Source organism: Melopsittacus undulatus, chromosome 6 (genome assembly GCF_012275295.1).
Source record: "Melopsittacus undulatus isolate bMelUnd1 chromosome 6, bMelUnd1.mat.Z, whole genome shotgun sequence".
NCBI lineage: Eukaryota > Metazoa > Chordata > Aves > Psittaciformes > Psittaculidae > Melopsittacus > Melopsittacus undulatus.
The window spans coordinates 4376262-4664619 of NC_047532.1; the positions used below are offsets into that span (position 1 = coordinate 4376262).

Sequence of the window (288358 nt, forward strand, 5' to 3'; positions counted from 1 at the left end):
GCACCAACTTCCCTGTGCCCCCCAGCACCCTGAAGAGCCCTTGCGTTGGCTTTTTAACTGGATTTTGCTGACAGTGAAGACGTCTTCAATTTTGTCTGAAATGCATTAGACCAGTTGTTTGATATTTGCTCTCAGGTTTGCATAACTTTGTCCCAGCAGGTCTGGCTCCTTCCTCCCAGAGCTATTTTCAGAGCTACAATTCAGGTCCATCTCTACTGATTTCTGATCAAAACACAGTAGTGTAGACCTTATGTCTATCTACATGAGCACAAGCACTACTTCTCTCCCCACAATGAGCTAGGGATGCTGCTGCTGCCACTGCTCATCCTGCACTTCCCAGAGCAAGGAACTACTCTGCTCCCTTGTCAGCCTTTCTCCTTGCAAGAGGAATTTACTCTTTGCCCCCATGATTCCCGCTTGCCTCCTCCCCACATGCTCTTGCAATGGGAAGGAAGGCAGTGCAGTCCTTGCACCTTCCCCGAGCTCTTGTGGCATTTATTCAGAGTACGCAATCTAAGGGGGTTCCAAGTTGCAGATGCTTTTCTACCTCAAGACTTTCTTTTTCCTCCTGGTCCTCTGGATTTTCTTTCATCCCTGAGGTGTCACAGAACAGTCCACCCTCGCTCAGTCATGGATGATTTATTTTCCTTGGCAAAATGAAGATGTTTTGCTAAGGGTATATGCTGGGCTTTGAAATAGGTTGGGGTTTTTTCTGTGAGGACTATTGCCCAGTTTCCCTTTATTTGTGCCTTGAATTTTCTGCAGTGATTTTAATGAGAGCAGCAGCACTCAAGATCACTCTGAATATACTAGGTCAGGTAAAGCAAACAGTGTCCCACACGGTTATTGATACTCCCTCTGAAGCAAACAAACCAGCTCAACATATCATGCTAATATTAACACCAGTCCCAAACCATTCCTGACTTAGCCAAGATACATGCATCATCTGTCAAAGGAGCTACAGGAGTGAGGGGTCTGGGTGAAAGAATTCCTGGGGTTCCTCAAAGAATTCCCCTATATTTCAGGCAAGCTACCGAATCTCCTTGTATATCCTTAGCAGGATGGTCCAGGCTGTTCCACAGTGACTATTGCCTGGTGTCTGGCTATACTGGTTCCACAAATGCTACTTGGCTGACATTTCAGGTTGAAAAAGTCAAATGCTATCCATATGTTTGCCAAATTTCATCCTGGACTTCAACTTTCTACAAAAGAAAAGGAGGGGCAGTGACAGTTGTAGGGATACTGCATTCCTGCCGAGGATCCTGCAGTTTGAGCTGCCCCAAAATAGGTGCAAACACTGCATCATATAATGCCAGGGACAGTGAGTGAAAGCCAGCATGAAATGTTCAGCACACCTCAAGTATGCCCTCCTTAAAGCCTGAAAAAGGGGAAGCCACTCAGACAAGCAAACACCATCCCTACCTGGGGAAAAAAAAGCCCTACAAGATTGCCCACTCTTGGTTTGTGTAGTGCTTGACAAGAACTATGCTCCCAAGGCCACTGCACCAGCCACTGAGCCAGCCAGCCTCCAAAACCTGTTATTGACGATGAAGCTGTTTGTTTGTCATCTCAAGGCTGAACAGGAATGACATTTCTGTTGCAGTGCAGTAAAAGGTTAGCACTTGCATAAGCTGATAAATGTGAAGTCAAGGTGACTCTATGTATTACATTAGCATAGGACTGCAAATCCTTAGGGCACACAGTGAAGTCTAAGCAAGCAATATAAGCAACTACGGCATTGCACCTGAACACGTGTTAGAGAAAATCCTCCCTTTACACACATAAAATGTGGGACAAAATCTCACAGCATGTTTGCAGTCTGCAGGGCAAAGACATAGAACAAACCAATCCAAAGGTACAAGGGATGAATATTGCCTATTAACATGGGAAATACCTTTTCTATGATATTATTTCTTCCCATTCAGTTGACCTAAAAGACCGAAGTCCTGCAGCAGTGTCCCATTGTACCACCTGCATGACTGGATGAATGGATCTGGTTTAATTAAAGGCCTTTTTTACAGGAGGCTGTAATATAATATTGTGAGAAAGTGTGAAGCTGGCTTTGAGATTTCAAGTAATCTTCTCCTAATTAAGTCTGTATATATTTATACGTCATCTTAGTGCACAAAAACACTTCGAGCTCTCCTTTCTTTTACCTTCTTTTTTCTATTTCCCTTCCTAGTGTTAGTTATTAATTTCCTACCCTCTTCCTTCACATTACTTCAGCCAAAGCAGAGCCAAATTGTTCCAAATACATCTTATGTCCTCTGAACTTCATTCTGCTTGTGCATATCCACTTGTCTTGCTGGCTTCAGTGACGCAATTCCTAAGTACACAGGTAAAACTGAAAAGAGAAGCCACTACTCTGGACTCCTTCCTCCTGGGCTGATACCGTTCACTAGGCTCACCAAGTTAAAACTCCAGCTCAGCAGGGAAGGTAGCACATTGCAAAGCTTTGGTAGCACATCAAAGCATCTCCGTGCTTTGCTTCTCATTTAATGTACCACTGATGTAGTCTATCACGTGCTGTTCCTGAGCTTCTTCAGCTCTCAGCCCCAAAGCCTCTTATGTTTTGACTTAGTCTATTGTCACTCTCACTTCTGGGCTCTATCTGCCCTACTCAGCACCCCAAGAAAAAGCAAGAGAACAAGCGCTAATTTAGAGCTATGTCTCTATCCATGTCACCAGTGCTTTGCTGGGCTTGAACGTGTGCAGCAGGGGAGCTTCAGGACCTAATACAGAACAAATTAGCAGGACCATCTCCTGGCACCTTACATATCTGGATGCAGACGTAGGGTGTTTTAAAAACATCGGAGAGTGCTCTTCAAAGACTCAGGGTATAGACATTACCCTTTCTGTACTCAAAGACTCTTCTGTATCTCCAGCATCCCCATGGCACAGAGGTGGTGAATCAAGCCTCAAAAACCTCTGAAGTCTGAGGAAGCTGCTCCCCGGGTTCATTTTTCAGGTGCAAGAGGTTCTTTCTAGGACCAACCTGATGCTCTTGATAATGATAATTGATCCATATGGATTCAACAGGGATGTTTAATAAAAAACAGCAGATCAGGCCTCTGGATCCAAACCAAGATAAAAAAAGAATGAATTTAAATGAGAAAAGAGTAGGTCTACTTATGTGTTGGTTAATTTGGAAACAAACCAGTACTTTTGAACAGCATCAGTTATCCATGATATTAATAAATGATCTTTCCTATAAAAGACTACTCCTGCTGAGGAGACAACCTGCCCATATTCTTCACTTTCCATATTTGCAGATTAGAATTCACTCATTCACTCCTGCTTTGGGCTGACCTTAGTGGCAGGAAGATTGACACCTGAAATGGAGAAGGAAAAGACTGTTCCACAGCTTGATCCATTCCTCATCATTCAGCAAGACAGAAGCAAAGAATCCATCTGCACGCTTCTACAAACTTCTATAGGAGCTTCTGCTACAAACTCTTGCTTGAATCCTCCATCTAAGAGTCCTTCATGATTATTTCATAAATATCCTATTTTATGTTCCATTCTTCCCAACTACCAGTCCCATTTTAACACTGGATATGTTCAATATTGAGTTTAAGCTGGCCATAACAACACGATGTGTGTGTGTGTAACTGCAGCACTGCCAATGGTCTCTCTGTGGGAAGTGGGCTGGGCTTTCTGCCCCCTAATCTCAATTCTTTATGACTTGATTCCCCATTTAGTACTCACAGAGGCTTACAGTATATGTTTGGGCTATAAAAGATGATTAAAACAGGAATCCATCCATCACAAAATCTACACAGCATGTTGGTATCCCTCGTGTAACCATGTTATTAGTAGCGCACTGTTCTTTTGCTTCTGAATAACAAAACATGCCTCACAAAGCTGAATTCAGTGACAGCTTTCTGTGGCATGGCATTAAGGAAGAAAAAGACCTGGCTTTTGGTTTCTTGAACTTACATAATCATGGGAATGCTTCTGCGTTTCTCCTTCCTTGTCTGTAAAATGGGTGACGATGCTGCTAATCTATCCTAACTCCACATTAAGAGGCTCAATCCATAAGCTGATTTAAACAACTGCAATATGGGCACAGTATTAATACCATTTAACATCAGATTTTCCAGAAATGAACAAGAACTAAAAGCTTAATTCGGTTTCTTTGGAACTCTGCATTCTCTTTATAATGCTTCAACATTTAAGCATAGGAACATGCTATAGACCACAGGCCTCACTGCCCTGTGACTACATGCTGATGTCTGCCCCAGCATGTACCCACTCATGCATGGTTATCACTTGAAAAGGGAGCAAACCCCATGCTATAAGGTGTACAACAGCACTCAGCTTGCGAGTACTACAAGAGAGCATCTGAACAGAGCAGGCTCTCAGGCCCAACCATCAGTGTCTGGATCAAGAAGAGACATATCCTGTGGCTGCCCAAATCTTCCTACAGGCAACACAGAAAGTGAGACCAGTCTACAAGCCATTGCTGGCAAAAAGCTGTTTGGCCAAACATCCAGGAACACCAGAGCCATCTGTAGAACCTGGATCAGGTTCTGAAACATCCATAAACAACAACAAAATCCGTCTAACTATGTAGTTGCTGTGAATAATCTGACAGCAGCAGAGATTTGACAGATATTTGTGGTCTCACCCTGTTCAAATACAGGACCAACCAGGCACAGGATCCTCTCATGGAACCAGAGCCTCAGTGCTGCAATTTTGGCAGCTAAAGGACTCCAGCCAAGCAGAATAACCAGATTAAAGGACTCTGAAAGAGCACTGCCATGAAAGGGACTATGTAGCAGGACTGCAGGAATCACATCTCTGTGACTCTGGAGCAACTCAGTTCCCTTCACCTCAGCCTGTCACAGTGCAAAACACAGTCAGCTTTTATCCAGCTATTTGTAACCCCATGCTTACCAAGGGCTGAGCCTGAAGACAAGCCCCAGCTCCTGCGCTGAGTCAAACCCCATTCTGGGAGGGACAGAAAGATGCTTCTGAGGAGCTCACCTTCACAAGCCTCCTGCTGCACCCGCAGCACGTCCCTGCTCCACATACACACCTTGGGTCACTGAGGGGAAGTTCTGCATGCAGAAACAGGAGAAAGAAAGGCTCTGATCCTATAAAAGGGAGCACACAAAGCAGCCCAAACAGACCAGCTCTGCACAGGTCAGTACCACAGTGGAGGGAGCTCAGTTTCAGTTGATTTTTGTTAGGGAGATTAATCCAAACATGCATGGGAAGGTCATGGCAGCAACCCTGCTCCTTCACTACACCCCAAATATGTCACCCTGATTCTGGTGCCATCAAGTACTGGACCTTAAAAACGAATGGAATCAAGCCCTTCAGGGGACACTGAGACCATCTGAAATCAAACACTGCTCTTCAACACTCAGTGAAGTCAGTGGGAGTTTTCCCATTTCCCACTGCTGCTTCTGTGCTCACCTCATAGGTCCAGAGAGTCCCTTCAGATTCACCAGCAATTTAACCTATAGCCAGTCCTGGGACTGATGAAAAACAACAGGTTGCTGAGAGCCACATTTCCCTTCAGCCAGGCAAAAACTGGGAATTCTGAGAACTGAGCTTAGCTGACTGGGAATGTGTCTGAGCAGGGACAAACAGCTCCAACAAATCTGATCTTTCTTCCATACAGGGAAGAGCAAACAGGCTTTGGGCCCAAAATGCACTGGTGGCCCAAATCCCAGCCTTTCCTTTTCTTTCCCCAGGCCTCCACTGAGTGATTTATGTACCAGGCTCTTGGCTTCTCTAGATGCTCCATTTTGCACATATAATGACAAACGTTCAGGGCTCATAGGCTGGAATAACGTTTTGGGAATCTGCAAGATTTGTACAGGAAGAAAAAACTCATTTTCTATCTTGTTCCATTCATTATTACATTCAAATCTTTGGAAAACCAGAAGTCAGCCCAGGAAGATCTGTTGGCATTTGTGCTACCTGAATCACTCCACAGATGTATGGCCAGTACAGATGAACTGGTTTTGACTGAAGCCCTCACAGCTAGAAGACTTCTAAAACACCTCTTCCTTTCACCCACTGCAGCATCCTGCACACATTACTTTCAGCCTAGCTTCAACTTCTTCCTTTTCCCAAAGTATTTCAGTCAAGCAGGGGTTCATGTGGCTTCTGTGGACAGCAATGGGTTTATTTTTGGGAGGGGTGTCTACCCTCTCTGGTTACAGTTTGTGCCAATAGCTAATGTGATGGCTTGTTGACTGCTGATATTCATACCCATATCTTTGACAGGCAAGGCGCCCACTCACCAGCTGCTCAGCCTGTTTGATTAGGTTATAGACATGGTGCAGGGAAAACTGCAGGAGATGAGGTGGAAGTGAAGCCATTTTGTGTGTGTGCGCAGGCGTGCACTTGCAGGACCAGAACGCATCCCTCCTCATCGCCAGCTCTTCGTATAACCTTAGCGGTGTGCATGTGTGCACACCAGTATCAACCCTGTGTAGGGTGAAGCAGTAAAGATATCATTTCAAACCTGGCGTGATTTCAAGATCAATAGAAACCCACAGACAAATGTCAGAACATTTGCCCTAACACTCCATAAACACAGAGCTCCAGGCTTAAACAAAGATGTGCATTTTAAGGCATACACTTGTTTTAGACTTTGAGTCTGAGAAGCCTGAAGTCCTCTTCTCAGTTATGGAGCACACCCCTGGTCTGGGCTCAGCTTGTGCCCCTTACACCTATCCCACATGGAGAGGACTCAGTGTCTGTCAGAAACAGTGACATGCCCATGTTGTACCTATCTCCTGATGTGCTTCTCCCTGACAGCAGGAGCTGGTGATGATGGGGTGTCAGAAAGGACCTCATGGGAGCTGCTCTTCCTGCTGAGGAACAAGGAGGCTGGTGGAGAACTGTGCTGCTGGCTGAGCAGCCCTGTCCTCTCCAACAGCCCCTGTGGAGCCAGTGGGCACAGGCAGCTCCAGAGGCACTCATGGACTTGCCCAAGAGGGAGGTTAGTCTTTGTTTTTCCTGCTGAAGAGACAGGAGATTGCAGGAAAAGGAATCTTAGGAAGACTTTTAGGATTCGTCAGAGACTCAGTGTTCTCTTCCCAAACAGGGATACCCTGATGGTGTTATACAGCAAAGACCTGGGTAAAGCATTTTCACTGTAGCCTTAAATATACTGCAGGGACTTCACACTTTTTGATCGAACATTGTCTCTGCTCTGCTGACCTATTCCTCTCCCCCAGATCAGGCTTTACTTCCTTCACTAATGCAACCTCTCCTCTGCTGTTAAAATAATCACTCTGTTGCAGCAGATGCTTCCCATTGAAACAGCCTCCCAGCTGTACCTTGAGGTACATCCCACAGCCCCTTGTCCATTCTCTGCATGTCCTGACCTCCCAAGAGAAATGGGTGAAACATCAGTGACGAGATGTTGACACCTTAGGAATCGTTCTTCTTCTTCCCACTAGGGACAATTTTAGGGCATGAGGGCAATTTTATAAACCTGGAGGTCTTTCCACCCAGAAACTTTCAAATACCCCAATACACATAATACAGATATTTCCATTAACTGCAGCTCCAGGGTAATAAGAGATCAGCACCTCCATTTCATAACACAGCACAAACCAGAATGAACAGGACACTAAGACTGAATGAGAGAGTGGAATTATTTCATCTCTTATCCCAGCCAGAGCCCTGAGCCCCAAATGGCTTCATGCTCTCATACTGCTTTGCCAGTAAGGCTTTACACAATGAAATTCCTGCAGCTTCCTATGTTAATCCATTAATACCTGTGAGAGCAGGCTGAAATCCCTACTCTGGTTATCATTCTGGAACCAGAATGCCCGATAAACACTATCCCATAAGCTCTGTTCTTCACTCTTTATTTCACTGAGGAGAAAGTGAATTGCTTATTTTAGCAAGCTATGTTTGTCAGTGCTGGGAGAACACAAGAACAGATCAGACCCATGGTCCTTCTATCCCAGGATGTTATCTCTGGTGATGGGCAGCAGTTTGCATCCACTGCACTTACAGTGACGGCACACTCTCTGCATCTGACAATTCATAGTGTAGACAGGCAGAGCCATCATGTTTCTTATCTAGAATCTGTTGTGAACTCATCTCATCCTTTTCAACCTGCTTATGCTTTTGCCCTCCACAGCATCGTGTGGTAATGAGCATTACAATTTAATTAGCAGGCATGATAGGAAACATATCTGACTCTATTCAGGTGCTTAAGTCAGTCTTTCCCAAACAGTGAATCAGTTGCCTGTCCAAGGATGCAAAAGGGATGCAGGACACGTGAGAGAACCCAGGAAATTGCTTCAGGTCTTACTGGAACATGTTCACTGCCCATGAAGAGGGAGAAACTGAGAGAAGGGAGAAAGGAATAAGGACAAAGTAGCTTCCTGACTTGAATCCACAGATTAAGCTGAGAATAAATGAGAATAAGTGTCTAATGATGTAACAGAAACACCCATAATTCTAACAGCAAAAACTGTCCTGATGCTTACGTCAAGTCTCCCGTCAGGGGCACTGTGACCATAACACTATAAAAAACCTAATGTCTTCTTAAAAAAACTTTAAAAATGGAAAAATAAGGACTGAGGTCTACCTGCCATTCATACGCATAGATAAATGTACATGGCCTCTCCAGTTCCTCACCTTCACAGCCATCATCTCATAGAAAACACACAAAGAGGCCATACTTCACTCTAAGGATTCCTCATTGTTTTCCAAGACAGGAAACCCCAGGAAGAGCACAGGTTTTACACTGAATGACTCCACAAAACAGCACAGCACCCTCTTCTTACCATGATGATAAACCTGCCCGGATCTGCCCTGGGGATCTGATCCTTGTGCAGCAAAAGGGGATCAACCCCAGCTCTCCTCATTTCAACCCTGGATGCCAGCACTCTTCTTGCTTCCCCAAGAGGGAACTTAACCTAACTTACCCTGAAAACACACTGAAGCATAACAGCTCAGACAGATGAAAGGGATAAAAACCCTGCTCTGCCAGTGACTGCAGTCTCCCCCACCCAGAGACAGCTCCATCTTCCTATGGCTTTTAAGTGCACAGGGTCTGGACAATCAAGAGAGGACCTGACTGGCAAGGTGCTCTGTTGCAGTGATTTGTGCTTACTGGCAGGAAAACCAAATGAGAACAGCCTCTGCCGTGTTCTGATTTTGTCCTAGAGACTCAGCTAGCTAAAAACAAACCTACAGTTGTTTCAAAACCACTGACTTGCTCTGGTACTTCTTGATCTGAACCATAAGCTGGGTCTGGATCCTTCTGCAGATACATGTACCAACACTACATTGCTATCCAGGATTTTGGGTTTAGAAACTTCCAGGAATCACTTGCTAGCTTGTGTTTTTCCCTAAACTGGACATTGTAAAGACTACCAAGAAGATACTGGCAGCGTCCTGCCTCTCTGAGACAGGCAGTACACCTGGCTCCCAGCTCTCACGGTAAGTGGGACATTTAAGAGTGCCCAAATGCAGTTTTGACATGAGCCTGCTCATCTCTGTGCCAGACTATCAGCCCAAGCAATGGGAAAACTCTACTTGCTTGCAATACTTGCATCTAGGCACTCACTTCACCCAGGTTCCTCCCATGACAAAGCTAAAACCCTGGGGTAAATCCAGCCCTGAGTTCTTGATGGTTGAATCCAGCCGAATGTAGTGATCCTTACTGATCATGCCATTATAACTGTCTTATCCTTGAGGCTGGCTTCTCTCTGCTCCCTCCTGTTTTCCTTTCTCTCTCTCTCTCTCTAGCCAGAAATGATTTACATGTTTGTTTACTCTGAGCTACATTCATCTGAGTCATTCAGCAACCCTCTACCCACAATCACATCACAGCAAAGTTTGAACTGGAGTCTTGGTGAGTGAGTATTGTGCTGTTGTCAACATGAGGCTAAATTCTGGGCCATATTCTGCCACTGGCTTTCCAGCAGGACTGACCTTTGCTATGAACATGTCAAAACTCGAGAGCATCGTAGTCCCCTGTGTTCTACATTACTTCCTAGAGCAGGAGAAACTCCAAGCAAAGGAATTACTCTTTATTTACACCAGTGTAACAATTAGTAGGATTTGGCTCGTTTTGTACGAATGATACTACCGCACTTGTAGGAATAATCTTTTCTGTTTCAAACTAATTTTAGCCCCTCTTGAGTGGTGATTATCGAGCTCTCCCATCTGTTGTACCAAAAAAGAAATTATTTGCACATAGCTTTTGTGAATTTGCTCCTCTGAGGTATGCTTCCAAGAACCGTATCCCTCAAAAACCAACGTAATCATGTTATCAGCAAGACTCATAACGCCGCTGACAGTACCTTCTCTATTAAATCCACCCCATGAAAAGACCTCGGAATTGACATTCTAAGAATTGTTTAAGGTGGTCTGAAAGCAGATCCCTGCCAAAAGCAAGTTAACCAAGTAATTTTGCATCTTGCCATTACCTCAGATCCGATTCTGAGCAGAAGCTATTCGGGGATCCTACCGAGGCAGAAGGTGGTTAAGGAAAATAACAATGCCTTGGAAAAATACATATCACAAAAGCACTGAGATTTCGATCTCCTAGAATGAAAGCAATGCACATCAAAATAGAATGGATTCCTTCAGAATCCCAGTGATAAAAATAAGGAATTCTGTTCATGTTGTATGCACTTGGGAGATAAATTAAAGCTCATCAGAGGTTAGTCACAAGCTCAAGTGCTTTTCCATCTAGTTTCTTTCCGCAGCTTAAAAAATAATATAATAAAATAAGCCAGCATCTTGACCTTTTTCTTTACTTCTAACACCAGAAATGTGCCCTGTCAGTGTCTGAGACATTGTTCTTGCCCAGGAGCTCCCAGCCGACAGCACATTGATCACTGCTATGGCTCTAAATAAAAGCACAACCAGATGGAACAGTAAAGCCACACCACAGAGACCAGTGGACTCACAGTGGGCAAGGCTGATGTCATGGTCAGGGTAAGCTCTTTCATGTCTTCACCCACCACTTGCAGCTTAAACCATCTAGGACAGAAGTGTTTCTTCAGCTGGTAATTACTGCCAAGTGCCATGCGGAGAAACTGAGGGTGAATATTCAAGGACAGAACAACGAATGGCACATCTGATGACACCCAAATGTTATACATGTTCCCCCTTTTCCTCAGAAATGACACTAGATCTCTTTACTCAAGAATATAGTTCCTCTAGCCTGCTTTGGACCTGTCTGAAAGACATTTGGCTACAGCTTCAATAAGGCACCTAAAGATACTGCTTTAAGGTCTGAAAAGCATTTTTAAAACAGCAATAGAGTAATTTGCATTTACAAAGTACCTCCCTGGCTGAGAAGTGTTTTCAAGGGCTCCTGAGTAGCTGCATACAGCCCTGAGAAGCAGCAACACAGGATAAGCCATATTTGACGGAGAAGGCAAGCAACACTGAAGGAGAGATTTGCCCAGGATTAGACAGGATGTCGACAGAAGTAAATAACTCTCCTTAGTGGTTCCCCCATGGGGACAGGCACACACACACACAGACACTGCAACCACAGGACCATTCTCGTCCCAAAAACCTTCCCTTCCATCTCCTCTTGCATTCTGCACAGGGCGCTGCATTACATAAGCTTGCTTGCAAGGAGGTGCACCGGGTACAAAACTTACATCTGACCAGCAGGAAGATGAAATATATTTCATTATCCAGTGGAAAAGTTAAGGGGAAGCAATCAAGCGAGCTGGAAGTTCAAAGTGACAGCTCCCGTGCAGCAGCAACGAGACTTCATACATGCCAGTTCACCCATGTTACCTAGGGCATGTGGGATTTAATGGAAGACTCGCACATTACCATATTCATAACCGTGACTAACAAATCTGTTGTCAGTGCCACCAAAAATATCACACAAGGCAGAATGTTTTTGTACCGAAGAGACCACTGAAGTCACGGTTCCATAGTAAACAAATGAACTTATGGAGAGTCTTGACAATCAGCCCTGACTTCTCTTTGTAGGCTGCAGAAATCGATAAACTATAAACTGCCAGATGCTCGCGTCTGTGGACTGAAGGGACGAGAAAGGAGGCTTTTCTTCTGCGAGCATCACAGCAGAGAACACCCTCTGCGACATCACTGATACCCTTCCCACCCTGAGGGCTCCTGGGTCAGCGGAGAACTCGCACCCAGGTCAAAGGATGCCGTAATTAACACCAATTTACATTCGCATCTAATCCGTAAGCGGGAGGATGCAGGTGTCTGACACGGGGCGCGCTGTCATTTAGCGCAAGGACAGGGAAAACACAGCTCCGTCCCTTGGGGTGCGAGTCCCGGTGGGGCCGCAACTCCTCACCGCCAGCCCGGCACCGCGGCACCGACAACTCCAGCAGGAGAAACCCCCGGTACCGGGACAAGCAGGACCCGGTGCCCCTGCTCAAGTCAAGGACCGACCCCTCCACAGGGGTGCGCGGGGCCCGAGGCACCAAGTTCGGTCACTGCCCCGGGGTCCGCTCCGCTCCCCGCCCGGCCCCACCGCCGCTCCCCGCTCACCTCCGCTCCGTCAGGCTCTACCTGCCGGGGTGGCCGCGGGCCCGGGCCGCGGGGCTGTGCCGCTCCTCTGTCATCCGCTCCTTGCCGAGCACCCCCATGCCTCGCTGCCCAGCCCCACCGCCCCAGCCGGGCGCCCTACGCCGCTGCCGGCGGCGCGGAGCCGCGGGGCCGGTGATGAACAGGGTACGGAGGGAGCAGCATCGCGCTCCTCGCCCCGGCAGCGCTCCCGGCAGCCGCCGCCTCCGAGAGCCCCTCGGAGGGAGCCGGGGCCGAGCCCGAGCGGAGCGGGCAGGGACGCGCAGCGCCCCTCGCACTCCCCCACCGGCACACACCGCCCCTCACACACACACACACACGGGTACACCCGCCCCTCACACACACACGGGTACCGCCTCCTCACCCGCACTCGCACGCACATACACCATCCTCACACACAAACACACTCGGTGCGGTCTCCGCTCACACACCCGCGCTCACAGACACACAGCGATACAGGCTCCACTAACACACAGACACATCCCCTCCAAGTTGAAGCAGCACTAAGGGGAGAATGAGAGCGATCACACCCATCTCCCCAGTCACACTCCCTCACCCCACACACCCCTTCACACACACCCTCACACCCACCCGTCTCCACACTCACTCTCCTGGTTTTGGCTGGGATAGAGTTAATTTTGTCTCTGGTACAGTGCTGTGGTTTGGATTTCGTATGAGAATGATGTTGATAACACAGCGATGGTTTAGTTGTTGCTGCTCCAAGAACAAGGACTTCTCAGCCTTTCATGGTCTGACAATGAGAATGGGCACAAGAAGCAGGGAGGGAGCAGAGAAAGGACACCTGACCTGAACTATCCAAAGGGATATTCCATACCATAGGATGTCAGGCTTGGCCAGGAGGGTCCAATCGCTGCCTGGGAACAGGCCAATTGTTGGTCGTGGTGAGAGACTGTTCTGTTGCTCACTTGGCCTCCTGGGCCTGTGGCAGGGAGGCTGAAGGTGGGGGCTGAGGGGTGCCCCTCCATCCTGGCCACTCCATTGGAGCCCTGCACCCCAGCCTGAGCCCCTGACACTGGGCAATCCTAACTGCCTGCCTCAGCTGCATCCAGCCAAACTCCCTGCCGGGCCGTTAATACCTGTCAGCCCACCACTGAGTGATACCAAGTTCAGTGATCAGCTCGTTCCAGCCATCTGAGGGCTCTGAGTTTGTGTGTCCTCATCAGTTCCCAGACCCTATGACACATGGATGCCTAAATCCTTTAGACAACTGAGAAAATCTCTTAACTCATTTACTGACAGACTAAATACAGGGAAATCCAGTTTTTACCTTTTTCCTCACCAGGAAAGATTCCTTCTGGTCAGCAGGAGGCACTTTTCCAGTCTTTCCCTCCTTCCCTTTCCCACTGACCCCCCTTTCCAGGCCAGTGACTGGTTACACTGAGGTTCTTTCCCCCTCTTCCCTCATTCTCAAGCCAAGCACAGCATTTTATTTATGCCAGAAAAGTGGAGCTCCAATAGAGGCATTTGTGCCAATCCTGCCTTCTCCATGATGCTGCCACAACACCTATGGCCAGACCTGTTGTGAGGAGTATTGCACTGTCCTGACAGCACCCATGCGGGAGAAGGTTGATTTCTTACTCTGCTCCCCCATTCTAATCCCCTGTAGTTCTGTCACGGGCATAAAATCCCAGCATTAAAGTGTTTTTCCTTTATAAGCACTCTAATTGTTACAATGAGCTTTTCTTACTGCTTTAGATTTGAAACTGAGACTTGATGCTCAATAGGAGTCTGTATTTGGCCTTCTAAACATGTCAAACCTGTGTCCTGCCCTCTTTAACCACCAAAATTGTCACCTTTCTCCCCTAAATTTTGCTGGGATATTGTTAAAAGATGAATAAAAGATGAATAATGCATACTAACACTCTGAACTTGCTGCACTCCTCTGGCACTTCTCAGAAGAAAGCACTTTACTAGCTACAGCCTGTGTACAGGGACCACTTTATCTGTCACAGAGATGCACCCACCTATAAGGTGAAATGCAACAGTGGCTTTAATGGGGCACAAAACCATTACGCAGACAGTAACAGGCTCTGCAGCTCCAAGTGCCATAGCCTGCCGGCAGCCACGCTAGGAATGCGCAAGCTAAATTGGTCAGAGCATCGGGACAAGCATTTCTTCTCCAGTACTAGAGTCAGCTCAATATTTTATCACTGCAAGTGTTTAGCAGCCCTCCTTGTCCTCTGAGGACAGCAGTGCCGAGTAAATGATTCAGAGCAAATCATTTATTCAGAACTTCTGCCCACATTTTGTGTCAGTCCAAGAACACAGAATTGTTTTCTTCCTGCTCAGATTCAGTCAACCCATGCTTTAGAGTTTGCCTGGGCCTTAAATCCAAGGGCTGCCATACGTGACACGTTGCTGCAGGGGTTTTGCTGTACCGTATATACGTGTATGTGCTGAGTGGGTGCAGTTGGCTTTGTAAATGACATCTAATAGTCCCTGTTCTATAGGGTTGAGCTGAATTTACTGCTGGGGAACAGCCTTGAGCCCAAGGAGAGCCCCTTAGCGGCCGAGATTAGGTTCAGATTAGTGACAGAAAATAGTTTTAGTGAGAAAGAAGTGAATAATTTGCAACCATGAAGCAAAAGCCTCAGGTCATTGTAAAGTGACAGCACAGGTCAAGGCTTCTGGAGCTACCTCTTTTGGTTGGCTCAATTAATACACCTTTGTATATTCTCCATAGGATTTTACTTCTGTATTCTACTGCAGAGCCTGGTCCTTGGTTCTGCCCAGCCAGGGTGCTTTACAAGGTGACCACAGCCTGGAAGAGCAAAGGGTTGATTGTTGTGCATATGGAAGGGTGCAATGCCACCCAAGGGACAACAGGAAAAGCTGGTGGCATGGCAGCCCTGCGAGCAGGGAAAGAGGGTAAGGCTGCAGCAAGGCTGTGCCGGGTGCTGGGCGGAGGGGAGCTTCACTCAAACAGCAATGCAAAACACCCCCCAAAATCCCATACATTCAGGTGGTGTTATATCTGAAGAACAATACTCCTTTTAACAAGTATATGTGTGTATATCCATCCCACTTGGGAAGCCATTCCTCTGGAGCCACCTAAACTAAATTGAAGCATAAAGGTCCAGGCTCCTAACTACACCAAGCTCCAGCAGTATGTGGTGGTACTGCTGTCAATCAGAATCAGGCCATTGTGCATTAACAACCAATTTTGTCTCACAAAAGCTGTGATGTGATGCTTCAGGACAAAAACCAAGTAAAATGGGCAAGACTGTTTATTTCCCATTTCTCCATCATAAAGTGAAGCATCTAAGCCCTGAAAACAGAGAGAGGAGCAATTATTCTTAGAAACAAAGCCTCTGGAAAAGGCCTTTTATCTCACTGGGAAAACTGCATTCCTGCATTGCACAGAAAGGGAGATTTTGCATCAGTTAATTAGATCAGTTGAAAAGTTGGGGAAAAGGGAACCTGCTTTGCTGTCAAGCTCCTTAGTGAAGAAAAGCTCTGGAAGTTCAGGAACTTGGAGAGAGCTTTAAATCTCTATGGCTAAAAATAATGCATCCTCTAAGAAAATGCCACAGATTCTTCTTTTCTCTTTTTTTTCTCGCTTCCTTAGCTGACTTCAGGTCATCAGAACATGGAAATTAAACTGGGGAACTGGAAGTCTTCTGCATTTTAACTTTCTGCACTTCAAAACCTGCTCGCTGTGAACAGGGCAGTGGGTAGTCCCTGCGGGGCTGCCATTTCACTTGTATTTGCAAGAAGTAGTGCAGCTTGATGAAATACAGCTTGACAAGAGGTTCGGGGCTACAGCTGGTGATGCAGGCATGGGCAGGACGTTTCCATGCCTCCTCTTCGGTAGTTTTCATTTTTCCCTGGATTACCTTTATTATCATTATTTCAGATTCCATCTTTTTTGCTCCAGTGAACTCACACTGAAAGAGCACTCCAGGTCAGCTGCTTCACTGGTGCATGGTCATCACAGTTTGGTTTGTGTTAGTGACAGAGCACTGATTTACATCAGAGAACATCAAGTGTTCACAGCCAGGCTGGACAGGGCTTGGAGCAAGCTGCTCTAGTGGAAGGTGTCCCTGCCTGTGGCAGGGAACTGGAACTGGATGAGCTTTAAGGTCCCTTCCAACCCAAATGATTGTATGAGTCTATGATCAGCCCCAGAACCTGCTGCTTCCACTAAGCTGCATGGAAAAATGACTTTAATTTCTGTTGTCACCATATCCCTTCCATCCTGCAATGGATGTGTTAGCCCAAGGGCAGTTTGAATCCATTTACTTGTTAAGCTAACGGTCCTTTTTTCCCTTTTGTAATACATAATTTACGTTGTTGTTTCCTGCTTGCAGACAGACACACTGCCGCTCTGTTTGGCTGCTCACATCAGGATGGGTATTTTCTGGCAGGGCTGACACTGAGCTGTAAGACAGGTGAAAAGATCAAAATTACCCCTTAGAAAGACAGCCTTTAAACAAGTTATTCCTTTCCTCAGTTTTACTCCAGTCCTTCAAAGCAAGCCAGCTCTGAGTCTGTTACATGAGTGCATTGTTTCATGACTGCTGCTACCTGCAGGAGCCGGGAGGAGATGGATGACCACGAAAGCTGTTTAATAGATTGCTGCTCATTAACTTAATGCCATTTGCTCCTTCTGCTCCCTGCAAGCACGGCTTTAATGTATTTGCTGAGCCTTCCTCATGCTCCCCATACATGTGGCTTGTGGGTGCAGCTCTGCAGGGCATGCTGGCCCCATCACAGCTTCCCTGCACCCGCTAGCAGAGCTCATGCACCTGATAGTCTGTCTGTTCTCAGAAATGCCCTGGCAGTTCTCCCCGCAGACATGGGTGTGATGTTCAGTGCATATTTGATCTGCCAGAAAGGAAGCAAAGGTCTTGACCTGGCAATAAATATCATGGGAAGAGTGTGGTGTAACTGCACACAGCCCTGGGGAACTGCACAGGGCTCAGCAGCCAGGGGCACTCAAGCGTGTTCTGCTGTTTGCAGGCAGAGACCAAAGCAGTTTAATTTCTATCTGCCTACAATTCACCTCTAATTTTAGCCCTTAGGATGAATAGCTCTGAAACTGCCTTTACGCTCCTTTGCTCTGGTTTGGATATCTGTCTTCAAACCTGGTCTTTTCCTTCGTATGCAATTCTTTATTCTTTAAATAGGAGAGATTTAAAAATAAAGACTTACTCCTAAGTTAGCTCCACAGTTTACTTTGCATTAAGTGACTGAAACTATTTTACATGCCATCACTGCCTCACATTAGTATTATCCCAACGTCTTGTCCTTGGTTCCTAAGCTTCCTTTCCCCAGCACACTGAGCCATCCTGCATCTCAAGAAAACCACTGAGTCTCTAGATAAAACTGGAAACTTCCCGGCAAAGTCATTTTCCAGCTGGGCCAAAGCAAGTGCTGTCAAATGCTTGCTTGAGAGGGCAGTGGGAAGGGTTTGCTGTCAGTGACACCTGCATCAGCCGCAGGGTAATTCTCCTGGCGTCATATTCCCCATCCGCAGCCTCAGGGTAGGACCCTAGAGGCAAGAAAGGAGTATGAGGATTTGGGATGCAAACTGCTTGCTATGCCAAGGCAGAGGGTGATCACTCCTGCACTGGATGGTTGGTGCCCAGCGCTTTAGGAGCAGAGGGGCTGGTTGTAAAATCCACAGCTGGCTCCAGTTCAGAGCCTCAGCACTGTCAAAGCAAAGATGCTTTGAAGGGGGTCAGCTACTGGGGCTGGCTGCCAACTGGTGCAGATTTGAGAGTTCAGCCAGCTCTGTTCTTCCCAGACAATATCTCAAAATGCCATTGAACCACTTAGCTATATACTGTACCTGTCCCTATATAAATTGGTCTCTAGGGAGCTTACCAGCAAACTGATGCAGCATATCCTTGTCTGTGTGTCTGTGTTTAATTAGGATTTACATACCGGGGACATCAAATCCAGTGCCCTATCCTTGTCAGGGCTATGTTCTAGCTGAGTGAGAGAAAAAAGGCAGGAAACCACATTGTGGATGCAAGTGGAATAAACAGCCTGGAGAAAAGGCATCTTCCAATTTCTGCTGGCAATCGGCTTCTGTGCTGAAGCAGGAGGGATTATATCCCTTTGAAAAACATTAACTTCCTCTGTCTGATAGAGTGGAGGAAACTCTCATTTTACAGATAAATCTCACTATGTGCCACCTTTGGTGCTATTTATCCGCTGTGCATCTCTCAGACTAGTTACGGACAGTGGCATTTTTTGCATGCAGTGGTTTGCTGTGTTAATCACTGCATCTTTGGGTTTACATTCTATGAAAATCATGGGCTCAGGAAAATATACCAATGCACAATATGCAATATATGGTTGATGTCTGTCCTTCTTTCTATGCATCTGCGTAACACCTTCACAAACTGAATCATTCCCATCTTTCCTCTCTCCCCCTCAGTAAGAACATGTGCTTTAATTCAGGACTTATTCTTTACATTTCTTCAACCCTCAAGTCTTTTGAATGGAAGCAGGATAGTGGTTGTCCAGGGTGTACCCTGGCATTAGCCACCTACAGCCAGACTCTGATTTCATCTATATGCAGGCTGAGCCTAAGCAAAATATTGATTTCAGTGGTGTTTCTCATTATTTATGTTTATGTAACAGAATTGTTTCTGCTACACATATCTGATTTCTCTTCTGTTTAATGGAAACAGGGTTTTTCAATTGGGAGTAATTTTGTTTGGCTTTTAAAACTGGCTGCACTGGAGACAATAAAAGAGGTCAGAAAATATATAGTGGGATTGAGTTCGCCAAATAAGACCTCTGACTTTGCCTAGTTCAGACTACAAATTATTCTTTGGGAATAGAAACTGCTCACTTTTCTGCTGCAAACTTTTACAAAAGGAGTTGGTTAAATCATCTTTCTACACCTTATACGGTTATTAATGAGCTCAGAGATGGAGCCACAATGGAAGGGTAATAATTTGATGATCACTTATATCAGTGTTATCACAAAACTGCCAGTGCCATGGGATTTAGTACTGCATTTGGGGACAAAAAGAACGATTTTTTTTATGTATCAGCATCTGTCTGCAATTTCAAACCATGTCATCAACACAGATCCTTTAGCAAGAGCCTTTAAAATAAATTCTCTTGCTGTGCAAAGCCTCTGCTACCTTGCCCTTAGTATTGCTGTGCATTATCTTTTACTGTCTTCTTTCCTTTTTATCACTCCATTTTTATTTACAATACAGCCCTTAATTTAGTAGTGCTGACACAGTTACATTTGCAGTAATAGCATAATTACCATATATTCATGAATAGGGTGGTTAGGGATAGTAGCTACAAACATGACAGATTCATTTGCATTATTATCATTAGCATGCTGCACAAATGAGTTTATGTTTGTGAAGTAAGCATTTAATGGGGCTGTATTGCTTCCATAAGAACCCAAGTCTGGAGGAGAACAGTGAGCTGCTACTAACGCTGTACCGGTCTGAAAGTTCCAAATTGCACTAGGATCACGCTGACAGATGGCATGCAATGCCTTTTCCAACTCAGCAGAAAATGGAGAAATATAATAAAGAGACTACAGAGATTAGAGTCTTTATCAATGGGACTTGAAATCTAGTGCACCATATGCTTGGTATAAAAAGAAACATTTATCTGGAAAAATTAAAACAGAGTATAGACTGAATTTATCTGTCATTCTTTGCAGGTCTCGTGGATAGGTTTTAATCCGTAATTTTCAGCATAAATGTAATTGCAGTGAGTAACAACTTGATGCCCTGACATCTTCCTTGCTCCCCTTAGTAGCAAGGGCTTCTTCACTGCTCTCAGAACCAAACTCTCTGTACACAAAGGTGATTTACCAGCAGCAGACGGGCTGGCACCAGCAGGTGCTCCCAGTCCTTCTGCCTGTGGTGGTGGCAGACCTGATCCAAAGCCCACAGGAGAAGAGGGATCTCAGCCAGCAGCCGCCTGACCTTGCAGGCAGTTGGTGGAGAGGCCTTTGGCAAAGGCCCAGAGCTGTATCTTCAAACATTCACAATCAGTGCTGGTGCTTCTGCAAGGGTTGTTATAGCTGCTTTTATTAAGTGTTCCTTGGTGGCAACAGATGAGGTGTTCAACAGCCTTTGAAGTGCCTTGCATATTCACACAGTGCTTGAAACCTAAGCTTACCAGTTCTGCTGCTAAATAAACTCCTTTCAGGTAGTACACAGAGATAGCCATCCTTATCCTGATGAAATGCTGATCGCCAGCTCAAGTGTATGTGAAATGCTGTACCATAGCTAACTGCACGTGTTTCTCTGCACATATTCACAAAGAGAAGAATTGCAGATCTTGAATCACGAAGATACGTGCGTGCCTGATGCTCAGCACATGAAAAGCCCCACTGTAGTTATTGCACTTGCTGAAAATCAGGTTATTTACTGAAGTACATCCCCTAATCTGGATCAGAATTAAGGTCTGAGGGAGCAGGGAAGCTAAAATGTTGCTTTGATTCCTCTTGAACCTGTGAACTCTATTTACCCATGAGATTAAGAGTGGTTGGGAGACTAATGACACAGCAAGTGATGAGGCTGCTCCCGCTGGGAAAAGACACACATTTCCCAACCTTATTTATGAATTTGCAATACACAAAACTGATGATTTGAAAATGATATCTTGTAACTGTTTCTTGCCTTCTTGCCCTACCTGTTAGCTAGTTCAGCATGGACACTAGCCTGAACAAAAGCTCCTTTCAACCACACTTGCAATAGAAAAGAGACATTTGTTTGGAATGAGTAGAGAGGCCAGACAGGAGGGATTACAAATGGGGCAGTAGGTAGCAACACTTCCATGGGAAATGCTCCCAAACTCCCACGTCTTGGAGCCTCAGAGCTTCCCAATCCAGAGATGCTGTCTTGGTATTTAAGATAACTCAGTGATATTTCCTTTCTTTAATTTTTACTACTCCTAGCACCTACAGCATCCTCTAGCAAGAAGTTCCATTGCCAATTCCCATGTTCCCAAAAAACTCCAATTTTTTATATTTAACTGATTATCTATTTGCTCTCTCCCACTCCCGGAGTCTTGGTTGAGTCCTGCATAGGCAATCCTATGGCCCTGGTTGTTCCTGGATATAGGATGTGTCAGCAGGATGTACTTGGCAGGGTTACAAAAGTGTTTCATTGGAATAAGACTTGGTCTCTATGCTCTCAAGCACAAAACCCACTATGTTACTCAGCAGTATATTCACGCTATAAATACACTTCTTTTCACATTAATTCATCCTTATTTACCACAGCAGATAACAGAACTCCAGGCTCAGATTCATGCAGCAATAAAAGAAAGGAAGGAATTTCTCCCAGATTATAAAGATTTGTCATGTTGTCACTATGTTTATTTTCTCCATCTATTTCTCTCCTTTCTGTACACTGCTTTATGCTCTGCAGGGCCCTCAGGGAAGGAAAAGAGGGTATTATTTTGAAAAATATAAGTTTTTTTGATTAAAGGATACAAAATTAATTTGCTTCCCAGACCCTAGGAGCATATTATTTGACAACTGTACTCTGCCAAGCAAACAGAGCACACATGGCTAAGTTTATCATGTTCATCACCAGACCCTGGTCTTGTGTTCTGCAGACTATGGAGCCTCTCTTGCAATTAGAGAATGTGAATTTGCTAAAGCACATGTAACCCACAAGTCACTGTTCTTTTTGCTACCTCACACAAGGTTACAGTAATGATGCAGCTACAGAGCTCATTGAGCTGGGGAGGGCAGAGGAGCACAGCATTGACCACACTGTAGATACAAAACACTGGAGACTGAACCACCTTTACTGGTAAACTCAAGCTTGTTCTTAGTAGCAAGGACCTCATCCTAAGAGCAAAGAGATCAGAAGCTGAAAGAGCCACACTCTGAAAAGAAGGTTTTTCCTATTTAAAGGACTGGGAATCACCCATGTTCAGAGCTACATCTGGATGGACTCCAGAGTACCACCATGGCTGCCATGCCAGCTGCATCCAGCTGAGGTTATTTTGGATGTTTGATGCTCTCAGAACAGGACACTGCCTGTCCTTTGTGCAGATGTCATTAACAAGATGGGAAACAAAGCTGAAAGCTGTTTGCTTCTTGGGATATTTGTGCATCAGAAAATGGGGGACAGAAATCTGTCTCATGGCACTGCCCCAGGGAGGTATGTCTGTATGGTGCTGTCCCCGATGGATGCAGGTCTGTTGGTCCCAGATGGGACATCCACTTGATGCACAGTAGTAACATTGCCTGTTATAGCTCCTTTTTGCTTTGTGATTTTGAGTGTGACAAGAAAGAGCCCAGAAATACTCATATAGTCAGAAATGTCACTATGGAAACAAGGAGAGAGTTTAGTGTAGTTTGGCCAGTATTGACACAGCTGCTCTAATAACCCCAAAGATGGTGTGACCTTGTGTGTCTGCAGGAGAGCTCCCTGAGGAACAACCTCACATCATAGTGGGATGGGTAAAACCAAACAGCACAGTGCTGCTTTCAAAAGACTTGGGTGTCTGTGCCAGGAAATCCAAACGCTTCAACCCACTAAAATATACATGAAATATATATGTGGGCTTAACAGACATTAATAACTTTTCCCTATTCTCACAGTGAATTCCCATATCCAATGGACTTCGGGATAGCAGAGACAGGATGAGACTTGAGCAAGCCAAACTTTTGCTGAGTGAAGACACTATGTTTTGCCTGTCCCAGCCTTTCTAAGGGATCAGATGTGTGTTTCTCCAGTGGTGTGTCCTTACAAATTATGATTACATTATGTTTATATGCACACAGTAGCTCAGGTCTGTTCGCTGCAGCCCCTGGAGGGCTGTGGTCCTGGGCTGGGGATTGGAGAGTATCACACAGTACTGGTAAGCACAAACCAGCAGTGGCACTGGCCACAGCAAACACATTGTGTGCTCAGCACAACCAGTTCCATCAACTCCAGTGAAACTAATGCTATAAAAACAAGTTGTGCAAGGAGTGGTGAAAATCCCGCTGCTTATGAGCCCTGGGGAGAGCACACCTTCCCTTCTCCCATCTCTCCAGGGCTTATTTCCTTCATTGCCTCAATCCATACAGAGAGCTTTCATGAAGATGCTGCTGTAGCTCTTTTGGCTGCAGATGTATTCTCTGTGGGGTCTTACTCTGCAGTCACTTGACTGAAAGATGAGCATGAAGAGTATGGATTTGAGACTCTTCCTGCAGATTAGCAGGAAGCTTTCCCTGCCAGCACAGACTCTCATACCTCATGTGGTATAAAACCAATTGCAGTTGAAAATACAATTAGAAGCAGTAAGTGTAAAGTAAATGCTTTAAATACCTTTCAGACACATCGGTACCCTGGGAGGTACTCAGTGTGGCATCCAAGTGGATGGTCCCCAAAAGGTGAGCAGGAATAGGCCCTCCAGGACCCCCTTTGGGCAATTTTGGCTAGTTATCTCTGCCCCAGGTGAGAAAGGGCTCTGCATAGAGCTCCCACCACATCCCAGACACCCACTGCTCCAGCCAATTTGCCTGCAGCAAACAAAGTAATTAGTCTGATTAGGATGTTTTTGCTGGTTTTGTTGTTTTCTGGAGCCAATTATTGGTGAAGAAGGAAAAGGCAGTTTTAAAGCATCTGTATTTCGGGCAGAACAATCCTTCTCTCTCCCAGAATACCAAAGGGGCTTCACAGCCCCTAGACCTCCCACAGATAACCAGGACCATCACTGCTGCTTAAGAAGTAATTTCAGTACCATTGAGAGTTGTAAGGTAGAGCTTCCAAAGACGTGCGCTCACCTTAAGCCTCGAGCAACACTGAACTTGTAGCTCAGACTTTACACACAAAGCTTGCTCCAGAGCTGTCGATCCGCCATGCCTTAAACTGCAAGAGAAAGCAAAAACCTTTAATCTCCCTCAAGCTCAATTCAAGGTTAACCTACAGGGCCAATTCTTACTCATCCTCTCTACACAAAAGCAGCTAAGCTGGTGCATGGATGGGAGCGGAATTTGGGGAGGGGAGCAGAGTCATGCACACACACACACACACTCCAGCCCCTGTACTATATCTATTTTTGGCACATAGGCTAATTTGTGTAACATGATTAGATGACACTTTCCAGTACAACCAGGGATCTGTGATCAAAGGTTAGCATCATTTTAGAAAGACATGATTTCCTCAAAAAGAAATGGGTTTAAAGAGGATTAACTGACCCATCTGAGCTATCAGCTTTGCTTTTCTGTATGTAACTATGCTGTTCTTTACACAACCACATTTCTTAAAATAAGCAGCTTTAAAGAAAATTAATCCTATAAAGGCAGATGCATCTTGATCCTTTCTGGGCTAGTGCCTCTGATCCGATACAATTTTTCCATGCCTACGCTGCTCAAAAACAATGGAAACAAATCTTCCTGCAAATCACTGCATTCTTCAGCCTGTGATTCCTATTATCTGATTCATTTAGTTCTGTACGTGGAACAAAATGAGGGGAGATGGTGATTTTCTTCCCATTGAGGCAAGCTGATATTGGGACTTCTTAGACTCTAGTACTTCTTACTCTTTTGAAGGCTCTGCCATAGCTGTGGTACTACTGGAAACACACAGTAAAGCAGAAAAGTGAGCTGGTATGACCAAGAGCTGTGAACAACGGAGAGAAGCTGCCAGGCTCCTCCATGTTAGGAAATGCAAGCGTTTTGTCTCAGGCTGCTCTAGTAAACAGAATTTATAATATGCTCCCCAGGAGGGAAAGATGAAATAAGCTCCCATATATAATATAATTTCTGTGGGAGGAAGTTGTCTGTGCCGTTAGTTATATTGAACATGTTCCCCTTTTCTTGCATTGTGCTCTGCTTTCAAGTCTGAAGTCTCAGAAAGATTCCCCTTGGAGAACATTGAAATTAAAGACTGACTCAAGAATGAATTAATTCTGTTCACTAATTATAATGCTCATGTTACCTGGTCCTTGGGAACAGCGTGAAGAGCAGCTGCTGCTCTGCTGGGGTGAGGTTCTGCTCCCTACAGCCAGGGAAGAGCTGAATGTTTGATTTTAATGCTTCTTTTGGTCCCCAGCATCTCAGTGAACATGTGAAATGTTTGCTGATGCCAAAGTGGTCCCTGTCCTGGGATAAGCCTGGACAAACTGCAGGCTCCTGCTGAGCTTTGCCAGGAGGATTTGCTCTCCCAGTGTCTCCCCTGCCGTAGAGCCAGGAACACGCTGGTGAAGCACGGCCACATAAAGGCTAGTTTTCAGCATCACTATGTCTGATTTCACTTGTGTAAGTCATACTAATTCAGCAGCTCTCTGAGTCCCTTTCCAGGCTGGTGGTAAGCTGGTAGGATGCTGGGGGGAGAAAGGAGCTTCTGTGTTTGGTGTGACCCCTTCCCACCCTGGCATAACACAGCAGTGAAAGTTGGTGGCTTTCATTTAAGACCCAAATAGTGCTCCACACCCCCAGTAAATATCCTTCACAAGTGAGCTTTTTGCCACCTAACTAGAGAAATAACTCCGAATAACAAACTGCTGCACTTCTCAGTCACCTCTTTGCGTTGCTCAGTGCAAATGGGTTATTTGCTTTGTCAGCCCCTCACTGGTCAAAAGTCCTTGTCGAACACCATGATTTGAAGCATCAAGCTGATGAACTGGGTGGTTGCAGCAGACCGTTTTTCCCATTGGAGTGTTGTTTGGCTTCACACACAGCATGGACCTGGTTTGTAGCCAAGAAGCCAGTGGGAAACTGGCACATGGTGTGCTCTCAGTGTCCCTTGACATTGGGTGTGCTTGGGAGCACTTTGTAAAAGTGGATATGACAATAGGAATAGTCCCAAAGCACATCAGTATTATAAACCTGACTACTCTTTACTCTGGATGCATTTCTGATGTGTGTGCTCCCAGTTTATCAACTCCTTCATTCAGCATAGGCTACCCTGGACTGCTCCAAAGGTTTCTGCACTGCTCAGGAGGTGCAGCAGAGCAGAAGGAGAGAAGACATCTGTAACTTGAATGCTCCCTGAAAAGAACAAGGTCTTTTGTAGATTTTGTAGATTTTTGTAGGTTTTTATGGATTCTTTTCATAGATTTTGTAGAGTTGTAGGTCTCTTACCTACAAATCATCTTTGAATTACCAAGGCCTACGTCTTCTTCCAAAGTGGCACATAAAAGCCCCAAACCTTAAAGTTCTGGGTTCAGCAGTAGCAGTCATTTTTTCTCCCTCTCAGTACCTGGTGCAGTGCTGTGGTTTTGACTTTCAGCCTGGGAACAGCACTGGTAACACTGATGTTTTTAGTTGTTACTCAATAATGTTTAGTCTGACCAAGGACTTTGTGAGTCCCATGCTCTGCCAGGGAGGAGGAGAAGCCGGGAAGAAGCAGAGACAGGACACCTGACCCAAGCTGACCAAAGAGGTATTCCATACCACAGCACGTCATGCCCACTATATAAACTGGGGGCAGTTACCTGGAAGGGCTGAGATCACTGCTCGGGTCAGGCTGGGTATCGGTTGGTGGGTGGTGAGTGGTTGTATTCTCTTCCCTTATTATCTCCCTTATCATTATTATTATTGGTGGTACCAGCAGTGGTTTGTGTTATACCTTAGTTACTGGGCTGCTCTTATCTCAACCCATGGGAGTTACATTCTTTTGATTCTCCTTCCCATCCCTCCAGGAGCTGGGGTGGGAAGTGAGAGAGAGACTGCATGGTTCTGATTTATGGCTGGGCTTAAACCATGACACTGTATTAAACCCATTGACTTTACAGCATATTGGAAAATAATCCGTATTAAACATACATTATTGAAAGAAGTCTCCAAGATCAGTCAGAGCAAGCATTTCAGCTCTGGATGTGCTTGTCAGGAGACAAGCAGGCACATAGAGCCCTCATTTTCATGAAAGTACACTTTAAGTGAGTGCCATCTGTATATTTTTTTAGCTTTTAACAAGAAGTTTCACCTCTTTGAAATTAACTTCACTTTTGACATATAATGATGCAATTGCTCATCACATCTTCGATTCTGCATTAGCTGTTGGAATTCAAGACATTCCCTGCTTCTCTTTGAGTGTCTCTTAATAACAAAGTTCAATTAAAAAAGAACTTTGTTTTCATATGCATTTCCCATGCATGTGTGAGGCCCACAGCCAGCTTCAGAAACTGCCTCCTAATGCGGAAGCCCTCACTGATTTGTTATAAACTCCACAATATATTGCTGTCATTTTGTGTTTAATGGCAGGTGCTATTAAAGGACATAAGACAGGTCAATGTAACCCCAGGAGGTAATGGGAGAGAAGCGTCTTGGTGGCAGCACTTTGTGTGCAGTGGGAGAGTGACAAGTGGTGGGTGTTGAGCGCTGGCACGTTCCCCGCTGGCAGGCTCCTTGCCTTGCAGGGTGGAGAGTTACGGTACGACTCATGTGGCATCAGCTCTTTATATATAAACTCCAGATTTAGATCCTCCTTTCTGGGGGGATGAATGTTTTACCAGGGAAAAGGCAGGGCACTACTTCTTGTTTAGCAAATATTTCTGATGTTCTCAAACGGAGAAGACAGAGGAGGGAAAGGAAATCCTTAATGATACGGGAGTCATCAGTCATTGTTCACACCTAATCAGCTGGGGACATAAAGGAATCATTATCATATTAGTGCCGTTTCTTGGCTCCAGTGAAAAGATGGTGATAGACATTCTGGTGGAGTCAGACCAGATTTTTGCTGTGATCCAGAAAACTTTTCCCTATGTAGTGAACTTGTAATAGAAAAAAGTTCCAAATTTAGATGCCATCCCTGAATGGCACTCTGAATTCCACCAGATCTGATATACCCCTGCTCAGCATAGAGAAGAGAAGGCTCGGGGGAATCTGATCCATGTATTTAAGTATCTGAAGGGGTGGTGTCGAGAGGATTGGGCCAGACCCTCCTCAGTGCCAGATGATAGGATGAGGAGCGATGGGTATAAACTAAATCACAGATCCAGCTGAACATGAGGAAGAACTTCTTTATTATGAGGGTGACTGAGCATTGGAATAGGTTGCCCAGAGAAGTTGTGGAGTCTTCTTCCCTGGGGATTCCAGCCAAAATCCGAAACAGCACTGTACAAGCTACTGGGAAGAAAATTAACTCTATCCCAGGCAAACCCAGGACATTCTGGGTTCCTAAGACTTTGGGCTTGGCAGAGCAGAGGGTGTTGATATTACATGGATTTCCTAAGTGTAGGATCTTTTGTCTGCAATTGTGTTTCAGACATACTGCATGGTAGAAAAAATCTCAGTGGTTCTATACATGTGTATCTATACATACATACGTGTACATTTACTCATCCTGTAATTGGTGCTCACCCCTGCTATGAGACTAGAACACAATGTGCCTCTAGCTCAAATTTAGGTACAGGGCAAAAGACCCTGGTTTGTGTCCTGGCAGTCTTTGTCATCCCTGGTGTATCCACCAAAGCAGTGTTTGTGCCTTTAGAAATCTTTTGCTACAGCTGGGCTCTCATTTGTGCAGCACATGTAATGTGAGCTACAACTGACAATACTTGGTGGAATTAAAAGCATCGAGGCTGTGGAAGTGTAAAAGGAAGGAAGGAAAAAGTTGATTTACTGGTAAAAAGAAAGGATTCATTTCTAATTCATTTATATTAAATTGTTGATAATGTCACCGAAGGCAAAATATAAATGGCACCAGGAAGACCAGAAACTCCCCCTAAATCAAAGCTTCTCACCCTTTCAGGTGAGAGCAGCTCCCTAACGGCAGCAGGAAATCATCCTGATTTTGTTGTAAGAACAAGTGCAGGGATGCCAGTGTAACTGGGGTATGTGGTATTCTGAGCCAAAAGGTTGTAAGAAGAGGGAAGCGAGGCTTACAACAGCTAGAAACATGGCTCAGGGTTGGTAGTTGTACTCTTACCTGCTGAGTATGAATCCTGTGTGCAGCTCGAAGTCGTAAGAAAGCAAGCACTAGAGGAGATAAATGAAATTATGGGTTGTTTTTGACGTATTACCTTCCTCTGTCTAGAGACTACTGTCTCCCATGGACAGGAATTGTCCCTCTGAAGAGCCTGGGACTCCAGCCGGTCTCTGGGGCATCTGCAGCAAAACCTACACAACTCCAATGTCATGGAAGCATACATATATATTTATATACACACACACTCGTATGTATATAAGCACATTTACATATACTTAGGCCTGTTAGTATTGTAGAGAGCAAACGCTGCCTCAGAACTGTACCTTTGTAGTGTCTTATGTTCTCAGTATTATACAGAGAGCAACAATAGAAACAGGGAACAGGTCTTTTTGCTCCAAGCAAAATAACTATAGCTCTTGATGTATATTTAACTGGGAAAAGGCAAAATAATATTAAAAGAATAGTAACACAGAAAAGCAAAAGCCCCTTTTTTAAGTTAATTAAACACATGTAACAGCCCAGCTTCTTGGTGGACATCCTTTGAAATGCACAGTTATCACCCTTGCTTAAAAGCTGAGTACAAAGCACACTCTTTATCTTTACTCTCCCAGCCCACCTGCTCTCTGTAGATGTGTCCAGCTGCAGTTCAAGGAATTGAAATACAGCTCTGCAAGTGAAATAGTGCAGAGAAAAGAGGATTACTCCAATATCCTATGTCCAAGGTCATCCCAGCACAATATAAGGAGTCAATCATAGGATACCCTGGGTGCTGAGTGCAGCTGTGTTCTCTGAAAGCATCAAATATATCCAACAAACATGGCCCTCAAATGAAAGTGGTCCCACTTTTGCCCATGCTGGTGTGGGTCCAGAGCCAGCTGGGGTGTTCATGATGGACAAAACAGCATTTTCATTACCAGTTACGAAAGAGTTCCATTTACCACACTCTGTTTTGTGTGAGGCTTTCCAGATGCTCCTGCTGTGCATTAATCATCAACAGAAATCATGAGGATGACTGGAAGAGCTGTCTGCTTTTGAGGCAGGGTGAAGGCAAAGAGGACAACTGGAAGATTCCTGCAACAGGGTTTGCTGCAGCTGTGATGCAGTTTTTAATATGCTGGTGGTTTAAGATGCATCAGTTTGTTCCAAAGAACAGTGGGCAACATTGGGATGAAGGTGTTAGCAGGTGCCTGGTGCTTCTGGGTGCTACAGGTCAGCATCTGAAACAGCAAATGATGACTTGGGCTTTCCTACAACTTTGCACATAGCTCATGTGTTAAAGAGGCAAGGTCACAATAAACACCATGCAGAGCATCACAGGAAGGATTTAGCTTGAGGGCATCTGCACCAAAAGTGGGTGATGCTCTGGTAATGGTCTCTGTCAGTTTGCCCATCCCTGCCAAGCTGATGGTGGATGCTGTGAGAGGGTATCTGTGTGAAGCAGAGGTAACGGGGAGCAACCTCCCCCAGTCCTTCATGTCCAGCCATCCCCACCCTCTTCCTTCATCTAATACAGCTACTTCATCCTCAACTTTGTATTTCAGAGCCCATTTTCAGAGGAGAAGATGATGGGCTCCAGAAGCGACTGGGGTACTGCAGGTCAGGAGCACACCTCCTCACTGAAAAGCTGAGAGATCTTGCTAAATAGAGATTTCTTTCTCTCGCTCATGAGAGTCAGACTTGCTCCCTCTTTGCCCTCAACCCTGTTATTTTTGGAGATTAACAGAACACCCCGTGAGCCCTCACAGGCCCTGTGGATAAGCTGGGAGAGGAAGAAACCAGCTCTGCATGCAAAGCAGGCAGGGACATGAGGATGACTCCTTGCACGTGGGTTCAATACCCTGCCACGATACCAACAGACAGGAAACAGAGAAATCATCTGGGAGCTGGAGGAGGAACAGGGAAAGCCTGGCAAGGTCAGGGGGTGGATGCTTTGGCAGGGATGGAGCTGTGGGCAGAGCCCAGGGCACTGCTCGCGTGCCTGCTAAACATGCCGTTTATCAAGGTGGCTGATACTGCAGTTTGTCAAGCCAAAATCTTCATCATCCAACTCCTCTGAATGCAGTGGAAGGAGGCCAGAGGCTTTCTGGCTCAGCCAGTGCATATCCCTGGCCCATAAAATGTTTGGGGGGGGGGGGGGAATCGGGGTTTGATAATGCTTTCTATACATGCTGGCAGCAGATATTTTTGACAGGAGCACTACCCAGAACACCTGCAATGAGAGGTTATATGTTCTGAAAGTGCCATTTGTTGGAATTGTCACATTTATGGGAAGATCAATACCATTTGGAAAATGCTTTTAATGTTTTACACCCCATTTACAGCTAAGGGAAAATAATGGACTTTATCCTCATTTACCAAGAATGACATCTTCTTATCGAAAACCAAAGGTTTAAGAAAATGATTTATACATCTGATGTGAAACTAGGTGTTTGATATATAGATATGAAGGTATTTGATGAATATCTTAATTCCGCTGCTCATAGAGCAGTGCTATTAATAATGACACGGAAAATGGAGACATTCTTTCATGCAGGTTTTCTAATGGAAAATTTCCTTTGAAAGATTATCTTCAAAACAAGAAGTTGTTCATACAAAAAGAATTAGTTAATTTTCAGCAAGTTATCCTACCACAAATCTCTCACTCAGAAAGGTTTTGCTGAGTTAAGGCTATAGCTTTCATTTCTCCTAGAAGGCAAGGGCATCACAGCAAATTCTGCTGAATAAAGTGTTGACAAGAGATGCAGATTGACATTAAAACCCAGAAGCCTTCTACAGGCAGCTGTCAGGGAATGTCATTATCATCAAATCTCATCTTCCATTGCCATCCAAAACTGGATGAAATCTTTATGGACCTCAGTGATAACATTTCTGTAACAAATAGGGAAGGCTCTTACTCCCAGATCTAATGAACTACAGAATGAGACCTGGAATCTGCCAATGGCTATGGACAGAATATCGCTCAAGATGGATTTCAAGAACATGTAATTTTGTTACAAAATCTTACTTTTAAGTGAGAAGAAGGGCACATTTCTTTGAAAAGTGTCTTTCAACATTGCCAGAGGAGAGGGAGCTGGGAACATTGGGCTAGTGAGCTGCGTGCTGCTCTGGTTGTCAGAGGTGCATCAGACACACACTTCAGCACACGGCTCTCTAATTGCCTACATAAATAACAATATAGGATCTGAGAGTAAAAGCAGCTTAGCTGTGATTTATATCTCCCACAGAGCCCATCACCAGCAATTCACTGCTCCCTGAGATGCCTGTTTTATAGGTGTCAGAGCACAAACCCTTGCTTGCCAAAAAAGTTTGTAAACTGGCACAAACATGTCTCAGATCCTTTTCTCCGCAACAGATTTCCCATATCCTCCCAGCAAGCGCCTCATGTGCTGAGAACATTTTATTGGCACACATTGGAGTAACTTACACACGACTCCTGCTCGTCCCCGTTGGCTCCTGCGCCCTGGAATCTGAGGCAAGGAAAGCCATATAAGCTCTCAATCGAGGCACAGCAGTTTGTGTTCTGTTCGGTTAAGCAGAAACAGGTGAGCTGCTGTGTGAGCAAAATGGGGAAGTAGCAGAAAATGGCAAAGAAATCCTATTTCTTTGCTTAAAATACATTGCCAGGCTAAACCCCACCAGTCTGCTAAAACCTCTCTCTCACATTTTCTCTTGCTGGGTGCCCAAGTGCCTTCTTTGTAGGGCTAATGTGAGTCCAGGCAAGCCTGAGAACCCAATTCCCATCCTTTCTTCCCTGCCTGAGGAAGGTGTTAGCAGCTCAGCAGCAAAACTCAGACTTGTAGTACTGTGTACAGTTCTGGTGTCCTCAGCATAAAAAGGACATCCATTCCTGGCAGTGTTCAAGGCCAGGCTGGACGAAGCCTTGGGTGACATGGTTTAGTGTGAGGTGTCCCTGCCCATGGCAGGGGGTTGGAACTGGATGATCTTAAGGTCCTTTCCAACCCTGACTATTCTATGATTCTATGAAAACCAGGGTTTTCAGCCACAGGGAGGTGACTGCAGCCAGAAGGATCAGAGCAGGGATTTAATCAGGGGAATGTGCTTTTAATTTTGCCTTTTTTCTTTTTGTAACAGGCCTGCTGAAGAGTCTGGGAAGAGGAATAATTAATACATGAGGCCTGAGAGCAGCACGGGTAGCAAAGGCAAAGATTGCACTGAAAGCCAGGTTTAATTGTGCCTGCTAGCCATCTGCCAGGGAATCGCTGCTGCTCTGAGTGCTTCGGAAGGAAAAGGGGAAGTTTGCTGAACCACTTTGATGTTCTGGGATATTTAGGCTGCTCTGGAGAGCATTTGGTGGGGTTTTTTCTCCTGGAGAGCACCTGAGGGCTCCAGTTCCTCTGCCTCGGTGGCTGATCCAGAAACTGGGTGAGACAGGGAAGCATCTGCGTGGGGTGAACCTGGAAAGGCACAAAGCTTTAAAGCATGGAGACAATAATAACCAAAGGTCTTTCCACAGACTTAAAGAACTGATGCTGCTTTCTTCAGTCTTTCTGCAAACAGAACAGGGCCGTTTTTCTATAGAACAATGTGATTTTGTCAATGAACTCCTTAAAACACTAAAAGTCCCCATTTCCCTTCCTCCAAGCCACAGTTATTAGATGCACTCAAATGAGATTCACCAGCATTAGTCCTCTGATCTGTCTGTTATGATGAATAACTTCACCTTCAAAACTCTTCTGGCTCTAAGTGAGACCATAGGAAGACATCAAATGAGTAGAAATTAATGCATCTGATAGTTGCCATCATTGACATGATGTTATATTAGAATAACTGTTTGTGGAAAATAAAGGTTGCCCTTCACCTGACGTGGCAGTGCCTCCTCTGCCACGTTGTTGGGATCATTGGGAAGGGAGCTCCCGTTGCTGTGCCTGCACTGGGTTTGCCCTGCAAATGCTGTAAGTCTCTGGAGCATTTCAGTCTAAAATGGAAGAAGGAGTTTGGGAGTGTGTTGTATTGTATGGAGGATATTGGTGTTTCTCTGCATGTGTTTCTTCAGAGGAAGGCTCTTTGCTCAGCATTCAATCCTTGTGTTTCACAAACTGCAGCTCCACGGGAGCCGAAATCAGCTCCCAAAAGACAATTTAGGAGTAAATAGTCCCAAATACATCCCTGGCAGGCAGCAGTGTAGCAACAACAGAATACCTTTTAAGTCAGTAGTGCTGGGGTTTAGCTTTTACTTGGGCTGGAGCAGTGTTTGGCTGTGAGCTGGATATAAGAGCAGCAGCTCCATGGCTGTGCGAGCTGATAGCAGGGAACACTGTGGGAGCAGTGTTCTCTGCTCCCATGGGATTCTTGGTTGATGTAACACCACAGAACGATGCCAGGCCTGGCATCAGTGGGGAGTTCCCTCCAGGTCTTTAATTAATGCCTGGGTAATGAAAGTTTCATTGTGGAAACCTTCCATTAACACAGGGCACAGTTAACATTCGACTTCCAGTGCTGGGTCCTCCCAGCTGCACAAGTCCCACCACTGGCTGCCTATTTCTGAACCATTAGAACTGGCACAGTGGATTTTCCAGTTGAGCATTCCCATCAGCCGTGTTGGCATTGTGCTGATGCTTGGCTGCAGGCTCCAAGTTGAGCAGGGCCAGGGAAAAACCCAACCCAGTGGGGAAACCAGGACATGGGGGCACAAGATGCATCCAGAAAGGAAATAATGTTCAGGAGTGAAGTGGTTGGTGTGGGGATGCCACTTCAAGTGCCTCAAGGGCCCACGTGCTGCCTGGGCTCAATAAATGACCCTTAAAAATATTCCTAGATAGCATCAGTTATTCCCAACATCCTTGAGCCACTTTATGCATGCCCTACACCAGACATTCATCAAAGCTCAGAGAAAGGCTGACTATTTGAGGCTCATTTTCTGAAGAACTGGGCAATTATTATTGTTAAATGATGGGGGAGAGGAAAAAAAACCCACTTTTTGAGCAAGATGTCAATACCTGCAAGATGCAGGTGAGACCTTCACTCCCCCACCTCTATTGCAATGTACAGTCTCCTGCTGTAATGATAATATGACTGTTTTCAAACAGAGCTTTTAAAGGAGGAAATAGCTGCTATCCACCTTCAGGAGGAAATGGAGGTCAGTTGTCCAGGGCTGCATGGTGAGACTTGGCAGAGACAGCAGCAGATGACTCTTGCTATCTCAGTCAAATTACTGGCAATTCAGTCATTTTCTCCATTTTCTCCTGAATCTCCACTGATTTGGAGCTGTGGGGCTAAGGGCAGTGTGACCCCCGGACCAAGGCTCTCATCGTGTTCCTCAGTTCTCAGGTAGATTAGAAGGCAATTTTTGTTATCATATTTAGGTTCATTAGTAGCCCATCAAATCCATCACCTCCATTCCTGCTGATGACACTTGGTTGGGCTCCAGCTCCAAGCACACCACGACGCTGCTGACAGCATCTGTGTTACCCTCAGCCAGTTGTCAGCAGGAGGAAAAGAACCACTGCTGTTGCTGTCATTTGATCCAGATTGGACAGATTATGAAGGAAACTTGACTATTCCAAGAAAACAGAACCACTGACTACAAGTGGTGTCCTCTGGTGCTTGCTCTCCTTGCTCTGTAGAGCCATCATTGATGTTTCCCAAGCAGCAAGGACTGGAGGTGAAAGGGTTTTCTGATGGCAGATATCATCACAAGAGCTTCATCTCTGTGTTTAAGCCCTTGGCGTGTGGTTGCTCGCCACAGCCATGGCCTCGAGACAGAGGGACAAAATGAAAGCTATGAATTATGAACACAAACCTCTCCTGCCTTTTAATTTATTTGCAACCAACGACTGACTTGTCATTATAACCCACTCACATTTGAAATAGCATTTTGGCGTGTTTCCACCACCTAATACAATACAGATAATTCTCTCACAAAGTACCACAGATAATACAATTAGCATGGAGTTTCCATAGACATGTTTTATATTATCTACTTAAAATAATCCCATTTCCTTGCTGTAATCTAATCTAGCTGTGTCTTGGTTTGCCCTAAATGAGATACATGGTTAAAGACAACTCAGAAATTATATACAAGGGGAGGATAAATGCTGTACCATTGCATTTCAATTGAGACACTATGGATTCTGAGCAGACTTAGCACTATGTCTGGCTTGGGGTAGCATAGTTGTTAATCAACTGACTGCATTGTTTAAAGGCATCACTGATGTCCAGATGCAGGAAGATCAAGGAAGAATATGACTGGGCTCTTTGGCCAATGAACCGGAGTGTAGGGGCTGCTCACTGCCTGGGGAACAGGGCAATGAGATCTGTGGATCTGAAGGGTTATTCCTGCTTTGGAGGTGTGTGTGACCTGCCAATGGCCACAAAGTGTGCAAGAAAATAAGGAGCTGGACCAATGGTCTTGACTGTCTCTTCTGCCTTCCTCTGGTACCCAGCTGATCCTGCTGGTGTTCAGGACATGAGAAGTGGTGAGTCCACAAACAAGAAGTACCCTTCAGCACCTCCTCAGCAAAGCCAGAACATGACTTTCCCTTTAGCTCAGATGGAACAGTGATAAATCTGGCTCAGTCAACCCCAACATGCAGGAAGGGCGCAATGTAAAGTGAAACATTAATAGTTATTAGTATTGGAATAAGATCTGACAGTATGGTTAGCAGGTTAAATAAGGATTAATGGGACTTAGCTGCCATGCTGTATATGCTTGCTATGGGAAACATATTCCTCACATCTTGGAAACCTGTGTGGCCATGTGAAACACCCTGTACTGTACCAGGGAGTTTCCAAGTGATGTGAAAAAATCCTCCATCTGCACCAGAAAAGCAGTTTGAACTCTTTTTCTGTCCCTTTCTCACCCTCTAATGATCTGTCTGCCACAAAATGAATTTATAGGTGGCTGAAAACCTAGACAGGCTTTCAGTGTGTGTCAAAACTTCCCAGTCCAATGTCTGTCCTCTACAACCATATGCACCCATCACTTTTTCTTCCCTACCTTCAAAGCATCACATCATGGACAGTCAGAAAGCAGGAAATTCAGATAATTCATATGGAAAGAAAGAAAATTCCCTGTTTACATAGCAGACCAGGTTCTGCCTTGCATTTTCATGCACCCCATATAGCACCCACTGGATACATCCCTGGTGGGGTCTGAGCTCAAGTTCCCTAAGGGGGGGATCAGCGCCACAACCCCTGTCCATGTACTATGGATAGGGTTGTACTATGGACAGGTACCCTATCCAAGTACCCCCCTGGGAGGGGCTCCCAGTTGAGCCCAGGGCACAGCACTGGACTCCATCATCCAAAATCCTGGGAATGGGTGCTCATTCTTCCTGTCCTGAGCCCACACAACCCACAAATGTGCTTTTCTTGGAGACATGTATTTTAAACAGGCAATCATTCAGCCTACAAACTCCAGACATCCTTTTGGATTTGTTGCCACAGCTGAAAAATCTCATGGAAACAGGATGGCTCTTAGGTGTAATACAAGTAGTGCTTTTGTCACAGATTAAAGTCAGATTAGTCAATACAGATGGAGGGCCTGATCCTGCTTTTAGCATTAGAGATGCACCATCTATTCAAGCTTCTCAGTATCTTGTTCAGGAAAGCACTTAAGCACGTACTTAGCTGCATGAACATGAATCCCATCTCCTTCACTCTGTGGGATTTAAGGCTGTGCTTATAGATAAATACACCTCCAAAGTGGCTTAAGTACTCAATGAACAGGGATGAAGCATCTCATAAGCTTATAGTCTTTGCCAAACTGGGTTTTTAGACAGATTTTGTGGCTTTTAAGATGTTTGTGTTTGTGTTTCCCCCCAACACAGACAAAAGCCCTTCTCTGCAAGGCATAGTGGAGGTTGTGAACCCAACCCCACCATCATCTCACTGTCCCCAAAAGTCACACCCCATCTGACCAGACTGGCTGATACCTGCTTTGTACCATGATTGACATCAAATTCCACTACTGTGGTCATTGGGCAGATGACTAAAACACAGTCGTCTTTCCCAGGCTTCAGTTGTGTCGCTGTCCAAGTACATGGTTTGACCACCCCCAATTAGAAAGCTGTGGGTTTCCATGTGTATCTATTTCATGGAGGTGAAATAATATACACCATAAAGATAACTTCAGCTTTCAGCTTCTGCATTCATAGTATTTCTTTTGTTTTGGGTTTTTTTTTGTCTACAAAATTATCACCACTGAACTGCAGCATCTCTAATCTGTATGGATGAAGATGCAGGAAATCCAGAGCACATTATTAATATACAGTAATTTCCAAAGCATTAGAGCAAACACATATTATGGCAGACACTGTAAACCAGCAGCAAAACCCAATAACAAGTAAAGCAAAAGAAAATGGTATTGCAGAAAGGTTTTTACAAGTTGAAAGGTGATGTAAAATACAACCTGTGCTAAGGGGAGCACCTTGAAGTACTGCAGAGAAATGCTGAGTGCATCCCCTGCACAGCCCAGCTGCATGTTAATTAATGGGGACTAGGCTGTGAGGGGGTCCCAGACCTTCCCTGTGTTCAGGCATGTCCCAAAGGCAGGAGTGAATGGCAGGATTTATCACTGCCATCACATTTCATTACAGCAGTTTAATGTTTAATGGAGCAAGCAGAGCTCTTCGGTCCTGCTTGTCACCCAGCTGCGGCTGACTGGTTGGGAGAAGGGAGAGGCTGCCCAGCCCTGCTGATCAGTGTGGGGAGAAGTGTTTCTAAGGGTGAATGTAATGAGTCCTTCAGCATGAGAGCATCATTCATCTTCATTCATCATGAGGCTGCTTTGCTCTGCCTCCTGGGTGGGATGTGCAGAGCCCAGAGAGATGGCAGCCCCAGGTGAGATGCACAGAGCCCAGAGCAATGGTGACCCACTGCAAGCCCCACGGCATGGAGAAGGCAAAACATGGCACAACAAGGGAACAGGAGCCAGACATCACATCCACGGCCAATGGGAACAAATCTTTCTTCACCAGCACTGCTGTGAATTGTGCCAGTGACAGCTTTGCTGCAGTGCACGTTGCAGTGTGCTCTCTGCAGAGAAACTGCTCACTTTGTGCACATGAAAATGGACCCAAGTGTGCAAGGGTCTGTGCTTGCTGCTGTGGGCCGGGTGGGTCACAGCAGAGAAAGGATGTGTATGTGCTACTGAATGTGTGTACATGTGTGTTGGAGTCAGTCTTCGTAATCTGCATCTAGAGATTTGGGGATGTGCCTGCATCCCCAGGGGGGCAAGAGGAGCAGGGACAAGTACCAGATAGCAGAAAGGGGTCAGAGGCTGGTGAGTCAGTCCCCAGACCAGGCTCCTATAGCCATCCTTTTCCCCTCACTTCTCTTTTACCCATCTTTGACCTCTCTTTACTACCCTGAAGACACCAGTGAGTGCAGAGCTCATGCACTGCGCGTCCCTGTCAGAAGGATCAGGGGGTTTATGGCTCTTCCAAGTTCCATCCCCACTCTGATCAAGGCAGGTTTGTAAGAGTATGTATTAGTACAATCACTCAGTAATAAGCACATCATGAAAAAGAAGGAGACGAATGTACAAATGATTGAACAAATAATGAATGATTTGGAAAAGTAGAGGCAGTAGCCAAAAATCCCACAGTGTGAGTGTTGCAGATGCTGGCTGTCACATGCAGCAACCCAGCCAGGTAATCTGCTGCCTTTAAAATGGAAACAACTTCATTTTTATTGCTTGAAATGTGAGCTTGGTACCAATTGCTTTTGTGCTGTCTCCATTGTGCCCTGTCTCCCCCGGCTGTGCTGCTCTGCCTTGGGGTGATGCTGGCCTCAGCCACCTTGAGAGATCCTAACATCTCTTATCTATCACTCCAGCAGTTAATCCCAATTCTGCTGGCTACTTTGGTCATAGGACCAAAGATGAGAGTCTCTAATTTGGCATCTGAGTCACATAACCCACGCTAAAGGGCTTAGAGTTAATCCAGCCTCTGCTGTACTGCTTTAATGTTTTAAATGCCAGAGATCCCCAGAAAGCACCATTCAGAAGAGTTTACCTACTTAAATCCTAAACACTAATAAAAATGCTATTTAAAACATTGGGGTATATGAAAAAGAGGCTCTTGAAAGCGGATAAACCAGATTCAGCACAGTAGCTGTGCACACACATTGGCCACTCATCCAGCACACACTTCACTGGCTTTATATGATAAGCTTCAAATAATGCCCCATGAATTAATGCTGAATTCAGTACAATGTTCCATAATGAAATAAAGTGCAGCAGCAGAAAAAAAACCCAACTCCAATAAATAAACCCTGCCTTCTGTCTTGAGCTGTCCCCCAACCACACGTTCTCATTTCACCTGTGAATTATAGTGCTGGGTACATAGGACGTTGGGGATTTAATGTCATTATTTCATTGGGGGAAGATCATAAAAGTTGTTTTATAGCTCCTGTACCTAGTCTGAAAAATGCCCTGAGATAAGATGGAGTGCAGCGTTATTCCTACCTGAGACAAGCCAATTGGATCTCATTGGGAGGAGAATATTTATTAACACCTTCTCAGTCTGCAAATAATCAGTTATCTAGGGCCTGTGCCTATGATACAGGGGGTCACAGGAGCAGAGCCACACACGTCCTCACAAGCATCCTGCCCTGCCTGGGAAAGGTTTGGTGATGCCAAAGAACGTCTGTATTCCTGATGTCTGTGTCCTTCTGCAAGGGTGAGATTTTTATCTGCAGCACATTCGGCTTATAACATCATGGTACTGCCTGCCCCATCTTTGCACTTAACCACTTTTAGAGTGGTTATAAAATGAACTTTTATCCCATCTGTGTCTTCAAATGTAGTGGAAAAGGCTTGTTGAGGAACCCAGGTGGGCCCAGCTCTCATCTCAAATGCATCTTCATAAAGTAGAAATGGGAAAAATAACAGTTGAAAGGCTGGTCCAAGCCAGGTCCAAATCCAGCTGCTATTGAACCACCTGGAAAACGTAAGGAAGGAACCTCAGCCTTTTAAAAATAAGATCAGACACTGATTTTTCTTTGGTAGTTATTATTATTTAAATAAATTCTTCTGGTCTTTTTGCTCATTTCTTCAACTAAAAGCCCACACTAATGGTGAGCTTTCAGGAGCTGTATTCTTGCAGCAACCACTTTGCTTGGGATGCCTCACACGTGCCATCCTTCTATACAGCGTGGACAGCGTCTCTGCATAGGGACAGCCTCAGGGACTGCTGGAGGCCATGCCCTTGGAAAGCAGGGATGGGATGCTGCTCACAGCCACCACTTGTACCTTTCTGCATGCATCCAGCTCAGATCGAGAGATGATGGATAGTCTTTCCTCACTTTGAAGGGCAGCTCTTCTGCTCCCACAGGCTCTGTCTGGGGACAACAACACACTAAACTGGGACAGATGCCACCCACCAGGTTTAAGCTGATCATTTTTTTCTTTCCCATTTGAATACATTAAGCCTAATATTAATACTGGGTCTAAGTTTTAGACCTCTTTTTGCCTGCTTTCAAGAGACAAATGGGTCTGGACCGCAGCAATGGGGGCAGCAGAGCAGAGCTCAGCTTTTGTGCTCCATTTGGTCTCCAAAACCTCTCAGTTTTTCTGGACTGGATTTCATTTCTTTCCCTTCAGTGTACAATAAACTGGCTGCTGGAGGGAATTAGTGAGGGACTGTCTTCCTCAGCCACATGAGAGATTTTGCCTTGTCCATAATCTGTCACAGGCTACAGTGCTTTTGTATTATCCTCTGCTCCACGGAAAAGGCAGTTTTACCTGCCTATATATACTATGCTAGATAATAAACTCCTGTTGCTAAACTGAAGGATAAGCTTCTATGCTCAAGCAGCAGGGGGAGAGAGGCAGGAAGACCACCGGACAGTTTGCATTCCACAAGGACCAAGCAAAGCCCTGGGCCTGGTCTCACACTGCAGAAGGAGCCCAGGCACTGCCATTCCCAGTAGGATTCCTGTAAGGGTTTGCTTCGCTCCAAAACAGAAGCTCTGCCAGAAGTCCTACTGTTACCTTGAAAAGTGGAGGCTTGGGGCAGTGTTACCAACCCAGCTCCATTTTAGGACCTCCTGATAAGCCAGTTCCACTTAACTTACTGAGCAGGACCTCCACTTTCCCGAGTTTTCATTCCAGTCTGCCCCTGCTGTTAATGCTTCCAAATATTTCCATGTTTCCATCAATCATTGCAAGACTTCTTGTTTCTCTGAGCATGCCGTGTGCTGGAAGCATCCCATTGAAGGGCTGACAGGGTGAATTCAGAACCCAGTCATGTAATGAAAAGGCTTTGTAATGGCCCTGGCTTTAAACATATTAAAGATAAAGGTAAAATTCCTGTTAGCATTTGTAGGTGCTCAGTGGAGCCCTGAGCCACACTGTGCCCACGATGTGCTCTGTAACTGGGGTTCTTCCTCCTTCTCTTGCACTCCTCTATTGGAGCTCCCAGGCTTCACACCCCAGGGCTTTCCACCTGCCCAGCACTATCTGGGAAGTGAACGCTTCCCTATTGGGAAAGGAAAAGAAGCCCAACTCCAGCTGAGACCTGGGAGATGCAGTGGGGAGGACAATGGCCTCACGTTGGAGCCCCACAGTACTGCCCACAGGCCTGCAATGTTCCAGGGAGAAAGGGGAAAAGAGAAGGATTTTTACCACTGTGCATGCTCTAAGCTCTAAGTCACTCACACTTGGCTGCTACCAAAGGAGCTGCTCTTCCAAACCAGGCTCCAGGAGATGGGGAATCGCAGTATCATGGCACAGGATCCCATGGAGGGCAGAGGGTTTTGCCCTGTGCCATGGTGGCGAGGCAGAGCCAAAGCTCCTCACCAGCAATGGTCCCAGCACTCCTCCCAGGAGCTGCCTTCCCCTGCCTCTGTCTCCTGAGAGCTGGGATTAATGTGCACACTGAATAATGTAAGGTGTATTTTCTCAAGGCATTGAGCAGGCTTCAGCACAGGTTATTTTTCATTGCTTTGTATTAGGCATGGAAGAGACTCTAAATTACAAGTGGCAGTACCGTGATTTCTTTAAAAGAAACTACTGTGGGACATGGTGAAGAGGATTTCATTTCTCTTCGGAGCTAAATATTCTTTACTTCAGCCCAGATCACTAGCAGAGCATCTGACACCCATAAACCAGGAGATAACTGTTCACTCTTCTTCAAATGGGACTCAAATACGTATTGGGTACAGAAATTATTGTCAGCCTACAAAGAAAGAGTTGGAAAGAGATGGCATTTACACCTGGACTTTAGTATGAATGACATTCCCAAGTTTGCTCCCGGGAGGCAGTTCTTGACTTAGTGATGTTTTAGAGAACAGTAAGTCATGAAGTTTTATGTCATTTATTTTGAGGTATCATTTATTCTGGGTTGGGGAAAAACCCCAAATGCTCAAAACTCTCATTTCTTCTGGTTTTCTTTCTTTTGTTTTAGCAGTTTAGTCAGGTAGTGTCTGAGAATCTTGGCCAAATGATTTACTTTCTCACTATGAGACTCCTATAATTTAGAGGTTTTTCTCTTAGTGGAATACCTGTTTCCTTATGCACTGTTTAGGCATTACATAGCTACAGGGATTTTGTACTTTCTGATTTTAAGCATCTAAGTTGAGGCCTGGGGGTCTCTGCAGTCACTGGGAGCCTCCATAGGTCCATTCCTTGCAAAGAACTTCAGGGTTCTCCTCCATGTGGATGTTGGACAGAATAAACCCCCCTGGCATGGCACAGCAGGGCATGGCTTATCTGCTGACCTGGCTGTGGTGTTTGGCAGCCCAGCCTGCCCTCTGCTTCGAAGGGACCAAAGCATCATTAAGCCAGATCAGGCTTTGATTCCTGTTTCCAACCCACTCATCCCCATGTATCCGAGCCACCCAATTCTGCAATAGCCTGTGGATCCATCATCGTGATGGAAAAGACGTGTTTTTCTTGGAACAAACAGTGATTTGGTATTAATAGCTGACACATCACTTCCTTCTAAAGCTGCACTAGCACTACACAAACAAGAGGGATCTCTAAGGAGACACTATTAAAAGTGAGAGGTCAGAAGGGAAGCAGAAGAGCTCAGGTGCCCAAAACCAGCCTGGGGCACAGTTCACATCGTGACAGTTGTGTAAGATTAAATAGTTCAGAGAAGAGCAGCAAAAGCTTTTTCTTGTTTTCTCCTTTTTTTCTCCCCCCAGAACTATTTTAATCAGTTTGGCAGGAGAAATGAGGCCCGTGAGGCATCTATCCCCAATTCCTTTTTCATGGTAAACATTGATGACAGATGTTTCTATGGAGACTCGAATCCCACGGTCACTCGACAAGTCATAGAAAATTAGACCAGGGGCTTGTAACAGGCAATATATCCCATGCCCATACTTCGATAATAGAAAATACCCACCTTGCTTTGTGAGCCAGTTTCTAAGGACAGATGTGTTGGTGTTTGTGAAGCACTTGGAGATCCGGTGAGGAGCAGCACTGCAGGCTGTGTTATTTAGAGCCAGATCCCATTCCTGATGAGGACAGCAGCAAAACTGGGGCCTGAAGATGGATTTCAAGGTTTCTAGGTGCTTTGCCCTCCTACTTCAGCAGTATTTAACATTACGCACACACATACACACATATATATGCATATACATGAAAACTAATAAATAAGATATAATTATTACTTTTCCCATAATCATCCAGCTGCACTATTCTGGGAATCGTTTTATCACAGAATTTAGGAACAAATTTGTCTTGTCAATAACTGCTGAGTGACAAGTATGTTAAGTGTCATCTCCTCCTGCATGTTTCCTTCTCCCCCTCCCCTGTGTTTAAGTACCGACTAACACTTTTCATTTGCTGTTTCACTGCACTGAGATGCAGAGCTGGGACTCTTGTGTAACCCTGTCAAAGGAGATGGATGCCCAATCCTTGCTTTCCTGGCTGGGTTTCTGACAGGTTAATGGATACCGTGGCTTAGTGCTGGGGTTTGGTTGCTCTGGGATGAGCTCCTGTGCCACCCCATCAGCAATGGGGCATTTGCACCTTACAGGGTGCCCCAGCCCCAGGAATTCAACCCCCCTTTTTCCCTGTGTAAATCCAGTGGCACCAGCGACAGCCACTGTGGTCCCTCAGGCTTCAGCTTTGTCTTACCACCAGAATCACTTTAAAGGGAAACCCAATGGAAACAGGCACAGGAGGGCTCAGTCACCTGAGATGCCCCTCTCCCATTTCCAGAGGCCTCTGCCAAGCTCATCCTTCCCCTGCACTGCCTAGTACCCCAGCACCCCTTTTCATAAGAGTGTGTGTGCTAAATGTGCACAAAAGCATGCAGGAAAATGTGCACTAAATCGCACATTTAAAGCTCACGCAAAAGGACTTGCAGCATTTCCCATTGGAATTTCAAGGCATTTCAAACCCAGAGGACTTCAGGGGGTTTTTCTGCCTGCAGCAACAGGCCATTAACAGCAAACAGTTAAACAGAAGCTGATGCCCCGGCCAGCACTAGGATACTGCTTAACAACCTCATGGAGCTTAGGGAATCATGAGCCAAAGCAGAGACGTGGTGTGGGGAGTTCCTACATGATGCTAGCATGGAAAAAGGGGTGATCTCTGGGGGACTATGCCCTGCTCCAGCAGTGCCTGTTGGCAGTGGCTCTGCTCCCCCAGCTGATAGGACATCCCCTCTCCAAGGTGAACAAGCTGAGTGAAGAACCAGGCAGCTCCTGTTGCCCCCAGCCTTTCTGTATGATCACATTCAAGGCATTGATATATATGAAGATACATATATGGTGTCTATAAGAAGACCTGAGCATGATCTTGGGTCCCAGCTGAAACCAAAAGGTTGGGGCTGGAGAAAACCTGGCCAAGGGGAGAGAATTGTTCTGTGGAATGCCAGGACGAGACTCTAATAGGGTAAAACCCAGAAACCCAAGGAAGGTGTTCAGATGGGCTCGGTGCAGCATCACAGCACTCTGGTAAACCATAACTGTGCTGAAGACGATCCCTTTAAATGCTGAACTGACTGGAGCAGCCTGCCAAGAACAAATATCTGTTCTTCTCATACACTTCTGAGCAAATTAAAGAACCAGTGCTGTTCACCGACTGCTTCAGCTCATTAGGGCTGAGAGGGGGGAGGTGACTGAGACAAATCCATCATTTGCTGCTAAGTGCCAAAATGCAAAATCTGCATCACAAAAATGGGGTGTTAAGGACAGGAAACCTTTGCCTGCCACCAGTCTTGCCTGTGCCCCAGGACTGGGTTGGATAGCTGTGTGGAGCAGCAAAAGAGTTTGTTTTCTGCTCCTTGGGATGAATCCCAACACCTCCACCCAGTGCCTGGCGCTTGGGTCCTTGCTCCCTTCTCCTTTTTCCTTCCCTAATGAAATCAGAGCAAGCTTTACTTTCATTTCCCTGTCTCTTCCCCAGCAAGCAGGGCTGCAGAGATTCAGGCTTTACTTCTAGGCATAGGCAAGTGTTTTGTGTCAGAAAACCCAGCATCCCCTGGAGCCTCATCCCTCAAAATCACATCTTGCTTCTTGCCTGGGTCTCATTACACTCATTGCCTCCTCCTTGTTTGATGTCTTGCATCGCAGACAATCACATCAATGCTCTTACCCATACCTGTAGCTAAAACAAAATGCTTCTTTGCAAAGAGAATGCTTTGTATACAGCTGGTAACTGCACCTACAATAGGAGCTATTGACATGGACCTGCCCCCCTATAGCAGCCACAGACAGAAGCTGCTCTCACGATGCTCTCAGCCCTTGGTGGGTGACATTGGACATGTTTGGGGACCAAGCCCTCCACCAGCACTGCTGGAAAACACCTTTTGTGGTGTCAGGGCTTGATCTGCTTAGGAGAGAAGCTCTTTGTCCTGTTTTTCTGGCAGTTGCAACCAAAGTGCAGCACAAACACTTATTCCTGCAGGAATTTTCTCCTGGAGATATCAGACTGTTGAGGATGAGCTGAGACTAAGCTGCCTGGAAATCAACATAACAGAGGAGGCTTAGCTCCCCTCTGTGTTGTCAAGCTATTCCCAGGCACGACTATGGGTCAGGAAAAGGTGTGATGGAGCATGCAAGCACCAGAGCCTGCAGCCTTTCCCTGCGCTCGGTGGGCTGTGGAGTGCACTGCGATGGAGATATTACAAACCACCCCATAGAAAACAACTGTGAGTTCCAGTATGGAGTTCCAGCTCTCATAGGAGGGGCTGGCACTCCTCACCCCTCATCCGTCCTTCCAAGCAGCTCCCATTGCTCTCTGGTCTCTTCCACCCTACCGGGAGAACGGCACCAATTTGCTCCCACTGTTCCTTAGTCTCTTGACGAACATTACCTCCAAATTACAGCCCTGGGAAAGGGTTTGGTGTTGCCAGTGGGGCAGGGGAAAAGGAGGAGGATGTTGTGAGCCCCACGTCACATAAATACACAATGGGGAAAAGGCAAACAACGAGGTTAAACCTGACACTGGTGTTGGACAAGTTACTGTGTGCATTGGGTTTCAGGAACTTGGAAAGCTCTCAGAGAAAGAAGCTCGCATTTTGGGGTTTCATGGACTATGAAAACAGCTTTTATAGTGTCTAATAGCCTAAACATTCCCACTGGATGTATGAAACAATCACGTTTCCTTATTGAGCAGAGGAAGCCTGTCCTTAGAAGAAAGCATTCCCCCTCAGGCTGTGTCTGATGCATATATGGGCTTTGTAAGCAGCCCCTCTGCACATCCTGGGATGGACTGCAGAGGTGCTCAGGTGCTTAATTAGGGGCTTAATTACCTTGAAATCTGGCTTCATTTCTATTGATTAACAGTAGACCAAAATGTAAGCATCACTTATGGAAAACCCAAGACAAAACCATATTAGTATCTGCTAGAAACTGGGGGGAGATTGACTGTAATAATCCACTAAACTGGACCCAAAATTAGGGATAATCACAGAATCACACAGACTCACAGAATGGTTAAGGGTTGAAAGTGACCTCTGGAGATCACGCAGTCCAAACCCCCGCCAAGGCAGGATAACCAATCTATATTGTCACTTCCCAACACATGAAGCACTGCAGACATCCATGCCCTGGTCCTGCTTTAACATCAGGATCAAGCAGGCAGCCATGCACCATGGTAAGACAGGCTCGGAGGACAAGCAACGCTGTTCCATCAGGAGCTGTATGCTTCCCAGTCCCAGCTCATGCTAAACAACTTCTAAATGTGTATTAGTACTTTATGAGCAATGCTAGAAGCATATTTCCATGTCATTTTCCCTGGTAATTGTCATCTATTGGTGTCTGCTTCAGGTTGGCAGGAAGGATGGGTAGGCAATAATGTAGTGGGTTATTAATTGCGCTGCTTCCTAAACTCTCCATCTTATCTACAAGCAGATCTTTACTGAGAAGCCTATGCACGCAGGCACAGCGAGTTACGAGCTATTATTAATTGTATCACATCACTGTTCGCAGAGATCCGACCCCACTTCCATCCAGATATGGATTAAATGAGACCTTTTCCATAGGTTTGTGTGAAAAATGGACCTACACTGAATGCCTCTGCCAGGATGTTATTTTTAAGCTGGAATTACATTGTCACCACTACATTTGTGTCAGCCCTGCGGCAGGGGCTGTAGATTAAACAGCAACACTTAAACCAATGACACTTTAAAAATGGCCTGGAGTCAGGCAGGTCCCAAAGATGAGATGTCTGCAGGGAGGGAGTGGTGTGAGCATCCCCCCTGCATGGGGAGGCTCCTCTGCTCATCCCAGCAAGCCCAGGTCAGGAGAGCCCCATCCAACCCCCTAGCCCTTAACCCCAGGGGCAGGGCAGAGCCTTATCTTGCCCTATTGACTGCTCAGCCAGTCTTCACCACCACTGACCACTTAAACAAGTGGGAAATTTGCTTTTAAGATGGTCGTGGCTCATGTTTATCCCATTGGAAACTGCCCAGCACAAAACCCAGCAGAGCTTCCCCTGGCCTGGACCCCATTCCCATCATTTTCCCAACCCAACAGCATAAAGCCATGGATGGTTTATTTCTGCTCTCTCCCTTCAGTTTGGTTTTGCACAGGCTCAGAAATGCGGCTGAAATTGGGAAGGTCCTCAAGACCCAGGGAGCACAGCACTGATAAACCTCTTTGTTCTTACTAGCACTTAACCAAGAAATCAATCACTTTTCATCCTCACTGAGTTATGCAAAGTTCCCCATTTCCCAAACTTCCCAAGCCAAACAAGCAGGCTTCCCTCTGCCCCATCCTCCCATCCTCATCCCCTGTGAAAACACAGAATAACTCACCATTACTGCTGTCAAATGTTGTTAAAATCAGCTTCTCAGAAAGCTGTTTGCTTTATGGTGATTTTCCTATTGCCAGGCCTCTCTTTATGTGTTTCTATAAGCAAAGCAATCCTTTTGTATTTTCATCTTTGACAAAGTCCGTCAGCAAATTCGCTCCTTGGAATTGCTGTGACAGAAATCACTCCCTGACCTTTCTGCCTATTGGGAAATGGGAAAATCAGAGACAAGAAATGAAAACCTTCCGAGTTACATGGACAGAAATACAAAGGTTCAGGGAAAAAAAATATGCTTTATATTTATCACTGTTTTCCTATTTGTTTTTTCCTTTTTTCAGCCATGTCTCCTGAGGCTGTGATACATCTTGGGGATGGTAGTTAGGGCTTCTGCTTGTACACCTGGGAATGACACCTGTATATGTGCCTATATTCCCCTACATACAGAAGGTAGGATTTATGGCTTGGAGCTGTTGGGGTAGTTATGTGAAGGGTGATATCTGACTGGTGGTGCTGGGGAAGGACAGATGCTCACTAATTCCTTTACCAGTGCTTTTGTATTTGAAGTTGCCTCTGATTTTAACAGAACAAACCCAGTGGACCAGGCTGTCCCCTTGTCTGAGTGTCCCCAGCTTGACACAGAGCCCAGCTCCCTCCCTGAGTGCATGAGCAGGCTCATCCCTAGGGGTGCTATCCATGATGATACATGCATGACCACAGCACCAGAAAACAGATGCAAAAAGGGGAAAAAACCCTAGTAGGTGAGGAAAAAAGGCTAAACTGAGCAAAAGAAGTGCAATCAGATGAGTTATCACATAGCAACTGCCTTCCAGACCAAGATCAAGGAGGCACAGAGGAGGCCATTTAAAGTTCACACCAGGAAAATCAAAGGGAGAAGAGGAGTTAAAGCTGATCTGATCCGAGAGTGAGGGCAGCCTCTTCTCAGGTGACAACTGTGAACCACGTCTGCCTGCTGCTCCTGATACCAGACACTTGCTCTCCTGTACCAGACAGGCACTGTATGGATGATCACCTCAATCTTAAAAGCTTCCTTTTTACCCTGTTCTCTTGCACAGGCATCTCTCCGGCTGTCCCCGCAGCTGCAGAGCATCGTTTGTGGTCTTGGTGCCCACACACAGCTGGTGTGTAGCTGAGCCAAGGCAGCAGTCGCTGCTTTCCCCCCTGTGCTTCAGTGTTGCAGGCAGAGAATAAACTCCCTTCTCACTGGCATCCAGCCCTGTGCTAAAATGGCTCTTCTTTCTCTTTATTTTCTTTTGGGTTTTTTCAGTATTAATCCTTAAAAATGGGAAGTCCCTTAAGATAAGAGGCTGCTGTTAACCCATACATCAGCCAGATTCCCAAAGCCAGCACCCTGCACAACACAGAGGCAAATCCAGATTTGCTGTATATGGAGGGGCTGAGGATGAGCTCTGCATGCCAGTACATGCAACTGGTCTTTCTACAGGGAGGGGTGAGCAGCATGGAGAGCTGGGCAGGGGAAAACCAGTTTATTCCAACAGGATGATTTGGGTGTAATGGTGAGAGATGAGGCTGGTGCTTAACACAAGGAGGGTTCTCACCTGCCCAGCACGGACCTTTCTCATCCTGCATCTCCTGCTCCCACGTTACTGGCAATGACATGGGACACCCGCATCCCTGATACAGTGTGGCATCTCAAATCCTGATTTACATCAGTGCTACTCAGGAATCTTCCCCCTTGCTGCTGCTGTGGGAACAAACAAGTGGTTAAGTGGGATCCCAAGCAGCTCCAGAGGCTGGCGGGTGACTCAGTGCTTGCACTGGGCTGTGAGAACCCAATTGATTCTGCCCTTGTAGGGAATCAGTGTTATCAGCCTGGCTCCTGCACATGGCAAGCAGCTCGTCAAACATGTTATGCACAAGTTCACAGTAGGACAGATATATTTTTGGATCTTGCAATGAGTGAAGATTTGGCTGAGGGAGGCAGAATGTGAATGGAGGGAGTCAGACAGAGCCCCACACCGCATCAATCTGATCCGTGGGACTCTGTGTTTGAGCACTGATGTACACAGTGGGGCCTTTGTAACTGAAGAAAACATGGATAAAAACACCGAGGAGGCCTCTGGGGAGTCACATTTCTTTCCAGAACCCCTCTAGCATCCCTCTGGGTGTCACTGGGGAAGGAGGACCCCAACCCTGGCACTCCCAGCTCATACCAAGTGCAAGGTCATCCCAAATCCCACTACAAAATACCCCTGTGGGGAGATGATTGCAAAACCTCAGTTCAACCAGGAGCTCTGCTGCCACATCTATATCCATCAGCTACACCTTGCTGGTGGGGAGGAGGACTGTGATTAGATTGCACTGTAACCTCCCAGAAAAACTGCTTTTTGGTGACAGAAGTGATGAATTGCCATCCCTTCTGGGTGGATCCTATCCGTCTGTGGCAGCGGCTGGCAGCCAGAGCCATTTGGTCCTCTGCAGCTGAGGGGAATGAATCAGTAGAGAGGAGCCTGGTAGTCGCCAGAGGGAGAAAAGATCTCTGTTACATATATATTGCAGACATAACTAGGTATCTTGAAACATGTTTTCTGCTGCCCCAAAAGTGCCTGTTTGCCATTCAAATACCCTGAGATCTTCCACACTCCTGCCCCTGTCCTTGCCACACTTGATGTGTGCAGGACAGGATGCTCTGGGGATGATGCAGGAAGTTAATGATGCCCCAGGTAATGAGGTTTCATTAACACACCTGCTGCAGCTTGGTGACAGATTGGCCCTGGTTGAAAGCAGGTGTAAAGCACACAGCCCTTACTTTGCCCAGTGTCATGGCTGAAACCTCCCAGAGAAGTGAGTGCAAGTCTATTGAACAATGTGGGCTTTCAAAGACAAACCCTGCTCACACTGTGATTTCCAAGGGGACTCCTGTTCTCAAGCCACAAGCTGAAAACTGGTTTGAGATGGGCAGGCTGAGATGCAGTGGAGCTCATTCCTCCTCACCCCATGTATCTACTCACGTGTGGGAAGGTTCAGCCTGGGAAGAAAAGGTGCTGCACCAACATCTGATAGAGCCTCAGCAGGTTTTAGTGCTGCTTCTTGTTTATGATGGCAATTGGCTACAAGAGGGGCTCTGGCTGCCCAGTCTGTTGCTGCCTGGGCAGGTTGCAGGGTGGGAAGGGGTCGAGGTATGCAGAATCTCCTACAAGAGGTTGTAAAATATCTATAGCAGCAACAAGCCATGTGAGACCAGGATCTGTCCTGACACAGGCAGTTCTCTGTCCCAAACAGAGGGAAAAATCACCATATAGCAACTGCAGAGATCCACGGTCGGGTGAGGTGCTAGCAGGCAATGCTGCCAAGCTTCAGGTTCCTCCACATCTTTATAATGGCTTTAAAAGCTGTCTGGAGGTGGTGGCTTGTTTTTAAGCCGTGTAATTAATCCCTGGGACACAAGTGGCTGGGAGCATTTCCTACAGACACCACAGCCTGCAGCACTGGGCTGAGAGCACACTGCAGCCCACGCTCAAGGAGGTACATCCTGATCTGAACAGTCCCACTGAAACCCCCTGAGTCCTCCAAGAGGGGGTTAAGGCAGTGTATGGCCATGGAGAGTGGTAGAGCTGAGCCTGCGAGGTGAAGATGCTACTTTCAGCACCAAACACACACCCTGATGGTCCACAATGCACCAACCCCACTCATACACAGTATACAAATACTGGCCATGGCATAAAACTATTCATATCAATCCTTTTCTGCTGGCTAATGCAATTCTTATTTATGTGAGATGAACAAACACTGGTTCTCACCCTGATGATTTTGCTCTGAATAATTAATTCACCAACATCCAGAAATACAACAGTTCTCAGGTGTGAGGTTTCCATGGTGGTTCCCTGTGATGATGGCTGGGACCTGTGCCTCATGTTGGTCCTGCCCTGCACATGGAGCTCCCTGGACCCCCATCACTCCTCACTGTGCCTGGCTCTGCGGGGCTGCTTACCCAGAGCATCCCTCACTCTATGAAGCCCTGAAAGGCACTGGTCTGTATGTTGGGGGGTTCTGTTCCCTCTCACCATGGCTGGATCTGCTCTCATAGGGTAGCTCATGGCAGACGTGCTCTTACCCAGGACACACATACATCCATGCACATATATATAGGGGGGTGTGTTCATGCATACAGAATATATTAGAAACTACCACTCTCCTGAGAGTGTTTCAAGAGAATCCTTGCTGACTTCATGTGCCTCTGGCACATCAGGAGGCAATACCTGTTCCCCAGGCACTGTCACAAGACATACCATGCACAGGAGCAGGTACTGACCTGAACCACAAGCTCCTGCCCTGTTTCCACCAGCTTTTCTCCCACTCATGGCCAAAGGCTTGCTTCCCTTGCTCATTAGAACACACTGCAGCTCTAAGAAATAAATTGTAATGATTCAGTCTATACCCAGTGTCTTAAATATGTGAAATGCAATAAATTTGGGTAGGGGCTGTCTTTAGTTACAGACCTAACCAAGAGGGTTGGGGGGATAATTTATAAAGGACAGTAATAAACCAGACTACACAGTTTAGATCTTAATAAAACCACAGTGCCTCGTGTCTGATTTTATAGACAATATTTATTAACTTCGTATCTTTGCAATTGGAAAGTCTCACATATTCCCTATGGCTGAGGGCTCTCCCGAGCAAACCTGCGTGTTTCAAAGCGGATCAGATACATTTAGTGCCTGGTAGCAGGAGAACACAAACCTCTTGAAACCCCTTGGCCTGGGCCTGGATGGAGGGGCTGTGCTAGGGAAAAGCATCTCGACATCCCTGGCTGCCAAAGCAGGACAGCTGGAGCTTGAAAGTGCTGGTAATTAGAAATGGTGTGGTCACAGATTTCATTCCAAGCCGTTATCAGCTGTATCCAAGTACCCAGCACAAGCATCCCCTGCTCCAGGCTGACTGCCTCAAGTCTGTTACCAGGAAATAAGGAAACAGATCCCAGCCTCTGCTTTGTAGCTGTGATAGAGAGGGATTTCCTCGCTGGAGCGTGTGTGGGGAAGACACAGCAACCCTCAGGTACTTCCCTGACAGTGACCATGCCTGCGCTGCCCATCCAGGTCTCACCTTTATCCCAAGAATATAAAGCCCAGGTGAGAGCACTGGTTTGCAGTGCAGTGTCCTTCCTACTCACACTGTGTGCACAGAGGTGTTTATCTGCTCCTCATTACCCAAATGGTTTTCATCTTCTCTAGACTCACCCTTTGTGAGCAAACCACTCCCAGGTTTTGCTTCACTCACTAAATCAGTTGCTTCAGTGGGTGAATTCCTGTGGTGCTGAGTTAGAAGCTGTGGGACACTCGTATAAGACCCTGCACCCTCCACCATGGCTGTGGGATGAGTGGGAGCCTCAGGGAGCAATCCTGCAGGGAATCACCAAGGGGTTTGTGCTGCTTTGTCTTGGTGAGCCTTCCTCCCAAAGCATGGCTCTACCTGGGGAGGATGGGCTGCGATCAGTACAAGGTCCACCAGGTTTAGCTAAGGGAATGCAGCATCTTCTGGAGCTTTGCTAACAAAATGAACAGTGAGGGGTGAAGCAGAGCTACTTCGGGTGTGCAGTGCCACTGCTGCACACAGCTCCCAGCAAAGGGAGTCTTATCATTGTCCCAGGCTCATTTATTCTGTGTTAATGAGAAATGCAAATATAGATTTAAAAATAGCCATTACTGGCATCGGTGGTAACATTTAACCCAGAAGCCTTGTACATTCTCCTCCCTTTATTTCACTTTGTTCATGTGCAGTAAAGGTGAGATAAGTGCAGATTAATGCAGGTCTTGATAAAGTCTTGATAAACCATTTTAGTCACATTATTAAAGTCTGTATCTGGTCTTTTATGCCCTTACCCAGTGATGGGTGCTGGGGTTTAATTTTACAATGGGGTTTCAGAAGGGTTTAGCATCCCACGGGTAAGGCCAAACTCTCAGATGCTGTGTATGGGACACAGCATTAGGACTCTCCTTAAAAACCCACTCCTGTGCTGACTGCTCAAACCCAGGGCCTGGCTAATGGGGCACTGCAGCTCCAGCTGCTTTTCCTAGCAGAAATTAAGAGAATGTGTGTGTCTGAGATCCTGGGAGGCCACGACTTGGATGGAGCCTTTAATGAATGGAGACAGTCTTGACCTTCTCTGCTCTGCACCTCACTGGTTTGTATTTCCTCCATGAGCTGCTGCCTGATTCAAGCCAGAATTGAGGCTTTATTTTTACCTCTAGGTAACACAGAACAGCTCCATATTCAAACTGCTGGAACAAGGTTTTGTGTGACATACCTGCCTTCAGTCCTGGAGGATTAGGTGAAGGACCACACTCCCACTGCTGTTGATGGAATAAGCCACTTAGCTGCCTTCCTGTGGAAGCAGCAGAGGAATGGGGATAAAGATGATCAAAACACATAGGAAGGCTGTGAGGGCAATGCTACGAACAGAGGTTAACAGGCAATCTGGGGGAGCAGGAGGGGGAAAGCTGTCCAAAGGGGCTTCAGTCTCTGAGATTCCTAATGGATTCTTTTAGGGAAGTTATTGTATCTGCAGAAATTCAGATCTTCCCCCAATAGATGGAAGCTGCTCCTCCAGTGGCCCAAGTGCTCCCTGTGCCCTCCTGCAGTGGGACAGTGCGGGATGCTCAGGCAGGGTAAAGGGATTTGCCTGCAGCCAGCAGTGAGCAACTTCTCATTTACCCACTCAGGCATGTGCAGTGCTAAAAAGGTGGCATCCAGCTTCAAAACAGAGTGATGCAACCCATATAAAGAGGTCATTGAGTGTTTTGTTCTGCTTTTCCCTGTGTGTAGGACAACACTGATAGATGTGGGAGGGTGTTGGGGTTTGATTGGGACTCAAACCCCATCCCAAGGCATTGACACCACCACTGTCAGCTGCTGGAAGACACAGCCAGCGTCCTTCTCCCTTATTCTCCAGGGTTAAAAGGAGGGAGTAAAAGGGAAGAGAGAGAATCTGAGTTCCCATTTTGTTGCCATAGCAGCCTTCTGGATTATTTAGACTGATAGCATTTGTAAAAATTCAACAAAGGGTAGAGGATCTCTTGGAAATGGGAGCAGATGTAACACTGCGTGCCATATGCCACTGGGAGAAAATCTATTGGCAAAGGCAACAGCATCAGAACCAAAGCCTAACCCATATTGTGCAGTGGAAAATGTCACTTTCCCTAGATTACAGGGTTAGAGCTATAAAGCAGAGGAAATTACATCCACATATATAATTGCTGAAAGACATTCTTCGCGGAGCACTGAGCTGCTGCTGTGGGGAGGTGGGATCCTGCTCCCCTCCAGAACCTGATGAACAGCCATGGGATACAAAGAAAAGGTTGTTAGCATTAAGAATTAATTAACCCTCACACACAGCTAAATGGAACTCACTCCTGAGAAATCCTGCCAGCACAATAGATGGATTGAACGGGTCTCTGTGAGTGGTGAGTAATAGCACCCTTGGAAAGCCACTGGCTTCATACCCCAACTGCTGCTGCAGCTGGAATAATGACAGCGCCTCTCATGCACCAGATCGAACCAAGGAGTGGTTAAAAGGGGTTGGGATGGCGCTGGCATCCTTATGGTGCTTTGGGAAGTTATCCTTCAAAGGGGTCAGGGCAAATCCTGCCAGCACCAGGGAGGGAGGGCGAGTGGGGTCCAAGGCTGGCCAAGAGCAGGGAGGCTGTGTGCAAGGTGGGGATGCTTCCTGGCTGCATCCTTGCCCCATCATTCCCAACAAGCATGGCTCAATGCTCCCCATATCCCCAGCTAGCACAGGTCGTGCCAAAAAGGCATGTGAGTGCTGATCCACAGCTGGCACATCCGATTCATGGGAAGGTGGAAGCTCTCCGGGGGTAAAGCCATGGTTCCCAGGGGTCTCCTCCTGTTTGGATGTGATGTTGATGAAGAAAGCCCTGGGCAGCTCCGGCAGCTGCCTGCCCCTGGCATTTCCCACCTGTAGCTTCAGGGGGCAAATATTCCCCCTCTCCATTAAGCTTCCCATTGCTGGTGTTTGCTGGCGGTGGCAGGTGGCTGAGCACCCCTGCAGTGTGCCCTGCACAGCTCTCCATTGCCCAGGAAAAAGGAGAAAGCAGAAATCATGTCTTAGAAAGGGGGTAGGGAGATGTCAGTCCTGAGGGGTTCTCTAAGGGGAGGCAATTCCTGGGGGTAAATGAGAAGCAGCAGCAGAGGAATGGAGGTGCTGGATTTCTGCCTTGGCTGTGCTGGTGCTGGGTTTGTCCTCCCGATGCCTCCACCAGCCCAGGCAGCCCCTGCTGTTTTGGGGAAATTGGGTTTTTTGTTCTGTTTGCTTTCAAGGGAAACGTTTCTGCCTGCTTGAAGTCTTAATGATAGCTGGCAATTGGAAACACAGCTTCTGTGCAGCTGAAGGCATTCTCCCTGCACCTCCACAGGCTTCTCTGGGCACCCTGTGCCAGTGCCTCACCACCTTCAGACCAAAGAACTTCCCAGCAGCTCATCTCAGTCTCCCCTCTGGCAGGTTCAAGCCATTCCCCTTGTCCTGTCCCTACAGGCCCTTGTCCCAAGCCCCTCTCCAGGTTTCCTGCAGCCCCTTTAGGCACTGGAGCTGCTCTCAGGTCTCCCCTTCAGGAGCCTTCTCTTGCCCAGGCTGCCCCAGCCCAGCTCTCTCAGCCTGGCTCCAGAGCAGAGCTGCTCCAGCCCTCACAGCATCTCCATGGCCTCCTCTGGAATCACTCCTGCTGCTCCACATCCCTCTTGTGCTGCTGCCCCAGAGCTGGATCAGGGCTGCAGGGGGGGTCTCCCCAGAGCACAGCAGAGGGGCAGGATCCCCTCCATACCCTGCTGCTCACGCTCTGGGGGTGCAGACAGGATACCTGCAACCACAGCAGATCTGCTGCTTCCCAATGTGACCAAGTTTCACCTGGTGCACAATGGAAGGATGAGCCATGGACTGATGGAAACCAGGTGAAGCAGGGGGAAATCCCAGGCTCCAGCTCCACACCAACCCAAAGGTGCTGCCACCCCAGTGCCAGGCATGAAGTGAGACTGGTTGGGAAATCAATAACTGGGTTGGAATTATGAGTCTCCACATGAGCATGGCCCCATAGCCCCATGGGATGAGCTGCTTTGTCCTACACATGTATTTTAGGAATCAATGCTATCATCTAACCAGAGCACACCTTAGCAAAGCCTAATAGATCTTTCCTTTTCTTTGGAAGAGGTAAAGAACAGAGGTTTTCCTGCTACAAGAACCATTCACTTCAAGCTTGGGAGGCTCCAGCACCTCATGGGTCCCCTCCTGACCCTGCACCTTGGGAGCAGCAGGGGAGCAGAACCCCGAGCTGGGGGTGACCAGGACCTCCTGCTACATGCCCTGGGCATGCATGGGCAGCCATGGCATATCCATGGGCAGCAGCCAGAGCAATACACCCTGCTCAGCCTTCCCAGGGCTCACTGCATGCCTGGGGCTTTGCAGGAGCTTCTGCTTAGCTGCAAGTGACCAAAGCCCCAGTTTCAATTCCCTGCTTCCACATGTGTGAAGGCATCTAATGGGACTATGATTTGGGATGAAGAAACCACAGTAAAAACTGCTTTAGTTTTCAGAAGCATCAAATCAAGTGCCATAGTGCAGGTCTCATTCCTCAGACATTTCTTCCACAGTGATTGTTGGAGCCTGGGTTTCACCATGACAGTGTTCCCAGTCAGTGTTCCCAAACAGCATTCCCAAACAGTGTCAGGTCAGGCAACGTGCCTGCTGCATCCTTCCAACAGCCAGACCCTGAACAAAGCCAAAGCTGTGCAGGAACCTAGGACAGCCCTGCAGCCTGGCAAGTGCTTGGTGTATGGGGAAGAACAGAAGATGAAACACCAGTTGGGCAGACAAAGGGATGGAGCTGCCGGTCGGCAGGACAGGACGGGTGTTTGGGGATGAGCAGTGAGATGGGCTTGAGGAAATGATCACAGGAACCTTTTTCCCTGCAGCAAGAGGAAAGAAAGGAGCTGAATGTCCCAAACTGGTGCACACAGAGCCCCGGAGCCATCCTGGGCATGGAGCTCTTCCCCAGAGACAGCCTCAAACAAGGTACCTTCATCGAGTTAAATCATGCCTGCGTTAGTTAACCTCTATCTCAGGCAATCCTGCGAGCTAAATGACAAAGCTTCCCCTCACTCTGAAGGTTTTTACTAGACTTGTAATGAATCCAGGTATGCTAATGACTTCTTCTTTTAATAGGGCGAAAGCAGCACGGCGGCTTTACTGCCTGGAAGCTGTTTGCCATGGTACAGGACATCACTTGCTGTTTATCTGGTTTTCTCCCCAAATAACAGTAAATAGATATAATAAAATCACAGAATGAAAGAGGATTTTATCAGCCATGGGAAGTGATGCCACGTTTTGATGCATGTTCAAAGCAGCAAATTAGACGTGCTGATGCTCTTCCATTTACCATGCAAAGGGGACGGGATGCTGGGTACAGCCTCCAGCAGTGAGCAGCATGGGAGGGAGTGTTGCGGCTGCTACAATAGGCACACACAGAGTGAGGATGAGGCCACCAGGACCAAAATGTGCCAGAAATCCCCACAAAAACCAGGCTGCAGCCCCCTGGTTCGTATCTGCAGCCACAGTTGCACTGAGGGGCTCATGGGGATGTGCAGCCCTATCTCAGATGGGATATTTGCCTCCCAGCCTCGTGTGAGCTCTGACCTGTGCAGCTTATCGCTGCTGAGGAAGCCAGGCACTAGAGATGAAATTCTTTGCAGGCTGCTCAGGAGCTATTTTAACTCAGGGCATAATTATTTGAAATGGCAATTATGTGCTCAGTGAGACTCAGACACAGACATCTCCAACCCCCCTGTGAAGGGGAGGCTGCTGAGAGCTGTGGGTTGTCATCTGTGGCACCCCGACACCACCCCGATGGCCATGGGAGGTTTATCCCCTTTGCGGACAGAGGAGGATGAACATCATTGTTGGGTTGGAGCTCACCTCTGCAGGACATAGGCCCCTCTGGGACTGTGTTTTCCCCTGGGGTAGAATGAGAAGAATCATTAAACGATTTGGGTTGGAAATGACCCTAAGATCATCCAGTTCCAACCCCTGCCATGGGCAGGGACACCTCACACTAAACCATGGGTGGAGAAACCTTCTGGTCCTGAGGTCCTTTTGCAGCATCCTGCCTGTGAAATCACTGTGGTACCATAAAATGAATCTTTATGAACCTGAGTGTGTTTTACTCATGTCTTAAAACCCACAGTGTAAAATATCATTGTTTATCAGCCCACTTGTAGCTCCATTTCTCCACATGCAGGACAGAGAAATTCAGATAACAGGAGGGGGAAAAGTCCCCCAGGTTCCTAGAGGCAGGCTCAGCAGAGCAGGGATGTGCTGTTAGCACGAGAGGTGATCCTATGAGCTGTTAAAATGTTTTCTCTGATTGACTGATAATAGAAGCTAATTTCTCCAGCTGGTTAGAGCTGTGCTGCTAACAAGAGCAGGGGCTGCAGGGAGAAGGGGATGAGTGTCCACCCTGGGAAGCAGCAGTTTCTCAGCGAGCCTGGCAATGCCTCACACACCACGTAAGGAAGTCCAAGTATCTGTGATATGTCAGATAAGTGATGGAAGATGTCCTTAAAAATAAACGCTGTCAAGGAAAGCTGCACGACAAAGCTGTTACCAATAAAGGAGTTATGAGAGGAGGGGAAATCTGCCATTCAGAGAAAGATAACCTCGCAAATGCACTGTATTCCTGCCGTGAAAAGAACAGAAACAACGCGTTCCCTGTTCTCCCACCTATTCATCCCCTTCAAAAGCCCTGTTTTCCTGCAAGCTGTGCAAGGATCATGTATTATCTGCTCATTCCCAGGTTCAGCTGAGGCTTCGGCAGGAGCTTCCTGAACTGACACTGCCTGCAATTAACACTTGCAACTATTTTTATATGGGGATCTGGGCTGGGTGTTTGAAAGTCCCTGGATAGAGGCTCAGACGTGCACTGCGGCGAGCGCGGCTTCGGGACCCGCATTGCCCTCACTCCATAGGCTTCTCCCTGCCTTTCATCCCCTGCTCCTCACTGAGCCCTGCACAGCTGCAGAGCAGCGTGGATGGGTCCAGGGGAAGGGAAGGAGGGCTCGGCTGCTGCAAGCCTAACCCTTAGGCACTGCCCCACTTTGCATTGTAAAACCAGGGCTCGGAGCGGTCCTCACACCCTGCTGTGAGCATGGCCAGCTCTGCCTCTGCCCTCTGCAAGAGCAGTCAGCAACTTCAAGTGTCCTGAGGCTGGAAATATGGCCAAAAAAGCTTCCAGGTGTTGTTTGTGCTGCAAAGGAGCTAGCCTAGAAATAGGGGCTGGAGGCAACGGGCCCTGCAGCAAGCTGAGGGGGATGTGCTGACTATGGGCTGTCCTAATAGAACATAAAAGCTCTGGGAAGCAGAAGGAGGCTGTGTGGAAAATAGATGAGAAAGTCTATGAAAAGCTGTCCTAAGGACAAGATCCTGATTTGTATTATAACTGAGTAAATGCAATGAGACTTCACTGAGCTCTAGAGCATTGCTCTGGGTTCCTGCAGCCCAGGACATGCTGCTCACTGCAGATACAGATTTGTCCTCTCATGACATGTCCATCTCAGTGTGGTTTGAGATACAAGATGCTTTCTATAAGCAGAAACACCAGTATGGACTTGAAAGCTCTTGAGCTTCAGAGTCTGGAGCTGAACATAGCATTGGCATCCTGAGGCCATCTCTGTTGATACCAGAAGTCTGCTGGTGTTACCTGGGCTATGGTGAGCACCTATAGTGATGCCTGATGCTGTTGCCCAGGTGGAGAATGTGAAGCACAGCATTATGTTGGCTAATTCCTGGGGTGAACAAAGTATAGATAGCAGGTCATATTGTGGGACTGTTCATAGCCATGACTAACTTTTGTCTCCTTTACTGCAGGCTCTGCAGAGCCAGTGATCACCCTGCTGCAAACAGTACTTGATGGAAAGCTACAGTCCTACTAGCAGGTGTTAGGTCGAAAAGCTTTCAGTATATATACATATGTATTTATATATGTATTTATAAGGCCAAGAGAAGCTGCTTTGCCAGTGGAAAGAGGCAGGAGTGAAGCCTCAGGAAGGGAGGATGGGAGGAAGGTCTCAGTGCTGCTACGAGCATCGCTGGCCCATGGGAAAGCTGCAGGCACCAGCATCCAACAGATTTAATGTGGGGGGAGAAGGGGCTATTTTTGTATTTGCCACAGTATTTTATCCCCCTTTGGTGGCAAGAAGGGGCTTGATCTCCTGCCTCAGCAGCTTTACTCCCGGGAAGCCACGATTCAATGCTTCTGCTTTTTAAGCTGCTAGGGAGAATGGGGATAATTAGCAATGAAGCACACGTGTTAAGAACATGCAATTATATCCCATTGGGTTATAATTTATGTCTTATCCTTCTGTGCAAAGTAATTAATATAGTAAAAGATTATTTATACCTAAGTGCCTAGGAGGCAAGGTTAGCTCTGCAGTGGTGATGAAGCTCAACTAAACAGCCTGAAGAGGCCAGAAGCTGGAAAGCCAGCATGGACAAGGAGGCTTCAGAGGAATTCCTGATTGAATAGAAACTGATGTTTTGGGAAGCATCCTCTTCTGGACACCTTATAGTAGAGGAATGCCTGTGCCCAGGGGAAGGGTTACTTGACCCTGCTGTGGTTTTGGGCAATAGAACACTGAGATTCATTAAAGAATCACTTAAAAACCTTGTTTCCCATCCAATAGGCACTTCTCCTTGTCTCCTGGCCACAAGCCTGGTGAAAGCTGGCCCATTACAGGCTTCCCACAGCCACCAGCAAGGTGGGTAGAGCAGTGTGGGCAGCTGGGACAGGGGACTGCATCCAGGCTCCACTTGGAAAGGAGAACGTGACCAGATCTCAGCTCTAACCAGGGCTGTGCCTGTGCCTGTGCAAACGTCTGAGCAGATTAGCAGGGACTTGACTCTTCCTGAGGTTGCACAGTGGAGACCTCGTGGTTTAATGAGCTTCATTTCCCATCCCTGTCCTGCAACCACCAGCGCAGCAGAGAGAGCAGCATCGCTCTGATGTGCACATTGAAACCACTGCAAACTCCTACCAGGTCACAGAAGTAGGGAATCATTAACCCTCAGTGACCCAGGGAAGGCTGCAGCACATCCAGGGAGCTCCGGGATGAGGTTTCCTTGCCCTGTCCCTGCTGTTTCTGGAGGTTTAAGCCCCTGGCAGAAGGGATGGGTGCAGCTTGTCCCCTGTGGAGACCCTCTCAGTGGCTGCTCAAAGCCATGTTTTGTTTGCCTTGGCTCTGTTTCCATGGCAATTCACTTGGGAGCATCCACAGGGGATGCATCTGGGAGCAGCACAGGCTGCAGGGATGGACACGGGGTGAGGTGATGCCACTGCCTTCAACCTGGGCTGTCCTCATGGGCAAACCTCGAGGTTTGCCTGTGTAAATTATGGGGAAATCACATGGACTTTGGCTTAATCTGTTATATTAAAATATGATATTTGTAATTCACCTTCCAATCCGCTGCTTTTCTCTTGTGCTGGTGGGATTTACAGCTCCATCCTCACCCCAGCTCCCATTGACAGCCCCTAGAGCTCAGGGCAGACGGCTGGGAATAGCTGGGCTTTGCTTTCCTTTCCTCTGGCACTGCCTGTGTCCAGAGCAACTGCCAGGAACCCTTTGGCAGTCACTCACCCTCCAAGGAAACTGGGGTTTCAGTGGCTGTGAAGGATTATTGCCCTTTGACAGTGCTGTGAGCACTTCAGTGTCCTGCTGGTGTCGGGGCAGCTCAAACTGTCGTGTCCATCTGGTCGTGGGTCTGCCTTGGCATAACTGGCACTGGGATGTTGGATCGAGGAGCAGAAGCATGAGCATCTTCACTGTCTGAACAGCACTTGCTCCTCAGTCTGCTCCATTGTGGCTCTCAGCTTATCAGTACCACGGTGGCTCTCAGTGTTTGCCTTACCCCAGGGCAGCAAGACCTCATGTGTACATGCATCTCATCTGGGGTGCTTGTGCTCCTCCTAAAGGTCACTGTAATGAATGAAGGGGATTACAAACATGAAACCCCAGGGAGGCCTCGTGGAGCACATAAAGCTCATTCTGCAGGGAGAGCTGCCCATTGAGCAGTGCAGGAAGGATGTGCCAAACACTGGCAGTGAAATTCATATTTCAGATTCTCTCTGGCACTGTAAGATGGGGAGCTCAGCAGCAACAGCAGCAGCATCAGGCTCACAGGAGCCCTGGTTGGTGGTGATTGATGCTGTGCTGTGATGGAGCAAGCAGAGACACAGCTGCCCCCTCTCGCCCTTCCCTTCTGCTCAGTGAGGACCTAGTCAGGAAGAATGACACATTGAGAGCCATGCAGGTCCATGTAGTGTCTCTGCTCAGCTGCTGCCCCGGGCTCATGTGCTGCTCAACAGTGCTGGTGGCCATGGGAGGTGTTTGTCCACAGATGCTCTCCACCACTGCTCCCAGAGATTGCATTATAAAATGTAGTGCCAAGTGCTGTAATGAAGAAGAGAGCCTTCCAAATGACAGTCTGTCAACAAGCACCACCCAAAGGCCATGTAAGCCACCCCCCTGGGGTGCAGGGGTGATTTGTGCTGCTGGAGCTCAGTGTTGGTGCCTCCACTGGAGATCAGGGAGCCCTAAGGAGTGATTGCTGTGTGATGCTCAACCCTGATATCGGTATGAGCCAGCCTGGAAACCCTTGGTGTGTTCACCAGTGCTGAAGCTGGATGGTGCTGGTGGCTTTGATGTGCTGATTCAGACCATGGAGCATCCCTGGTGCTGGGCAGTGCTGGGTACCCTGCCCTGGCTGCGCACATGAGGGGAGGACCTGGGCATCAAGAGCATCCCAGCCCCTTTGCAAACCCAAATATCCCTCTCCCTGTGCCCACTGGAGTGAACAGCCTCAGTGTCCCCCTCCCCATAGGTGACAAAGTGCCTTCTCCCTGTGCTGGGAGGTGGATCTGCTCCCACCACATCCTTGCTTCCCACTGTGAGCACGTTTTGGCTGTGCACAGAGGTGGCTGCTTTCCAGAGAATACTGCAGAGTATTCACATTTTTCACTCCATAATCACAACTATTCCCATGTAAACCATTGGAAAAGGGCTTCGTGAAGCTGACTACAGCAAGAGAGCCTCATCGTGGCCATTCATGTGCATCCTCAAACGATAGTGGTGGGGAGAGGAAAAACATCTCCTCCTCCTGCCCTGCGAAAGGGCCCTTTGGATGTGGGATTTCCCTTTCCCAAATGCCAGCCTGGGGACCTTTGCTGCCACACTTGGGCCTTGTGTCCCATTCCTTTCAAGGCATGTGTCCAGCGTGGCCAGGGTCAGAGCATCCCATCTTGAGGCAGATGCCATGGGTTTGGTACCCAGCCATGGTACCAAACTCTGCTCCTGCATCTTCTGCTCTGACCAACACATCCCTGCACATCCAACACCCAAATATCCAGGAAAATGACGGGGAAATGAAATATTTTGGAATATCATTTTGAAAGGGGCTGCCAGGAAGGCTTCGGAGCATCTCTGTGTGAGCACAGCACCAAGAGCTGCTGCTCCAAGAGGCCTCTCCAAAGGCAGTGGCTGCGGATGCAGGGGCAGAAGCCAAGCAGCACTCACAGCTGGCAGCTTTGCATCTGGCTTCTGCTCCGAAGGAAGTAATTAACAGTTATAATCACGCAAGAGCAGCGGCACACTTGGGAGCTGAGCAAGTGTTATCAATGCAGTGTGCTGGATGGGGCACGTCTGCCTGCACCAGGAGCAGCTATAGCAGAAGGAGATAGAGCAGACATAGAGTGGCCTAGAAAAGCCCTGTAAAGGCAGGGACTGAGGCTCCAGGCAGAGCCTGGGGAGTTTCCCTCCCCAGCAGACATGGGGCTGGTTTTTCAGCCTAAATAATGCAGTGCTGGCCTGGCAGGGAAGCATTGCTGTCATCAACTGAACCTTCCCCTTGCAGAGCAGCAATAAACTGCCCCAGTTACTGGTGGGGGGGAAGGACCAAAGCACTAAGAGCAAAAGGAGGTAGATGAGAAGTTGTCCTGCTGTCCCCATCACTGTGACCTCTGAAACAGAGTGGGGCCAGTCCTAGCACCCATTACCTGTTGTCCCATTTGCTCTCCAGTGTCTCCCCCTGCGCTGGCCCTGCTGCATGGTCACAGAACCACTGGGTGACATCTGTTTTGTCTAAAGGGAGCGAAAAATCCCTATAAAACTAAATGAAAGCAGTTAAAGCAGTGCTGAGCTTGCAGGAGGGCTCCAGGCCTCCCTGTTTCTCCCTGAGAGCCACACTGGGGGGTGATCATGCTCCCTACATGGGTGCCAGCAGCAGGACCTGGGCTGCTGCATGGGGACCCGGAGCCTTCCAAGGGCAGCAGCTGCTCTGACTCATCAGCCTTGCTCAGACACTCGCAGATGGAAGTTAAAGGCATTTAAGTTTTAATTCTTTATGGTGTCTGACAGTTTAGTTTTTAATTAAAGCCATGTTTGAGCAGGGGGGGATGGAGCTGTTGTCTATGCTGGAGCTGTTGTCTATGCTGGAGCTGTTGTCCCTGCTGGAGCTGTTGTCCCTGCTGGAGCTGTTGTCCCTGCTGGAGCTGTTGTCTATGCTGGAGCTGTTGTCTATGCTGGAGCTGTTGTCTATGCTGGAGCTGTTGTCTGCTGGAGCTGTTGTCCCTGCTGGAGCTGTTGTTGCTACAGCTGCTCTGCCCTGGCAGATGCTCGTGGTTGCATTTTGCCCATCAGGTTTGGGAAGAGGAGCGGGATGGCCTCTGGGCACCCTGTCTTCTCCTATTTGTTCCAGTAAAGATGCTCTGTATGCCATCCATACCCAACCTATTTTATGAGAGAAAAGAAGTGAAGCAACTCCTCCAGGCTCCATTGCCTCCGGGATAACAGATACAAGTCATGAAACCCCAACTTTTACACTTACAGATGACATTGCACATGGTGCATCCCCAGAACAGCCTTTCTATCACTTCCATAGGGAAATAGGATGAAAACCCAGCCCAGGGCACACTGGCAGCTGCAGTCACAGGTGAACAAGTGCTAGCAAAGCTGAGTTTGGCTGTCCTCAGGGGTACCACAGGTGAGATGGGTACCTGGGTACAGCTGAGCCCGAGCTGGTGGGACCCCCAACCTCCTTGCTCCAGACCAGACCAGCAGCACTGGGACACTCAATTCCTGATGCAGAGGATGCTGCTCAGACACAGGTAACCAACCTGACCCGTTTATGGGAAAGAGAAACCAAAAAGCCCCTGTTTTGGATGGACTGACATCGTGGTGGTGATTGCTGGTCCCATCCTTCCTTGCTCTGCATTTCACAAGAGCCCTGCTCTCAGCAGGCTAGAACCAGGCTTGAAAGCAGAATTAATTACATTAGCAAACGGCTCCCAGGAAATAATTGTCTCTTTTATGGAAGTGACCTCATTAAACACCATTAAATTGGGCAGTAACAGAGACATCTGGTGTCTCTGACATCACCACACCAGCAAGGGATGGGCTGTGGCCACGTCCGTGATGCTGTTCCCAGGGTTCAGTCTTTCTCTCCCTGACACTGCTCCGTGCTGGTGTATGATGGCCTGTGCCAGGGAAATACAGGACTGGTTCCTGGAGCAGGAGACTGCACATCCTGCACAGACCTGCAGCACAGGGGCTTTTAACAAAGGGAAGATGGGAAAACACAGATGAAATCCTGAAGGGACCGGGGCTGCCTAGACTGAAACCACATTGAAATCAATAACCAGGCAGCACAGTGTAAATAAAGATAATGAATTACCTCTTATTGCATTATTTATTATCCTACTGATTCATGTGTTTCTATAATGGTTCATCATTCGCTACTTGCTCCCTTGTATGGCTCCCAGCCCCTGGTGACCAGAGAACTTCCAGCACTGGGCAAAGGTTTCACCATGGAATCCCAGTCCCCCAGGGGTGCTGGGAAAGCTCTTTGGTACCAGTACATCAGCAGGTCATCCTGCTTCTGACCTGCTGTGAATGAGCATCCCCCTTTCTTGGGGGGGTAACTGATTCCTATGCTGAGCTGTGCCAGGTGATGTGCACAGGGGCTGTTGCTGTTCCCACCCTGACTGACAGTGCTACACCTTCACCTACAAAGGGTTCTCATGGAGTGAGAACAGCGGCTGCTCCTTGGGGCAGGGAGAGCTCAGGCACCTCCCTTGAAAAGCCTGAACCCAGATGTGCAGGGAAGTTGTTACCGGGGAAAGTGGAGGCAGAGGGTGGTCAGTGGGATGCGCAGGGCTGCTGGATGAGCTGAGCCTTGTCCTTAGCTGGAGGGAGGATGCAGCAACTACAGCAAATGGAAGGTCTTCATGTGAAAACTCAGTCTTCTACCAGCCCCAGCAGCAGCTCAGCAACCTGCAGAACGCAGAGATGGATATTAGAGAGCACAGGTGCTGCAGGTAGGTGTGAGCATGCAGGAACGAAGCTGGAAGGTGACTCTTGCTTTTCTCCATCTCCCACCACTGAGGCTGAAATAGGCTGTGAGTATATTTTATCAGAGGAAACTGGCAATATTTGCCATATTGTCTGCTTGGCAGCTGCTGTGGTTGGTCCCCTGGGCTGGTAGCACTCTCCTTTCGTCACTGTGTCCACTGCTGGGGACTGCCAGGGATGCACATGGCATTGCTCCGGTCATGTCACTGCTCCTGGTGATGTTGTGCTGTGATGAATGCTCTGCCCAGCCCTGAGGGAAGGTGATAGTTGTTGTCCCCTGGATTGAAGCTGCTCCAGTCTCACCCGTCCACAGCAGGACCCAGCAGCACACCACAGCCCCACATAGAGCACATGGTGAGCAGCTCCTGGCTGGGGGGGGGCAGTGCAAATCTGGGGTGTCCCAAGCTCACCCGTTGCAGTGAGACATCCTGAAGGCTTTCATTGCTTAATCAATCACTCTGCACTTAAACACACGCTTTGAATTCCATCTGTGATGGGAAAAGCCTCTTCTGGCCAGGTAGGGATAAAATGGGTGATGATTTAAGGATTATTCTTCTCCGGGTACGTTGGACACTGATGTTGAGGCTGATGGTGAGCACCAGGAGCCGGGTCCCCATGAGAGATGCTGCAGCACACGGAGGTGCCAACCCCCCCACATCCCAGCATGGTGAACAGGCAGGTACAACACAACAAAGGATGCTGGAAAATAACATCAGGCTCAGAGCACTGCTTGTTCCCAGGCAGGAGGCAGCAGAGACGGGCGCTGGTGATGCAGCCGACGGCTCTACCAGCCCCTGAGCTCCATGTCTGCAGCCGGGGAGAGGCTCCTCAGCAGCGCTGCAAGCGATTGCCATCTAGAGGCTACTGAGAAATCCGTGTCCTCAACCTCACAAACACAGCCCGAGCCCGGCAGCACCGGGCAGGGCACAGGGAAGGATGGAAGTGGCCGTGATGCCCCATGGAAGCCATCTCAGATGTTGTGCCCCGGCCACATGGGGCAAGGAGGATGCTGTGGCACCAAAGGTGCTGAGTTCAGGTTGTGCTGGGTCAGACTGGGAAAGAAAAGAGAGTTTATGGCTGGATTTGGTGGCACTGGGACAAGGGATAAGCTGGCCTGAGCATCAGTGACATGGCTGCAGCCCCTGTGCCTTGTCCAGGGATGCATTTGTGCTTGTTCCTGAGCTACAAGCAGCCCATTCTACCCAGGAATGGCTTCTGGGCTCTGTGTCGAGAGGTGGCAAAGTGTGAAGATGCTCCAAAAGAGATGAGGTTGCAAAGGTGCAACCCCCTCAAAACGCATCATCCCAGCATTGCATCACTTGTAAAGTGTCTTGTGTGACACTGGCACAAACCTGTGTTCATCCTCCGGCACTCCATCTCCTCTCCCACTGCCTTAGACCAGTATTTGACAGCTACGTGTAACCCAACAAGGTACCATTTGTTTTCAGCAGCACAAATGTGTTCAGTGAGGGTCTCAGCAAGGTTTTGGAGCCATGGTTGCATTATCAAACCTCCAGCAATCTCGGCTTCATTGTCCTATTGGTCTGTTTATTGCCTGTACTGAGAGCAGTGTCCGTCACTAGTGCCAGAATCCAGCCTGGATCATGGAGTGTACATTGATAGTGCTATTTAAGTGATAAATGAAACTTGTCCCTTATTCTCTATGTTTATGAAGCATGAAATACCAGGGATTTTAAAGCAATGATGCTAAGGAGAGTCAGCAGCAGGTTCCTTTGTGTTTCTTGCTGTAGGTAGCGGCTGTGCTGAGCTGCAGGTGGAAATGCCCTTGAAAGCCCAAATGCTGCTGCCAAACTTTGGTGCTTGGCTTGAACCACTTTCATGTTGCTGCCCAAAATCCCCAACACTGAGGTGCTTACCCAGAGAAGCACCAATAGCTGCAAGTCAAGATGAGGTTTGAGTCGCTGCTGCTTCTGTCGCAAGGGACATGGGGACCCATCCCAGGGTTGAGATGCAGGGGCAGGAGGGGAGCTCGTGGTTTGCACAGGAAACCCCAAATGGAAACCTGGAAAACTGGACATTTGGGCATTTTTCACAAGAACAGCAAAGCTGGAGGAATGGGGTAAGGGAGGGTCAGAGGAGGAGCTGAAACTATGAGAAGCCAGAAGAATACCAAAGTATGAGACAAATAATAACAGATGAGGCAGGCCCTGGTAATGAAGCTCTGAATTAGCCACAAACCCCTAGTTTGGGAAGCACAGCCACTTTTTGCATCATCTCTCCCCAGGCTGGAGGTTTCCTTCTGAATGATGCTTTTCTGTGGAAATCAGGAACCAAGAAGGGATATTTCCTGCAACATGCACTGGTCAGATCCCCTCTGGTTCAAACACCAACCCCGGAGCTGCAGCCCAACCAAAGGAACCTTGCAAGGGAAATCTCCATGCCTGGAGCATTCCCACCTTTAGAGGCTTTAGGAAATTCTACAGGAAGACCTTGGGCTCTCCAGTGAAGTTTGGGACTGGGTTTAAAACCCGCTGTAATCAATCATATAAAGATGAACTCAGCAGTTCATTGTGCCTCAAAGACAGCCATTGTTTGCTTTCCCCAATGGTCCCTATGCAAAGGGAAATAACTAAGCTGGGAGGATGAATTTAGCTGTGAAAGCAGCTCAAATGATCTGCTGGAGGTTTATTTACCTTCACTGCTGTGGGATAACATAGGCTGGCTTAAAACAAAGACCAACAATACACAGCCACATAGAGACAAAGCACAAGTGAAATGTTTAATGTTAACCCCAAACAAAACTTCATGGCATCCATCCCTGACCTCATTAATATGTGGCTTCATTCCTCCCTTCCTTCATATTGAAAAGAGAGAGAAAGAGGCAGAGCAGGTACAGACAGGTATCTCCAGTGATGCCTGGGGGGGGGTTCTGGGTGACCTGTCCCTGCTCAGTCTTAGCCCCCTAAAGAGAGACCAGTATTCAATGGGCTGGACACTGGGAAATGTGCCTTTTCACTGGGCAGTGCCTGAAAGCAGGGCAATACCCATGGACATACCTGCCCTGAGAAGAAGGGCAACGGCCTGAGCAGCACTTTGTGATGTTGGGAGGATGAACACAGCAGGACATCATCACATTGGCAATGCCTTACTCAGGCAGCCTGCAACCCTGGTTTGAAATGATGCAGAATAAATTAATGTGTTGGCATTGAAGCCCTTTGCTACACATGTGATGTGCTGCTGGTTCAAGCCTGCTTTGCTCAGCCCCTCCATAAAGTGCTTTTTTAATCCATCCAGGTCTTGGCTACTTTCTTGAAGACTCAGCAGCAGCACCTGAGGGTTAAACCAGCGCATGGCACAGCTTGGCTGCTGATCCTCCCTGCACCAGGCATCTCACACAGGAGTTTGGGTTTCATTACCTTCATAGGCTGTGGGATGGGCTAAATGTGGATTTCAGGTCTGTAACCTGAGGGGGTCACACAGCAGCATCCACGTGGGGGAAGGCAAACACTGTTCCACTATGCCTGCACAAGAGACCTGAACCTGTTTTCTCTGTCCAGGTTAAACCTAAGTTTATTCATACTGTGTGGCCATGCTGCCAGTTGCATCTTTAATTTGCATTGTTTAGTCAGCTTTAACCTCCTCATTTTCCACCGGTGGGTAATTTGCAGATAGCACTAATGCAATTAGGTTGCAATTACTATCTCCTTCTAGAGTAGGGATGCAAACATGTTCCTATGTTCTCCAGTTTCTGGGTACACTCTGGCATCAATGTGTAGAACTTTCTACCATGGAATGAAGGCAGATTCTGTTTGTCATGGCCAGCAAGAGCCTACAGCACCCAGGGAGTGAAAGCTGCTGGGGCAGCAAGGGCTGGGAGGTCCATAGGGATGGGATGCTAATCACAGAGGCAGTGAGGGGATGGACCTGCTGGGAGGAGCTGATTCCCAGCAGCTGGCAAAGGGGCGGCTCCAAGGGTTTATAAACTGGCCCTGGAGGAAGGCTGGGGCTTGGCACACAGCAGCAGGGGTGTCTGCAAAGCAGGCAGCAGGAAGGAAAGGGTGTCTTTTCTGTGACTGGGTAAGATAGAGTTGGACAAGCTGCTCTGGAGGGTGTTGGAATGGTGGTGTGTCTTCCTGAGTTCCTGCTGCACCAGCCTTTCATGTGTGTCCAAGTCACCCTGGGTTCTGTGAGTGCTCAGCCTTTATCTTAACCCTGAGCTCACTGTGTTGTCAGAGTTGGCAAGTGGGACTAGTGAATGTACCTGTTTTATTCTTCATCTTTTCTTTCAGTTCTTGGCTCTGAAGCCCCTCATGAGATGTTCCATGCCGGTTCCATGGCAGGCTGGGCTGCTGTGTTGGTGGTGGATGGGGTAATGGTATGGTACATCAGCTAGGCTCTCTTGTAGTGCTAAGAGACTTGGTGAGAGTTATCACATCCAGAAGGAGCTCCCTCTTCAAATGAAGGACTGGGATATCCCTTACTTTAGTATCCTGCAGCCCTCCCCACTTCATTCCTTATCATGGAGAGTTGCCTTTTACCTTCAATACTTCACTATCCCCTTTTACTCTCTGCAGGTAGAGCAATAACAGCCTCGCTGGACAGAAAAGCTTCCTCCCAACCTGTTCAGGACCAAAACATCACCTTGGCCTGACTCCAGCTGGTGGACCTCACACAGAAAGCACCTTTCCTCACCTGCCTTAGGATGCACCCAAAGGCACCTGAAGGCAAGTAAATGGCCTGAGATGTGATGGGCATGACTGGAAACCTGGGTAGAGTCATTGGAAGTCTCAGCCTTGCTAATCTGTGGCTGCTGCTGCACTTACCTCAGCTTTTAACCCTCTGCAGCTGAGTTATCCATGGAGTAGACTTAGAAGAAGTAAGATTTGCCTAAAGAGAAGGGTTGGAAGCCCTAATTAGTTGCCTGCTGGCACTGAGCAGTTGCTGCTGTATGGTGTGCCCCAATTATGGTACTATTAACTTTAGTTCTCTAGAAATCCAGTGATTAATAATACTAGTAATTCTACTAACCTCAAAGTAATTGCAGAGCATTAAAGGAGAAAACTGGTTCTAATTAAGCAATTCCCAATCCTCCTGTTTTCTCTAAGCCTCTGGTGCCCTCTCAGTTGTCCCAGTGTGGGACTTGCCTGGCTGGTGACATGGGACATGTGATGGGGCAGAAACTGCTTTTTCCTACCCCCAAGAAGTGCCATTCCTGGAACTCCTCAGCATATAAATACCCAAGCCCATAATTCTGCACTCTGTAAATTACTTCTGATGGGAAGAGTTTGTTTCATTTGCAGATGAACCCTCAGGAGGGAGACCCGGCAGCCTCCACCGGTCCCAAATGATGCTCAAGCACCAGCTCCCTCACTGGTCAGCACTGATGTCTTTCCATCAGCTTGGGATTTAACCACAGCACTGAGATGAAAGGGTAAGTATTTCCCTCTAGGAAAACAGATGATAAAATGGTCTGGACTGCTCTCAGCTTGGGAAGGCAAAGGGATGGGAAAGAGTTGAATCAATATGACTGACTCCAACATCAAACCAGTTTGTGGTTTCTTCTTCCTTCTGCTGCAGACAGCTCTGGGCTGGAGACGGGGCTGGCCAGGCAGGGAGCAGGAGCTGCCGGGAGTCACACTGGAAGCTTTGGCAAGCAGGGGAATAGGCAGAAGTGTTCCACTCCCCAGACCGGGAATAGCCAGCCCTGGGGTTGGTCATAGAAACCCAAACCCTTTCAAACAAAGGAGACAAACCCCCGCAGTGTTTGGAGGTGAAGCAAGGGATGGGTCCCTTTGGGTTTGCTGCCCTGTAGCATCCTGCTGGCTGGCAGGACTCTGACTCTGTCCTGAGCAGCCCCAGCATGTGGCTTCTCCCTGCCAACCTCTGAATGGTGATTTAATAACTGATGGTAGCTCTCGTGATCTGGTTGCTATAGCTTCCAAAATGGGAAACAAGTGGTCCAGCCCCAGACTGTGCTGGATGCTTGCAGTGATGCTGTGTGATGCATCAAGTGGAGCAAAAAAGCGGCTTAGGTGAGCCCTGTTAACACTGAAACCTAATGAGGACAAAGGCTGTGTGCTAAGTGCCTTGCTCTGGGCACTGCAGCTCAGTGAGGAGGAAGCCCAGGTCCTGCTCAGCCACAATAACCCTGTCTCCACAAACCCTCTGGCAGGGGGCAAATCTCTGTCCTGTCCTCTTGTGCTTTGGCCCATCAGCAAGGGAAGAGCAACCAGAGCACTCTGAAAACGGTGAACTAAAGAACTGAAATGCTGCAGACCAGAGGGCTTCTTTCTTAGTAATTCAAAAGTGCAGCAACAGAAGGATAGAGAAATAATAAGGTTTCAAACCTGAGCATTTATGTTTAAAAAGTTACTAGGGAGAAAAAGACAACCTCATCTTATACAGTGAGGTTCTCAAAATTATCAGCTTTCATAATTTGTATCTGTGTGTGTGTATATATATATATATATATCTATATATATATATATATGAAGGCTTTGTATTTAAAAGGTTAATACTCCCCTTGGCATGGGATCAATACAAAATTTCCTCTGAAGTTCACCTCCAAACACGAAGTGATTCTCATTCAAACATGTCACTGTGTGTGTGACTCAAAGGTACCTTCAAAGGCCAGTCTTCTGCTGCTATTTTGTGTTACTCTTTCTTACAAAATCCAGGTAAATGCTCCAGAACGTACAAAATGCTCACATTCTGATTGTCTTGGGAAGCAGGAAGGGGGCAGAGAGCTACCTCTGAAAGGTCCTGTGCTATTATGGAAAGAACCCAAAACAACCTTGCCATCTTTTCCTCTCCTTTTCAAGGCCCTGATCTTTGCACACCAAGCAGCAGGAGATGGGATGGAAGGAGATGACTTTACAGTGCATCCATCCAGCACACAGAATGGTGTCAGGCAGATGGTTATGTCCAAGTGAGCTGGTCAACACGCTTCCAAGCGTAAGGTAAGGGGACATATAACCCCAAGTCATCCCTGTGTGACTTCTTGCTGCTCCCAGTGGAGCTTTGTCTGCAGATGGGCCACAGCTGTTTTGTTAAATAAGCCAGCTATTAGCAAGCTTCTGTAGCTGTTTTCCTTGTCTGGATGGGGTGGTTTTGGTTGTTTTGTTTGCTCTCTGGCATGCCAGAGATTTATAGAAACATGAAAAGGCCTGAAAGCACAGGGGATGCGTTTGCTAAACTGACCACTGGCCCCTGGTGTTGTCAACCTGGTATTTATTACAGCACCAGCAACCAGGGGAGAGGACAACTATCATAGAATCACAGAATGGTTTGGGTTGAACAGTTCCAACCCCTGCCATGGGCAGGGACAGCTTCCACTAGAGCAGGTTGCTCCAAGCCCCTGTGTCCAACCTGGCCTTGAACACTGCCAGGGATGGGGCAGCCACAGCTTCTCTGGGTACCCTGTGCCAGTGCCTCAGCATCCTCACAGGGAAGAGCTTCTGCTTAAGAGCTCACCTGCATCTATTGTCTGTCAGTTAAGATGAAATTCAAGTCAACAGTGAAATGACTCAAGGCTGACCACTTTCAATCAGCTTCCCAATAATCCCTGCTCCTTCCATCCGACAGTCTGAAGGGAAAGATAAACTGGAGGCAACAAAATGCACTCAAACATATGAACTGATCTGTTGAAGACAGTGATGTAGAAAATACACGACTGCAGGTTACTCATGTGCTGTCACCCTCATAGACAGCTGAACAATGGTCTGGCCATCAAGGGAGAGATGACTGGCACTGTCACTGCAGCTTGAAGTTACGGTAAGCAAGTATTGTTAATCTGGTTATTAAGGCATGAAAGTGTGCAGAGTTGTGTGCAGCTGCAGGACCAGGCAGGGTGAAGGATAAAAAATGATGCTTAAGGGAAGAGACTGGGCTGACAATTACCTTGTCTTGCAATTAGGAGTCCAAAACTTGGAGACCAAGCAGCAGCAAGGACTAGGTAAGGTGTAGATCTGGCTTGTTTTCCAATCAATAAGGTTTTCATACTAAGAAAATTGACTGCAAAACAAATCAGTGGGGGAAAAAATGAAAACAAAAGAACCATTCTTTAAAACCACTCCAAATATTTTCATAGCTGGCTACAAGAATAACAATAGCCATTTACAAGATCTCCTGGTGTCTATTTACACTTATTTCTTTGTTTTCTTTCCTAGAATTAAAGCTGCTGTAACCTTCAAAGGCTTTAGGGCTGTTTCAACAGCCGAGTTGCAAACAGCTCTGTCACAAATTACAAAACCAACTTGATGGTTTAAATAGAGGAAAAAATATAATTCACTTCAGTATAGATTTATATAAGAGAGATCACTCTCTTGACTCATTTCTCACCTTCTAGACCATAACCCTGCTGAAAGTGGGTTGAAGCCATTTGCCCCCCCAAACCTCATTCTCTATACATGGGAAAGACCCAAGTGACAGGACAGGAGGCCTGAGCCTGCCTCCCTTGGGGAGGCACCCTGCTCCAGGCAAAGCCAAAGGGCAGCTGCTTCCATGGCTCTCTCCCGAAGCTGCATTGCTCCGGACTCCAGTTATTTCAGCATCTTTATTGCTGATCCTGAGCAGATCCCAAGCTGAACAGAAGTAAGTGTTCAAATACTTCAATATAAGTTCTGCTTGAAATGGGAGGGCAGAGGGTCACCTTTTCTTCCATCTCAGGAGTTTAGCACAGCCTTAATGGTGTATGTGCAAACCAGAGGGGTTTCAATGCTTCTGGAAGTCTATGGATGATGTTGTTGGAAGTCAGACTCTAAAACCAGCTTAGAATAAGGTCTTTTTGAAAAGAAATGTATTTTCTTCATAAATACAGTACAATTACATTTTACAATGTCTTTTTACTTTCTAGACATAAAAATGCTAGCGTTTAAAAAAGAGTTCCTATACAAATACATGAAAAGAGAACCCCCCCTCCCCACAGCCCCCCACCCCTGGCACAGAGTAAAACCATCAGCCATGGCATGAAGGAGCACAGTGAATCCTGGCTAACCTGTGCCAGCCCTAGCAGGGAGGGAGGGAAAGTCACATCAGGGGTTTGCTTGCCCTGACTGCACTGAGTTTGTATCACCACCATTCCATAAGCAATGGAAAACACACATCATCTGGCCATGGTGGTTGGGATTCACTGTACAGGTGTTGTGGCTCACAGGATGCAGGTGTTGCGTGTCTCATGTGCCACTGGTCATCGGTGTGGGCTCCTGGAGCAGGAGGTGTCCTTGGAAATGGTTCTGGCCTAAAACTCTAGAGGATCCCTCCCTCAGGCAGACTCAACAATGAAGCAAAGGTAATGCCAGTTTTCAGGCTCTCACTCTACATTTGTCAACAGAGGCAGAGACCCACACATGAATCAAATCATTTCAGCCCCTTGATGGGCCTTGCTGACCTCAGCCATCCTTCAGAGACTCCTGAAGAGCAACTTGCAGCTCCTCATGAGCCCTCAAACCACAGGCAAAAATTGCTGCTCTAGACCCAACAAGAGCTGCCAGGTAGGAGCTATCTGAAGTTCATAATGATATCAGGTCAGGTGGGAACAAAAGCCTCTAAAGCTCAGGCAGTGCACTGTCAAATCCCAAAGGAACTGCCCAAGGGAAGGACTTGTGAGCTTGGCCATTCTGTAAGCGGTGAAAGGAAAGAGGAAAAATAACTAAACTTGATTTTCTTGTTTTGTTCTACAAAGAAGAATATGTGGCTTTCTTTATAAAAGCTACAATTCTGCTTCTAATACCCGAGTTTCAGAAAAACTCTTAGTCTAAGATTTTGGTTTGCAAACAAGGCCATTGAAATCACTGTGTTAAAATCACTTTCTACTAGAAATAAGCTCTACAGAAGGAAAAGGAACTAGGTGTGCAGTTTGTCTCCTTAAAGCAGTTTCTGTTTAAAAACAAAATACAAATCTGTACAGAGAGACTGAAGACTATAGTACACATCTTCCTCAAAGCAAGCAGCTCTTAGATTCACATCAGGATGGCTCTGAGGAAGCTCGAGGGAAAGAATACATTCCTGATGGCTCCTGGTTTGTCAGCACAGGAAAATGACCTCAAACTTCCACATCAAAAGTTTTGGGGGTTTTGCTTCTGGAAGAAACCCAATTACAAAATAAGGTAAAGAACCTGACCTAAGCAATGTGAAACTGCACCATCTTCTTCCACAGGCCTAGAGCTGCCAAGGCTCCTGCGATCCTGTCAGAGACCTCCTGGTTTCCATTTCTGGAGGAGACAGTTGCTGTTCATCATCTGTATTTTATTCACCAAAAACTATTTATATCCTTTTTTTCTCTGTGTAACTAGATTACAGTGGCAATCAGTTTGAAAATAATGAGCTGCAAGGAGAGTAAACCAATTATTCCTACCTTCCCCAGCTGAACAGTCAATATTGACTGGGGAAAAATCACTTTTATAAACCAGATTTTATCTGTAGAGGATTCAAATTTAGAATTAATGTGAAGCAAGTGAGCTGGAACTGTTTATTTAGAGCGCTACAGTTGCAAAACCTTTTTCCCCACTGCTGAGAAGTACTTGTGAAGATGGAATGTCATTTTTTCTGATATTAAAAGAAGAGAAAAGCCCTCAAACATCTCTGCCCTCCTCTTAATGGCATTTGATCTCCTGTTTTTCATTCTAAGGCCAAACCACAAAGTACAATATAGAAGGTTATGCTGAAATGGCAGAAAGATGGACACCTTGAGCTACTGAGAGAAGCTCCTCCTGCATTTCCAACAGCTGTGGAAGAGGAAGAGAAAGCACTTCAAATCATTCAGAGTGTCATTACTTCATATACTGGGGTGGAATTAAGACAAGAGAAATAAAGGTAAGACATTCTCAGGGATGATAACAAAGAGGCTGTCAACAGTTTGTCCAGAAAATGGTGGAGAACTAATTCAGATCACTAGGATACACTTAAGTAAGGAAGCTCTAATGCACTGTCCAGAAAGATGTTGTCCCATATGGCAGAAACAGTCAAAGCCTCAAAGTGCAGCTCTGAAGTGTCTGAAGTAGTGGTGATGCAAGAAGAGTTTGTGCTGCCTGTTACTGTTAAAGCCAAGCTATTTAGGCTTAGTTCATATCTTACCATAACCATTTTGCCATATTGAGCTTTTGTGGGTCTAGGAATATTGTCTGAAAAACACTATCAAGCACCAAATCTGCTAAAAATGATGGAAAGTGTCTTCCTTGGGTTTTAAGTGATTATCGCTAGAAGACAAACAATCCAACTTATGGCTGATCTTTAGGCACTGCTAAGTCACCTATGCAGGAGACCAAAGGCACCTCCTTTCACCTCCCAACCATCCACTGTGAAATTCATGGTATATCTGTTCATCTGATAAGGCCATTTCAGCTGGACACCATATGAGCAGTGTCAACTAAGTAGGAATTGAGGATATTCACTGCCTGATGATTAATTGCTGGTTTTCCTTATTTCTGGGGTGAAATGATCTGAAATGAAAAACTGGCTACTCTAATGCTGCACAAGAAAGCTGAGACTTGCCAGGTTCCCAATGCTAATGAAATATTTTAACATTCAAGTAAACAGAAGTAGCTTTTAACAGAGATTAATATTGAAGTGTTTTAATAAAATGCAAAGACAGTAACAAAAAATACTCATTTACTTCTATTGGTCTTAATATCTCCTTATAGCACCTGCAACCAAAGCACTGCTGCACCTGTGCTAGTTCTCAGTAATCTGAAAGCAAACCCAATGACCTGAATGTCTATGTTTCTTCTGTAATGCCACTGGGACTTTCCTTAAGCTGCTCTCTCCAGTTAGATGAAGAAAGTATTTTGGAAGGAGAAAATCTGCCATCTGAAACTTTACACAGAGCTTCTCTCTAAAGCTCTCTCTCTGAGGTTTTGCTATGTGAAAAAGAATTTACTCTCTTCAAGAAGGAGGGACATAAAAAGGACGTTTGAAACACAGAGGAATCTGCTATGGAGAAAGATCTCCACAGATGCAGCAGACTAAGTTGCTAACACTGAGAAGCAACAGGGTTTGCCACTTGCACTACAGTAAATTTGGAGAAGTTCCACTAAAGCCAATGGAATTATAATAGCAGAAATCTGATCTAATAGATCAGGACTGAGCCTGTAAACTCTCCTTTTTTAATTTATGTAAAACATGAATGCAAGATCTTATTTACTATCTACTGTATAAATTACTGAAAAAGTACTTCAGTAGAAAAGAGTGGCAAATCTTTCAGTGTCTCTAAACTTGTGAAATGCGACATTAATCACCGGAGTCTTCTTTTAACAAAGAAATAGCACAGTTTGGGAAGTAAAAAAGAAAATGGAAAACTATGGAGCCTGTGGGTGTGAAATACCTATTCTGAGTTCTTGCACTGAGTGTAAAGAGAAATCTCCCTTGATCACAGCTCACATTTATAAGTTTCTCAGAACACCTGTATTCTAAAACCACTAAGTATTGCTCATGACTGAGTCCCTGGTTCTGCTCATGAGAAGGGCATCATGCTCACCTTGCTGTGATCAATTGAGATACTTAACCAACAGCTGTGAGAGGAGGTACTTCTGTTTAGGAGACTTCAAACACTGAAATGAAATATCTGATGTAGTGCACCTAAGTTTTTTTTTCCTCCAGATGTTACATGATACAGTATTTAAACAATAACAGGGAAACTTCCAAAGAACAAGTGTTATGGGTTTTTTATAATTTAGAACAAATTATAACTTAACCTGTCCATACTTTTGAGACATAATACACAAGAGCAAACAGCTGAGTGTTCTTTTATTACTCAGGTACTACATTTCTTCCCAATAAAAATGTCTTTTAAGAATATCTTGCTACTGTACCCCAGCTCAGATCCTGGTACAGCCTTTCAGATGAGGTATTCTACCATCTCTCCATCTGGGAGGTCCTGCCCCATGGTCTGAACAGGGGCTTTTCTTTCAAGGGTGCTGGAGTGGAAGATTGGCCCATCTATGTGATGAGGAGAAACAAGAGATAGACAATCAAAGCTGTAACTTCAATGAGGTCAGAAATAATGACATTAACATGTTAAAAGTCATCTTCTATCACTGGCCAAAAGACAGCTGACAACTCCTTATTTCATTTTAAAACATTCAATTCTTCATGCATGTAGCCAGATAAAGATCCTTTATCAAATTCCCTTTGGGTATCTCCCACTGATACACAATGGCATGTGAAACTGGAGTGACTGCACTTAAACTAATGTCGTCAGCACAGACTTTCACCACAAAAACTGTTCCCCTGTCTCGCCTGATACCCATTAAATAGCTCAGCATGGGCAAAATGCACAGCAGACCAGCCAAATTCACTCTTCCATAAAGAACAACATAATTGTAACGTGTCTGTAACTAGAAGAGGCAAGGTTGTGTAATCTGCATTGATTTGGCAGAGTGGGCTGGAAAATGAGCAGCTCTTGCCAGCTCAGAGCTCTGTGGGAAGCAAATTCAGCTTCTGTGACAGTCACTGTCAAGTGGATCTACTTGGGCCAATGCTGAGGTCAGTCCTGAGACTGGGACAGTACAATTATGAGGCAGTTTTGTCACAATAATTACCTTTCCTCCCCCTTATCTGAGTCCACTTTGCTTTGAATACCCACTGAAATGCAATGGCCAGTTTCTACAGCCCATTTTTATACACTGCTTAAACCCCTCATGCTACTCACAATTTACTTCAGAGTAGACAATGACTCAGAGGCTACACTGGGGTGTGCATATACCTGCTCCAGTTCTTAAACCTTGCTATACCTTTCCACTCAGTGTGTCCACACTTATGCTACCACTTCAGGCTTTTCTTTTCTCCCTTCAGAGCAGTTGAGACTCCTCAGAACATTGTCACACTTGCCTCTGAAGCCCTTCTGTCCTCATAAAAACTAAACCCAGTGTTCCTGAATGGAAGAAGGTATGGCTGAGCCTGTGCCACTGAGCAGAACTGATGGTAAGCCAGTGGCAGGGGCTCCTCTGGGAGAGCAGCTGAGCTTTGTTACCTGTTTTGTCTGTGCTGTAGGCCAGGTTGGTACTGGGGAGTCGTCCTGGTGTGGGGGCTGCAGTGGAAGGTGCAGCTTTGCTTTGTTCATTGCCCCGGTCAGTCTGGGTGCTGCAGTCTCTGCTGCCTGTTTTTGAGTGGGCTGACAGCAGTGGTGTGGAAGGAAGAACAGGAGAGGGGGTGGAGGGAATGGATTCGGAGCGATATTCTGTTCCCAGCAGAACACCTTTGTGGAAAAAGGGAAGAAAATGTCACAATCCCAGAAAACTAACTGGATCAATTCTGCACCCCTCTTAGTATTTGCTCTAGGGTCTGGAAAGTGCTCTGTGCTTCAGCAGACAGCACTCATTTACCTTTCCAGAACACCTTTCATCACTGGGTGCTGAATTACATGAAGAATAGCAGTATCTTCATCCATCCTGCATGTGAAGATACACAAGCTTGCACTAACTCCTTACTTCCCTGTCTCCAAGCAGTGGCCTATCTATGGCAGGGTAAATCTGCACAATGAAATCAGCTGCAACAGATTCTTGTTTACATTTCAGGGTCTTTCAAGTCTTACAGGGACAGCCTTTGGGCCTAACTTCCCCTCAGAACAAGAAAAATCATCTAAGATTTGCTCTGTAACAAATCAGTTTCTCTGAATAGTGGTGTTGAGACATTCCAGATAGGAGCCAGGTTAGTGCAGGTACAACACTATAGGACAGCAATCCTAATTAGAGTGTTTGCTCCTGTTCGAGAAGACTTTACACACTCAGATAGCTGTAACAACCCAGATGAAAGCAAGTACTTGTGAACTCTGAAAATTATAACTCAAATATCCCTAAAGTCATATATCAATTTAGGACTGAAGGCTTACATAGTTGAATGACAGAGCATGGACATCAGAAATCGCATTTCCCAAAAGTGATTAAAACAGCCAATTGTGATAAGTGTTCCATCTTGCTTGCAGTCAGCTTTATGGCATGCTGATCTGCCCGTCCAATACACCTTCTTCCTTCTGCTGCTCCTGCCTCTCCTCTAAGCAGTGACTTGCATATGTGAATTGCCACTGTTATCTAAAACTTACCTAGGCTGCCTTTCCAGCTCTTGTCCTCTCTCTTCTCCTCCAGGATGGGAGTGCTGCTCAGTGTTGAGGAGTGGGACAGCAAGCCAGAGCCAGCATTCGAAATGGACATCAGTGATTTGGCAGGTCTCATTGAGGACAGCTGGTCTGTCTTTCCTGGCTCCTTCCGGGAGCGCTGCTGCAGGACTTTGATCATGGCATCCTTCTCAATGATCTGAGCATGCAGAGTCTTAATCCTTTGGAGAAGTGCAAAGAAAAACAATGTACCTGTACTCCTGTCTCCTTAGACTGAGGCCTCAGTGCCCCCATGGCTGTGACTGAGACTCCCTTAGGCATTTGGGGAGGTGGAGAGAGGATGCCAGTGAAGTTGTTGCTCTGAATACTGGCTGCTCACTGGCCCACCAGAGGGGATCATGCATGAGACTTCCTGTACACATACATGAGTGAACAGCACTGAGACATCCTCCCACCCCTGGCTACTGGAAGCTGCTCTAAAGAGCCATGCAAAGGTCTTTGAGACAAAGCTGAAAGTTATGGGCAGGACATGAGACCAACAGAAAGCAGATTAACACACTTTGGGGAGTCTGCACTGGACCTAACCCCCAGGGAAAACAGTTCTATGAGGCTGTTAAAATGTGGCTGGAGCCTGATGAAGATGCCCTGAAGAGAGAAGAGCAACAAGCTAAATGCAAAAAATCTAAGACAAGACTTTTTTGCATTAGCCCTCAGTATCAAGACAGGTTTTGGATGGCCACGTAGATACTTCCTTGGCCAAAGGAGCATCTGGCATCCTACATCATTGCTATTGGTGAAGACACAAGAATCTCTGGTTCTGAGACATCTAGCCAGACAATTAATTTAAAATCCCTGTCCTAAAGAAGCCAGATAGGACCAAACTGGATTTTACCTTCCCTCCATGTCGAGACACCTCCTGTTGGCAAGCAGGATCTCTTCCTCCTCCTTCTGAATGCGAGCTTCCAGCGAAGTGTCATAGCTAGGGTTAGGCGAGTGGCTGATCACTGTCGTGTCCCTGAGAACAAGCAGCAGAGAAGATGAAAAAGCAGTTAAGTTTGCTGTTTTCCTCCTAGCAGCACAAAATTATTGCTCAAAAGTAACAAGCAAGGACACAGGGAGGAGGAAGAATGGCATAGAACACTAAGCACATTTCTTCACTTGAAACAGCACAAACTTTGCTTCAGATATAAAGCTTTTTCCCTTCCCATTCCAACAGCATCATACAGGGAATCTGAGTATGAAGGGAACTAGGCATGGAAGTTTCTTAAGCAACCCTAAGCAGCTTGATCCAAAAAGCTTGGAGTGGGTTGAAAACAGACTGAATCCATATAGTGCCTGGTGTTAACACTGTGATAGTTGTCCAGTCCACTAACCAAAACATAAAGGTGCAGAAGTACTGACACTAATGAAATACTCTCCTTCAGAAGAGAAGCAGATAGAAGGAAATCTAAAAACAGAGGCTGGCTCTTTCCTGACTGTTCATTTAACAAAACCTGACAGGCCTAACACATCCCCTCTCATTCCATGATAAACAATTGATCAGACCCCTACTTAGCAACACACACTGAAAATATGACATGGCCTCTAAGGACAAGCAGTAGCAAGAGCCCTTAGAGAATCTCTGGGTAGTGGAAAACAGTGCACAAGAAGCATCAATATCCTAAAATAACAACCTGCTGCTGGAGCAAGATAAGATAACTCTTTAAACACTAATACAGCAGATCTGCAGCTTTACCCGTGTATTCTAGTATGATCTTACAAGTGAGGCAACCAGTTGTGATAATATCCCTATTCCAATCAGGTTCATAAACAATCTAAAACAAAATCTGCAATCAAGAACCAAAAACCAGTGAGGCATGAAATTATATGTAAGCAATACCTAATGCTAAAGAGTCACGCTCCAGTAACAGCTCTTGTTTACCAACTAGCTGAAGCACTTGGGCCTATTTACAGCCATAGCAAGCATTTCTGTTCAGTTGTCTTGGAACGTGAGCTTGTTACCAGATTTCAGACACCTTTCCACCCCCACAAGCAGTGCTCTCCATACACTGCAGAATGTTTGGAGCAGAATTTCCTAGTAGATGTTTCTGGTTATAACCATGTTGAGGACAATACCACAAAGCAATCTGCAAAACCATGCTGGAGAACAAGTCAGGCATTCAGGGTGAGTTCTATGAATCACCAAGCTAACCCCAGCTCACATGACTTCAGCAAAGACTGATTCTTGTTTAAAAACTCCCCAAAACAAAGAAACCCCTTCTCATACACCTATTTTTGAACCAACAGCTTCTAGGAATGGCTCAGAACAATTCTAGTCTGGAAAATGGCTGCTGCATGCAGAGGAATCTTCCCCTGGAAAAAAAAACCCTGTCTCTAATTGTTGGCAATGGCACATCTCCCAGGAAAAACAGCCAAGCTCCACTTGCATGCAGAAGTCTGAGAAACCACTCAGACCACAAGGCAAGGTATCATGGGAGGGTGGTATGACAACATTCCTTGGTGGGAAATATGACATTCAACTGGAAAAACAAAATAATCCCAGTGCTATGAAAAGCCTTATTTACCTCTGTGCAGCCACAGTTGCAGCTGCATCCAAAGCAAACTGTCTCATCACACTCTCCTCCAGGTACTTCTGTTCCCACTTGGTCATGTCAGCTTCCAGAGCAAGAATCCTTTCCTCCTTCTCACGCAGGAGCTCCATAAGCGCCGTGGCATTGTACTCGGAGACATTGGCAGTCTGAGATGTACCCTGACGCTGATTTCCAAAAGCAAGGAAAAGGAAAAAGCAGTGTCAAGATGCATCTGTGAGGCTCAGGGTTGGTTTGTTTGCTTTTTGTCTGAAGGACAGAGGCTGGGCCAGAGCACTACTGGCTTGGGGCAAGAACTGCCCAGAGTGAAATGCAGTGGCCTATGCCATACTGGGCAAACTAGCTGATGGTAATCATCTCCTTTAGAGCTTAATCTGAAACATCTGCAGGGATAGTTCATCCTTCCTCTGTCAAAACCAGGCAAGAAGCTCATATAATGCAAGAAAAGCTCCTTCTATTTCTCAAATACTGAAACTCAAATGTGCTAAAACATCAAGCACTGCTCCCAAGACAGGCAGCTAAACTCACAGCTCTAAGTGAAGCTCCCCATCCATTTCCATCAACTGCATTTACAGAATAGGTTTTGCTGTTTGGGTTTCTTTGGGTTTTTTAAATGCAGAAGCTTTTTGAAGGGCCTCTTTTCAGACCAGTTAATTAATTTTATATATAATCTCAAAGTGTGAACAAAATCTTTTAAATCATTTAAAAGCAAATATAACCACGTTACTTAAAAATAGAACACCATCCCAGCTAAATGGCTGTGATGGATCCCCTTTGCTCTTTTACATAACTTTTCTGGTTGGAATAGAAAAATTAAGTCAAGGTAAAGCAATACACCAACCAGCAAACCCATGGTTCTAGCTACCAATTACAAGATAGAAGAAACCACTGCCCTTTTATTTGTGGTGTAGGGTGTGAGGTACAATCCTACAAGAAACCTAGTGTGGGCAACAGCAGGTACCTGCTGCATCCGGAGAGATTCCAGTTCTCTCTCCAGCCGGGTCCGCAGCCTGTGTTCCAGCTGTTCCCGTTTCTCACATGCTGCCTGCAGCTGAACCAAGGCCTGCTGCATCTTCTCCACCTTCTCAACATAGACCTGCTTCTTTTTGAGCTGAAACAAAGGAAGAAAATCCAACGTCAGTTAAATAAGAACAAGTGAGTGAAGTTCTGGCCCTGTACACCTAGCCAAGCACAGGAGCAGCAGCCAGGAAGAACCATTTCCAGATGACTGCTGTCAGTGTGCCTCAAACTCCTGCTCTGGACTCCACACTCAGGATGTTACAGGTCTCCACCATTTCTCCTTTACTCTTAGGTGTATTTGTTCTTTTTGTCCTCAGTAACCTCATGGTAATGATGGGGAAGCTGAGGTAATTATCTGTTGCACGTGACCGAGAGCACTGATGGGATAAGAAAGAGCATCTGGGTTCATAACAGAGTGTCTCAGTGACTTGACAGATGTTACTGAAGTAGCAAAGGCAGCATTCAGACCTGGCCCACAAGTTGGGAACACTTTTCAGTGCAGTACTGGAAAATGCCAGCAGTGTTTTTAGGAGATTAAGCAGAAACTGAATCCAACCTTGCAGCATCCTGTTCCAGTCCTATGAAATAATGAATAGGGTGAAAGCACACACTAGACATGGCCTATGATCCTTCCACACTGCAGCCAGGTTTATTCTAGCTATGTGGACATTAATCTTAGCCCAGTATGACACAGTCCTGCTTCTTTCCTTGCTCCTGCCCTTTCATCCTGCATCATCATCATTCATCCTGCAAACCAAGCTGTTACTCTGCCTCAAAGTAAGCAATAAAAGCCACCATGCTGAGACTGCCAACAACTGTCTTCACACAGTTAATCCACAGTTCAGGCAGAATTAAACCAAACTAATAATAATAATAATTACATCAATAATTATAATAATATACATCCAGGGCCCAGCTCTAATCTAATATATAGGATACTGCACACTTATGGACATAATTTTCTGTTAGGGAAAAGACTAACAGTGACAATGAGCTGGCCTTCTGTGGTAAACTGGGGTCACTGCTTTTTTAGTTATGATTGTCATAACTCCCAAACCCCAAAATAGCAGGAAGAAGGCAACTTTTCCCAACAGTCAGAGCCAAAGTCTAAAGCAGCACCACAATGCAAAACACAGACTCCCTTATGTGAGTCCAAATTGCTACTCTAACAGCTTCATGGAAGAGAAATCCACTAAGGGATACTAAAGACAAAAGACACCACTTTTGGCTCAGGAAGTCCTTCTTGGAAGCAGGAAGTATTCTGGGAAAGTACTGCTGTTTGTTGGCCTCATTATGACAGTGTTCCCTAGGAATCTGCTCTAAGTTTTGCTGGAGACAGGATACTGGACTGGCTGGGCTTTGATCTGAACTACAGGCGCTGTTCTTATATCACACCTTCATCCCAAAAAGGTCTTATTACATGTTTCTTCCAAATGTTCCTTTTCACACTCCTGTTCCTTAAGACAATCCAGAGACTGCAATGTGAACAGCACAGACAGAAAAATCTCTGAACTATTAATGCCAGACATGGTATCCTTCTCTTCATGAAGTCAGCAGGCATCTAATCTCACAGCATGAATGCTGCTGCCCTACAGGATTTCCCCCAAACTAGTATTTTATAATAAAAGTTACAATAAGCAGTGAGTAATCCAGCCAAAGGCCTTCCCACCAGTGCATGTACAGTAGAAAGTATTTTTATTGATTGCTCAAGATTTCAAGCTTGTTTGGAACGGAAGGGACAAGAACATTTAATGCAACTTAATATTCCATTGCTGTTCTGCAGGAAATCAATAAAAATGTTATACTTACCTTTTTTATTCCAGATCATAGTGCTTAAAACACTGATTTAAGCTTTCTCAGACTCCAATAAAGTGTGAATTAATGCACTATAGTTTTACACTTAGATTAACAGCAGCTCAAAGTAGTTCTGTAACTAGCTAAAAATGATACCCTGGAATGGATTTCCCAGGGAGGTTGTGAATGCTCCATCCCTGGCAGTGTTCAAGGCCAGGTTGGATGAAGCCTTGGGTGATAGGGTTTAGTGTGAGGTGTCCCTGCCCATGGCAGGGGGGTTGGAACTGGATGATCTCAAGGTCCTTTCCAGCCCGAACTATTCTATGATTCTATGATAAACCATGAGTCAGCAGCACAACCTAGAAATGGAGAGCACCCAGTATCTTGGCTATGCATATGAGCTTAGTGAGCTGGACAAGAGTAAGGAACAACCTCATAAACTCGCTAGCAGTGAAATATCCTGCATGGAGATGGATGATAATCTCTGGAAAATCAGCTCTCCTTCCCCACTCCTCAGGAGGGACAGATGGATAAGTTGATCTCTTCTGACCTGCCCCAAAGTATTGACATTTCTGAACAGTTTTTTAACACACAGGTAAAATTCTCCTTGCAAAAGTAGCCGCCGACAACATTTTCCTAGTTTCATAATTAATAAACCTGAGTGTGCCTAAGTGAGGATTAACGCCTTGGCCTGTGTTCAAAGAATACCAAGAGCCCAGCCAAGAAAGAATTAGGACACAGAAATTCCATTGAAACATTCACTTTGAAAGTGCTCCCATCAGCCAAACCTGCAGGTGAAATGTTGCAACACAAGCTGTTGCCCAACTTACCAGCACTGCCTGCACATGCCTAACTCATGCACCAGACCTAAAGTACAGGCATAGCTTGTTCCGTGGCTTTTCATAAAGACAACTTTTTTTCCCCCTTCACAAAATACACTTCATCTTCCAGCTCAGGAAGAATTAGGAATGTTAGAAAATTTGTGGGCTGTGTATATTTTTAACGGCTTAAAATGAGAATTAATATAGGAATACCTCAAATAATATTCAGGATTTTAGAATACAGATGTTTAGTAAACTATAAAGGCATGTATGTGCTCCAGACAACTCAGCTTTCCTAATGTGTCTTTTGACACAATTAGCCTTTATATATGAGATTGTTTCATTTCATGCATGTGCTGCACTCAAGTCAACTCACTGCATATTCTGGCAATTGCACTCATTTCCAGCTCTGCCACCTCTGCACACACTGTGTGTGAGGAGCAATTTAACTCCCTGTGAACCAGGATTCTTCAGGAGTGAAAGCAGTGAAATCTAATTCTATTTGGTTTTTCCCAAATCTGTCTGACTTGATCTGTTCTCTCAATGTAAAGAGGATCAGGAATAATTCTTCCAAGCACAGAGGGATTTCATTACTATAAGTTAAGGGTATGATTGTGTTTTCCTAAGACAGGAATTGGAAACAGTTTCCTGAGTATTTCCAGGGTGCTGCAGACATAAATGAGATGGGAAGAATTAAAAAAAGTATCATGCTGAGGCTTGTTCTTGGTCATTGGCCATGAACTCCCCACCCTCTCCCAGCAAAGAACCAAAACTGACTTCTCAGTGCCAAGGGCCACAAGAACATCCACCATGGGTGAGATGGCATCAAAGGACACTGGAATTCTGTCCTCTGCAACAGGCCTGGCAGTGAACACGTGCTCTAGATAAGAGTTCATTCCTGAAGCTTTACAAGGATGCTGTCATGCCCTTCAGTATGTAATTTGAAATACATTTGACAAGACAGTAATTTTCCTTTTGATGGTACTGCATTTAAGTAAGATGCAAGCTCATGCTCACATAATGTAACTGTTTTGCCTTGAAGGGTGCTCTGAAAATGCAGAGGATTTTACTCATAATAACACCTTTATTATAACACCTCTTTAAGAGGGTAAGATTTCAAATTACGTCAGTGCATGTCTGGAAGCACAGCAGAGAACTTGAGCATGACTGCATCCCTTCCCAGTGTTTCCTATGGCACATGGCACAACTTTAATCATGTGCATATCTTATCCATGTCAATCCCTGACTGCTTTGGAAAATGTCCTAATCAAGTATCAGAAGTCAGGCTTTAATTCTTATCAACACAATTCTCATTAAACCATTGCAAGCAAGAGCAGCAACTCTCCAGTTCACATCCACTGCTATGATACATGAATTCTGCAACAGCAGGACAAGAAAAATAGAGAAGGCAAGGACTGCTTTGAGACTCTGCAGAAATCTAGTACACAAAGGGTGAATTGATGCAGGGAATACCCCTGAAAGATTCCCTAGCCTCCTGGTCAAGTACATTTGCTCAATAGCTCCCCGCAGAGCTGTGAAGTGGTTCTGGTTGAGGACATCAGATTTTGGAAGAAGCCCCTTGCTTTTAATTGTCCTCTTCCTCCTTTTTTTTGCTGCTTTGTTACTAGCTCCCAGTTTCCTGGATTAATGCCCTCCTCCTTTTCTGTATGCGCTAAGGTGGACACTTGTGGTCCTTGCACAGTTTGAGCCTGGAGCAAGCACTCCAGCTCCCTCTCGGCTTCCCTGGTATCTCTTAGCCTATTGCAGCTCAGCCCCTGCTGCAGGAGGACCTAAACCAGGGCCCACCAAGTGCACCCTGCCCATTGTGCACCCTCCCCTCAGAAGACCAGTGCAGGCACTCTCTGCACTTGGAGCTCTGTGCTGCAGCCTCCCTCTCATCAGCTCTGTTTGGTGCTGATGCTGACCATCACCATCACTGGGGCAGCCAGAACAGAGCTCCCACACCAGGCCCTGAGGTGAGTGCTCACCATTGTCCTCACCACCCTGCTTGCCCTGCCTGCATCAACTGCCTGCATCAACTGCTGGTGCCAACTGCCATGCTGAGCTCACTGTGCTCCTGTCGCTTGCCATTAGAATGAGCATTCTAAAAGCCAAACAAATCCTGTTCCTCCTTTGGCTTTGACAAACCCTGCAATCTCTTTCAGTGATCCCGGGTCCTCGCAAGAAGAAAGGCTCTGAAGAGGGAACGGAGGTTTCACACAGCACAGGGAACAGGGGCATGCAGGAATGAGGAGTTTTCACTGTCAAGGCACTAGAAACAAGGGAAAGGCTCAAACATCCTTTGCACTGGAGCTGTCCCTGCAGGACAAAAGCAGTCCTGGACATAGTAAGTGAGGGGGAAGGAAGATCTTTTAGAAGAGATTCATTGCTTCCAGATGCGTTACTCAGCAAAGAGCTTTCTGGGGAGGAAGACTTCCTGCATAGCTAGCAATGATTCACAAACTCTCCCAGGCATTCTGACAAACCCAGCCATTACCCTCTTCATCTTGGACAGCTCCCATTTCAGCAAATTGGTAACACTCGTCAGCATCTGTTTCTCTCCCACCCACTATTTCTGATGTCTTCAAAGTCCTTTGTTTAATATATTCAGAGTGTTTTCATTATGTTCTGGGTTTATCCTAAAGCTGAATCCATTCAGATGCAGCTGAAAATGTGTTTCCCCACAAGAATTTGCCTGCTATGGCAGAAATGTAGTAAAAAAAAGAGGCAGCAAGCACGTTTAAACCACCTCTCCCTCTTGCAGTTGGAGTATATTCCTCTAGGATGCCTTTGAACCCTCAGTGCATTTGAATTCGGGCTCAATAAGGCACCACTGGCCTCAGCAAGAGCTCATGCTGAAGCAATTTGGTAACACTATCCTCTTGCGAGGGAATACTGTTTGTTGCATGGGAATGTTATAATGTCGTCTTTCCAATTGTTTGTGTTAAAATAAGTTATGATTCCCAAAGCCACCTCTGGAAAATTACTAACAAGCAGCATTTAAGAGGCAGTGACATGGCAATAAAAAAACAGTTCTGTGTTGCTACACAGGTCATTAAAGATACACACACACTACTTACAGGGAACCCAGCATCATATCCATCCACGAACAATAAGCCATTCCATAAGTGTTCCCTTCAGAAGCAACTCTGTCCTAAAAGGAGTTACGTAGCACTGAGAGTGTAAGCATTTAAGTGAGACAAAGCCATGGAGAGTGGAAACATCTTTTTACAGATCCAGACAAACAACTGGAAGAAACCAGACAAGCTTCAATCACACAATCTCTCCTTTGGGTCTCTTCCACCCAAGCCAGAGCTCTGTTGTGAAGGTGTCTTAGACACAGCATATAAACTACAATAGATGTCATTTGGAAATGAACATTTCTATATTTCCCCATAGACAGAACCCTCAGTGTTATCAGAAAGTGTGCTATTGCTCTGCACAATAGCTGAGTGGGAAATGAATACAGTACCTTAGCTCTGACACCTGGTTTATGTTGAATTCTGATGGCTGAAAGATCTTAGAGTTTCTAAATACAAGCCACTTGTTTCATCCAAACCTCTTCCCTTCCCTCAGCCCCCAATTTGCACCCATTAGAAAGGATGTCTGGCTTCTTTCATTCCAAGGTGTGTGCACGAGGATGGCAGGGAGGAGATATTTATATCTTCTTCGTGGTAGTCACTATTTTTCAAAGCTGTCTCCTTACGGCACTCATTAAAACAGTGGCTTGTAAAGTGGCGCAGCAAAGGAATGCAAGTTACACTGCTATAAAGAAAAACCACTAACTTTTTTAAGTTGAAGTTTGGTCTTCCACGGTATGAATTAACCAGGATAAGCAGAAATGGCCAAGTTCAAGAAAAGTTCTGGAAATTCCTTTTTTTTCCCCCTTTGTGAAGTGTAAAAGCAGTAGCAATTGCACCCTCTGCATCCAGCAGTTGTGGTTAGATAAAGTATTTGGCATCAAACTCCCTCCTCCAATATTACAAGCCTGGTAAAGGACCCACAATAAGCCAGTGTTCACCCAGTCTCTATTTGGTCAGGATGGGCCTTGCTGCAACCCAGTAATTCTGTCTCTGAACCAGAGCAAGGAGAAATGTAACCATCTGCTCTGCTTGCTGCATGCTCTCAAGGTGTATGTCAGCACATGTTGTTAAATCACGGTGATGTAACAGTTTCAAATGTTCACACATGAGACTGTGGCCCATCTGTGACCATCCACCAGCAACAAACCTGCTGCACACTGCAGCTATTCAAACTTCTGCATCAAAACTGAGACCATCATGGCAAGCCATGCTCCAAAATGAGAACTTTTCATTGCTTTAGCTGCATGTATCATTATCACTAACCATTTCTGACTGTGAGACATGGTTTTAAGCCAACATGCATTTTACCTCAAATCTACTCAATTTATCTCAAATTTGTTGCATGTAACGAAAATTATCTGAAGCTTTGACCTTAAAAAACACAGATTAATACTTCACTAGGAATAATTTCAACAAGCTGCTGATACACATAACTGTGGAACATCTACTAAAGGGAAGAATGAAAATGGAGCAGTGAAAATAGGGGTTGATAACTGGGTATCTACATAGAGTAGAGAAGCAGCAGAGTTTAATTACTACATATAAAACATATACGTACTTAGCAAGTCTGTTCACAGACATATTTAAGTTTGTTTAAAATATGATCACTCATCCTTTTTAGCACTATTAAACACTTTAATGTCAGCCTGTTCTAAATTTGAAGAGTCACTTCACCCCTGCTAAGAAACCAGGCCAAGTATTCTATGAATATCTACTTTTGCTTCCAACTGCTTCACACTATACTTTGGTATCTGCAAGATTATTTCTTTCTCCATCCCATTTAGCACCCCTTTATCTCTCTGTTCCCTCTAACTCGGATGCTAAAATCCAATATATATGAAAGCTCTAATCCAACATACGTAAAAGCTCTCAAAGCGGCATAGGAGTAGACAAGTACCTACATTTTGTAGATGAGTTGTTTTGTCCAAACTGGCAATTCAGGGAAAGGACTTTAAAAAGAATCCAGAAGTCCCAATTCCAATGAAACATTTAATTCAGCTATAGTGATATAGTGATAAATTCAGCTATTCTAATGGCTTATAGCTCCCACTAGAATGGAAATACTCATTTTATAAAGGATCTGGTGCAAATAAGGCAGCATAACTCTGCTTAATAGGAAGTCAGAACGGAAGAGGAAAAAAATCCAGCTGAAAACTTACATTACAGGATGCAGCAACTGAAATATGCACCCCCCCTTGGGTCCTGAGCCAGAGTGGCTGCCAAACCTTAGCATAAGAAACTCCACCCTCCTCTGCAAGGGTTAGTTTGGTAATTCCTGACAATTACAGGGACTGGTAACTCAGATTGAGCTGGCAGAAATCAGATGAAAAAAGGACAAATTGTTCATGTATCTTGGTCACTGAATGTCACTAACCCAGGCTTACATTTACAGTCCCTTCTGAACAGTGCCCTGAGCACTGAACAGCTTGCTGGGCTGTCTTTTGGAGAGCATGTTAACAAACAGCTTGGGGATTTGAGAAGTTCCCACCATTTAATACTAATAAGGAAAAAAATGCTTTATAATCCTAAGCATTCCATTAAAAAGTGATTTGGGAAACCTGCAAAAGTGACTCTTTACCTCTTCAGGTTCCCTTTAAACCGCCTCACCTCTAGGAAAAAGCAGAGTTAATTCCTGCTCCCTCACTGAGACGCTTCCATATTTATCTACAACAGGAAGGGTGGCACTTCCTGCACACCCTGGGATTCGAGCAAAGGTTGAATGCAAATGACCACAAGCCCTCATGCAGGGCATTCCACTCCCTATCAGCATGTGCGTGGGTTTTAAGCTACCATGCAGCTTAGCCCCCCAGTTACTTACCCAATAGTAGTACCTACAGAGAGGTTCAGCCTAGCCAAGTGCTGTGTGTGCTGGCCCTGGCTAAACACAGCACAATATGCACACCGACTCCATGCATGTGAATAGTTCTAAGGAAGCCATATGGATATTCTGTGTAATTAAAGTTAGCTACACATCAGATTTTTAGTGCAATAAGCTGCTGAAATCTGAAGGAAAGCCAAAGAGATCCAATACATCAATGACCAAATGATAGCATGGTTCTAGAGCCAAATAGAATCATGTAATGTTTAAATTACCCTATAACCTAATGCTCCCTATCCCTCTGAGCAACAAAGGTGGCAGTCAGCTTTGCCAGGTGATGCTGTAATTTTAGTGAAATCAATGGACTTGTCAACTGTGTGCAAGGCTGAATGTGCCCACTGACACTGAAGCATACATCTTACTGTTCTTTCTTTACTTTTGTCATTTGTATTGCACAGAACCTGGTTCCTCAGTGATGGACCACAGCCTGGCAATGAAGCCAGCAAGATGCAGGTGGACAGACACACAGCGAGGGTGATGGTGAGTGCTAGTAGGCAGAAGATGGCAGAATTAGAGAACAAATAAGCAATGGAGGAAGTGTGCTTGGTCAGGAGATTTCCTCCAGAGGCTCTCTATGGAGGAAGAGTAGGAGTAAAGGAAGCAGAGGCTCGAAGAGGGAAATGGAGCCTTTGAGAGGAAAGGAGTAGGCGGGAGGAAAGAGGACAGACACTGTGACGCAGAAGGGCAGCGAGGTGAGAGCCATGTGTGAGTGGCTACGAAAGAAACTGCTGCGAAAGCTGCCCCACTAAGCAGCTCAGATGCATTCTCATCTCTTGGGAGGAAAGGGAGAGAAAAGAGCCAAGGTCGTGCCCAGCTTATTACGAATGCTGGGCACAGACAGTGATCTGCACTGTGCTCCACGATAACCTGGTGTAAGTGGAACACCTGGCAAGGGGACAAGCTGCATTCATTTGGTATTATTTAGAAGTCCATCCAGATCTGAAAGTCTGCCAAGTTCAGGAGGTTGCCAGGGCTGGGATTTCAGTTCCAGCCCACTTTTATCAGTTGAAACAAAAAGAAAACAAAACATGCCTGCTTAGACGAAAGCACTTCCAAGGAAATAGAGATTTGTGGCTTATCTGTGCACAGCTCAGTGGCTTAGCTAACCAACACAAAGCTAAGCGATACAAACAGCTTTGAAGCAAGCAAGTTGGAACCCAAGCTAGCCTAATTTCTCTTTCCCAGAACCCTTACCTCTTCCTCCAGTTTCACCACCTTGGCCTGAGCATTGTTCAAGGCTTGGTCTCGGATCTCAATGTGTCTCCGTTGGTCCTCGTTGGTGGAGCGTGCAGCAGCCAGTTCTATTTCCAGTTTCTCTTTTTCCCGCTGTGTTTCCTTGTCTATGAAAACAAAGTGAGAATTATCACTTAGCAATTGTCTTTACATAGTTTTCAGGAGTCTTTCACTCCAGAGGTGAAGGAAAGATTCTTCTGGAACTTCTTATGAGAGAGAATGCAAATCTAGTACTAAGTGGGGCAAAAAACCCAGGTACGTGGCTTTCAAGGAAGATTTGTAACCCTGAAAAACAAGCATGGTACCTTCAAGTACTAGTGAGAAGGACTAGAAGGTGCATCACTGAGTACAGTTAGGTAATTTGCTCTGATTACAGAGATGGTTAGTGACACTTGGCACCTCCTTAGGTCTGAGTTTTCAGCAGCAGAAAACAAACTTGGTGGTTTTAATTCCAGAGAGATTAGACAGCAGACTTCTGTGCCTCAAAAACTTGTGCTCCTTTCTTTCACACTAACCCCACAAACACGAAAGCTGTTCTGCCTGGGGTAGCTGTCCTCCTTCTCAAAGTAACACCCAGTTGTCCCACTTTGCTGTCAGTACCATCAGAGAAGACAGAAAGCAAGTGAGCAAATGAGAACTCTTTGGTCTTCCTCTACAGCACTTAAAAATGACTCCCTGGGCCAGAGTCACGTATATCTGTTCTGTCACTGCTTAAAGCAAACCTGCAGCTCAAGAGAGCCTTTTGCCCACCACTGAGAGCTCATGTCTGATCTTTTAAGGGCACAATGCTTGTGTGTAGTCGGTCCTTTGCTGCTGCTCTGCAGAAAGCTGGACCAAGTGGGAGCAGTTCTGCTGTGTTTCACGAGCAGGGAAAATGCCTTTATAAAAAAATAAATGATAAAATAATTGAGGACTGGAGAAATTATCACACAGGGATGTAAAGCAAAGCTATAACACAGAGCTGATGTCCTCTGTATATGCTGTCATTCCCAGCTCAAGCCAACCAGCTATAATGATAACATTAACACCCGTGCTGGATGTATAACCACAAAATACTCCCTGGAGTGATCTACACCCATCACTGATGACACCAGAGAAACTGCATTCCAGAAACCAGAATCCCATGACAAAGGAATGAGGACAAGGAGTGGAAAGCTTGAAAAACAGGAACTAGATCCTGGGTGTTAGGACAGATTGCATATGGAATACAGAGTTTGTGCAAGCATGTGCATTAACTATATTTACAGGGCCGCAATTATTCCCTTTCTTCTGCCAGCAGAGAGCCAGGAGCAAAGCTTTAGCAACATGGAGTAGCTAAAGATTCCCTTCTGCTAAGGAATCAACACAGCCCACACACAGGTTGCAAAACAAACCTGTCCACCAACAGCACCCAGAACTCTCCAAACCCTGACTGCAACTCGAAGCTAGCCTGTGACATGAGACAAGGACAAAGGCTAATGTCACTGCCTACCTATTCTTTTCCCCATCTCTCCCATCCCAGTATTTCTCCTCCACACAGAAAATGAATTGTTGACAGCATCAGCACAGTAAAATGTGCTGTAGAAAATGGCAGAGATGAGACAAGGTGGCATTAAGCCAGCAGGTATCAGTCAGTGCCTGCAGTCTGTTTGTTCATCTGTAAGTGCTTGCAGTGAGGCTTTTGGAAGTTTTATGGCAGACTTTTCCCCAAATGAGAACAGTGTCACATCACAGGTGCCTACAGCACCATAGAAATGCTGCGACTAAGGAAACATAGCACTATGGCTTCCATGTTCATCCAAAAGGAGCAATTGAGTGTGAGGCCTTGCAGCTTTGACCTCCCCGAACCTAGGTGAACCTGTGAAGCACAAAGTCCACCCAACCAATTTGAATATGAGACTAAACTCAGAGACTTTTCACTACCACCACGAGTTTTGAATTCCCACCCTGATGACAGCCATTTGCTTGCAATGTAATCCACAAGGAATAAGCTAAATAGAACACAAGAGAGGGATAGCAGCATTTGCAGAGTAAAAGCAGTGTGTTACACCACAGAAAATCTCTATTTTGCAATTTTGTTGCATTACCTTTTTATATAACAATTGGAGAAAACTGAGCATTGTCAGAAGGGTGGAGTACACCATGGGATGAGAGAAAAGCTGGCTCGCCGCCGTCAGCCTCAAGACATTTCAGTACAAAGGAAAAGCAGCATTTCACATCCGTCATTTTGGTTTGCCTTGTGATAAATCCACTGCCGTGGACAGAATGCATGACCCTTACCCAGCCCAGCATACTGCAGGCAGTGTCATCCCCTTTATATTTGCAGAACTGGATAGCACAGTGACAAATTAAAGAGGAAATAGATACAAGACCTACCAGGTTCCAGTCTCACCAGCCTTAATTCATGCCAGGACTCTCGTCAGCCTAAAAAGGTTTAATTCCAAAGGGGACAAAATATGTGGCCAAACTATCCTGTATATTGTGGCGGAAACACTAATCTGGCATTTTAATTGCAAGCTATGTTTGCTTCAAAATCTAAAAAAGGGCATCAAATGGACTTTACATGCTGACAGAAAAGGAATTTTTGAATCCTTTCTCCACTGCCAGTTTTGGACTGTCACTGCCCTGGTTTCCATCCTGGTAGAAAACTGACACATCTGTCCTACTGTAACCTGCTGCATTGTTATCCCTCTCAGGATGGCTGGAGCATTGGTACTGACCCCACTCACTAACTCACTCATAACTCACTTTGTGCAAAGAGTTGAGAGATGGTTTTCCGATTGTCTTCAGACCCCTCAAATTCCTTCTCTGCCAGCTGCTTGTTGGCTGTCTCCATGCGCTCTGCAGAAATTTGCAACAGAAGGAACACTAAGTCATTAAAAACTCAAGGACTATGTCACGTCTGCTCAGGACATTTCCAGTGCAATTCCCCATTCGGGGAACAGACCTCCTAATTCTACACAGTTAAAAGCAGAAGCTAGCATCCACTTTTGAAAGGTTTCCAATCATGTCCTTCAGAAAATCTTCTCAATGAGACAAAACAGGTTAAATAAAATCCCAAAGAAATTACTTTAAACAGTTACAACACATAAAACGTCAATTTTTTCACTTTTTACAAACATTAAGACACCTTATTCTTTCCACCCAAATAAATCTCACTGTGCAATTAAAAGATTCCCTTTTAATTCCCCACTAAATCTGAATAGTTAGAAGATTAAATCACTGTTGTCCAGTTACCTGGCTTTAGGTGAAACTGGAAAACCCTAAGGACAGGTTACTGGTTCTGCTGCTGCAGGCTGTTAGGAATTTATGTCAGTCTATGAAAGTGAGAACGAAATGTTTATGCTGTGCTCTATTATGAAGAAGATTATTTAATTCAGGCCTTCAAGTACTGTCCCTTTCAACAGCACTGGCTTTACTTCCTGGATGCAAAACGATTTCTGGGAACACAGTCTCAGTTAAGAGACATGGGGCAGTGAGAGCAGATGACATGTAGGACAAACAGAAGGTGTTTGCAAAAACAATAAGTTTAAGAGTTTAAAAACTTGATTGTTCCCTTTAAACACCCCAAACTGCAGATGGTTTTTACCTTTTAAGCTAATGGTAAAACTCCTACCCATGTTAAGGTCAAATACTATTCAACATCACTCTCCACTGCCAGCCATCATACTGCCTCAGCCTCTTAGCAAGAATCAGACACTAATAACATCTCACTCTGGAAAAGGAAGGGAGATCCAAAAAACCAGATGCCTACACTGATAAGAACTGACAAGACCTTCAGGAAGAACAGGCAGTCTGCAGTTTGTATGTCAGTGCAAAAAGGTCACTGGACAGGAAATAAAGTGAACATGCCTGGTGTGGGATTAGGCAGTCAGCAAAACGTCTTTCCACTTGTATAAACGGAACAAATTGTACAAATTGTGTCTAGGATATAAGACAAGAGAGAATTCCAGGCTTGCATCTGGTTTATACTATTTGGCTTATCACATGTTTCTTCTCAATGAGAAACAGGCTGGAAATGAGAAACTACAGCACCCTCCTAAACCTGTCATTTCCATACTTGCAGCAAGCTTAAAATCTCAGGCTGCTGAACATACCTGAGTATCCTGTCACAGGCTAGTTGTCAACAGACACAGTGAATTCTGCAGCAGAATACTGTCCTGCCAGAGTACAACAAGCACAACAATAGACACCAACCCCCCCTCCTCCCCCCCCCCAACATTGAAGAAGAGAAGTTTTACTTCATTCACCTCTCAGATCCCTGTTGAAATCATGAAGCCTCCGAATTTCTCCTTCCAGTTTGTTTCTCATGGCCTTTTCCAGGGCATCACGTTTAGAGGATGATTTCTCCAGGTTTTTGTATGCCTCTGAAACTTGCTGAATTTCTGTTTCCAGCTGCAGTGGAAGTGAAAACAAGTACTTACTATTTTATCACTCACAATTACTGAGGTTCAGAAAGGAGATCATTTTCTCTCAAGTTTACTTTATTGAAGAAACTTACATCTACACATCAAGTAAAACAACAGCCTCAGGTTTGTGATGGCTCCTTCTGCATAAAGGACACCAATGGTTCAGAGATGTAGACTCTCCTTCCAGATTCCAGTCTTGTTTACCCAATACAAAAGCACAGATAAAGCAAACCGAAGAAGTGCAAAGGTAATCTATTATTTTCTAAGATAGGGGCAGTTTGGCACTACTGTTAGTCTGGGCAAAAAGCATTTATATAAATAGCTAGTGTGGTATCAAGTGAGTAAGAAAAACAAAACAAGAAAGGCAGACAAAACTATGCTACAAAAACACTAGTGTCAGATCCCATGTTACTGAGGAACTCTGCAGCTCTGCAACTGTTAGGGTCCAAAAGCCATAATCGAATCTCCTGATGTTCTCTGTTCACACTTCTACAACTTAGCTGTTCTTTTAAATAGTCAATTTACTAAATGGGGGGAGGGCAACATTTAGAGTAAAATATTTTATCCTTCCTTCTAGCCTTTCATGTGAAGCTTTTCTGATGACTAAGAGCAGAAAGAGATTCAGTTCGAACTCTCCTTACTAGGCATGGTTCACTGCTATGGAAGCATGGATGCATGTAACAGCAAACTCCATCAGCCCTCCACAGCAAGTGATCAACAGGAGGGTGGAGGAAAGTGCATTTTTACCTTCCTTCATTACCAGGAAGTTGTCAAACTTCTCTAAAGCATTTCCTGGCCAAAGACCTTCCAAAAAGAAGGAAAAAAACCCACCAAAATGAACACATGTCCCTGGAAAGAGGTAACATAGGGAATCCTGAGTGTGAAAAGCCAGACTGGTCACCTGAACTCAAGTGTTTTAGGCAGCCACTCGTTTTTATGGCCCTGGAGACTGTTCAGTGCAAAGAACAGAGCAAGACCCACAAAGTCCTCAATTGCAAGTAGCATCAGCCTCTTCACAGCTGCAAGGCACAAGCAAAGCTGACCTGCGGCCCAGTTTTAAACCACTGGTCATCAGGAAATCATTTCTATGAGGCTACAAGGAAAATATCTTTAAGTATGCATGTTAATGATGGATCTCACTGGGATATTTCTTTTAAAACATTTTAGCACCACTTTTTCTACTTCTTTCATAAAGCCAAAGGCAGCAAATAGGTCCATCCAAACCAAGATATTAAGTTTCCACAGAGGTTGTGTGGCATGGAGAGGGCGACAAAAGAAGTGTTAGTTTCAGTCCTACAGTCCAAATGTCTTCAACGTAGCCATAGCAGCCTTGTACTTGCCTTGCACAGAGTCCTGCCAGCCAGTTTTGTGGCAATGTCCCCTGTTGCCTCCTTGAGTGACTACGGTCTCATGTCATTTCAATCAAGCCCTTCCTGCAGTCTCTAAAGTCTTTTAGACTGATGGGAAAATGAAGCCTGCTGCTATCCTGGGCATATGTACACTCCTTTTAATTTAACAAAACAAGCCAAGCAGTCAGCCTCTTCAAGGCAGCTGATGAGGATGCTCTTTTGAGCATGGTCAGTAAACTACGTGAATAAAACTGAGGGCTTTGATTTTATCTTCTGACAAAGTTAAGCTGCTGCCCTAGGGGACAGGATACAGACTAATCAATCTGCATGTAAAAGACTCCCAAGTAGGTAATCAATCCCTTAGGCAAGGAATGTAACAGTTGCAGATTAGATGATTCAATTATGGACAATAGTAGACACAGGAAAGTGCCTGATATCCCAAAACACCCACCTTCTGCAGCCGGGCTACTTTCTCATAACATCCATCCAGCTCCTGTCGCAGAGACCGGTTCTCTTCTGACAGGATTTCCACCATCTGCTGGGCCCTGGAAACTATGGCAAAAGGGTCTACTTGCATCTGCTGATACGGAGAAGGGATCTGCTGAGCCCGGGACATTACTGGATAGGAATCTCCTTGCTGCTGCTGCGGTCCTAGGAAGGGCTGGCATAGTCGGTACAAGTCCCCCTGGTGGACTTGGTTTGATAAGAATGGCTGCTGGGTCCGTGGCAGAATTCCAGGATCTCCCTGGCTTGGAGTCAGAGGTTGCTGATGCTGGGAAGGGGACAGCCTGGATGGCGGTGGAGACTGAAGCAAAGTCAAAGATCCCAGGGATGTCAAGGAAGAAGTTGGGCTGTGGTGGTGAGGTGGTCTCTGTTGTAACTGCAGCTGCACATCTGGGTTCTGCCTGGAAAACAGAGAGCAAGAGCACCATCAAAGCCATGCAGAAGATGGTACACAAACCCAGTGAAAAGGTGTGGGATGACCCATGTAGCTTCTTTCCACCAACCTTCCCACACAAAAGACTCATATATGAGCTTTTCCTCATCTTTCTAAGTTTGTTATTAAAAAAAATTCAAAATCAAATCGTTATCAGAAAACATATTATAAATGCACATCTTGGGTCTGTGTTGTACAGAAACACTAAGAGAAACTCCATCAACAACTACTGACCAAAATTATATCTATAACTTTTCTCCACATTTTGTGGAAAAAACAACTACACTGTTAGGAATGGGCTCTTCTATTCTGTCCTGAAATGTGCCATCTCTCATGAGGAAAACAATGCATTTTCTTCTTCAATCCAGGATATAGAGTTAAAGGGGATGGCTAAGCTCTAAGCTAGCAGCACTGATGTGAGCTTTCTGAAGTATCAACCAACAATCTGCAGCCTGGCCAAATGAGACAGTTAAAGGGTCTGAAAACCAATCTAGGAATCAGAACCAAGCCTTTCATTCAGAACCACCAGCAGCTGATTTGTTTACTGCTCCTAACAAAAGCCTCTGCAGAATATCAAACACAGATCTAGGAATCTGAAACCTGCTTGAGTCTATCACACAACTAAGTCCAAGCTACACCAGCTCACATTTCCCAGGCGCTGGAGATCCCCAGCTCAACTTGTGCTGCATCAGCCAAGTATGAAACCTCTCTTAGAAGATTTGTGTGGATGTATTGTGCTTGGATGACCTCAAAGGCAGGTTTTGCTTCCTCCTCCAAAGACAGTCAACCTTTAACTTCTCTGGATGTTCTTTATTCTAACAGTTGAAGTCACTCCCTCTCCATGCTGCAGCCAGGCTCTTCTTAAGCACAGACCTCAGCCTGATGCAGATACAGCCCTGCAGTTCAACCTGTTCTGAAATACTCCTGTTCTGATGAAATTCCCCACTCTTTGGGATGCAGTTCAACCTTGCACCTGGAAAAGTACATGCTGTTGTTCCACCTGGCCATGGCTGCTATGGAGTACCCCCACGGTTGCCTGTGTTCCCTATGTGCTTGCTCTGCTGAGTGCAGCAGAGGTACTGGACGTACAGTACAGCCCACAGCACAGCTCTCCCACCACACCAAGAGCATTAATGGCACAACAGTTGAAAACAGCAAGCAAGGAGCTGAACTGGGAACTCAAGGGTTACACAACGCTCAGCATCATCCTTCCTGTTCTCTGCAGAAAGAATGTATCAACTCTTCATAGGGGTCCAAAGAGGAAATGTCTGTGTTACTCACATCTGGCTGGCAGTGCACAGAGGAGTTTGGACATTCTCAGCCCAGCACAGGGGTCACTTTTCAGTATCATGCATCTCGTGTCTCATGTTCCCTGCCTTCCAGCAGAGAAGGTGCACAGAAACCTCCAAGCTCACATTCAAATTCCTTAATGGGGAAACAAATCTAGTCTTGTCACTTAGGGAAAACCAAATAATTACTGCTCTAGTTACTGTTTCTCTCTTCCTCACACTCAGGTGACTGTGGCCCCTACCAGCAACATTATTTCAGAAGCTGTATTTCCCCAGAAATGATCCTATGCAGCATAAGGATCTCAGGGGTGATGCAGAAGAGAGATGTGCAATTAATTTCCTCAGGAATGTGCAGTTTAGTAGCAGCACTTTGTTTTTTTCCCTCCTGGGAGGCCAGCTCTACTTATCATTGCATTTACTTCATTACCCTTACTTGCCAGTTCTCATAATGAAGAATGAGGCAAACCCATCACATGCCGTGCTCAAGGCTGTCTGCTTTGTCTCAGGTGGATTCCAGCTCCTTTCCTAGCTTGCACAGTTAAAACTTTGAATCTCCAGCAACCCCTCATCTCCTTGAGATTATTCTTTACCTGACACCTCTGTTTTGATGTTATAATCAATTAGGGAATAACCCTGCTGTGACATTTAGTCTCTGATGACCTACAGAGGTTAGATCAAAAGAGATACGCTGCCAGCCTGCCTCATGGATGCAATAAACCACATTTCCAATACTGAACCAATACTCTGCCAGTCTGAAAGCAACCTGAAGCAGCTACTCAGACTGACTTGATCTTGGAGTGTTAGTGTTATAAGCCTATTTAGATGGACTGTTCAGATGCCAAAGTTAACAATTTGAGCTATTTGACTAAAAGCATCTCATCAGACACATGGGCAGAATCTTGCCATTACTGCAGAACCTGAGAGATAATGAAAGGAGCACAAAGATGTTCAAAGGGAAGTGACAGCAGAAGCTAAATACTGAAGGAACAGTCTTTGTACTGACATGCCTGGTCATGGCTTTTTCCAAAACCCATTGTAAAGAACAACTCTAGGAAACCATGGCTGAGTATTTCTAAACAAGAGACACTTCCAAGATTTCCAGCATCTTGGCTCTCACATCCAAACCCTCTCACAGTCTTGAAATGACACCAATCTTGTGGGTTCAAGCTAAAACAGAATGGCTGGGAGCCTCTGGTTCTGTTGCATTACTGAAAGCACTAGAGCTTCCAAAAATGTCCCAAATGTGTTTATATTCCCAGCAAAATGACATAACACAACATCCTAACACATAAAACCCTAGCAACCTCATTAAGATCTTCCATGCAAATTTGTACATACACGTTCAAAGAACTCTTTAGCATCTCCACTGCTTCACTTTTGTCTTATTCTGTGGGTTCAAACTACCTGGTTCTGAGATTCCTCAGATTAACATGAGAATTGCAGGATTTATTCCTCTGGTAACCCAATTTTGGACTGGGAGATTCCAAAATGTAAAGGAATGAACCCAACTGGACTTCTTAATATTTTTAAGTCAAGACTGCAGAATTTCAAGGTACTACTGGGGTCACCTAACAAAACTGCTGATAATACAGTAGCAGCAACTTCCCTCCATGAAAGATTCAGTCCTTGAGTAACCCTGCAGTAGTCATCGTAATTCCATCTGAACTAACCACATCATGTAAGAAGCAGAAAGACTCTCAAACTACATGGAAAACAAAATTACACAATCTCCTTCCATCTGCCTCAGTGTTGTGAAGATCTCAAAACCCCAAACACAGGAAAAAAAAAACTCAGAGCAACAATTCCACGGGGTCTTTAAGTCTGAAAACATAACTGCAAGGGCCTCTTCATTTTGAAGACTGTATCACACAAGAATCTCTGCTTCCCTTATAGCCCCTGGTGCGTATCAGAGACACACACTAAGTACAAACCTGGATTTATGGTTCTACAACAACAAGGGTCACGTTAGCTTTTAAGTCATGAAGACAGAGCTACGAAGCAAGGGCAGCTCTGCAAGCAATCCCAGCCACTGGGAGTTCTGAGGCTGCCAGGATTGCAAACATAAGTCACACATGTCTGCAGGTAGAGCAGCAAAGTGGGGAGGGCGGAAATGGGAAGAGATCAGGAAAGGTCTCTGACTAGTTGAAGCTTTTTCTGCCTTCTCAGCTTCTCCTGCCTGTTTCATGTTCAAGAAGCTACAGCTCCACTCTCTTCCACAGCCCCCCTGCATGAACAGGGACATGCTGACAGCAGGAGGGAGCAGACTTCACTTCATTAGGCAGCTGAAATCAAACCAATGCATTTTTGTTCTGCTTCCCAGTCATACCTGATTATCCCCCACTTTGATGCTGCTGAGGAGAACGCAGTGCACAGACGTGATTTACTAATTATGGGACAAATTCTACAGACCTCTTTCTCAAAAACGTTCCTGTGAAGTCAACAGGATTAATGACCACAGCAGGAGCTCAGTCATTTGGGCTCCCAACAGAGGATGGCGCTTGAATCAGAGAGACAGCGAGCTTCCCCTGCACCCAAAACTGCATCAGCTCCCACTGTTCTGCCACAGGAGACCCTGAAACCCCACCAGACACCAAGCCCGAGGCACCCATCTTCCCCTCTTAGACCTGCAGGTTTGTTTTCATCACCAGTGCTAATGTGCAGTGGAGCTATTAGGGAGAGAACTGGATTTCAGAGCTTCACTCACAGCCATCCCTCTTCTGAACTGTCTTTACAATTTCCAAACAGCAGCCTGGATGCCTCTGGCATGCCCGGTATTTACATTAAAGCAACATCATTACCAACACATACGTGTTCCCAAACTTACACCGCCCAGGAGCAGGTGAGGCAAAGTGTTTGCAGACTGGTTTAAACTTACCACACAGCCCATTCCTTTCCCAGACTGGGGAGGGTGAAGCATGAGAATGCTGTGAATTCCCCAATGTTTATCTTGCTCAACGAGTTTTATTTAAACCGCATCGTTAGGTCACCCTCAAATTCCCCTGAACAATGAGGGGAAAAACCCGCAGCAAAGGGTGCGGCTTCACCAGCAGAAAGAAGGGGCTTTGTTTCCTTGACACACAGTTCAAAAAATGCACACATTTACCAGCCCAAATTAATCCCCATAAACACAGAGCTGGGAAAACTGGAGCCTCGGAAAACACTTTATTACCCCAGCGAGGCTGCAAAGACACTGGTCAGCGCTGCCCGGAGCCAGGCAAATGTCCTGCTGGAAACTGGGGGCCTTTAAAATCCACACACCATCACCCAGCTGCACCTTTAGTAACACAGAAGGTTTCTTGTCTCAATGACAGTTTCTCTTAAAGTGTGTGGGAGAGGGAGGGGAAGAGAGGACTTGCTCCCTTCCTTTGCTACGCTGCTCTGTAATTTATGGATTAGTCTTGCGATTGTTCTACTGCTTCAGCATTCGCTTGCAAAGGAAACCTTTCCTCCGTGCAGCTATTTAGGTTAAAAAGTAACCTCATTAGATTCCCAGTGCTTTGAAGACAAATTTCAGTTGCTTCCCCTACTGGAAACTTTGCCAGCTGAACCTTTCTCCTCCCCCCCTCCTTTTCCCCCACCATGTTCTTTCAAAGCAGCCAGGATCCATCCAATACAGACAAAAATCACCCTGTCTAGAAGAGCTGACTGTTGGCGTGCTTTCAAATACCTCTCCCTTAAACAGCAAGCAGGCTGCATCTTAGACTCACTATATGTAATATTATGAGTATTTCTGATGCAGTATAACCATTAAGGATCTGTTTCCCTTTCCTGTGTGCACAGAGATTCGAGACCTTTGCATTTGCAAAAACATTTGCAACGAGCTTCTACAATCATTACCCCCCCAAACCCTTTACTTCCCCTTTTCCTGGCCTCTTTATTATTTATTTAGCCAGATCAAAGGGCCTTTTCATCAGGCTTGTATGCTGAAGTCATTTCAGATCACAAACAATGGTGGACAAACTCTGAAAATAGCTCCCCATAGGACTAGGAAGGTTCTGAGCAGATTCAGACTGCCCAAAGCTCAGACTCTGCTCTCAAATACAGACCGGTTACTTTCTCGTGCTCCTCTCCAAAGACAACACAGTATGTACAAATATCAATGCACAGAGACCTCACCATTTACTCGGTGTAGCAACACCCTCCTCTTGCTCTTTTGCATTATCTTTTTAGCTTCAAAATGAGGCCAAAATCATTACACCAGATATCACCTGGACTTGAACAGAGGTGAGATGGTAACGGAACAGGTTAAGCCAAGCCATATTTTTAGCCCACCCGAATAAAACTTCACCTTCACCCACATGGACACCAGTGTTTACTTAAGCCAAATCTAGCTCCTTATCCTAAGAAAACCAGAACAGGCTGAGATTTCAAATGATGCAAGGACAATGTGTGAAAGCTAAGCTAGCAAGCCTGGGATGAGGTACAAAGCAAGCTCCATTTCCCACTCATTTTTCCCACTCTTACACTTTGGTCCACTGAATATAACATCTGAGAAACTCCAAAGGAAGCTTGGGTGACGGCTGTTACCTGCACTACTGTTGCTTTCAGTCACTTTCTCCTTTCCTACATAGCATTTAGACGCAGTTTAAAGCTAAAAAAACCTCTTTTGTCTGAGCAGATGTAATTAAATAACAGCTCAAATCTTGCAATAGGTAACTGCAAGTTTCTACAATGAATCACACACTAGCTTTGGCTTTTGTAGCAAACCTTTTGTAAGGCTCTGGAGCCTCAGCGTTAAAACTTCCCCATGCCATAAACTCAAGCTGACTCATTTTGTTTGTTGGGGTATTTTTAGTCTGTGTTTGTTTTGGGTTTCTTAATAAAGAGTCAGGCCTCTGTAGGTAGCTACCGAAACACGTTACAGTCCTTCCAGACATGGTCTGTAGCTGAACACAGTATGTCATCCCACGTAATACAGATGAGATCTGTGCTGCAAGAAAACCTGCCTCAGGAGTGAGGGTGATGGACTGAGTTTTATCCTGTCATTCCACGTGTGGCTGTCAAGGAGTCTGATTTAAGATCTTACTTACCTGACTGACCCATACTCAGGGGGATGTTGATACCTCATCATTGGCCCATCAGATCTTCCCTGCTGGCTCAAGCGATGATCACTATAGAAATGTCCCGAGTCCTGAGGTTTGCAGTTCATAGGCGGGGTGGACATATTTTTGTATGGATACTCTGGAGGAGGACCCCGCTGCTCCATTCCTTTCATGTTGGGCTGGGAAGGGGCCTGCACCGAGTTCTTGTAGAACTCATTGGAGCCAGAATTCTTGTAGGGGTCGCTGGACTGCTGAGGAGAAAGTGGGGAGAGGGGGGAGAGCGGTGCGCTCGTGACAGGCGCATGGGCCTTGACCCCACTGGTGGCCAAGGACAGTTGCATGAGCCTCTCGCTCAAGGAGCGGACGTGCCCTTGCTTGAGGTCCTTCAGTCCTTCATCCTGGTGGACCTTCCCTGGGCTCACCCGCTGAACTGTGGGTCGCCCTTCAGTCCTCATCTTTTGGTTGGTGACCCCCGTTACATAGAAAGCTGCCCCAACACTAGCATGTGGCTGGCCCCTGAAATACTGTGACTGCACTTTGGCTTCCTCATAGGTCGGGAGATCTTCACTGTTCTGAAGTCGTGGGGAGAGCTGCTTCTCCATGATGCTGTTGTCCACCTGTATCTCCTGGCCCTGGGGCTCCTGACGGGCAGCATGAGTCACAAGCTGGTGGTCCTGGGAGCTCAGCCCTTCGTTCTGAGATGCTGGACTCCCAGTGCTGTTGAAAGGGGGGGCATTTCCTGTGGCTTGCTGGTGTAAGGCAAGAAGGTTACGGTTGTCATTTGGGTTTCCGTATCTGAGCTGCTCCTGCAGCAGGCGTTGTAAAACTGTCGTAGCTGCTTGCTCTTCTGAATTCCTCATCTCAAACTGTGGTGCCTTTTGGGTGGAATGTAAAAGCTGCCCTTGACCTAAGGAAAGGAGACACGGTTATTAGCGCCTGAGTGGATCAAGCAAGAGACATTTAAGAGCAATGGCTTGAAATACAGGAGAAAAAAAGCAGGTTAGATTACCAAAGGTTCCCATAACAATGGGGTCATTAAGGCCCTTGACCTAAGAAGGACTTGCATGCCAGGGGGCAAAGCATCGAAAGGTGATGAAAGGTGACTCAGAAAGTTTATAGGAATATCAATGGACTGCAAGCTGTAGGATGCATGCTGAATACCTCAGACAGCAAGGCTGCTTTCAGGCAGCAAAGGAGACCTGTAACTCCCAGGATGATGGTAAAAATGCCTAAGACCTGTTTGCTTTACATTCAGGGCTACCAACAGTGAAATACACTTCCCCATATTTGCAGGCAGACAAGGATTAAAGGGTGAAATCAGCAATTTGTCAGTTTTAAGGGGGTGGGGAGGAATGAAAAGAGAGGCCCATTGAGACAGTATATGGTTCAAAGGAAGTAAAGATATCTCTTAGCTTAGATTGTTTAAAGCAATTAATGAATACCTTGTCAGACAGCAGGTTTTTAGAGTTATGAAATACCCTAAGTGAGATCAGCACCAAGTCTCCCTACTGCAGCAAACAACATACTGGTGCAAGTGAGGACTTTGCAACTTTCTGCTATACAAAGGCAATCAAATCTTCACACATCTAAATATCATCAGCTGAATGCATGCAAATGCAAGAGGAGAAATAAGAGTTGTCTGACCTAAGGAACAGAAAAAGACCTCTGAGTGGCAGGAAAAAACACTGCATTAACTAGAGAAATACAAAGAACCAATGTCAAGCACATCCTAAGTACAGTTTAAGTCAGTGACCAGCAGTGATTACACTTCACTCAGTCTCCCAGTGGAGTCAGGAATTTGTCATGGAAACTCATGCCCGCTGGCCTTGCATGAGTTGAAATATCCAAAATTAATGATACCTCTGAGACATTTAACTAAAAGCAGAGGTACTTTTGAGCTAGAACAGTTCAGAATAGAGAGCACGCTTTACTTGTTGGCTAAGCTGCGGCACTGCCCTAACAGCAGAGTGTATACTGGCATTCTAACACTTTGCTTTGAATACTTTTTTCTGTTTAACATTGTCCCTTAGCAAAAGGTAACTTGCTCTCGACAGCTGGTTCCATGGCAAAACCAGGGATGGACTGCAGGAGTCAGACCTGAAGGGTCTGCTTTGTTCTGTGTCTCCACAACCACCCAGTTTCCTCCCTTGGGCCAGTCTGCTGCAGGAATCTATCCCTGTGATACAAGGCCTGGACACATCAGGCAGACAGAACCCTTCTGCAATCGTTAATGAAGAGGAAGTTAAAACCCACCTTGCTCCAGGCTGCCTCAACTAGGAATTCAGGCCCTGTTAACTGGCCTGTTAATGTGATTCTTCTCAAATCCTAGTCGAAGTGGCACATACCTAGTTGCTTCACTTTGACTTCCTTGGTAAAGAGCAGCAGTTCTGCCACATGGGGGGACACACAGCCTTCCTCATGCAAGTCCAAAATCTCCACTCAGAGATGGCTTCGGTCTCCTCTTCAGTAGGCCAGATCACTTGACACTCTCCTCGCTTCCAAAATAATTCTGAGGAAAGCATTGAAAACATTGTTTTAATCAGCAGATGAGAGCCCAGGAATAATAAACCTTGGCCCATATTTCAGATTTTGCTTTTGTAGCTTCTCATTTTCTCCCAGAACCCAACAATTTTGGTCCCTTTAGGATGAATGAACCCCCCTGTCCTCACAATCTACTCCAGCTGCTGCTTTAATCATGACAATTTCTGCTCCAAGATTAAATGCTGCCAAGTAATGCTTTGTCCCATCTGTGCCTCCAAGTGAAACAGTGATTAAAACTCGTTAATTCTTTAACTCCATTGTTTTATTTTTTGCTAAGAATGAAAGCTGCAGCACAGATGATGATGCCCTGTGCTTATGGCTCCTTTTCCAGCAGTGCCATAGATTTCAAACTACAGCAGCACAAATCCTTTCATGAACAGGGATATGGTTAAATGCTTTATAAACTTCAACATATCATGCCTCAGAAATGTCTGTGAGAAGGATCAGTATATGAATATTAGCTTTATTTTACAGACTGGGAAAGCGAGGGGAAGAAAAGGACACTGAATGCCAGAAATATACTGTAGAGCACAGCTCTAATTCCCAAAGCATTCTTTGATTATGTTATTTTTCTCTTTCAGGATATGAAGCACTGAGGAAACTTTAACCATTGAGGGGAGAATCAGGAGAAACGTGTATTTAGGCACGTTATTCAAGAAGCAGTTAAACAAATACTGAAGAAGGCAAAAGATGCACAAGAAGTGGAACATACTTGTGCATACAGTGTGCTTGTACTTTAAGGGCAGGCAGTTAAAGCAGAACTAGTGAAATTAAAAATATTCATTGAGATGGATAATTTAACTTAATTTCCTGGAATGTTGCAAAAAACCTAAAGGGAACAGATGCAGAGAAGGAATGCAGACATGGATACTTCTGTCTCTGCCTTCTTATGGCACACATCCACACCCCCAAAAAATTATCTCCCATCTGCAAGTTAAATACTTGAGGTGTCAACAGCAATTTCAAGGCACATGAACAATATCGAAGCAGAGAACAAGGCTGCGTTGTGTGGTGTGGTACTTCAAGATGGTGGTTGAAAAAAACATCTAATGTCAAATTCTTAACTGGTGACTTAGCTCGAGAGGGATATATTGAAAACAGCTGCCAGCAAATATGCAGTAAAGAACCTTTAAACCAGGCATTAAGATACCAGATAACGAGAGCAACTTCTAGCCTCTTTTCCCAGTGTTGCACAATACACATTGAGGATTCCTTGTCCCCCTCATACCAGCATCAGCACTGACTCTTCTTCTTAATGTCTTTTTTTTTTAAGGCAAAGCTGCCCTAAGCAACCCTTTTTATTAGAGCATAAAAAGGCTTTTATTATGCAATATGATGCTGCCTTTCCACCCAAAGATTTCTTTTGTCTCCACTGGAAAAATCTAAGGGGGTGGTGGTGTGTGTGTGTTTATTTTTTTAATACAAAGATACAACCCAGCTTGAGATTCTGCCTCTCAGCCTTAAAGATTTTCTCAACAGATTCAATCTGGGCACGTTTAACTCCTTCAAATGTTCGAGGAAGTAATTCTGTATGCAACCATTCCACACACAGCATTTCACTTCACAGCAGTACAAGCTTATTCTGCTGAACCAATGAAGGGAGGGCAAGTTCACACCAAAAGTATTTGCTGGAACTGAATATTACTAATTTTAGTGTGGATGGAAAGCAGGACTCAACCTGGCAATCCAAACCAAAAGGTAGACAGAGATACAATACAAAGATATTCCAGCCAGCAAATCTACTTTATACACCAACTGTTAGCATCAAGCCTGTTTTGTTTTATCCCATCATTTCTAATTAACAAAGAAAATCTTGTGCAACTAACTTGGGTGGCAGCATCTCTGACATCTGCTTTCTGAGCGAGCTGGAAACTCATGGCACAACCAGGGAGTTAACTTTTCTGTGTAATGAGACACAAAAATGAACAATGCAGTCGGTACTGCAGCCCATGTGTTATTTATTTGGACACCAAATTCTATTTGTGTTAGGCTCTTCCAGCAATTTTAATTCTCAGTGTGCCAAAGATGGAAATTAGTGAGGTGCACTGGAAAAGTTGTTATGATAGAGCTGGAAGGAAACTGGAATAGGTTCTGTAGACATTTTAAGCAGACCTATTTGGGGGTTTAGCCTAAATCTATTATGGTGCATATGGCTGAATTCAGACAACCAACAACTCTGCAAAACTGGACTGGCTTATGGATTGGATGGTGCACTCTCCATAACCACAAAGCCCACAGACACTTTGTTTTTTGAGTGGAAAATACCGTTTTAGACCAATTCTGTTCCAAGAAAACACTGTGATGGAGGTTCCCTGGGCTGAACCTATTTCACAGCTTGCTCCTGTGCACCGTAGCTCTATCATCTCACTACCTTATTCTACCTTCTAGCCTGAAATTATTCATGGTAAGTTTCCATCTGTATGTTCTTGAGCAAAACATTAGTCTAGAACTGGTAGAACTAACACAGGAATTGCAAATACTTGCACGTACCCATGCTGAGATCAAGAATGGGCATAAAAAGGGAGGTAGCATAGGTACTATTTAAGGAAGAAAAGACCCATGTTTGCAGGGCATTGTGTAAAAATCCAGTAGCTGAGGCTTCTGTCTTCAACATCATGTAATTATGCACAGGAAGCTTGCCAGTCCCTCATGAGGAAGAAAGATTAATAAAGAATTTAAAATTATAATAGTGCCAGGCTGGAAGGAACCAAAGCAGCACATTTCTGTACAGCATGCAAATACTTCTGAGCATTATAAAAATAAACAAGCTTAGACAAGTGAGCTACTCACCACTCTTTGATGAGTGGCTATAATGCTATAGCTCAATTAACCTGTATGGAGCAATAATAACCTCACAAGCAAAGAGAAGCATCTTTCTTGAGCTTGTGAAACGAAGAGGAATGCAAGAGTCCTATGAGGACAGCCTGTACCTACTTGCCCAGAAATACTGCTTAGCCAAGAAGCTAATTAGCTTACACATCAGGTGGGATGGGAACAGGTTCACCACCTCAAAAGGGCTGGAGAACAGTTAACCACTTTCAGTTTTACCACTGAATTTTGTGTCATACACAAAACAATGCAGTGACGGTGGCAGACTCCAAACTTAAGCAGTCAATTTTGCTAAGGTATTCTGTGTTTTACTTAATGTACTTAATGTACATGTGATCCTGCTTATCCTGGCTGGCAGAGGTGATGATGGGATGCTATCAGTTAGATGAAGTCTTTGGTTGTTTTTAGGTGCAGAGTTATCTTCAGACATACCTGCACGCTCTAACCCAAGCAGGGAACACAAAACAGAGATAGCATAGAAAAGGCTGGCTGTGAAGTCCCCAGGCAATCACAGAGACCAGCTCCCATGTTGTGCCACCCTCTTTAACAGAAACGTGCCTTTGCCTATGCAAAACCCAGCAGGCTGATGGCCTGATCCTGCAAAATTCACTTGACATGAGTGTCCTTAAGACCACTGGAGATGTGGCTGTTGTGCACACACACTCACTTTGAAGTGGTCAGGAATACAACTCACAAGGGCGAGGTCCAAAATTATTTAATGAATAGTACAGGTTATCACTGAATGCTCTTTGGCTCATTTCAGTCCTACCCAAGGAAGAGGAAGGGAGTCAATACACACTGGGATAGTCCTTAGGAATAAAGGTTCCCAACATCTGGCGCCAACACCCAAACCTGCAAGGCGGCACACAACAAATCCCAAAGTTGTGACAGCATTTTAGCACCTGCTCCTGCCCAAGAGTGGGTTTCAGCCTCCAACCATAAACACTTCCCCAGCTCCCATTCAACCATCCAGTCCCTGCTTGCCCAGATCTGCTGACTGTGTCTCAGGTGATCCTGGAGGGTGGCAGCGAGCAGGTGCATGGAGCAGTGCCAGCATTACTCATCTTCATACCAGGAGGACAGAGTCATGGGGCAAACAAGAAAAACTTCCTTCTTTTAACTAAAAACAAGAACAATGTCACCTGGGGGGTGCAAATAATGTGCATACCCACTCTATTAGATCATCAGGCAACTACAGCAAGAGGCCACCTGAACAGCCAAACATTGGTCATACTTCTAACAACTCTCCAAGCCAAATGAAGTTCACTTTCAGCAAGGACTAGACTGTCTCACCAAGAGCCACCAGCCACCCTCCTCAAACATTCATGGTGTTGGCACAAGAAAGCCTTGCAGGCCTGAAGAAAAAGCAGCAAGTCATTTGGTCTGGCTTGAGATAAATGAGACATCAACATAGGAAGAACCCCTCTAAATAACATCTCTAAGGAAAAAACTGAGAAGACCTTATCTGACCTTTGAATTGCTGCTCCCTCACTATAAAGTATCAATTTCTTCACAGGGAAGTACCTATAATCTTCACCAACATAATTTAGGTTTTATATTACAAAGGGGGAAAAAAAAGGAGAAGAACAAACACAGAGCCTGGTACAAACAGGAATGTTTCATGGCTTTTAAGTATTTTGATAAGAATGCTATGGAATTTCAAGTTCCTCCATAGGATTTTAAAAGTCAGAGGGGCAGGAGGGTTTACTCTGAATATACCGGTCTAACAGCAAAACCAGTGTAGGTATATTCATCCAGCTGTTTGTATTGGGAATTTGAACACATCCCACCATTCAGCTAAACTGTTCTGCAGCACAGCCAAGCACTATCCACATTAGCAGAGACAACCCCTTCATGGCATGCACTGCAATTTCTGCACAGTTAATGAAACACTGACTTCACCAGTAACCTCATAAAGGCCACAAGCTCACCTTTTAGATATCTTCCTGATAAAACCAGATCAAGCTTACCCACATTTAGTCACACCAGGTCTCGTTTCAGAGCACTGCCTCCAAGCACATACCGAGCAAGACTGATCCGCTTCAAACTTCACAGTCTTCCAGTCATTATCCTTGTGGAACTGGGAAATTGCTGTAAGCCCGAGCCACAGTTTTAATTCAACATCAAGTTTTGTTTTGTCTTTTAAGAATGCACCACTTCTTGCTGCTGTGAGCACTCAGGCAGCGCCTTGCTTCTGTCGTCAGCAGCCCCTGTCCCACAACTATCCCAAGTATGCCTCAGCACCGTTTTCATTGCATTGTGTGGTTTCTCCATTCCTTCCCTGATTTAGTCCAGGCCTCTCCTCGGGGCTCTCAGATAATGAAAGCCATGTGAGAGTAAAATGTAATCTTCAAACACGCAAAGCAGTTTCATGTGCATTATCAGAAGGGAGCAAAACGTTGACAGTGCATCATTTGTCCCTACTGATAGGATCAGGCTGTTTTAATTGCTGGTGAGATAAACAGAAAGATTAAAATCACCACCTGCATTAAATATAAAGTTCAGATTTAAACCTAAATCTTAAATTCTGAAAACAACAGAAATACAACCCCCAGATTATCAGTTTCATGCTACCTTAAACGTATTTTTGCCTCCTATCTCCACTGTGACATCCTGAACATACGTATCTTGACACAAATACAAACCGCAGGTGGAGAGGGTGGAGAGAAGAAAACAATCACTAAGGCCTAACTTTAGCATGGAATTTTCTGGCTTTTTCTAGCATTACCACAACTGAAACTATTTTAAGCTCCCATATGGAGGAGTATTCCTTATTTCAGAGAGCAGTTTCACAGAATTTAACAGGACTGGTCACAGAACACACAAAGCAAGCAGGCACAGCCCCTCTGGTTTCTTTTTTAAAGGGATGCTTTTTGTTTGCCTTTATAAACAGTTGAAATGCAGGTAACTTATCACTTGATAGTCAACCTAACAGGGCTCATTCCGTGACGCCGTAGCTCAAGGAAAGGAACAAACCTAATGCAGTGCTGGGACAACTCGGTATCACAAAACAAGCCCATTTTGGGATCTTAGTGGATAGCACAGGTTAAAAAGACAGATCTGCGTTTTATCCTGTTAACAGCAAAGCCCAACAGAAGATCCAGACCACTGAATTTTTAGAAAGCAAAGATGTTACAAAAGTGGGGTTTGGTGTTGGTCTTTTGTCAAAACCACGTGGGCTTTCATGTGCACCTTCCAGAAGCCTTTAATTATCTGCAAGATGATTAACTGAGCCTCACCACCACACTGGAAGGAAGATACTACTACGTTTGCTTTAGTGCAGCGTTGATGGGCTAAATCCTGGCCTCCATTTATGTTTTTGTTGCCACAACTATGTCACTCAGCAAATTGACTTCTTTCAATGTAACTATTCCAGCAACCACTCTAAAGCAGTTGCAGTTACACTAGGAAATAATTGGGTTTAGGTGTATTACTTAGGAAACCTTGTGTAAACCATACCAGCAAAACATCTTGCTAATATAAACCTCATCACTACTAGAAAGATTTTCCATCATAACTGGAGCAGCAAATATTTTAAGCATAGATCCTGCCTAAGTGGTTTTGATGGGGGATGTCAGCAGTCCAGAACTTGGGCCAGCAGAAGGCAGGGGAACTTACTCAGTATTTCCCACAGCTGGAGAAGGTACTTCTGCAAGATGTGCATCCCTAGCAGTTGCAGAAATGAAAAGTTAGAGCTACACAATACTCCCCTCATGAAGGAAACCTGCATGTTCGTGTTTTCATGAAGCAGTGTCAGCAACTAATAACACATCATGATCTTATGCCACTTAAGCACTGAGATGTGCTAAAATGAACTTCTGCACGCACAGAAATCACAGGTAACATATTGTTCCTTAAGCACAACTCCGAGATCATTAATCCTGGCCCAGCTCTCCTGCAGAGCTGCAGTCCATGCCAGCAGGAAATGCATCGAGCTCTCCACAGCCTGAGGAGCATTAATGCCGGGGCTCACCCGCCTGGGAAACATGCTGTCCCCTGCCTCGCAAGGCAACACATACCCAGTGCTCCCTCGGAGCCCTCTGCCACAGGCACCAGCTCCACCTCAGCTTTTGGGATTGCTCCATGGAAACACCCCTTCAAAATGCCACCTGAGCAGCTTGGGACAGGGCCTGGGGCCTCCCAGACACATTTCCTCTTGCCATCCCACCTTCCCCAAATCAAACACACACCAGTGTTTCACCAGGCAGCAAATCCTCTCTTCCCCTTAGGTGATAAGATGCTCTATTACTTTGTTAAGATCCGAGTGCTCCACACTCCATCCCAACTTGGCAACAGCAAAAGCTGGGGGTTTCATATAACTTTGGAGCACTCTTTTCAGCCTGCTCTGTACTGATCCCTGATCGTACCCGAAGGAAGGGTGGAACAGGCTATTTAATTGCTCTCAGTCTCTTCAACCTTTATCATCCTGCAGTAAAAAGTGTTTCAAATTGGGTTTTACCTAACATAAATATCAGCACTCACTTGCGATGATTTCAGTAAATACAGATCATGGATTCCTCGTGCACCTCTGCAGGCTATCATACCCTGGGTTTATGTTCTCTGTCTCCAGAGAGATGAAGGCTTCAGCTTTGTTTCTCTTCCAAAAGACAATGGGAAAACAAGGAAGATATGTTTTCTCAGCCTGTTTTTCCCAAGCCCCACAACAAGAGGGGCTAGCCCCAGTATGAAGCAATCAAATGTGTTTCAGCTGAACACAGAACCACGCAAATTAGAACAGCAGGAAAAGTCCACCAAACCCTGAAGTGAACAAAGTCACTGCAATGTGGAATTACTTTCCTTGAGGGCTACAGTAAATAATCCTCAAAGATGAAGTAATTCTTTCAACAACCAAGTTGTGTAGAGACACAAAAGCATTTTACAGTAAACATTCCTGTGATACAGTTCTTAGACAAGGCCTTAGAAATACTAATTAATTCATTAAACAACAACTTAAATTGGTTTAATTCACAGACACTCATATAAGAGAACTACTCAACAACATCTTGGTCTGCAATTAGACACTGTAAGTGCTTTGCTAATACAAATAGTTGCAAGGCCTTTAAAAAACTGTTTTATTACATCAGTGAACTTCTTTATGATTTAAACAAAGTCTTGGTTCTATATCCTAACCAATACTGATGGACCTTACATAGTCCAATAGCAGATATCAAGGAAAATGACCAAAGACCTCTCCAAACTCCCACAGAATTTCAGATATTTAGTATTTTCTTTTTTAATAAAAGGTTATTTTAAGCTTAGACACAACCAAACTAGACAAGAGTCATTCTGAGGATGGAAAAGCAGAAAAGCAACCAGTATGAATGGCAGTATTTATCTGCGAGCCCTTTCTGCAGGACCAAGAATGCAGATTGCATGCCAGTAAAACAGAGGATGATCCAGCTATGAGGAACGGGAGCGAGCACTCACTTCTCCAGCAGCAACATGCCAGTGTGGGAGCTGCTCATAAGACAGCATGACACATCAACAACCCTCACCAATGACGACCACAACTCATCATTGCCAGGCACAACAGGAGACTCCAACACATGCTCTTCCTTCATATAACCACTCTCTACTAAGACATGATTTTAAGGCTTTGAGAACTCTGTTTCCATAGGCCTTTTTGTTTTGTTCTCAGTTTCTTATTTTGTTCATGATTTTTTCTTTACAGTTCCTTATTCACTCCACATTCACCATTTTCTGCTTCTATTCAATGTCTGGTTTGCCTTGAATGACCATTTAGACACAGATGAGCTTCAAATATATGCTTACATAAAAATTCCATTCAAGGCCAGGTTGGACACAGGGGCTTGGAGCAAGCTGCTCTAGTGGAAGGTGTCCCTGCCTGTGGCAGGGGTTGGAACTGGGTGAGCTTTAAGGTCCCTTCCAACCCAAACCAGTCTGTGGTAAGTACAAACTCCATCAGCCCTGAAGAGCTTTCACTTACAGGCATAGCAGGCAAGTCAGACCAATATTATATTGCATATTTAAAAATGAACTGCTCCTAGGAGCTCCTTTACATTATTATTCCCCAAAGTTGCTGAGATTTTTGTGTTGTCTCAAAACTTACATTTCAAGGCTCCTCTGGAGAGCCAAGAAATGTGCAAGATTTGGGTATTTGCTGACATTAGAGCTCTCCATACAGCACAGTATTTTCACATGGATACAATTTCAGCATCAAATACTTCTGCAAAAGCTGAAAGTATGGCCACAGCATGGAGGCTGCAGCATGCAATTCTTCCTGTGGCCAGCACCGCATTCCAGAACTGTTTGGGAATACACTCTCTCCTGTCTACAAGGGTTTAACAACTAAGAAGCTCCTGCAGCCAAACTGGACTCACAGGGCAGCTATGTGCCTGTTCTTTCATAAAGACAATGATTTAAAGCTTACAATATGATGATGCCATATATGGGACACGCACAGAGAAAATCAGGCACAAGAGGTAGATGCAAGTCTAATCTAGAAAGTAACTACTCATCAGAAAGTAAGACAAGCAAAGAATTCCTGAAAGCAGAAAAGCAGCTTACAGAAATTGGTCGTGGCCCAGATTCAACAAAATGGACTAAATCATTTTGACAAATCCCCTAGTGCTTCCTGAAACTTTATAACCCCAGCAATAGGCAACTTGGAACACTTCTATGAAGAGCCAAGAGATCCAAGTCCTCTCTTGTATTTCACAGGACAGAAGAGGAGAAAGAGAGCCTTGAACCTTATTGCCAATCACCAAGAATGGCTGTTCTCACACTATTATAAACATTTGGTCTCCATGGAAGGGGGATACCTCGCAGCAAACATTGGCAACCAAGGACATTCCACTCCCACTATAATGTCCACAATAGCAAGGATGAAAAAAAAATCCATAGGGCTGTTTCAATTAGGAAACCTTTGAGAAGCCTTCTTCAAAAGTGAGTGTCTGAAATACCATGAAATATGGGAATGTGCGACCACAGTTAGATGGGGGAAAACAGGCATCTTACAGTATTCAGAAAGCATTTCTACTTCACTCCAAAGTGGGAACATCTAATAATCCAAGGATCGCTTGCCAAGAACAAGGTCATAGTTTTCTTTTTAATTCAGAACAGAACCTAACACACACCATGTTCTGCGCTGAACAGAGAATCTCATCATTTACAGGTGTCTGGAGCCAGGTTTTAGTTTAATACACAATCTGAACATGTAAGAACTTTCTTATATTGGCTTTGTCTTCCCATCAGACAGTTCTGCAGCTCTTGAAAAGCTGTCAGTAAGAATAAAGCGAGAACTGCAAAAGAGAGCTCTGCCCCAAGAGAGGGAAGAACAGATAATTTATTCACAGCTAAAAGTGTTCATACTTGGACTGTTGATAATGGCAGAATTAAAGACTTATCTCTATATACACAGTAATACAGCAACAATCAAAACCTGCAGCAGATTTTATGCCACCTTAAGAAAATAAAGCCTTTAACAAGATGAAGTTTTACTTCAGTTGTTCATTCATTGTAGTGACAGGGAGCCCCAGCCATGGACCAAGGCATCATTGTGCCGGGTGCTACACAGAATTAAATGGGGCAAGTTGTTCTACCAAAAAACACCACCAACACCCTCTAAAAAACAATCCCATTACACTCAACGGGAGACAAAAGAAAGGGACAGAAGAGAAAGAAGCATTTCTGCTTCAAGAACTTGGGGGTTGCAAATGCTCAGTTTCACTGTCCTGGTTAGGAAAACATGACAGTAAAACAATCAACCTGATTTCTAAATCAACAAAAAGATTGGCCAGCATGCTGATGAAAGGCAGGATAAAGAGAACAACAGAACTATTAAATTATCTACACTTCTGGGATTCTTGCTATTCTTTTGCAAAGTGAATGGCTTATGCTAATCAGGATGCATCTGAAATACATCATTCAAGCCTTCTTGTACAAATGCAGTTCTTCTGTATCCAGAAAGATCCCCACCAGCTGGCAATGTTTGCATACAATGTTAAACCAAACTTCAAGAGCCCATGCATTACAAGTCATTTTACATTTAAAATCAGGAGTTCTCTTAGCTGGTCTTGATGGTGCACTCCTTAGAAGAATTTTAGTGGAATTCAACACTAACACATTAATGTCCTATTTCCTCCAGCACAAAGGAGGTAAAAAGTTTTCTGTTGTTTGGTGGGGTTTTATCCTGCTAACAGTGCTTTGGTTAATGAACTTCTTGGGAGAAGGGACAAAAGGATTTGCACCAATCCCTTCTATATGAATCAAATATTTATGCTATGCCCTCTTCAAGCACTTTCATCTAGTAACCTATGGAATGTGATCTCCTGACCTTAACACTCAAGCACGTCTAAATCAGCTGCCCTTTGAGCTGTATTACAGACTACAGAGAATTTTTATACATTTCTATTACGTACAAAACCTTTGTGGCCCAGCTGCAGTGTTCGGTGCTACAAAGCATCTGTTAGTCCAAAGTCACTCCAGCAGGCTTCAGGCAAGAGCAATCCTTTGATTCTGCCATGTTTATGGCACAATCCCATGCCATGTGTCACCATAAACAGGTAGAATGATGAACCATGCTACCAGTATATTAACCGACCATCCCAACTGAAGTATTTCATGCCAACCACCACCACGATTATGAGGTGCCAACACCACTGCAATAAATCCCATGTCCCACTGTACGACTTGTGCCTACTCCACCCTGCCCAGCTTCCCCTCTGCCTCCTTGACAACAAGCTTGGGAGAAGACCAGACACCCCTTCCCTCCTTCTGGTAATCCTACTCTTTCCTCAAGAAAGTGCTAGAGCAGAAACAAATCGTTCCATGTCGTGTTTGTGGCTCCCATGAATGTCTTAAGGACAGGGGGTTATGTTGCAAAGAAGTGTTCTGGAGAAAAAGAGAGGGAGACCAAGTGCTCAAGGTGAACTTGCATCTTCAACTATGGTGCAAATCTTTCCAGGGTCAGCTCATGACTCTGCTTCTAAGAAGAGCAGTCACTGAGGGAACTCTGAAGAAAGTCTGACCCAAAGATTTAACAGGGGCACAGTCTTGATGGTAGGGTTCAGCCCTGAAAACTGACATGCTGCTGCCCATCACTCACACAGGAGCAGCACATGGGCATAGGGCAATCTAGAGAAGACAGTGTTTGCGTTCCCACCCTGAAAGACTCAAGTTTCCAAAAGATGTCAAGAGAAGCAGAAAAGCAAGTGAGACTGCAGCCAAAACCTGTGCCACGTCCTCACCCCCAGGATGGATGCTGGTCAGCCACCAGCAAGGTGCCCTACTGGCCATTGAGCCTCAGCAGAGACTTGAAGCACCCTCACTTCTCTGGGGTCCATCAGCCCAGAGCACACTGATGCTGCCCTCACTCCAAGGGAGGCCTAGGACACCTTTCCCACTTTCCTCTCCCACAAATATCCCTTCAGGAAAGAGGAAAGGTTAAAAGAAAAATAAATTAAAAAACCCAAAGAGGAACAGGGATCACAACAGAGCAGTATGCAGCATTCCCTGTATCATCCACAGGAAAAACCCACGCAGTGAGGAAGAGCATGATGTCAAGGCTGGTTTCACCACATAAACAGCCAGATCCTCCTGCTGGGGAATGCTGTGTGTTTCCACAGGGAACAGTATAATGCAAAGAGGAGTCCTACGACGAGCTACACAAAATTCCACAATGCACCACCAAACAGTGCACCAAACCACTGAAACTCTGGCCATAGGGAAGTGGGTATGGGGGCACAGAGCTGGAGGAGAAGGAAAAGTGGGAATTCACAGGGGTATTATTGCTTGTAAACCAGCACACATACAGCGCTCAGCCCCTACAAAAAGGGGTATGTTACAAAATATGTTTCCATGCACAGAGACTGGGCCTCCATCCAGTTATAATGTGCACATGTCCTGCTGAGAATTCTGCCTTACTTTAAGGAAATAAATACCTCAAAACAAAGAAGACATCCTCACACTCCCTCTGCACAGCACCAAGCATGTCCCTGGCCATGTTCAATAATCTGTTAAGGCGTGTTAATTACAGGTTCAACACTTCAACACCTTGTGACACAGTAGTAAAGCACTTAATGTAAAACAAATTCCAGTGCAAAGCAAGGACTCTCAGCTGATGGTGGAAGCCCTGTTTGCACGCGTGCATATGTAAAGGCACATCCATGCTTCTCTGTGAAGCATAACAAGCAAAGACAATCTCAACAGACGGATTACGAGCACAATGACTGTGATTACTCTCTCAAAAGAGCACCGCAAGAAACGCAGCTGCTTTCAAACCCAGCCCGATGCAAACCCACTCCAGCGACTTCCACTGAGTTTTCCTCGATCCCATTACACACAAGCACATCACTAGTAATAGTGGCTACTGCCAGCGGTGAAAAGGGTGGACGAGTGCAGGTTTTAAGCAAGATGAAGAGTAATCTTTACAGGAGAGAGAAGTGATGGGCAAAAGCTGACAGAGCAGACAGCCAGTTTAACTGCCAGGTTTAGGCTGCAAGAATGAATGCAGAGTCCCTTGTGCCATGAGCACGTCTCTTACCTAGTGATCTGCTGAAGACAAAAGGGTTTTCTTCTTTTCAGAAACTGGACACTCGGAGCTCGATGGGTCAGGCACACAAAGCTTCCCTGCTGCCAAAGGTATTTTTTCCCCTTCGGGTTTTTGTTGTTGTTGTTTGTTTTTTTACCCCAGAGAGTAAAGGGCAGACCAGAGGATTCAGCAGGGGCAAAGGGTGGAATTCGAGTCTCAACAGGCGAACTGCAGAGCTCTTTCCAAAAGATGCTGTATTTCAAGGCGCTTTCATTTGCAAATCCTTCTTCATGCTCAGTGTCAATAAAACTGGAGGTGGGAGGGGAATAAACTTTTTTAACTGCTGAAATAAACCGGACACCCCAGAAAAGGGGAGCGTGACGTGCACTGGATTTGTGGCTCGACTTCCCCGTTTATTAAAAATACTTTCAGACAGGCAATGCAGATGAATGGGTAGAAATCCAACCGTCAGGCAGGACCTGCCGCCAGTCCCGGGCAGAAGGATAGCGGTATCCTCAAGAACGGTGGGATAAAGAAGCAGGGGAAGTCTGCGTGCCGGCGGCAGCGGCCCAGGCTCGGCTGTCAGCAGCAGCGCCCGCAGCAGGCACGGGCGCTCAGCAGCATCGCGCCGGGGCAGGCTGGGCTGCTCCGCGGTTACCTGTGCGCAGCGGGCCGAGGCGCGGGGCCGGACACGGCGTTGGAGCGGCAGCAGGCGCACACCGGAGGCAGGACAAGGCGAGCCCGGACCGGGCAGCTCCGCTCTCCGCTCCCTCCTCCGCCTCCTTCCGCCGGGCTCTGCGGCGCGGACGCCCCGCGGGACCGCGCTCCGCCGGGGCAGGCAGGAAGCGTCGGCACCGCCTCCGGACCGCCCTCCGCAGGCAGCACCGCCCCAGTCCGGCACCGCCCTTCGCTCTGCCGGCGGCGAGGGGGCTGCCCCGGCTGCTGTTGTGTGCGGGGCGGCCTCGGGGAGCCTCGGCCTGCACAGCACCGCTGCTCCCCTGCTGGAGCGAGCTCTGGAAGAGCCCAAGTACGGCCCCGGCCGCAGGTACCGCACCCCGGGGAGCTCTGGCCCTGTGCGTGTGCCCGCTCGGGCTCCGTGTGGGTAACTCAGCCACCGGCAGAAGCGCCCACAGGGGTTTGCCAGCCCCAAGGTACCGGAACCTCTCCGCTAAGTCAGTAGGGCGGGTTTACACCAGCGCACACCGGCCGAGGAGCTGACTCACCCGCTTTTTGCTGGCCAAATACTGAAAGTAATTGGAAGCGTGGCAAGAACTGATCATGACTAAGTACATGTAAGCAGGATATTAAAGCAGCTCCCTGTCTGTAATGTTCTGCTTAAGCATAAAATACACATCATGTAGTCTTAAGTCTATTGCAACAGTAAACATCCACAGACCTCTGCCACAGCTGGATCTAATGGTTGGGGTGGAAGAAGGAGATGGAAGAGGTATTTTCTCCGAATGCAACCATGACTTTATAGAACCATAAAATGGTTTTGAGTTGGAAGGGACCGTAAAGCTCATCCAGTTTCAAGCCCCTGCCACAGGCAGGGACACCTTCCATTAGAGCAGGTGCTCCAAGCCTCATCCAACCTGGCCTTGAACACTGCCAGGGATGGGGCAGCCACAGCTTCTGTGGGCAACCTGTACCAGCGCCTCAGCACCTTCACAGGAAGGAACTTCCATGTTTCCTTACTTTACTACATGATAAAAGTTGGTAGGCACATTCAGAGGTGGGTCTTGTTGAAGGCTTTAGTGCCTGGAATCACACTCTTGAATTTCAACTTTAAAAATAGTTTAAACATGGAACATACTTTAAAGAAAATCCTGAACATGCTGCTCCTGAGCCTGTCTGCCCGTTCAAGGAAGGCCAGCAAAGGGATTCCAAAATGCTGAGGAAAAGAAAAGCTAAAGGCAGCCTCCCTGTTGTGGGGGATCTAATCCCATGTGGTAGCAGCAGCAGTGCAGTTGTCTCTGCAGGATATCAACCCCTGTACTGTATCTGGTTCTGAAATGGGGTGAACAACTTCACCTTCTCCCAGCCTCACACCTGTAATTAGGGCAAATCCCCAGCCTAAACAGGGCCTGAGATAACAAACTAGTCGTTCGATAGGCAATGTACCATTGTTTGTACACAAGCATGTTCCTTTCTCACAATCCTCCTCCTCCTCTTCTGGCTTTTGCATACACCACACTCGAATCCTCTCCTTTGAGGTCACTCCTGTCTGTAAACTCCTGAAGATGATCTCCCAGTGATGGCTTCTACTCATCTCCTGGCTCCTGTTCACTAATTTGTCATTTCAAGAACATGCAAAACTAAAAATGAAAGATGCTGTCACAGTTGATTTAACACACTAAGGTCTGACCATGCGAACATGAAGTCCATCAAGCAGTTCCAGACTAAGGTTTGGCTGTAAAAGGACACTAGTTTCCAACAGTACTAAGTGTGCAAAAACTGCCCACATGTCAAATCATTGCCCTGTGCAACCTGGCCTACAGAAGCTCATCAGGGCTCTTTCTGGGAGAAGACATAACATGATTCAAGGCCAAGCTGGACAGGGCTTGGAGCAACCTGCTCTAATGGAAGGTGTCCCTGCCCATGGCAGCAGGTTGGAACTGGATGAGCTTTAAGATTCCTTCCAACCCAAACTATTCTGTGATTCAATGATTCTAGGAATTCAACCATGTACCTTGTAATTACTTTAAGCAAACAAACCCTTTCCAACATTCCCAACTCTTAATATTGAACAGAAAGATCCAGAAAAAAAATCCAGGAAGTCAGATTTCAGTAATCCTGAATGCAGCACATATAAACATCTATTTTTTCCCTCCTAACTGACATTTATTCATTGGAACACTGCAGTGGAACAAATGTAGAAGCACATGTAAACAGTTCATTAACATCCTATAACCTTACAGCTTGCAAATGCAGGAAAAAAACCCAGCAGCAGCTAATGAAGCACATATTTGCTAGATGCTGAGGGGTAGACTTGTAAGGGAAATGTAGCTACAGAGAGTTCAAGAGTTACAAACTATGCTTCAATCACACATCCTGTCTCCCTCCCACACGCTGAAAGAACATAGTAGGGAGTAGAGAGAGAAGGTAGAGTCTTAATATTGCTTAATGCAGACACTGAAAAGCAGCTAGCCTTGCCTGAGGCGTATTAACCTCAACTCCCCTGCTGCCATTTATTCTGCAGAGCACTAGCACTGCTCATGTTTAACCCACACAATGGGAGATAACAGCTTTATCGGAACTGGAAAAGAACAAAGATGCATGGAATCCAAATTCTCTTCCTTAAAATATTCTCCCCCCTGTATCCTCCTTTTACCCAGCTCCCGCCCAGCCCAGTCCTCAGGAGCTCCAGCACACATCTGAACGGCTGCCAGTGGAGGAAGCGAGCAGTTTCCATACACACATCACGCCACAATGTGGGAATTCAGGAAACAGCACAAGAAAGGGGTTCCTAATAACTGTTCCAACGTGCTCGGGCCAATTTATGCAATCATACAAAGGTCACAGGAGATGTGTTAAAAAGCACAAAAGATAAATGTCACAACGGCGACTAGTTCAAAGTAGGAAAATAAATCTAGGGCTTACAAAGTGTTTGGATGACCTGGACTTGCTCCACCTCCAATTTTTTTAAGAGGTTGTCCTTCACATTCTTTAAAATTCCTCCATCTTAAAGTTCCTCCCTCCAGGAATTGCTGTAACTCTGCCGTCCTTTGTCCACAGCAGCTGGAGCTCAGGAAGCTGCTGATATTATCCCTCATGTACAGAGAGAAATCACCACTCAGTCCCGCGTCCATTCAGTGCAGCTGAGAGGAGTGTAAATTAATTTCCCTGGATCTCTGATCTTGGGCCAGTTTCACAGAGCTTTTCTTCTTGCACATAAAAATAAACTATTAACAGTGCTCAGAAGTGCCATTTAGCTCTTGGGACCAGACAGCACATTCCCACCACCACCAAAGCTGGGGGGGGTCTTTGTCTAGTCTGTAAATATGCAGTTGGGTGAAATAATGACTCTACAGTAAAAAAACTGTCATGCAAGAAATAGGAAAAAAGACTAAGCAGAGGAGCTGAGGCCAAGTGTATGAGGTGAGCAGGAACAAGGAATAGGCTTTTCTGAAAAGGGAGATTACTTTGTATTTCTTGCCAAAGAAGCCAAAGTCAGTTTGAACGAATCATTAGGGGATGCAGATCACAACAAGATTAGATCAACTCAGAACTGTGTAAGAATCACAAGAAACATGTGGAGAAGACACCATGGTAGAGCAGGGTTTGTCCAGGGAGTTCAGTCGAGACTAGGAGTCACAGGCCACAGGACCTGCCTTGTTGCTGCAACTACAGTGAATGTGGACATCCAGCACTGCAGCTTCTGCTGTCATTTTACCACTAGGCTGGACAGTCCCCAGGGTGGTCATGGCCATTTTGAGTTGTATTTAGAGGATCTGATGCTGCTTCTCTATCCAGCCCCAAGCTGTAATAAACCCTGAAGGACTCCCTCAGGTCCTGCCTTTGGGTATGGCTGGAGGCCAGCTCTGATTTCTGAAGAGAAACAAAATCATTTTTACATGAGACTAGACATGAATTACAACTAAAGCCAGTTATTCACCAACAGAGGGTAATGACAGATATCCACAGATCAACACCACCAGAAATTACTACTATGAAACTTGACATGTGTGGAATCACTAGAAAAATCCTACTTCTCCAAACACAAGAGGAGGAATAGTCACACACTGTGTACTCCACTGTCTTTCACTGAGGAATTGCTGTGTCTTTCTACACATGTTTATTATTCTACCAATTCTATACAATAAAAGCTTAATGACCATGTAGCTTCTGGGAGGGAAGTAACTGATACAAACTTTTGCATAGCCAACATCCTGTCCTTTAATATGGCTCCTGCTCATCTAAGGGTCTGTATCATACTGTGTGTGAAGACTTTCAGAAGTGTGCCAGTTTGGATGATACCTCTGATGGGTGAAACTCAAGTTCAGCATTGAACTTAAGTTCAGCATTCAATGGCTCCTTGGGTGAAGAAAGGGTCTGCACAGGAAGGGTGAGAAAAGGAATGGTTTACTACAGTGGAATGCAGTATAGAGGTCAGCAGTGAGGTGTCACCCATGAGTTGATTGATCAGGTACCACCTGTAAAGAGAACTTTTCCAACTGCTGAACTTTGGCCCCTTTCTATGGGGAATTTCAGGAGAAAGCTGTGTAACCAGAAGAATGATAAACAACTGCCAACTATGGAAAAACAAATTAATGGTTTCATCTTTGCTCTAAACATGTTCACAGCCTCATACCCTAAGACTTAAACATGGGTCTGGCAAGATAAGGTTAGTTTGGAAAAGGGATTTCCTTGCAAGTCACCTTTCTTCTCCCAGAGAAGGACCAATAAGCCTTTAACTGATGTCTCTTGTGTCAACGACCTTGATGTATGACAGTTGACCATCTCCCTTGTTTCTCTGCTCTCTCCTGCCTCTTCAAAAAGAGTTCTCAAAATCTGCTGAAATGAATCAAAAGATTCCTTCAGCTCCCAGTGGATTTGGATCAGAGTGAGCTGTAAGAATAAGGCACAGAGACCCTGCACTTCAACACAGTCTTTGTTTGCTCTCGATAACTAAAGAATGTATGAACTCACAAGAGAGCAAGATGCACAGCAGCTTCTGCAGCAAAACGCAGACTTGATAATCCTGATATTTCAATGACCATAAAGATGACGAGGGAGAACTCATGGCTTATTTGAAACCAAAAAGCCAAATGTGGAACAATGGCTGATGGAGCTTGGGCATGCAAATTATGAGGGGCTGAATAATCCCTGGCTTTGACTCTTAAGAAGGCTTGCACAACCCAGGCTTGAAACTGAGTGAATGACAGTGAACTGTTATGCACTGGCTGCAAAGCAGTGGGCATCTTGTGCCCAATGCCAATGTTTTAGCATTAGAAGATGGCGCTTATGAGGAGTGCAGGCCACAATCCTAAGTCAGCAAGTGCCTACGTGGAGCTTGACATGAACCGAGGATGAAGAAAGCTGTGGGTAAAGAAGCAAAAGTAGCAGTGCAAGCAAGATGAGAGGAAACTGGGATGTGTTAAGACACAATAGTGAACTGTTAGCAAGTTTTGGACCCAGGCTCTCATCCGCTTAATGTAACCAATTGTATCTTAGTTGCTGTGTGCTACACTGTACATGTATCCACTAATACAGAAAGCTATTGATTATGTATCCAATCTTAATACATCCAGTTGTTGTGTATGTATCCAAGTATAATACACTGAGCCACTGTAAGCAGACACAGAGACTAACATGAAAATTCTAGCTCAGCCAATAGCTCTGTATAGATAGGCAGGTGGACAAACTAATGTAGCCAATGAAAGAGTGCTTAGTAGCACGTGAGCTATCAATATAAATATAGGCAATCGTGATCAATAAAGCGAACAAGATGTGTAACTCATATTGAGTTGTCCTCTTGATTCTGGGTTCCTCCGACAGCCAAACCTCTTTAAAGTCCTAAAATGGTGCGACTACATTGATAAATACCACAGAGACAGGACTCATTTTGGATTTAAAGTTTCTGCAACTTGTTTTTAGTATCACTGTCAGAAGCAGGCTCAGAACTGAAAAATGACCTAAATTAGTCTTCAGCTGGAAGCAACCTTCCATTGCCTGGGAAGGTTAAAAGCATGGTCTTTATGAAACAACAAGCACAACAAAAATCCTAGAGCTCTACTCATTGCAGGAGCAGGACTGTCTCCCCCCACTACACAGAAGCTGTACTGAAGAATAAACAGATTATTTTGAACATGAAATTAAAGGAGAGAGAAATGAAAGGTGAAATAATGTGATGTACAAAGAAGGTCAAATGCATTGGAACAATATAGATGAAATTCTGTTCAATAATTGCTTCAGAAAGTGACCATTTTTTCTGAGCACAGACTTGAACCTCTAAGCAATCTTTCTCCTGTAGTAAGCTACAAGAAGATTGATAATTAGAGCCAGCAAGATATCAAGCCACAGATCATTGCTTAACATTTCATTTTCACTGAAGTGAAAAACTAAAAATAGAATGATGGCACAAAATCTGATTAGATTTTACAATCAATTTCAGAAGCTGCTGCCCTGTTCTGGAAGAGCACCAGCACTCTCTGCTGGTGAGCTTTGTTCAGTAGTTATTGAGAGGAAAAATGAGGAATGAAAATGCGTTATGATTTTGATACAGAATGCCACTTTTGTTTGAAATGGGGGAGTAATTTGATTCCTTTCAGTTTAGCAAGCAGGAACTCTAGGAGCTGGTTTTGCTTTTGGAAACAATACAGTCATTACTAAGAAGTGTATTTATTATGGGCAATCACCATTCACTGGAATAAATTTCAGTCACAAATAAACATCTGATGTTTAATGCTTCTCTCTGCAGAAAGTGCTTCTGCTGTGCTGCCACATAAAGACAAGCTGGTGTGAGAAGTTCCCAGGATGCCAAATCCCTTGGCTCCGCCCTGACTTTCCATCAATTTTAGAGCTACGCCAAGAAAAACAGCTCTTCTTTAAAAAGTCCTAGCATAGCACCAACATCACAGTGGAAATGCTACTGTGTTTTAATGAAAGCAAACTGGCTCCCAACCCTGTCTCTGTTACACCCTTTGCCAGGAAGCTGAAAAAGCTTTGACTCCCTCTCCTCAGCATGCACCCAAGCCTTGTCCACACCCCTCATGGGTTGCTTTACTGCATCCCAGGCAGAGACCGCACAGGGACAAACAGATCAGGAGCAAGAAGAAACAAACCCAAAGCCAAGTACCCGAGTGACAACTGTCCCAGTTTCCAAACTCTGCAGAGACCGGGCATCAGTGAGAAGGGTTAAAGACTGGCAAACTGAATCCATGTGCAGCTCATGCAAGTGTGGGAAACAAAAGAGACAATGTTAAGGACAGAGTATTCATTAGCAAAGGGCTCAAGTTTCTTGGCTTTTCCCAGTCTGCTTCCCAATGGCCATTTTTCAAGGTAGCTTTTTGTTCTTTAGTTTTGAACACAGTCATGGAAAGACATTCTGCTCTGTCTTAGCTAACGAACTAAAGCTCAGTACACGTTGAACTGCTTAAGATAAATTGTCCTTTTAATTCCCTGGGGACAAGAGGGGAGAACAATGTCAGAGATGGGGTTTTTCTGCCTTTCAACGCCTGCAAGGCTCTCAGGAACTGGTTCATGAGGGTGGCTTCAAAGTATTTGGGATACTTAGGAGATTCAGTTTACAGCAGCAACACACGTCGGAGAAAGGGGACCCAGTCATTCATGGTGATACCCATTTTTTCCACCTGAGGGTCAGAGTCAACCCTCTGACAAGGTGGAGTGAGCAGCCACGGCTGAATTACATAATGTGAGAGGGTGAGTGGCTCTGATGAAGCCCTGTGGAAGGCCTGCAGCCCTCCACCACACAGGAGACATCCAGAGCAAGACTGCAAACCCCCTGTGACTAGGGCCAGGGTTTTGAAAGCAGCTCCACATCTGGTGGGTCACAACCACCACCTTAGGACATGCTTCATAAGGTCCCTACATATAAGCTGAGTCTTGAAATTCTGACCTTTGCATCTTCAGAAGAATCTGGATCCTCCTGGGGCTTACAGGGGAACTGGTTTGCTGCTCAGTCAAGAAAAAGCAGCAATTAGGGTAGAGTTCTGGAAAAAGCAGTTAAAACAGCAGGTCAGAAGCTACAATAGCAGGTCAGGGTCTATTTCACCATTGCAGGCAGTAGATAGGTGTATATTAAGTGTAGCAAGCTACACAGCATTTTACTTTGACTTTTTACTTTTTTGATGTAAAAGTTGGGAAGAACAGCTCCTGATTTAGAAAACAGCTAAGAGCCCTGAAAGGAACAAGCACAGTGGTAAAAATAAGTGACTTTTAACATAATCGTAACTCAAAGTCAGAAATAATTGTTCTAACGCATTCTGTTCCTGACAAATCTGAACTTCAGAAGCGCTTAACATCTGCAGAGAGTCCCAAGGAGCTTTCTAAGCATTCAGGGATCATTGACACTTGGCTGAGGGAGACAGAGTGACAGCCAAATGCCAAGCACAGCTCTAAAACACTGCATGAGGAACAGACATTCCTGCCTGAGGGATCAGAGCAAGTTTCCATTGCAGAAAAGGAGAAAAAGTTTTGACCCTGAAGTTTTCTACTTTTCAAGGAAGTTAATATTTTGGAGATCATTGCTCTATGAGGAATGAGAAGATGCATAAAGCTTTGAGAACTCAAGTAACTGAAGGAAATTAACATGATTACTTTTTTTATTAACTATACATGCCAGACTGCTCTTAAATATTCTCTTCCCACATTCCTACCCGCACCTTTACCTTCGTACCATACAAATTTTGTATTCAGCTCTGTCCCTTGATCATTAATGCAGACTCCTAAGCCTCAGACTTCAAAGAAATGCACGACTAAGAGTCACAGGCACAAGACTGGAACAGCGTCAAAGCTTCCCCATGCAGGAACCTCCATCTTCTGTTTGACTTCACTGTACAAATACCTCGTTCTATACCAAGACTAGGAAATTCAATGATTTATGTAGGGCTTCCCACAGATTAAGTTAATAAGGGAACCCAACAGTGCCTCATCTCCTTCCGCCTTCCAAACACTGGTAAATGAAAGGAAATGGGAATGTCTCCTGGGGTAAGGGAAAGACGTGAGCGTTCTACAAATGTGCAAGGGAAGAAACCAAAGGCTTAATTGTGTGGATATGCATTTCTCCAGGACCCCTCTTCCCTTCTTTTCCCTCCCAAAAGTGGTGTATGATAATGTTCTTAGGGAAACTTGGTTCAGTCACAAAGCCTCACCCACACCACACCTACCAGCACCTAGAACAGTGGTGGTTTACTTTTCTTCCTGCTTTTTCTATTTTTCTTTCCTTTGTCCCTTCCCCCTTTCTTCTATTCTCACCCTCCTTCCTGCTGCTCAAAATGACTGCAATCCTGCTTCTTTATTTCTGGAGGTTCCCTTCTGTCACTTGGAGTACATTTCCAGTACCAACACCATTACTCGGAGCTGCAGTTATGCCTTACTAGTCAAAGCTTCCAATCTATGAGACTGAATTACAGTTGAAAACAATACAAATGAAGAAATTATGGCACAGACAGATCAAGATACAGGTGACTCCAAGACCCTAAGGGACAAAGGGACTCATTTTAATGTAACTTGCAATCAGCATCCCTTTAAGTTACATTTGAAAATTACACCAACTTTCCCTGGCCAAGATTAAACCTCTTCACAAGCCAGTTTGGCCTTTTTTCAGCTTTACTTGTGGCTGCTCCTTTATCACCAACTTTGAAGGAAATTACACACCACCAAATTAACACAGGTGCAGTTTCTTTAGTGGTAAGAAAGCTGCTATAGGTCATCAGGTTTTTCATTCATCATTTATCACAAGATGGTCTATGCTTGTTCTGGGTTAAGTTAGACAGTACCGTGGCCAAGAGTGAGAAGCTGCTGTAGATCCATACGCTTCAAAGTGCCTCTATCAGCCCTAGGATCCCCAGTGAAACATTAGGCTAAAGCAGCAGTGCTGATGGCAGATGATGTTACAGAGCAATGATTTACTTACTGAGAAAGGGAACTATAAAGCCAAACTCGGGAATTTCTCTGCCTAATGAGAACGTTGCAATTAGGTCATCGCTGAACACCACATAACCACAAATCAGAGCAAAAACATTCCCACAGAATAAGTAATACGTGACAGCAGGTATTTGGAATGAGAACAAGGATTTCATCCATGTAGCCCTACTGCTGAATTATGTGGATAAACAGTGAACCTGGGATAGTCGGCTTCCAGTGGGGACAGGCAGGTGTCAGAATACACAGACCCAGCTTAGCACAAGCAACCTGGAGCCTCAGCTCCCAAACTTGAAAGTACACGTCCAACTTTGATGAAATTTGACAAGGTGTTCAGAGAAAGTTTCAAGGTCACAACTCATTTTAGGTCATGTATGAAGTGGATTCCAGGCCACAACCTTCTCTGTATGTTCTGGGTTCCAGCTGGAGCAATGTTACTAATTTCCAGTAACTATTTCTGCTAAAAAAACTAGATCCCTTCTGCACCTAACCTTGCTCACTTCAGGCTGTATGCTTTGGTAAGCCTTCAAACACAATACCTTCATTCAACTGACAAGATAAGGAGCTTCAATAGGAGAACACGCTCCAGACTGATTTTGGGGACTGAAACTAACGCTCTCCCTCCCTTGGATCCTGCACAGGCGTGTGGAAGTACCTGCTGCTGGGGCAGACAGGAGAGTGAAGATCTGTGGGTTAATGGAATGCTGTTCTGATCAGGCAGACTGGGTTACAAGGTCTCTGAAGAGTGGCTGCTTCAGTAGGGCATTTAGTTTATGACTGGGGATTTCTTCTAATTGGATTGTACTCTTAATTATTTATGGCCTATATTATCTGCAGAAGCTGCCCAAACCCACAGTCTTACTAAGGATAATTGGAATAATCATATTTTTACCTCTTCTGTAAAGCACCTTGAGCCTCCCTGATGAGAAAGGCTGGGACACCATTAGATGCTTAATGAAAATCATTGTTAAAAAGTAGAATAAAAATGAAAAGCGAACCAAGATGGAATTTGCTATTTAATGCTGCATTAGAGCTGAATTGAGAATCATTTATCAGAGATGACACTGACCGTTTTAACCTGAAAATTGAATGGGGATCTTCTTCATGCCTCTCACGGTGGCCTTCCAGCCCTCACCTTCCTAAGAAAGAATCCTCAAACTGATACAAACAGGCTTTGTGCTTCTGCTTCAACCATCTGGTAAATGTGATGGTGAATACATATGGGCCTACCTGAATCAGTCTGCTAATGAAAGGCAGAATCTCTCAACCTGAAGTACTAGCAGGGATGGTGAAACCCAGAACCTCAATGCAGCTGGTGGGATCCCCACTCTCTAGCAGGCAAGGATGCAAACACAAAGCTTTAAACTCTGGGGATCAGCACCCTCAGACTGGCATTTTGCTCTCTCAGAGATCAAAGCAGGAGCATTTGGAGTCAATTCTGCTTAATTTGGAGTTGTGGGGTTTGGAGGCTGTCAGGAACAGGGTCTCCACAGGGAAGAGGATGGCACAGGCCCTGGACCTCCTCTGCAATACTGTGGGTAGCAAGCCATCCCCTTGTATTACCACGACTTGAAAATGGATCAGGGAAGGGCCAGGACAGCTTTGCTCTCTCCTTCACACCGACTCCTCTGCCACCACTACCACACACATCAAACAGCCCCCCCTCACAGCCTCACCTCGCTGCATAAAGAGACTTCCCGGAGACCTCCACTGGTGCCTGTGGTGACCCCACTACGGGCCGCGGTCCCGGGGGCTGCGGCCGAGCCATAGAACCGTCCCTCTCCCGCCCACCTCAACGGGGAAAGGCGGCGGTGCCCGTGAGGGCAGCGGAGGGACACGGGAGCCCCTTCCCCAGCTCTGAGGATGGACCCCGCCGCGGGGCCGTGCACTTCCTCCGGCTGGAGGCGAGCGGCCGAGCCGAGGGCCGGGGACTCCATAGCCGTTAGGCGGGAGCCGGCGCCGCCGCCTCAGCAGCCCCTACGCCGGGGAACCCCCGCACCACTGCCCGCTGCACCTGCCCCGAGCCCCGCAGCCCGGCCGGGCAGGGCGGCCGCGGCCCCGGCTTGGTCGCGGGGGGCCGGCGGGGCAGCCGCGCTCCCCTCCCCGCAGCCGGTCTTAACCCCCCCTCCATACCCGCTCCTTACCCAGCGGGCGCCTGCCCCAGCGGCCGCCCGCTCATCCATCTTGCTCCTCTTCCCTCCGAGGTGACAAAGCCGGCATGGCAATGAGAGACAGCGAGGAGCTCTGGGAAGTGCCTACCCCAGATTCAGTTATTAACTTTCAGCAGGCGGCTGCAACTACGGCACCCGGCATCCCCCGCTGGGACAGCGCCTGCAAAGCCGGCCGGGAAGTGTAGTCCTGCGGCCGCCTCACCGCCCGCCCTCCGGCCGGAGCTGTAGGCCCGCCTCGCCTCGCCTCACCACGGCCCCGGGTCGGAGCTGAGCCGCCTCCATAGGGCCCTTTAGGTTTCCATGTCTTGGCTGGTGAGGGAGAGGTGGAGCAGGCAGGTGCTCCATGAAGGCCTGGGACACTTAGCCCCGGGTGGCTAAAAGCACAAAAGCCCCCCATGAAATGGTGTGCGGTTCACCAGGCAGGCAGGTGCTATGGGGAACACATAGAACAAGAGGCGATGGAGATGTTTATCCCTCCCTCCCAGAGGGGGATGCTTCCCCAGCCTCATGGCCTCACTCACAAAATGGCCGCTGCTCAGCGCAGCTCCATCCTTGCGAAGGCAGAGCCATGGCCCAAAGTGTTGATGTTTTAGCGTTATGGAGGTACATTTGCCACTGCAGCCTCCTGCACAACCAGATCTGCAAATACAAAGAGAATCCTGGGCCCCCTCTGCCACACCAGGACTGATGTCCCTGCACAAGGCCCCCAAATCACCAGTGCTACAGGTGCCATTTTCACAACTAACTCCTGCAGGTATGGCTGTGTGCATGTTTTACACCACAGAAACGCTTTCTCTACCTCCTGCAGTTAACAGTACCTTGTAAATTATGCAGGGAAGCACCAGTGTGAGAGCTCACATATTTCGGTCTATGAGGAGCTTATTTTGTTGACAACAATTTGTCTTTCATGTTGACCATTTTTACCATCTCAACAGTGAGTATTTAAGCTCTTCACTTTTTATTTCACTTTATTACCAGGCCCACTTACGTGCTTAATCTGTTATCTTCATTACTCACATCATGAGCTTTCTGTGACACCTTTGTCTTCTCAAGTCTCTCCTACAGTGGTTTCCAACCAGCAGCATTCCCTGAACAAGGACATTATAAAGGTGCAAGTGGCAATGAACATCCAAACTCAGGTGGGAATAGGCTTTTAAGCTTTGTTGCTTTTGATGAAGAAGAGTAAAAGGCCAGCAGAGGTAGCAGCCACACCAGCCTCTCACTATGAATACCACAAAAGGAGCTATGAAGGGAAAATCTGTTATTGCTCCTTGGGAATCCAGCAACACAGAGGTGCAAAAGGGACACTAAAATGAGCTGTGCTGTCATGAGGCCTTGTTTACCAGAGCCAGACAAGAATCATCTGTTCTAAGATATGGTGGAATGTTTGGGTTTGTAGTACCAGATTCCCAAAATCCACAGTCTTCTGCTGTGGTTGACAAGCTTGCTCCTTCCTTTGCCTCGTTGCTGCAGCCATCGGAGGTCTGCATCCCTGCCTGGAAAACAGGAGTAGCAGCAAGAAAGGAATCCCAGCAAAAACCTGCATCATTCGTGTGTAATCAGACACTACTGGGGAGATTTCCAAAGGAGGGGAGGTGGAGGAGGAAACCACAGCACTGCAGTCATTTGCATTGGTTCTAGTGTCTGTTCCCTGCAATAGTCACTTTGAGCTTTAAAATGTACCGAGTATGTATTTATACACACACTTCAGCATTATTAGGTTTTAATTCGCATCCCACAACGACTAAAATGTGGCAAATAGGCTGTGTCTGTTTGTAACAGATGCTTTCATTTTGGTTTGGTAATGTACATACATACAAATTAACTTAAAAGCATACTTGCTGCTTACCTCAGAGATTCTCTCCACTATTTGTCCTGGCTGCTTTATACTATTCAGGCCATGCAAAACCTCCTGGGAAGCTCCCTAACATTCCTGCTGGGAATTCACTGGGAATAAAAACAGGCTATCGCTGCTTTACATCGCTCACTTCTCTCTGATCCAGCAGGAAGATACACAAGTGGTTCTTTTGGAGCACTGCATCTCCTTACAGCTCTTAGGAGCAGAACTGCTCACATAATCCAAAACACACTTTTGGATGCTTGGAAGCCAGTCTGAGCTTGGAGTAGTTCTGGGTTTGGTTTAGAGCCACCCTGTGCTCACATTTGAGTCCTGCAGGAAGCACCAGAGCCAGCGCACAATAGAAATGGAAGTACAAACTTTATACAGTTGCACTATGTTGGTGGTCCTCTTCTGCCAGCATGTGCAGTTCTGCAATGTGCTTAAGCCACACAGAAACCAAATGGCCCAGCTGTGTGGTTTTACTATGCCAGTTTCAGTGCTTTTAGGACCACAAACTTGAGCAAAGGCTCAAGTTTGCCTGAAGTTGTTTACCTGTGACTGTTTTTCCCTGTTCTACCTCCATTAGATACTATAAGGTGAGTTCTCTAAATAAGAAACACTTTTAAATTTGCCCTTTTTACCACACTGTTACAGATTCAAAATTGCATCTTACTTTATTACATGTCAGCATAGAAGTTTGAATGTGACAGCACATCTGTAACAGTTTACTTCCTTACTAGCAAAGCTCACTTTGATTATGACTGGGTGCTTATAGGTCCATTGGGCAAAAACAAAAGAATGTAGTGCAGACAGGAAAAATATATCCCATTCCTGATGCTAGGAAGAAGACACTTTAATGTAGACCATTCTAAATATTTGAAAGACCATATACAAACTGGAAGCACTTTAAATATGTTTATTCAGCAGCTATTACAATCAGCCTCCAAAAAACTGGAGTCCCCTCTTGTTTCTGAACCGTGTCAAGTGATGAAAATGCCAAGGAACATTGAAGCTAAACAGTGCACTCCTTTCTGAGAAACAGACATGTCTAACAGGGATTAATCTCTTTGAAAAGGCAAAATATAAATATATACACTCTAAATTCACAACAACAGTTTAAACGCACTACATTAATTCAAGTTGGGGTAACAGTGGACAAATCCACCCTCATGTAAACTGCAGTCGTAAAATCTCTCTGCTGTCTTCTCCTCCAACCCTGTCCAGTTTGGGTTAACTGTGATCTGCCTAGCGCAGAGCTGAAATACAGAAGCACTGAAGTGTTGAATCTCAGGGGTGTGCACAGGACCAGGAAGTGGGGTGACTGATGCTCTGTTCTCTACACGTTGCTCAAGGCATCCACTCCAGGAAGAACCTTACCTGTAAGCAGTTAAAACACAGCAGTGAGGCTAAGAACCCTCTTGCAATTGAAGCATTTCAAATAAAATTAGAGATTATGGGTTAAAAATGAAAGAGACTGGCTCTATATACACTCCTGTTGACAACAGTGGCTCTTAGGGCATGTGGGCACATTTACACTGTTCCACACATATCTTTCAGGGCTGTAATGAGCATCCCGAGCACAGCCTCCCTCGAATGTCAGCAGAAAGATGCTGAGTGTGCCACAGTCATCAATTCTCCATTAACAATAATGGGAAACAGCCCAGATCTTTTTTCACTCAGTTTGATGGCAAACAGGTTTTTGATTGGATCTAAGGAGTTGCTGCATATTTTCTTTGATCCCTAGTGGCACGTAAAAGGAATTTTGGAGTGTATGGTGGAAACTTTAAGAAAGAAGTAAGCAACGAAACCTCCTACAAAGCTCAAGTCTTTAAACACCCAGGTCTGGGTATTTACAAGCCTCATTTCAACTGATGGAAGTAAGGCATATGCTCACCTTTGAGTATGAGGGTCCAGATTATTAAAGTGGAATGTTTTCCACAGCATTTTTAAGCCTTTTGTCCTACTTTAATTACAAAGAGAGACCATTCCGGTTTTGCTTTTCTCCACAAATCCTACTTTTTAATGCTCAAGCTGTGTGGCAGCCCTGAATTTTAACACTGTTCACAACCCACTGGTTTGCTGGGGTTTTTTTCCCTTTGAATCTTCAGAAGCTTTTCCAATTAGCAAGACTTCCGTTACATTTAAAAGATCACACACACAAACCCACATTTTGGGCCAAAACTTAGACAAGTTTGTCCTTTTGAATCAATCGGTTGCACAGTGTTTCCTTCTAACCATCTGCATTCCTTCCCTTTCCCATCACTCCCTAGGCAACAGAAACAAAAGCTCTGCCTCGCATAGAACTGCTGGGAAGTACCAGCTGCAATGCAGTTTATTGCAGTTTCTCTTCCACAGAGAAGCTGACAGCATTAGATAATTTACACACATTGGGAAACAGCTAATTACCAGAGGAAATGAAAACTCATTTAAAGTACAATGTTACTCATTAGAAGAGCCCTGTAAATTCTCACCATTTTGAATTGCAAGCACCCTCCTGCAGATTGGTAAGTGAGCACTAGAGGGCTCCCGAAACCAGGGGATTTCAAACAATGCGCTGGAAAAGAGACTTCTGGCATCAATTCCAGACTATTCTGATCAGACTTCCCTAACAGCCACTGGGCATTTTAAGCAGTCTAGTTAGTGTGCCTCAGGGGATCATCTACAAAACAGAGCCAGCATGCTCTTGAGGCTATTTTAGTTTCCATTCCAGCGGGTTTGCCTTCTGGGAGTGGCAGACAGTGCTGTTTGCAAGAATACTCCCATTTTCTTTCCTCTCTTCCTCTAGGAGGACTACAAAAGGAGAGCAGTGAGGAGAGCTCACTGCTCAAAAGCTATATGCAACTCCATGTGGTGGGACAGAAATGACACTCGCTCTATTGTTGTGTTGTGTTGAGTACAGACACATGGTAGAACACCCAGAACTACCTGATTTGCTAACAGGTTAAGATAAAAGAAGAGTTACCCTCTAGCAGTTCCAGGCTGGCACCACCTCCTGTGCTGACATGGCTAACTTTATCCTCAGTGTTCCACTTTGCACAGCAAGTGGCTGTATCTCCACCACCTGTGGTACAAACAAGATCAAACACAAGAAATTGAGATTCTCTTCAGCTTAAGGGCCACAGCCTTGCTACAAGCTGGTCCTGCTGCCAAACACTCCACATCACTACATACAGCAGTTTTTAAAGCCCCATCTCCAAGTTGAAGCACAGGTGAAAACATGAGGAAAGAAAAACAAATTTGACAAGTATCTTTAGATGATACTGGCAAGCAGAAGCTTCTTGCTACATTTAGAAAGACAAGAGCACACACATAAAACTTACCAATAATGGTGATGCTGCCCTTTCCAGTTACTTCTACCACTTTGTCCATCAGGGCTTTGGTTCCTTTGGCAAACTTGTCCCACTCAAAGACACCGACTGGACCATTCCACACAATCTGCTTGGCCCTTCCCACAACTTCAACAAACTTCTTCACACTTTCAGGGCCGCAGTCCAAGCCCTAAGACAAGCAAGAGAAGCCACAAATACGCTTACTGCTGGCCCTCATCTCAAGTCACCTGTGCCTAGCTGGGATCTCAGAAGCTTCCCTTTCGATATAACGCAAGAGTTCCTCTCTACGCACCAAGGAACAGATTTGCCAGCAGTTGCTGCAGTAGGATGGAGTGTGGTGTGGTATTGGTCTTCCTACTATTAAGAAGTGATTTTTAAATCAATGTCAGATAGCTGAAGCCTTGGTTAGAAACTTTTGCCAACTATACTTAAATTCTGGCCAAATAAAAGGGATTTCTACTGCATCCATATCAGAAAGGTTTAGAGGAATTTTGTTGTTTTAATCCAACTCTTACAAAAGCTACTTTAGAGTTAAAAATTCAGAACAAAACGGCTTCAATTTCATTAAACCAATATATTCTATACAGCTTGACTGCCTTCAGAAGCATTTGCAAAGGATCACAATGACTCTTTCCATTCCTTTAATGTGTCTTTCCTGCCCCACTGCTGCCCATTACTTCTGTTAGTGCCTTGCCTATTAATACCCACCATCCAGCCAGCAGGAATGCCTGAGGCCACTGTGGCTTCCCCAGTCTGTGCATTCTCATCAAATTTGTTTGCAGTGACGAAGTCAACAGGCAGAGTAATCTTCACACCATTCTTCTCTGCTTTGGCCATCAGGTCCTTGACAATTTTTGATCCCTCTTCATCAAACAGAGAGTTGCCAATCTAGAGAAGTTAGTTGGGAAAAGTGAGAGGTGTTTGTTTAGTTACTGATCATTACAGAAGAGAACAGCAGCAGTCAAGCCAAACTGCTCATACAGCAATTCTAGAAAGACTACTTTCTTAAAGCACCCAGCTAGACATAGGCAGCAAAGTGATTGTCAAGTAACTTCTCTGTGCTCCCTGCACTTGTAGAGTTGAGATCTCAATACAATACAAGACATTCTGCCTATATTCTTTACTAGGAGCAGACACAAATATGCTCTTTTCCTACCTCCATGTTGTTGATCACTTTGAGGAAGGTGAATGCCATTCCACCACCAATAATCATCTCATTGACCTTATCCAACATGTTACTGATCAGCTGGATCTTATCCTGAACTTTGGCTCTGGTGAGAGAAAGAGAAGGAAAAATAATGAATAACAGCCAGTGCCCCAACTCCTCTGACATAACTTAGTCTCTAGTAATCTTTAGCTAAGACAACAGGAAGCTTTACAGGGACTTCTTGGATTGAAGCAGAATTCATCAACTGCTATTCAGTAATGGCAATATCATGACTGCGACATATCTAGGCCATTCTGAGAGAATGAGCCAATAAAGTAGTTGTTGGGAGTAGGCAGGAAAGGAATCTGTCAACAGAGCAGGCCAGCATTAAATAGCAACTTACAAGAGCATTATTCATCCCTCCATGTTTTTCCTAGTTAAATATAAACTCTGTTTAGCACTTTACAGCCTGATTTCCCCTGTTTGTCCAGCACAGCAAAGTAGAGACCAGAGCACTGCCATTCACAGCCACTGTCCAACCCCAGATTCTCTGTACCACTTCCCACACACCCAGCTCCTGTAACCCCCCACACTCACAGAAGAGCTTCAAACTACCAGGTTGATCTGTGACACAGAACTGCCCTGCTCAAAAGCAGATGACTGCTTTTGACATTAGATACAAATGGTAATGGAACAACAATATCAACAGTACATTATGTAGGAATGGCAGAAGAGGCAGTAAATAGACACAGAGAGCTCTGGTGCGAACCAGCCACTGACCCCAGTTTAAGCCATGAAGTTGCTGATGTTGCTACACTGTGGGAAGTGAATGGGTGAAGAAGCATTGAAGGGATGGTACAAAGCCACAGCAAAACCCTGTGAGGTCCATCCTACCATGTTCAGCTCCAGGCAGAAAACATGAAGGTGAATTAGTTTTGTTTCTTTCCCTTGCACAACCTGCTTCTGGCACTGAATTACTTTCCTGCACATGGTCTTTCTTTGCCAACACAGTTCATTTCCAGTTTACTTGTCAGTACAGTTCTTCTCAGTCTATTTTCTAGGCCAAATTTTGTTATATATAAGCAGTAGCAAACCTGCAGCTGGACTACATGCAACTTGCAAGTGTGATCTCCCTGTGGTGCAATCAAGCAAGAGTTGCTCATCTGCCTCCCACCTAGGAACCAGATGCCCCATCAGTGGAAGGGTGATGCTTTCAAACACATAAAGGTGTTTTCTGGCTCTGAACCACTCTGAGCTCTTCCTGTGACTAAGATGCAGTCAGCATTCATCAACCTTCGGTCACACAATGAGCTTAGTATCAGGCTCCTGGACTGGAACATGCTGGTCACGCTGATCATGCACCTCAAAATAGCTTATTTTGTTCCCACTGGATTTACAACACTTCCAGACTTTCCAAATAGGCTTCATATTTTAACATTTGGGCCATCCTAGCTGCTGCTCTAACTCAAACATCTGGCAAGATAACTAACAAACTTTCCCTTGGTGATATACCTGCTACTTCCATCAAAGGCAATGAGGCAGGTATAGTGTTTAGTAATGGCTCACCTGCAGCTGTAAACATTGTAAGGGTACTGATGAAAAGAAAACAAAGCATTGTTCAGTATAACCAAGGTCACAGAAGTGCCAAACTTTATGTGAGAATTGAAAACTAGTTCTTAACACACAAGTTTGGGTGCAAAGAGCAGGAATAAGCCACATACTTCTAATAAAGAACATGGGAATGTCACCATGTCCCAGCTTTGTGTTACTTAGCAAAGTATGTTAATTCATCTGATAAACTAAAATACACTGCCATAGAACCATGGTGCTGAACTAGGAACACACATGATATAAATCACCAGCAATGGGAAATTATTTCCACACAGAAGCAGTCACTTGGTTTTTTGGGTTTCTCTGCACACCAACTGCTGTGGAAGAGCAGAGGCCCATCCAGCTACAACAGGTCACCATTGCATAATGACAATCTGTGTCACTTTTCACAGTGCTGAGCCTGCAGGATGCTTGTACTCTGAACTGTGGAGGAAGGGTCACTGACAATGCTTCAGGGACATCATGTGTATCTGGGTCATATGTGCAACAAACTCAATTTGGGGAATGGAAGAGGTCAGGAGATACAATGAGCTCCCTGATAGTATCACAGAAGTGGACACGATCAGTTAGCTCCTCTCTAATGACATCTTACAGAGATCTCAGGACTTACCTACAAATCTGAACTGTAGATGCAGTTAAAGGCAAGCACTTGTTTGAACCAAGCCAAAATAGCTTTTCGTTTCTTACAGAGGAGTTAAACAGAAATACAAAATGCTTATGTTTCTTGAGTCTTACCCTCCAAGAATTGCTAAGAAGGGTCTCTCTGGACTCTCCAGGGCCTTAGCAAAATAATCCAGTTCCTTCTTCATCAGGAAGCCAGCAGCCTTCTGAGGCAGGTTGACACCTACCATGGAGCTGCAGAATAAAGAGTGAGGAAAGAAAAACCACCCATCAGTACAGGTCCAAACAGCCCTGTGTCTCACAGCATTATAAAGGCAATCCTTTAGTCAGCTGCAGCAGTGAGAATAGCTACCACCTGCATGAAAACAAACACAAGGTTTTGTTTTCCTCATTTTATAATGTGGCTATACAGTTTCCGAGATTGTTTTTGCACAGACACATATCACTATGCAAGAGATTTATACTGTTTAGAGTGATCCAAAACACTGAGGGACAAATAAGCATAGTGAGAGCAGAAATGCCTTCCTGTGATAGCACTAGATTATGAAATCAAGCTCAATGGGGATCACTGGAGTTTGCTCTAACTGAAGTTAGTAAACATACCTAAACCCACTCCATGCGAATTACCAGTCTGGAGCTATTAATCTTTGCAAGAGTTCTGCTGTAATTGCAGGACAATTTATACATGTCTCAAGCACTAATTTTTTATCTTGAAAGCCTAAAAGGTCAATTCAAGTTTTATAGTTTCAGCTGTTTTCTGTTCCCTGAGAGCACGAAACAGCATATGCTACTAACACCCACCTCCACTAAATCCATTACTTAGTAGTAAACACTGCAGAAGGATAATGGGATAAGCCCAAAGGGAAGATAAAACTCAATGGGGCAAAGCTTTATGTGTTTCCACAGCAGATATAATTCTGCAGTTCCGGCTGTGGAAGGAAAATGCATACACACCTGTGAGCTCGGTGGGCAGTTCCAAAAGCATCATTGACATAGACATCTCCCAATTTAGAAAGAGAGGATCTGAAAGCCTCCACTTTTGCAGAATCAGCCTTGATCTAAAAAGAGAAAGAATAACAGGTTTTTGCTTTTCAGTTACACAGAGTTGATCCTGAAACTAAAGTCAAAGTCATCAATTTGCCTTGTAAACCCAAAGCAATGAAAGGCCAGCTGGAGAAACATGTCAGTTCATCACTGTATTTCATATGCTCTTTCTCAGTCCAGTAGGAGCAACAAAAAGGTTTAAATAGTTTAAACTGCCCAAGAGTTTATTCTTGCTATTACAGGCCTGAGGATTCTTCTCACTTCAAGTTTCTAGCAGAACAGGAACAAACTGCAGTGCTCCTGGCCATTCAGTCCCTCTCCAACAGATTTCCAGTTTTAGTGGTGAACACAGGTAATGCAGAAAGGATGTGGAGAGACAAGGCAATGCCAAGATGTGACTTAACAAACTCATGCTTGCTCACTGAACAAAGAAAGCATGGCCTCCAATTGCCAAAGGTAAAAGAATGAGCTCCTGATTTAGCAATTGCATTGAGGATTAACTGATAAATAACCTGCACACTACAACAGGACACAGAGAAAGCAGCCAGCATCAGAAAGCTAGAGATAAGCTTAATGTGTAGTGGGCAAGAACAGACACACGTCCAAGCACAGATCCAACACCACAGGGACAATGGCACGAAGGTGCTCTAGTTAATGGCAGATGGGTTCAGTTTTGGGTGTGCTTTTATTCATACAGCCTGAGCAGACATCAAGCCAAAGAGACCACAAGATTATACAACTATACTGTCAACTGCTCCTTCACTGCATAAAACCAGGCAATTTAACAAGAGACTAAATGCTTCTGTTAAAACCAGTAGCATATGTAAGCAGGACACAAGAGGTTCCAAATGAAGGAACCACAATCACTTGATCTGCTTTGGAAAGCCACAGTTTCCAAGCACCACTTGGTAACCTGCAGTCTTGCATTGCTATTTCCATAGCACAGACTTTCACCTCTGTCAGGACCAGAAGCAGGTCTGTCAACGGCACCTCTCCTGTTGTGCTCAACTGCAGTGCAGGCTTCTACACCCTGCTAAATAAGATGAAAACTACAGAAATGCACTTGGGACAGTTCCCAAAGCAAATTCAACTCTTGCCCCACTTCTCCCTTCCACCATACTGCCTTTCAGTGGCACACAGTTTCAGTAATTAATTGCTGCATTTCTCACTGCCATCTGCAAGGGCTTACTACTTCTCTAGGCAGGTTTTTTAACTACAGGAGTCCTGTGTCAGCCCATAAAGGGCACCACACGATGTCAGCATTCCACTCCACACACTGAATCTGAAAAGAGCCACGGCCTCTGTAAAGTCACTGGGGTCACTATCGCCAAGAAAAGCAGCTGTCTGGAGCAAGCCTTCTTCCTGACCTTCAAGAAAATGTCAGAGGTGCAAGGCAGCCTGGTTCTTAAGAGCAGACAGCAAAAAGGTTAAACCCCTCTCTGCTGCAGCATATTTAAGCATTATATTGAAACAACACCCAGATAATCAAGAAATAAGCCTCATTCTTACAGCTCCAGTAGCAACAAACCATCTCCCAACAGACTTTGGGGTTTCGTTTTAGACATCGCAAAAATAAAGTCTAATATGAATCAACCAATTTCCTGCACAACTCTATTTTGCTCCTTCTTTTACAGACTGCACCACCTTCATCAGTCACCTATAGCCTTTCACTTCACTTGGTTCATCTTGGGAATTCAATGTATTTGACTCAAACCTTTGCACAGCATAGTACAAATGCTGGAACATGCTGAACTAAAGATTCTGACACCCTTCTGGAAGCAAATTAATAAACTGGTTTAATACAGGCTGCTGTCTTCTTGTCCTTCTGCAGCAAAACAAGGTAGTAAGACCAGAGCAGGCATACAAAAAACCACACTTGAAGTTTTACCTTGTTCCCTGATGCATCCTTCCCTTTTCCCTCTTCTTCTACATGGAATCGGAGGTTCTCTAGCAGGATGACAGAACCAGCTGCAGGATTAGCACAGGCTGCCTCCACCTCAGGACCAACACAGTCCTTCAGGAATAAGACCTCCCTGAAAAAAACAAGATGAACACTGTCATTCCACCAGTAACTCTTGCTTTCAGAAAGAAAAACATCCAGGTCCACTGACAGAGAGGCCTGGTGCATGCTGGACTACTCTTCTAATTCACCTGCCCAGGAGTGCTTTAAGCTCCACAGCTACTGGTGCCAAGGAGAACTTCTCAGGCATAGGAACACCATCCGGACGACCTAGGTGACTCATCAAAACCACTGACTTAGCTCCATGATCCAAGCAGTGCTTGATGGTAGGAACAGCAGCCTTAATTCTGTAATAGCAGAGAAGAACAAATTAAGAAGGATTCAGATAGAGTTTACCAGGCAAACAGATTTAGTGACCATTTATACAAGAGCCTCAAGAGTTGTCCCTCAAAAATGGCAAAACAAATGGAGAAGAGCATGGAAGAACAATTATTTCAGAAGCCCATCCTACCTCTGGTGCATGCACAGTTCACCCAACCTCTCATCAAAGAGGCATCACTGCCAGTAAGTCTCCAAAAGGGACACTGAGCTTCTTAGGAAAATGTCCTTGCTAGAACAAGCATCTAGGAGACTAACCACATCCCACAGGGCACAGCTGTCCCTATAGAACTAATCCAAACTACTCTTCTCTGAGGGACTGTGACAATTCTGGAGCACAGACCAGAAAGCATCAGCAAAATTCTCCATCCCAGCAATGTTTTCATACATTTCACTATTATCTTCCAGGTGATGCAGGACACAGGAGTGAAACACATTTTGTAATCTAAACTGTGCTGATTGCTCCTAGCTAAGAAATGCCAGGACACACTTGAACAGAACCAGGCTTCCTGGTTTAGTCTGTGATCCTGAACCAATGAAGAAATGATGGGTATGTTGAGCAGTGAGCATATTGTGGTGAACAAAACTGGCAGGTCTCTGCAAGTAAGACACAAGCAAGGCAAGACATTTGATATCACTGTTTCTAAACCTTGTGTCTTTGTGTGCTACACTGAAACAATTGCTCTAACATAAGCCAATGAGTTCACACAACTGCAGGGTAACCAGGAGGAAAAAAGTCTTATGGATACTACAAAAAAGTACAGCAAATTTTTACACACAGCCAAAGGGATGTGGCTGTGAAATGGTCACAACACTTCAACCATGTTTAAAGCATGAAGTTTAGGGTCTGTATAATTACAAGACTTCTTCTATATGCTCTCCATAGTGAGAAGAAGCCTTGCAGTTAGTGTAGTCTGGTAATAGCTACAAAGGTTTTAATTAATAATTGATGACCTTCTCTGAGACACATCTAATATTGTAGTATGAGCAATGACAGGTTAATCATGGTAGTGTTCCAGCTACTGCTAAAAGAACTGGGCTAAAATGGGAACGAAAACAGACTTTGGGGCTTCTATCTGAGATGGGAATTGAGACTCACCTTTGATTGTTGGTTATTTTGTGATCCTTCATTGGAACATTGAAATCAACCCTAAAAAAAAGAAAACAGAAATAAAATTAAATACTCAACAAATTCTTTTACAAAGAGTGAGGGAACCTGCCAGTAAACGCACTGGTTAGAACACCAACATGACAATTACAGCAAGATTTTTAGCTCTGCCTTGTGTACAACTTCTGTTTTGAAATCAGTACATTATCAGCCAAACAGAGAACAAACATCTGCCAGAATGACCTAGTAAAGCTGTGCCACCAAGACATCCTAATACTCATGGCAGCAGCAGCAAAGATGCTCAAGCAGGAAATAAAACTCAGATTGAACAAGCTCCTCACAACCTTTTCATTTTAAACAATGTACCCTTGGATCACAAACTAGGAGCTTCCAGGTGAAGGGAAGCAAATAATGAAAAGTGACATTGTGCTGTCTAATGAGGCCTCCAAGATGTTTGGTTGGATTGCCACAGCAAGCAGGCGGCCTCCAGGAAGTGGTCCAGTTATCACCTACAACTTTGAATTTCTGTCCTCTAATTTGTCTGCAGCCAAGTGCTGGGCTTATCACATTCCCATTGGAAGACCTGAGGATCTGGAGGTAGATCTTGCCCTACTCCTGCCGGCTGAAGGGATGGAAGGGAGGAGTTTCATCAGCCATTTCTCACTAGCATCCCTTGTGCCCACGTGCAGACTAGCAGCAGCAGGAAGCTGAGTTGTGTAACCGCGAAGGCAGAAATTACTCATAGATCTACAGGAGGGAAGAGAACTGGCTGCAACAGCGTTATCAGAGGGAGGAAAGTGAAATACGGCCTTCGAGTTTACCCTCCATCGTTGTGTGTCTGTGTTAAACAAGATCCAGCAAGTTACTTGAATTCTCTTGCAGCCTGCTCAGCACGAGAAACAGACTGGAAGAACAAAAGCTGCCGGCAAAACAGGAGTAGCTGAGCAGAAAGGAATTGAACTGGCAGCCCCACGGTGCAGGGGATGAATTCTAGAAAGGGGAAAGAAAAGTATTTTTCTTGTCATTTTATTGTCCTATTATTCTAAAATGAGAGGATAAAAGAATAGTTTGCTTTACAGAGGCATCAGAGCTACAACAGGAACACACAGCTCACCCTTCTGCCCCACTGCAGGCTGCTGAAATCTGAGCTCCCCTTAAACCCTTTCTCCTCCCCATTCCCTTACATTAGGGCTGGAAGTTAAGTAGGCTATGAGTATGCCAAAATTCTGATGACTATGAGAAGAGAAAAAAAAAGAGGTATGGGTTTTAGTAGTAGTGAGAGCACATGGTGCCTCTGTTCAAGGAAATGAGAAGCAAGCAGGAAACAGAGACTGGCACCACATTTGCTGTTTCATTCAGTTTTAGTAGCTCATCACTGAATCGTAAAGATAAAGTGTAGGATAGTATCAAGACCAAGAGCTGACTTAACCCATCCTCGGCCACTGCAAGGCTGTTTGTTCTCTGCAACACAACTGAGAAAAGGTACAGCCTGTCAGACTGCAAAAAAAACCCTCAATTCTTACAGAGATAAAAGGGATCTGTTCACCAGATTTCAGAAGCACGTGTGAATTCCGAGCTAGCTTCTTCAGTCATTACAGGGCTGGTTTCTGCCAAGCAAATTTCTAGGGAACTACTACATCATACAAAACAGAGACACGATGAAAAGTGGAAGCTGTCTGGCACAGACTACAAGAAAGATAAGTTTGAGTTCCTTCTACCTGCGCACTCACTGAGCAAGGTACCGGTCACGCAGCAGTCACATTACAGTGACCTTGGACAAAGAACCCCACAACACAAGCACTTCCAGCAGGATGTATCATGACATAACTCAGCGCCCTTATCTCCCGGAATCTGGCAGCAATTCCAACATTAGGCCTTCAGCAGGCCTTGGTACTTTCTAAATAAGCTATAAAGTCCTATTTTAGTGTTTTACGACAGGATGTGCTGAATACCTGCGACTTAACTCTTGCTGCAAAAAGCGGAATTATTATTTAATACATATAGCCATATTTTCATTTTTTTTATTGCAATGGGTTTGAGATTTGCAGGAAAGAAAGAGGGAAATGGGGAATAGTGCTCCCGCGGTTCTCCTCTCAGCCTGTGGATGATACATGTGCATTAGAGCGATGTACCAAGGCGGAGCTCGGTGGTTCCGCTCCTGGGCACCTCGGCACTGCCAGAGCGTGAGGCTGCGTGCAGTCCGCCGCATCCCATCAACCCATCCCTCCGCACAAGGCAACGGACACGCTTATCTGATGGATAACTCGGGATGTACGGAGCTTTTCCAAGGTCCAGAGTACGGGGAAAACAAAACCGAAACCCCATCGAAAATCATTTCCCAGGCTCAGACGAGCAGCCGAGGAGGTAGATTACTTGCTCCGGCCTGAGAAAGCTGCGTGTGAACCCGCCCAGCCCTCGGGCACCCGCTCGGCCCCACCGCAGCGCGGAGATTGGGCGAGTCAGCGCCGGCGGGGCCCAGAAGGCCGCGGGCGGCTCCCACCCTCCTCCAGCCCTGGGAGGCGCAACCCTCCCGCCCTGCTCGCGGGGCTGAGGGCCGGCCCCGGGACAAGGGCACCAGCCGGGCCAGGCCGGACCCTTCCTCCCCTCATGGCACAGCTGGAATGCATAAGGCGGACCCCGGATCCTCACCTCATGACGACCCGTTTCCCCTTCACGTCCACCTTGTCGAGCGTGAGCTTGTTGGAAAGAGACATGTTTGCTCCAAACACTATCCAACCACACACTCCGTTCCGTTCCGCTGCCGCCTGCGTTCTGCCGCAGCGACCGCCGGCACCACCAGCGCACAGCTCGCCCCGCCCCTGCCCGCCAGTGATTGGCCCGCACTGCCCGCCGCGCATCACTATTGGTTGAGCTGCCTGCCCGTAAGCGGACGGCCCGCCCCTGCGGGAGGCTGGCTGAGGCGGGAGGCCCAGTCACGTCCCGCACGCAGCCGGCGCAGGCTGTGGCGGCCGGGGCTGGCGTTACCTCAGCGGCCGGGAAAGGTGTTACAGCAATGGCTTCTTCCGCCCAGGCCAGAGACCCGGTGAGATCCAGCCCCAGGTTAAAATACGTGTGATTATAGGTTCAAAAATGCATCTGCAAGCACACCACGCTCAGTGTTTTTTCTGGAGCACAAGGGACAGGTTCATGGCAGGTAACAAACCTGCGTGTCCTAACAGCAGTTATGTCCTTCCAGCTTCTGGGAATAATCAGCTATTTGTTTTGTTTCTCCTTAAGTACTCTTGTGCGATTTCACTGAAATGAATCCTCTTTTATTTCCAATCTCGAAACTACTAAATTAACAGTTCTAGGTCTTATTTGAGGGTAAATTGTCCAGAACGGTTGAATATGTGTCAGTTGGCAAAGGCTAGAAACCTTCACAGTCAAGTACTTTGGTCTGGTGTCGGCCCAGCATCACAACTGAAAAACCAATGCACAACCTGGGATATTTTTAAATTACCTAGTTTAATACTTCTCAAGACAACCAGGAAAAATCAGGAATATGCTTTCCAGAAGTGTGGTTTATGTAGTGACTTGTTCTTTTTTATCTTTTTGTTTTAATATGCAGACACTGCTGAGAAAACTGTGATAAAGTTGAGTGCCTGACAGAGTGGTTCCTCCCTGACAGAAAGGCCAGATTTAGGGGAAAGGCTGCAACAGACAAGCAGAGGGCAGGGAAAATAGAAGAAAACAAGCATGCCCTTACAAGAAACAGAATAGGAAGATAGGTGGAGAGGCAAACCAAAGCATTGCTCACACATGGATGTAAACATCCAGCCTGCATGGGCAGAAGAGCAGGAGCATCCTGCTGAAGGACTTGTCAGAAGGCTTGGAAAAGCCTGGATGGGCTTCCAAGACAGGTTAGAGACATCAGTTTACCCAAGTGATACGGCTATCCTAACCACAGTAGAAGCTGAAATGACACGTAGGAACAAAGTAACAGGAGATGTGAAATCCTCTATTAAATGGTCACTTTTGTAGGAGGAAAACTTCACCATAGTGTATTTGTGTGTCATTGTGGCTTATCATCTGTAGCTATAAATCATATAGTCAGGGTTCAAATTAAATCAGGTCCAGTAATAGTTGCAATATTGACTCAGAGTCAATATACATGGAGTATATCCATGGGTCCCTGAACCTGCAGCATCCATCAGGATCTTTGTGAGGCAGAGGATCTGGACCAGTGGGCAGGGACATCTGGAAGTATCAATGCTAATGCAACATCCACCAAGGCACAAGAGTCAAATCCTAAATTGGTCCTGAATCCTTTCCAGCATCTGTGTGTGCTCTACTTTCAGATTCTTTTCCAGGGTTTGTTCAGTAAAAGAGCTTGTTTGTTCAGGAGGTTTGTTCAGGAGTAGGGAGCTCCTGCATGCAAGTGTGGCTGCTAAGAGCTGCTTTTGCCCTCAGAGCCTAAAGGACAACCAGTGCTCAGTTAAAGGGACTGGCTGAGAGGATAAGGAAGTGATCCTCCAGAACCACAGGCACTGTAACAATTTAACTGTTCTGAAGCTATTCTGTTTCCTTGTGTCTGTTCTACTTTGTGCTGTGCTGCTTTCTTCGAAGGCAACAGTTAAAATTCCTCCATGCTGACTCAGAAAGGAATTCTCTTTCCAGCTGCAGTCCACAACTGCTTCCTTGCAGCATCTATTACTTTCCCTAGTAAATGGATGTGTTCATTAGTAAAAGGCTTTAATTTAAAAAGCTTGCATGCCACCTCCTAGGGGTAAGAAAGTACACAGGAGAAATGTCACAGTGCATGGTATGAACACAGTAACTTGAGCAGCCACAGTAATGGAAGAGAGCTATATCCTGCAGCAGCCTGAGGAAAGTGAACAGTGGGACACTTGCTAATCCTGTTAGGACACTCGAGAGTAAAGGACTAAGCAAGCCATAAATAAAAATGACCAGGAACACTCTACTATACTACAACTATATAGTTCTGGTAGGCTGGTATTGCAGAAGTCTGTAATAATCTGAAAACAGAAGCACTGTGAACTTACAATGGGCAGAACTGCAACCATAGTTCGTAAGGTGTATTCTCATTTTATGCTTGCTTGCTTTTTCTCTCTTCTTTTGTGAAGAACATGAGATAGGTGAATAGGGAGGATGTCACATGAAAACCTGTGGTGGCAGAACATAATTCCACAGGGCACCAAAATGTGTGTTATAAAATGTTACAAAGAAAGGGGAAGTATTACAGATGTGTTTGAAACTCAAAGCTCCCTTCCATGCTTGAGTCACCTTTCTGTCCTTCCCTTCCATTGTGAAATATTTAGAAGACACTGCAAATATTTAAAGCAAAAAGCCTGTGCAAACAGTTCAAAATCTGCGCTTTTAAATTAACCTGTTCAACAAAGCCAGGAGGGCAAAGGACTGGAACAAAAAACCCACAGATCTGGTGTTAGATCTGTGACCATTCCAAGAAGTAATTTCTAGGAATATAAAACAGAAGCTACCCTTTACACTGACATAGCCCTCGTCTGTGTGATCCTGTCTGCTTCATTCAGCCAAAAGGAATGGGATTGTGGCAAGTTTAGACAGATCCCAGGCTTTGGTTCACTGGAGTGCACATTTACCTAAATTAAGCTCAAGGACTGTAGCTTGGAGACCCATAATCTGCATCTTCATCTGTATTGTATGACCCAGCCTTCAAATTCTCTGCTTTATAACCCCCCTCTGCGTTTTAAGCTTCCACTTAAAAACAGGCTTCAACACAAGTTCTAAGCTTTCTCTTTGCAGAAAAGGGGCTCTGGGGTAGGTGGGCTGCAGAGGTAACACCTCACCAGAAAGCTGGTCCCAGCACCAAGTGAAAGAGGGGGTATGGGAGGATGGAGCTCAGCTCAGCTTTTGTCTTTGAAACTATCAATGGGAAACAGCTCCTTAGAGAGCTCTGCTGCTGGTATAGATCAGGACTTTTGGACAAAGAAGATGTCATATCTTGAGGCTATTATGTGTTCACTGTGAATGGCTACTGAGGTCTCCTCTGTAGGTGACTGTACCCACTCTGAACTCAGGAATTTTACAACAGGGAACATTTGTTTGTGTGCTTTGTAACTTATCAGCCAGCTGTGGCTCTGTGAAAGTACCACACTTAGAGGTAGACAGATTACAAGGGGTTCCTTAACAGTGTGTGCACATGCACAAGGTTAGCTTTCGCCTTTTACACTAAGTAAAGTGGAGTTACCTTCAGGAAACTTCTCTGCCTTCAGTGCCAGGCAGAGCCTCTGCTGATTACAAAGCACTCACATTACCAGGGAGGAGCACTGGAACTGAAGGACAAGTTAGACAAAAATATTAAGATTTATACCCACAAATTGAATACTGCTCTGAAGCTTGATGTTTATGTGAACACAAATCCCATGTGTTCGCACCAGCTCTAGCTTTGTCTGGTTTGTGTAATCCTTTTTTGTAATTGCTTAAAATAAATGTTTGATCTTACCCTCACTGAGGCCAGGATGGGTTTTGTACCCTTGGAGACTCACTATGCCTCAGTCAAGCTTCCCTTCCACAAGGTACATGGCACATATTGTATCCACCCTGCACACAGTGACAGCAGCCTGAGGCTGCAGACCAAGGGACTTTTGATCTATTTCACTGAACAATCTGCTGCAAATGCATATGTGGAGATATATGAAAACAAAAATCTGGCAGATTTTTTGCTTTATTTTTTAAGCTCAGTCACAGTTAAAAGAGACTGTTCAGTTTGAAAGGAGAGGATTCACAGAGTCTCTTAACCCAAAATAGCTAAAGGCCTAAATTAAACAAACCTAAATGCTTAGGTTACTATTCTGTGCAGCAAGCCTGTATTTTCAAAACCCCAAGCGCTAAAACCTGTAGGTTTCCACACCTGTTGGGACATACTAGGCCAATGAGAGTCTGTCCAAGATGATAAAATTACAGGGTTGTGTCTTAACCGAAAGCAAAACTCATTACCTTGGAAAGGCTTAGACACAAATTTGATCTTCTACACAATAGCAGAGCTACTGAAGGTGAAGACTTGTTCTGCCTGAAATTAGTGGTTGCTAAACACATCTGCATAGCCCATGGGATCTCCCATAAATGAGCCTCAAGACATTCACCTCCCAGTCCACTCTCCCCAGCAGCTTGGTCTCATGGACTGTCTCCCAGTCTGCTCTGCAGTGCAGCTGCTTCTGCCCTTCCAGCTCCAGCCCAGACTCATCATAGACACTGACGGAGGAGACACAAGCATTCCAACAGCATCGTATCCCGGGGTGCCACATGTGGCCTTTCAGTTGAACAGTGCGGAAGGAGTGGGGAGAAGTTCTGCACAGCTGGCAGTAGAATCTGTGAAGTCAGCAAAAAATACTTGAAGGAGATCATACAACATGATTGAGAACAATCTTTGGATGGTGTATTTTTATTATATAGCTCATAATTGCCATTACAATGATGGAAGCAGAGTCTTGAAAGAACTGTGAAACTGCATGTTGCCAGAGATAAAGAAATGTAACAGCACTAACGTTCCTCAACACACTCATTTCCCCATTCTTCACACCAAAATGGATTAAAAAACCCATCAGGTTTAAAACATTCCACTGGAAGTTCTAAACAAAAAAATAAAACAGGTTTTAATAAATAGAAATGCTCTCTTGATTCCATTGTGTTGTGTCAGCTTCCCACTCTTCTTCATATAAAATGTCAAGTGTTTACTCTTTTAAAAGTTTATTGGTAAGATTCAAGGAGCAATCTTTAAAGCCTGGAGCATCCGTACTTTGTTTTTTAAATAGAGCACAGGTTTTATAAATAGCTAGGTACAGAAAACAATAAAATAGACAAAGCAGTAATACAATTGGATGTGAAACTCACATTTCCATGTGATATTTCAATTTATGAATCCAGACTGTCTCCAACAGGAGCAACTATTTACATATTAAAACATTTACATTTGGGAAAACACATGTAGCTCCCACATTACTCCACTTGCACGGTACATTCAATCTGAACAATATTTGGTTCTTCAACATAAAGCACCTTATATAATATTTTAAGAACAAGACAAACATTCTGTGAGTCAATATCACACTTTTGGACAGGGAGTGTTGGACAAAGATCTGGACTCTGGATTTCTTAATCAGCTACACATTACTTAAACACCAAGTACTAAATTCAAGTTCAAAAGACAAGTCCAGACAGATTTTCCTAAAGAGGAGAACTGGATGGAGATGGATTTCCTGGGTTGGAAAGTCCTGACCACTGCTGTTCCTGGCATCCCATAATACAAGCCTCTTTGAGAAGTGCAACAGCATTTTGCCTTCTACCTATAACAGAAGCTGGCTCCCAGACTAACAGCTGTTAGAGTGAAAAAGCTTCACCTCAACTGAAGCCTTGATTGATCACAAGCACCTTATTTATACACTGGTCTTTAACTTGGCAATTTCCTCTCCTGAGTTTGATCCTCTGACTGTACTTAAAGGCTGCTATCCCATTCCCTCTCAGCCAGCATTTTACTGCTCCTTATTCCCCCATAATCATCTCCACACCTCATTAAGTATCCTGCTTTTTAAAGTAACCTTATTTTGCTGTAACTGGACAAATGCCAGGTTTCAGAGAAAACGGAAAAGCCTAGAAAAACATCCGCACTGGGAAAAAGTTGGCAACGAAACCAGCACTCCACTAAACATTCGGCCTACCTACAATTTGCACAACAAAATGCAGAAACCAAAGTGCTCTAAAAATATACTTGGAAATAATTTAACAAATTCTTCATGCTGCTTTACCTCCCAACCAGGAATTTAACTCTAAATTACTACTCCATTTCCTGCAGGAAGAACATGATGCCTGCCATTTACACACTATACAAACCATAACCAGCACCTGCAGAAGTGAAATCCCCCACTTCTTGAAAGCATGGGGTGTCTGGATGTACCTGGTGTCTTCACTGCATGATTAAGACCAGTGGTCAGCACAATCCAGACAACTGTATGTAGAGATCCCCCTTTCATCTGCAGAACCTTGCCAAGAACACTGAGAACAAGTGTGGATAAAGAAGAAAACAGAAGTCTTTGGAAACATAGTTGTAGAGAACTAAGAATAAAACCCACCATTGTACGACCAGGTAACTATCTGCTTTGTAAGAAACAACTTTGCTGCTGAAAACTGAGAACATCATCTTATGGAATGACTTTGCAAGTAATCTGTTTCAGCATTTCTTAACACTACAATATAGACATAGATAAATGTAATCCAATTTAAAATATTACCTATATTCACATAGAGATATTAAGAACCTAAAACCTGCAAAAGAAATATGTTGTTTCTTAAACTAGTAGCAGCAACAAAAGATGATGTTCTCCTCACTGCAAGATATCAAGCACACTGATTTACTAAAAACACATTCCATAGCACAACTCTTCTGTTTCCACACACTGGTATTGTTCTGTTCTCAGATAAAATCCAAAAGCTATTTACTTATGAAATCTTACATACACAATCTATGCGCTGACATCAGACTTCAGGTTAAAAACTAGAACATTACAGAGATCTCCTTATTGTTCTCCAAACCGAGTATTTCTACTCTACAAGTACAAATTAGAATTGCATGTTTACACCATGAACTGTATTTTGTAATGCAATTCACCATTACTGAACCTAGCAATTGCTGCAGCCAGCCACCTCAGTAGAGATTTAAACAAGGCATACTGAGTAACAAACAGGTAGGTAGAAACTGGGTGATGAACACCTCTTTCTCACTGAGAATATTTTTAGTATTAATAATTTAATGATCAAACCCTGTATTCTGATACTTCAGTAACAAAGATTGTCTTAACTCAGAAAGCCTGGATCTAAACAGTCCAAGCAAAGGAGGTTTAGATCAATCTATGGAGAAGATTCTGAACCATTCCTGGTATAAATACACTCAGTATCTTTACAAGCAATTGCTGTTAGTGGAGTATCTGACACAATTAATTATTTGATGGTGTCATATCTGCAAAGACTGCACTGTAAAGATTGTAAAGGCAATCTGTGGTGACAGCAGTCTATTCTGGTTCACTTACGGAGTGCTAGTAGATACTGGTAGTGAGCACTAACTATGTTGCTGCCTTCTTAAAAGCTAAACATTTCTGCTATATTACATCACATTCATACTGCATTAAGATGCTGCAGGAATTTTTGGCTTAGGAGAGGCTGAGAATGAGCAAACCTCCCAAAGCATTCAACCTTCAAGCAGACAATCTTAGTAGTAGGAGTGTACTGGGGCATGGATGTGTAGAGTTAAACATTGGTATGATGTCAAAGCAAAGCCCAAACCTCTCCGTTATCTCTGCTTTGCAGGAATCCAGATCACAAACAGTGAGATGATTTGAGGCTGGGAGTGTAAAAAGCTGGAACCAGATGTCTGTATAAAGAAAAGGCATTTGAGAGGAACCATTCCTGGTAGAAGGCAAGCTGTGGGAATTAGAGGGGTCCTGGAAGTTCTGAAGTAAGGCACATCCATCTGCAAACAGAACCTTCAGCATTTTGCAGATGCAGTCATTTGAAAGTTTTTAGCACAGTACTAAACATGACTTTTAAAAACCAGAAAACAAAACTCAACAAATCCCACCAAACAAAGAAACAACCCTGGAAAGTCACTGAAAAAAACCCAAACAGCTTTCTGCAAGGAGCAATACATCTGAAAAGCCCTCCAGAAATGATCAGTACATGCACAGATATCTAGGCAGCTGTCTTGGTTGGTTTTCTGTTTTGCTTCAGGGCTTTTTTGCTTGGCAGGGGTGGGAGGGAAGGGGCAAGTCTTTCACAATGCTGTGTCATCATCTTCTCCAAAATCTCCCACCAAAAGTGAATGCTTATCTGGTTCACTAAGAACTACACTGTTCACTGAACGCTTGTCTGAAAAGAGAGAGTTTATAGAGGCTCTACTGTAGTTGATGATTCGATCCATTAAACTCAGTTTAGGTGAGCCTGTCCCAGTCTCATCAATTCCAATGTGGACACTGATTTCCGATGGGCTCTTGTGTCTCATTTGGCCACGGGCCCGGAACTCAAGTTTCTCAGGACTTGGTTTCTGGTACCTGAGGAAGGAAAAACCAGAAGATGCCAGATTTAGCTCAGGCTGAAGAAAAGTACACCAAAATATGGAAGGTAACTACTCTACGTGCTATGATCATGCACCAGCCAGAGACATTTATAATTTGATCTATTATACAGTGATGAAAGTTTCAGATTTTAAGGCTACTATCCAACCAGAGGCTAATTCAGTGCTTTTTGGCCAGGACACAGAGCAGGTAAAGCTGATGCACATCACTCAATATTTAACTGCTTAAGCGGTGCTGAGCATCTGCAAAACATACTGGCAAAATGCATCTACTGAGAGTGGACTGCTGCAGCTGTCACTTACCAACTCTTCTGCCCTCCTTCTGAGAACTTGTGTTAAGTAAATAACACAAGATACCACAGTGCTACACTACTTCTAACTGCAGAGTAAGGAACAACACCACAATGACAAATACAGCTGCTTGGTTTACTTACTACAATCCTCTGTCAGTGTGGTGTTCACATCTGTATTGTTTCAGAAACCAGAGTGTCCTGACAAAGGTCACTAAGGAGTTCTCCACTGTGAACACACTTCTGACTTGTGCATTTCTCTTCACATGAGAAATGACATTTTCAAACACTACTGTCTGAAGCACTTTGGACTAACTGACTCCTCTTGCTGCTGAACACAGACCTGCCTGAACTGTTCTGTCAATCCCACGCTTATTTTCTGACACTCTTAGTCAAAGATCTGAGCTTCAAATCCAAACTGCAAACCACAAAATGTTCATACTCACATCTTTAACAGCAAAGAAGAAAGCACAACAGAAACAGAGGAGGCAGCCATGGCTGCAGATCCCATCCAGGGCTGCAGAACCAAACCAATGGGCAGGAAAACACCTAGAATATAAGTTCAGAGCAGGAACAGCATTATTTATATATTAACGTATACAATTTCACATGGACTGTCTAATTTTAGTTGTATTTCTATACGTTAAAAAACAGCCATAACGTGGGAGGACAGCTCACAAGCATACCACTGCAACATCCCCAGACAGAGAACTCTACACTTATCAACAGTCAGAAACAGAGAAAATAGGTACTCTTCCACACAACAGTAAATCACTGCCATCTTCTGCTCACTAAGCACAATCTTATTTTACTGCAGGGAAGCATTCACATACCAGCAGCTATGGGAACTCCAATGAGATTATAAATTAGAGCAAAGACAAAGTTGATCCGGATCCTTTTCACAGTTTTCCTTGATAGATCTATACTTGCTACCACATCCATCAAGTCATCCTGCAAGTTAATATGTTTATTAGAGAGGTAAAAGAGAGAACAAAAAGCATACATGTAATCATCATACCATCATACTCTCACTTTCAAGCTAACTACCACACACTGGATATAACAGACTATATGTAACAAGTATTTATGCTGCTCTAGCTTGTCCACATAGAGCCCATAGAATCAGCCCCAACCTTATTCCAGATGTCACTGTAATCCAGTAATGCACACAGCACCACACAGTTCAGCTCTAGATACTGACCACTATTTCTGTCAAGGGGCTGGTTGTTGATACGCAAGAAGCAGTGACTGTAGTGCTTGGAGGTACTGTGGTATGTTACTGAAGTGTAATTTATATTTGTCAAAGGTCACTTTTTCCTCCCCTGCCCACTCTCAAACTTTAATTACCCCAAAGTTCTGTGCCCAGAAAATGGGAAAGTTTCCTTCATAGGATAAGTATCACTACCCCAAACAAACACGACTAAGACAACGTCTGCTCCAGTTCTCCTGGCTTATGAAGGTCATACAAGCCAGCAGTGTCTGAACCATTCAAGACATTCTGGGCCTTCTAACCCCTATCACCTCATTTTAATGAAGCACTTATTTCTTACCCTAATTAGAACCACATCAGCTGCCTCAATGGCTACATCAGTACCCGTGCCAATGGCAATTCCCACATTGGCCATAGCAAGAGCTGGGGAGTCATTGATGCCGTCTCCAACCATGGCCACCCGCTTTCCTTCATCTTGCAACTGTTTCACTTTGGCTACTTTGTGGGAGGGGAGAACTTCTGCAAACACTTTGGTGATGCCAACCTGAAGAGAGAGAAAACGCAAACCTATCTTGCAGTTCTACTACTTGCTGTCAAAGCTTTTACCTTTAATAGCAAGGTCGAAATGCACGTTATCACTCATGAGCCAAGTACCAAACCCATCTAACATGGAAATAGCTCTGAATCCCAAATTGATGCTGCTTCCGTTCAAAAAGGCTTATTTTGTTCCCTTCCCCCCTTACCCTGAATGTGTTTACACTATCATTTTTCACAACAGCCCAGTTCTAAGCCAGCCACGAGTGACACCATGACACAACATGCTTCCTGTGAGGGGTCTGTAGCAAGCTGCAAACCCAAGCACGTGTGGAACAGCTTACCTGAGAGGCAATAGATCTTGCAGTTTTGCTGTTGTCACCAGTCATCAGGACAACTTCTAATCCCATACTCTTCAGAGTGTAGACAGCCAGCTCAGCTTCTGGTTTCACAGTATCAGCAATAGCTATCAAACCACAAAGTACTCCTAAAAGAACAGAATCATAGAATAGTTAGGATTGGAAAGGACCTCAAGATCATCTGGTTCCAACCCCCCTGCCATTGGCAGGGACTTTTACCCTAAAACAGTAACATCCTTTCCCCCTGTAAGACCAATTTCAGAAACAGTAATATTGACAGTAAAAAGCAGAACAAGAACAGGTAGCAGGGCAGCAGTGTTTCAGGCAATACAGAACATGGACTGTCCAATAACAACAAAAATATCCCTTTTTTTCCTCCTTCTCTTTGAAGTCTTTACATCACTATTTAACTCATACTTAATTATGATTTTAATCTAATTATATTAATATTAACATAATTACACAACCCAAGCATTTTAAACTATTAGTTAACATTAATATTTAAGATGTTATAGTAATTATTAATATTATTAACAATATTATTAGATACTAGGAAAAATTCTTAGTGGCAAGACATTGGAACAGGTTACTCAGAGAAGGCAGAAGATGTCTGCCCCACCCCTGGCAGTGTTCAAGGCCAGGTTGGATAGGGCTGGGAGCAACCTGCTCTAGTGGAAGGTGTCCCTGCCTGTGGCAGGGGGCTGGAACTGGGTTCCCTTCCAACACAAACCAGGCTGCGGTTCTGTGACTATGTGAAACTCTTCTGCCAACTAAGAAAGGCAGGAAGAGAGTTTCATAAAACTAGCTAATGATTTCTTTACATCCTATTATTCTGCTTCAGTTGTAAGATCTATAAGAAAAGACAGCACTGAACTTACCATCTACAGCTGCTAGAACTGCTGTGCGACCTCTCCGCTCATGTTCCATCATGGCTTTATCCACCTCATTTTTCACAACAAGGCCGTTTCTGCTCATCCATTCCCGGTTCCCAATGAGAACAGAGTATTTCTGAGAAGTCCTAGTAGCTGAAGGAAGAAATACAATCCTATCATCATACAGATAACCAGGAAGCTTCCCTCCAGCTAATCCTGTCCAGGTTCTCCCAGTACACACTGAAATATCATTACAGATAATATAAGCACAAACATATTTTTCTCAATACTTTCTGCCCCACAAGTCTTTTCATCTGTCCTTGGCAAAAAAAACACTAACTTTTCTTCACAGTAATGGGAAGTTACCATGTTAGTGGGCCAAGAATCACAGGCCAAAGGACAGTAAAGGACCAAGTGCCTTTCTCAGTGCTTCTAATTTATATCTAACAGCACAATATATAAGAAAGACCTAAACAATGAACTGTTCTGGATTGAAAAAAAACAGTTCTGCAAATATATGTGATTTTGGCTAGCAAATGGTAATTTAGGATGAAGCAAAGTAAAAACAGAGAGCCGAAAGACAGCTACAATGTGATCTCCTAGCCCCATATTCAACATGTAACTTCAAAATGTATTAAATCAAAATGTCTCAAGTGATGTGTGACCATGAAAATCATTGGTGACCAACTATTTCACGTGTGCCTTGTTGCAAGCCCAGTTCTCCAGGGCAGAAAAATATGACTTAATCCTTAAGGATCCTGAAAAAAAGAGCAGGAGTTATCCACTTTATTCAATAAGCCAGCATTAGCTTACCTGGTAGCTCAGCATCAATAATCAAAGCAGGCTGCACCGATTCCTCCATGTTTTCCTCAATTTTCACCAGTGTCACGTTTTTCATATTGTTTTCTTCAACCATTTTATTTTTCCTGCAGAGTAATCCTTCAATATTGGTGACTTTACAACTAATGCCGCAGCCTGGGACTACCTGAAAGTCTGTACATGTCCCAAGGGTTTCCACGTCCAGTTCCTAAAGAAAAATGATGCAAGTTGAGACAGTTTTAAAAGCTACAAAAGCATTCTGCATTTACAGCCCCCTCAAAATAAAGTGCAGTCAAACTAACACTAACAGAAGCAGAGAAATATTCAATCATCAAAATGTAAGTTTGACTATCCAGTGCCTTTAACATGGTATGAAGTGGTTTATATGGCTCCACAATTTTCAGCTTTCCCTACTTTATAAATAACTCAAGACTATTCATACACATTAAGTACTGCAAGAGAGGTTCCTCCATAACACAAACTACTTTATTCCTTTATAAGTAACTTACCTTCTTGCAGTATTTTGTAATTGCTGCTCCAAGAGGATGCTCACTGTTACTCTCTGCAGTCCCCACTATGGCCAGCATTTTGTTATGTGGTAGCTGGTTGCCCTCCACTAGAAACTTCACCTGTGTCACTTCTGGGGTCCCGTGAGTAATAGTACCAGTTTTGTCAAAAACAACCACCTTCACCTGCAGCAAAACAGGAAAACTTCATTCAGTGAACAAAGCTTTAATGTGTAGCTTCCTCAGAAAACCACCTAATTTAAACTCACTGCCACATAGAATCATAGAATAGTTAGGGTTGGAAAGGACCTTAAGATCATCCAGTTCCAACCCCCCTGCCATGGGCAGGGACACCTCACACTAAACCATATCACCCAAGGCTTCATCCAACCTGGCCTTGAACACTGCCAGGGATGGAGCATTCACAACCTCCCTGGGCAACCCATTCCAGTACCTCACCACCCTCACAGTAAAGAATTTCTTCCTTATATCCAGTCTAAACCTCTGCTATTTAAGTTTCAACCCGTTACCCTTTGTCCTATCACTACAGTCCCTAATGAACAGTCCCTCCCCAGCATCCCTGTAGGCCCCCTTCAGATACTGGAAGGCTGCTATCACATGCTGGTGATGCATCACTTATCGCCACGTGCTGGTGTACATGTGATGATCTGCTCAGGCAGCAACCAGGAACATGCCACCAACACCAGCCTTTGGAGTTCTTGTAACAGTAACCCACATTTCTTACCTTATGTGCCATCTCCAGGGGCTCTCCTCCTTTGATCAGTATTCCATTCTGGGCTCCTACTCCAGTACCAACCATCACAGCCGTGGGGGTGGCTAATCCCAGAGAACAGGGACACGCAATGCACAGGACCGTGATGGAGGCTTGGAAAGCAAACCGGATTATCACTTCGGCAGCAGAAATGCTCTTGTTGTAACCCTGGTGGCAGAAGTTTTAGTAGTAGAAGAAACTGAACAATGGATGCAACTACACATTGCCTTTGATGTTAAAATACCTGCAAATATATAAGCTAAAGTATGAATATTAAAAAGTAAAGCTCAAATTAAGCAAAACCTGAAATTAATGACTAAAGGACTAATTAACTGCTAAGTTCTGTTTTATACTGCATATACCTGTAAACTGTTTTATTTATAGGACTTTTTCCTAAATAAGGTACCACAAAGAAAGAGGATATGAAGATTGTTTTCTTGGAAATGAATTATTTCTGAACAGAAATAGTCACAAACCAAGAAATCGTGATCTAAGCAACCCTAAGGTACACATTAGGATGATGCTGATCTTCCTTTGGCATCTGTAATAAAGATGAATCCCATTGATTTCAAAAAGGAATTAACACAGAGCTATGCTGACAAAACTTGATGCACAAGAAGATTCTGTTCCTCACAGAGAAGGGATGGAAATGGGAAATGTTGATGTTAAGTATTTACTTTTTAAAATCAATTTCTTGTTTCTAATACTAGCTTTCAGGAGTCGATCAACACCTGTAAAGCCTCTTTAGGTATAAATGCAGGAGTGGTAATAACAACAATAACTATAGCCAGCCACTGCCTGCAAGGATAATTCAGAGAAGGAAGCACTTCAGTCTAACAGACTTGCAGGCTAACTATTTATTAAACATTTCAAAAGGTGTTTAAAGAGATTTACTCACCAGAAAGTATTTTTCTACTATTTCAAAATCCACAAAACCAATTATAATCCAGGCAAAAAGGGTAACCACAGAGACAGCCACAATACAAGGCACAAAGTAGCCACTAAGTTTGTCTGCAAATTGCTGGATAGGAGCCTAGAAAGAAGAAAGATGTCAGCTCCAGCAGCATTATGCTTACTCTGTGCCTTCAGACACAGACAAAATCAGAGCTGCTGTTTGCAGCACAGTTGGCACACCACACTGTATAATTATGCATTTGCTTAATAAGACGATGAGACTTGGAGCTGTAGATTGTATCCAAGTCCTTATTCAGCAAGATACTTCATTATGCAACTGCAATTCAGATCTAAACCATCTTAATCCCTCTTGAAGTGATTCGCTATGCTGATGCCCAAGTGATAAGCCAAAACCCAAATGTTTCAGTTGACAATACCTTTGAGGTCTGAGCCTCCTCCACCAGTTTAACGATCTGGGACAGAGTTGTATCAGCTCCAACATGGGTTGCTGAAATCAGCAGTGATCCATTCTGGTTAATAGAACCTGCAATAACTGTATTGCCAGGTTTTTTAGTCACAGGCATCGCTTCACCTACAAAAAGGGCAACAAAAGATACCAAGATATATTTTCCAGGAATATTATCATAGCTATCAACTCCTAGCATGCAATTAGAGGAGCGAGAACATCAGTTTCAACTTCCCTTCACTAGATTAGTCTAAAGGAAAACATTTTTACACTTGCACAAAGCAAATGCTTACCTGTGATAAGAGATTCATCTACCATGGAGTGTCCTTCGATAACACGACCATCCACTGGGAATTTGCCTCCTGGGATCACTTTCACAATATCACCTCGTTGAACCAGTTCAACATCAACTTGCTCTTCACTAGAATGATGTATAGTGGTTTTAGTAAGAGATTGTCAACTGAAGTTACCAAGCAAAAACAGTTGTCACTACACACAAAGCATAATCCCACTGGTTGCCATTGTTAAGTGTATACAAAAATCTCCAGAAGAAAGGCCATTTTAAAGAGTGCTATCATTATTTTATCATCATTTTAGCTACTCTCTAGTTGTGAAACCCACTTTTTTTCTTATCACAGCAAAATTTAGCAAGATTTCAATAAACCAGACAAGAGCAGAGTTATTTTTTCTGCATTTCAACATTAACATCTGGCAAATCTGCCAGCAAATCTGAAGTTATTTGCTCCATAGTTCTACACAATGGTAACATTTGTCTGTGAATTAGGCAGATTAACAACAAAAAAGGAACAACAAAAAAGCAAATGACAAAGCAAGATACCTTAAAAGAACGTTATCGGGGCCCAAGGTAACAATAGTAGCTTCAGTAGCTTGTAATGAAATTAGTCTTGCCAGTGCTTCTGATGTTTTACCCTAGAATAATAATTTTCATGGTTTTCTGACTATGCTATTGAAAGAAATTGCTGGGTAAATGACAACTGCATGTGTTGCAATTTACCCTATTAAAAAGACTTTCTTCAGACAAACTCATATTAAGTCATTTCATATTTTTACTAGTTACTGAAGATGATTTTACAACAAAGAAGGTTAGAAGAACCTAATAAAGCTTCTTCATGGGACTTGTTTTAAGGTACGCAACATGCTGAAATGACTCTTAGTGACTTGCACCTTGTAGATACCATGGCCTTTGATTTTCTTACCTTTGCAACATGTTCTAGCCACCGGCCCAAGGAGATGAACACAAACAGCATAGGAGGTGTGTCGAAGAAAGTTACAGGGTTCACTTTTGCTTTCTCAGCCATTGCAACTAGAAGAACAACAAGTGAGTACACGAAGGCAATGGTGGTTGCCAGTACAATAAGCACGTCCATGTTTGCAGTTTTGTGCTTCACTGCTTTGTAGGCCTGGATATAGAAGTGCCAGCCTCCAAACATCTGTAAGAAGAGCATCAGTTGTATTTATATATACATATTTATGTATACACATTTATAAACATGTATCTATTTATATATATACACACATTTGTAATACACAGCAGCAGCATTTCCATAAGAGGGAGACACCCATTTCATTTGTGTTATTTGCCTTCTCCATCTCTCCCTGAAAAAAATCCAGGCTCTAGCCAAGGGCTCAGACCTCTACCATAGTACTCCTGAGTCTTCTCACGTCCACACCATTACACCATTCCACCAGCTCCTCCCTGTGCCCACCAGTGCAGCTGGGTAAGCTGCCTCAGATGCTGCATAGCACCTCTATGCTGCCTGGCTTGTCCCTAGCAGTCCCCAGAACCACTTATTTTGGCCACAGCAGAACTACCTCAAAAGAACCACCACAATTACAGTCAGGCCAGTGAAGCAGGAGTTGTCATATTCCCACTTACCTGTACTGGGACACAGAGTAAAAAGGAGAGAAAATTCATAACAGACAATCCTGGTAGGAGCTGGTATTCCAGGAACATTGAGGAGTGAAGAGCCTCCATTTCCTCACTGCTCATGTTGTGATGTGCATGAGCATCTGAAAGCTGACTGTCCATCACCATCATGTAGATCATCAGCCCCATGACAGGGATGCAGAAAACAAGACTCACAACAAAAGACCTTTTCCACCTCAGATTGAAAAGAAAAATAGAACTGGTTTTCAATCCAGTGGGTAACAGTTTGGCAAGTCTGCACAATCACATAAAAATATCATAAGTTTTGCTGTTGATTAAAGAATGAAGAATCTAAGTATGTTCAGGAATACTTACTGCCTTATTTCCTGCTTGTGATCTAGATGACTAGCAGATCTATCTTTTTTGACTAAGGAAGTGGTGAAGCCTAAATCCTAAAGGGAAAAAGCATAATAGTAAAAAAAGAGAACAGCCTATTTTTAAAGACTTTGTGCTCACAAAATTATTGTCAGATTACTGATGGTGTCAGCCTTACATTTACATTATTACTATCTCTAATATGATTGTTACTGGTTTTATTTACCTTGCAAAGACAGAAAAGCAACCTGATGTAGGAATCTGCCTTTCTAGAACACTAAAATGCTATTCTAAAATGTGGGGTTTCAAAATGGTTTTTCCTGACGTAGAGAAATTGAAGGAGAAAGCCAAGAAATTTATCTCAATTTCATATCTCCTGCTACAGCACTCATGGATGTGCTTTATTTTTCTGCAAACCCATAACTGGTATCTTCAACTCTACCATAGCCTGGCTTTCCTAGTATTTCGGTATAAAAGCTTAGGCAAAGTCATAACAGAGCATTGCTTCTGAGCTAGAATACGTATTATCTGCAGAACCCTGCACTAATAAGATAGCAGATGGAAGGAGAGACACAGATTTTGTCCTTTATTAGTCTTTTCTCCTGTTTCTGGAATACTTTTCAAAAGACACTGGATCTTGTAAAATATTGAGACTTGGTGCCTTCACCAGACTCACCTTTACCACTTGTATAACATCTCGAGGACCTATAATCTCAGGATCATATTTGATGTGTGCTTTGTTGGTTGCCAGAGCTACTGAACAATATAAAACACCATTAGTCTTCATGAGGGTGGATTCTATTTTGTGTACACAAGAAGCACACGTCATTCCTCTCACCTGGAAAATAAAGGTTCCTTCATGTTACCAAAGCCACAGATTACTCAGAAAAAGCATCTTCAAAAGTAGGAAAAGAAAGAGTGCTTCTGACCATCCTGAATTACCTATTGTATGTTTCTGGGGTTTGAAACAATGAGGTGGAACTCTTTACTTAAGGACGAGAGCATTATAGAGGAGACAAGGTTATGCAGCTCTGCTAAAGCTCTGCCAGCTCTTGAAGCTCAGAGCTTGGGCTACACTGAGTTCAACTCAGCTGCAGAACAGTAAAAAAGGGAATTCCTGAAATAACCAGAGTAACAAAAATCCCACATGAACAGTTCTCCAACTCAGTGTAGCAGAACTGAGCCAGCACAGTTTGCAGGACAGGATGAGTTTGTTACACATACCTGCTGTCCTCTTATACTTTATTCTTTGTAAATTAAGCTCTACTATACAATGAACCCTTTAGGAAGTGAACACTCACACAAGCACATCCATTAGACAAAAGTAATAGACAGGGGTGGTTGGTTTTAACTCTTAGCTTACAACAAGTTCCAGAATTCCATCTCCTTCACCACAGTTTTCCATCACAGTAGCTCCAAATCCCAGTTCCCGGATGAGCTCTGCAATCGCTGAAGGGTGTATGACAGCAGGATTATACCTCACTTCTGCCTTCCCTGCCATTAGGGCAACAAGTATGGAATGTATTCCTAGAAAACAAAACGTGTGAATGGCAGATCATGTTTACAAGTCCCAGTACACTTCCAGCCCCAGGATGGCACAGCAGCAATTGACTGCAATTGAGAAAGCTGCCACAGTGGAAGTACAGAGAAAGCAAAACATCAGCACTTTTGGAAGATACAGCAACAATGCAACAAAAGGACTTAAGGGCAGGTGTGGCAGGTGAAGTATTGCTCCACATGAGCTGCATGGCTTTAACAGTCTAATTACAGACATTCAATCTATGCTACATGAGAAGATTATCTGGTTTTACTTAAAAGAGTCTTTTATACTCTTAGAAATACAGTTCTGCCTATTTTTGTGATCTGCATTTACCATTTCTAGAAGCCTTTTTCAAAGAGAGAACACGTATGAGAAAGGGCAGCTCTAACAACGTGCAATCCTACTGTACACCAACTGTAAAGGATTCACGTTCATCCATTTTCTAGGACGAAAAGAAAATTCAATTCCAGGTTATCTTGGAACACATCCATCTTCATTACAATAATTAAACACAGTCTACATTAACAACTCTTTGTTACATCACAGTTATGCAACTTTTTGTCCCTGCAAATATAATCATCACTGACAGAAGACAGACACAGTTGTCCTGACTTGCAGAACTCAAATTAACTTTGTCTCTTTAATTCGTATTACTACTGTCCTTCTCTAATAACTCGCTTTCTAACACAGGCAAAATGCTTCTGCCTTTAACCTGGGCATGTCCCTCCAGTAGAAAAGACTTAGTTTAGTTTCACAATGATCCATATTTGATCCTTATATGCTTTCTGGAGCACTCCAACTCCTGCTTTTGCAAAGGCATTCTTCTCTAGCCACAAAGCAGCAACAAACACATTGTTATCTTCCTATGTTCTCACCCATGAAACACAGCAGCAATGACACTTCTGATAACCCACCCATATAAAAAGTTGTATCAAAGCTAGATGGATTCTCTAAAAGAAACACTCAGAAGTTTAACAGATTACACTGACATGTATCTTACCATCCTCTCTCCTCAGATTTCTCTCAATGTTGGCCACACATGAAGCACATGTCATTCCTGTGACCTGGACATAGCACTTCGATACAGTCTTTGTCTCTTGCCTCACAGGATGGGCTGGTGACACTTTGGAGGGAGGCTCAGTTCTGTGGGATTCCAGCTGCACTTCAGGAGAGGGCTGAGCTGAAAAGGAGATTGCAGTTCAGGCCACTGTGAACAGCCATAGCAATGAGGGATGAGCTGGCACTGCCCCAGCCACAAATACATGCTGCTGTAAATTTAAACCAAAAAATGGTATTTGTACATGCCTCTATTTCCAGGTATCTCAATCATTTTTAATTAATCTGCTATACTAAAGGAAGTGCATGTGTATTTCACTATCTCATTGACAGCAAAGATAAAAAGCTTTTCTTGGCATGCACAAAGAATGTGCCAGCTACTAAATTCCATATTGGGTGGTACCAAATTCTAAACAAAACTGCACAATCCTTTGAAATGTAGAAGTTTAAGATGTCATTACCTGGTAAAGATGCATCAAATCCCATATCCTCTATTGCAGATCTCAAGTCTTCTGGGCACGTTTGCAGAGGGTCATATTCTATAGTCCCATTATGGTTTGTGAGAGACACATGAATAGATTTGACACCTGCCTTTTGGGATATGACTCCCTCAATGGACTGCACACAGGAGTTGCAAGTCATTCCCTCAATATTTATTACAACAACTTGAGTAAGTGGCTGGCTGGCATCCTTCAAAGCTGGATGAGGAGACTTCATTGTAGACACCAGTGTGGGGAAAAGTGCTACGTTGTCGTATTCCTCAGGAAGGCTGACTTTAAATGTCTCTGGAGACACTGCCTCTATGGCTCTTCTCAGTACTTCTATGCTAATTAAGTTTGGGTTATAGTTTATAATAGCAGATTTCTTCTCTAATGAAACAACTATACTTGTTACTGATGGGAGTGCCGATATGGTGCTCTGAATGTTGACGACACATGAACTGCAGTGCATGCCATCAACCCTGAATACAACTGTCTTTGTGTCATTCATACTTGAGGTTTCTTTCAGTGCTGTCTCGGAGCCTTTGGTCTGAGCATTCCTCAGCCTCTCTAAGTCAATGGCACTGAGCTTGAGGGGTTTAGGCTGCTTTTTGAAAGATGCTATGAAACCAGCAGCTTCAATTTGATGCTTTATTTCTTCTGCTGTAATCAGATGAGGCTGGTAGACAACAACAGCTTCCTGATTGTCCAGGGACACTGAAAATTAATCAGTAAGTGGGCATTATTGCCTAAGCACAAGCAGCACATTGCCCCAAGAGCAACAGATCTTGTAAAATGCTTTAAATGATCAGAAACCTAACTGCAATGGAAAGGAGACTGAATTGGTTTGGTAAATATCAAACGACTCAGTTCTTCAACCTTTCTTGCTTACTACAACAACAATTTTCCACTTCTTTTTTCCTCATTTTTTTGCTCTTTCTTCAGGATTTTCACAAATGGCACTATTATTTCTTACCAAATTTATTGCTTTTTCAGGGGTCTGTGGCAATCCATTTATGCCAAAGCTATTCATATTTTTCTCTTGCCTTTAAGATACAATTGCATACATGCCAATATTAATTCTTAATTGAACAGAAAATATGAAGTAGGATTAATTCAAATACAAAAAACACCTGGTATTAGAGGTTTCAATAACTGGTAATAAAATTATAGAACATGACTACTCCAGGCTCCCCACCAAAACCCAAAGCAATCACTGAATACTTACACAGGTGTAACAGCAACAGCCTTACAACAATTTGGGCCCCTTTCTTACTTCCTAGTCCAAATTAAACATGCAACTAAATACCAGATACCACAAAGAGTAACTGTCACACTAAGCTATCTAATTAAACTCAAGATATCTCCACGATGCTGTTGGGGAACAGTTTGATCAACTCCAGTTTACATAAAAATACACTAAGGGTTTACCTTTAATCCGTTGAATTCCCTGCAATTTGCCAATCTTCCCCTCGATGGTGCTGGTGCAGGAGTGACAGGTCATCCCATCTACTTTCAGGCGCAGCACAACGCTACTTGCTTGAGACCAGCTGGAGCTTTCACAAGTTCCAGGCGTTACCTCTGGTGCAGAGATACTTAAATCCACCCCTGGGACCATTTGCATAACCTGCTTTCCATTTACAACGGAAGGAATGAACGTCACCACTGCAGTTTTCTGATCAGAGGACATTTTAACATCCACAACACCTTTGTTCTTTAGCAGTGTGCTGCAAATCTGTTTAGAGCTTAGAGATGACTGAGTAGGAATTGTAAGAAAAATAGTGTCAAGTAAAACAGGTTGTGGGTTTGAATCAGCTAATGTAGCATCAAATCCCATGTCATATATTGCTTCCTGCAGTGTTGCTGGAGTCTGCAGTTTGGAGTCATAAATGATGACTGCATTCTTATCCTCTAGAGATACCTGGTGAGAGAAAAAACCCAATCTAAGTTAGCAAACTGCAGTACTGAGGGATGAAAACTTAATACCCTGCATGAGACTAGAAATAACTTCTACTTGCATATATTAGCAATACTTGTTCAGTGTCATTTTATCCAACAGTACTCACCTTGAGGAGTAAAGCCACATCAACAGCCACCATAAAGTAACCTCTGCTCATCTGTGCACCACCGCAGCTAGAAAGCACAGACTCCGCACCCCAGTTTCAGCATCCTTTACAAGTCTGTCTGGCCACTCTTAGGTACAACACCCAGACAGCATCAAGACATTTAATGAAACCTGCAGAGCCACACTCTCTTGAACCAATGATGACTAACCCAATTCAATCCCCAAAGCAAAAGGGCCCAACAGAAAAATCTCCAATCACATGCACAGTTCTGCAGTTAGTAGGAATTACCCTCAGGCTATGAGGATGGAAAAAGCCACTCTTTGACAAAGAGCACAGAATGTAGGGAGCAGTGAAAGGAGCACAATGTTGCCAGGCATCTCAGGCACAGGCTGTCACCTTGCTCTGAGCAATAGACAGCATCAGACCACACAGAACAAACTTTAGTTTCGACGTTCAATAGATGACAAACATTAAGGAAGCTGATTTTTGTCCCTCTGTACATTTTGCCGATCCAGAGACCTCCTGATTTGGTGCTAACCTTTCACATCAGACGGTACAAATACCCTCAATTTAATTTGCTCCCAACCGACGATATATCAAACACGATTACTGCTATGTCCAAAAGGGAAAACCGATGCCTGCCAGAGGCCAAACACATTATCATTCAATTCTACCTTTCCTCTGGGCAAAGATACAACTTAAAGAGCACAGTCACGATTAGATTAGATGAGTCAAACCATTGTAAAAACAACCTTCCTTCATTTCTGTCCCAATTACGTGCCTTAGCAGAATTAACAACATGGACATTTATTGGTTTCATTGCAGCTGGAGGCAAAATAGCAGCTCTGTTTGACTGTATCAGCCCCCTAACATTCATCTCCTGTGCTGACCTAATTCATAATCACTGAACAAAACCCTGGTTTACCATTCTCAGAGATTTTCCTGAAACAAATGATCTGGCTCAATTGAAGCTCTGCTGCTGTAATGAGTGCAATGACTACGTATGATCTCTTGCAGTCCCGTTTCTTAGGGTCCCGTCCTACTCAGACTAAGGTTTTGTAATCCATTTTCTTGCCAAGAGTGGGATTAGAAATAGTCTTTCCCTTTGGGTAAGGTCTTTTATATTAAGAATACAAAATTCTTAACACTCTCCTTTAAAAACCTGCTTCATTCCTTATATAAAGGACACTATGGAATGCACAATGTCTTGAAGCAAGTTAAAGCAGGACTCTCTCCTCCTTCTCCTATCTCAAGTCATCTGTACATTCTCAGAGATTAGCTGGCACAGTAATGGTGCAAGGTTGATAAGATTACATCTTTTGCTGGAATAAGGGAGGATTCTGAAGTCAGATTATTTAGGTTTTATTATTTTACAGATGTTTTAAGCCTTCATTTGACTTCATGCTTGTGGACAGCTGGTGATTTACCTGTCCATGCGATGCCAAAAATGTTAACAGTGGTATCCCTAGTTCTAAACTGGTCTGTTCAGTGATCCAAGATTCTGGTGTCAGAGCAGAGCCTCCTGTCATGTTAAAGCTCCATACTGAAGGGAGATGAAAAATGATGTGTCTTGTAAATACTGGAATTAAGCTCTGCCATTTTCTGTTGCTGCTGCTGTTAGGACTGCTCTTCCTAACACAAGTTAGGTCATAAGACTAAGAGGAATCTCCCAGCTTTTAAATTGTTTCCCTTTCTAAAACTACTATAAAACGATGGGTTGTGTAGGAATGATCAGCTCACCCTGGAATATTCTACAATCCAGTATTTTGCCCATGATAGAAAAAATACTAACAAAATACTGGTATCAAATCAGATCAAGGAAGTCTGGATTAAGGGCAAACCAAAATAGCTCTGGTAACAGTTCAGGACTACAGTTCTGCTGCTCTTTCTCTCTCATTTACTCACAAACAGTACAAAGGAAAGGAAGCTTCTAATGCCTGAAAGAGCTGGCTAGACTCCTTTGTCACCTGCACTACCTGCTACTCTTATTTCATGAACCACAACAAAAGCAGCTTTATTTTTCATGGTAAATCAACCAGCACATGATGAACTGGACCCCTCAAGCCCACAAATGCTTTTCAACCTGTGTAAGTGACCTCTGTGCACTATCAGTTTGAAATAAAAGGCTTGGAGGCTTGTGAGCAAGCAGACATTTATTTGGTGTAAGGGATAAGGACAGTTTGTTCCTGTCTAAGCTCTAGGGTTTTTGGTTTATCCTATTCAAATTTTAATTCTTGCCTTTTTTGACTTCTTGTAACTTCACAATCCTGAATTCATTGTGAAGCAGAAAATTACCCAAGAGTAGCAGATAATGACTCAGCTCCCACTGTACTGAAGTGAGCGCTTGCTTTTCTCTTGTACCAGAAACACCCTAATGCACTTCTACCATTGGCTTCCCATCTTGCCACATATTTTCTTCCCTTGGTGCATACCTTGAAGTGGCTTCTCATGTAAGATCACAGCTTTGTAAGAAATAGTGATAGTGATGCTTACTTTGATGTTATGGATGCCATTCATCCTCCCAATATGCTGTTCGATGGTCTGAACACAGGAATTGCATGTCATCCCCTGCACACCAAGGACGATGGATTTCACCTCCATTGTGAAACTCTACTCAAGTCTTAGCAGTGCTGTTGGGCAAAAACAATTAAAACATTTGTTCTTAAATTGTTTCACAAAGATTGAAACCAAAACCAAAAAGGGGTTTAACAGATGCTTTAATGCTACAGAAGAAGCAACAGCAAACTTTGAAGATTAACTGAGTGGCTGAAGTTAAGCATATGCTGAACTTGGGTTTTTACCCTGGGGGCTTATCTTGGAAAAGTAAATTACATGAAATATTAACAATGGTTAACAAAATTCATTTTCTTGCCCCTTGGTGATGTTTCATAACTGTTCCCTAATACAGAAGGTCTGAACGTTTCTGGTTTTGCTTTGAGACACGCTATAAACCGTGTAGGAATACAAGGATGTTTCATCACACAAACAGGTTTATCTCCCTGATGCACAAAACTCAACACTGCAGCCTCACCAACAAGTCAAAACAGTATAAACCTCTGAATCAGTGAAATCCTCAATAGATGAAATATGTCTTTTTTTCCTTTAATTGCAGTGTGTGTGAAGAGCCAGGATCACGGAGCAGATTTCTGTCAGCCACTAACCTGGGGGAGAACTTAACTCCCAGCAGAACAGGATTACTTTAAGCTCACCTCATATGGTGGGTCCTTTCTCAGGCTCATCTGCACACTCAGAGGTACAAGGTAGTTTTAAAACCACTATAAAGCTACCCAAGACAAGACATACTTTCACATCAACATATTGAAATATGCTCCTTTCCGCTTACCTCAGTTCTTCCATAAGGAATGTTCAGTCCATACAGAGCAAACAAAGACATTATTGTAATTGCACTTACAGAGCAAGGAATATTCCCACAAGGCTGAAGTACAACTAAAGTTTCAAAAAGCACTTGATGTACAGTGTGTTTCATGGCACAGACATGCACGTACAGCAAACTAAAACGAGACACAAGAGTCTATCACAGACAGAGTCAATCTGTCCTCTAGTAAGGTCTGAATAAAAGGGAGTTTAAATGCACTTCAGGTACATGACCAACTCAGAACTGCACTATTACTGTGTTCTGACAATAAATATAAAGCAAGGACAAGGTGAGGCTGTGAGTTGCTATCTATAAATACTCAAAGGTTGGTAAGATGTTGCCTTGGATGAGAATCAGCTACAGCCATATATCAGCCAGTCTGCTGAACTCCAGGCTATCTTCCCTGCTCTTTGGTGTACGAGACTCAAGCTACAGTACAATAATATCCCTTGTTACAGGAAACAGCATTAAAGTCTTTTCTTAAAGTCATATGTCAATCTAACAGCAGCCACACATGTAAGATGATGAACTGGCGCTGTTGAAATGATTACAGCAACCACCAGCACTGCTACTGAATGCCCACCAATACATAAAAAACTTCACTAATTATATATGTAAAAACAACATATTTATACTTGAGGGTTTTTTAACATCTACTGTTATAGTTTGTTATGGACAAACTAGTTCCTCCATTTGCTGAGCCTGTCTCCTTGCCCTTGTGCTGTTCATTTCACATACAATCCCTCCCACCCTTTTTTACACAACCTCATATTTTCCTACATAGAAGGCAGTATGTGTACAGACAAACAGCCATTATTAGAGTTATTAATGCCCTAATTAACTAAATAAAGTTTCTAAAATGACTTCAAATATGAGGGATGCTATTTACAGAAGCACACAAAAATACAGTGATTGCAGTAATCCAGGACCACTCAAAAGCATGTTAGAATGCTATTACATCAATACAACATCCCATTTATGTTTCAGGTGTGTGCTTTGTACAGACACAATCTTTCCTTTACATAAAGCACATGATCTGCTGTTTGTGTTTGGATTTAATTACTAAATCAAAACCAAACAATCATTTTCTGTTGGGTCACTGAGGTTTTCTGACTGCTCTCCTGCAACCAACTGCTCAGGCCCCCTGGCATTAGACACTGGGTAAGCACTCGAAAGTCTTTTCCTAGAAGAGACTCTAATTCAAGCATGCAAAAAGCATAAGGGCCCAGGAGAAGAAGAATTCACTTTTTTCCCCTCAAGGCCCAAGAGCATTAGGACTGAATCCAGAACTTCCATGTTGGAATTTATCTGTTGGATTGCACTGTCTCTTCTTTTTGTTCTCCGGCTTTTAGTTAGGAAACACAACAGGATCAATATGATGCGCGCATCCTTAGCAGCAATGTTGGTGGAGAAGATGACAAACACTGAATTTTACTCACTCTGTTGTAAATTGCTAACAGCTTTTCTATCATTTTTAAAACCAGAGTTGTCCAAACACTGAGATGCATTCAAATCTAAAGGTAGGAAAGGAGCCATTTGTGAGCAATGCTGCCTCTTCATACCAGTTACCAGGCTGTTTTCTGTACAGCCTGAGATTCCTGAAGACCAAGAATTCCAGTGCTCCTGATGCTTCAGAGAGCTGTTTGTCCTCAAAATAACATACAGGGTTAATACACAGCACCTGTAAGTCTCTGTGTATCCTTTTTCCTCCCCTTACAGAATTCCCAGGACAAGGAGTTACATTTCAAAGCTAATACATGGTTACATCTGAGACAGTGTTCTACTTCGTTATATTCCATTTCATTCCTAATGCTCTGCCTCCCTCACAGTGCTTCCTGGTAGAAATACTTTGGCTAAAGCTTAAAAGAACTCTTTTTGTCACAATTTCCTCCTCCCGACAACATTAAAGTAAGAAAACCTCATGACTAAGCAGCCTGAAAAGTATTTGTTGCACCAATAAGTTATGACTAAATGCACGCAAGAGGTGTACCCATATTGACAATATCACCCTAGTTCTCCTTATATGTGTTAATATTTCACCAAGTTCACATGAAAATGGATGCAGAAGTCAAAAGATCTGCATGAGGCTGTGTAACAACCTGTGTATATCCTACAGTAATGGCTTGAACTTGCAACACCCCATTTCCTCACTCTTGCCATCAATCACTATGTATCTCTGTTTGCTTTCTCCAACCATTAAAAGAACATATAGATTATAATGCATATATATGCATTAACTCAATGGGAACCTCATTGTAGAAGGCACAGTAATGGTTCTGGAAAAATGCAGCTGAAACAATCAGCAAAATCCAAACCTTATGTAATACTGGAGGATGTTTCTAAGTGACAGCATGTATTTTATAAGTTGACACTGAAGATCTCTATTACCACTGACTACAAAGGCAAATGACTAATAAATAACTCGTAATTCAAAGTTATGGACATATTCTTTAAAGTATGACGCTAAGTAAGTTATGGATCACATGCTGCTTTAGGAAAGAACAATGGTTTTATTCTTAACCAATGCATTGCTCCATCTATAAACCACCTTCATCGTCAACTCATAAAGAATTTTAGGATTTGATGATGCAAACAGGTGGCAGCCTCCCTCCCCCTTTTAATCTACCAGTTGTCTATTTAGAATACAAGAAAGCAAAAGGCTTCAATTCAACTACTGCCTGTTTTGGAATATCAACCACAGTGGCTTCATTTTACAAAGAACCTTGATTTTGAACAAGCTTTGTATAAACTTCCTGTATCCTCTAATACACAATTTACTCCCTTTCGTTACTTTCACCTTGTTTTGCAGTACACAAGGCAGCAGCACTTCCTTGTTTGTACTTTAACACCATCAAGCAGCAGACCCCAGCAATAATCTGGCTCTGCAGAGCCAAGCATGGCAGGCTACGTGCAGAGAAACAACACTCAGCAACAGAGAAAGAGGCTATAAAGGATAAGTACACCAAAACCAATATTGGGAATAGAAATAAAGTCTTTGTATTGTTTCTTCCAGGTCCAATTTTAGGCTTAACACAGGCTTGGGTTGCCTGTGTGCAACTTCAAATCCAAATATCTACTTTCCTTGAAGAAAGTCAACTAGTGTTTCTATTAAGTGAATGATGCAACAGAAACTGAAACAATTTCTGCTTCCAACTGCAGTTTCTTCCTATGCAAAGGGAAACTCAACAGTGACCAAGCATAAAGTGACTGAGAAACTCAAATTCATCCCTCTAAGCAGCTTATGTTATAACAGGAGTCTTTAAGTATCAGAAGCAAGACAAGTCTCGATGAAGACAAAGTTGTCATTCACAGCCTCTCACTATCACAACAAAAAAAGGCAGAAAGAAAATATGGGCAATGCAAAAAGGAAGTTACAACACTGGGAAAGAACTAGACTCTCTTTACTCCACAAAACACCACTTTAGTGCTTCTAGGATCCAGACTAACCAAGGTACCACAAACATGCTCCATGCCTGTTCTAGGACCAGTAAGGACATGTAAGAAGTGCTTACAAGGAGAGTGGTAAAACACTGGCACAGGTTGCTCAGAGAGGTGGTGGATGCTCCATCCCTGGAGGCATTCCAGGCCAGGCTGGATGTGGTTCTGAGCGACCTGATCTACTTGAAGGTATCCCTGCTCATTGCAGGGGTAGGATGAGATGAGCTTTGAAGGTCCCTTCCAACCCAAACCAGTCTATGACAGTGTTTCTGGCTACGTGCACACCTTCAGTGTTCTATATGTCAATAGCTTGGATTTATAGCTACTGAAAGAGGTCAAAGCCAGGCAAAAAAACACAAATGCCAGAAACAGAATCTGCCAGATTTAAGTACAACCTTTAGAGTTTATTAAAGTTTTAAATGGCCAAGTCCTACTTAGTAACTCACTTTAATAACTTATCTTTCTGCTGCCATAAATAGTTACATTAGCCAGAAAACTGTACCTTTCCTTAAGAGTCTGTAGAGACCTATGAAAAGGATCAAAGGACAGCATGAAAGGAGAAAGCCCATCACCCCATCCTTGGGCTGCAGAATGGGTTGCAGGTCCATGGCTGTACTCTGCTCATTAGCAGATATATTTGAAAGTATGACTAGAAGTACTAAGCTTAATCATTGAGGAAGAAACTGCACATCTTTAATAATGCACAGACAGCCTCGTGATACTCTAATCAGGTTGTAATTCGTGTTGCTCAAGACTCCAGCAAGCCTTGCTCAGTCAGCACACCATGGAAATGACTTTGAGGAACCTTATTTCTATACAAGCTGCATGAAAAGTGTGCATTGGAAACATTCTGCACTTCTATCGAGTTCTGTAATAGCTGAACAAGTAAAAGGCTCTGTTAAGGATTCCTCTCATGTCTTTCCACCACTTCTTCAAGTCAGATTTTAGGAAGACATAAATACTCCCCCAGAAGAATCACAGACAAGTACTGAGAATAGACTATAATTTATAAAGCCTACTTATCTGAGCATACTGCAGCAATGGAAGCACCTGACTGTTGAGCTTAGTCTCAAAGCAGAAGGTAGAACAATGTAGGATGTATTATACAAGTGAAACCAGCAGTAAATGACATGTCACACTGGCTTTTACTTTCCTCCTTAACCAACTGGGAAAGGAAAAAGCTTCAGCCCTTCCATCTACAACAAAATACATTCTAATCATCGATTTCTAACCAAATGGTGTTTGTGCTCACACAGTGCACTGTAATACACACAATACAATCTGAATACAGACAGGCAACAGTTAAGGTGGGTTTGCTTTTGTTCACTTTCATGAGATTTTACCCCAAAACATCATAGACAACTCTTTGCCCTTCTCCAGAATAGTTGCACTGTGTTTTTAAGAGGTTCTCTAACCTGTGCATTCCAATCCATTCCAGGTCTTCCTCTGAAGACCTCCGACAGTGGAAGAGGTGCGTTTCCAAGCCTGTGCACATTTAACTGTACCCCAAGAAGCAACGAGACCTGGCATGCGGATGCTCGATGACAAAACCAGCCTATTACGCTTCCTTTCGACTCCCGTTTGATACTACCCAGCCTGCCGGCACTGGCTGAACCCCAACGGAACCGCGGGGGTACCTAGGCGACTCCTGGCATCCCTGCGTGCCCAGCACTGAAGACAACGAAGGCTGAGCAGGAAACGCCGCTGCGGGCTCAGAGCCGTGCTCCGGACCCGGAGCCGTCCCTCGGTCTGCTCCCGACACACCAAGTCACCCCCCAGCCCCAGGGAAGGGCCGAGAGGCCTCAGAGCCGGGGGGGCTCTCCCCTCACCCCTCCGGGCGGCAGACCCCAAGGTGCTGAGGCCGGGCTCGGCCGCGGGGTCGCTAAGGGAAGGCCGGACCCCGAGCACCGCCTCAGGCAGGAGCGCAGCGGGTCCTGCCATACCCCCGCCGAGGAGACACTCGTACCGCAGCCCCACAGAGCTGCGCCAGCCCCACAGAGCTGCGCCCCCAACCCCACAGAGCTGCGCCAGCCCCACAGAGCTGCGCCCCCAGCCCCACAGAGCTGCGCCCCCAACCCCACAGAGCTGCGCCCGCCCCACAGAGCTGCGCCCCCAACCCCACAGAGCTGCGCCCCCAACCCCACAGAGCTGCGCCGCCAGCCCCACAGAGCTGCCCCCCCCCCCAGAGCTGCCCCCCCCCCCCCCAGAGCTGCGCCAGCCCCACAGCGGATGGATCCCACACACACCGAAGGTACCCCCCCACACTCACCACAGCTCCGACCGCTCCTCACGGCGCCAGGGTCGCGCCTGACGCCTTGCTCCGTCACGTGATCGGGGAGCGCGCCTGGCCCCGCCCACCCACTCACGTGACAGGAACGCGGGACACGTGACAGCGGAGGAAAGGCGGCGGGGCCTGAGCAGCCATCGGTAATGGGAGCCTCGGGCAGCCGCTGGGGCAGACCCGGGTATGGGTGCTCCTCCGGGGCTCGGGCTGACCCTGCGGGTCACAGCCTGCACACAGCACTGAGCCGCTGCCTCACCAGCTCGGGGGACAGAAGGAGTCATTGGAAAAGCAATGCACACCCACAGAAACATCACTTCTCGAAGTGCAGGAATGCTGCTGGCTTATGGGGCTCAGATTTAAGGCCTTAACACCTCCCAAAGGCCTCAGAAACAATTTATCTGAAGGGAGAATCGGGACATGAAAATACTTCTATGGAAAAAAAAGTGGGATCTTGGCTTTATCATTCACTGTGCAGCTGAAAGGAGAGGTGATGTGAACTCAGCAGTGGTGAAATGGACAACCATATGATGTTTTCTTGTCCATTATCCGCCAGTGATCTTCACAGGAACAACTGGAGCTACCTAAACCATGATTTAACTATATTGAGTTTTTACACTATTATGTTTCAGCACACACAGAGCACAGCAGAAACTCAAGAGCCAGGCAGGTTTCTAGATATGTTTATTAAACCAGGAATGCCCCTGCACAAGTGGTAATCAGAACAAATACCATTATGTGATCATTTCTTCAGTGAAAGTTTAGAGCAGTTCATTACATGCAGAGAGTTCATTAGTTCCTCCATTCTTTTGGAGTGACTCTGCCCACAGGTGAGAAGCCCCACTCAATATCAAGTTGTGTAAGCACCTGCAGGAGGATAAAAACCAGGATTATTAACTTTGAAATCAAAGAAACCTTCTGATAGAGGGCTGATTCTATTGTTTTCAGCATAGATTTCTTGCATTAGGACATGACATCTAATAAAGCAAGTGGAATATATTTGAGTAATACTTAAATACTTCACTTCTCTATTTAAAAACACGTAGCTTTAAAACAAAATCTGGAATGTAAACCCCCATCACCATACAATTATTTTCATCTAGGATTTTATCTGACAAAAGCTCTACCTGTGTAGCTTAGAAATCCCAAGTTAAATGCAGAACACTTGTGGTTCTACTACGGTTTAAAATCAAGGAATAGACTGACACAGACATTCATGAAACATCTCAAAATCAAAACAGGAACTAACACAACTTTCATCTCTGTCACATTAAAATACTATTAACTTACGTTAAAAACTCCTAAATTCTGACCATGTAAGTGATTTCAAACAAGTAAGCAATTCTGAAACTCAATTGCTTCCAAGTTTACAGGTGCAACCACAACAGAGTGGTGATTTAAAAAGGGCACTTACATATCCCCACACAGAGGTAAAAACAGCAGCTCCACCAAGGAGCACCAGGTTTCCGTATTTATCGTGGAAGTTAGGCTCATGTCTGCGATGAACTTGTCTGACTGCAGTCTGCTGAATGCCTCGAGCTAATGGATGTTGAAGAGAAATACAGGAATCAACTAAAATATACATCCAAGCCATTCACATTCCTCATCTCCTGCCACCAGAGGCAAGCGGAAGCACTGAAAGGCTTTAAGAAAAGCTGAAAAAGAATCTTTTGGACTCAGAGCTTTGGAATGATTCCTAAACATGGGATATGCGGAAAGCCTTGCATTGTGTTTCATCTGTCCCTGTTTCTCCCTGGAAAGCTATTTCTGAATCCTCTAAGTTACCTTTTCCATTACTATGCTTCCTTTGGGCCATCAGGTGGATGTTCAAGTACACTTTAAAGAATTAATACATATTTTTTGTTTGCTAGGTACTTAAAAGATTCAGATTCCTGTATGTACCTGTCTGTATTGTCAACATGTGTACCTGATGTAAGCATCTTCAGGATGAAGCTTACCACTGAAGTAAGGACTTAAGGATTGTGGATATATGGACCATTCTCATTCCTCCATGATTTTTGAAGGGAGGTGAAGGAGACGAAGAAAGAAGCATCAATAATGGTGGAACTTAATAAGTTCAGTTATATAGTTAATATACATAAGTGTTACAATTAATACATAAGTAATATGGTTAAGCAATATAGAACAAAATACAGAGGACATCTGCAGGTCACAGAGGGTATGTTTTACATTATAAAAGGTACATTTATCAAGGAGAAAACAGTGAAGACTCAAACCACCAGCTTCAGCACACAAAGACTGTTTAGTGGTTCAGACAGTGATCTGTGCCTGAAGAGACACTACAAAACACAATCTTTAGTCTCAGGTCAGTGGTTCCCATTTACCCAACATGACTAGGTAAGATGATGGCAATACCCATCATGGTCTGTGAGGCTGAACAAGGTAGGATATTTAAACAGTAAAAAAGAAGTTTAATTATCTACCAAAAGAAACACAGCCGAGGAGGTTTATTTTAGGTGCAAACTAAGCACATCATGAACCAGAACCAGATTTGGGTTAAGCACAGGGGAATCTGTCCCTGAAGAGGTGACTTTACCCTTGCGTCTAAGGGCCGGTCCCTGACTACACCTTGTTCCCTCAGGCTACCAGACCTCGCTGTGCCTTTAGGAACTATGGAAAAGGAAAGCACTGAGGAAGGGAACCCAAGGTCGGCTCAAATAAAAGCAATTAGGGGATAAAAGGGGCAGAAAGAAAGAAAACAGCAGTAAGCAAGGACGGCGAGAGCCACCCTCACGACCGTCACAATCAAGGGACAATCCTCACCGGCACGACCCAGCGGGAGGCCTCCCTGATGAAACGGCTTCCTCCCCCTAATCCCCCCCTTAGGGCTTCAGTCCTCCTCATGGCTTACCGGTGAGGCCGAGGGCAGCCCGAGCCACAGGGAACATGCTGAGGAGCGGGGCCGGGACACGGGTACCCTTGGCGAGCGGTGAAAAACAAGATGGTCGCGCCGGAAGTGGCCGCTAGCGGAGCCCTGTGGGTAACGGGGCCGCGCAGTGCCGGGGCTAAAGGCGCCTCCATGCGGCGGCTGAGGAGCGGGGCGGGGGGAGCTCGGCAGCGGGGAGGACCGGGGGGTTCTCGCCTGCTCTCCGGGTTACAGGCTCAGAAAGCGTCCCCGGCAGGCTGGGGACGGGAGCGGCGGCCGTGAGGAAAGGACTAAGAGGCTCCCGGCAAGGGCTTCTATCGCAGTGTCAGGATGGCCGAGTGGTCTAAGGCGCCAGACTCAAGGCGTTCAAGCCTTCCCATAGCGGGTGTGGGTATTCTGGTCTCCGTATGGAGGCGTGGGTTCGAATCCCACTTCTGACACCACTTTTTCTTTTCCTTTATTCCCGTCTTTCTGTCAATTTCAACTCATAAACAAGACGAATATCCCGAAATCGGACATTTTAGCACAAGGAAAACCTGCAGCGACGCGCGCGGCTCCATAAACCATTCCCACAGTGCGCCCGAATAGAGAAACGAAGCAGAAGTATGGTCTCGATGTTCTTAAGGGCGATTTCCAACATAGCTGATTCCATGATTCTACGACCGCGTTTTTCTGTGGCGACTTAAAGCCCATAAAACCTTCTTATTTCCCAAGTGCACATACCGTTTTAACAATCATTCTAACGCGCAGCCCAATAACATACGAGTGTAACATAAAGCAACCGTACACCTCTGGGGAGCTCCTGAGCTCCCCTCAGGGTTGCGGCCCCCCTCCCTTGCCGGGGTACCCCTGGCAGCCCGAGCACCCCGTGGCTGTGCTGCAGTACCGCACAGCCGCTGAGGGAAGCCCGGTGTGCCTTTAACGTGAGGTGCAGCCGCACACCCTCTACAGGCGGACACTGAAGTGAGCTCCTCAGCGGCCGCCACCGCCGTCACCTCCCGGAGGGCCCGCCCCGACTCCGCGCTCCACCAATCAAACGGCTCCAGCTTGCCTCCCTCCTATGGGCTAGAGGCAACCCGCGCCGCTCGGAGGCTCAGCGAATCAGAGGCCAGTAGCGAGCCGCACGCCGGCACCTCCGCCAATAGGAGCTGCGCGGGGAGGGGCCGAGCTGCCGGTGCCAGCCAATGGGCTCGAAGCGGTAGAGCGGGGCGGTCATGGCGGCGCTGCCGGTGTCGGTGCTGTTGCTGCTGCTGTGTTGGGTCGGGCCGCCAGCCGCCGGGCAGAAGCGGAAGGAGGTGAAGTACCGCCGGGCCGCGGCTCACACCAGCACGGGCCGGTCTGCGGCAGGCTCCGGTCTGCGGCAGGCTCCGGTGTGCGCCGAACACCGGGGATGCTGATTGCGGGGAGCAGGCCCTGAGCCCTGCCTGGGGAGCGGTGGCTCCGGGCGGACGCTGAGGGGAGCCCGCGGGTGCGCCTGGGGCCGGGTGGAACCGGTGGCTCTTGGGTGCGTTAAGGTTCTAAGAGCTGTTTGCTGTCGAGTGCCGTTAGGTGCACACCTGGCCATGTAAAAGGCACTGGAGGAGCGTCCCCTTCCTGCCGCGTGGAGGGTGCCGGTGGACTGTCACTGGCTGTGGTGGCCGCTGTCCGTGATTGTAATCGCAAAGGTGCTCCTTGTTGCCACACACCTGGCTCCAAGGGTTGGAATTGCATGTAATTGTGTCGGTTGTCAGTCAAAGACGAGTAGTTTATTATTTACTTTGAAGTATTTACCTGAAGAAGGGTGGTATTAAGAACTAGGGAAGTAGTTTATGATAAGTATAATATTTAGAGGATTATCCTAATGCTTGTTTATATAACGTTATAGAAATGGTTGGCTCATTGTTGAAGAGCTTAATGTTGAGCACTCCTGAGTTCAAATGTGTACTGAAGCCAGGTTTTTCCAGCAGTGCTGGAAATTAAATGTTGAGCTCCCTTCTATCTCCAATGCATATGTTTGTTATATGATAACAGTGATTCCAGTGCCACCAGGTTTGGAAGGCTGAATCAGAGCATGATGCTCAGTACCAAATCAATACTGTGGAGTGGTCTGGGCAGTTTGTACCTCTAAAGGAAGAACAGGAGCAAGTACTAGTGAACTGACAGTCCTTATCATGTGTCATACTGAGTGCTTAAAGGCAAGGAGCTGGACGTGCATGTGTTAGCAAGTGGTTAGAGTAAGTGAACTTAACTTGCCTGCCACAAAGATCTATAAATGCCTTCAGAAATGAATGAAGCATCACATCCTGGGGTTGGTGTTCTTACGAAATCCAGTGCAGATGCTTGTTATGTCAATCTAAAAACCTTAAAGGCTGTACTATAAGACTACAACCCCCCCCCCCCCAAGCCCAACAGAGCCCAACAGTGTTTCTCTACCTTTGCTTTCAGATGGTGTTATCAGAAAAAGTGAACCAGCTCATGGAATGGGCCAGTAAAAGATCCGTTATCCGCATGAACGGAGACAAATTTCGACGCTTTGTGAAGGCACCACCCAGAAATTACTCGGTGATTGTGATGTTCACTGCTCTCCAGCCTCACAGACAGTGTGTTGTGTGCAAGTATGGGCTCCATTTAGTCCTACGTTAGAACTTAAAAGTCATCTTATGCTTTGGCGGAATTAATTGAAGTATAGGATAAGACTTTCATGTACATTGGGAGGAATATACTACACTAGACGTTTATGGTAGGACTGTCTTTGCAGTTCAACGTGTGGGAATATATGAGTAACATGTATGTGAGAAAACCACATAGTCATGAATTATCTCCCAGCTAAAATAATTGCTGCTTTGCAGAAACAATATTCACACTGATAGGCTTCTGGAGGAGGAAAGAGAGGGTGAAAACAACTTCTCTGACATGAGCTGCTGGAGAAATGCTTGTAGAATTACTGCTGGCCATGCAGCCTGAAAGTTGCTCTTAATGAAGATGTTGATTTGCACTTATTTAAGGATCCAGCATAGTATAATTGTAAATAACCATATTATGGCTTTCATATGTTAATCTGGAGGTGGCAGAGGTCTGTAAAAGATTACTTTTATACCTAGTCAGTTGAAATGAATTGGTTTTCCATCCTCTGACCTGGAGAAGAGGGCACATCTCTGCTCATTTCGGTGCTCTGTGGACTAGCAAATGAGCTGCTGAATTCCATTTCAATTAGAAATTACCACTGCTTGTGTTCATGGACTCAACAGAAACTCGCTCTTGCATTTAAAAAATCAGTGGTGCCAAATGCTTCACTTTATTGTTAGATGAGTCTTTGGCCTTAAACCTTTTCTTTACCACTATAAAGTGAATATAAGGGTCTGTGTGATGCACCCATGAATGGGGTGGGTGGCTGCAGCTCCCTCAGCTGCTTTATAACTTGTGTTGTGAACAAACATATGACGCAGCTTCTCACTTGGTGTGTTTTACAGGCAAGCTGATGAGGAATACCAGATTCTGGCAAACTCCTGGCGATATTCCAGTGCATTTACCAATAAGATTTTTTTTGCCATGGTAGATTTTGATGAAGGCTCAGATGTGTTTCAGATGGTAATGTCATCTTGCTCTTCTACTGACACTATGTAACCAGAGTTATCAAATTGTAGTCGTAGATCACATTAATTCATTGAAGTTCATTATAGTTTTGCAAACCTTAACTCATGTTTTTAAGGGGTTATTAATCCTGTTTAAAATTCACACAATTTAAGCAATGATACTTTATTAAGTGGAAGCTTTGGGACTGGAGAAGTGGAGAGGGATGTCTTCTTATTCTCATTAAATTTTCCCGAAGTGTTACATCAAAAATCCATTCATCAAGCTATGGCCTTTATAGATTATTGTGCATATTCCTGTTGTGCAGATTTCTCTCCCACAAGTAGTATTTAGAGAAGAAACAGGTTAAAAAACCTGAAATGCTATGGGAAAAGCAGTATGAGGGAAAGCTAGACCTGTATTTTGTAAGCAACTACTTTTACCTGTTATAATCTCCTCTTAACTGGTCTGAATCTTTTGATCAGTAGCTATAGATCTGAGTACTACCAAGGAAATGTCAGTTGCTTTTAGAAAGCACACTCAATTGTGTTTTAAAGTACAAAATAGCCTATTCAGAAGTAACAATTTATTTCTAAGACATCTAGAGCAGCTAGTGACTGAGCTAAAAGAAGACAGCATGGAGCACGAAAGGGAAACAGCAGGAATGTATTGATTACTGTCAAGAAATACAGGAATACTACTGTGTGCTGCCATTACTCTTAAGTCATTGTCAGTGAAATCTGTTTATTGAATAGTTACTTTTTCAGATTGATTTAGTGACGATGTTGCAGGATATAAATGGAATAGAATTGTATTACTAAAGAGACCTCTCACGGTGCTGTGTCTTCTGTGGATTTCCTAACTACAGCTAAACATGAACTCTGCTCCAACCTTCATTAACTTCCCTGCCAAAGGGAAGCCGAAACGGGGTGACACATATGAACTTCAGGTGCGGGGCTTTGCGGCTGAGCAGCTCGCTCGCTGGGTGGCTGACAGAACTGATGTCAATGTAAGTATGTACAGCCTTTCACCATCACCACCTCTGCAGCACTCCTTTGCTATGTAATTCCAGCTATGAAATACGTTCATGACTGTGGCTAACAATCTACTCTTGGGTACTGTGAAAACTTGTTGTCTACAAAATCTAGTTTTGGGCACTTGACTGCATCTTTGTTTCCTTACATTCTGCATTCTAATATTTGTATAATTCTTTATTAGATAAGATGGTAAAACTCATCTTCTTCCTTCTCCCTTTTCTGTTCTTCTGTAAGCAAAACTGTCTTTAAATTATTAAATAGGTAAAGGTGTATAAAACTGAAGTTACAGTGACAGGGGAGGAAGCATTACTTACTTCCCAATTCTGAATTATTATCTATTACTATTATTTGTGTGTTGACATTGAGGTATTTTGTTAGCAGAAGTATGGTTATAATGTATAATCTCAATAAGAGAAGATAACTTACCTGATTTTCACTTCAGATTCGTGTGATAAGGCCACCAAACTATGCCGGGCCGCTGATGTTAGGACTGCTGCTGGCTGTCATCAGTGGTCTCGTGTATTTGCGTGGAAGCAACCTGGATTTTCTGTACAACAAAACTGGCTGGGCATTTGTTGCTTTGGTGAGTGATTGTAACCCCTGGCTGCCTGTTGGCATGAGTTTTGTAGCAATTCAGGTCTTAAAAAGCTTTTGTATTTAAAGGTGCCTAAACCTGGTAGAGGAAAAGGAGGTGTGTTTTGTTTTACTTTTTGGTAGTTTAATATTACTTGATCTTGATCTTTCCAGCCCAGTTAATACTTGATTGGATGCCTTTTACACAAATAAAAGGCAGGACAATGCTAAGCCTAAGATTGTATTCCAGTGCGTTTTGGTATGAAATGATGAGAAATTGGGTAAAGACGACAAATAATAATAAATCCAGGGTAATGGGTTCAAACTTAAACAGGGGAAGTTTAGATTGGATGTAAGGAGGAAGTTCTTTACTGTGAGGGTGGTGAGGCACTGGAATGGGTTGCCCAGGGAAGGTGTGAATGCTGCATTCCTGGCAGTGTTCAAGGCCAGGTTGGACAGAGCCTTGGGTGCCATGGTTTAGTGTGAGGTGTCCCTGCTCATGGCAGGGGGGTTGGAACTGGATGATCTTAAGGTCTTTTCCAACCCTGACTGTTCTATGAGTCTCTGAGTATTTCTTCTTTCCTTTTCAGTGCTTTGTGTTAGCCATGACATCAGGTCAGATGTGGAACCACATCAGAGGCCCACCCTATGCTCATAAGAATCCTCATACAGGGCAAATGGTGAGTCTTCATTTTCTTTTCTACATTTCTGTTGTGTTTCTACAGGATGAGGCTGAAAACAGGCAAGTCAGAGTGCAAATCCTGTTCTTGGCTGTGTTTGTTTCTACATCAGTGAGGCTAACTTCTCCTGCAGTGAGCAGGGCAAAGCAGACGTGCTGATTAGTTCAGAGAGGATCTATCTTCTCCTCCTGTATACCTGTAAAAGAGAGGTGTGTGGAAACTTTGATTATTCCAGTAATCACAGAAACCTAAGAAGGTACTAAAATAATGCTGTAGGGTAAAGAGGACAGAGTAGAGTAACCAGTAGTATTTACTAACAAGTTTGGATGCAGGAGTTCCCCCCCTTGCTTTACAACCTAAGGTAAGCGTTTCCTGTTCTCCATCACTCCAAAGGCAAAGATATGTTTTGGAGGAAGCATAATGACAGTGCTTTTTTGGCTTAGGTTCTTCCATTTCTCTGACCTCCTGTGCATCTTTTAACCATTCTTATTTGTTTTCATGTTTTCTTTTCACCATTTATTTACCTGAAACATCCTCTGTCTTGTCCATATATTGATCTCTAGCTACCAAGAGACACGATAGTTCTAAATTGCTGACAGCAAAATAAAGCTGTTTGAGTCTTATATGCTTAACTGCCCTATTGCTGAGGCAGTTTCATGTTTAGTCTGGCCTCTTTAGCTCATACCCCATCTAATGACATCCATATAAAACATCTTTCTTTGAGAGGCTTGAGGTAAATTAATGTCTAGTGACCTTAGTCTTATGAAATCTTGTTCCTGGGAGAAATAATTTTAACATTACTTGCAATATACTGATCTGTACATAATGAAGAATGTGAAACACTGTAAAAATGGTCAGAATGTACTGAGAGCATTGCATCTGTCAAGGTACTTACACATCACATCCTGGCTTTTCTCATGGATTCTACTCAGAAGGGAATTAATTTGGGAAATGCCCTTTCATGCCCAGGTAGGTGGGTCAGGACCTCTATATTCCATAAAACATGGATCTGCTTCTCAGGGATTAAAAAATGGTATTCTTCCACAGATTGCAAATTTTCTGTTAACCCAGTTGGTTAGTGAACTATTAACGTGAATAAAACCAAACCTGCTTACTGAGTGCTGGCTCTCATGTTTTAAATGTTTTCTTCAAATGCTTCCTTTTATTTCTTCTGTTTACATAGTTCCTAAGCCTTTCTGAGACTGAGGAATGCTATTGGTAGCAATGTTCTTTTCATGGTATGCCATGAAAAAGGTTTCAAATACTTGGAGCCGAGTGAGTAGGGTTTGCACACAGATTGAAGAGTACCCTAAGCTGAGGAGCAACATACATAACCTAAGAATCCAAGTCAGGGAATGGATCATACTTGGATCACAGTGGGTGCAGGATGGTGTGATTATGGCATTTTGCTCTGCTGAACAGGGGATCTGGACCATGTGGGTTGTAGCTACACTTGCCCTTACAATCTGAATGGTACTTTGGGCTGATTGTGCCTGTTAATAGCAGAAGGATTTCTGATGCTGACACAGCTCCCCCAAATCAACGGTCAACAGATGAAATTGCTCATGTTCCAACTTCTGTTCGTCTCCAGAAAGAGACAGTGCAGCAGCCAGTTCTGTAGCTGTTGTTAATCATGTCAGAGTCGATTCCAGTCTTCTAAATTCAGTTACTCTTTGTCTCTTACAGAGCTATATCCATGGAAGCAGCCAAGCCCAATTTGTGGCAGAAACACACATTGTTCTTCTGTTTAGTATCCTTCCTACTGAGAAGCACGTGGTTGGTGATGAGTTTTCTGTTAGCTTATGCTGTTGCCTTCTCTATGAGTGTGCTTTGTCAAAGCTTGAAGCTGTCACCTGATACTGATGCAGAAGCTTGCCGAGTTGACAGCTATGCTTTTTCTATGCCAGTGATCTTTAAGTTGAATAGGAAAATATTTACTGCTTTCTCCTCACTTTCTTCCTTGCTTAATGACTGTACTGAATACAAGGTTAAAGATGTGGATCTCTGGAATCATAAGATTCTTCAGGATAGCCCCTGTTCTTTGTGCATGTCTCTTACCTTTCCAATCTCACTTAGTTCTTGCTTTGGTGCTGAATTCCTTCCTCTGTTACTGATCTTTCTTCTTTTCATTTCTTTGCTTACCTTCGTTTCTTTAATCTTACCACTCTTCAATGCTAACAGTTCAGCATTTTTTCCATGCCAGTGTTATGCTGTCAAGAAAAGCAAGTGGAAAATTGCAGGTTGAGAGCTTTTACCTTTCCCCTTTGTATAAAACTGTTTCCTTGGAGTCATAAGAACACTCTAAAATTCAATGTTCTTTTCTTCTGTTCCCACATGTGTGTTTTTGATCCATCACCTGTAACTTGACTCATCTCTGACTCAGGCTTTTCTTGTCCCATCACCTGTGTCAGCCTGTGCATTCTTCTATCTTTTATTCAGGATTTTTTACTTTTATTTAATGTTTTATTCTTGCAGCTGCACACTCCCAAGTGATCACATTTCGCAGTACACAGGCACACAGAGCAGCAGACTTACTGCAGGCACATCATTTCAAAACTTCACCCGAACTACCTGTCCTCTTCGCTGCTTGATAATAATTAACAGGTCCCTTTGGCTGCAACAAGTGTTCTTTAACAGAGTGACTTGTGCTGATTTCTCTTGTTCTCTTGTTTTATCTATTCAGAATCCCAATTTCAGCAGCAAGTGATGCGTTAGGATTTCTGTAATAAAATAATATAAAGTAAGCAATTGATGTTTAAATACGCTGATGTTAAAAGAACTTTACTCTCTTGCTGTATCTTCATTATCAAATATTTCTTTTTTTAACTTAAAACATCCATTTGAAGGGGAACTTCTGATCCTTTTCTAATTACTACTGTACTTCTGATGCAGTCAGTCAAATTCAGCCTAGAAACTTTCTGTTGCTTTAATTTGTGTGATTGAAATCCGTCACATAATGGGGCCAATCTACCCATTGCTGAAGGCATTTAAAATGGTAGAGGCTGGCCAGGTTCCTGGAGCTTGAAGTCGCTTTTCTCTTGTGCTGAAGGCAGACCACATCTGAAGGGGAAAGGTTTCTTAATGGTCCCAATGCAGTCAATTACAGTTCTCATTTCAGAAGGAGAATCAATCCTGACCATTTGTAGGGAAATGGAACGAAATCTTTATGAATTATGTCTTTTGTTCCACTGGATCCACTGCTTTGCTGGGATTCCTTCTCTGCAAATATCTGTCCATGTCTGCCAATTGTGCTTCCTTAACTGTACATGCTTCATTTTTGTTTTAGTTGAAGTATTCTAAGACTGAAATGTTGCTGCTTGAAATATATAAAGCTTAAATAACTGCATTCCATTCATTCTGTTAGCTGAGCAAAATACAGAAGTTGAATTTTGGGAATTTCCAGTGAAGCAGAACAGCAGTAGGAGTGGACTGAGCTCTCTGGGAAGGAATTCTGCTTCATTACAAGCTGAGATAACCCGTGTGTAGTTTTAATTTTGTGTCAAGTTCTACTACACCTTCCAGTTTATGTTCTAATCTTTGTGTATATTTTCCCATAAAAGTTGTCCTGATGAATGCCTTTTAGTTGCTTCCCCCTTTAGTTGCTGCTTTGGGGGACGTCTTTAATTTTTCCAGTGAGTTTTAGTCTCTTAGTATGATGTGGGAGGTGAATTGATGAGGTTGGGAATTAGTGCATTATGTTGAGTCTATTTATTTTGCTGATTTAGCCTTAAACAGCATTCATAGATGGTGGCGTTACTTTAGGAATGGTCTTCCTTCATGAAGCTGCTACTTCGGACATGGATGTGGGGAAAAGAAAAAGTAAGTACTGACACTTCTCTCAAAGAGGAGGCACATTCAGTGAAGATTTTTGATACACTATTTAATAGTAATGCTTTTGCACTGTGGGTTTTTGTACATTTCCCAGCTCTAAGAAGAAGTGAATTCCTTTGCTCTTCAGCAGCATTTGGAGTTGCTTAGCAAACTGCAGGATAAACTCAAAGTCCTTCTGGGAAATGGGGAGGTATGAAGATGCTTTGCAGCATTTTTCTAGTAAGGGAGAGAAAGGTCTTACTTTCTCTTACAGCAATGGTATAAAAATGATTTACAATAGGAATTTGAGGGAAAATGAGTGTTAATTTACTTGTTCTCAGTGACTTTAATGTAGGTCTCATCTGGACAAACCTGTAAATATTACAGAATGCTTTTGAAAACCCCAGTTGCTGTGGTGTTTTCAGGACAGGTGTCACAATAACTGAATCCTGTTCTGCATCTCTTGCAGTTATGTGTATTGCTGGTATTGGCTTGGTGGTGGTGTTCTTCAGCTGGTTGCTGTCTGTCTTCAGATCTAAGTACCATGGCTACCCATACAGGTACGTCTCTTCTGCTGCTTCAGTCATTGTTTTCCTGTGCATTAAAGGTCATGGTATTTTTCTTTTCATGCCATTACATACTATGAAATATTACTATTTTCATAGTGACATCTGAGCCAATTTATACTGAAAACAAGTATCTCCCCCACTCTACTTTTCCTCCATGTTTATACACCTTGATTATTAATCCTTATTTGTAAGAACAAGGAGTATGGCTGATGCTTTAAAACTGCATACATTTTGGGATTTTGTCTGTAAAGAGTCTTAACACTATTAATTGACTGTTTAATATATATGTATATGATTGGTATAGATATATTCTGTTGTTTTACTAGGTTTTATGCATTTTGAAGAAATAAATACATGTTGAGGGATCAGCTTCTAACCATAGAATCAGAGAATCATCTAGGTTGGAAAAGACCTTTAACATCATCAAGTCCATCTGTTACTCTAGGACTGACAAGGCTACCACTAAACCATGTCACATCTCACCTTCTGCAGAATTTGTTTTGTCTGGAAGGCTAATCCCAAGGGCAACTTTATCCCCCTTCTATGAGAAGTCAGTTCTTATTTACAAATACCTAAATGATAAAACTTGTTATTTCATAAAGACTTTTCTCAAGACCAGGAGAGAGTGGAACTTACTCTCTGTTTAATAACTAGTCAGCTTTTATTCTGGTCTATACAATGGCTAACTTTGTTGTAGGTAAAATGTAGTTGTCTTTGCTTTTGAGTTACTAGAAGATGCTTTTAAGCAACTTCTTCACAGCTGCTTATATCATAGTGGCATCATTCTGGTTTTCTTGGAATATATGAAAGCTAAGTGGAATGTTGCACATCTTTTGTGTTTTACTAATTTCTTATTCATGAGAATGTTTGTTACTTTGTTCCTGCAGTTTCCTAATGAGTTAAAAGGATTCCAGAAGCTGTAACATCAGAAAGGTGGCAACTCTGAAACGTCATGTAATGGAATGGAAGAGCTAAATATGTATGGTTCGTGCTACCTCTCTTTATACTGAATGAGATAGTTAAACACTGAACCAAAGACATGCAGTGCCTTACATGTAACAAACAATTTGCTCTGGAGGACACAGAGTATTAAGATGCAATCTCTTTTCATAAGCTTTACATCTTAAACAGCTCTGCTTCTAGTGGAATTCCGAACTTAATGCTTAGAACTACATTTTCATAGACTAACTAGAAACAGTCCTTTAAGTTCTATTGGGTGACTTGTTCTCCATGTTTCTTTTTCCCTTATCACTTCGTTTCCTGTTTGTGCATAGCAGGTGACAATTAGTGTCTCCGTTATGCTTTTTCATGCTGAGAAAACATCTTCATGTACCTGGAAATCTTTTCCTTTGATCTGTGTGCAACCCTTGGAGCATACTCCAGATTCCCGTGTGGAATGTGCATATCCTAGAGCTGTATCTCATTTTTGAGAAGAGTACTTATCTGCTGTATGATGCAAGAGGTTGTTTCACAGATTCTGATTCACAGAGAGAATTTCCAGCAGCCAGAACTGAGTTAATTCAATTATTCATTAAAAACTTTGTTTGCCAAATGATGAAACTGCAACATTTTGGTTGCAAGCATTAGCTCTGAGCCAAAAAAGAAATATACTGAGCAACATTCACACTCACAAAGATACAACCCAAACCTCCAAAGGCAGCTGACTCTGTAGCCTGAGTTGAAAGTTGCCAACTGGCTCTCAAGTTCCTGCTCAGAGCCCTGACAAGCTAACATACCAGATTTTTGGTCACTATCTCAAGTTCTTGCATCCTCCATTTATCTTCTCTGAGATTTTATCATTGGAGAGGATGTGGGAGTGGGCAGACATATCTAACCCCAGCATAAATACTGTTAATCCCAGAAAGATTTGTTCGCCTTACAGTCGATTGTATGTGCTTTTTACTCTCTCCTTTTGTTCTCTCATCTCACAAAAGTACTTTGCCTTAAAGAGTCTTGAGTGGAAGACATAGTGCCTCGGCCCAAGCTGTTGCGCAGTTCAACACTGTGCTACAGGAAATCTTACAACCTGATCAGTAATACTTCCTTCCGCAGGCTGTGGTGGCCTTGGAGTTTACTAGTCAGAGGAAAATACAATGAGACCTTTATCTCCTGCTTCTGCCTCTCCCCTCTCTGAAGGGGTTACAGAATTTGGGAACTTTAGGTTGAATCTGGGGAAGGACTAGATCATTCAAAGTAGGATGTTATTCTTATGCAGTTTTGCTGAATTAACACACATCTCAAGTGCCTTAACTTCACTAATGTAGTTGTGTGATGTTTCAACTTGATGAGATGCATTTTTCTGTGCCGTACAGAATGACAAGCCTTAGTGGGGTGGAGAAACTGTGTGCCTGGCTGCATTTTGGATAAGTTTCAATAAAATTTTTTAGTCTAATCCATGCTCCTGTGTCTTTTGAACTTCAACATAAACCAAATCAACTTATTCCATTATTGCTTCAATGTGTTGTTACAACTGTCTGTATATAGTAAATAATTTGAAGTGGACTGGATCGTTAGCATGTAGGTATGTTTATTCAGGAAATGGCTGCATGAGAAGATCTCTAGTATGGACAACTTGCAGCATAAACATTGCGTGGTTTCTACTTGCTTTGACAGCTGTCTTGAGGTGAAAATCTTGTCTTCCTGGAATCCTAGACATGTCAACTAATAGTATGTCTGCAGGTGGAATCTGGGTAGCACTACAGATTTGACCAGAACAACTCTGGGTTGCTGTCTCTCCTGCTTATTTTCCTGCCCTGATGGTACAATCTTTCTGATAAACTTTTAACTTGGTTGTACTTCAGTCATTAGCAGTGCAGGTGAAGGTGGCTTCACAGTCTCATTCTAAAATAATGGGTTTTATTTAAACTTTCAGAATTGCTTCTGATTTTTCTGAGATGTTGCATATTTTTTTCTATCCTTCCAAAAAGCATCTGCTCACCCATGGACTCTAAACATCACACTGGTGGATGGTGGTAACATATTGGCCTTCCACTTAAGGTGGTAGAGATGTTGAGAGTTCTCATTTTTCCTCCTCCTTCCATACTGATACATGAAATGACAATAGTGCATGCTTTTTTTCCAACAGTTTTTCTGCTCTCTAGGCTGAAACTGCAGTGCACGGCAAGGGGAACAAGTGGTAGTGGAGCAGAAGAAGATAGAGTGCTGTCAAAGACCTGTAGCAGATTTAGAAATGACGCAGTTCTAGAAAGGTTTGACTTGTGCAGCAGTTGAGAGGTAATGGCCAGCTATAATCAGTGCCCAAAGTGATGCTTTGGGACCATTGGCATGTGCATCTCGCTAACTAGTTAGTGTAATACAGTTCTGGGCCAGTAGAACAAAGGTGGAAGAGGCAATGCATTTGAGAACTGGGATGCTAAAAAAACCCCAGGAGTTTGATGAGGCCATCTCCTTTAGAAAGTGAGTCATTAAACAGCTCAGAAGTACCATAAAAGCTACCTTTAGAGACCACTTTTTCTAATAATGAGAGGAAATGGGTGTTCTGTAGCTGGAAATGGACTGTGTGGTTTTGTTAATGTTTCTGATCTCAGAGATTGCTGCTTTTTCTGCCTTTGAGAAGGGGCTGTGGTGTATTTAAAAACTACTTTAGAATAGCTAGAAATAATTCAGGGAGTTTTCTGATGAGCTAAGCACGAGGCAAGATAGTAAATCTAATTGGATTGATCGAGGTAATGGTTTGCGTTATCTGCAATTCACTGGAAGCTCCTGTCTTCAAACCATTCTAGTGTTCAGCACAGAGCATGCTGCTTGGTGGTGCTTCGTAGTCATTCCTGCACTTTAAGCTTTTAATAGAGATGCTTTGTAAGCACGTGCTCTTCAGGGGCAGAACTGCTGGGTCCTGGATTGGTGTTTGGGCAAGTAACCTTCCTTAATCCTATGGCTGGTGATGTCCGTGTGGCTGAGTGTGCAACTATGTGGTTAACATATGCATTCAGATAGGTGGGTAAGAACAAGTTAAAACCAACATTGTCTGGGAAATACGATGAGATAGTGGCTTTAGGGAAAAACTGTAGGTGCTTTTATGGTCACAGCTATTAGATATCTCATGAAATGTCCGGCAAGGCTTATTCTGAGCCTTGTTAAAGATGTGTAAAAGCAAGTGTAACAGTGATTGTTCTTAGTCTGTATTCCTGACAAACCAAATGAGAAGTTTTAGAAGTACTGAAACAAGTCAATTGCTCAACTTCTAAACACTTAGAACATCCAAAGAAAAGCAGGTGCTTGGTTTGCTGATGATTGTTTGTGTATGCTGCGGATTATGCCAGATCCTGACATCTTCTAGCCAGACCTCATCAGGAGAAACAGTCTGTAGCATTCCTTTATAGTTATTAGCAATGGTTTCTGATAGTCTGTTTGAGAAACTATCCAGTCTATAACAGAAAATCACTTATACTGAAAACAGGCTCTTACAAGAAGTTAAAATTTTGAGGTGCTTTCATCTGCTTTGAGAAATTAATTCTCACAAAGGATATAGAAAAGTGCCAGTGCTTCGTTTCTGTATTGGACCTTGATGTTTACTGCTTCCTCATGCTGAAAAGGTTTAATTATCAAATTCAGACCACTGCTCAACTCATTCCACACCAGCACTTTGAACTTTATCAAGGGGAATAGAGTTAACAGCAGAACAAAGAACAAACCCAGGCTCTCGAGTAAGCAGTTACCTGTATTAATTTTGTATACTGCTTTTTCTCTGGCGAATAGAGAATGACTTCCATTGCACATAATCTGTTCCATTTCAAAGCTTGGATCTTGACCATGCCCATAAAGTGAATTTAAGCATAGTGGTTTATTGTTCTGGATTAATGGTTCCACTTTTATCACAGATAATAACGTGAAAAAGATGTATATGTAGTTTGTATTTCTAGGTCAGGAGCACATAAAGTTATTAAAATATTCTCTTGTCAATTGATAACTACATGTCTTTCAGCCATTATTCTTAAAAGTAGGCTAATATCTACTTAAGAAAACTAATTACTGTCATTATGGGGAGAAAAAATAATCAGTGAGATGAGACTCTATAGTGGCCCTTGGTTTGTCCTGCAAACGAAGCCCTGAATCCTTGGTCTTCCAGATGTACACACAGATTTTGGTGTGCTGCTACAATCTGGTTTTTGACAACCTCACAATAGTGACAGGTTTTGTTTTCTGGAGTAATTGTTGGGAAATGGAAACATTTTCGGTCTTGCTTTATCTTGACCTTTTCTCCCAATGGGATTTGGTTTTCATGTGCAACTTTAGATACAGGTTTTGAATTGGAGGTGATTAAATCTGTTTTTTTAAATCACTTCCAAATACTTTCTTCCATCTCTCCAGGAAATAGTAAAAGAAAAAATACTATAGAGTAATAGTAATAAATGCATCTATGTAGTTATTCTGAATCCATAGGATATTAGTCCATAAGCAGACTACATCCCTTAAACTGTAGCACTGACCAGACGAGAGTCTGTTAACAAAGCTGTTAGTAAATCTACTGTCGGGTATTGCTAAACTTCAGCAAACACAGGATGCAGTTTTGGGGTAGAATGTTGAATTCTAAACCAACTTGTCTTCGACCACTTGGTAGAATATCCCTGGATACATAAGCTTATGCGTGCTCAAGTGTGAAAGTGCCATTTACTCTATTACCACTGCCTTCTAGAATGAGATAGATACTAAGTGTGACAAGGCTGTCATGGTATTTCTTCTTATATTTTACATACTGCTTTATGAAACCAGGTGAGCTGGGTTTGGTTGGTTGGTTGGTTGGTTTCTGCAGAAAAATAGATTTTCAAACCTTGTCATTCTTTTTATCTTTACAATGACTGAATCTTTATCTCTTTATAACAAGTGAACAATAGGTGTCCGCCGTTTCAGTGTCCGCGTGGTGCTGGACTTGGATTTGGTGGTCTGCTTTGGTTTGGTCCTGTGGGGAGATGGAAGTTTATACACCAAAACCCCAGGCAGCAGAGCTCTGCAGCCTTCTCCCAGAAGGACATACCTCCTTTCCTTCAAAACAGATGTATTCCAACCCTCTTCCTGCAGATTTTAGTATCTCTATCTGGCAGCGTAACCGGGGTGTTGAGCAACACGTTCAACCTTGATAATCTTCATATAGCTTACGGTATTCGTACCTTTTTCTCCTTTTATTCCGTACTTGGGAAACCATCTCCTCCAAAGCTTGCTTTGGTGCTCACACATGGTCTACTCTGAGCCCCGTGGCTGCTCCCACTGAGGAGCAGGGTCCTTCTGGCGCTGTTGCAGTTCGGTTGGCACCGCGGGGTTGCTGTTTGTGTGGTGGCTGTATTGTAGGTGGGTTGGAACTGGATGATCTTAAGGTCCTTTCCAACCCCAACCTATGATTCTATGGTGTTGAACTGGGGCTGTGGAGCTGCCCAAAGCAGCATCCCAGTGATGATGGGGTCAGACCCGTCCCCACTACCCCCCCCACGGTCTCCCTTCCGCCACCTGGGCCATGGCGTCACTCACCGGCTGGCGCCCCCTGCTGGGCATGCGCGTCATTACACTTTGTTTTGAAGTGATGTCACGGGCCTCGCCGCGTGACGCCAGGCCCCTGCCGGTGATGTCAGCCGCACTCCAGCCAATCAGAGCGGAGAAGGTTGGGACGATGACGTAAACTCCCCTAGCAACAGGCCTCGTCGGAGCCTCCCAATCAGAAAATAGCTGGGGGCGGCAAGGAGCCAATAGGAGCCGGCGAAAGAGGAAGGCGGCGGGAGGCAGGTCTCCCTCAACCTCCCGCCGATAAGATGGCGGCGGGGTTGGCGATGGTGGTAACAGCGGCTTTGTCTGCTCCCAGCGCCTGAGCCCGGTTCCGGCCCGGCCGCACCGAGCAGCGCCAGCGGAGACATGACCGCAGAGCCCGTGAGGTACGGCCCGAGGCCCGCCTCTGCCGGCCCGCGGGGGGAGCTGCTGGCGGGCGGCCTCCGCTGCTGCACCGTACGGCCCGGCCCGCGGCGGGGGTGGGGCGGGGACGGGCCCTGGTGGTGGCGGCGGCGCTGCCGGTGGGAGGCCGGGTGGGCAGCGCAGGGGGAGGGTACGGCGGCGGCTCCGCTCGGCTCGTGTGGCCGCGGCCCGAGCGGCAGAAGGTATTGGCCTCTTCCCGGGCACTGCGGGACGGGTGGGGCTGGGCTGCGCCGTCCCGTGTCGGTGCAAAGCGAAGGGAAGGCCTGGAGGGGCGGGGCCGCTTTCTCCCCCCGCCATCGGTCGGTGTCCTCCGGCTGCCCGCACGTGTCTGTGCTGTAGTAAAGTCCTTCGCGTCCCGCTGAGCCCCCCGCCGGGGATGTGTTCTCACGCTGGTTCACTAACACCTCCCTCTCCCCTCGGAGCGCTGTCTCCGGCCGCGGTGGTTGTGCCGAGCAGCTCCTGTTCTGCTGCGGAAAGTGAGCAAGCTGACAAAAACCCCAGATAAAGTCGGTGTTAAGGAAGACGCCATATTAAACTATTTATCAATAGTTGACTTTGTATGCTTTCGATTTATCCGTGTTTTAAGGGGTCTGATCAACACAGTCCATCACCGACAAATATTCCAGATGCCTGAGGCCCTGTATAAACAATAAAGCATTGTCACTTGACCCTCACGAATGTCTCATGTATCTTCAACAACAAACAGTATTAAGAAAGGGAAGCGTCACGCTGGCTTAAGTATTGGGCCTACGATGAAGTTTTTCCTGTGGTCATGTTTGTGTATCTTCACCACCCAGTTTTAGACTGATTTTTGAGTCGTTAGTAGCTACTGTTTAGTTTCAGATGGTAGTTTTTCCTCTTGGGTATTGCTTGATTTTAAAGCCTTAATGTTTCTCAGGAAGTAATGCATGTATACTTAACAAAAAGATTTTACTAAAGATTAGCATCATTATTGATGTTGATCCCATGCTGTGTGTAAGCTATGGGTGTTGCAAATACACATTATCTGGTGTGTGACTTCCCAAGTTTGCACTTTCTTTTGCATGTGTTTTCTTCCTTGTTTTATAAGACAGGGATTGCATCTCTCCCCTTTCTCACTCCCACTTTCTCCTCTCTGGGTTCTTAAAGTACTTTGACAGCCTGAACCACTTTTGTGTTGGATCGATTATTCGTGTGTAGACTGAAATACTAATTAAGGGGCTTCCTCCTCCTTCTTCCCCAGTCTCTGAATGGCAAGAATACTGTTTGAGTTTTGTACAGCAAACACATCTGGCATACTACTACTTACTGACTGTTTTATGGTCATAATTAGTCTTGCATAGTCTGAATAATGCTCTTCCATTTGGACCACTCTGTGGTTTGTTTTACAGTGACTGTTGTATTTTGTTCCCTGTTTTTTCCATATTCTGCTTTGTCTCTTTTTGAGCCACTTGTTCCTGGGCTGCACGATGAAGGTTTGGTACTTAATTCTTTCGCTATTCTTATGTTGTCATTAGTGCAACGGTTAATGATACTACTAAGGGGCTGCTTTAGTTGGTGCCTCAGTGGAAGAGGATACAGAAGCTCATACATTTTCCATGCAGTTTTTCAGCTTGCCTGCAGAAAGAAAGGTAAATTGGTTTATTTCAGCTTATTTGTAGTTGTGAAGATGAAAAAGTAGGTACAAAATCCATCTGAGATTGCGTGTAGCCTTTGGGTTGGATCTGTCCCTCCTAATAGCAGGCCCTGTGACAAACTACTACTAAGTGAATCGACATAATACTTTTTTTTTGGTGTTCCAAACTTTTGTTCATGAACTCAGTTCTCATTCAAAGTGTTTTTTATCATTCTCATCCTATTAGAGTTCATCTTGAAGAGCCTGTTTTTATTTCACAGCAACAGTTCCATGCCAGGAACTAGGCATGACATTTTAGGGTACCACAGTTTCACGATTAGAAGCTGATGAATACATTGACATTGCATGGGCTTTTCCTTATATTCTGTGTTAATTTCATTTCTACTTAAATTAAGAATAGGAGAGAATGGGAGGGAAAAGAAAACCACACACATCTTCTCCCTCTCTCTTTTGTTCCCATTCCCCACAAGTCCTGTTGGCCTGTCAGCTGCCTGTGTTGCTGTTGCCCTGCACAGTCACCCTCCACGTTCATTTCATCTGCTGCCATCCGCAGTTTTGCTGCTGTAAGACTTGTACAGAAATAAACTTGGGAGGTTGTTGTTGTTAGAATTCTTTGGGAGACAGACAAACAATAGAATTCTGATGGAAAAATCTTTTCCCAGCACTTCTGGAAGGATAAACTTACAGTGTTTAAAGGGAAAATAATCAATACTAGTCATCTGGCTATGAAGTTTTAAACTTTTGCTATAAAAGGTGCTTTTGTTTAACATTAAAGCCTAGGATGAGAAGTTTGGAATGCTGAAAAACACGGTGAAAACTGGAATAGCTGAGAAAAAAAAGAAATGCAGCCTCTGTAAATGTTTATAAAGATTTTGCTGCTACTTTTGCCCCAAGAACTTGATTATTATTCTTTTTCTAATTAAAGTGGAGGAATCTTTGCCATAGTGCCCTGACCTCTTCCTGCCGCTCAGTCCATACAGTGTACAAAATCAGCACAATGATAGAAAGGAAAGTTTTGATCTTACTCACCTGAACCTGTAGTTAGTGTAGTGAGAGTACATTTAAGCTGACAAAATAAACTTAATTTTTTTATGATTCAGACTTTTCACCTTTCAGTATGATATTTTGGAACCTTGCTCTTAACATTTCGGTTAATTTTTCTGCATTTTATAATCACTTAAATTTGTTCTGGGTGATTTTATAGAGTTGTTTGAAGCATGTTATCTGATGCCACAATAGTCAAATTGGAAGTAAGTTAATAGCAGTCTTAAACTGGAGCTTCAGAGAACATGGAAGTTTATTGTCTTTCACACAGTCATGTGGAATGGGCACAAGCTGATTTTTTGACTCATCCCCTAGGAAAACTTAAGGCTGTCAGGATGTGCCCCAGAGCCAATGTGTTTGCACTGCTTAAATGAAGTTCTCAGAGAGGAGCTTGCAGCAGTTACTTCAATATTTCTGTTTTAGTACAATTCTGGCTCTGTTAAGGTTTCCTAAACTGTGTGTCAGGGTCTGTGTAGGGCTTAACTGATGGTATCTTCATTTTCTATGAAATCATTTGGTGTGACACAGGGTGTATAATGAAACTTCTGCAGTAGGATGGCCTGAACCTCATTGAAATGTGAAATTTATGGTTCTGTTATAGATGAGCACCGGTGCCTTCTGCTTGAAGGGAGGAAAAGTTACTGCTTTTTTCATGGATATACCTCACCAAAAGCAAATAGCAAAAGTTATACTACAGTGTGCTGTGTTCACCTTAGAAACAAATGCCTGCAGCCTGTGACAGGGCATGTTGTTAGACTGGATCACTAGATGTGCCTTCTATAAACAGGGAAGCCTCAGAAACTGCTGAGCCTCATGAAATCCTATTTCATCTCACTGGAGCTCAGCCTGTGCCTGCAGGTGATCTGGAAACATGGATTGGTTCACGGATAGGTCAGTGACAAGTTGTTCCACTTAGGAGGAGGAAGAAGAAATTGTAGAAATTCAGTGTCAAATACAGTGGAAAGTTTTACATTGGCTTTAGAAGATGCTATGTAAAGTGTCCTGGTTTACTAGAGGAAGAAGATAAAGCTTTCATGTTTTGTTATCACATGTAGCCACCAGGCAGTTGTCATTCAGGATGGATGATGGATTGATTGATGTTGAATTTTTTCTTTATTTGTTTTCTTTTTTTCTTTAGAAAAGGAGTAAAATCTGCAAAGAATCAAGAATTGGATTACACAGGTTTGATTACTTCAGTGCTATTTAGGCAGTGCATTTACAGGTCTGAAAGCTGCACAGTTACAGAAATTTCCAGTAGGTCCAAGTGTAAGTCTTAATAGGTTCAGCTGTAGGAACCATGTTGGGCAAATACAGCCATCATGTAAAACAGAACCAAAAAACCAGGCAGAATCAGGACTGACAGTGGGGCAAAATGGGGTGTCTTGTGAAGTATAAAGCTACACTTCAGGTGCACCACAACTCTGCAAATCTGATTGGAAATATGTGGGAGACTTGAAGGGACACTCTTTAATTCATATATGTAATTTGTAATGAGTGATGTCTCATTGACAATCCGTGAAAAACTCCAGGAAGCAAAAGGCAAAGGAAGCAACAGGGTAGTTTTAGAGTTGGATGGGCATGATGCTGTTGGATGTGGATACAGTTTTGTTTTCTGTGTTATATGTGCTAGTTTGAGCTTTCTTACCTGAATTAGCATGATAAGGTATTCAGTTTGCCATGAGTTTTGTCTCATAAAGGTGAATATACTATATTTAGTTTTTCAAGTGGTTGACTTCAGTCTTCTTCAGCTTGCAGATTATTTTGCCATTGAAGTTAGAAGACTTCTGTGTACTTTGAAGGCAACCTAACAGTGAGATTGACTTAGCTTTTCGTCTTTTTAAGCTTCCATTAAAGAAACAGGTTAAAAACCCAATTTAAAAATTTATCAGGTTTTTTTGAAGCATGGTAACTGTCAGCCAGAACCTGGTATGGTTGTTTGGGTACCATCTCAACAAAAAGAAACTGTGTAATCTTCCTTGAACAGAATAAGGGGTCTCTCAGTGACTTTGAGCCATTGCTTTCTCATTTCCCTTGTGTGTCTGGAAGAAAGTAATTCTGTTTACTTGTCTGAACCTGTTATGCTGTACTTAAGCTCCAAGTTACTTCATCCTTATCAGTGAGTGTCTTCAACTGTACAAGATACCACTTGATTAAGCCCCTGTGGATTTCAGGTCTGTTCTAAACAAAGTAAAAGAGTGAATCTGTGTTAACGCAGTCTTAAGTGTAGAATCTCTTGAGTCTGATGAAGTGCTAGATGCCAACATCTCTTTTTAGTCAGAGCTTTGGTGTTCAGGTGTTTTGTGGCTGTATCAGATTTAATAAGTTTAATGTGATGCAGTTCCATCTAAACTGCATCTTACTCTGAGCATGGTCAAACCCTGGAACAGGTCACCCAGAGAGGTTGTGGAGGAACTAGGAGACTGACTGAACATACTTCTGGGTGCCTGCCTGTAGCTATTGCTGCTTGTGCTGGGGGTTGGAACAAGGTTCCTTCCAACCTGAACGATTCTGTGGTTCTTTGTGTCATTCGCCTGTGCAGCTCTTAATTCTGCTGACAGTTCAAGCGCACATGGCATATTGCTGCTGCTGAAGTTACAGTCTCTTCACCCCCAGATCAGTGTCCTCACCTCTGCAGAAACATTCATGCTAGTGTGCAGTGAGCTGAGATAGGGAAATCACCTGGATTCAGTAGAGTAAATGGCTGCTTCTAATGTGGATCAGCTTCCGTTCATAGGTCAGACAAATCCTTGTCATGACGTAGAGTAAGGGGAGAACTGACAGCAGGTGTGTGTGTGTGTGTTGACGAATGGGGGTTTGCATCCTTTGACAGTAGAGCTGCTTAATGCCAACTTGAACAGGCTTTGTGAATCCTCATGGTAAAGCCTCACTTCTTTTGGAGTAGTTGGTATATCAGTAAGTCATAAAATATTGATCTGATTTAGGCTATACAATGTCACAATTGTTTTGCTCTTGGGAAACAATTGTTGTGTTAAAAACCAAACTAGGGTAGAAGTGGGTTTCCCCACCTTTATAAAGCCATATTCTTATTCAACTGATAAAACTAGTGATTTGATTTTTCTGGTGGTGTATTTTTAATGAATTAAGGTTTTTAGGATATTTCAGCTGTGTTCACACCTTTTTTTTATTATGGATAAGAAAATTAACAACTTCCATTGTAGGTTTTATCATCTTCCACTCTTTCCAGAGGTCTTAAGCTGTTTCATTCATACATGTTCAGCCACAAAGTCGACAGGTTTTATATGAAAGGACTATGTAAGTTCTGCCCTTGTAACTGACATCTTTGGATAGTGTTAAGTCCAACACTTCATTCTTATCAGGGAGAACTGGGCTGAAGATTTGCAGATGACAGAATTCTGGCCTGGTTATAGCAAGGTTTGGGTAGTGTATCTTCCCACTGTTGTAATTAAAATAGTTCAGCTTTTGCTGTGGATTGCTGGATTTCTGTCCTTTCCAGTGGGATACAGCCTGAAGGAGAGGATGGTGGTTGTAGGCTGGCAGTTGTTTGAAAGCACATCCAGTTTTGGTTTTCTTTATTTATTTTCCAGAGGGCTGTTTAATTTTGTCTGCTCAATACTTTCTCTTCTGCAGTATTTAGTTTCAACCTCAGACGAGAAAAGTGATTGGGATTTGAAGCAACTGTAAAGATGAATGTAAAAACCTTGTGCTCTTGAACTATTGTAAAAGTTCAAACATAGACAAAACTCAGACAATTCTTGAACTTAGGTGAATTCTTAGGAAGAATTTTGCAGTGTCTTTGTTAACGTTGAGATGGATGAAGAGCTGGAAAGCTGTTTCATTGGCTTTCAGGAGCCACTTGAAATTCAGGTGAGGGGTGCTTATTTAGACTAAAAGTTGGTAGAATCCTCTTGAAGAATGAGGACTTCATTTGGTTAAAGAAAACAGTTGAAAGTAACTGGGACATTCTCACCTACATTTTTGAAGTGTCTGAAGAAAATAGATAGAAATTGAGCATGATAACAAGGTTTATCCGGTGCAGTTTCACAGTATAACCCACAGCATGACCTGGATTTGCTGCTGAAATGAGTGGTCCTGCTTTTTCCCCTACCCTCACCTGCTGTTGGGGAGAGTGATCATGTAAATGTGTGGCAAGTTGAAGCCAAATGAAAACTTGTTTCTTAAGGTTGTATTTGTCTGTGGTTTAACTCACTTGGCTCATATCATGCTTCTGCAAACCCAAGTGATGAAGTAAGGTGGTGGGTTGACCTGGTTGGATGCCAGGTGCCCATCCAGGCGCTCTTATCACCCCTCTCATGAGCTTCTGACAGCTTTTTATAGAAGCCACCCCTGTAGCCTCTCCATTATCAAAACATCACCAGCAAGCCCAGTACAGGTAAGCATATACAATGGGACAGCAGTCAACAGCCAGAGGGAATTGTGTTGTTTCTAGATTAGGACACCACGTGTCCCTTCATTTCCCTCTTACTGTATTCTATTGATTTGTAGAATCATTTGGCCTAATAATGAGGTTTGCCTAATGTGTGTATGTATTTTTATCCTAGTAAGGGCCAGGCATTTACTGTTTAAGATTATAGCCCTTGCTCTGAATTTAAGTAAGAAATGGTGTTCTTACGAGATAGTTTCCCAAGGTCACAAATCAGGTTCATGGCCAAACCAGTAATAGTAGGCCACCTTTCCTTTCATTCCTGTTTTAATTAGGCTAAACAGTGTTGAAATAGCTCTAGACTGAGGGTGAAGTCATTTGCTCAGGACATGCAAGCCCCAAACCACTAATAAATAGTGTAGGGGTGTTGCTGTGTGGTAGAAGGAGGCTGTTTCCTTCACTTAACTGCTTCCAAGATGGGTCCACCCTTTTAGGCTTCTGGGCTTTAAAATAAAACAACACATTTTGTATGTTCTTATCACTTTAATAGTGGATGGGTCTGTTCATTTACAACAAAGAATAAGGATTTTGCAGTAGAAGCTTTAAGCAAGATGGTAGAGAATATATTCTCAACCATAGGTGCATGGCATGAAATCGCTTTTGTACAAAACCAGGTAAAGCTTTGGCCTAAATTAAAATTTCTTTGTGGTGAAGTATAGTAATACCTTTACTTACATTTGACCTGGTATTCCTTAATGTAGGCTGAGGGTACAAAATGCTGAGTAATGGAAAGGAAAAGCAAGTTGAGAAGACTTTTTGCCATTAGTTTGTGTATTATTTTTTTGGCTGTTGTTTGTCAGCACGGACACTTTGCTCTGAAAATGCTAATTTTAGGCTCGTTAGGATAAGAGTTAATAAAGTGTAATAATGTTACAAGTGTTAGTCACAAAGACACGCATACTATTGTGAATTTGGTTTGTATTGAGGACAATAATACTATAACTCATCTGTAGTTCCCATTTTCTAACATGCTGTTACCAAACCAAGTTATTTATAAACTACATGAGCAGAATTCCATATGAAGGGGTTTTTTTTTGTTTTTTTTTGTTTTGTTTTTACTACCAAAACTGAATTTTCTTGTGGCCTTTCTTAGTGCGCGTTAATTCTTCTGACCATCTGGAATGAATATAAAATCTCTTTATGTACTTTTACCATCAGATAATTCTGAACAGTTCTTTAATTTATTTTTTCTTAACTTAATGTGAATAAATGGTCATTAAAATCTCCTAAAGGAGAGCCCACAGTCTGTTAAAACTCAAGTATGCCATTACCATCTTCTGTAATGGTTTCCAAGTATGCCCTCCATCCGTGACAAAAAGGGAAGCCCAGGTTCATGTGCTGGGAGTTGTGTAGCAGCGTGAGTCCAGCAATTAGAGGGAAGGACTTTCAGACAGATTGCGAGATGGATTTTAAGATACACTTGAGAGTCAAGCAGGTTTTGTTCCACTCTCCTTCCAAGTTGCTCAGGTGATTGATGGTACCAACGTGGTCTCAAAAGGAAAGTGTCCTTTACTCATGCAGAAAAATCTTTCCATTACAAAGTGCTGTTTTGTTTTATTTGGAGTACTTAAAGAGATTTAAAGAAATTACAGATTGTGTTTTTAATGGATGTTTTATGCTGCTTTGTATGTGGTTATTCTCACTGGTTTGAATCACATTTGCATTAATGTGATGCTGCCTTTTCACTCACCGATCAAGAGAGTGCTCACCTCCATGTCCTTCTGATAACACAAGTGGGGATTTTTTTCAGCAATAACAGCTAAGTAGAAAGTCTTAATAAACTGGTGTGTTCAGAGTAGTAGAAGAGATGGTAAAGGTGAGTGGATTGAGCTGATAAATAGTGAAAAGTTCCTACAACTGATAAAACAGGGACGAAAAATCTTATTCCTTCTTGCTGTCAGAAGACTTATTTTGAAAGTAATGGGGGGATCTGAAGTAAAAAGGATGGGAGGCTGTATCCTTTAGCTGAGTTAGCTTCTGGAGGGGGTGGTGTAGCTGTGCAGTTTGGAAACCCTTCTCCCAGCAGAAGAGGTAGGGTGACTCAGATGTATTGGCTGGCAGATTTGAGAGGCTGGATGGTGTCCAGGAGAGAAGTGGTGACAGACAGCTGAGAGGGGTAACTTTGGGTACAGGGGATCCAACAGGGTGACTGCCTTTGGCTCAGTCAGGATTTCTGCAGCTAGGAAAAGGCACTTGCCTTAGGAATTGTGCAAGCCTGGGGAGAAGAAAATCTGAAATAAACAGTGTGGAATGAGAGGGAATAAGATGTAGGTTATAGAGTGATACAGCTCTTTAACAAAAGCATAGGATAAAGGTGTTGCCTTTTTACTGTAATGACTATATATAAGAGACTAACAGTCCCTGGTGTCTAAAACTACCTAGTGAAAATTCCCACAGTAATGCCCATACAAATGGATCAAGAAAGGATCTGATCCTACATGGTTGGCTTTTTGACAGAATTATGCAGGATACAATATATATGTACATGGCTGATTCAATAGAAGCTTTGCATGAGCTTGTAGATCTGTCATACTCCATGGACCTGTTTGTTTCTATGGTTGTTATTTCTAGATATTCTCTTGCAGAAATATATATAATAAGGAATAAGTGAGTCTCTTTTGTAGATGTGTGTTAATTGAGATTAAATACAGTTTCTTTCAATCATGCTAAATTAGCCTGAGATATATAGGTAACTTCAAGTTTTATTTGTGTTTTTGCAGTGAAAGCAAGTTGAATACGTTAGTGCAGAAACTTCATGACTTCTTGGCTCACTCATCAGAGGAATCTGAGGACGCAAACTCTCCTCCAGCATTATCTAAAACCAAAACCACAGGTAAAAAGACATTTTATGGTTTTCTTTTCAATGTAGATATGATTCTAAAGTCAAATAACTTTGTGATGTTATTTCACTAGATTGCAGTGCACCGGAGCAATTACGCAAAGGCTCCATGTAATTTAAGTGGTGATATCTTAGCAAATATACAATAGGCCTTTGATACAAAAGATCTGAATCTTTTTCTAAACATTGAAAGAAGCTAATCTTTATGGTAGTTCACTTTCAGTGGAGCTTGAGATGTCAAGCATGCATGCATTTGCTGTGCTAGGGGTTCCTAGTTGAGTTTTCCGTGATGTGTAACTGCGGTATCTTGTTTCTTCTGCTGCAAAAACCTACAAGGACTTCTGCAGCCCTTGTAGGACTGAGTAATCTGCAGAAGTCCTTGTAGTTGTGGAAGAAGTTGTGGAGATGATGTTTTCATAATGATTTGAAAAAGGTTTCTACTTCTCATCTGGAAACATTTGGAACCAGAACAATACCACTGAAAAACCTCAAGTCCTATTGCAAGGTCAGATTTGGTGTTGGAGATTTTTACTTGGAAGTTAGGCATTTAAACACTTTGTTTTTATTACAGTTGTAAAAAGTGGAATTATTTTGTAACAGCACCGAATAAAATCTGTTTCCAAATTTAATTAGGTTTAATCTGTTTTCTAGTTAAACTGGGACTGGATACAGGTTCAGAGCCTTTCAGTCTGCTGTTCAGTGAGCTAAAAGTTGTGCTGAAGTGCTAGAGTACAGGAGAATGAGAATGCTTTGGTTGTGTGAGTGCATTTTGAAGGAATTACTTAGTGAATTCCTGAGTGAGTTTTGGAACTCTTGTTGTTCTAAGTGATAAATTCACATGGGTTTTCTGGGGTGCAGTTGTTATCTTTAGTGTTCCGTCTTGAAAGAGTCTGCTGCCATGTGTGCCAACCTCCTTGGGTCAGCATCAAACTGTTAGCCTAGGAGGAAGAAATTAATTCATGTACTTCAGCAGCACAATGAACTGAATTGTGGTGTAGGTGCACCTCAGAGTGGAATTTTGTTAAGGAACATGTGGCAAAAAGGAATCTTTTTCCTTTATCCTGTGTATTTATTAAGTAGTTTGTCTCCGCTTAAAATACAGGTTTACTTTGAAACAGGAGCACACTTAGTAATCAGTAGCAGACATGTTTCAGTGTTGGTTTTGAGATCTCAGATTTTATTTCTTAAAAAAGGAATGTGTTAAAGTTAAAAAGTCAAGAATTAGGAAAAAGTCAGTATTAGGAAATGCCAGAATTAACCCTGCAAATTTACTTCCCCTCCCAGTTTCCTGTGCATAATGAAAGTGCCTTTAGCAACTGTGCTGTTTTTTTAATCCACATGATGTTAATTCAGTGTAAAAGTGATAGACATGATGGGGGCCAAATCAGATTTATATAGTAATGGATCTGATTTTGTTCTAGCATTTGGAGGGTATGTGAGCTACTGGATAGTGTTGTGAGGAGGGAGATGATGATGAAGATGTTTAAGTGTGGCTCAGGAGAGCTGGGACATGGCCCAGCCACACACACAGGTCAATTAAAATATGAAGCGGTTGCTTGCTGAGTTACTTCCATCTTGTGCACTGCTGTGGTGCTGAATTATACCATAATGCTGTGTGCAAGGTATGATAAGTAAAGTGAAATTGCACCAGAAACTTTCATTCTGGCTTTTCTTAATCCTTGAGTACTTGATTTTACAGCTTTAGTAATGTTTCTTTACCTTTTCTGAGTAACCTGGTGTAGTGGAAGGTGTTGCTATCTGTGGCAAGGGGGTTGGAGCTACGTGATATTTAAGGTACCTTCCAACCCAAACCATTGTGTTACTCTATGCTTCTGCTTTCAGATTGGGTGTTTCCCTCCTCTACATTGCATGCATACCAGCAGGAGAATCACTGGGGAGCAGGAAGTCAGTCTCACCTATGCTCTCTGTCAAGTGACCAGCCCCTGCCCTAGAGCAGCAGTGACAGGGGAGCTCCTGTGCTCTAAAGCTCTGAAATAGATGGAGCATGTGAGCTGGGTCAGCATTAGGAGCTGGAAGGGGATGTGGCATCCTCAGCCCTTCTGCAGTGATGGAGCATCCACAGCCTGCTCACACGTAGAAACTGGAGTATGTTCAGTTGCTTTTGGAGGCAGTGCACATGCAGTCTGGTTAGGAGGTTGAATGCAGAGTCAACAGAGATTGGAGCTGCCAGAGTCAGGTATCTGCCAAGTATGTGTAGATTGGCATTTTCCATGAATCTGTCACTTGGACAAAACTGGTTAAGAGTAGAAGGTGGGCAGCATCTAATCTCCAGAAGCGGTGTCACCCTTCTTACAGATTTCAGCAGAATAGGGGAATACCTGTTCCAGAGGGGAAATTTCAGGCACTTGAAAGGCCCACAATGTTTGTCTGTTTCCATTTTCTATTCCCCCTCCCTTAGCATCAGATGCTTAAGTTGCTGGATCATTTTGGCTGAAATTCACCCAAACAGTTCAGCCCAGGTCAATACCCAGCATCAGATTTTCTAATCAAAGTGATATATTACTTTTTTTTTAAGTGTAAAAGAGAATGATTTGATTTTCCCAGAACTGAAGTTTAAGAATCATCCAGTAAATTGCAGTGCTTATGTTAAAGATACATATCCTCTGATTATACTACCACTTTACTTGAATGTTTCTCAGGAGTGCATCCATTAAAATACTGCTATTATTAAGCCTTTTGAGGAACTTTGTACAAGTATCACTGAACTTAAAATCTTCCATCACCTGGACTGCAGATGCATTGGTTTTAGGTTACATGTCTTTAGCTTTTATATTCCACAGTTTCCAAGATGGAGAAATGGGAGTTCTATGTCATACCCTGCATCTAGTGGGATTTTTGTCTGTGGTTCCATGATCCCAGATTTAACATTGTGGCTTTAATGTCAAGATGTGTAAGAGAAAATACTTAAAGCAACTTCTTAAAGATGAAAAGAAATGCACTAACTATTGTTTCTGCGTATACAGTTGCACTTTCATTTCTTCAGTATTTCTTCAGCAGTGGAAAAGTTTCTTGGAGCATATTAGCAACTTAACTGAAAATTAAGACTGTGTTTTGTTGTACAACAGTTTGGCTTTATTCCTGCTGGTGAAACATAAACAATGCTATGACATACAGTGTGATGAACTTGTAGCATTTCTTGCATTTCAGTGGATTCCTTTAATTTCTCTCCATAGGTAAAAGTAGAGAACCTAATAGTAGTCCAGCATCAATGGAGAACAACAGAGAAGAGGTAGGAATAAAAATGCTTTTGAATTTTAGTTGCATGACTGATGCAGAATGGCTGGCATAGGAAACGCTGAGTTGCTTTTGTTGCTTGTTCAATAAATACTTAAAGAGTATTGTCAGAGCCATGCAGTAGATGTCATTCCCTCTGCTGACTAGAAACTTTAGCTGTAAAATGTTACAAAAGAAATCTAAAATTCAATTTTAAAGTTTGAATTATTCTCACTTTGATTTAGGCATATGCAAGCAAGCCCATTCCCTCCCCCATTCATTTCTAACTTAACTGGAATACATGAATTTAGTTGGACAACTTAATTTTCTTTCTGATGCACAATAATTCCGGGGAATAATGTCTGTTTCACAGTTCAGAGAATTGGGTTTTGCTCACCTGAGGGATGCAATTGCTCTTTGGTTAAGAAATAATTGATTCAGATCATAAATATTGCAAAGTGAGTTTTTCTTTTCTAAGGAGGTTTGGTTTATTACTCTTATTCTGTTCTTTGGCTTATGTACAAACAGGCTCTAGTTTATCTTTGGTTTAAAAGAGCTGGTCTCTACCTCTTATTTACACTTACACCCTGTTACTCGGATAACGGGGTATTTAGTTGTCCTTTTAGGCAAATATGCTTCTTTTTAAAAAAGACAAAAAGATGGAGATGCAGGATCTTTATTAAACATGAGCAAATTCCTTCTGTATGGTGTTATGTACATTAAAGACATTTTTCATTTGGTATGTCTTACTAATACCTACTGTCTTGTTGGAAACATTCTGGATGATAGTGTGTTAACGTGTAGAGCAAGCACAAATGCCAGTGTCCTGCCTTACTTTGTCTTCATTGCAGTAAATACAGGTATTTATTTGGTACAGCTCAAACCTCATTATGTATTTGCACAGACCTTTGAAAAACAGTTTTCCTGTGAAGACAGCAGCTTCTTCTGCCATATGAACCAAGTCACAAGTGTCTACATTTGGCTGGCAGTTCTTGGGGGCATAGTAGTGATAGCTTCCTTCAAGAGCCCTTTGTATCTGCCTGTCAGAAGAGATGATGGTTTCTTCACACAGTGTGAAAACCAGTCTTAGACCTGCATAAGCTTTTGCAGCGCTAAGTGCTGTGAGGAATCCTGGTGAATTGTAAATAAGTCAAAAAGCAGCAGGTGTGAGTAAGGCTGTTCTTCCACGTGCTGATCATGAAGTTAACATTGCAGCAAAGATACAGAGAACAGGAGGTCCCAGAACTGTGCAGGATTAGGACAGATCATGAGCTGTTCTCAGTCCCTTCTCCAGAGCACCAAGGGAACTTTCAGCAGGTAGGGAAAGTTGAGGATTGCAAGGAGAGAAGTTCCTCAATCTCCTGAAGACTCAGTGCTTGAGATACAGGCAGTGTTTCTCTCTGAACATCTCAACTTACAACAGTGCCCTCTCTGAGTTTCTTTTAAGATACGTACATAGGGAGGTTAGTGAGCATTAGTGACTTAGTGTGTAGTTACACCTGGTTTTTAAACTCCATAGTTGAACTGAGCTGGCATGACTGTTGAAATTGTGTTTCACATTTGCTAATGCTTCTTCTGCCTTTGTTGTTGTTGTAAAAGTGATGGTGGCTTCTGAGAGTGTTCTAGTTAATGTAAGAAACTGGTTTTTGTTGACAGGTCACTTGGTCACAGATGTGTTGACTTTGACATTTTTTTCTTGTTTTTAGGGCAGTAGTTCTTCAGAAAGAACCAAATCCTTGGGGTCATCTCGTTCAAAAAGGTTGGTTTGGAAGATAAAGATAGTACTGTTAGGCATGTGTAACTGTAGAAAGTCCATGTATTGTGGCAGTGACTTTTAATATAGACCCGCATAAATCCACTAAGTTAGCAGAGTGCTGGCAAAACAAATGCCTCATAGTGCACTTAAAATTCAAATCATCTTTCAGGGTCAGGATCACAAAGCTTGATTTTTGCAAACAAAGACAACAGGATTATTCTGTATCTTCAGGACAAAGGTGTTTGTGCAATTGTTCCTTCACTCCTGCTATTTCTATACAGGGTTCTGCCAAAAATGTAAGTTGGGTCATAGGGAAAAAAGGCTTTTTCTGTACCTCACTGTTGGGAGACTGTGGAATAAGAATGTGCTATGAAGTTGTCCTGTGCAGAAACTGCCATTTGTTGTCTCTCTGCTTAATCCCTTTTTGCTCTTTGTTTTTACAAAAGTATGGAGTTCACTGTTTACCAACCAGTTTGAACCTACAGAAGGCAAATTGTGTGTGACCTAAGTAATAGCAGACTCATCATAGCAGAACTCCTTCTCTTCTTTTGCTCTTAGCTGATGCTCATTCATGTTGTCCTTCATGATTTTTTTAATGCTAGTCTCCTGTATAGATTTCAACAGCTGCCACATTACTGCTCTTTACAAGTGTGTATCTCTCTTCACACTCCTTTTATCCTAGTTTGTTATTTTATGTATACTGAAATCGAGTAATATTCTTTCTGCCTTTTTTGTTTGTGTTGATTCCATATTTGCATGTGTGGTTCTATATATGCCTTTAATTTCTACCTCATCTTCAGAATCCAGTGTCCTGCTGAACTCTTTTTCACTTAGATGATTGGTTATCATTTTTACAGTCATGTTTGGGTTTTTTTTCCTGCTTCCTGTCTATCAGTAGAGGTATTTCCATTCATACACTTATTGTACTGTGCCTGAGACTGACAAAAGCAGTATCCTGCAGTAGTTCATGTGTTACCTTCAGACCACTGAAAATTATGCTCAACATACTTTTTTCTTTCTTCCGTTTTCCTTCCCTCCCTGCCCTGACATTGTAAATTCATCCATTTTAATGGATCCATTCTCAGTTATATTTGTGTAGAATTCTGGCAACTGGTCCTTTTATTCAACAGTCATTCCTTTGTGCATTTCTTTCATTTCCTTGCAAGCATCTTTTCTGCCAGGCTGCTTACTGTCATTTGCTAATATCTGTGTGTTCTGTTTGCACTGCTGTTAAACTTGAAATGATGTATAACATTTCTGAGCGGACATTTCACTTGTGTTTCATTTCAGCTTTTTCCCTAGAGGTGTGGTTTTCCTGCATTCCTTCTTAAAAACACAGCAAACCTTAATTTTACCAACAATATAATACAACAAACCTGTGAAACAAAAGTATTTTGTTAGTATATCATTTTATTTCGCATAGGAGAGGAGAGTTCCTGTTCCTAACAACAAAATTAGCCTACAACTGATTACAGTAATTCAGAGCATCCCACCTCGTCATGTCTTAAATGAACTTAAAATGAGCATAGGTTTCCCCAGTTAGAATGGTGTTTTGCTTGCAAAGCTCCTGGCTTATCTGCATTGCAATATATCATATTTGTCATGGTGTGGGGTTTTTTTTCTCTGTGCAGGAAACCTACAGTTGTGACAAAATACATTGGATCAGATGATGAAATCTTAGATGAAACTGCAAATGAAGATATTTCAAATGAGAACTCGGAAAACGATGTTGATATGCAAAGCTTGCCTAAAGGTAGTTCATGTCTGTCTTTGTTTCTGAATTCAGCACATTAGCCAAGATGATGATGCAGCATAATTAACTACAATGCACATGGATTAGTAAAGTGCCTGTCTTTGGTTCTGTATCTTTTATATAGAAACAGATGCTAGTGCTCACACACACCCACATCCCCTGTGCACATGCATGTACAAGAGGAAATCAGGCACGTTTATTTTTGACCCCAGCATGCTTCAGGCCGTGGGTACACCAGGATATGCTGGTTTCTTTATTTCAGATGCCTGCTGACATCTGAATAAAACCAACATGAAACAGGGGAAGTAATTTATTTCAGTTCTTTTGTACAAGTCTCAAACTCTGTCACTCACAAACCTTATTTTACTGTAATTTGATCAACAAAAGCAAAACTAAATCAGGAGAGAAATGTCATTATTTGATCTATTTTTAAACACCCTATTAAAACAGTTAATGTTATAAGCCTGCATCCCACTCTTCGTAACGACAGTATGAGTTTGATTAATCCCTTCCATTTCCTAACTATGAATGTTACAGGAAAACTTCATAGTTTTCATGAATACCACTGTGTACTGCATGAGTAGTGGTATTTAAAGCAGTCACTTTAAAATTACCTTTCCAGAATGTTAGATTATTTCCGGTGTCCTCACAACAGAAGTGTTAAATCTGAGCTCCTAAGTAGGAAAGATGGTTTTTCATTCACATAAGTTTGATCTGTATTTGTATCTCTTTAAAAACAAAAGGGTATTTCTGGATTAAAGACAAAACAAGTTTTATTCTATTGCTTTTTCATTGATTTCACGTTAAAATAAATTAAGATGAGGAAAACTGGCTAGAAGGGGAAAAGAGAGAGAGAACAGTAGTTACTCTAAGGCTTTTGATAGATGTGACCTAACCAAAGTCTTTTATTTGTAGCACTGCACTGCCCATTCCTGTACTACACACACGAGGAGTATGACAGTCCTGTTCTGCACAACCACATCAGGGCAGAGAGAGCAGGATTTGCTCCTCACAGCCCGTTCAGTCTTTGGCTCTTGTCCTGAGACTGCAGAACATTTGTAGATTGAAGTGTGTGGTGATTTGGTTTTGGTTTATATTTCTTTTTGCTGTGAACATCTGTGCATTCAAACTCGGAGTTTTAGTCAACAGATTACACACTTTTTAAAGTACTGTGTTGGTCTTTATTTAAAGGGGACTTTTCACTTCATTTGGATGTATAATGGTTTCCAATTTCTAAATAAAATCATTCTAGGTACAGTGGTTGTACAGCCTGAGCCAGTGCTGAATGAAGACAAAGATGATTTTAAAGGGCCTGAATTTAGAAGCAGAAATACCGTTAAAATGAAACCTGAAGCTCCCAAAAAGCGTGGAGGTAAATACAACTTAAAGCATTTATTTAAACGTGTTTCAGTTGTTGCTTATGACCACATTTGGTACATCTAAAAATCATTCCTCTTTCTGATCAATTATCCTAAAAATACCTCCACTCTTCTGGCTTTTTGTTCAGTAAGGATTCTAGCTGACTGCAGTTAGCCTCCATTGCTGCCCCTGCAATGCAGCAGTGGAAGCTAAGATTAGTTCTCGTTAAACTTCATCTTTTCAGTAGCTATAGGATGCATCATTAGGTGCTCCATATGGCCCCTTCTCGCTTTGTATTCAGAGCAGTTGCTTGGTTGCCATCAGGTGTTACAGGTATTCCTTTATTTTTTTTCAGGATTATGTTGGAACACTGTTAATACATTCAGGAACATTCACTGACTCACCAAGAAAGCAACCATATTTGAGCAGGGTATAGGCATGTTATCAGTCAGTGAGCTAACAAGAAACCCCAAACCTCTCAACAATTCATATACTTTTTTCTTGTTGTTTTGATATTGTGAGGAATTGTGTGGCCCTTCTAAGTATTATCTCTGAGAAGCTGCTGTGCCAGCTGGTTTTCCATAGCTGCTGTTAAAACCGAGGAGAAGTTGGGTAAATTATAGTGAAAACACAAATTAATAGCTCATTTATTTTGCAAAATGTAAAGGAGAGGGAGGGTTATCTATAAAGTAGCCTATAAAAAGGCAGATAACTTCCTTTAATACTACTAATATCTGGGTTTACACATCTACAGCATTACCCAGGATATTCAAACAGCTCTGGTACATGCTATGCATTCTCCCCATTGTATCACATTTGAGGTACTTGCTCTCTTTTAAAGTCTTACTAGAATTTAGTAAGTGCTATTTCTCCATCTGTGGCTGAAGAGGAGTAAAATGTGACTGTGTGGAAATGTGCTTTTGCATACATATGGGCTCGTGCATGATTTTAATCACATTTTGATCACTGATGTTTTCTGTCAACTACTAATCTTTAAAGTCAGATCTATTCTGTTCACGCAAGATATCCTACGCAGCATATAGGAGTGCTTTTTGCATTTGAATTTATAGTGATTTTAAACGGGGCCAACAAAGATCTCAGGGGTGTAGTGTTAAAAAGATAGGACCTGCTTGGGCTTTGTGGCCTGTGTCTGCATCCCCATGACACTTCATATGACCTGCCCTTCCAGCTTTTTTTCCTCCATCCCTAGAGAATTTTCAGGCTTTCCTCTGTGTATCTGGACTGGTTACTCACATACTGGTGCCTGATGTAAGGTATTAGTTTTGAAAGCGACATCAAGAGTTTGTTTAAGCCATACCTTTATCCAGGGTAAGCTCAGTTGTATCTGTGTCACTACAGATAATCTTTGGCTTGATTTTTAAAGCTGTTCAAGTCCATGCGTTAAGCTCCTGTCAACATTCAGGGAAGTGGGATAGGTACTGCCTCCTTCTGTGTTGCACCTATTCCCAGACCAGAAGGGGTAGGCAGGCAAGGGACTCTGCAGTCTACCTCAGGAGCAGCTGGATTAGGAATGTGTCAGACCACTTTTACTTGGCAGCATGCACAGCAGAAGTAATGCAGATTCCTTTACACTTGCGTGCAGCAAGTCTGGTTGCTTGGAATGGCACTTACTTTGCTCCTGCTGTTAGAACGAGGTGCCAAACCTGCGCACAGGGCTAAGCACTGCTGCTTTCAGCAGGTAGGCATGTAGTCCCAGCTACTTGAGATCCTGAAGTCTAGACACAGTGCAAGTAGATAAATAATAGAAAAAAAAATGCCAGCCTGTCTTGTTCTTTGTGGAGTGCATCTATATTTTTACTAAGAGTTACGTGTCCTGTTTATATCAGAGATAGGAGTAAGAACTCTCACGTTTCTAGCATCCAGATGCCCTTATCCAGGCTGTAAGAGGCATTGTGTCAGTCCTTATTTTCAAGGTTCGTGTCTGCAGGATGGGTATGGTAGTATTTTTGTTAATGAACTTGTATTTAGGAATGTTTGAGTATGTGTTTTCTCAGTATTAGTTGTTGTTCAGTATCTTTTGCTCACCATTGTTTGTGGTAGTAGCATGGTTTACAACAGTTTGCCTCATAAATTATCCTTTTTTTTCCCTGGTGCCAATTTGCAGATTTCAGGAAGCAGGCAGTAGTGCTTCCCCTTAAAGTTGTAGAGAAGGGAATATGACTTGGGACTTGGCAGTGAACAGCTTGTTCTTCTTCGGTTGGCTGTTACCCTCTGATTCTTACAGCCATTTAAGGACTGTGATGTTTGACAGAGCCTGGGTAGGTTTCTTAGCTGTTTAGTGTACTAGAATGTGATATTCTTTTCCAAGTAGTATGATAGGATGGATGTGTTTCTTTGAGGTTTGACAGCAGCATTTGAAACAGGCATTTGAGCTGGTTTTGAGATCATGAGAGGTGCTTTGCAAGTCCACAACCTCTGTAGCACGTGCACTCATGCATGCATTGAAGTTGGAAACAACAAAACTTGTATTCCAAATTTCAAACTGCTATTTCCACTTTCCACTGAATTGTAAGGGTGTATTAGCTGTTCTTATTGGTCTGTAACCTGTTTGAGATGGTGCTTCAATAGGAAATTGCTAGTAGCTCATGTTCATAGAATCATAGAATAGTTAGAGTTGAAAAGGACCTTAGGATCATCAAGTTCTAATCCCCCTGCCATCGGTAGGGACACCTCACACTAAACCATGTCACCCAAGACTATCCAGCCTGGCCTTGAACACTGCCAGGGATGAAGCATTCACAACTTCCTTGTCAAAGGACAAGTCACGGTTAAGTGATCCCAGATTGAACCTTTATCTGCTTGATTCCAAATTAAGCTTGTGCAGGTGTATGAACTGAGTGTATGAGCTTTCATGCGTGATCTTCCTCTTCTTGAAAGCATCACTGCTACTGAAAACGAAATGGTCTCATAGTGTTAATGAGTCGGGTTAGCAGCCTGGCATGTAGTGAGCCTCCCAACCTCAAGTTCACCACCTTTCAAAGCAAATTAGGGAACTGATATTAAAGGGAAGCTTTTCAGACCAAATGTAGATAGAGGAGCACAGTAGTACACAAAGTATGGGAGTAATCAGGAAGATGGCAGAACTGTAGTTTCAGACAACCCCAAACCATCAGAAACAACCCCAAACCATCAGAAACAACCCCAAACCATCAGAAACAACCCACCATCAAGAAGGGAACAAAAAATGGGAAAAAGATTTTTTTTTCCAGGCATTACTAGAAGAATTTAATGCATTTTCTGTAATGATTTCCCATCTTTTTCTTTGAGAAACTAAAACTGTATGTGAAAGAAATACCATTAATACAAACACGAATTCCAGTGGTATTTGATGAGTACAGGTTAAATGAGGAAGGTTGTACAGAATATCAGGGCTGCTTTGAAAGAATTTTAGTGATGACTGTTCTTTAGGTGTGTTCTCAGGAGGTGACCAGTTAATACAAATTAAATCTCTCAAAGGAAAAAAGTTGTATCTTGGCCCCATGTGGAGCGTAGAAATGAGAGGAAAACTCTTTCAGTCTGTAGTTGGTGAGTGGTTACAGAGAGATTTGTGTAATGCTGGGTGGTAAAGAAGAGGCATATGAAAAACCTGACAGGCCAAAACACTGTAAGGAAATGAAATGGTTATATAGAGATTTCTTGAAGAAAATTAAAAACCAAAGCAATTAATGTGTGGTTTATAATCCTCTCTATAGAGGAAGGACTGCATGGAATTGTAAGCTGTACAGCTTGTGGCCAACAGGTGAACCATTTTCAAAAGGATTCAATCTATAGACATCCTACACTGAAAGTTCTTATTTGTAAGGTATGTGGTAAACAGTTCTACAGTTTATTCCCGTTTGTTTGTGTTTGAAATGTCATATGAGCTGACTTGGGTGGGATCTCTGTGGGAGTTGTTTATTAGCCAAAAACCTTTTTAGTTCTTAACGTTACAATAAAGGAAACTAAAAGCAGAAACCAGAAAGGTAAATGCAGCTTACAAATTGATGTTCCTGGTTTTGTATACCCCAGTTAAAACTGATTGTGTTTTCTTTGGGATTTATTTTTACAGTTTTAAGTCTCTCATTTTAGTGTATTTTTTTATGTTAAATCTGAAATTTCTGCCTACTCATAATGTATTGTAAGAGCAGATTCAGTTCTGGATTTTGGGGTAAAGCATTTAATGTAAAATGATGCTGGAATAAGAAGTGGGAAAGTGGCTTCCAAGCTACATCAGTTTCACCTGTGTACAGCTCCTGGACTTTTTTGATTCTGAGCTGCCTGTGTAATGATGATCTAGTACATAATCCCAAACCAGCATCTAGGTCTTCAGCTATGTGGTTTCATGGTGGCTTCAGTTCACCCTAAATTGCAATGGGGAGAGGTGGGGAACTGGAGGAGAAGGAGACCTCTCAGTGTTCAAAGAGATATAGAGAGATCTCTCTCTTGTTATCTTTATGGTTTTAAAGATCCTGTATTCCTAAGGATACCTCTAAAGGTAGAACCAAATTTGCATTACAGCACACATTTAGCATTCCCCTTCTCTTCCTACGTGCTTCTTCCCCAGTTCCCAATTGATGTTTCATATTCAGCTGACATACTGTCTCAGACGTGTCCATATAGTCTAATGTTCTGGTTCATTTCTTCTGTTTATTCTGGCTTATTTCTTTTATAATACACTTCAGAAAAATCAGCTCACAAGATGACTGTTTTCAGTCTTCAGGAGAGTCCCAGCTCTTTTTCCTGGACTTGGGAATCCTTAACATGTAGCTGCACGTGTTCTTGCGTTACATGCAAGTTACCTGATCCGTTTGGGAAACCTGTTTAGGGTGTTGGATTCAGTAGCAGCTCTTGCCTGTGAGCTTTGCTAGAGAATTACATCATGTGTTGTGTCCCATAAATTTTCTGTATCTTAATTGAATATGGCCTTATGTTAACGTGAAAGAGAGCAATGGAGATCCCTGATCTGCATACTCCATGCCTTCCATTGCTCTCTGTGCCTAGTTTTTCCCTTATTTTTCTGCTGCTTATGTAAAGAGGTCCAGACATGAGAAGCTGTTTTCCTTTAATTGTAAATGCTGTGGCAAATGTCCAAATGTCCATTTTTACTGTCCTTTTTTTTGTTTGCTCTTACTTGTTTGCTTAGTTTATTTGAACAGTTGTATAGCTCTGCTCAGGATCAAGAGGCATCATCATTTTAAACTCAGGTGCTGAAGCCTCTTTCTGGATACCGAATTCACTAGCGAAAAGGACAGAATATAGCTAATAGCTTGGGTTAATCCCTGTTCAAGTAGAGCTTCAAGTCTGGGAGATCGTTCTTTACTAGTAACTGGAAGAAGAAAAAACCCCAAACCTTATATTTGGTTTAAAGGATTTAGCAACTGAAGCCACTGCTGTGATAGCCAAGTTATGTGTATTTTTCTTATTATTAGCACTTTGTCACTGAAAATGCTTAATTTGTACCTGGTAATTGAAGCCTTGGATGTTAGCATCACAATAAATCCTGAAGACCTTTTTTATTTAAAGACTTACATGATCAATTGCTAACATGAGGAGCATACAGCTGAAAACTGTAATTTATGTAGGATTAGTTGTGCCAGGGAAGGTGTGATGTTGATTTACCTGGGAAATAGATGGAAAAAGATTTGGAGAGAAACATTCAGTTGATATTCTAAAGCATGCAAATGTGCAGCCATCAAACAAAAACCTACATGATTTTTAAATAAACCTTGAGGCATCTAAATAAAAAGTCATGGTTTAGGACCTCTTGTGTCTGTGGAAGGTGTTTGTTAACATGAATGTAGAAGGGTTAGAATGCTGAGCACCTTCCAGCTGCTGCTTTTAATGACTTGCTTCTAAGACATGCAGAAACCATGCATTGCTGAAATGTGATGAAGATTCCTTGACATACCTCTTTCCTTTACAGACTTGCTACAAGTATTATATGAGTGATGACATTAGCCGTGACTCCGACGGAATGGATGAGCAGTGTAGGTGAGTGCACAAAACCCCACAGCTCTTCTGCTTTGCTTTGTGGAAGCAAAAGCTTTCTCAGGAAACTATTTACAGATGTAGACTGGTACCTAAGAGTTTAATCAACAATTGTTGTTCCTCTCCAAGAAATGCTCAGCCAACCCCAGGGGTTTTGTCAATATTTTATTGCTGTTCTGGTAATTAACAGGAAAGCATTTTATAAAGAAGCACAATAGCAAATGCTTGTAAAACATCACATTTCTAATAAAATAGCATTGCCACCTTACAGGTGCTTTCAAGGTGCGTATGACATTCTAAATCTTGTGAGCCTCAGAAACTTAATTTTGCAAGATCTCCACTTCTGAAGTACTTCTCTGCCCTTATGTCCAATACCTAAATACGTAATCCAGTCAGAATTGAGCAGGCTGTGATGCCTGTGAGTGAGCTCGTCAGCCACTTCTCAGGTCTTCATGAAAGACTATGCAAGCTAGACATAGATCCAAACCCCGTTATTTTTTCATGTGTGTCTGCAGTAGTAATACACCAGTTAAGGCCAGAAAGACTTACGCTGATTAATTTTGCTGTAAAATAAAAGAAATCACTCCCCCATCCCCTCAACCTCCCCCAGTTCTCCAAAGAAACCCTGAAAATAAAATCTTACTGTATTTTTCTCTGATTCTAAAATCACTGTTGAAGTTGCGTTTGGGTATTACTGACCACTCTGTGCACTGTTAGTCTCATACTTTAATTTCCTGACTTCTGAGTTCTCAATTGCGTGCTTTCCAGTCATGCTTTTACTAGTATAGTGACAGAACAAGGGGGAATGGGTTTAAGCTTAAACAGGGGAAGTTCAGGTTGGATATAAGGAAGAAGTTCTTCACTGTGAGGGTGGTGAGGCACTGGAGCAGGCTGCCTGAAGAAGCTGTAAATGTTCCATCCCTGGCAGTGCTCAAGGCCAGGTTGGATGAAGACTTGACCGACATGCTTTAGTGTGAGGTGTCCCTGCTCATGGCAGGCGGTTGGAACTTGATGATCTTAAGGTCCTTTCCAACCTGAACTATTCTGTGATTCTTTGCTTTCCAGTGATGAATTTCTGCTTATCACTTGAATATTTAAAATGCAAGTCCTTTATCACATAGTGAGAAACGGGTAAACTGATTTGTCACTTAGTACAGAGGTAAGACTCTTATGTCTCTTGTGTCTTGTTGCAGGTGGTGTGCTGAAGGTGGAAATCTGATTTGCTGTGACTTTTGCCATAACGCCTTCTGTAAAAAGTGCATTTTGCGCAACCTGGGTCGAAAGGAACTATCGACTATACTGGATGAGAATAACCAGTGGCACTGTTATATTTGCCATCCAGAGCCTTTGTTGGACTTGGTCACTGCATGTGACAGTGTCTTTGAAAATCTAGAACAGTTACTGCAACAAAACAAAAAAAAGATCCGAGTTGAAAGTGACAAAAGTAAAATGTATGATCACACAGTCAAGTTCTCTCCAAAGAGAAACAATTCCAGTTGTAACGGGGAAGAAAAAAAAATAGATGATGCCTATTCGGGTTCCATAACGTATTCTTTTAAAGCACTTATGGTGCCAAAAGACTTGCTTAAGAAAACAAAAAAGCTGGTGGAAACGACAGCAAATCTCAATTCCAGCTTTGTAAACTTTTTGAAAAGCGCTGCAGAAAATGTAGATAGAAGCCCAACTATGCAACTTTGTCAGCTGAAAGCTTTTAAATCTGTGCTGAATGACATGAAAAAAGCTCATCTGGCATTAAAAGAAGGTCTGAACCTGGAGATTCAAGCATTGAATGTTAAACTCAAAGATAAAAATACCAAAGAGAAAAAATCTGATGTTAGATCAGAAAAAAACGAGGTGAAAAAAGATGAAGGAAAGGAACACGTGCCATTAAAAGAGGATGACATGGTAAAGACACAGAAGAAAGTTGTATCAGAAGAGCCTGACAGTGAGCCCATGGATCAAAGTGTTCCAACAGTGGAACAAAAGGATGACAAGCAGGCTTCTAGTGAAGAGAAAAAGTCTGGGAGAAGTGAAGAACCTCAGTATGAACCTAATAGTACAGAGGCTTTAGATATGGATATAGTGTCCATTCCCTCATCTGTTCCTGAAGATATTTTTGAGAATCTGGAATCCGCTATGGAGATCCAGACTGCATCAGATGAACAAAACAATGGAAATACAGGAACTGATCACGAGACTTTAAACGCAAATACAAAATCGAGCACTCCCGTGAAAGATACCAAAGGTGGTACCAAGTTAAAGTCATCGGCTAAAGGAACAAAAGAATTGATTGTAAAATTGACTCCTGTTTCCATTTCGGAGTCTCCAGTTAAAGCTGAAGATCAGGACAGCAATCTAGAAAAGGGAAGTAAGGATGTGGATGCAGGACCTAAAGCAGAAAACTGTGATTCCGGAAAACAAAATCATAATGCTGGCAGTGAGCCTTCCACAGAGAACGAAACTGTCTCACCTGTAGAGGAATCTGATCTCAGGAGGTCGCCGCGGGTGAAGACCACACCGCTGCGGCGTCAAACAGACATCAGTCCTTTAACATCAAACTCGGAAGAAGACAGCAATGACACGTGTAATGAAAAACGCAAGAGGAAATCATCAAAGCAACCGAGGAGGAAAAATGACAAAAGAAACTCCTCTGACAGTACTGCTGATGGCCCCAGGCCTAATAAACTTTCTAAATCCAAAAAGCCATATGTATCAGATCACAGCTCAGACTCTGATGAGGTGCCAGCTGTTCTTAAAGAAGTAGCTATGATGAGTCGCAGCTCTTCAGACATTGATAGCAATAGTGAAACACCAGCAAATGATCAGAACACTTCAAAATTTGTGAAGAATCAGCCAGTGAAGGATGAAAATGGCAAGCGGAAAAGAAAAAGTTCCAGCTCTGGTTCAGATTTGGATGCTAAAAGAGGCAAATCAGCGAAAAATTCTGCTGCTGCTAAAAAGAAACGTCAGAACTATTCGGATTCTTCAAACTATGATTCTGAGTTAGAAAAAGAAATAAAGATTTTGAGTAAAATTGAGTCTGCAAAAAAAGCTAAGAAAAAATGCGCCCGAAAAGATGATAGTTATGATTCGTCTGAGGAAGAGCAGAGGAAAAAGGTAAATAGCAAGAGAAAGTTAAATCTGAAGAAACAAAGAGCTAAATCGTCTGAAGATGACGATGCTGAAAAGTCTTCCCCAGAGGAGACAAATCATTCTTCTAAGGATGAAAAACTTGGCAAGCGGTCAGCGGCTAAGGAAGGGACGAGCAAAGACTTAAAAGAAGACGCTACAGAGGGGAAGCATGATGAGTCTTCTGATGTTGAGAAGTCTTCAGTGGAGAAAGAGGAGAGTTCTAAAGGTGTGAAGCCAACTGAAGTTAAGAAGGGCAAGGATTTGAAGAAGAAGAAGGCACAAGAAGATTCATCTTCGGAGAGCACGGAGAAATCTGTGAAGAAAGAGCACGATTCTGATTCTTCGAAAGACAGGTTGAAGAATAAAAAGGAATCTGAAAGCAAGGCAAAGAAATCTGAAAAGCTGAAAACAAAAGGTTACAAGAAAGAACAAGATGATTCCTCGTCTGATGTTGAAAAGTCATCCCCAGAGAAAGGAAGTTGCAATTCTTCTGAGAGTGACAAAACGAAGAATAAGCCAGTGGTGAAAGATAAGAAAAGGAGGAATTTAAGAGAGAGACACTCTAAGAGAGTGCAGCTTGATTTGTCATCTGATGCTGAGAAATCTCCTCTAAAAGAGGAGAGTTCTTCTGAAGATGTTGTGAAGAGGAAAACCCATGCTGAAACTAAAGAAAAGAAGAAAATCAGTCACAAAAAGAAACTGTCCAAGAAGGAACAGAATGACTTGTCCTCTTCTGACGAGGAGTCTTGTGAAGACAGTAAGAAAAAGATGAAAAGAGGGTCAATGAAACAAAGTAAAAAGGGTGACTTAAAAAAGAAAGTGTCAAAAAAGGTGGTTGTCACTTCCTCGTCTGATAAGGAAGAAAATGATGAACAGAACTCAACAGGTGATGGAAGCAGCGATGAGCAGAAAATTATGCCAGTGACTGAAAACTTAATGCTGTCTGCTGGTGCAGGATTTTGTCAGTCATCAGGTGTGCAAGAGATGTTCATTTACATGTGCTAATAGATAGGTTTTCTGGTACTGATTTGGAAGCATCCATTTCAATTTATACAGCTTGTCACTCGTGGAAAAGAGGATGTCATTGTAAATGGAGAGGCTTGAGAAGCTGTAGCCTGTAATGCCAGCAGGTATTGCCTTGCAGCACAGCTTTCAACAGCCTGTTCCTTTGCTTGGTTACCCAGATACTGTTGAGCAGAAGATGGTTTTAAGCAGTAGGTATCTAGTGAGCTCCAGTTTGTCAGGTTATAAGTTTAGTAGTAGTAATTCTTGCCAAGGTAGAACGCCATGAGTGTGTTGTATCTTAAGAAGATAGAACTCAGAACTGCTGAATTTGCACACTTGGTTTTAAAGGACTTAAGAAAGGAAGGTTATTTTCCACATTACATGGATAGTGCACATCTTCAGGAAATGAATTTTAAACTAGAAAAAACTGAAATCTATTTTCTGTTTTAATTACCAGGACAGGTAAATTATTTACTATTTGTTTGCTTCTAAGGGTGTTTCATAGGACTTTCTGCACATGTTGCATCCTTGTAGAGTAGCAGTTGGGATGTAAGTTTCATACTCTGCATAATATACAGCCCTGTAATGTTTGTTTTCTAAAGTCCCAAGCTTAATTGTGTCTCTATGTGTGTAATACTGTGGCCTCTGTGTCCAGAGGTCTCTTCCAAGCTTAATTATTATATGATTCTGTGAGAACCTGCCTTTGTCACAGTATCTCAAAAGGAGGCAAACTTGCCCTTTCTCTTCAGTTAGCTTTTGCCTTAATAGGTGAATAAATGAAGAGGTCTTTCCTCTGTCTGAACAAGCTATGCAGGTTGATTGTTGAATAAGACTTAGAATCTGGTTCAACCAACAGGATATTATTCTTTATTCAGGCTTAAGAGTGAGGGACTTCCTGTGATCACCCCTTACCACAGTCCTGTCAGTCATCTGGCTTGGTAATTCCAGGAAAAGCATATGTTAAAACAAGTTGGAACAAACCTCTCGCAGCCTAGTTTTAGTCCTGTCGCTACAGGTAGAAGATAATCAATAGAGGTTAAGAATGAGGTGGTCTCAGGTCATTAGGATTTTGCTTAATTTTGCTAATGATTTGATTGACTGATATGTGAGTTAGAATCATGAGAGAAAAGAAAAGGGGAAAGGCCTGGGAGTGTGCTAGAAATAATCTGAGTTCCTCTCAGGTCAGCCAGGGGAGTGCAGAGAACCTTAAAGGCAGGTATTGTACTCTGCTGTTTGCTCTAAGACGTTTCCCATGCTTTTGGTTTTGATGAGGTTTCCCTCAAGACAATGTGCACCTGTGTTTTGATACTGGCAGTAAGGATAGCAGGCGTAGTTTCCAAAACGTAAGTCTTTACACAGCTACAACAAGTGTACATGTATTGTATCTGATACCCAGAAAGCAAAAATGGGCAAGAATTACTGTTCTTGAGTACGTCTTAATTAGCAGCAAGGTGTGATTGTGTAATGCACTTGTGAATGATTCTGTAATGCATTTGTTTGGGCCTTTTCAGTTTACACCATTTCAGTAGTGGAGCTTTTGGCATGGAGCAGGAACTTCTTAGGAAACTTAATTTCTGACTCATAGGTGGAGTAGGTGGTGTCAAAAAACTCCAATCTCATAGTATGTAGTAAGGAGAGAAGTGCAAGTTTCGTGTAGTATCCAAGCAAGTGCTACTTGTAAACCTAGAGACTTTTAATAATACAATATTATTTTAATAAAAATATATATCTAAAATATGGGTTTGTATGGCAGGGTAACTGGGTTCTTTGCTAGTAGAAAAATGATGGTATTTCCAAGCTGGTTTTATGGGAATTCTTGATGGATACAGTCATTCATGTGCTGTGGTGCTTATTGCTAGTTTACATGTATTAAGCGTTCATGTCTTCTGTTTCTTTGTTTCCCCTTCCTCCTCCAGGAGATGAGGGAGAGACTAAATCAAGGGCTGTTCCAATGGAGGAGGAGGAAGATGATGATGATGACGATCCTGAGAATAGGTATGATACCATCCGTAAGGACTTAAAAAAGATTATAACACACCCTAGGCGTGGGCGCAAACCGGCGCAACGGAAGAGCAAGCAGGTTGTAAAAACCACGGCTGCCTGCCTTGTAAAGACTCGCTCACGGGCCTCCCGCAAGTTTGAACAAGGGTCCAGAAAACAGAGGCCAAAATCCAGAAATGAAAAGAAAGTATTTAGAAGTGTTAGCTAACACACCTTGCATAGGGTGTGTTATAAATGCACTGCAGCACTGTCTGGTTTATGTTCCCGTTGAAGGTGGTAAGGATTTCACTCAGGCAGGTAAAAATCTACTTCTGATAAATGTGAATTTCAGCTAGTTATGTGGTTAAAGTACCTTATAGAAGGTAAAAGCTTGCATCTGTGCAATATGCAGTGCTAAAGATTTTTCTGACTGAATTTCATTTTGTCACTGTTACCTAATTTGCTTTTTAAATTGAAACGCCTTTTCTCAGTCAAGAGAAAACACAAATATTGGGGATTAGATATTTTCAGTTGTTCATTAAACTGAGTTTTAATTCACTAGAGAACATCTGAAGTGACTAATATGAGAGTTAAGGCCCTGATTCTACAAGCACTGTGCATAGGCTTAAGTGGTATCTGAGACTAATGATACATGCACACATTTTAAGTCTTTGCATAGGCATTTTCAGAACTGTGGCTTACGTGTGCTTCAGTTTCAAGTTCAATAAAACTGAAGTGCTGTTGTAGCCATCAAAATTAGCCTGGTTAGAAAACACAGAAGCTTCGTTGCCTGATGCGTGAATGCACAACATGAAGTATCGCTTAACTCCGAGCCACAGGTTCTTTTTTTAGAAGCTATTGTAGTTAGCTAGAGAGTTGTTCAACAACTTTTTCTACAGTATTTTCAGAAACTGATTTTTCTTGGCCATATTGCATGTGTGGGACCAGCTTAATAGCTTTGCACAGTTGCTGCTGGAGTCTTTTTCTGCTTCTGAGCCTTACTAGTTTAGAAGAGGGAATCGTTTCACAGAGTTATATGTTTTGATCTGTGGCTGAAGTAAATTCTCAAAATGCTGTTTTATATCCTTCATGGACCTCAGTTTGGCATCAAAACATTGCTGCTGATAATAGTTCTTGCTTGGTTTCAGTCATCAAATTTAATCCAGTCATTCAGATTTTAAAGAAAGATGCTCTTGAGGGACTTGACAGCACAGGGTCATAAGCAGAACATGTAAACGCCGGTCATAGAAGATTCTGGTTCCTTAATTTCAGTCCTGTTTTGATTTTTTTCCTCCTTTTTTTCCTTTTTGTTTGTTTTTTACGTGTTTCTTGGTTGATAACTAAGCAAATACACTTGTCAAAGTTCAGTGTTTACTTTACAAATGTCACTGGCAGATCTTAAGTATTAGTTTAAGAACTATATTGGGAAATGAATTAACCCAATTGATAATGATCAAATCATTAATATGAATTTGGAGTTTAAAAACCAGTTTCTGTACTTTGTTTTTAAGATGAATCTCTGTTGAAGTTTTTATTTAGGGAATACTTTGACTCTATGAGATGGGGAGCTGTTTTGTCAATAAACAGTTTTGTCAACCTTCAGACATGTTAACTGGTAACTGCAGTCTGATTCTCAATTCGTCATGCGTTGTACTTGGCACCAAAATCAGGTACATAAACTGTAAAAAGATGGCACAAATTTCAAGAAGTTAAAAGCTTGTTCTTTTGTTTACTCAACACAAAGTGTTTAAATAGTTTACCTGCTATTCAGATAAGTTGCCTATTTTCTTCCAGGCCAAAGAGGGTACCTAGTACCTACCGGGTGTTTGTAGTGTGGGAACTCTCATGTTTGCAAGTCTCTAGTTTAGATATTCTGTTATTTGAATACCTTTGGATGTGCATGACATGAATATTAATAGTCTTGAAATCATCTTTGCCAAAATGCAATATCCAAGTGGGTCATAATATGACATACAGTGCTGTATGCTTTCATCTTATGTTGTGTAATTATCTATTTCTGGTCCTTCTGATCTTTTAAATGGTACTGTTTAATATGTTTGCAGTAGTTTTGTTTATTAAGAAGTCAATAGTGTATTAAATGCAGAATGCCTTTAAATATTTGATGGTTGCAATAAATTTTTGTAAAACGTTTTTCTTGTCCCAGCATTTAATTTAATACAACTCTGACAGCTTGAAAATCGGACTGTTCCAACAAAGACAGCACAGTATTTAGAACAAGGTGTTTGGCAATTTTCACTGTTTTCTTTTGGTTTTGTTTTTTTGTTTTTTATTAACATCATTTCATCCAAATATTCATCTCTGAAAGTGTATTCTAAATGGTTCTAAATTTTTTAGTAACGTATCCAAGGCCCATTTAGTTCAGTAGTGCTGTGGCTAAAAGAAGTGGCTTTTATGAGCTACATAAAAATGTCCTCCCAGGTAGAAAGGCTTATCTTGGGCAACCTGATTGCTACAAGTAATTAGTAGGTATTTATGAACAGTACGTGTGAGTTGACATAATGCGATTGGTAATAGTGCATCATGATCATTTACTAACATATAAAATTATAACTCTGAGGAGAATTACTTTTACAGTCATGGCATTGTCTCACCAAGATTTTTGTGTGATAACAGTGTGTTACTGAGTCCATCATACAGGCACTCTCAAATTCCTGAACAAGAATGGTGCAGATGATGTTGTGAACTTAACTCCCCATCACGAGAGGCTGCACCTACTATTCCGTTTTTGCTGCAGTGTCTGAAGGATAATTGAAAATAGTCCTGTACTGGGACTAAGCAGCCCCTGGGTAACTTCCAGTTTGCTTATCTCTCTTTAAAAGTGTTTTCTTTGAGTATAAGTTGAAAAATACATAGTGACCAATTCATTATTTATACATGTATATTGTTAGTGTCATTCTTACAAAGGTGAACTATATTTAAATCCCGATTGATAGAAAATTATATGCTGTTATTTTATTCTAGACTTGTTTTTTTATCATGTCCTGATAGAGATTACAGTCCCAACCTGCAAGGCACTGTATAAATACGTGTTGGGAAAATGCCCTTTTAAACAAATCTCACCATATGTTTAGATAAGATGGAGCAGGATAACATGACATGCTCAAGGTCACAGCCGATCAGTGGCAGAAATGAGTAAAATGCAGGGGGTTGTCTCTTTGTTTCCCTACCTGAAGCCCTGTGCTGGAGGTGATGCAGCTCTCTGTGCTTCTGAATTAAATTTGTTTATAGTGTTCAACTGTTACATCTGGTTGGCCAAGAATATCTTTTACGTCCTTGACTTGAGTAAATAGTATGGTATCTTTTGACTGTCACGGGTTTCTCTGGAAAAGTATGAGTGAGGGAGTTTTCACACTGTCATGGCTTGTTTTTCTTGGTACTTGCAGTTGATCTTAATGCAAATACTCAAATATTCAACCTGCCATATGAAGTTTCTTAGCTTAGAAGCCTGGTCACTTTAAATGGGTTTGTATCTTAAAATAGAAATGTGATACATCCTCCTGAGCCACATAGGATTTAATTTAAAACCAGTTTCAGGAGTCCAGTACTTAATTTATTCTAATTCATATAAACCATTTGTTCTCTCAGTCGTTTGTCAGATGCATTAACAAGGCTTAATCTGTTTGCTACTAATATTGCGTACACGTTAAATTCCTGTCACATGTGTAGTTACATTAAAAATACGAATCTTTTAAATTCTGAATGTCTCAACAATGTCTTACATTTTTAGCTTAACATTGTACCAGTGGAGTGCATTGAAGAGAATGTGGCTTCTTTCATTGAACAGACAGTTCCATCTCAGTTTGGTTCAAAGTGGTTGAATCCTTATCCTAGCTAAAAAAATACTTCTTAATTTTCTGTTGCAGAGTATAAAAGCAATACCTTCTTAATGCTGTTATAAATAATTAGAAACTAGTAAGTTTACCCAGTCTGCTTGGGGTTATGATGGTGATTAGTAGGAAAATAATAGCATCTTCTGGTTATGGGTAGTGCATTTTGTGCATGGTATTTTTATGTGAATGATGCATTTGCTTTCCTTTTCCCCCCTTGGATAAATCTTTATAAAAGAACAAATTAAAATGTGTGTCTTCTTTTAAGAACCAAAGTCAACCTTTGTCTAAAGATATGTAACCAAATTTTTAAAGGTGACTTGTATGGGAGGTAAGTATGGTTGTACATACACAGGTTGTGTTAGCTTTGCGAATCCAAAGTCAGAGGCTGTATTTCTAGGCAGTGCTTTCAGATTGAATGCTGAAATCTTGTAGTTTTTAGTGTTTCTGTTTTTCTGTTTGTTTGGTGGGTTGTTTCCCCCCCCCCCCTTCTTCCAAAGCAAACTTTGATGGGAATATTGTTGTTTTTGTAAACAAGAAAAGTAGCCAAATTGCTGCCATCTGCGTTTCCTGGAGTAGGATTCAAGGTTACTAATTCATATTGAAAGCTCTTAAAGAGAAGCCAACTTGTGACATTCCAGGCAGATTCAGTTTGAAGAAGAAGTTGTGACCGTTAAGAGATGGAAGGAGTCTCAGTTTCTTATCTAAGGAGCTATTTATTCTTGTTGCTACTATACACAATGTGGTGGGTTTAAAAAAGGACAAACTAGCAAACAACAAAAATAACCAAGCCCTTTACCAAATCCTCTAGAAGGACCTAATGCAGAAAAGCATTTGAAAGAGGATGTTACTTATCTATAGACTTTTAAGTTTTCATTGGGTTCACACTGTGATCTGTTGATGTATATGGAATCAAAGCTTATAATGAGTACTGCATTTTATAGTTTAATCAGCTGTTTCTTTACAAGGCACTGCTCAAAAGGTGTGTGTGTGTGGGTGTTTCAGTGCTTTTGGACAGTCTGTGACTCACTGAGCAATCCTTAATCTTTATGAAACCATTTTACTTCCATCTTTTAATAATAACTGAATATACAGTAGTTTTAGAATATTTTGTGTGTTTGTGTTTGTACTGCTGCTCAAAAAAGTAGGAAATAAAATGGCATTGAAAAGTTCCTGTGTTTTAGGGGCACGTTATATGCTGAAAAATGAGTTTGGATTTCTTAAAACCCATTTTATATGTGCTACATAAAAGTAGCAGTTTGATTTTCAACTGTGTAAGAAGCTGTACTTGGAGATCACTGTTCCTTTGGTGTTTCCCAGTGAAGCCTATCTTGTGGTTCAGTTCCATGGGGTTTGGCTGGTATAAAATCCTTCCCGTTCTCTTGAAAGGCAAAACAGATCAGATTGGATCATTTAAAATTGATGACCATGGGATGAAAACTGTAGTATTTCTGATGTTCCACTGAGGAAGGCCTTGTTTCATTCTGTCAGGGTTTTTTCCCCCTGGAAGTACAGGTTCTCGGAAGTCCACTGTTTTCCTAGGCATTTGACATATTTTATATCTTGCCTTGGTTAGACTGATGTAAGATTGTTTTTATGTTGCAAGAGCATGAAAATAAATCATTTTTCCATAGTAACTACTTGTATGTTAGCTGAAAACACTCTTGCGCTGAAATCAAACTGCAAGAAGCTGAGACAATGCTTTGTGGAACAGAAAATAAGATTGTAATTTTTCTTTGAAGTTCAGGTCCTGGAATGTTCCATAAAATGTTTTTTGTGTGTCTGAGTATACACATATATTTTTTGCTATAGTTGCTCTTAGGCAAGTGCTGGTAGTCACACGAGGCATTCAGTGTGAGGCTTTTTTATCCCTGAGGCATTTAATACCAGTAGGGTGGGTCCAGGCAACTAGAACAGTGACACAGTTGAAAGTGAGTTATTTAGAGATAGGGCAATATACTCATTTTTGTTTGTTTTTTTAAACCCTTGAGTTAATGCTTATTGCAATAATCTTCTCCTTGTTGAAAACACACATTCAGTGATGCACTGAGCTAAAAACTGTTACTGTTTATGTGTACACCAGTCAGGTAGATTCTGTGCCTCGGGAAATGAGTCTCATTGATTTAAATCAAGTAAGCATAATCGTCATTGGTGGAGGGGGGAATGGTCTGAGTGTTAGGATTTGGTCTGCTGCATTGTCATGTTCATGAGCAGTTCGAATTCATATAGGTGCCTATCCCATACTGACAAGAGTCTATTCAAATAGACCATGAATAAAATGAAATGTTTAGCTGTGTACATTTTAGAGTTGTCTCCAGTCTTGCTGTACAGCCTGAACCATTGGTTTTTCAGAAGCATTTACACATGTTGCTTTCTAAAATCATTAGCCCATTACACTTGAGATTCTGCTGATAATACTGGCTTAACCACAATGACTCTTCATCATGTGTGTCTCTTTTGTTCAGCTTTTAACCCCTTTTTTTTTGACGTTCAGAATGGTATAGGATTACACTTATCATAGATTGCCTTGAACAATGGAATAAATAGTTTTTTCTGTTTTACTTCAAAGAATTGCCAAGAAAATGCTTTTAGAAGAAATCAAAGCCAATCTTTCCTCTGATGAGGATGCATCTTCAGATGATGACTCGGATAAAGGAAAAAAGAAAACTGGAAAGCAAATTGAAAACACAGGAGATGATGGTGAGCACCAAAAAGCATCTGGGAGAACGTGGTGCTGTGTTGCCTGTTGTCATTTCAAAACTTGGGAAAATTATCATTTCTAAAGTTTCTTCACTTTTCACCCCAAAAGATGTCATTGGTGTTAATGGGTAGTTGCCCAGTAGAGGCGAATGCAGATGCCATGAAGATGATCATCTCTTTTGCTCTCCTGCAAGTGTCTTTGGTTTTGCTTTGTTAATAATCTGATTTTTGTCACTAATTGAGAAGTCCGAGGGATTTGTGAGGCATAATCTATACCCTAAGATTTGCAGACAAGCAGGAGAGATTTGACTAGCATATGTCACTGGAGCAGACATTCCCAGTGTAAAATGCTTAAAATCTGAGGAAACAACGATATGTTGTTGCCTGTGATTTCCTGGAAAAGCACAGAATTGAGCCTCAATTAATTCAGCTTTTAATTCTTGCCACATTTCTGTAAGAAAAAAAATGACCAGTGTGCATGTGTTACTGACTCTTATCTCTGACAGAAGAGAATGAAAAGGAAGATAATTCTGAATCAGATTCAGAGGAGGAAGAAGAAGAATCAAAGAAGCCTAGATACAGACACAGGCTGCTGAGGCACAAGCTGACAATGAGTGATGGAGAATCTGGTGAAGAAAAAAAGGCAAAACCAAAAGAGAAGAAAGAAGGGAAGCGCAGAAATAGAAGGAAGGGTACGTAACCCAAATGTGCTTTGTCACAAGTACTTGCTTCTATAAAATAAGTCCAAAGCATGTCCAAATGGAGATCTGGAATTCTGTAATTCCACAATGTGTGCATGAGCTTCCTGTGTATTAAATCTAGAATTCTCTTACCTGGGTTTAATAGCTTTATTTAAGGTGTTGAATACAAATGCAGCTGTCTCCACTTATTGTATCCTCTGAATTGGATTAACCTTGTTGAGTCTTAGAATATGAAACTTAAATAACAGAGGCCAGCCCAGTACATCCACTTTGTGAAAGTCAGTCTTGTCCCTTAACGTAAATTCTCCCTTTAAAGCAGACTGTTAGCAGGCCCTTGTGCTTCAGGAGTTTCTCCAGCCTAGCATTTAAATGTCACACGCTGTAGTTGAACACCAGATGGCACTGTGAAATGGTGCTTGGCTTGGAGATTTCCATCTTTGCATGCAGGAACAAAGAACGTGTCAGCCCCTTGCATTTAACCGTTTTGAGCAGGGGAGGGGAGAGATGTTAAAGATAAATGCTTATTACCAGTGGTCAATGTGGTTGATGTTGATGGTGTTTCATGGCATGTGGAAGTGAAGGTACATGGTACTTCCCTGTTCTTGGTGTTGTGTTACTGCCAGCCATCTTTTGTGATGTTCCATAGACTAAAAGATGTAGTGTGATTTTTTTTGCCAGTTTTCCTTCATGAAAACTCTCATTTTTATCTGAATGTATGTTCATGCTTTCCTTCCTTATGGAATTATAACTCTACCAACAACATTTCTTCCATGAATACTAATTGTAAATTACAGCAGCAAATAAGATGCAGTCAGATTAATTCTCAAGATTCTTAAGTTCACTGGTCTCAAGTAGAACAATATACTTATTTCAGCTTGATGGTTTTTATGCCTGCGTTATGAATGTTACATTTCCCCGTGTATATAAAACAATACTTGGTTTAAGCCTTGTTATTCATAAAACAGTTAAACTTTGCACTGCATTCAAGGTCAAAGAGAAACTATAAAGGTGCTAAGTGGCATACTGGTCTTAATTACTTATAAATGCCAGTGATAGCTCCTAAAGGTAGTTACGGAAGTATTACCTAATGCTGCTAGTTTAGATGTATTTTTAATTGTCTCCTGAGTCAGTTTTGAATTTGCATCACCTGAAGAAACTTCAGGCCATAAATATGGTGAAATAATTGCAGATGTTGTTAGTAAGTAAGGGTTGTTGCATGAATTTTAAAGTGTGATTATAAAATTGTATCTAAAACGTTCAAAACAACAGCTTCCACTTAACTAAAAATCCTATTTTGTTACCTGAAATTCTGTACTGTTCCCCATTGTGTTCTTTCCTTCTCACCCACTGCCTTTGAAATGTGTTACTTCCTAGTGTAATGCTTTCTGTCATTTGCTAGTAAACTATACATAGACATAAAGACCTCAAGTCTTTATGTTGGCATAATATGCTGTCCATCAGGGCTCAGGTAGCGCTTACATGTGAAGCTTTTCTACTCTACCCCGTATATTCCTGTTGCTTATTATGCTTACTGGGTCCCATGCTGTTTGAAGTGAACTTTTACAGTGCTTGTTGATTGTAAACAGTTTGTTGTGTAGTCAGAAGATACATCATGTTGCTAACTTTGCAGTAACATTCAACATGAAATCCCTTTATTTTTAAAGTGAGCAGCGATGATTCAAATGACTCTGAGTTTCATGAGTCTGCAGTTAGTGAAGAAGTCAGTGAGTCTGAAGATGACCAGCGTCCAAGAACAAGGTATAAATAAAAGATAGCTATGCTTATCCTGCTCTTTGACTTTTCGTTTTTGATGGTGTCATTTAGGCAGTGAGACAGAAAAAGTTAAAGACTTTGCATCAGTCTTTAAAACCTTTGATGATACTTGTCTATAATTTGGTATCTGCTGAGTAACTTTGCAGCAAATGTATTTTGAGTTCGTACCACACTTTGTGGTACGCAGTGATTTAGTGAGCCAGAACACACAAAAGATCAATAAAAATGAGCATCCTTATGCCAAATGTGTCAGTACCAGTTGAGGAATGGTGGGTAGCAGTAGAAACAGTTCTGAGATTCATCAGGGTTGTCTGGAATAGGCTGTTGCCCTGTGTGTCCAATGAGTTGAGGGGGAGGAGGGAATTTGAAAGTAAACACCTGATGCTATAAAAGGAGTATATATTCTATTATTTAGCAATAGAATTCATGTACTTTTTATCATTATTTTTCAGTGAGGCAGTGAGTTGTTATTACTAATAGTGCATTTTCCTTCTTTTTATAGATCTGCCAAGAAAGCTGAGGCAGAAGAAAACCAGCGCAGTTACAAACAGAAGAAGAAACGAAGGCGTATCAAGGTTCAAGAGGATTCTTCAAGTGAAAACAACAATAAGGTACTATATTGTGTTTTGAATTAATAGATGGAAAAAGGAGTTTCTGTCTCTTCTGGCTTGAGGACTTGGGTAGCTCCAACAGCTCTGTAGAAAGTACAGTAAAAAAATACTTTTCTCAAAGTCAATTCTGTGCTAAAACTTGTAAAATGGCTCCATTATGGAGAAAAAACATTGCATTTAGCTGAAGTCATTTCCTGTTTAGTTCTTGATAAAAATGCACAATATCTTTTAAATAAATGGCATTTTTAAACTAAATATAGAAGGTGACACAGATTAAGGTTTTCCTAGTATTAGGGTCTCTTTTCCAATGTGCGGAGTAGGTGATGGCTGATCCCGATCTAGCACCAGTAGAACAGAAAATCAGTTCTTTATTCGTCATTAGTTACTATCAAATTATAACAGTGCCTTCAGTACTCAGCTGGGCTTATGTTCCATATCTCAGAATACATTATAGCTGAGGTGGCACTTTTGTCATGCTGGCTAACCTGCTTTTTAAAGAAAAGAGTTATCTTTTTTCTTATGAGCTGAACCCCACCTGTGTGTGTAGAAGTTTTTGGGAGCTTGTCTGAAACGGAAAGATTTGATGGTCTGTGCTGTAATTTTCTTGCTAATACTTAGTTTGTTCAATTTGTAATAGAGTAATTCTGAGAATGAGGAAAATGATGATTCCAAATCTCCTGGAAAAGGCAGGAAGAAAATACGGAAAATTATTAAAGATGATAAGCTTAGAACAGAGACACAAAATGCACTTAAAGAAGAAGAAGAAAGAAGAAAACGTATAGCAGAAAGAGAACGGGAGAGAGAGAAACTGAGAGAGGTATGTCCTGTTTTCTTTGCAGAATGCTAGGAGGTTGAATGTTGATGTTTAAGATGATACATCTACTTCAATTTAATAAGTAATTTTAGAAGTACTTACATGTAGCCTTATAAGCCACAAGTTTTATTTGTATTTTGCTGCAGTTTAATATTGCTAAGTTTTAAGATGACTGATCTCTTTAGAAAGCTGCTTCAATTGCCTACTGTTTTCCTTTCCGTGGGGAAAAGCACTCTTCCAAATGCTGGGTGTTATTCATGCTTGAAGTATTCCTGTGATGAGCTGTTTCTGCTTTTAGGTGATAGAGATAGAAGATGCTTCGCCTCTGAAATGTCCCATTACAACTAAGCTGGTTTTAGATGAAGATGAAGAAACCAAAGAACCATTAGTGCAGGTTCACAGGAGTATAGTTACCAGACTGAAACCACACCAAGTAGATGGTAAGAAAATAAGAGTTTTAAATGTATTTGTTTTACCCCTCCACTGGTACACAATACACAACCTGAATTAGAATCATGAGAATAACTCCTTGGCAGGCAAATGTCACGTTTAATGCTTTCTTTTTGAACATCTGAACAAAGTATATGAGGCCAGTAATACATAGTTCTGTTTTACAAAGAACCTTAGAAATATAAAACTGAAAGGGTCCTTAGAATCATCTAGTTCTCAGTGCTGAGGCAGAATCAAATACGTGTTTCCCCATTCTAGTGAGGAATTAGTATATTCACTTTTAGTTTTCACTGAAGATTTCAAAACCTCACAGTGTTTTCCTGGTACCTGCCATGGCTGCAAGCCAACACGACTTCTTTCCATACTTGGTTTCTAGTGCAAAGGAAAAGCAGAACAGGCAATCAGAATTTTCTTTACAGCTTATGTTGTTGTTTTACATATTCCTCAAAGTTTGTAACCTTTCCATTTTAGTAAGAAACTTAAAGGGAGGTGCCTTGAACCAGATACAAGAGGATAAGTCGAAGCCTCAGCTTTGCCAAGTATAGCATAGTAGAATACAATGCCCAGCAAATCTATTGCAAAGAACAAAAAAATCACCCAGCAGACCCTCATGTTAATACATTTTGTTATGTAGCATGTATTTCCTTTCCTTTTTTTTCAGCTGTCACAGTTCTTACTTGATTTTTCCTCTTTAAGCATAGAACTTCACATCTGATGTGTCTGGGCAGAAGTTCTTGCAGTTCGTTTCAGATAATTTTGCTATTATACCAAGGTCATTTTGGTTTTTTCACTAAATCTGTTCCACTTTTCGGTCTGTCTTCCTCTTTTCTCCCTGTCCCCAAAATCAGAGTCATCTGCAGTCTGCACTGTAACAGCTTCTCACCCAGTTGCCACATCTTCAGTGAAAACTGTGACTGTACTGAAGTTCAGGACAAAGATCCCCACACATACAAATCACTGGACAGAAACTCATAATTATCCTGAGCACTGCTTTTCTAAGAGCTACCATGATGTTAGAGTGCTCACATCTGTCTTTTACCAGGTGAATTTTAATAATCTGGGTATTTCATGAGAAAATCTTCAATCACTTTCTTCAGGTGTTCAGTTCATGTGGGATTGCTGTTGTGAATCTGTGAAAAAAACCAAGACATCTCCTGGTTCTGGATGCATTCTTGCTCACTGTATGGGTCTGGGGAAGACGTTACAGGTAAGAAACAGAAGTCTTGTTCTCTGGTCTTTAGCTTGCTCTCAAAAGCTGGTCCAGGAAAAGCCAATTTTAATGACTTTCTGAACACAGTAAACCTGACTGCTGCCTAGGCAGGGACTTGAGGAGGAGGGTTGCTGGGGGAAAGCATTTTGTAAAGAGGCCTTGAGGAAGAAGTTGTGTTTTGTAGCATACACCTTGTGAGAGTTCTCATACACACTTGTACCAAGATATCAAAAACTGAATTAGCTAATCATGATATTTATGTGAAAAGGTCATATTTAATTGTAAGTGGTGCAACTCAGAACAAGAAGATAAAGCTAATAGGGAGCAGGCTTTGGGAGCCTGTGTTTCAAAGGCTGTTTCATAATCTTAAGCAGGCTGTGGTTTTTACTGTTTTCATCATTCCTATGTTGTTCCTTAAACTGATTATTTTCCACAGTGGCCTTTCAGTTAATTTCTTACATTGATACAATAGAGGTTTATCAGAGGTTGCTTGTTTTGTTTGGGTTCTTCACGCCAGACTTTTGGTGTCTAAAGTCAGATGCTTTCTGTTTTAATATAAATGTGTTTCTACAGTTTGGTCTTTTTAGGAGGCATTTGTTTTCTATTTCAGTAATAGTCCACATGCACATTCATATTTTTGGGTCACTGTGCATCACTAACAGTTGAGACCAGAAGCTCTCATTGCCTTGTCAGGTAACTATAGCCCATACTTTCAATCCCTTTTCACTTCTTTGGCTTTACAGTTCTTTCCTTCCCAAGATGTTAAGGTTCAAACCTCCATTGTCACTCCAGCACATGTTCCTTCTCCTTTACACTGCTGAAGATGGCTTTGTAAAAATCTTTAAAGCAGAATATTGTAGCATTTCTTAAAAGTAGATTTCCATACTTTGTGGTTTGATACAAGTGGCTCTTCTGCCATGTTAAAGGTGCTCAGTGAACAACTTTCCTTTTCTGTCAGTCTTTAAAATCTGAAGCTTATCCCCATCTTAAAATGTTTCTTCTGAAACTGATCATCCAAGCAGTTGTTGTAAAACCCATGGCTTTTTTGTTTGGCCTCTTCTAATCATTGCAGGCCCCAGGACAATTTTATACCCTTGACCTTCAAAACTGATTAAAGATCAGTACCAGTTCTCTTCAGTTCCCTGCATCTCAGTATGCATGCTGCTGCCTTCTCAGGATAGTCAGGAGTCTTGAATTCCTTTTGTTGCTTGCTCGCAAGTATCTATCTGTCTTCGTATGGTTTTGTACTTAGCCAGATGTAGCTTCCCCATGAATACTGTGAGCAAAGAACTGGGGTGAGTTGCCCAGCATCTTGCTGATCTGCTTCCGGTCTGTTCCCAAGAATTCTTTATCAGAAGTCATTTGACAGAAGAACCTTTCCCTCTGATTCTGGGAAGGAGAAAGGGAAATGTTTGAGAACTCTGAAGAAGAAAGGAGGAAGGTAACAGCCTTATCTGTGCTTGCAAAGGCCCTCAGAAAAGCAGAGCCACTCTCATCTTCCCTGTTGTTGGCCTTCATGGAGGCTGTTTCCTCATTTCTGGAGGAGGGAGATACTCTTGTATCTTTATCAGGACAAGTAGCTAGTGAAACTAATTACTGGGAACCCTTCTGGTCTCTGGCTTGAGCTGAATCATTAGAAATCTAACCTGCAGCTTCTGCAGACACTAGAATTGATTAGGACTGATTTCAACTAGGGATCAGTCAGGACCTTCCTGCTCCAGGGAAGGTTCTTAGCTGTGAAGTCACTTGACAAGAGATCTGTCTAGTGCTCTGGTGAGTTTGTGACTGGCAAAGTCTAGATCACATTAGCAGCCAACACTTGCACAGCACTTCATTCTAAATTCTTTCTTCACATGCTCCAGATATGGATGCACTTTACTGATTCCCTGGAGTGCAGTCTCTTCAGCATGGTAATGATGGTTCTCAAAGAGGTTATTTTCTTCCTACAGTGAGGATGGGATCCTCAAAAACGTCTGTGAGGAAATGCCATTTCACCATCCTCTTCCATCTTGGTCAGTTGTGGTAGAAGCTTCCCCACTGGTTTGGGAAGCCCTATCACCTGATGTGACGGCCCAGGAGCTGTTCATTCATAGAGAGGTCAGTATATCAATGCACTAGAATTCCAAGCTGTATGAAAGATGCCTCAACACTTTTGTACCATAGCTAGATTCATAGTGTGCAAGTGACAGCAGCCAATTTCATAACCTTGTTAGCCACTTGGCAAACAAAATGCTGTAAGTTGCTGTTGCCAAGCAGTCGGTCATTGACATGTCTGTGTTTGGAATGAGGCATCTCAGTAGTTTTTATTCTCTGGTAGTGCTCACATTTGCCTTCCTAGCTGGTGTTTGGTGTGATCAGCACATCTGGATGCTGCTAGATAGCAAACTTGACTTGAAATCTGTCATTATTAGAGACTTGAAATGTGCTTCAAGAGAAACTCTTCAGAGGCAATCTAGCAGGAGGTATCTGTTACGCTTTGCTAGCATTAGCTATGCCTTACTGGGTCAGATGGCTTCCTTATATTCTTGTGTCTTCCCTCTAAACCATTGCTGCCTGGATTCTTCAAAACGTGAAGTTGTTGCCTAATCCTGTTCTTCTCAAATCTAATTGAGTCAGATTTCATTTAGGACTGTCTGATCCTGAGTCTTCTTTTGTGACCTGTGAATTGCAGGATATGGTCATGGAGCACTTAGGCTGGCATAGTGTCTTCAGATTCTTTCGATCCTCAGATTCCTCTGCAAAGATGAGCTCAAGGGATCAAGAGAAGCTTGGGGTTTGTGGTTTTGGGTCCTGAGGTTTTCTGGTTTTGGGGATTTTTGTGGGTTGCAGGGTTTTTTGAGTAGCACAGAGCTGTGGATGGTCAGAGGGACTGTGGTCGCTCATTCTATGTACTGTATAGGTAAAACCAACTGTGTTCTTGGTTGGTGGTGGTGCATAGCATGTGGACAGTATGTTTTTAAGAACTCCAGCTGCAGTATGTGTAACTTTGCATTGCTCATGGAAGCTGGGGTGACAGACACAGTATTTTGACAATCTACAATCCTGTAGAAGAGGAGTTTTGTACACTGAGAATCACCTTTGAAGGGTGCATTTTTACATGCATAAATTCTAGCTCAACTGTTATGGTTCTTCGGGAGTTATTTACACCTTTTGCTGGAGTGCAGTGTTTTGCTTTACTGTAGCAGTGCAGTCGTTAACTTTGTACACGCTTACACTTTATACAATATATATATGTTTGATGAAATATTCCACAGCAGAAGGTATTTTTGTGTGTCATCTGGATGTGTGGATGACATTTGTTTTGGCTGTAACTTCTTGATAACAGAAGACACCCACAGTTACAAATATGTATGTTGTATGCATAACAATACTAAAAATGTGCATATCTTTATGGCCAGTGTTTGTAGCTTAGGTAGTTGTTTCTTTCTTTATGTGGTCGTTTCCCAGTCTTTCTACTGTACTCTGCAGTGCCATTTGGTGTCTAGCATGTATTAAATCAGTAACAAGTTTTAGCAGACTGTACATTGCAGAGAAGAATTTCAGTAAAGGATCAGGGAAGTATAGAGTGATTAGGGTCCTCCTGGCTTTCCAGGACATAGGACTTCTGTGGTTAGTGTTCATGGGTAGTTTTTTCGTCTGAACACAAGATGCTTTTGTCTTGATTGCAAAACCACTAGGAATTCCTTTTCTATTGCAGCATCTAAAAGCAGTTTGTTTCCCACTGTTCCAAGCAGTCATGCAGTTTGAAATTACTTTGAACAGTGTATTAAATCGGAGTTGCCAAATACCAAGATCTGAACCAGAAACAACTTCCTGGGTGTTGTATAGTCACATGAATTAGAGTTCAGTCTTCACCATTGAAAGGCTGATACGAGAGCTGGAGCTGCCATGGGATCTGGGATCACTGATTCTTCTGCTCCTGGGATTTTAGAGGTCACCTCTTCTCCTGTCTTCATGTGCTGCTGCTCAAAACCAGGCAGCCCAGGAGAATCACTGAGTGACATCCAAGGATTTAAGGCTTTTTTTCCCAGCCCTCGAGGAGGTGTCACCATCTGCAGCAAGCAGCCAGTCTGGCTACAGTGTGAATACTTGGAAAGCATTTTGGTAACCTGCTGCAGAGCAATTCTGAGAGAATTTGCCAAGAAGCTGAAAGCATTTGGAAAACACTGATTTAAGACTTGAAGTTCACTTTCAGGAAACTTGATACATTTATGAAGTCCAAAGAGGTGAACTTATTTCATGTTTGGGGCGAGTACTGGGGGAAAGCATCAAAATTACCTCATACAAAAAGTGAGTTTATGAAAATGATTGGTGAAATGTAGAAGGAGCATTCCTTATTTCTGAAATCATTCAGCCATCTGATGCAATTCCAAACCCTGCATATCTTAGGGTGTGAAGCACATATGCAGCCATGTAACACCGGGTAATAAATGTATGACTTCAAAATACTCATGTATTAAATTTTAAGGAGGGGGTTGTTTAACAAACAGAAAGGAATGTTTCAACAAGAGTGTTGTTGGTAAGGTCTAGATGTGAATATATACTTGCAGGTTTCTTTTCTAGTGTTTAATACTCAGTGTTTTAATGGACATTTTGCCTGTTTTTTCCTCTTGCAGGTAGTGAGTTTTCTTCACACAGTCTTGCTGTGTGACAAGCTGGATTTTCGGACAGCTCTTGTAGTGTGTCCACTGAACACTGCCTTGAACTGGTTGAATGAGTTTGAAAAATGGCAAGAAGATTTAGAAGATGATGAAAAACTAGAGGTATGAGGCTTTAAAAGACTTCTGAGAAATGAAACAAGTAAATGGTTTACATAATTGGGAAACTCCACCACTCAAAATACGGGCTAAGGAATGCACTTAAAGTATGTGAAAGTTCTACTTGCATTAAAAAGCCTCAGGTATTTGAAAGTTCCACCAGTACTTTGGCATTTTAAGAGAAATTCAAGCGTGTTTTCCCCCCTTTGAAAGGTCTGTGAACTGGCAACTGTGAAACGCCCTCAAGAGAGAAGCTACATGCTCCAGCGTTGGCAGGATGACGGAGGTGTGATGATAATAGGCTACGAGATGTATCGGAATCTTGCACAAGGCAGGAATGTGAAGAGTAGGAAACTTAAAGAAATATTTAATAAAGCTTTAGTTGATCCAGGTAAGTGGAAATAAATAAAAGTATGCATTACGTATAATGTGCTTCCTGGTTTATATGTATGAGCTAAGTGATCTTGCAAATAGAAATCTTGTGGGCAAATCACTTTGAACAAGAACATTAAGATTCATCAGACTTCCTTTGTTGTTTTTTTGCTGAATTACAGAAATGGTTTTTCAGAAGCTACCCCATCTGCTTTTGTAAACAGACTTCTGTAACAGTCTTTTCTACCAAATCATATGTAGAAATGACCACAGGAATATGTACTTGAAACTTTGCCTAATAGGTATCCATTTTGCTAGCATTGTTTTCTTTGCATGCTAATTTGAAGTGACTCTGTTGGGAAACTAAGGTGATTTTAACCTGCTCATTAGTTACAGCCACAAATTGTTTCATCCTTGGTAGGACTCTACCATTAAGGGAGCAACTACAGGTGAAAGATAGCTGAGAGTATGCCTTGGAAGAGTGAACAAATAGGTGTTAATGAAGTGCTAATGGCCTGATTGCAGATAAAAGAGTTTAATTGATTTTTCCAGTCTTAAGTTTTAATCAAGTTCAGAAGATGCAGCACACGGAGCCTTGTAGGTTTTGAGTAATTTCATATGAATGTGGAAAACCTGTCATTCTCTTCATGGACTGGTTGGTTAGTAGGATGGAATTGGACCTTTAGGAAAACTAACCTTGAAATAACTCCATACTTATTTTCATACTTCAAATCTTTTTCTGTTTTAACTAATTACAAAAAGTCAGAGGTATTCATCTGTTGCTATCCATTACTTTTTGGAGACATTCAGATTTGCTAAACTGAGGAGAAGTATCTTGCAATGACTGTTACTTGTTTCTTGCTATCTTCAGCAGTCAGCACTGGCAATATAACAAGCAGGCTGCCAGGAAAAGAGTTATGAAGCTTATGTGCTGGCTTACTGCTGTGACTGTAAATAGGAAAACCTTTGCCTCTGGGAGCATTTTTAATTTAAAAAGCTGCAAATTTGGTACTTGAGCGATAATTTAATGATATGTGTCTGTTGAAAATGAGTACTGCTAAGGTAGGCATATTCTGTAGTAGAAGCATGTCTTGAAGAGGGGACCAGAGAGGGAAGGTTTAGCCAAAGTTTATGGGTGGAGAACTGATTTCATTAATTAAATAGCTCTGCTATGTGAAATAATAGCAGGATTATATATGCATAGAGAGCAACAAATGGTTTCCCATAATGCTCCATGCCACTGTGAAATGCTGTTTGGTTTATTGATAGCTGTTGTGCTTTGCTTGCAGCATTTCAATAACTTTGTATTTTCTTACTTGTTGCCACTAATAAAAATTCCATCACTGTTTAACTTGGAAACTGCTCTTTAATTGGCAGTTGTATAAAGGAGACGTAAGTTCTTGTAGACCTCAGAGGAAAAGAGCTGTGTATATCTATATATCACTGAGTATGTTTTATGTACATAAATATATTAACTTGTGCAAGTACAGCAAGAAGGATAAGCAGATGAAGACTATGATCTCTGGGGAAAGATTGAGGGAGTAAGGCTTTTTAGCCTAGAAAGAGACAACTCAGCTAACAGTTTCCACCATGGAAGAGATGGTTTTAGAAAGGACTGTTATCAGCTGGTTTTCACATTAGCTGGGGAAAGGAAAGGTCAGAATTTATTCTGATGTGCATTAAGTTAGGTATTGTGTCAGTGTTTTAGATAAAGACAGGTCATGGAGTTTCATACATCTGTCAGGGAGGACATGTCCCTGTCTCATACCTCTTACCTCAGATGAAGAAAATGGACTAAGTGATGCCTTGAGGGCCCTTTAAGTTTTACATTCTTCTATGATATTTGGAGAAACGTTCTGTCCATAATGAATTGCATTCATGTTTTCTAAGAACAAGGGAAAACCCCACAAATTCATGAAAATCCCTGTCATTGAATTATAGCCAAGATGTTAGTTGAAGATATCAGTGCTCCATGCCTGCCAAACAAACCACAATAACGTTACTAAGGTAGTGTTTTCATACTTTTACTCTCATTCACATACTCTAAACAGAAGGGTTTGAGGTGGGTTTTTTGTTTCTCCTTTTGGTCTTTGGTTTTCTTTTTTTCATGTTAATGAATCACAATCTTGACTGAAACTGGTTTCTGGGGTATTTGCACAATTCTGATTGCTATCTACCATTTAGACGTCATTATGCTTGTTCTCTATGATTCTGATTGCAAACATAATGTACTAGACCAAGTCAGTTTCTGAGAATGGTACATTAATGTGCAGGCTGTCACATCTGGTGGGGAGATACTGCAAATCCTTGCAAATGCTTTGGTTCTCGAAGCTGGCTCCCAACCATCTCAGTAGTACTGCACACTGGCATGGACAGCTTCAGTGCAAGGTCCTTTCTCTTCAGGAAATACTAGGCTGAGGACTAGAGGAAGGATCTGTCACTGTGAAGAGGTGTTTGTTGGAAATTAAAGGAAGGCTTTGTGTGGAGCTACTCTGTTTTGCATGAAGTCAAAACTGGGGAAGATACAGAAGTTGTGGAATCATATGGGGAAATGTTTCTGTAGTGGGTGTGAAAATCCAGAAATAAGTAGGCTTGGACAAGTCTGTGTTTGGAGTTAATGTGTGGATTTCCATAGTTGGCTTCTAGACTTGGTTAAAATTGGTTAAAAGTATTTTTCTGCTTGGAAAAGATTATTTTCTTGATGCCTTTTCTGTTAGCATTTTTGATTCTTATCACTTCTTGACACTTAAAATGGCCCTGGCATTAAATCCTGCGGGTGTTCAAAGCTCTAATTGATTCTCAGTTGTTGATCACTGCCCTAGAAAAACTGTTCTTAGGTTATAAAAGATGAGCTTGTCCATGCTGATAAATATTCCTTTGCTGTCTCAATTACCAACCTGTTTAGAGCCGAATAGATAAACCCAGCTTATGGCTTTGTCTCGCATGTTTCAAAGGTGCATAAACTTGACTTTCTGGTTGATACTACTGGAATTCAGGTCAGGTTTGGAGCGGGTAAAACATTCTTTCTAAGTTACTAGCTGGATCCTAGAACATATTTTACTTCTCCTTTCAAGGAAAGAGCTTCCAGAAATGGCCCCAAATCTGAAAGCCGTTAGCATGTGTAAATCTGGGCTGCCAAGTTCAGCATTATTTGTCTTAAACCTCAAATTATAACAGCTAATAATTCTGTTAGAGTTGCTTTGCATACTGGTGGAAATGTCTTGTGGTGTGGCTTTGACATTCCTTGTGCAGCTCACCTAAAGAGGCAGTCTGGAATCCTTGGGTTGATCTTCTGGAAGAAAGCTGAGGACATTTCTATGGTGACTTTCAGCTCCAAGGTGGCAATTCTCTTGTCTTTAATTAAAATCAGATTTGATTGTGTCTTACCTTAGACAAGGCTGTTGATTGCGCTGGTCACCACTGTTGATACTCATGTTGCCTTAATGAAAACTTAGTGGTTACCCAGTTCTTGGTTTACTTCAGGCTTGGCCAGGTACCAGTAGATGGCAGCCTAAGGTGGAGTTAAGGAAGAGTTTCATGGCGATTTGATGGTGAATGGAGATGGAGCCATGCACATGCTAGCTACAGGATAGAAACTGCAAAGCTGTATTTAAGCCTTCCCATGAAGCCTTTACAAACAACACCCTGTAGTTCACCAGAAAGACTACTCTGAATGCTTGTGCAAAGGCTGAGAACCTTAACTGCGCTTAAAAAACCATCACAAAACACACACAAAGTTAAAAATGAGCAATAACATTGGTAGAACAAATGTTAGATTCTTTAGGCTGCCACTTTCTCTGTGGTTATAAAAGATTGGAGAGATATAATCTTATTTCTTTCTAGGCCCCGACTTTGTTGTTTGTGATGAAGGACACATACTGAAAAACGAAGCATCTGCTGTTTCCAAGGCAATGAATTCTATTCGATCCAGGAGAAGAATAATTCTTACAGGAACACCACTGCAAAATAATCTTATAGAATGTGAGTATCTGTCTGATGTTTATTTCCTTGGATATACTTTTGCCTTCAGCAACACCTACAGAGATTTAGTTTGATGAGAAGAAAATAATTCGATACAATGAAGCTGTTTGCTAGGTTTCTGTGTCTAAAAACAACAGCCTAACGGTCTGGTTTTGCATTTTAAATCATTGTGTCGAGGTGTGGCTCCATCATGGTTTAAGCCAAATGAAAATGAAGCTTTTGGGAATCTGGCCTTTCCTTCATCCTTTCCCTTGGCATGGCCTTACATACATTGGCTCCACAGGGAGCCTGTATGAGGAGTATCAGAAAATTAGCAACTCAGAAGTGAATAGCTTTCTGACAGTTTGGTTTTCTGATCTGGTGAACCAAAGGATCAGATGAGGCTCAGCATGTCAGAAGGGGAAGTGAGAATGTTCAGAGGGAAAATGGGTGGACCAAGTCTTGCAACAGCATCAGTTTAAATTGTTTTAACCCATTGTAGAGCAGTTTAGTGAGCTTAGAGAACACTGATTTATGTTACTGTTTTGGGAGTTTCATTCTAAACTAGCCTGTAACATTTGCTCCCATTTGTTAATATGCTGGAGTGTTTTTTCCTATTGATTAGTATGCTGTTGAATCTACTTAAAAGTCTTTGCAAATACAGTTTTCTTATATGATTGCTTTGGTGCACAGAAGCTTTCCAACTGTGTGTAACAAACACAGTGAGGTAGTTTTAAATCTGACATTAAATTAGATGTTGCCACTGTGCCTAGAGATTGTGTCAGTTCAGGATGTCCTTTCTGTAAATACTAGGGTTATTAGGGTTTATTCTCAATCGAAAGTCCATAGTTGTAGATGCAACACATTCATTACCAGATAGAATTAATCCCAGTGCTGTACTTTCCATTTTGAACACCTCAGTTCTGACCTTTCTGTCCTAGATCACTGCATGGTGAACTTTATTAAGGAGAATTTGCTTGGTTCAATTAAGGAATTCCGAAATCGATTTATAAACCCAATCCAGAATGGTCAGTGCGCAGATTCTACTCTGGTAGATGTCAGAGTAATGAAGAAGCGTGCACATATTCTCTATGAGATGTTAGCTGGATGTGTTCAGGTAAGAACAGTTTCACTGTAACTAATTACTTGAATTAGCTGCAGGGAGTGGGAGGGATTATTTAATCTTGTTCTGATAAAAGCACTTAGAAAAATGTCATAGCTGTTATCCAAATGTCAGTGTTTCCTAAGCATCACATGCATGTACATTAGAGAATACAGCTGTTAAGAGACTAGAAGATTATATGGTAGAGTGGGATGTCAGTTACTTTGAAATGTTCTGTTTTAATTGCATTCATACATTTGAAGAATACAATTCAACCGCCTTAAGAACTGCACAGAAAGTTGGTGATCCACAGTTTGTCACTTGGTTCTGAACTCCTTGTGACAATCAGAACAAGGGGGAAGAGTAGAGCAGGAAGATGGATAAGGTCCAAAAGGGTCCTTAAAGACCTTAAATGAAGAAATCCAAAACGGCTTAGAATTTCAGAATGAGGGCTCTTCAGTTAACCTGCTATGGGACTGCACCTTCTGTGCTGTCAGCATGATGTTACTGCCCATCTGCTTTATAAATCCAGTCACCAGAAGCCTGGTTGAAGGTGTGACACTGTAGGCAATAAGTGCCTCTTCTGCCTGTGCAGTAGTTGGCAGTTGATGAAACAGTCCAAGAGGGTGATGTTAAGGCTGGTAGAGGACCTCCTATCATAAAATTCTGACCTTGGAAATATGAATAGTAGTGAGAGGACAGTGTGCACAATTCCACACATTGATACAGCAGTACAGGAACACAGACTGAAAGAACAGGAGAAATGTAAATAGCAAGTAAGTCTTAGATGTCTTCAGATGCTGGGCTCCCACGTTTGTGCAGCATTGGAAGGGGCCCAGAGAGGTTTTCTCACATTGAGCTGCACAGAGCAGATCCTGTCCCTGGAGAGCAGCCCTCCCTTTTGGTCATTTGAGAATTATGTAATTTTTTCCTTAGAAGAAAACAACTGTGTTCCTAAAGGATGCTCTCTTGAATGCTTCTTGCTGCACTTGCAGATAACAGCAAGGCCATACAGGTGGTGTAATCACTGGTACCAAGTGGGAGCTGCCTGCACGCTCCTGTGTTGCAGTGTGTTGGCTGAGGTTATTCTGCAGGCAGCCAGGGAGTTGTGCAGGACAGCACAGGCAGGTTAGCTCTGATGGAGGTCACTTGAGTCAGAAATACCAATGGTGTCTCAGTCAGGATCAGTAATACACTGCTCACTATTTGGATGAAGGGGTGGGTGGAGAGAAGTAGACCACCATAAAACTCCAAAAACTGAGACTAAAAGTAAATTGTGCATTGCCCCAAGCAAGTATTCAGAAGAAATTCTGTATGCTAAACCAGAAAATGGTTAACCTGAGTGTGAGTTCATCTGTGATACAAACATTGATATTTGCTGCTTGACTTACCCACGCTTTCAGAAGCAAAGGTTCCAGTACTTTTAAAACCCCACAGAAGTAGTTACCAGAGCAGCTACTGAAGTTGCAGTCAACTCTACAAGGACTTGAAACTGAGACATGGGGTCATCAGGTCATTTACTTTTAACCAGACAACTGCATTTACTAGGTAGGATGGGCTTCTGCAGACAGTGCCTGGAATTGAATTGTATTTAGTGGGCTACTTATTTCCCTTTGTGGTTGAAAAGCATCTGAATCATTGTAACCTGTGCATGGTGCTTTGTCGTTTAAGAGTTCTTAAGCTCTCCTTAGATGTTTTCATGTTTATGTGACTAAAGGACTGTTTGTAAAATTACAGAGGAAAGATTACACAGCATTAACAAAGTTCCTCCCACCGAAATATGAGTATGTGCTAGAAGTTCGGATGACACCTATTCAGTGCAAACTCTACCAATACTATTTGGATCATTTGACAGGTATGTGCCTACAATTCCCTCAGGTAACAAGATCCATGGTCATTTAGTAAAGGGCTTTTTGCCATAGTTGGTAGGTTGGGTTATTTTGTATGTTATTTGCTCTATAGATGTATTTTTCTGCTTCCTGTGAGATTCACCTTAGCTCGGAGACTTGAATTGTAGCAAAACCTTTGTTTGCAGATGAAAACATATTTTGAAGGAATTATAAGGAATATTTGCATCTCTTAACAGTAGCCCACCTCCATGTTTTGGTTCATCTCTTCTAAACATAAAATGTATTTGATTTTATGTCATACTCTTCCAAGAAACAAGATGTTGACTGTTAAGACTGGAAGGAGAGAATGCAAAATTGAGATGCACTGGTGTAAGCCACTGCCAAGCCTTGCAGTTTGCTTTAGTCATCATGCTAGCTGAAGCTGTGATTTGTTAAATACTGGCTCTTTTGTGGACCTCTCTCTTCTTTTGTTCTCAAACCCCACAAGTCTGGTTTCCACAATGTCCATGCTTTTCATCAGCTCTCAGTGGTGTCTTGACTGGTCTGCACTGGGGGATTTGCATCTTCCCAATACATTGTAAATTTGTTTAATCGAAAAGGTGTGTAAGGAGAAAACCCATAACTCCAAAACATGTTACTGTGGGCTGGTGTGCTGCTCACCTGTATATTGATAAGCCACTGCAGCTCATAACTTCAGTATGTCAAAGTATAGCAATATCAGCACTTCTAAATGATACACATGTATGTACCACATAGACTATTAAAATGTAAATCTCAAGGTTTTCTGTACTACTGTGCTTCATGCAGCCAGATTCCTCAGCAGCAGCAGCAGTTTTTGGGTTCTGGAGCAATTCAGATTGCTTTAAATACCATTTATAATAATTAACTTAATGATGTGGGAATGAATTCCATAGTCAAGAATGTTTAAGGCACTGCTGGTAGGATTTTGTCTAAAGCTTGAAGCGTGTATTCACTTTTTGCAGTGATTTACTATGTAGTCTGTTGTGCCAGTTTATTGTATTTTTCTTGTACTTGCTGAACCACCTGTCTGAAAACGCCTGTTTAGTGCTGAAGGATTTTGGGGATATAATGTGTTCTGGTTACTCTTCCAAGTTTAATTACAAGCAAGATGAATTGTATCTCAAATTAAGCTATGATTTATAGCAATATGAAATTCACTATGTTCTCTTAATGACTTCAGTTTCTGGATAATGCAGTTTGTGAACTCCTACATAAACTGCCACTTAGACTTCATTTCCACACTTCCGTTGTCGATAGTGTCTCTTGGGTTAAGTTATAGAAGTAAAGAGTTTTGAAGGACAAGGGAAGAACGCTGTTAATAATTGGATGCCTAAATGCCAGCTGCCCCCTTTGCCTTTGTACTCTAAAGGAGTAAAAACTTTGTGTTCTACTGAAGCAAATACAGAATAACCAAACCAAACAATCTAGTAGCTTAAAAATGATAAGCATTAGCTATTTGCTTATTATCTTAAATGATTTAGGTTAAATCTTTGTAGGTCTTTATAGGAACTTTTTAATCACAGCAGTGCAGTAGTTCAGTAGGTTGTCTTAGGCCTATCTCCAGTACAGAGCAGGGCTGGTTTTGTAGTCTCAGGCTGTCACAGCACTGGCTTTGTTGATGTGCCATGCCTTCAGATGGCAATATAAACCTTTTACAGATCATTGATCATTGTAAGAGCTTGTGCTGTGTGTTTACAACTGGTTTTACAGAAGTCTTTACATACAATGGCTTTCAGCACTTCCTTTCTTAATAAAGCAGGCAGCAGGTAGGAGGTAGGAGCCCTTAGTTCAGTGTCTATTAAAGTTACAGGCAAGGTTTGCTTTGGCAAAAAGCCTGTTGCAGTGAGCTTCAAATTTGCTATGTCAGAGCTATTAATTTCTTAACCATTGTATGTAACTAACTCTAAGAAAATGCACTGCCTAGCAGGTAGTTTTAATTAATCTGCCTAGATTTAGGGCTCAAATTCAGGTTTAACTAAGTTTGCATTTGTCCGAAGGCAGTGTACTGTTTCATGACTTACCAGCCCTTTGTGGCCTTCTTCTACTCCCTAGAGGAGAAAGCGTTACCTGCTTTCTCTGTCTTCATCTTGGGTTAGTGTCCTGCCAGTTTGGTCAGCTCAGTGCCAGAAACAATATGAGAAAGAAGAGGGGAAACAAGAGAAAGGAAAGACAAACGGCTTCTTTAGGGGGCAAAAAGCTGTCTAAGCTCCCCATGGCTCAAGTCTTCAGAGCAAATCTGTGTTAGTTGCTGATGTCCACATTAATTCTTTGTATTACTCTTCAAAAGAAGATTTCCATTAAGTAAGAAAAGGAGTCTCACTGCTGAAGATACAGAAGGGGATTTGCTGTTTCTTGTGGGGAAACGTTTAAAATTACTTTTTTTTCTGTGCACTGTAACAGACATAAGCTAAAATACACATTTTTGAATGAGATTTTACCAAGTTTTTCCTTTCTTGAATGAAAATGATGCATGTTTTCTTTCATGTCTGTAATATAGAAAATTAAAAAGTCTGTAGGACTTGTTAAGTTGAAATGTGTTGACAGTAGGGTTCTCTGTGATGTTAGCTCAGGTTTAGGGAAGTTCAGTCTAACTGTTTCTGTTGCCCTTACAATTCCATTTCCTCAAGTCCTAGGAGAGCACAAACAGGAAGATAGTTGAAGCTGCTGTATGATTAAAGCATAGCAAGAACTTGCTTTGTTAAAATACCTATAATCTGTCAACATTTACTGGATGCAGAGAGTAAGCTTTGTGACTATTTTGCTGTAGACATTTGATGATTATGATGCAATAAATACTATTTTCTTGCAGGTATACATGCCATAAATTCATAGGATCATAGAATCATAGAATAGTTAGGGTTGGAAAGGACCTTATGAAAACAAATCTGTTCCAAGAACCTAAGGTTAATGTGCTGCTTAATGAGAAATGGAGACTACAAAACAGAAATGTAACTCTCTGAACATTGTACTACTTTGCACTAATATGTGCCTAGACAATGGAAAAATAGGCTGGGCTTTTTTTAGATGCTTTATTGCAACAGAATACTGCAGCATTACAGCCATAAAATAAAGGTGGCTGGAAATAGTAAGCCAAGTTCATTGAAACCTAAATGCAAATTGTCTTTTGTGCTTTCTACCTTGGGCTGCATTTGTAAAACCTAAATAGACACAACTGTCATTTTAAGAGGATTTGGATTCATTCCTGTGCTGGGGAGAAATGTGCTTTTATGTAAAAATGTAATCATGTTTCTCATTATCAAGAAAAAGGGGAAAATCTAATTTTGACAACTTTAACTAGGAAAAAAATGCCTGTGACTCAGTAATTTGACCTCTTTTACAAGAGATGTTACAATATGATGTGCATCTGGAAAGAACACGCAGTACCGCGCTAACGGGTTGTTCAAAGTGGGAATAGTATGTGGCAAACTGGCTTTAAGGTTTCATTCTAAAACCTGAACTTTATTGTCAGGTGTAGGTGGTGGCAATGAAGGTGGAAGAGGCAAGGCTGGAGCTAAACTCTTCCAGGATTTCCAGATGTTGAGCAGAATCTGGACTCACCCTTGGTGTTTGCAGCTGGACTATATTAGCAAAGAAAATAAGGTAAATTAGATATATCAAAATACGCTCTATTGAGAACTTTCCAAATAAGCTTTGCCAAATGCTAGGTAAAGTTTCATCAAATTAATGGAAATCTTTGTTGCTGTGGGGTAATTTTGCTGCTGGTTTTGTCATATTTTTGTGTCTGGGATGTTGTCATTCTTGAAACATTTTGCAAGGCCAACTCTTTGTAGCAGTTACCATTGTTTAAATGAAGAATGAGCAGATGGCTAAAGGTTTAAGGAAAGCTTCTGGACGAGCAGACTTAGTAACATTTCTGTTTTTTCTCTTTTGAGGGCTATTTTGATGAAGACAGTATGGATGACTTCATCGCTTCAGATTCCGATGAAACTTCAATGAGCTTAAGTTCTGATGATTATGCCAAGTAATGGAGTTTTTATTCATTTGTTGAATTTATTTCCCTAATAGAACTTCAGTGATTTCTATAAACGTTTAATTTTATCTGTCTGTTAGAACATGTTTTCCAGCATGCTAATGGTGCACACTGTTAACCTTTCTAGGAAAAAAAAATCCAAGGGGAAAAAGCCAAAGAAAGAGTCTAGCTCAAGCGGAAGCGGCAGCGATAATGATGTTGAAGTCATTAAAGTGTGGAATTCAAGATCTCGTGGAGGTGGAGAAGGAAATGCAGAAGAAGTTGGAAACAACCCTGCATCTGTTATAAAATCAGAGGAAGGTGAGTGTAATGTAAAATTGAATCAAGCACGAGGCAGCCTCATTTTGCAAAGGCCATTTGAGAGGGCTCTCTGGAATTCTGCTTCATTGCAAAATGGCAAATTCCTTAATTCCACAAACTGCTTCTCTCCGTACAGCGCCCACTACTGCTGTATGCTTATCCTGGAATAACAAGGGGCTTCAGTTTAAATCTATGGGGTCTTAGGTCAGGGAAGCTGCATAGTTAATTTGGTTTAGTTTGTAAGTACAAAGTCAATAGAGGAACTCTACTGCTTTTCCTCTCTTTCTAAGCATATTGGTGAAAGATTAATGGAAAGATTAAGAAACCTGCATGTCATTCATTGTTGCACCCAGAGTTTGAAGTGGGTTGAGCAACCAGATACAATTCATCAGGAATATGAGACCTTTTTAAGAACTTGAACTACTTACATCCATACATTTCAGTTTTGGATTTTCCTTTCATTATGTAGGGTTTGTCTCTAGTATCATAGAGCAGGTTTTCTGATTGTATCATTTCTTGTGTGTCTGTTCACTTTCCCTAAATAAATAATTTGGGGGGGGACAGTTAAAGGTGAGAAATGTTTTTATTTTGGTCCCCATCCAAATGACAAACACGCTGTAAACGTGTAAGAGGAAGAGTGTGAGAGTGTGTGTGTCCTGGGTTCAGTACCACACACATTGTGTGTATAGTAAAATACCCATACAGATTAAATGTGGTAAAGCAAAGACTTGCATTATAGGCAGGATGACTTTGTCTCTGGATCACTTTAATGTTCACCTCTCTCATGCAGCCTTGTTCAGTTCAATGTAGGTACAGAGTTTCTAAGCAGACATTTTGTGCTGCACCAACTGAGGTTTGTGGACGGACTTTCTACCTCACTGCAGCTCTTGGAGGCCCTTCTGCAAAGTTTTGGGGTGAAGACAGAAATAGGTGGTGTGGATAAGCACATCTTAGGTCTCTTACTTAGTTAATTTGTCCATTTTTCATTCTGTTACTGAAAAAATACATTCTTTAAAGGCTTGTATGAGGGGAAGCTCAAATGTGAGTTCTGTCAGCATCAGTTCTATCTTAAACATGAGCATTACTGTTGTGTCATGATTGATTTGCAGTGCATGGTCTGAAAATGTAAATGATTTGAATTGTTCATGAGATAGAACACTTCTGTTTAAGTAAGTAGCAGATCCAGGTTTCTATGTCAAAAAAGTTAGTGTTATGAATCTAATCAATCAATTTTTATCACTCTAATGGAAAGCAGGTTAAATTGAAGATCTCAGAAATACCATAAAGTAACTTAAATCAAGAAAGCCATGGTTCTTGTCTGCTTTTCTGATTATAATGCTGAATGCATGCTTTCTCCTTATTGAATTCAGAATGAACTTAATGGCATTATCATTAAAGATTGCCAGTCTGCATCAGACACTGTTGAGAGATGATCCCGACCCCAGAAGGGTTGTTTTGCTTGGTGCAGAGTTAGGTCAGATCAACAAAATAAACTTACAGTAACATGTTAAAAATGGGATTGTTCACAGGTATGTGTTTTACAGGGTTTATTAGTGTGCTAGCGGATGAGCAGACAAGAAACTTCCTCGAAGAATCATAGAATCATGGAATGGTTTGGGTTGGAAGGGACCTTAAAACTCATCCAGTCCCAGTCCCCTGCCATGGACAGGGACACCTTCCGCTAGACCAGGCTGCTTCAAGTCCCATACAACCAGGCAGAACTTTGCATGAAAGGCAGAATATGATGGTGCAATTTATTTGGGTTTTTTCCTCTACTGTGAGTTAATATAAAAGGCAGGGAGGAGTTGTTTTATTTTAGGGGTAAGGGTTTTTTTCCTATATGTTAATCTTGTCTTTCAAATTAGTTTAGGAAAAGAAATATCCAAAATCTACACCTAACAAAATAAAGCTGCATTTCACTGTCTGCAACATTTATGGATGGGTTTTCAAAGATGCATACTTGTTGGAAACAAAGCTATTGAAAAGTACTCTTGGGGGAAAAGATGGAGGTGGTAGAACTATTTATCCTAATATCCTGCAACACAGAAAGGGGATTTGTGACCCTTACTGATGACTTGTACTGTTGATAGCTGTTAATTTGGTAGTTGCTAAGTCCAAATGCTGTTTTTTCTTTGCATAACTCTTTTCATGCCCATTAATGAGGAAACAACTGTGTAGTTCAGACGTCCAAAGCATTTAAATGGAGACCATGCCTTTATCTTTTGAAATTACTTTTATGTTGTTCTTTATAGGCAAACCTACATCCTCTTCCAACCCTGGTAGCCCAGCGCCAGATTGGTACAAAGATTTTGTCACAGATACAGATGCTGAAGTGTTGGAACACTCTGGGAAGATGGTGCTTCTCTTTGAAATTCTTCGAATGGCAGAGGAGCTTGGAGACAAAGTGTAAGGCAGTTTTTAATGACCTTATAAATGTGTTACTCTGACAGTGTTCCTCATTCAGTTTTCATAATGCTGAAGCTCAGTGTTCTGAAGCAAACATGCATGCTACATTCATTTTTATCAATGAGCTTTCCCTACATGCATGTACAGTTCACAAAACTCTTCTGTGTCTGGAGAGGCTGTTTTGAAGGTAGTATCAGAGTGAGGAGGGAAGAAAAATAAAGCAATACAATAATTCAAATAACCTCAGCGTCAATTTTGTGTTTCCCTCTTTGCTTTCAGCCTAGTGTTTAGCCAGTCCCTAATATCTCTGGATTTGATAGAAGATTTTCTGGAGCTGGCCAACAGGGAGAAAACTGAGAAGCCCATTTACAAAGGTGAGTGTCACAGGTCTTTCTTCAGTCCAGAGGGAATAGATCTGAAATAATTGTTTTCATCAGAAGTACTGTATGCTATGAACTGTTCCTGAAGTTGGCAGGGTTATTGGTCTCCTCTGCAGGTAGTCTCTGCTGTCCCATTATGGATTTACTTTTGATTTCATTCTCTATCATCCATGCCTAATATGGCCTTAAGCAGATTAAATGTTCATCATTCGAAAGGAGAGAAGGTATTTTGTGATGTTACATGCTGATGCATGGCAAATTCTGATCCTTCCTACTGGGAGAAAGCTAATGAAAGAAAGTCAGACTGCTTTAAAACAGTGTGTGGAACATGCAAAATGCAAATTTAGGCTTCAGGTGTTCTTCAGTAGATTATTTTATGTATTTCAAAAGGAAGCAAAGTATTGTATTGATTATTCTGTCTGTGGTTGTTCTTTTGTTAAGGACTTAAACTGTGTATCATAGCAAGATTCACCACATAGAGGCTTTCCTGATACAGCTCAACAATCTGTTTGTCATAACTTGATTGTATTGAGCAGTGCTGTCTCCTAAAAATGCTGTTTTGTTATAATTGATGGCACGGTGGGGTTCGTGTTCCTGTACCTTAATGGCTGATGAAAATGAGAGGTTATGTGTGAACTGGGGAGAGGATAAAATCCTCTATCAGCTGTAATTATATTTCCCCAACTGGTAAGGGGTATCCATAACTTACAGGGTAATAGAGATTTTTCTGAATTTCAGTTCCCAAATGATCAGACACTGACTTCTGAAATGCCCTTTTCAGCATTTACTTCTGAACGCTGTTTGTATGGGAGAGGCTCGCTTAGACTAACCATGTAACGTCAGGCTACACCAATCAACTTTAAAAGCACAGTTAGTACTGTAATGCCTAAAGGATACATGTAGTTACCTTTTGAAATGAACTTTGGCTCCAAGTTAAGGTGTATCTTTGTAAATGTGCATCTACAACTGGAAATAGTGAAAAATAAGAAGAACTACCTGAAATAAGCTCAGGCTTTTTCAAATACTTCAATTTAAAATTCATCTTGGAACATAATTTGATCATAAATTCATATATTTAAATTCAAGTCTGTATAAAACTGCTTTGAGGAGTTTCATTTCATATCTGTTGATCTTTTTGTAAGAAATAATATCTGAAGAAGAAATGAATAGGGATAAATGCTGGATACTTTTTGTAACCTGAAATATAATATTGACAACATCTGTCTTGTCTTTTGAATCATTTTAGACAACATTGGTTTAGGGTTTGTAGAAGCTATTGGGGGCTTGTGGATGATCATTGTCATCACAAATGTTGTTGCTATTATTTTCTGTCATGTTACATGTTTTGTATTTATATATATGTCACCTTACATATATTTATATACAGCTATGCAGGCTGTATTACATCATTTTCAAGGCATGCCTATGGCAAGCACCTGTATCCTCCAAAAATGTTCTCTATCTTGAATAACCTAAAGTCTTCTTCCATTGTTTTACAATGCCAAAGAGAAGTGCATTTTATGTTCCATATTTGTTCTTTTACTGTTTGGAGTTGTGTCTATCCAGTATTATCAGTCTGGTTATTTATGCAATCAGCATTTTAATTGTTTGACTGTTAAATCTATAGGTGAAGGAAAGTGGTTCAGAAACATTGATTACTATCGCTTAGATGGCTCAACTACAGCTCAGTCAAGAAAGAAATGGGCTGAGGAATTTAATGATGAAACTAATGTGAGGTGAGATCTCTTCTGAGATATATATATATATATGCTTAATTTTCCCACTTCTCTTTCTTTTGTTCTGTAGTTTTGCTATTTGCTTTAGTGTAACAACCTCTTAAGGCTAGGGAGCTAAATGTCACAGTGTTGTCCAGTGCCAGAACTTGCGTAAACATCAATAGGTTTCTGTTTTCCTGAGATTATATCTGTTTATACTGATCAATACTTGTTCAGTATTTCCTTGCTGGTTTCATTCTTACTTAGCTTTTAAACACTTTGGATCAGAGAGAATCTTTTTTGTTACAACTACCTAAAAGGATATTGGGAGCAAGGAAGATCAGAGCCCTGTGGGGTCTGGCCGGGAGGCAGCAGTCACTTGGACAGTCAGGAGCATATAAGTCTCTTAGCTGTCTCCAGAATTGTCTCCCAGCCATCCACTGCTCATACAAGATGGGACTTTCAAGTCTGATTTAGATAGGTAAATAGATACAAATTTGTACAAGTTTAGTGAAGACAAGGAATTTCACCTTCCTAGATATACTTAAGGATTAAAATACGTAGTTATGTTGCAGTAATTCGTAATGTTATGAAAATAATAAGAAAAGTTACATGGAACAAGTAATTCAGTGTTAATACTCTTAAATAGTGTGTTCTGTCAGGTACATGTCGAGCTCTTTTAAGTTAAACTCGAGTGAGATAGTACTCAAAAAAAGCAGATACATCAAAGAGACGGTGTCATTCCAGAGTTATCCTGAAAGTTTGCTAGCCAGGAAAAAGCTTCAACAGCATGGGATATGCCTGTTTAAAATTATGCTTTAATTTGATATAACTAATTTTATTAGAGTTTGAAAATGCAAACCCAACAGTTTTTTCTTCCCCACCAGTAAGAGCTGGTTTGCAAAAGGCCCTGATCTACATCTCTGGGAGTGTACATTTTGCTCAAAGTGTTGTCCTTGCAAAATCTCCATCTGTTTTATGCTTAATGCAGTGTTTAAAGGAAGTCTTTGAGTTATTCCAGTGTATGAACAACTGCACAGTAACACAGCAACACGGGAACAATAACTAGTTTCCAAAATACTGACATTTTGCAACTTTTCTCTGTTCCAGAGGCCGCTTGTTTATTATATCCACCAAAGCAGGTTCCCTTGGAATTAATCTTGTTGCTGCTAACAGAGTAATCATCTTTGATGCGTCTTGGAACCCATCCTATGACATCCAGAGTATTTTCAGGGTTTACCGCTTTGGGCAGAACAAACCTGTGTTTGTGTACAGGTTTTTGGCTCAGGTAGGTTTCTGTCTGCTGTTTTTGTGATACTCTGGTCCTGCAGTCAGATTTGTGAACTGTAACTGCTTGGACCTCTGTTGGAGCCTGTAGCAGTCCACACTGAAGCAGTCATCTTCCAGCCTTAAGCTGACAGCAGTATATGGCCACTGAAAAAAGCTCTAGAAGGAAAGATGGGTAAAATAAATCACAACAGAAATGATTTCCTGTTAAGCCCACACTGGCTTTTTGTGTAACCCAGATTCTGGAATTCTTAGCAGTGATTCACACATCCAGACTCAGAAGAGTCTTCTCAGCTTTTGTCATTTGCACACCACTAAAAAGTCTTCATTGAAGGCACTGTAGAGGATGTGAGCCCCTGAGAGTCCAACTGGAATGAAAACAGAGGCAGCTGAAGAATTTGTTACAAAGAGGCATCCAGCCATGATTTGAAAACCTGTTTCACCCACTGTATCACCAATTGAAGATGTGTAATGATTCTGATTTTATTAAAGTATAATGCCATTGTTTCTGTTAGGAAGTACCTTGTGTCATCCTCTATTTCTTCAGCTATTACAGAGTAGACTGCAGACCTTTTCCCAGTAACAGTACTTAACTCTTGATCAAGTCACTTTTTACTTGCCAACTTAAATGGATTACTTTTTGTAACACACTACTGTCAGACATGGGTTTTTCCTTCAGGCTTCAGTCTATTTTTGTACTTGTGCACTTCTGAACCGTCGAGATCCTTTTTAAATTACCATGTTGAGAACAGGCTGTGCTGTTCTCATACTTCTCACAGTCATCATCTTTTTAGGAAAAAAAGAGAAAGTAATTTTCCTTTTTTCATCAAGGATCTAATTTTCTCATACACAGCTGTGATGAATTAGACTTGACTGCTTCTCTTCCTTCTTCTCTCCACCCCAGTGATATGGTATCTGTTTTCCTTTATTCAGGCTGCTCAAAGCAGCAAAATAAGGTACATGCTGAGGAAATTGCCATTTTTTGGTCAGAATCCTACTTTGGGGAATTGAAGCAAAACCAGATCCATTCAAAACACTATTGAAAAAATACATTTCTTAGTCAGATGACATATGTCTTTGGGTTTTCAGGGAACAATGGAAGACAAGATCTATGATCGTCAGGTAACAAAGCAGTCATTGTCTTTCCGGGTTGTCGACCAACAGCAAGTGGAACGTCATTTTACTATGAATGAGCTTACAGAGCTGTACACCTTCGAGCCAGATCTGCTAGATGATCCTAATTCAGAAAAGAAAAAGAAGAGAGTTACACCAATGCTGCCAAAAGTAAGTTGATGCATCTCACTAGGAATTCCATGCTACAAAAATAACTTGCATCTGTTTAAGGACCTGGGGTATTTGATGTTTGAAGAGTGCTGTGTTTTCACTTCAGAGCAGTGTTCTTCACTTTGAATGGAGGTGAATAGCAGGAAACACAGTAAAATATGTAATAAATACAACGGATGGTATAACGAGCTGGGTAATGAGTTTCCCTTCAGTGCAATTAACTGTGTGAGAAAAAGATCTTCAGTTAAAAGACAGTTTTAAATCAGAACAAACAAAAATACTATTTCACACAGTTTGAGTGAATAGAAGTTTTACTGCAGGAAGCTGTGGAAACCAAGATTCAATTAACATCTAAGTGAGCTGGTGCTAAATGAACTTTGAAGTTCACAGTGATTTGTTTTCAGTGAAGCCTGCCTAACTCTATTTGTAATGGATGTGGCATGTGTAGTAGTGGTTCATTGTCACTGCTCTGGATAGTGAACCACTGTGCAGCAGGATAGTGGTTTGTTATCCTATGTGATTCTTCAGGAACTGAAAAATTTCTTAACTGAATTTAAAACTAAAACCTGTAGGTTTTACAGGCAGGGCACGAATAAACTTCAGGGAAAATAATAACTGGTTCAGGAACTTCATTATTCTTCTCCAAGTCAGTTTGTATTTAAGATGAGGCTATGCTTTTGTACTTTGTCTAGTTTATATATTCTTGTGGATGTGGTCTGCTAAAGGCTAATTCATCATTAAGCTGTTGTGCAGTTATCTTTGCTTCTTTTACTGGGTGAATAAGTAGTAAACAGTAACACTTAAATGTGTGGCCCATAGTTAAATGGTTAAATTTCTAAGTTACTGCTGTGTTTAGGTTGTTATACAGTGCATGTGGGGAGGGTTTCCAGTTTGTAAATCTATTCATTTCCAAGGAAAAATGTTATGTTTTCCATTCTAGACTGTCTGTAGACGACTGTGATACCATGTAATAGATTGTGGTCAGGCATCACATTGGCGTTCTTAATAGTTAAGCCATTCCCTGAAACAGTCTCTTGGACCACCTACAGTGTCAGTGCAGCTGCCAGGGGGATTTAGGAAGTGTTAGCCCTCTAAGTGTTAGTAGCTGTTGCACATGCATTTTAAACCCTTGAAAACAAACTTTAATGACTATATCTAAGCCTCTTTTTATTGCAGTGTTTCTCACTGTAAGCAGGAAATCGTAGATAACAGACAAATTGATTCTACCTTTTTTTACTATTCTGTACATGTTTATTAGGGCAAATTGATTTTTTTCTCTTTTCCCTCCTAAAACATCTCCCTTTAGGTTGTAATTAATAGTATTTATTTGCTCTTTTTTATGTTCTTAGTTCTTTTATGCCATGTACATCTGTGATCCACAAACTCCTAGGTAACACATCACCGTTTGCTGTTAATGCCACTTTAAGAAAATGAAAACAGATTGAAAACCTGTGAAGCAGCTGAGCATGTTCCCTCAAAGCATTGATCAGTCCCATGCAGTAACTGCATTTTGAGAGTTACTTGTTTTCTTTCACAATAATAAATGATTGAACTATAATGTAAAAGAGAAAGATTATAAACTCCAAACTCATATTATCATTGTTTGAAATATTAGGTTCTATATTCATTCCCTTCCAACCATCAGTGTAAGGTTTGCATAAGTTAAGATCAGTACAAGCTTTTAAGCCAAGTCCCTGGCTGTAAAATAGATCAAATCTCTGTACTGGAATTCTCTTTGTTTTTTACATGGCTTTAGCAAATAGTATTGGCTGGAATTTTGTCCATTTAAAGATGTGTGCCTTTATACACACTGTGTACAGATTTCAATCCCTTTTTTAATTTGTTGGTTGAAAAGACTATAAATCATCTTGTAGATTAATCTTGTTTTAGCAGTTTCTGTATTTATTTGTTGAGAGCAGGGCTTTACATTCCTAGTAGCCTCATGGAGCATGGGAAGCCAGCCATTAACCCCCAGATACTCTTTCCTTTTCTTTGTCCCCCTGAATTGGTCCTGGTAGTGTCGAATCATGCTGGAATTGAGAGCTGGAGGTGTGAAGTGGTGGAGGATGTACATAACTCCCAGCATGGGTTGGCAGAGTAGCCTGTGGCATGCAATGTAGCTGGTGTTTTCATGTGTCATTGGTGTGGTTGTGGTGAAAACCTGTTTAAAATGTTAAGGGGGAAGTGTTTCTAGGAGTGTTAATCAAAATCAGGTGTCATCACTTCAGGTATTGATTGTGATCTGGGCTTTGGGCAGGGAGGCTGAGGCAGGAGCAGAGTGCATCCTGTAAGGCCATCAAATACACACGAGTGGTGGGTTACCATGAATGAATCATGGGTAGTTCAGCCCAGGGGAGATGTCAAGTGAATAACTACATTCAGGGTGACTTTTCTGCTGGTTGGGCATTGACCTGCTTTGCCTGGATGGACAGTGCTTACTGCCAGGGTAATAAATGGTCACAAAGGAATTGATATCAGAGAACTCCATTTCATTTGGTGCTTATGTTTACCATTTTGATGATCCTGCTTTTATTGTTATTATTTTTGGCTGTGTTGGTCTTCCCTGTGCAGTTCAGCTGAGTGGGATAATTTACTTTCATGTTATCCACAATTAGATTCTTGCTCTGCACACAAAACCTGAGCTAGCCCAGTAGTTACAGTGACTCCTTCTTGGATTCCTGGCATCTGTTTAATTGAATTCTGGCTCATACCACATTTCTAATATTGTAAGTTAAACTTCTGTTTCCTATTCTGTCTTTTTCTGATCTATCCAACTCCCTAAAATCCTACATAAATAATCAAAAGCAAGTATCAGCTGTAGGAAATAGTGCAGTGGATGTTATTCTTAAGGTTATTGATCCAAAAAGTTGACTAATCCTTATTTCAGTGTAATTTTAGCAGAGATGCATGATTTGCCTTTATAAAACTTTTTAACAATTAAATGAATTTAACACACTCATAGCAAATAGTCTATTAAAAGACTGCTGATAGGCTTATGAAAATATTTTATTGTAACATAGATGAATTTTACAGCATTTGGGGATTAAATTTTTCTTTTCATGATGGTGCATGATATTCTGATGCTTTGTTCAGGGTAAGTTCAGCACACCCAACCTGATCTCTGCAGCTCTAGGCTGGAAACAAAGGCCACTCCAGCTTTACCTGTATTACTCTTCCATCATTGAGCTGTCTATCCCTTGCTTACAAAGGCTGAGCTCTTCCTATATAATTACCAGCAAAGCAAAATAGGCATTTAGGCTAAAAGAAGGCTTTAGTTCTGCCTTTTACAGGTTTTGTGTGTAATTGTCTCTCTTTGTCTTCAGGCTTCTTTTTACATCTTCAAAGCATAGTCTGTTGAACAGTGTTATCATGGTGTAATTTTACTGTTGTGCAGACAGTAAAGTAAGGGATTACCTTTGTAATCCTTAGCATTGGTCTGAAATGCACAGTAAAAAGACATAAATATACTTAAAGTGTAGATATGTGCTAATGGTGGAGATACAGCTAGGCTCTGAACAGGTATTCTCAAATATCTGTTCTTTCAAACATTTTCAATGCACGTTAACCCTTGGGACATGGGTGCAAAGCTGTTTGAAAATAGCATTTTAGAATTGTCCCCTTCGAAGCATGGGAATTCTGAATAGAAACAAGGTGAAATGTTTTCCATCTTTTCTCCAGCCATCTAAACACAAATGTGGGAAACCTTGGAGGGAGGATAGGTTTTCTGCTGGATATCAGAGAACGTCTTGACTTCAATGACACCCCACAACAGGAAGGTTCTTCAGGTGTGCAGTCAGGAATCGTATATGTAGAGAAGGAAGAGGAAAGATGTTGAAAGTTTCATGTAAAAGTCAGTGGCAGATGTGCAGTGTGCAGTTTTCCTGGAAGCTTATCGAAGTTTCATGTCCAGTTTTAATTTCAGCAGCAGTTTTCTGCCCTTTGTGATGTGAACAAGACCTTCAGATTGCCAGTGAATGCTGAGGAACCAGTGTGTGTGGTTCTCAGGGGAAATGCCTGTTGTGCTACAACCATAACTTCATTTCTCTTGCCCTTACCCTGTGAAACACCCTTAATGTGAATATTTAGTTTTAACAAAGTATTTGTGTTAAGAATTATTAAGTTGGTCTTGACTTCCACTGCTTGATTTCATTCATCTGCAATCCTTGCAGAGTTGAAAAGCACTGGTTTAGGAATTCAGTCCAAAAAGGGTGTAACAGGTGTCTTAAATCCTAATAATCAGTCAAATTTGCTGTATTTAAGTCTAGAAATAATTAGTGTACATAGGCCATGAGCTTTATGCAGCTGTAGTGACTCATTATCTAACACAGACTACAGGTATAAGCAGTTGTTACTTCTGTAGAGTAGCAATTCAAAAGGAAAAGATGGTGTAAAGTGAGAAAATCGTGTTTATTAAGATTGTATTTTGGGTGCTACATTTTACTTTGCTCTGAATTTAACAGTGGATCTGGTGCCTTTTTATAATCAATCTGATTTATGACTGGGCTATTGCTTTGTTGGTTTGGTTTAAATTCTTAACTTAGGCTCTCCCAGGCTCTTAACACTCAGCTCCCAAATGATTGTGTGCTGGGGGAGCCCTGGCTGGTGGCAGCTAACAGGAAGAAGGGTTCTCATCACAAGCACGGATAGCTGGACTCAGTGATCAATGCACTACTTGTGGCTTGCCTTGTCCAGTGCACTACGTATTTCAAACCAGTGTGAGTGAGGTAGAAGCTGGGCACTGCCTGTCCCTCAGAGCTGGCACTTTGCATCCTCTGTTCCTTGCTTATTCTTCCCAGCATGTTCAGTGGATTGGAGTCAGTCACATTTTTATGTGGAATGAAAACTTGGCTTGGTTGAGGTCATGTAATGCAGATGGGAAAAGCAGATTAAAATAATAGTTGGGATTCAGTTGGATATAGGATATCATTACTTTATACTACCTCAGGACATAGCCAGGGCATGTGTTTTGCTGTAGTTCCGTACTGGGGGATAAGTCTGTGAATTTGGAAGGCTGTTGATCTCAATCAGAATAATTTGCTGCTTATTTAAATTCATTTTTATTTTTAACCCTGGTATTAAATGTTCAATTGGTTGAGGAAAAACTTGTTTATGAATTACAGCAGAGCTCATAGTCCTTCATGGAAGATTTCCTTCCTGATACATTTGTCTCTCCATAGCATGTCCTTTCCATCAGGATTTGAAAAAGATAAACCTTGTTTTAAAATTCAAACCCTTTTCTTTTTCAGTCTCTCTTCATATTTTCATTCATCATCAGGATTCCATCTGAATAAACCAATTGGTAACCACTGTTCTACCAACCGGCTGAAAAAAGGAAAGGGGATATTTACTCTGATTTGTGTGTGTGTATGTGTAAGGTAGAATTTGTTGGTTTTATCACTGTAAAATTAAACCAACTCAATGGCAGCACCTTCCACATCCCAGTTTTCAAGCTCCATCATTAAAAGTAAATGCAAAATAAAGTTTAGACAAAGAAAAGCAAGCACACAGTTGGATGTAATGTAAACCACATTTTGAAGGCTGTGCTGGCTGGCTGAGTGTGGATTATATTCCAGTATTGTTTTCAATAGTAGTGTTACCATGGAAGTTAATGCATATGCATGTCCGGGAGTGCTCGCACGCTGATGTACAGCTATGGTATGCTGAGAGCACTTCAGCTGTGTTAGCTTGCTTGACTTCTTCACCTACTTCCTCTAAATGTTTTCGTCATATCCTCTTGCTGCATCCCTTTTCTTGCTCTGCCTTCCCTCCCACCACCCCAAAACCACCATTATTTGCCCTTGTGCACATTAGTCCTGCAAATACTACATTGGATGTTTTGTTGAGGAGCTGGTGATGAAAGCATTGATTCAGATCTAGTGAGACCAGATAGAAGGCTGAAACAAAGACATAGTGGGTTAACATAATGGAGTTTTAAACACATGCAAGAAACAGCCAACCTTATGTAGCTGTTGTGACAAAACCACTGGTCAGGGCTAGCACATGCAGTTCCCAGTGTTGCAAAAATCTGTTTGCTTGTGGGTAGAAGCCATTCTTTCCAATCATTGTTCTATCTAGATCATAAAATATCAGGATAGGACAGTTTATATTCCTGTTTATACAAATGCCTTGCAGAATAAGGGCACCTTGTAGAGTGGGTCTGTAGGTATTCGTGTACAGTGTGTTCACTGTAATTCGTTTCAGGGGTGGCCCAAAAGTCCAGTGAGGTAATGTTTGTGTATTACAAACCTTCGTCTGAGTGCTGGGGTGTATTGGAGCTTTCTGAATTCTGCAAGTTCATCAGTGGTACAAGTGCATTTAAATCAAACCATGTCCAATAATGATCTCCAAAAGGGGCCTCCTGCAGTGCAGCCTGAGTGGGGTTTAGTAGTCTTGTAGAGCATGTGTTCCTTCATCATCACAGCGTTACCTTTACTTTAACCCAATGAGGCATCGTCTTTGAAAATGCTTTGTAGAGACTGAGATGTTGACTCAGTGAGAATGAGTTCTGCAAAGCCATTACTACCTACATGGAAACACCAGCTTTTCACATTCATTTTCTCTATCTCTTTTTATATCAGTTTTTCATTGAGACCACAGTCTATGGTAATGTTCTGCAGTCCAGAACAAGGGCAGTAGCAACTTAATATTGTGCTTAGCATCTAGTTTGGGTTTGTTTCATCTAGGGAATGTTCAACATGGTGGTAACTCTGCATTCAAAAAACACCAAGAGGATTTATGTGTCATTTTTTGTATTAGGAATCTTAGACTGAATGCTGAGCTATATTGGATATAAATATAGGTACATATATGTGTATATATAAATACAGATACATGTATATAAAATGTTATTATGCCTGTGGACAAAACCTTCACAATAGTTTGCCCCATTTTAAAGGACATTGTAAATATCTTTGTTAACCTTAAAAGCAGTGAAGTGTTAAGGGTATTGTGGATTATAGAGGTCTAAATTGCAACCTGCTGATCAAATCCAGTTTATAGCAGTGATTTGACCTTTCTTAGCCCAGGTGGGTAAGGGACCATTTATCTTGACATGTATCTTCTGTTGAATGCTGATGGACAGTTAATGAACCAAAGTACTACTTAGCATTTTAAATTCAGTAGAGGTGTTCTTTCTATATGGTAAATGGAGATTATTGATAGGTCCTCTCAGGTATCCAGCCTAAGCAAAGGAAAAATCATTGAGCACATTCCATTCTTTTTAGGTTCTTAAAGTACATTTATTGTTGTGGAATCCAAGTGCATTCCTGTGGCTCATTAAGTGATTGGACTGTCATCTCTGTAACAGATTGTTAATCCATTACCCTCCCTCTGAGGAAAATTGTACTTTTAAGTGATTTCGAAATTCAGTTTCTCTGTGGTCTGAGCTGCTCTTTGTGAAATGGGGTTGGAGCAGTAAGTTGGGAATGCACAAGGAGTAAATAGAGTAGAGCTCATTTTGTTGTCTCTTCCTTTGAACAGGATACAATTCTAGCCGAATTGCTTCAAATCCATAAAGAGTATATAGTTGGATATCACGAACATGATTCACTCCTGGACCATAAGGAGGAAGAGGAACTCACTGAAGAAGAAAGGAAGGCAGCATGGGCAGAATATGAAGCAGAAAAGAAGGTAAAACTAATCAGGTTTACAATATGAAAAAAAGCTTGTGCTTTTGTTTCTTCCCTGTTATTCCCTGTGTCTTGTTTATTTGATATTTAAGCAGGTGGCAGAATGAATAAAATGGTAAATTGGCTGCAGGTTTGGGATTTTTTACTGTAAAAGGAATATGATAACTTGGTGTAACTGGAGTCTAATAGCACAACATTCCTGGAAAGGCCAAGTTTGGTATTCAAATCTGAGCAGTCATCCGAAAGTACAAAAAGTTGGAGTATAAATTGCCAGTGACCATCATGAGTGAACAAATGACAAATGAAATGGAGTATTGGGAAAAGGTTTTGTGAGGGAGAAGATGTAGAAAGATACATAATACTGTAAGCACTAAAATTGCCCTATGAGAAATCCATATGGGAGATGAGCTTTATATTTACAATTTATTTATAAACTGTGTATTTCACTTCATCAAAATTTGATTAGAGTCAGATCAAACTCAACATGAAGTAGTGGGTTTAAAATACCAGTTTAAAAGACCAGTATAAAAATGAATCTTAATATAAGATATACTAATAAGCCTTGGTCATTTTCTTTTCTTAGTGTACCAAATAATTGAGCTAAATTTGGTATTAGTGAAGTCTAGAACTTTGGTTCTTCTTTGATTGAAATGTCCTTTTGAGTTGAGGTTTGGAAAGGATCTTCAGTACACTGAGGTTGGCCTTCATGGGCAGTGTGCAGGGCTTGTAGTCTTCCCTAAGGGCTGATTTGTCTGTGGATGGTATCTCATGGGTCATTATAGAAGACCATGAATTATCAGAGTTATTCTAATGTAAGTGCATTTTGTGTCTTTAAGGGCTTGACCATGCGTTTCAACATGCCAGCTGGGACCAACATGCTTCCCACAAACTTCAACTCTCAGACTCCATATATTCCTTTCAATTTGGGTGCTCTGTCAGCCATGAGTAATCAGCAGCTGGAGGTAGGTACCAATCCAGGTAGTGTAATGTGTCTGTGTTGCTTCAAGCATACATGTTTTCTTTCTGTCACCAATAATGGATAATGTCATTCTTCAACATCTTGATATTTACATTGTTGTACCCTATTTTTAAAAGGTTTTGTGTGTGTGTGGCTATATAAAAGTCTTAACTTGTAGGCACATAAACCTGTACCTGTGTAGTAGTACCCCAGGATTCTGGAAGACATTAATTACCACATCTAGCTTTCTACCTCAATCTGTCTTCTGCCCAAGAAGGAATGGGAGAGAGGAGCCCATGCTCTTTTCCTCAGTCATCTCAGGTCCTGATCTGCCTTCTTAACTGAAGTAGTTGAGGGTGTTTCTTCCTAATAAGATGCCATGCTATAAACTGCAGAATGTGATGCACTGTTGACAGCTCTTGTCAAAGTAGGTCTTGTGATACCTACCAGAGTCTGGGGAGGAGCCTGTGCTAAAGAACTGAAAACCTCTAATAAAAGAGTATGGAGATCAGGGGAACCTGAGCAATAATACACAATATATGCCAGTATTATGCTAAAACAGATAATTTGATATAATATGGAATGTTTTGAGCACACAGAATGAGTTGAAAGTGTAACAGTATCAAAGGCAGTACCACAGAAAATTTGCCTGGGTAGAAAATGAGTGCTTCTTTTATGATCTGGAAACCTTTGGGTACAAGAAGAGCTTTCTACCAATACTGCCCACTGTATAAGGTGGCAGATTTATTCATGCTGTTCAGTTACTCTATGCTGAAATTCACTTGTGTGGAAGCTTAGACTCACTGACTTGTGCAAACGGAGAGGAAAAGGTAACTAAAGTCTAGGTACAAAAGGTAAAAATTAATAAAACTTATAAAAGGATGACAAATGTGTTCTTTGTACCTGTGCTTTATAATTAATTCCTGGTGTTTCCTCAGGACCTTATTAATCAAGGAAGAGAGAAAGTTGTGGAAGCAACCAACAGTGTAACTGCAGCAAGGATTCAGCCCCTTGAAGACATCATTTCAACCATAGTGAGTGAAATGGATAACTGTTGGTTTAGATCAGGACATGGGGAAAATGTTAAATAGTGTCAGAGAAAGAAATGGCTATCATATATAGTCATTCAGCTAATTAATTTCATTATTAATGAATATAATGTCCAGGTTGTATTAACCTTTATCCCTGCAGCTTGTAGTGACTCTCGATAGTATGTAGATGACATAGAGCTTTAGAGGACTGGCAGCTTAGATCCATAATTATTTGCCACAGTCTGAAAATGCTGGTTTTCTACAAATAAGAACAATACTTATGCATAAATAAGATGTATTTCCTATAGCTTGTTCTTGTCTGTCAAGGTCTGCCATATTTCTCACTTGCTTCCAATAACCAAGAGGTGTATTACCTTACTTAGCAGTTAGAAGAACTAGTAACTCATAGTACTGATTCTGGTGAAGTATAACTGCATTTACTGGCAACTGGGGTGTGCTTTAACTCCCGATGCAATACTGAACATAATGCAAGACTTCAGTTACCATTACACTGTTGTTAAAATGAGTAGTGCCCTTAAGGTTTTCGTTTTTTCTCCTTTTCAGTGGAAAGAAAATGTAACCCTTACGGAGAGCCAAGTACAGGCCCTGGCACTGAGCAGGCAGGCAAGCCAGGAGCTTGATGTCAAGCGCCGAGAAGCCATCTATAACGACGTCCTTACTAAACAACAGATGGTAAAGTATCTCATACCTATTTGACCAACTGTCCATGTGTAGACCGGGATGCTGAGTATGGACTGTGCATGTGTGTGTTCATAAAATCAGAGTATATGTTTAGGTAGATACATACGTACTTGAAGAACTTGTGTTTCAGTGGGCCAGGTATTTGCTGGCATTGTGACGTGGGGAAATGGTGACTTCTGCAGTGTGTTGGACTGCATTGCTCAGCCTGGTCAAAGGAGAATCCATGAGAAGTTCATGAAAATGAAATACCAGATTTTTCTGTTGGAGTAGTTTGCTTGAAGGTCACGAGGCTTAAAGAGAAACCTGATTCTCAGAGAGAGCTCAGAAACCAACTTAAACACAAATCTCAAACAGTATTGGTAATGGGGTTTCATCTTAGAATTATTCTGCAGAATCTGAAAGGTGCTCACATGATGTCAATGGGAAGACTTTTCTTAGGCAAACCAACATTTAGTGACAGTCTGCACACAGTGCTTTGGAAGGGAAGATAAATGGTATCTGACAAATAATGGTGTAACTTATACCTGGGGATAATTTCACAGTATAGTGCATGTTACCATAGCAACTTACCTAAATGCTGCAAGCAATACAATAGGCAAGTCATTAAGAGAACTTAGCCCTAAATGGTGTTACTAAATGGTTTCTACAGTAATCAACTTGTGAATACCATCACATTAGTGATGGTGATAACAATGGTGCTTTTTTCTTCAGCCACCCTATCCCTAACTAATTGATTTTAACTCTGAACTTGATACTTGGAGCACTGAGGCACTTACAACAGCTCTACTTTCCCTTCACAGTTGATCAGTTGCGTTCAGAGGATACTTATGAACAGAAGACTCCAGCAGCAGTACAATCAGCAGCAGCAGCAGCAGATGTCGTACCAGCAAGCAGCAATGAGTCACCTCATGATGCCAAAGCCTCCAAATTTAATCATGAATCCTTCCAACTACCAACAGATAGATATGAGAGGAATGTATCAGTCAGTGTCTGGTGGTATGCAGCCACCACCATTACAACGAGCACCACCCCCAATGAGAGGCAAAAATCCAGGGCCTTCCCAAGGGAAATCAATGTGATTTTGCACTAAAAGCCTATAGGATTGTTAAAATCAGAGAAAGAACTTTTATTTTTTTAGGAATCAATGGCTTAACAGAACTCAACTGTAAAAAAGGTAAAAAATAGTTTGGTTGGTCCCCTTTAATGCCATGTTCCATGTTAGTGTTTCAGCTTTGTTTAACTAGGACATAATGTTTTCCCTGTTGTCAGTGATGTTGCCTAGAATCTTCTTACATATGTTGAGTACAGGAGATAACAAGTTGTTTTCAGTGAAAACAAGTCCTCCCGTAACAGTAGCATCTCCACAGGTTTCCTGTCTAAACTCCTATGCTTGCTTCTAGTGGCTGTGAAGCTGTCATCAGATTTGAGAAGCTTAGGAAGGACTGCAGGTCTGTATGTTTCAGTATATACCATATGTGAATTGTAAACAGCTGAGTTCTTGATTAGAGTTGATTCCTCAAATTATGGAATACTTTTCTGCTTACCCATTTCTTTACATTAATGGGACTATTACAAGATAAATAGTCTAGTTCCCTTTTGACTGAGGTCTGGACTCGTACTATATCGTCTATGCTGAATGAAACAGCAACTAAAAATACTCTTTGGAACAGAATTGAGTGCAATATTCTTAAATGCTACTACTCTGAAACCTTTGAGTCATGCAGTTATATTGAAACTGTGTACACAGCCTTAACTCTCTTGACTTGGGGAAGGTGATTGCTCTTCCCCAGTCTTCTGCCATTTTTGTTTTCAGTTCTATGTGATGGAATAACAAGTGATGATCTTAGTTGGAGATGTTTTTCCTTCACATGCCTAATTCACTCTACATGGAGTCCAGTACAAAGCACATTTCTGTTAACTCCTTAATGCTGGTGCTACTGTCTTTTCCCATTGCCGGCAGTGGGAGACAGGCCAAGACAATTAAATTCCTGGTATTTTGGGGGTTAAAAATAACGATGGTGGCCAGGGTCAAATCCTGTTATGTAAAACAACTTTAAAATGGCAGAACCATTGCTGATACAAAATTGATGCAAAGAAAAGCACTATAGCAACTTCCAGAGCTGCCAGAACAGTAAAATACCTTTTTCCTCTATTAGGTAAGAGTTTTGGTTATGCACTCCTCCCCATCCCCTTTCGTTTTGTGTGAAAACATGATTAATACACAAAGAGCTTGATTTTGTTTTGTTTTGGTTCTTTTTGTGTAGACCATGGATACGTTTCTGGTTTGTTATATATCATTAGCACTCCCTTTACCCACTCTTTTTGTTCTTGTGAAGACCTACAAATAGGCTTTTTCTTTGCATATAGTTTGGTTGATTCTTTGCCTTCCCCCCAAAAAAGAGTTTGTAAATCCAGGGATAAAAGTAAGTGATAGGAACATTGAGGCAATGGTGTATCGACTACAGAGATCTGGAGGGACGAGTGGATGGAAGCGATTGCTCCAGGCATTGCTGGACTCTTCTGACTTGCTGACGTGGACTGAAAAGTGTTTTGGTTTCTGGGAAGTTTCTTGCAGGAGTTTGGGTTCTCGCCCCTATGGACAAGTGCATTTTTGCATCTGAATATGCAGATCTTACACAAGAATTCATTTTGCGATTGAAACTTGGTTTGTGATCTGAACAGTTTGTTTGACCTGTTGCAAAGCCAGTTAACAAGTTGCTGTCTTGGACTCTTATTACAAGATACCACAAGAGAGCCTCAGTATGTTTGAGTGCTTTGCCAGTTCTGCAGTTCCATTGTATGGGAGGGGAGGGGAGCAAAAAAGATGTGTTCACATGAGAAGAAACAAGACGTGAGACTTTTGAGACAAACATTTGAAGGCAAATGTACTCTGGGCAACTCTCCCTGATACTCCTACGTGTCGTGAGTAAGAGGAATACTTTCTACCAAACCTGGGAATGTTCAGTGGAGTTTTACAGTAACTCAAAGACTTAAATGTGGAAGTTTTAGGCAACATTTAAAGGCACATTTTGTTTTCATTCTGGACACAGCTGTGGCTAACAGAAGACTAACCACGTAAGAAGAAATGAGAGATGAGCATTGAAATAACCCTTGGACCACTTTGCATACATGTTTCTCACTTGACATTTTAGCTGCATAACGATGTGCTTTGAGTATAACATCGAGCTTTAACAAATATTTAAAGACAGAACGTACATCAATAAGATAACAAAAGGCTCATTTTTGTATTTGTTTTTGATGTTTTAACTAGAAATGGCTTAAGATGACGAATAAAAATGTTGCTTGTAATACAGTTTTGCCTGCTAAATTCTCCACATTTTGTAACCTGTTTATTCCTTTGGATGTAAAGCGTTTTTGCTTAGTATTGTGATATTGTATATGTTTTGTCCCAGTTGTATAGTAATGTTTCAGTCCATCAACCAGCTTTGGCTGCTGAAATCATACAGCTGTGAAGACTTGCCTTTGTTTCTATTAGATGGCTTTTCAGTTCTGTATTAAATATCTTAAGTACTATAGAAAAGGTGTCCCCTCTTCCTCTAAGGCTGTTTTGTAATATATATAAGGACTGGAAATGTGTTTTTAAAGAGAAGAAGCATTCAAGTATGACGATATACTATCTGTGTTTTCACCATTCAAAGTGCTGTTTAGTAGTTGAAACTTAAACTATTTAATATCTCATTTAATAAAGTGACCAAAATACATCAATGTGCCTTGTGCTACATTCACAATACAGGGTTAATGCTGCAGGGAAACAGGCCGAGAGCGAATGTGGCTTTTGAGAACCGCTCTGCAAGTTGAAGCTCTGACTTTGCTGCACTGAGAGGTACCCGTTACTGGATGTAGCCATTGTCATTGAGGGGAAGTGGTTGTGGTCCGAGTTTTCTAATTACATTACTTACTAACAGCTTCTGCAGCCAGTCTGTCTGCTAAATTAGAGTGAGTTGTCACCCAGCCATGATACAGATTTATGTGTGAGGTGATGGGTCCAATTAGAAGAACCTAATTATGTATTTTATCCTTATAATTGTACTTCCCCCTTTCTTAGTTATTAAATCTCACCTGTTGGGTAAAAGATAACCCTCCCTATGCAAAAACCAGCATGAGAGTTGTGTTTTGAATATGCCCCTATGTTTGTTCCGTATATCTGAAGTTCTCTAGTAGCTCCTGGCCAGGGCTGCAGCCTCATTGCTACCCTGGGTGCATCTGCTGGGGAAGTACAGCTGGATGTGCTGGGAGCTGAGAAAGGGCAGATGCCATGGCAATCATGTCTGGTGTGAAGATACTCACAGTGTGCTGTAAGGGGCAGTGTGGGTAACCTGGTTTTAAGTGTCCCTGTAGCTTTAATTTGGTTACAAACTCATACAAGGCAGGGCTGCGAGGGGCTCCAACACTGAGCAGCAGTGTGCTGAATGCTTACCCTGTGGGGTCTTTTGTCTTTACCTCAAAACCAAAACCACCCTGATCAGAGTAAATAAAATGTAAATTCATCAGTTCCAGCAAAAAGATGGTTGGAGTTTGATAAATTGTCGCCATTTATGGAAAGACAAATGTCCTGGATGTGGCCAGCAGGAGATGTTTGGCAAAGTGTTGCCATGAAGTGCTCAGGGTCTTGACCTTCCCATTCCTGCTGAGGTGTGGACATAGCCCCATGTGCACCCCCCTCTGGGCTGGGGAGTCCACCCTGGAGATGTGTCCCAGCTCCCACCTGGAGGGCACCTTCCCTGCCTGTCAGCACTGAGTCCATGGATTCTCTCTGCTGTTCGGGTTCTCCATCACATACTCCAGAGGAGGTAAGTCCCTGGGAACTCTGTTCCATCCCCCTCCATGTAGAAAAGAGCCTTGAGCCACATATCCCACCCAGGATATCTCTCTGCAGTGTCCCTGAGGCCACGTGTGCATTGCCCCTTGTAGGTCTGTCTCAGTCCCCTCCCAGACCTCACACAGCAAAGCTGGGGAGATGGATGCTTTTGCTGGGGCTGTGCTGTGCCTGGTGCTATGTTGGCCTCACACAGAGGGCTCCCCTCCATTCCTGCACCCCTTTGTAGAGACACTCAAGACGTTGCCCATCTCTTTGCTGCTGACATCCACCCTCCTGCTTTGCACAGCTGTTCCCGGTATAAGGTTTCCATTCCAACATGCCCACCCCTCTGGGTGGAAGGGGAAGGGTTGAAAGCCTTTTGTCCTATTTACTGTGGTTTTCAGACCCACATCTTCTTGGATGTAAAACAGCACTGAAGGTGAAGGGTGCAGTGGGACCATGGCCACCCCCTGCACCGGCCACCCCCTGCACCAGCCACCCTTGCCTTCCCTTTGGGGGGAGTTTTTCAGCTCTGTTGTGACTTTGAAAGGTGTAGAAACTGAGATTCCCAACACATCAACGCTTCCTGTTGCTAATGTAGGAGGAAGTCTCTTGGGTTGAAGCATCACAAATGTGTTTTCCTCTGAAACATTCCTAGCAGGAGCAGGGCCCATCACTGGAGCAGCCCCACCTCAGCCCAGCTGCAGGGTCCATTTGCCAGCCCTGTGGAAGCCTCCAAGCCAAAGGAGCAGTTGGCATCTCCAGGCACTGGTGGGATAACGGCTGGACAAGGTGACATCCCTCCGTGCAGGGACAGGACAAGAGGCAAGCATGTCCCATTGCAGCCAGTCTGTAGTTAATTCTGCTGCTGCTCAGCTCCCACCTCAACCAGGTTAACTCCTATCTACAATATTGTGTTGAACCAGAACCAAACCCAGTAAATTCCTGCTGAAAGCAAACCTTTGGGTGGGATTCTGCACTGCTGAACTCCACCTTTATGCGATGTCCTCCATGGGAGGTGACCCCAACCTTTACCAAGGGGTTTCAAGCAAATTCTTTATGGATTTTATTGTTTGCAAGGATCATTTTTTTGAACCCAGGTCCTGAAAAGGTGTTTAACATCATCCCTTGCTCCTGTGTGTCCTTCATGGCAGGAGGCAGCTCTTCGATCTGGGTATCGAA

At 43.2% G+C, this 288358-nt stretch overlaps 6 protein-coding genes and 1 non-coding gene across 11 annotated transcripts; 3 read left to right on the forward strand and 4 right to left on the reverse strand.

Annotated features, from left to right (window-relative positions):
- Positions 1–78055: 78055 nt before the first annotated feature.
- AMOT (angiomotin) lies at positions 78056–139154 on the reverse strand. Of its 5 annotated transcripts, XM_031045256.2 has the most exons (14): positions 126274–127001; positions 112745–112908; positions 110388–111306; positions 103583–104036; positions 101624–101768; positions 100122–100214; positions 97356–97501; positions 87527–87676; positions 86542–86732; positions 84870–84992; positions 83966–84198; positions 82898–83122; positions 81738–81864; positions 78056–79010 (listed from the first exon to the last, which is right to left on the reverse strand). In XM_031045256.2, exons 3-13 carry the CDS (start codon positions 111257–111259, stop codon positions 81764–81766), a joined length of 2733 nt encoding a protein of 910 aa, XP_030901116.2. In that variant the 5' UTR covers positions 111260–111306; positions 112745–112908; positions 126274–127001; the 3' UTR covers positions 78056–79010; positions 81738–81763. The 5 variants fall into 5 exon arrangements, with proteins under 5 accessions (XP_030901116.2, XP_030901113.2, XP_005144903.3 ...); XM_031045253.2 differs by lacking the exon at positions 126274–127001 and adding an exon at positions 139011–139154 and having other exon boundaries at positions 78056–81864; XM_005144846.4 differs by having other exon boundaries at positions 78056–81864; positions 126274–127000.
- A 2619-nt stretch (positions 139155–141773) lies between these two features.
- On the reverse strand, positions 141774–154883 carry PGK1 (phosphoglycerate kinase 1). The gene is made up of 11 exons (XM_005144847.2): positions 154725–154883; positions 152067–152117; positions 150781–150936; positions 150518–150662; positions 148540–148643; positions 147700–147819; positions 145363–145477; positions 144915–145094; positions 144198–144375; positions 143840–143938; positions 141774–142254 (listed from the first exon to the last, which is right to left on the reverse strand). Exons 1-11 carry the CDS (start codon positions 154787–154789, stop codon positions 142214–142216), a joined length of 1254 nt encoding a protein of 417 aa, XP_005144904.1. The 5' UTR covers positions 154790–154883; the 3' UTR covers positions 141774–142213.
- A 4560-nt stretch (positions 154884–159443) lies between these two features.
- ATP7A (ATPase copper transporting alpha) lies at positions 159444–179861 on the reverse strand. The gene is made up of 22 exons (XM_034063968.1): positions 179754–179861; positions 176626–177115; positions 175141–175911; positions 174660–174839; positions 173483–173646; positions 172796–172957; positions 172120–172196; positions 171754–171979; positions 171074–171307; positions 170695–170786; positions 170150–170277; positions 169828–169982; positions 169395–169529; positions 168470–168664; positions 167728–167910; positions 167213–167426; positions 166406–166552; positions 165513–165655; positions 164975–165178; positions 164258–164375; positions 163871–163973; positions 159444–163111 (listed from the first exon to the last, which is right to left on the reverse strand). The coding sequence occupies exons 1-22, from the start codon at positions 179859–179861 to the stop codon at positions 162835–162837; spliced, it is 4506 nt and encodes a 1501-aa protein (XP_033919859.1). The 3' UTR covers positions 159444–162834.
- A 7161-nt stretch (positions 179862–187022) lies between these two features.
- On the reverse strand, positions 187023–189361 carry COX7B (cytochrome c oxidase subunit 7B). The gene is made up of 3 exons (XM_005144849.4): positions 189228–189361; positions 187770–187894; positions 187023–187222 (listed from the first exon to the last, which is right to left on the reverse strand). The coding sequence occupies exons 1-3, from the start codon at positions 189262–189264 to the stop codon at positions 187148–187150; spliced, it is 237 nt and encodes a 78-aa protein (XP_005144906.1). The 5' UTR covers positions 189265–189361; the 3' UTR covers positions 187023–187147.
- A 205-nt stretch (positions 189362–189566) lies between these two features.
- Positions 189567–189682, forward strand: TRNAL-CAA (transfer RNA leucine (anticodon CAA)). The gene is made up of 2 exons: positions 189567–189604; positions 189637–189682. It is a non-coding gene; the product is annotated as a tRNA-Leu (tRNA).
- A 744-nt stretch (positions 189683–190426) lies between these two features.
- Positions 190427–201420, forward strand: MAGT1 (magnesium transporter 1). The gene is made up of 10 exons (XM_034064304.1): positions 190427–190537; positions 191667–191836; positions 192692–192809; positions 193660–193800; positions 194271–194411; positions 194992–195081; positions 196768–196831; positions 198826–198900; positions 199361–199451; positions 200348–201420. The coding sequence occupies exons 1-10, from the start codon at positions 190457–190459 to the stop codon at positions 200361–200363; spliced, it is 987 nt and encodes a 328-aa protein (XP_033920195.1). The 5' UTR covers positions 190427–190456; the 3' UTR covers positions 200364–201420.
- Positions 201421–206217: 4797 nt separating this feature from the next.
- On the forward strand, positions 206218–286083 carry ATRX (ATRX chromatin remodeler). Its single transcript, XM_034064409.1, has 35 exons — positions 206218–206341; positions 216181–216293; positions 219494–219549; positions 221240–221292; positions 222921–223042; positions 224295–224414; positions 228115–228224; positions 230325–230392; positions 231583–234494; positions 236443–236521; positions 242924–243054; positions 243561–243746; positions 245420–245513; positions 246031–246139; positions 246777–246956; positions 247252–247393; positions 248501–248610; positions 253230–253376; positions 253584–253761; positions 257586–257723; positions 258644–258819; positions 260542–260659; positions 264145–264275; positions 264569–264657; positions 264794–264966; positions 267219–267372; positions 267652–267746; positions 269380–269488; positions 270578–270755; positions 271844–272038; positions 279518–279667; positions 280503–280628; positions 281563–281658; positions 282220–282348; positions 283158–286083. The coding sequence occupies exons 1-35, from the start codon at positions 206322–206324 to the stop codon at positions 283434–283436; spliced, it is 7266 nt and encodes a 2421-aa protein (XP_033920300.1). The 5' UTR covers positions 206218–206321; the 3' UTR covers positions 283437–286083.
- Positions 286084–288358: the final 2275 nt, after the last annotated feature.

What these genes read in the sequence shown, in the direction of transcription:
- AMOT (XM_031045253.2), bottom strand. Translation starts at nt 111,259, where the DNA reads ATGAGGAATTCAGAAGAGCAAGCAGCTACGACAGTTTTACAACGCCTG. An exon ending in AAGTAGCCCGGCTGCAGAAG is followed by an intron (nt 101,769 to 103,582) that starts GTGGGTGTTTTG and finishes CTTCCACTGCAG; the next exon opens with CTGGAAACAGAAATTCAGCA. An exon ending in GCAACTGTGGCTGCACAGAG is followed by an intron (nt 84,993 to 86,541) that starts GTAAATAAGGCT and finishes GCTTGTTCTCAG; the next exon opens with GGACACGACAGTGATCAGCC.
- PGK1 (XM_005144847.2), bottom strand. Translation starts at nt 154,789, where the DNA reads ATGTCTCTTTCCAACAAGCTCACGCTCGACAAGGTGGACGTGAAGGGG. An exon ending in ACTGCCCACCGAGCTCACAG is followed by an intron (nt 147,820 to 148,539) that starts GTGTGTATGCAT and finishes TTTATTCTGCAG; the next exon opens with CTCCATGGTAGGTGTCAACC. An exon ending in CAGCCTGGAACTGCTAGAGG is followed by an intron (nt 142,255 to 143,839) that starts GTAACTCTTCTT and finishes AACTGCTTACAG; the next exon opens with GTAAGGTTCTTCCTGGAGTG.
- ATP7A (XM_034063968.1), bottom strand. Translation starts at nt 179,861, where the DNA reads ATGGAGGTGAAATCCATCGTCCTTGGTGTGCAGGGGATGACATGCAAT. An exon ending in AGATGAATCTCTTATCACAG is followed by an intron (nt 169,983 to 170,149) that starts GTAAGCATTTGC and finishes CCCTTTTTGTAG; the next exon opens with GTGAAGCGATGCCTGTGACT. An exon ending in AGGAGGCTCAGACCTCAAAG is followed by an intron (nt 169,530 to 169,827) that starts GTATTGTCAACT and finishes TCTTCTTTCTAG; the next exon opens with GCTCCTATCCAGCAATTTGC.
- COX7B (XM_005144849.4), bottom strand. Translation starts at nt 189,264, where the DNA reads ATGTTCCCTGTGGCTCGGGCTGCCCTCGGCCTCACCG. An exon ending in GGCTGCCCTCGGCCTCACCG is followed by an intron (nt 187,895 to 189,227) that starts GTAAGCCATGAG and finishes AACATCCATTAG; the next exon opens with CTCGAGGCATTCAGCAGACT. An exon ending in TTACCTCTGTGTGGGGATAT is followed by an intron (nt 187,223 to 187,769) that starts GTAAGTGCCCTT and finishes ATCCTCCTGCAG; the next exon opens with GTGCTTACACAACTTGATAT.
- MAGT1 (XM_034064304.1), top strand. Translation starts at nt 190,457, where the DNA reads ATGGCGGCGCTGCCGGTGTCGGTGCTGTTGCTGCTGCTGTGTTGGGTC. An exon ending in ATCCTCATACAGGGCAAATG is followed by an intron (nt 195,082 to 196,767) that starts GTGAGTCTTCAT and finishes TGTCTCTTACAG; the next exon opens with AGCTATATCCATGGAAGCAG. An exon ending in ACACATTGTTCTTCTGTTTA is followed by an intron (nt 196,832 to 198,825) that starts GTATCCTTCCTA and finishes CAGCATTCATAG; the next exon opens with ATGGTGGCGTTACTTTAGGA.
- ATRX (XM_034064409.1), top strand. Translation starts at nt 206,322, where the DNA reads ATGACCGCAGAGCCCGTGAG. An exon ending in TATGCAAAGCTTGCCTAAAG is followed by an intron (nt 223,043 to 224,294) that starts GTAGTTCATGTC and finishes AAATCATTCTAG; the next exon opens with GTACAGTGGTTGTACAGCCT. An exon ending in GCAAAATAATCTTATAGAAT is followed by an intron (nt 257,724 to 258,643) that starts GTGAGTATCTGT and finishes TTTCTGTCCTAG; the next exon opens with ATCACTGCATGGTGAACTTT.